Source organism: Antechinus flavipes, chromosome 4 (genome assembly GCF_016432865.1).
Source record: "Antechinus flavipes isolate AdamAnt ecotype Samford, QLD, Australia chromosome 4, AdamAnt_v2, whole genome shotgun sequence".
NCBI lineage: Eukaryota > Metazoa > Chordata > Mammalia > Dasyuromorphia > Dasyuridae > Antechinus > Antechinus flavipes.
The window spans coordinates 484,939,718-485,228,075 of record NC_067401.1 but is presented as its reverse complement, the minus strand read 5'-3'; the positions used below and the strand labels follow the sequence as shown (position 1 = coordinate 485,228,075).

At 38.4% G+C, this 288,358-nt stretch overlaps 1 protein-coding gene across 4 annotated transcripts; it reads left to right on the top strand.

Moving 5' to 3' along the window:
- The first annotated feature begins 50,932 nt into the window (after positions 1–50,932).
- LRRC8D (leucine rich repeat containing 8 VRAC subunit D) lies at positions 50,933–193,094 on the top strand. Of its 4 annotated transcripts, none has more exons than XM_052000025.1 (3): positions 50,933–51,039; positions 89,682–89,828; positions 189,551–193,094. In XM_052000025.1, the coding sequence occupies exon 3, from the start codon at positions 189,553–189,555 to the stop codon at positions 192,127–192,129; it is 2,577 nt and encodes an 858-aa protein (XP_051855985.1). In that variant the 5' UTR covers positions 50,933–51,039; positions 89,682–89,828; positions 189,551–189,552; the 3' UTR covers positions 192,130–193,094. The 4 variants fall into 4 exon arrangements, with proteins under 4 accessions (XP_051855985.1, XP_051855987.1, XP_051855986.1 ...); XM_052000027.1 differs by lacking the exon at positions 50,933–51,039 and adding an exon at positions 51,705–51,944; XM_052000026.1 differs by lacking the exon at positions 50,933–51,039 and adding an exon at positions 84,479–85,166.
- Positions 193,095–288,358: the final 95,264 nt, after the last annotated feature.

Below are 288,358 nucleotides of genomic sequence, written 5' to 3'. Positions count from 1 at the left end.
AATGGGGGAACACAACACACAAAACAAAGTTAATAGGAGAGGAAGAAAATTCACTGGCTTAATGGAGTCCAGTCAGAAAGTGTTGCAGCTGATAGGAAAGAGCCAGATGGTTGGCCTTTTTTTATGGAGTTTAGGGCATTTTTTCAGTCCTCCAATTGGCAAGGAAGGGAGTGCTGAAGATACTGATGAGGTGTGAATATCAAGGCTAATTCAGCCTTGGAGGATGGTGAAGTTACCTGGAGCCATGGAGTCCAGGCTGTATATCACAGCTGGTGGAAATTGAAGCATGCCCCCTCCTGACTCTGTACTCTGTGGCAGAGCCTTATTCTCCCCTTGCTAGTTACAGTTCAGATCCTACGTATCTTTAGGAGGACAACAGTAACAAGTAAGTCACTTTCCCTCTCTGAGCTTCAGTTTTCTCTTGTTTGATAAGATATAAATCCCTTTCAGCTCTAATAGTCTAGATAAAGTCAAAAGGCATCTGCCAAACTTCCTTCCCTTTGTATGCATCATGCTTACATCAACTGATGCTGGATGATGTTAGTAGACCCAAGAAAACATTGTACATGGCAACAAGCTTATGTGATGATCAACTGAGATGGATGTGGCCCTTTTCAACAATGAGGTAATTCAAGGCAGTTCCAATGGACTGGTATTGAAGAGAGCCATCTACATCCAGAGAATGATGGAGACCTGTAATGACCGTGTATTTAAAATCAGCCAGAGTCAGGAATTCAGGTTAAGGGGAAAATCTTCAATCTTTATTGAAATGAAGAGGTGAAAAAGGATTGCGATAGCAATATGGGCAAGAAAGATTGCGATAGCAATATGGGCAGCTGCGACAGGAAGCCATCTAACAGAGGGAGATCTGAACTGAAGGGTCATTGCAAGGGCAATGCGAGCAGCTGTAACAAGATGCCAGCCAGTCTCTCTTTCCACTCCCCTTTCCACTCCCCTGCCTCCACCCACCAAAATCGTCATTTCCTATACAACACATCAGGACTTGCACAAAGAGTGGGCGGGGGCCATTCTTTCTCCAAGCTTACATATTACTAGAGTATGGTCCAATTACTATTTAGTGCATCAACTCAAGCCTCAACCCATTACAGAGACCCAATGTGGATCACAATGTAGCATTTTCACCTTTGTTGTTATTTGCTTGTTTTTTTCTTTCTTTCTCATATTTTTCCCTTTTGATCTGATTTTTCTTGCATAGCATGATAAATGTAGAAACAAGCATCTGGGAAAGGAAGGGGATACAGAAATCTTCCTTATGGGGCTTTTGTTTGCTTTTTTTTCTTCTTCAAACACCATTCTCCCTCTCCCAAGATGAAGAAGGAAAGGGAAAGATAAGCAAACCACGCGTTCGGATATGAAACCAGCTACATTTTACAAGGCACATTCCTAGACTGAATGCAACAGTATCCTGAGATCAGCAAGAAAGTATCATTTAGGGAAAGCGCCTTGCACTGTAGCGGTTTGAAAAATTAGAGACCACCACTAGATCTGGATCCTCAAAGAGATTAAAAAAACAAAAAGGAAAAGGAACTATATGTTAGTTGATATATATATATATATATATGTATACATAACAGCTCTTTTCTGGAAGCAAAGAATTGGAAATTGAAGGGATGCCCATCAATTAGAAAATGGATGAACAATGTATGTGATGGAATACAATAATATTCTGGTGCATTGTTGGTGGAGTTGTGAATTGATCCAACTGTTCTGGAGAGTGTTTGGAGCTATGCCTGCAGGACCATAAAAACTGAATGTTCTTTGATCCAGCAGTGTTTTTGCTGGGTCCGCATCCCAAAAAGATCATAAAAAGGGAAGGGGGAGGCAGCTAGGTGGAGCAGGGGCAGCTAGGCAGAGCAGTTGATAGAACACCAGCCCTGAAGTCAGGAGGACCTGAGTTCAAATCTGGCCTCAGATACTTAATACTTCCTAGCTGTGTAACCCTAGGCAAATCACTTAACTTCAATTGCCTCAGCAAAAAAAAAAAAAAGGGCGGGGAGGGAAGGGAACTCACATGTGCAGAAATATTTGTGGCAGCCATTTTTGTGATGTTAGGGAACTGGAGGTTGAGGAATGAATGGAATGGAATATTGTTGTTCTGTATGAAATGATAGGCCAACTGATTTAAGGAAGACCTGGAAAGATTTACATGAACTGATGCTGGATGAAGTTAGTAGACCCAAGAGAATATTGTACATAGCAACAAGATTATGTGAGGATCAGCTGTGATGGATGTGGACTTTTTCAACATGAGGTGATTCAAGCCAATTCCAATAGACTTATGATAGAGAGAGCCATTTGCATCCAGAGAGAGAATGTTGGAGATTGAATATGGATCACAACATAGCATTTTCACCTTTGTTGTTTGCTTGGGTTTTTTTTCTCATTTTTCCCCTGTTGATCTGATTTTTCTTGCACAGCATGATAAATGTAGAAAATGTATATTTAGAATTGCATATGTTTAACCTATATTGGATTATTCACTGTCTAGGGGAGAAAGGGAAGGGGCGGGAAGGAAGAAAAAAATTGGAACTAAAGGCTTTGCAGGGGTAGATGTTGAAAACTATCATTGCATTGCATGTATTTTGAAAAATTTAGAAGCTATTATAAAAAATAAAATAAAAAAGAATACTATCATGCTCTAAGAAATGATGAGCAGAATACTCTCAGAAAAACCTGGAAAGACTTCCAGGAGCAGATACAGAATGAAATGTACTATATACAAAGTAACAGCAAGATTATAAGAAGATCATCTGTGAATGACTTAGCTATTCTCAGCAATTCAATGATCGAAAGCAACTTAGAAAGATTTATGATAAAAAAAAGTTATCTGTACCCAGAGAAAGAACTGATGGTTTTTGACTACAGAATGAAGCATACTTTTTAAACTTTATTTTTCTTAAGAGCTTTTTGTGTGTGTGTGTGTGTGTGTGTGTGTGTGTGTGTGTATGGGAGAGTCTATGATTTCCTTCACAATCTGATTATTATGGAAACATTTTGCATGAATACACATGTAGAATCTATATTGAATTGCTTGCCTTCTCAGTGGGGGAAGGGAAGGGAAAAGAAAGAGCATCTAGAACTCAAAGTTTTAAAAACAAATGTTAAAAATTGTCTTTGCGTGTAACTGTGGAAAATAAAATAAATGACAAAAAAGTGTTATAAATAAAAGAAAAGAAAAATTAGGAAAGTGGGTTCAAATCTTCACTCTGTCACTGATGCCCTCTCTGACTCTGATCAAGTGACTTCATATTTCTGGCCTTTCATTTCCTAATGGGAAATATGAAGGAGTAGAAAAAGATGATTTCTATGCCCCACTCCAACTGTAGATCTGAGTTTCCATGATTCTAAATCCAGGAATGCATTTCATTTCCCATTATTTAATCAAATCACTTTCCTACCACTAAACTATGCACTAAACTAACACTAAAAATGCAGGTGTTGGGTGGAGACAGAGAGGAGAATGGATATGACATGTCAGTCTGGAGAGTGGGACAGACTCAATTGGGGTGACAAAGTTGACCATCTAGAGAAAACTGAGGTCCTAGGATTGTACAGGCTGGGAAACTGCAATGGGGAAAGGCATGGGCAGAACATAAAAAGGAAGATGGAAGATTCAAAGACAAACTTTGCCATTTTTAAATCTCCTAAAACTGGTCCTGCTTTATCTCTGCTATTTCAGGCTTGCCCTAATTCCTTGAGTTTGGCCTATAGGGCAAGAAGAGGGAGGAAGAGAACAGAGGAATCCAGTTGGCTCCTTAATGATATTTTCCCAAGATGGGGCAAGGTTAAATATGTATAACAAACAAATGGTCTGAGACAAAAGGGACCCTGCCATAGTCAAGAGTAAAGGATAGAGTCAGGGAGGAGTGTGGGGAATGTAGCTGATACTAAAGAGGTAGAGAGATGGGGTGGACTCAAGGATAATATTGTTGCCAAAGAAACAAGAATGATTAAATTACATTTCTCCTCAGCAATATAAATACTTGATGGTAAGGAATTTGAGTCTTATATTGTTATGCTGAAGAGCTCAGGGAGAGAGGAAAGAAAAGGAGAACAGAGAGATTAATTTCAACACTCCTTAGTTTAAACCTGACTGGATGTCTAGACTCCACTGGACCATAATGGCTGTCGGGTTCAATTTTTACAGGTTCAGAAACTTGATTTAATCTGTTCACCCACTTACATCTCTTATCCTGGAGCTCTGGTCTCTGAAGAAAAATAATCCTTTTTATCAAGACCAACTCTTTTATTTGTAAGCTCCTTGAGAGCAAGGATTGTCAGTGATGATGTTGATGATGACAGCATTTAGTGTTATGAGGTGTGCAAAAATGTCTTATTTTTAATTTCTCTGTATCCTCAGTGCTTAGCACAGTGCCTAGTACATAGTAGGCATTTAATAAATGCTTTATTACTGAATGACTAATTGTTCCATTGATCTCAGCCTTTCTGCTCCTCCAAGAAACTGTTCACTGGATCAATCTCTGTGTGTATCTCTCTCCATCTCTCTCTCTCTCTCTCTCTTTCTCTCTCTCTCTCTCTCTCTCTCTCTCTCTCTCTCTCTCTCTCTCTCTCTCTCTCTCTCTCTCTCTCTCTCTCTCTCTCTCTCTCTCTCTCTCTCTTCTCTCTCTCTCTCTCTCTCTCTGTTTCTCTCTTTCTCTCTCTCTCTCTCTCTCTCTCTCTCTCTCTCTCTCTCTCTCTCTTCTCTCTCTCTCTCTCTCTCTCTCTTCTCTCTCTCTCTCTCTCTCTCTCTCTTCTCTCTCTCTCTCTGTCTCTCTTTCTCTCTTTCTCTTTCTCCCTCGCAAACTCTCTCTTTTTCTCCCCCTCTCTCTCTCTGGAATTTATTCACACACACAACATCCTTGTAGCAAAAATGTAGAAATGTGGGTTAAATTATATTATAATTAGATCAAGCAAATAGTTCAGTGACTGGACCCATAGAATGATCATTAAGATTTGATATCAGGGACAGCAGATGGTGCAGTGGATAAAGCATCAGCCTTGAAGTTAGAAGGACCTGAATTCAAATCTAGTCTCAGACACTTAACACTTCCTAGCTGTGTGACTTTGGGCAAGTCACTTAATCCCAATTGCCTCAGCCAAAAAAAAAAAAAATCTAAATAAATAAATAAAATGTCAACTTGAAAGGGGATCTCCAAGAAAATGCTTTGGGTATGTGTATGGACTTATATTAAAATTTTTATCAATGACAGATAAAAGCAATAATAATAAATAAATAACATTTATATAATACGTAAATCTTTGCAAAGTGCTTTACATGTTATCTCATTTTATCCTCACAATAACTCTGGTAGGAAGGTGCTGTTATTAACACTACCAGTTCACAGGTGAGGAAAATAAAGCAGATAAGAGATTGGGTGACTTATTCAGTTAGCCAACTAATAAGTGACTGGGGCCAGATTTGGTCTCTATTCTTCCTGACTCCAAATCTAATACATGACATGCTTAACAAATTTGCAGATGGTGCAAAGTTGGGTGAATGTTAACTATCCAGGTGTATTCTGGTAAATGTTTAACAGTCAGCTGGAAGGGTATGTTTACACAACATACTTCAAATTTAATCTCCATTATTAGCATACTATCCATCACTTACTTAAGTCTTGACAATCAACAGAACAATAAATCAAGCCCTGATTTGTAGTGTTTGCCAATTTATGATGAGAGGTGGAAAAGCTCACACTTAAAATTTGACAACCAGCTCTCCTGAGCCAGTTGGAATTGGCTCTAGCACATTCCTCTAGCTCTCTCTCTCCATTTTATGTCATCTGCAGGCTTTATATACACACCATTTATGCCTTTATCTAAATCATCTTAGATAATTACTAATTACAATAAGATAATTTTATGCAATGATATAAATTGCTAAGAATAATAATAAGTAGGACTAAAAATAGTCCATGGGGGATTCCAATAAAAACTTCCTTCCAAAATGATGTCAAGACATTACTGATCACCCTTTGAAGCCGGCCATTTAATAAATTCCAAATTCATTTAACTGCCCTTTTGTGGGTCCCACATTTGTTAACCTTTGTTTTCCTGAGAACAGTATGTAAAAGCATCATCAAATGCCTTGCTAAAATCTGGATAAAGCTCGCAGAGAGTATTCCCTTGATCTACCACTTCAGTGATTCTGTTAAAACAGGAAAAGGAGTTACTCTAGTGTGACCAATTCTTGATGAAGCCATGCTAACTCTTTTTGGTAATTGCTCCCTTTTATAGAAGCCATCTAGCTCATCCTGCTAAAAGAATACACTGAGGTCTCAAAGACCTCAGATTTTGTTCAGTAAGGGTCAAAGACATTTAGCTGGGCAATCTGGATAAAGAATAATAATGTAACATCAGTTCACGAAATTAGTGGTGTTTCATTCACATTAGTGGGGCAAAAAAAATAGAGATGACGCATATGACAGTAGACATGTCCCTATTTTATACTTTAAAAGGTTCTCATTAGAAGGTTAATCCATCTTAATTTTCTGATATTCCCCTCAGTTCTAGCCTAATGAGTACATGTAAGCAGTTAAATGGCTGCTTTTACAAAGCAGAGATTATACATAATCTACAAGATATAACTAGCCCTTGAAAAGTCTCTGAAGAGAAAAGGGGGAAAAAAGGTCTTAGAAGACTGTCCTCGAGTTATGAAGTAATGCAATGACTTATAGTCAATAAGTCAATATTTATTAAATATTTACTATGCTCCAGGCACTGTGCTAAGCACTAGGAATAAAAATCAAATCAAAAAGACGTGAAGGAACTTATGTTCTAATGAGAGAGGATAAACACAAAAAAGAACTAAAAAAACAGGAATTCTGCTTGGAGAATGAAGGGGTAAGCATGACTGACCTGGACCCTTACTTACAGCAGAGTTCTGGGAGGAATTGGGGAATCAGAGGAAGAGGCCACAAGGATAGAGGAATCTTCCAGGGTGAAAAGGCCACAGAGGAAGAATACCTTATAGTTATGTTTCTGATGTATGCCCCTTCCTCTGGATCTGTTTAAGAAACTGATTGGTTGCTGTCTGATGCTGGCATTTGGTGCTCTTCTTCGGGGCAATAGTAATTAGCGCTTTCCTGAATAACAAAAAGTAGTGGCCAATATATCCTTTTGGAAGTTAGAAATATAATTTCCAAATACAAGGCTTTGGTCTTAAGTGTCAGTCTGATAGAACACTTGAGGCTTAGGGGAAATTTGAATTCAGATCATTCCTCTGAAACTTACTAATTAGATAAACCTGGGCAAGTCATTAAACTTCTCTGAGAATAACTTTTTTCATCAATAAAATGGAAGTAATAATAAGACCATCAAAAAGATAATTAATTGGTGAGCATTTATCAAGCACCTTCATTTAGTTCTATCCAACTCTTTGTGACCCCATTTAGGGTTTTCTTGGCAAAGGTACTGAAGCAGTTTGCCATTTTCTTCTTCATCTCATTTTACAGGTGAGGAAACTGAGGCAAGCAGGGTTAAGTCACTTGCCCAAGGTCACATGGTGAGGAAATGTCTGAAGTCATATTTGAATTCAGATCTTCTTAATTCCAGACCACTGAGTTTTATCTACTGTACCACCTAGCTGCCCCATCAAGCACCTATTATGTACCAAACACTTTGCCTTCAGGTTGGGCACAAAGACAAAAGATAAAATGGTACTTATACTTAGCACTTTGTAAACCTTTAAGTACTACATGAATATAATTGATCATTTTCATTATTCCCTAGATAGAAATCACAGATGATTTGTGCCATAGGAATTCTATCAAGCCAAATTCCTAAAGTGATAGTAAAAATCAACAAATGCTCAGAAATATTTTCTCACTGTCATAATTTATTGACTTTTTACAACTTAATGTCATGGGTTCTACTTATTATTGTTCATAATTGTATGAAGAATAATCACATATATGTGACATGTATATATCATTTTTAACTCAAAAGTTACAACAAACGGAATATTTTTATTTGATCCTTCTGTTCCAGTGAGTTAGATATTATTGTGGCTGTCATGTTATAGATAAGGAAATTGAGGCTCAAAGTATCAAAGGGATTGGTCTTTGGTCAAATGGATAATAAGTATCGCAAGTGAGATTTGAACCCAAGTCTAGCACTCTATCACTTCTTTTAAGACACAATAAATTGTTTTTCAAATCATACATCATTAGAAAACTTCTCAATATCAGATAGAATGGATTAAGAACTGTTGAAAATTGCACACGTTTAACATATATTGAATTACTTGCATCTAGGGAAGGGGGTGGGGAATAAGGTAGAGAGAAAAAATTTTTGAAACACAAGGTTTTGCAAGGGTGAATGTTGAAAATTATCCATGCATATGTTTTGAAAATAAAAAGTTTTAATAAAAAAAGAACTTTCAAAAGATGGATATGCATTTCAAATGTAACTAGGTGGCTTTATTTTATAAGACACAGAATCCTGCTGATCTTTTAGAGGACTCATATTTAAAATTTAGATCTAGTTTACCTAAAAAGATATTCTCATACCCTAGATCATAATCCATTTAAAAAAATTAATTAATTAAAAAAACCTACTTCAACAGTGAAAGAAAATGTATGCAAGATTACTTTGTCCTAAACAGCCAATAACTTTAATAATATAGTGTTTGACAAACCCAAAGACACCAGTTTCTGGGATAAGAATGCATTATTTGACAAAAATTGCTGGGAAAATTGGAAATCAGTATGGCAGAAACTAGGCATTGACCCACACTTAACACCGTACACCAAGATAAGGTCAAAATGGGTTCATGATCTAGTCATAAAGAATGAGATGATAAATAAATTGAAAGAGCATAGGATAGTTTACCTGTCAGACCTGTGGAAGAGGGAGGAATTTATGACCAAAGAAGAACTAGAGATCACTATTGACCACAACATAGAAAATTTTGATTATATCAAACTGAAAAGTTTTTGTACAAACAAAACAAATGCAAACAAGATTAGAAGGGAAACAATAAACTGGGAAAACATTTTTACAATCAAAGGTTCTGATAAAGGCCTCATTTCCAAAATATATAGAGAACTGACCCTAATCTATAAGAAATCAAACCATTCTCCAATTGATAAATGGTCAAAGGATATGAACAGACAATTCTCAGACGAAAAAATTGAAACTATTTATAGACATATGAAAATATGCTCCAAATCATTATTAATCAGAGAAATGCAAATTAAGACAACTCTGAGATACCACTACACACCTGTCAGATTGGCTAGAATGACAGGGAAAGATAATGTGGAATGTTGGAGGGGATGTGGGAAAACAGGGACACTGATACATTGTTGGTGGAATTGTGAACACATCCAGCCATTCTGGAGAGCAATTTGGAACTATACTCAAAAAGTTATCAAGCTGTGCATACCCTTTGATCCAGCAGTGTTTCTACTGGGCTTATACCCCAAAGAGATACTAAAGAAAGGAAAGGGACCTGTATGTGCCAAAATGTTTGTGGCGGCCCTGTTTGTAGTGGCTAGAAGCTGGAAAATGAAAGGATGTCCATCAATTGGAGAATGGTTGAGTAAATTGTGGTATATGAATGTTATGGAATATTATTGTTCTGTAAGGAACGACCAGCAGGATGAATACAGAGAGGACTGGCGAGACTTACATGAACTGATGCTAAGTGAAATGAGCAGAACCAGGAGATCATTATATACCTCAACAACGATACTGTTTGAGGATGTATTCTGATGGAAGTGGACCTCTTTGATAAAGAGAGCCTTAATTGATCAAAGATGGACAGAAGCAGCTACACCCAGAGAAAGAACACTGGAAATGAATATAAACTGCTTGCATTTATGTTTTTCCTCCCGGGTTATTTATACCTTCTGAATTCAATTCTCCTTGTGCAACAAGAAAACTGTTTGGTTCTGCACACATATATTGTATCTAGGATATACTGCAACCCATTCAACATGTAAAGGACTCTTGCCATCTGGGGGAAGGGGTGGAGGGAGGGAGGGGAAAAATCGGAACAGAAATGAGTGCAAGGGATAATGCTGTAAAAAATTACCCTGGCATGCGTTCTATCAATAAAAAGTTATTAAAAAAAAAAAAAAAGATTACTTTGTCCTATATATGCATGTCTATCTCTATTTCACAACAAATGAAATGTAGGCAGCAAGGTGGCACAATGGATAGAGTGCTGGTCCTGGAGTCATAAAAACTAATCTTCCTGAGTTTGAATCCAGCCTCAAACACTTGCTAGCTGTTTGACCCTGGGCAAGTCACTTAACCCTATTTGCCTCCATTTCATCATCTGTAAAATGAGTCAGAGAAGAAAATGGCAAAACCTTGGGGTATCTTTGCCAAGAAAATCCCTAATAGGGTCACGAAGAATCAATCACAACTGAAATAGCAATAACAACCTGATAATCTATCTATCTATCTATCTATTTATAGGGGTTGGGAGAGTGAGAAGAAAGAAGGTTTGTTTGTTTTCAGAGAAATAAAATTGAAAATACATTCTAGAAGATGCTTCCATTTGCTTTTATGTTCATCAAGTCATCTCCAAAGTTACATGAAAACTATGTTGTTTAATGTTTAATTATAAACAATGTTATCTCAGCATCACAAGCTTTTTTCAAGTATCCTAAGCTATAAGCATGAAAATGAAATCATTCCGATATTGTCTTTGCATTCCGATTGTGCACAGGCAGCATATCTAATTACTAGAAAAATGAGGAATGGAAAGCTAGCAAAAAATGATTTTTAAATTTAGGTCCAGAACAACAGCAATTGTATTTAATTGTTATACTCTGTGTTCCCGGTTAAGTCATAGAAGAAAGTTATCCTTCCAGGAATGAGAGAGATAGAACTGAAAAGCCATTCCTAAACACAATGTTGTGTTTCTATCTAGAAACCTCCTTAACTAAGTTGTTCCCTGATAGAATATCAATTTACACATTCAAGTAAGATATGGGAGCCTCCTCTTATTCTGATAAGATAGACTTGAAAATTACAAATTCATCAAAACAAAACAACCCAAACCATCAACAATTGAGGAGTGCGGCTGAACAAATTGTGACATATAATGCAATGTAATGTCAATGGGCCAGGAAGAAAAGGAATTACAAAGATGAAAAATGGAGAAAAAATATGGGGAGACCCCACAAAGTGATTCAGAGAAAAGAATACTGAAACTCACCATCTATTATTATATAATTATTTCAAAATACATCGGAGGAAAAAAGAATCAAATAGAGACATGAAGTGAGAGGTTTGGGTCTTTATTTTTATTATTGTCTCATTTAAGTTAATATATACATTTTTATTTATTTTTTTGTGAAGGAGTTTTTGTTTTATTTGTTTTTTAATTTAATTTTTCATTCTGAACTTAAAAACAAAAGAAGGATTCTCCATGAAACTATAATTCTCCATTTCACAATGCTTGCATTTTAAGGAGCATGTGATCCATTCTATATGTCACTTTAAAAATTGGCCTACTTGTTTGTTTCCTTCTGGTCTCTTCTGTGAAACATTTAAAAATATTTCAATGGCCTTTTGGAGGGCATAGTTTTTGTTAGCTTCTTCCTCCCTTCTGACCCCCTTTGAGCAGTATTTTTTTTATTATAGCTTTTTATTTGCAAGATATATGCATAGGTAATTTTTCAGCATTGACAGTTACAAATCCTTTTGTTCCAACTTTTTCCGTCCTTCCCCCAACCCCTTCTCCCAGATGGCAGGTTGACCAATACATGTTAAATATGTTAAAGTACAAATTAAATACAATATGCATATACATGTCCAAACAGTTATTTTGCTGTACAAAAAGAATCGAATTTTGAAATATTGTACAATTAGCCTGTGAAGGACATAAAAAATGCAGGCAGACAAAAATAGAGGGATTGGGAATTCTACGTAGTGGTTCATAGTCATCTCCCAGAGTTCTTTCGCTGGGTGTAGCTGGTTCAGTTCATTACTGCTCTATTGGAACTTATTTGGTTCATCTCGTTGAAGAGGGCCACGTCCATCAGAATTGATCATCATATAGTATTGTTGTTGAAGTATATAATGATCTCCTGATCCTGCTCATTTCATTCAGCATTAGTTCGTGTAAGTCTCTCCAGGTCTTTCTGAAATCATCCTGCTGGTCATTTCTTACAGAACAATAATATTCCATAACATTCATATACCACAATTTAATATATACCTTTTTAAACAAATGTCTGTAAGAGTTTACAATTTCATGTACAATAATAATAACTAGCACTTATAAAGCACTTAAGGCTTGAAAAATGTTTAATATATGTTAATTTATTTGATCCTAACAACACACTGAAGTAAGTACTATTATCACCACCCTATTAAAGATGAGGATATTGAGGCTAAGAGGTGACCTATATTTGCCTACAGCCATATAGCTGGTGAGTATTTTAGTTTTGACTATTTGAATGCTTTCTTGTTGTTGGCAATTTTAAAATAACAAACTCATCGAAAAGTTTTCTAGTTGAATTTCCTTTAAAATTTATTTTACATGCAATAAGACTTTCAAATTCATTGGAACAAATTATATGGCTATTCCAGGGAAAGTAAAAGATTGCCCCATGTCACACCCAAATCCCTTAGCCACTTTAAAAAACAAAATTTATGTTGTTAGTAAATAACAGTGAATTCCCCATCTTAGCATTTTTAAGCTAAGTTTTTTCTTCATAACCATTCCCAAATGATAATGCCATCCTGAAACATTCACAATAATCTTTCTCTGAGCATTAATCTTACAAGGAATGTATACTTAGCCAAAGCCAAAAAAGGGAAATCTTGAAATTCTTTCAACTGCCTAAAGCATTGGTTAATTCATCCAAGTGAGAATTAGACTATTCATGCTTTTCCTTGGCTTCAGGGACTTTGAATTCAGTCACTTTTCATTTTGAGCATTCCCAAGACTCAGAAATCAATTTTATCAAACTTTATAATTTGCTTTTCAGTTTAAGGTTAGTCATGATTTCCTTCCAACTTTACTACTAGCATCCTTACTTATAGCCCATTCAGTTTCAGCTTAAAAAAAAAATCTTTCTATTTACATTGTTGCAGTCATTATATGTTATTTTCCTTATTCTTCTTAACTTTGTTTTATTTCAGTTCATACTAATCTTCCCGTAATACTCTATTTTCTCCTTATTCATCATTTTTTGAAGTACAGTAACATCATATTATATTCATTTGCAATAATTTGTTTAGCCAGTTCTCAACCTACAGGCATTTGCTTTGCTTATTAATCTTTGCTATCATAAAAAGTGCTGCTACGAATATTTCAGTGTATATAACATTTTTTTTTCTGTCTTTGAATTCACTGGCATGTCTTCAGGCAAGGTCTCTGGCCAAAGTAAGTCTGGTTTTAAATTTGTTACAAAAATATATATTGTTTGAATTAGGAAAGTAAACTAAGCAAATGTTTATTTGAATGAATGGGTAAATTAAACGAATGAATAAGTGAATACATGTGATAACCATGGGTTTTTTTAAGTGCTATTTGTCACAGTCTAAGGAAATCCATCCACAATTGCCCTTAGTCTTAAATGATTTTTCATTTGAGGGCTGTCTTCTATTGTCTCCAAAAAATATATACTCTTTGAACTCAAGAGTAATTGGGCTGAGTGTCAGACCCAATCAATCTGTTCTTTTGGTAAAAGCAACATGGTAGAGGTAGATGATAAACCACCCACAAGGCAACTTGTAAAAATTACAAAAAATATGACCTATTAAGAAAATCTCCCTCCAACACAATTAATTAGACCATCGTTCAAATCTATCAAAATCTTGATTGCTCATGTTTCCAATCTCTCCCTATTTTCTATGATTTTTTCCCTCTGTACATTTATTGAATAAAAGGATTTACTGAAGGGGGAAAGTACCACTTTCCCAAACCTCTTCCCAATAAAAACAATCATCAATTAATCATTCAACAAATATTTATTAAATACCTACTATGTGCTGAGCATTGTGCTAAGTGCTGAGGATATGAAGATAAAAACAAAATCATTCTTGCCCTTGTGGAGCTTATATTCTAGCAGGGAAATGACTATAAAAACACATATATCCACATATGTTACATATATAATATTAAATATCTTATATCTTACATGTATACATAATAGTGGCCATTTCTGCTGGAGTAAAGAAGAGGAAAGAGAAAGAAAAGGAAAAGGAGAGAAACAGAAACAGAAACCGAGAGAAAAGGCAAAGAGACATAGAAACAAAAACAGATACAAAGACAGAGAAAGAGAAAGACAATTATATCAGGACTCAGAAAAAGGAAGAGTCAGAGGACAAAGGCATTCCTTTTAAAATTTACTAAGTTTGTGCTTCTTCCTAATTCAGATGTTAATCTCTTATCTAGTTTTAGGGTAGGTGGGACTAAGGAATGCAAACCCTTAGCACCCTAAACAAAACCAGGGTTTGTTGCTTCATTCCAAAGCTTTAAAGACCCAAGTCCTTTAGACACTTAGCATGAAGTGACCCGAGCCCAAGCTTATCCTTTCACATGCTGCATGACAATACCATAGTGACACATCAGTATATACAAAATAAATAAAAAACAATTTGGAGGGGGAAGGCACTGGGATGATCAGGAAACACTCCATGAAAATGGTACTTGAGTTGTACCTTGAAGGAAAATAGATGAAGGATGGCAGTGAGTATTCCAGATGTGGGGGGCAGCCTTTACAAAAACATAGAGATGGGAGTGTCATAAATGAAAAAGTATAAGAAAGGTAGATTGGCTAGAATGAAGATTGTGTGAAGGGCAGTAATGTGTAGTAAGCTTTAAAAGGCAGACAGAGGGGGCAGCTAGGTGGTGCAATAGACAGAGCACCAGCCCTGAAGTCAGGAGGACCTGAGTTCAAATCTGTCCTCAGACACTTAACACTTCCTAGTTGTGTGACCCTGGGCAAGTCACTTAACCCCAATTGTCTCAGAAGAAAAAAAAGCAGAGTCATTCCTATTGAGTCCTGGAGGTAAGAAGGTTCCCCCTGGAGTTTTTACTAAGGAACATGGTGGTATGGTCATTCCTACACTTTGGAAAATCACACTAGTTGCCTTGTGAAAGATAGATTGGAGTGGGGAGAGGCTTGAGGCAGGGAAATCAAATAAGAGACTATCCTAAAAGACCAGACTAAAAAAGTCATGAAGGCTTGTACAAGGGTGGTGGTTATATAAGTAGAAAGAATGAAACATGAAAGAGACGTTGTGAAGGTAAAAATGAAGGCTTGGCAAATGACCAGCTATATGGGATGAGACAGGATATATTTTTTTCACACATATTACCTTTATATGTCCCCTTCCACGTGTCTCTATATGCAGATCCATATATGTCCCTTACATGCATATAATCCTTCCAGTGATAATGTGTTTGTGGAAGATCATATCCCAGATTTGTAGGGAAATGTTTTATTATTAATTTTCTTGCTATGCTATTCATTAAATACCTTTCCATTGAATTTTTCCTTCTGGCTGACTATTAGATCCATTTAGATTTAAGTGGATATAGATTTGCAGAATTCTTTGAATTTAGCAGCAGCTGGTGGCACATAATTGCATTATATAAATGTTAGTTGTGATGATGGTGATGAGGATGATGATGATGATGATTGTGATGGCTGCATTGGGTAATTTTAGTTGGGGGAAAAGGTGCTGGTATTGGTGTTTACCTTGTAAATGTCTCTTATTTACCGATCTGTGTACAAGTTGTGACAACTTCCCCCTCCTCTAACCCAAGAAATGTGAGCTATTTGAAAGGAAGAATTATTTCTTACATTTCCCATGCTTTGTACAATCCCTTGCAAATTGTAGGCCCTTTGTAGATTCTTGCTCACCTCCCTGGCTTCTTTTAAGATCTAATTAAAATTCCACCTTTTACAGGAAACCTTCCCCAACCCCTCTTAATTGCAGTGCCTTTCCTCCATTACTTGTCCTGCATATAGCTTGCTTTGTTTATTATTTATATTTATTTATTATTTATATATTGTTCCTTCCATTAGACTGTAAGCTCCTTGAGTGTAGAGACTGCAGGAAAGAGGAGAGAAGGAAGGAGAAGAGTGGAGTATTGGAGCCACCCTGAGAAACTTTTTCTATCCATTTTCTTATTTCAGGATTCCTTGTCAGTCCCCGCTACGGCTGTCAGCACATACTTCCTGCTAACAGGCCTATTCTGGTTCCCGAGATTACAGTTTATCTTTCACTAGTTACATTTTTAGATTGATTTCTTCCTTTTAAAGAAGCTCCCTTGCTGAGTTTTAGGAAACATCATAATCAGTGGCATTCACTTATGGCCTGTAGGTGGGAGGACCATTGCGTCTAGAACGAGAAGACCTGGGTTAAAAAACCAAGCCTCTAATACTCGCTCCCTCCATGACTCTGCACAAACCATTTAACTTTCCTTTGGGTTAAAACATTGAAGATCCTTATTAAAATTCAAGCACCACTTGGGAGGAGTTATAGATTAAACCAAAGTTATCAATTAACACTTTAGTTTGAAATAGTTTATTAGCTGAATTTGATTCATGTTAGCAGGGAGCTGAAGGTATAAAGACTAGACATGTCATAGTGGAATAGTTTTACATTTTTATACTGGAATGTTTCATAATTGTAAAAAATTGAGAGAATACAGAATTTATTCCATGAGAAGGACTATCTTTCCCCCAATCCCTCTCTCCGACAGCCCATTAGTATGTCACCTGACATCATAGAAAAGACTACAGGAAAGGAGAAAAAGGTCAACAAGTTTAGTTCTGAAGACTTAAAATTTGGTCCTGACCAATGATTTCATTGAATCCAAAATTCATTGTGTAGAAAGTTTCTCTAGAGTTTCAAATTACCTCAGATTTATAACCCCAAAATTGCCATGGCCATACAGAAATTAAGTGACTTGCCCAACAAGAGAAAGACAATGAGTGATGAATTTGATGTCAGAACAGTAGGAATCTTGCTCCCTACATTTATCAGGTTTGAATCTTTTTACCACACTGGGCCTCAATATCTTCATCCATAAAATGGGGGTGATCACAATAGCATCTACCACTGGGTTGTTGTGAAAATAATGCATGCAAATGAGATAATGTATGCAAAGCATAATATAAATGAGAGCTACTAGTTTTCTGGTATCATAGCTAATATATCAGAGTCAGGACTTGAGTCTTTTTGACTCCAGAACCAGCCCCATTCCAGTCATATAATATTACCTCTCTCCTATTCATGGGTTTGGCATATGGCCAGGTCACTTAAAATGGAGATACATTTCTCACATGGGAGATGTCAGAACCCTAGTTCTGAGAGACAGAAGAACTGACAATAATCATGGGCCTACCATGTTATTGAAAGCAGATGCTTTTTGCATAGGTGAAACTGTCTGCAGCTTGAAATGGATTTGAATGTAGATTGTTCTCTTATCAGTATTTCTGAGATTCTGAACTTTTTTTACTACCATCAAGGACAACCTTGTGGTAAAGGGGACCAGTGTTTCAGGCTTGTCCTCCTTCTCCCTCCTCTCAGGATATGAGGCCCCTGAGAAACGGGCTTGGGGTTTTGATTTGTTTTGTTCATCCTTTGCAATTCTAGAATAAGGGAATAGAATCTCAAATCCTGGAACTTAAGCAACTGGAGACATTGAGCCCTAGGATTTCAGTCCAGATGTTGCAGCCAGTCCACTGGGGCTCAGGGAAACCCTGAGGAAGCAGAAACCTAGAATACTAGCCCTGGGGAGGCTTGGTTTTCAAAACATTGTGGAATTAATACCATAAGGAAAATGAGCTAAGCTGTGAGCCCAGTTTTTCTCCTCCCCCAGAGGCTGAGGTGTTGCATATGATGAAGACATATGTTTATACATTTGTTCTTGCTGTACTCTTTTTTTTAATAGCTTTTTATTTTCAAAATATATGCAAAGATAGCTTTCAACATTCACCCTTGTAAAACCTTGTGTTCCAATTTTCTCCCTCCCTTCCCTCTACTTCCTTCCTTAGACAGAAATTAATCCAATAGATGTTAAACATGTACAAGTCCCCTATACATATTTTCACATTTATCATGCTATACAAGAAAAATCAGATCAAAAAGAAAAAAAATGAGAAAGAAAACAAAATGCAAGCAAAAAACAACAAAAAAGGTGAAAATACTATGTTGTAACTCACATTCAGTCCCCATAGCTCTCTCTCTGGATGTGGATGGCTTCCTTGTAAAACCTTGTATTCCAAATTTTTCTCCCTCCATTCCCTCCACTTCCTCCCTTAGACTAATCCAATATATATTAAACATGTACAATTCTTCTATACATATTTTCACATTTATCTAAAATATTTAGAGAATTGACTCAAATTTATAAGAATACAAGCCATTCTTCAATTATCCAATGGTCAAAGTATGAGAACAGATCATTTCAGATGAAGAAATTAAAACTATAGTCATGAAAAACTGAAGACTTAGCATTTTGGTCAAACAATAAACTGTCCTAATTCTCAAATATAATGTCTCTTGTCTACTATTCCTAAGAAACCCTAGACACAAAAACTATCTTTGCATATATTTTGAAAATAGGAAAAAGAAAATTGTCTGTTCATATCTTTTGACTATTTATCAATTGAAGAATGGCTTGTATTCTTATAAATTGGAGTCGATTCTTGAAATAGTTTAGAAATGGGGCTTTTATCAGAATCCTTAGATGTAAAATTTTTTGCTGCACTCTTGAAATAAATAATCTATAAAAATTGATTTAACTGGTAAGTGATTAAATAGAATTAGACGCGTAGACTCCCTAAAACTGGAAAAACACAATCAGTAAAGTGACTAGAGTCACTTGTGGAGAAATAGGGACCCACAACCAGTAGAGAACATTAGGGAGGTAGAAATGTAGTTTGTCTCAAGGGAATGAGGCTGGGGGACTCACGGTTATACTTTGGGCAATATTGGTGAAAAAATGAAAAAATCTGTTCTGGGATCTTTCCTTGGGAAAAGAGGGGTTCTGAGAATAGTACAGTCATTGCTGTACTGAATGGTTGGCTTCTCACCTACCAGGCTAATTCTGGGTGTCTTTCTGACCCTGACCATATCCACTCCAAGGGTTTTGCACATCAAGATAAAAATACAGCTGGCAATAGATGTAATTTTTTAAAAGGAGAGGAGTGTAGGTGGATCCAGTCGGCCACCATGGCACATCACAGCCCAGTTTCCCTACAGATGCTTCATGTCTGTCTCTCAGCACCTGCTCTACCATGTGTGGCTGCATTTCCTTCAGAAGCCTCACGTGTGCTTTCCTCCTCAACCTTCAGGGAGACTAGGAAAGAAAAGAAGGGAGAACTCAAACCTTCTCTAAATAGGATTATTTTGCCACCTGAGCTTTCCCTTTGAGTGACAGTGTGAGAACAACCTGTTTTTCACTTAAAAACAAAACAATCTATGGGAAATAGAACAGATGTTAAACCAAAACAATCCCTCTGAAGTAAATTGCAGTGTCTCCCTCAGACGTTGTGAGTTGGCTTAACACAGGGTGTTGATGGTAGTTGGCTATTCTCTCCTCCCCCTACCTGTTTATGGGGGGTGGGGGTGAGGGTGGAATCCTTTTGGCTATAATGGAGAAAAGGGAAGTAAATGAGAGACAGAGAAAAGACTGACAAAGGTAGACAAGAGAGATGGAATAAAAGACAAAGAAAGTGAAACAGAAAGAGAGAGAGAGAGAGAGAGAAGAAGAAGAAGAAGAAGAAGAAGAAGAAGAAGAAGAAGAAGAAGAAGAGAAAAAAGGAGGGAAGGAGGGGAGGAGGGGAGAGAAAGAGAGAGAAGGAGAGAGAAGGAGGAGGGAAAGAAGAAGGAATAGAAATAGAGAGACAGAGACAGAAAAAAGAAAGAGAGAAGAGAGAGTGAGAAGAGAGACAGACACAGACACAGAGAGGGAGACAGACACAGATGCAGATGACAAATAGACACAGACAGAAAAATAGGGAAAGAGCCCAAGTGAGGGAGGAAAGGAAAAAGGAGAAGAGAGGAGAGGGAAGGAAAAGAGAGGAAAAGGGAGAAAAGGAGAAAGGAGGGGAGGAGAGACTTTTCAAAAACCCTGCCCTAAAGGAGCTGACAATCTAATGGGAGAGACTACAAGTAAAAATATTGCATACAAAATTCATATAGAATAAATGTAAAGTAAATTGTAGAGAGAAAACTCAAGCAATAAAGAACAAAAAGCCTCTATAGAAGGGGGGCTTGAATCTTAAGGGAAGTCAGGAAAATAAGGCGTGAAGACGAAGGGAGACGTTTCTAAGCATTCTGCCTGTGCAGTGCTTGGAGTTGAGAAATAAGTGCCCTTTGCAACGAATTGTAAAAAGGCTAGTGTGGCTGAATCATAGACTGAATCCCGAAGGGGAAGGGGGTGTAAGAAAACTGCAAAGGTAAGAACGGATCAGGCTTTGAAAGGCTTTAAATGCCAAGTGATTTGGGTTTTGATCCATAAGGTAATAGGGAACCACTGAAGAGTATTGATGGATGACGTGGTCAGACTAGCATTTAAGAAAATCTGTTTGGGCAGAAAGATAGAGTAGATTAAAGGGAGATTTGAGGCACAGAGATTAACCAGAAGGCAGTTGTCATAGTTCAGGTGACTACTACTACCATCCTACTAGGATGGTTGCTGTTGTGAGTGGAGAAAAGGGAACATAAAGGAGATGACGGGAAGAAAGAAATTAAAAGATATGATAATGGCTTGGATATATGGAATAAACGTGAATTGGGTTTCAATGACAACTGTAATGGTGAGCCTAAATGACTGGGAGGATAAGGGTGTCCCTGTCAAGGACATTCCTATCCAGGAATAGAAAAGTTGAGAAGAGGAGAGGGTTTAGGAAGAAAGATGAATTCTGTTTTGGCAGAGATCTGGAGTGGTTTCCCATTTCCTTCTCCAGCTCATTTGACAGATGAGGAAACTGAGGCAAACGGGATTAAATGTCCTCTCCAGGGTCACATAGCTAGAGTCTGACCTCAAGTTTTCTTGATTCCAGATCTGGCTCTGTATTCACTGAAACATCTAATTGCCCCAGGAGAGGACTATAGATAAAGGTCTGAGAATTCTCTATGTAGAGATAATTGAACCCATGGGAACTGATGAGATCGCCAAGTGAAATAGTGTAGAGAGAGAAAAGAAGAGACTGGGGGCAGAACCTGGGAGGATATCCATTGTTAGTGACTTTAATATCAGGGATCCAGAGAAAGGGAATGGGATGGAGTACTCAGTGGTAAGCTTCCTGAGCCCAAGTTTGAATCTCCACTCTATCAGCTCTTATAATTCCATCTTTGCCTCTTAAATTTTGACATCTTGAAGGAACCTTGAATCCTGACTTAGCTGGTCCTCTAATACTTGAGTCCTAATGTGGCCTCACTATTATTTCCCAAGGAAGAAGACTTTTCCTTGCTCCCGATGACTTGCCTTTAATAACTGACACTCACATGTAAAATGAGAGAGGTTAAGACTAAAATCTATTCACTAGATATTTTTTGGCCACCTTTCCAGTTCTAAATTTAGTTCCCATCTTCAGAGCTTGTTTTCTTATATGTGAACTAGGAATACTTATATGGAGCTCACCAGTTATAGTAAAGTTCAAAAAATTTGGTGTAGGCAAAGAACACAAACTTGAAAGCAGCTTCATGAATGTCATTGGTTAAACCAGGTTTTATGGGGGGAAAATTATATTATGAGTTCCTCTGTTCTGCACTATCTCCTCTAGAATGTCATAGATTTTTTTTAGCTTCCTGGCTGAACTGGCAGGGAAGAAGACTTGATTTTTTGGGAGGTCAACTGTCCCTTCTTCCATAGAATCTACACATGCTATAGGATTGCCCTGTGTATTCCCATCACCATCTTGTCAATGAATTTGTCTCAACCATGTGAACTCTCAATTATAGGTTGACAAAGGGTACTTATTGACCAAGTCTGATTTTTAGAAGACACTTGTAAAATATAGAATCCATATAGATGGATGCAAGGGAAGCATGAACCAGGACTGCAATCAAAGCTGTGCTGGTAAATAACTAGCTTTTTGAGGGAAAAAAAATGTATGCAGTCCACATTTTTTGATTTAATCTTTTTTATTAATATCATCTCTATCATTTTCTGAAGTCTAGACAACCAACAAAACAATAAATCAAACATTTATTTTTAGCAGTCTCTTATTTCTGAGGTTTAAACCCTCACACTGAAAACTTAATAATCAGCTCCAGAAAACCAGTTTAACCTGGTTCCAGCATATTTCTGATTGTAACGTTGATTAATGTCAGAAGTGCTACAGTTTAGAATGAAAAGAGTCTAGGGAGTAAATCACAGGACAAAAAAGGGAAAAAAATAGAAAGAGAAACAGAGAGTCTAAGGAATAAGTTGTGCTTTGAGTAGATTAGAAAATGAAAGAGGACAGGAGAAAGTAAAAATGCTCAGTTCTTTTTTTTTTTTTTTTTTTTTTGCTTCTGTTTTCTCACCAAAGAGAATGTTCTTTGGAATGGAAAGGACAGAAGTAAAATAGCTAGTGAGGAATTAATGTCAAAGAAAATTAAGGAGATAATGAGAGGTTACCTAAGTACCTTTGATGAATACTAGTCACTAGGCCCAGATCCTAAAATATTCTTCCCAGATATGACTACTGAGCCACTGGCAGGCATCTTTGAAAAACCAGAGAGAAATAAAGAGGTCCTATGAAACTGAACACTAATAAATGTCCTTATTTTCAAAGAAGAGAAGAGAAGAGACTTTGAAAGTACAACTCAAGAAGTCTGCTTCTGATTCCTGATAAAATCTTAGAACTTACTTTTAAAGGGATTGTTGGTGAACACAGGGAAAAGGAAGTAGTCATCATAAAAATACAGTAGAGCTTTATCAGGAGCAAGTAACAATGGATTAGCTTCCTTAAAACATAAGAGCCCACCTTTGTTAACAACAAATAAAAAAGGAGGAAAGAAAAAAATAAATGAGTTCCCAAAAACAATTTGCACTGTCCTCCTCCTCCCCCTCTCTGAAGAAAAACTTCTTCTCCTTTTTCTCCTTCTCTTCCTTCATTATAGACTGGCAACATGGTATAGGGATTAAGGGTAGAGCACTAGCTTCAGAATCAGAATGTCCTGGTCCTTATTCTGCTTCTGACACCTATAGTTCTAATCTCAGCAAGTTATTCATTGCCCCTACTAAAAGTATAAATGATGGAGCAGGTTATAATTTGCCGTAGGAGTTTCTTAGACCAATGAAACCCCAAGTCCAGTATAAAAAAAGCAAATAATCAAACAAGTAAATAAATGAATTAGACTGATTGATAGATCAGGGGAATGCTGTAGATATTGTTCCCATAGATTTTATCAGAGCATTTGATAAAATATAGTATATACTTCATAGTATAAGGATATTAAAGGTGAAGGCAGCACTAAGACTTTTAGGACACCTGTTCCTACCTCCTTCCATTCTTGTGGAAAAGGTGGCTAAGTATGGAGTAAACAATAAATAATCCATTCAGATTGGCTTAAAATAGTCATTATTGATTCATGACAACTTTGCCTCTAGTGGAAATTTCCTGGATGGCACTATTACCATCTGACTTCAGCACCCTGTTCTTACTCTGTTCTGGTCACCCGCATTGGCTCCTACTCCCCTTTGCTCTCTCTCTGCAAGAGATCCACAGTCTTCTTCCTTCTCTGAGTGGTTTTCTAGAACCTCTTTGACCATAAAGTCTCTTGTAGTTGCTCTTTGACCTAATAGCTCTCCATCCCAAGGTCAAAGTGCCTTTTTCCTTAGGAACTTCATCACTCTCCTAGAAATACTTCAAACTCAAAGCTTCAGGAAAAAGTGGCCACACTTTTTTTTCTATCTTTTCTCTCCAACTCCAGAATGACAATTTACTGGAAAGGGTGTTGCATTTGGATAAAGACATGGATAATATGCTTAGTAAGTCTTCAAATGACCCAAAGTTAGGAGATAAAACTAAAGTTTTGAGTGATAGAATCAGAAAACAAGAACCATTAATCCAATCTATTAAGAGAATATAATGGGAATCAATACAAAGTTTTATGTTAGGAAGGGTATGATGTCTCATACTTGGATGGCTTAAACTCAGCACCAGGGCTAAATCCAATCACATGTCCATACTAAACATAATAACAATGAGTTGAGTCTCTCAGAGTGAAGGAATAAATAGGTAACAGTTTATCTCAGAAAGAACTTGGAGAGAGAGCCTCACAACTCCCTACCCTATCCCCCCACCAAAAAAAACAAAAAACATAAACAAAAACAAAACAAAAAAAAAACAAGTCACTTAACCCTGATTGCCTCAAAACAAACAAACAAACAAAAAACCTGATTGTTAGGGAATTGAGATCAATTTGGGTCAACAGTGTGATTTGATAACCTGCAAAGCTTATTTTATCCTGTTCTTATGCATTAAATCTATGTAAGACAGTCCAGCTTAATCCTAGTCAGACCACAGTTGTTCTCATTTCTGAATACCACATTTTAGGAAGGATATGAACAAACTGGAAATCAGTCAGATTGTGGGAACCACTACAGAAAAAGGTCTGAGATTATGGGAAGGAAGTGGGGGGAGGAGGGCACAATATGATATTGAAAAATGTAGATTTGCTTAGCCTGGAAAAAGAAAGGAGTAGGGGGAACATGATAACTGTCTTCAAGTATCTGAAGGGTTGTCATGTGAAAGAAAAATCAGACTTACTCTATTTGGCCCCCAGATGGCAGGACTAGCCTCAGTAAGTGTCATTTTCTCTAGTGGTCATTTCCATCCCACTTCTCTATATCACTTCCTTATATGCCTGCTAAGGACTTAGAAGTTGCTCAATAGATACTTGCTGAACCTAATGTATTAAGACTGTACTATATGTCAACAATTTGTTTTAGAATTCATGGGATTTTTTTCTTTTAGATACAGAGTGAAAATTCTTTCATTTTACACATAAGTAAACTGAGACCCAGAGAAAAAGGGGGATTTTCCCAAGATGACAGACATAATACACCATCTAATATTAAGGAGTCATTGCTGGGTCATCAAGTGCTCCCACTCTTTGTTCTGTACCCAGAAGTGCAGTTGGATGGAGTTCAGTTCTAGGAGAACCTGCAGTAATGAAAGGAGCTAGGTGTCCAGTGTTTACTCTTTTTAACTCCGTAGAACTCCTATCCCAGCAGACTAGAGGAGGATTTTACTAATTAACTCATATCTAAGCACCCCCTCAAAGGAAAAATACAAAAAAGGAATTCAGTATCCAATATGTTTCAGATATGGAATAAGTAATTTATTTCTATATATGCAAGAAGTGCTTAAGAAGAAAACTCACAAACATTTCAACAGATCAGAATTTAGTAAATGAACTTATGGCTATTGTTATCTGCCAAGAGAGCTATACTTAAACTCATCAGAACACAAAATAGGTTAGTAGGAAGGCTAATGAAGCATTTTACTTTCCACCTGGGTTCTTCCACCTTCAAAGAACTCATAGTATTTGAATGTTGACAAAAGTAACCAGGTATGAGCCATCTTCTCCAACAATTTTGGAAAAGTTGCCTAGGACTCCTCCCCTATTGTCAGTTTAGACCCAGTGAGATTCAGGACCTCCAGAATTCTTTAACTTAAAGGTTACCTCCAATCTTGAATGCATCCACCTCAGAATGGTTACATCTTTCACCTTAGATGTGGAAAAAATAAGCACAAAAGAGGAAGCTCAAACCCCAGAGATGGGTTTAATGAGGCAGGTGTATGCTTTTGCTGTCATGTGTCCATGGTCACATGAAAACCGAGTAGGGAAATGAGACCAGTAGCTTGAAAAAGTCTAGCACAATTTGAATCTGAAAAAGAAGAGTAGTTGGTACTCCCCCCCCCCCCTTTTTTTAAAAATATACTGATCATTAAGCTCTTGTCTCTATAGAAAGTAAGAGGATTCCTCATCATCGCCAACTGGTGTTCTACACAGTTGAAAGCAGCCCTTCCAAAGCGTCTTCATGGTGTGACTCTGAGGATGTTCACTGGCATGGTACCATGATATTGGCAAGGCCAGGATTTGGACCCAAGTCATCTGACTTCCAAAATAATGCTTTATTTCTCCAAGTGCTTTATTTCCATATAGTTTTCCCTCAACAAAATGGTAAATTTTATGAGGACAAATATGTATTTTCCATGTCCCTCAATCTCTGGTAGAGGATGAGGAAAGTATTATCAAGTATATAACTTTAACAGATTTGCTGACACAGTTAGAACACCTCAACGCTGATATTTTCTGGGCCCAATTTCTGGACAGCTTGCAAATTAACACAGGATACAAGACTTCCCTAGGGGTATTCATAGCACCAGGGAAAAGAAGCACACACACACAGGGGAAAAATCATCTAGAAAAAGAGATCAATGGAGTGGCACTAATTGACTTCAAAAAGGCCTTATCTGGTACTTGTGTTTACTTACTTTTAACCCTGCTCTCTCATTGCACAATAATGGGCCATTTAAATTTTTTTTTTCAATTAGAAAAAAAAATCTGTATTCTCTCTGTTCCTTCTTCTTTACCTCTATTGAAACAAACAAAAAACCCTTGTGACAAATAAAGTCTATGTCCAAACCAGCTGGGTCTAAAAATGTTTCGTTCAGCTTCCTGAGTTCATCACTTCTTTGTCAGGAGATGTGTAAAAAGCCTTTGAACTTGTAGCTGAGAATAGCAATGATCAGAGACTGAGTAGAGATCTGAAGTCTTTCAAAGTTTTCTTTGCAGTGGATATTGTTTTTCATAATTCTTCTACTGATTTTGCTTCCCTTGCTTTTCTGTAACCATTTCCTTCAACTTCTTTAACACCATTTCCTTCATCATTTCTTACCATACAATAGTCTTCCATCCTATTTGTATACCAAATCTTATTTCGCTATCCCCTTCAGTTTCCAATTCATTTCTATGATGAACTATTTTATTTTAATTTTTCATTTTCAAAACATATACATGGATAATTTTTCAACATTAAGCCTCTCAAAACCTTGTGTTTCAATTTTCCCCTTCTTCTCCACTCTTCTAGATGGCAAGTAATCCAACATATGTTATACAAAGTAGAAATATATGTTAAATCCAATGTATGTATATATATTTATACAATTATCTTGCTGCACAAGAAAAATCAAATCAAAAAGTGAAAAAAATGAGAAATTAAAAATCAAGGAAACAACAACAAAAAGAGTGATAATGCTATGTTGTGATTTACATTCAGCTCTCTCAGTCCTCTCTCTGGATGTAGATGGTTCTCTTCATCACAAGACCATTGGAACTGGCCTCAATCATCTCATTGTTGAAAAGAGCCATGGCCATGATGAACTATTTTAAATACCAGACTACAGCCTCTACTTTCCTGGCTTTGATCTGTGGCTTACAAACAACCTCAGAGTAGGTTTGAGACTTCATTAAGTGGATTGGTACTTGCTAATTCCTTCATTCCACCCCCCTCCAAAAAAAGATTGGTTGTCTCATTGATGAGACAATCTATATGGGGGCAGAGGAGAAAAGAACTCTTAGGTAGTTCCTAATCACATATAATGATATTAAGCAAGTTTATTAAATGATCAGTCTGACTGGGAAGAGAAACATGGGGAAAAAAAAAAAAAGAAAAATTTAAAAAGTAACACTCATTAACTAATGTAATATAGGGATCCCAAAAGTCTTGTGCAATTTTAAGCTTAATAAGCTTATGTGTCAGAACTAAATGTTCAAGCAGATTTTTTTTAACTCTTCCTAAATTTATATGCTGCCTACAGTCAGCTTCAGAGTGGGTACTAAACTGATGCCCTCATTAGTACCAGTGCTGCCTTGCTGTTCCTACAGATCATCTGGTGTACTTCCCTGATTGGGGTGAAGAAGTCTTTGATTGTCCTATTTACAAGAGAAAACATGTGTGTCTACTAGAGTTTGTGATGACCATGGTAATTATCACAGAGGTATTTCTGAGGGATGATAAAGCATAGCTGCTACTTTCTCTTTGGGGTGAATTGCCCTCTAGCACATGTTCCAGAGGGCATGATAAGCTTTAGTATCACATCAATTTTCCTATCGGTAAAATGGGGATAATAATAGCAATTACTCTACTAGGTTGTTATGAAGAGAAAATATATGGAAAAATGCTTTGCAAACTTAACAATACTATATAAATATTAGCGGCTATTATTGTTGTAAATAGGTGGTCTTAATAGAATTTAGGTATTAACAGAATTAGATAGTAGTAAAGAATCATTGTTCAATCACATCCAATTCTTCATGACCCAGGTTTTCTTCGCAAAGATACTAGAATATTTGGCTATTTCCTTTTCCAGCTCATTTTACACATGAGGAAACTGAAACAAAGAGGATTGAATGATTTACCCAAGGTCACGCGGGTAGTAGTCTGAGGCTAAATTTGAACTCAAGAATATGAGTTTTTGGACTCTACTCCCATAACTCCATTCACTGTGCCACCTGTTACCTAACTGCTCTGGTATTATAGAATAGATGGAATCTAGGGTAGTCTGAGGCTAAATTTGAACTCAAGAATATGAGTTTTTGGACTCTACTCCCATAACTCCATTCACTGTGCCACCTATTACCTAACTGCTCTGGTATTATAGAATAGATGGAATCTAGGGAAATCTAAATTTGAATCTTACCTTGGACTCGGCTTTACTAACTGTGACACATCTAGAGAGTTACCTAGCCTCTCTGACCCTCTGTTTCTTCATCTATTAAAATAGGAATAATATCTGTAAAGTCTATTTCTTTTCTTCAAGGAGATAATGGATATAATGTACTTTGCAATTATTAAAGCACTATAAGTGGAACACCTAAAACATTCTTCTCAAAACAGAAGAACTACCTTAAGTTTGAGAAAATCTGCATGTTAACAGTCATGAGCCCCCACCAACATATTGACTTTTAACAGCCACCTAAGGAACATTATTTTAAATCATAAAACATTTAGTCAAATAGCTTAACAAATAAAAGGTTTAAAAAAAAAAAAGTGTCATTCCCAATCCCTCTATTTTTGTCCGCTTGCATTTTTAATTTCCTTCATAGGCCAATTATATACTATTTCAAAGTCTGATTCTTCTTGTGCAGCAAAATTACTGTTTGGACATGTATACATATATTGTATTTAACTTATGCTTTAACATGTGTAACATGTATTGGTCAACCTGCCATCTGGGGGAGGAGGTGGGGGGAAGGAGGGGAAAAGTTGGAACAAAAGGTTTTGCAATCGTCAATGCTGAAAAATTACCCATGCATCTACCTTGTAAATAAAAAGCTATAATAAATTTTTTTTAAAAGATCTCGCTGTGTACAAATGAAATATACTATCTCAAAAGTTAATATACCATCTATAAGGAAAGATAACAGATGTAATCAGAAAACATGCATGAATGGAAACACCCTGGGAACTCATCCAGTCAGGGCAAATATTAAAGGCTGTATCCACAGCTACAATGCTGCTAATATTTTCTGGTGATGTCATTATGCTTTATTTTCCTAAGTATCACATCCCTGTTCTCTGCTAGGTGAATCATTTATGTTGGGCTCATTTTTTCTGTGCTGCATCACATATCCACTAGGCTGTATGTTATCTCTGTTTGCCTCCTGTTTGAAGAACTGTTCTCCAAATCCATCTGTTGGATCCCGGCTCCCATCTTCTGAGGTGTAAAGGTCAGGAAACCTCTTCCTGAGAAGCTATAAGCTGAGATTTTTCCAAATATACTTTTAAAAAGCACATAAGCCACAAAGAGATCATAAAAAAGTAAAAAAGACCCATATGGGCAAAAATGTTTGCAGTGGCTCTTTTTATGGTGGCAAGGAATTGGAAGCTGAGTGGATGCCCCTCAGTTTGAGAATGGCTGAATAAGTTATGGTATATGAATATTTTGCAATATTATTGTTCTATAAGAAACAATCAGCATGATTATTTCAGAGAAGCCTGGAGAGACTTACATGAACCAATGCTAAGTGGAGTAAATAGAAGCAAGAGAATATTGTATACAGCAACAAAAAGATTATATGATGATTGATTCTGATGGACGTGGCTCTTTCTCATTCAACAAATGAAGCTGAATGAAAACAAACAAAAGTAGACCGAGTCATCCCTGACCCTTTATTCTATGTACATATTTTCTACCAAGTCTGCTACCTCACTAGATAAAGATATAGGGATAGGAACTGGACCTGGGATTTCACTGAAATTTCCAGATGAAAACCTCATTTACCAGAGCAAATCAGCAGCGGCTCTGTAACTCAGAATTAGAGAACTGTCCAGGTCCTTCAGAAGTTAAATGACATATAATGGCCCTGGGATCACATGTTAGACTCAATTTCAATTCAGATGATCCTGATCAGAACCACATTACTTTCTAGATGAAGAAAGGCAGAGACAGAGACAGATGGCAGTGACAGTGATTGAAATACCTGCCATCCACAATAACAAAGACCCTGTTTCTGTCTTCAGTTCTAGTTATCACAAATAACAACAATGAAAACCTATATTATTTCTTTGTATCAGGGTCTACTACCATTATTATTAACAAATCCATGTGGATATTTAAGATTTAAAGTGCACTGAGACTTTTGGGATAACTTTGGTCCACATCAGTTTGTTTTCCTTGGGTAAATGAGAGATGACTGATTTTTACAGGAACCACCAAATTCCTGTGCCTTGAAATGACTTAAATGTATAGAATAGATACTATTCCTTAGCCTCACAGAATTTTACTCACCAAACCCTTCCCATCAGAACTGCAATGAAATTAGTAAATAGACACAGAGAGATGATTTATCCAAGGTCACCCAGTTCATGAGTGAAAGATCGGGGATTGGAATCCAAATCTTGATGATTCTGGCCTCTAGACAATACTAGTTTAAGGACTACACTAGGGAGGAGTGAGCACAGAGTCTGTGACTAAAACTGAGTCAGCATCAGGAGAGGTACCAGAGATGACGGAGAAGGTTCTGTTTTCAATTCTATAACCACCTTCCATTCTGGGATGATAGCAGATTGTTTAAAAAAAAGTGACCTGTTTTATGCCACTGTTATGATACTGTCCTTTCTATTGTCATCATCTACATTCTGTGCCCCAGTCTTCATTACTTCCACCAAACCACTGGATCCAGATGGAGAATATGAGACCAATGACCTCCCACAGCCCTCCCTCACTTCAGTCCAATTCACTCTCATGTCATGGCATCACCTCCCGGATATCAGGGTCCTCTTCAAGAATGAAGGACAAGCAGCTGCCCCACTGGGGACCCAAATGGAACCAGTCAGTTAGGAAACTCCTTGCTTCTTCCCTTCCTTCACTCCTCTCTCTCCTTCTCTCCCTTCTTCCCTTCTTCCCTTTTCCCCTTTCTCTTTTCCTTCCCCCTCCCTTACTTCCTTTATCCCTCCTTTTTTCTTTTCTTCTTCCATCTCTCCCTTCTTTCCTTCCTTCCTTCCTCCCTCCCTCTCTTCCTTTTTTCATTCTTTTATCTCTTCTTCCCTTTTTTCCTTCCTTCCTTCCTTTCTCCCTCCTTTTTTCTTTCCTTCTTCCATCTCTCCCTTCTTTCCTTCCTTCCTTCCTCCATCCCTCCCTCCCTTCCTTTTTTCTCTTCTTCCTTCTTTCATTCTTTTATCTCTTCTTCCCTTTTCCCTCCCTCCCTTCTCTCCTTCCTTTCTTCCTTTCTTCTTTCCTTCCTTCCTTCCTTTCTCCCTCTGTCTACTCAGGATATCATACTCTTACCTGCAGATGCTCTTAAATGCTATTTTTTTTTTTATCACTGAACCTGGGGGTTCCTGGCTAGATTTCTTTCTTAAGGGAATGGCCTTTAACCCAAGCCACTCTGATTCATTGGTTGGCCAAAAATAGGTTCTAGGCCAAGCTCTGTTTTGTTTTGGTTTTTTTTTTTTTTGTTTGTTTGTTTGTTTGTTTTGTTTTGTTTTGTTTTTTTGAGTCCTGATTGACTGAAAGTGAATGTAAATAGCAATCATTTCTGTTTTGGCCAGGAACCCAGAGGTCTTCTCCTGGATTTATTTTAGCTGTTGTTGATGTTTTAGACTAGGTGAAAGAGGATATTTTTTGCCTCATTGCTATCTAGCCTTAATCACTAAATGGATGTAACAAACTGAGAAAGTCTCCTACTGCATCCAGGGCCATCTCCAGCCATTCTGATCTATATCTGGCTGCTGAACCCAAATGGCTCTGGAGAGGACAATAAGACAGGTGACCTTGCACAGCCCTCCTCCACGTAACATAATTCATTTTCATGTCACAGCATCACCCCCTTAATGTCACAGTCCTCTTCAAGAACAACAGTAACAACTCCCACCAACAGCTTTCTTGATGTTGCCATGTACCAGGCAAGACAATGGGAACCCAGATAATACTGGAGCTAGGATGGTAGAGTGCATAGCTTGCACTGCTACCACTACCACCACCACCCACTACCACCCTTATACTACTACTACTACTTCTCCTACCACCACAACCACCACCACCATAACTAAAATGACAAATACCACTATCCCTGTTGCTGCCGCCGCCACTACTACTATAAGTACAATGACAAATACTGTTGCTGCTATTACTATTATAACTACAATAACAGAAACAACTACTATTGCTACTACTATTACCACTATAACTACAACAAATACTACTATTACTATAACTGCAACAAATGCTATTAGTGCTACTGTTGCTGCTGCTACTACTATTACTATAAATATTACAACTACTGCTACTGCTACTTATTATTATTATATTTCTATATATACAATATTAATAATACTAAATATTAAGAGCATGCATTTATAAAGCACTTTAAATTTTGCAAAGTGTTTTACCAAAACAATCTCATTGATTCTCACAACAACCCTGAGAAGAAGGTGCTATTATTATCCCCATTTGAAAAACTGACAATTGCGGAGCTAGGTTAGGAAAGAGCAAGGGGATGGAGTGTCTCCTAGCTCTCCCCTCTTCCCAGGGGTAGAAATGACTTCCTTCAGCTAGCCCCATTATTATTCCCTTGTTTCACATCAGGAAAGAACTTCCTCCCCAAAAATATTGTTATGGTTCTATCTATACAAATGCTTTGCCTCAAGCAGAAAGAATTTGCAGATGAGATCAATTACACTGATCTGGGAGATGCTGCAGTGATTGATGCTATTTAATGGTTGGGGGAGACAGCCACTGGGAAGAAGGAGTGAACTCAGCCAATTGAAATTGTACAATTTCAGTACAACTCAGCCAATTGTACAAGCCAGAGACTTGAAGAATATATTATAAGCAAATATCTGGTCTGCCCATCAGCCCCCTCCTATTAGCATCACTAAGGTGGTTTGGCTACATATTGTCCTCTGTGACTTCTTTTCCCCTCCAAGGATGTTCGTGCATTATGGTTGAACTGGCTTTAATTTGCATAAATATGAAGTAGCTCAGTGGAGAGAGAACTAAATCTGGAATTAGGAAGACCTGCGTTCAAATCCAGCCTCAGACACTTACTAGCTGTGTGACCCTGGGCAAGTAATTTAATTTTTGTTTGCCCAAATCCACTGGAGTAGGAAATGGCAAACTTTGCAAAAATATCTTTGGTTCACCCCCATGAAAAGTCCTACACAACTCAACAACAACAAGATAATAAGTTGTATTTAAAAATATTGAAGGAGAGAAAAGGAAAGGAATCTGTTTATAGCATGATTTTTTTGAACACTTCATCCTCCTAGAAATGACACTAGACTCTACCTCATAGGATGATCGTGGGCAGAAGAAGAAGAATTAACAATGATTGAAGTTGACCAGTCAATCATAATCAGTTGTGGGTGGAATAATAATTATAATTGTTGTTGTTCAGTCATTTTCAATCATGTCCAGCTCTTCATGACCTCGTTTGGAGTTTTCTTGGCAAAGATACTAGAGTAGTTTGCCATTTCTTTCTCGAACTCATTTTACAAATGAGGAACTGAGGCAAACAGGATGAAGTGACTTGCTCAGAATCACACAGTTAAATGTCTGAGGCCAAATTTGAATTCAAGAAGAAGAGGGTTCCTGACTCCAGGCTTGGCACCCTCTATCCACTATACCATTCTGGGGTCCCCTACTAGTGTCAGGCACTGTTCTAAGCACAGAGGATACAAATACAAAACAAAACAAAATAAAAAACGAAAACCATTCCCTGCCCTTAAGCTCCTTGAGGGAGTCTAATGGAGAAAGGAGAGATACTACACAAAAGAAAGCTGAAAAGTAGGAAGGAAGGAAAAATACCAAGAAAGGGCCATAATAGAGAGGTCAGAGAAGTCTCTGGAGTAGTGCAACCTGATGAAAAAATAATATTCTAAATAGAAGTCCCTTCTTAAATGGACCTTTTGTTTTTCATGGCTCTACCCTTCAAACAGGGACAGAGATTCAAATTCAGGTCTTCCAGTTTTTCTGATATTTGTAAGCTTGGGATGAAGGCTGGAGTCATTTGAATTGCACTAGCTGTCCTCTGAGGTTGCTACCACCCCAGAGATGTGTAATCCTGCGACCGAGGTTCCATCCAGCATCCTCCCTGATTGTGCCTCTCCTGGACCCATCCCAATCTGCAGGTCTTTCTGTGTATGTGGGACCTCGGGCTCCAGGCCTGCTGGCTGAATTCTCTAAACCTCTTCTCTTGTCCTCATCTCCTACTGTTCCAAAACCACATTACTTTCATTACCCATACTACTTATACTTAAGCTATTTTTAGTGTCCTTTCTTTTAAGAAATTAAATCAGGGGAGCTTAATGAGCATAATTTTTTTTTAAAGAAAAATTCACAGTAAGTGCTGCAGAAAGCTGTGGAATTGGCTGCCATGTCCCTCAAAACCAGCCATTTTCTTCTGCAATACAATAGTTTATTTTTGGACAGCAGCCCCCACACAGTATCTCACAAATACTGCTCCAAAGTTCATCATGCATTAAAAAGAAAAGGAAGACTCTTCCCTCTTCCCCCCAGATTAGTGTTCAAATAAAAAAGAGCTTGGTGTCTCAGAGGGAGACTAAGAGAGACTTCCAGAGAGAAGCAATGGCAGGCTTGCCAGGACTAACTGCTTACAGTGCCTTAAATGTGCCAGTTTTTCAGCTTTACCCCTAATCAGCATGAAACAATCAGGAATGAGACATTAATTTTCAGTTTGCTCATCATTCTTTGAAATGATAGATAAATATTTCACTTAATTCCTATTCTATATTATATAACATTTTATATTATATATTTTTATATATTTATAAGATGCATATTTGTATATGATTTAATTTAATATAGAGAACTAGAGACAATGGAAGTTACAACAAACTTTTCAATAGTCACTATTAAGGGGGTAGCAGGAGTCAAGCTAGATTGCAGCTGACATCAAGGAATGACAGTCCACAAACCCAAAATCCTTAAATTTGTCACAAGCTAGACCAGTGCCTTGCTAAGTAAGGGGTAGCACGGGCTAAGGTCTGGTAACCAGCTCTCCATTCTACCTGTCAAAGTATTCCGGAAGCCTTCCTGAGGTCATGGTGGAACACATCCACTAACACCAATCCAGAAATGTTCCAAAGTTTACTGATTAATTTCCCTGGTATGGCACGCATGTTCCTGAGTTTTGACTCTGTGGATTGAGTAATAAATCCTCACAAGGTCAAAGTCTCAAACATGCATGGCTTGATTGCTCATGAGCTTGCAAAATTCCTATCTAGATGCCATCTTGGGCCAGAGAGCACGGGAGGGTGATGCAGGTGCTCCTTAAATTCATAATGATTCAATGACCCTAATCATCCAATCGAAGGCGTGTTGATCCTCTAGAATTTTGCTTTTAGGCCCAAGCTTCTCTTAGGTGTTTCTCTTATGTTGTGCCCCATGTCTAGAACCTCTTTCCTTCTCACTTATATTTCTTGAACGTCTTACCTCCATTCTAGGATTAACTCACAAAACTTCTGAATTTGGGTGCTCTCTCAGAGGGACACAAACTGATATGCACATGACCTCACAAGGTGCTCCTTATAGTCCTTAATTGCCTTCAAGACTCACCTCAGGCAACCTCTTTGTACACAGAAGCTCTCTTTATATGTGTTTCCTGGTCTCCAGTCATTCTCCTTTCCAGTGTCTCTTTCCCATGGCTACTTAAAGCACAAGTTTCTGTGGGTCCCTAGAGCTTCTAGGACCAAATACAAATTTCTATGCAACTGTAAAACTTTTAATCCTCTTGCTCTAAATTATCTTTTTAGACAGAGTTGCTGTCATTTCTCTTCACACACTCAACACTGGCAAACTAGTCTACCTGCTGACTCCCACAATATTTCATCTCCCTCTATCCTTTCACATGAGTTGGTACTCCCATGCCTGACATGCATTTCTCTACCTCATGAAAGCCCTTACTCCATTCATGGGTCAATTCAGATACTACCTTCTTTTTTTTAGGTTAAACATGCATAATTCTTCTAAACATATCTTCATATTCTTCATGTTGTGCAAGAAAAATCAGACCAAAAGAAATAAAAACAACAAAAGACAACTGAAAAGGAGGGAAAAGGTGTTTTTCCCCCTAGTAAATTTATTTTTTTTAAATACATATTGCTTTATGAATCGTGTTGGGTGAGAAAAATCAGGGCAAAAGGGAAAAAACATAGGAGAGATTAAAAAAAAAAAAAAAGCCAGAAAAAGAAGTAAGCCTAACATGTGTTGATTTACATTCAATCTCTTTAGTTCTTTTTCTTGATGCAGATGATATTTTCTGTCCAAAGTCTATTGGGATTGCTTTGGATCACTGAACTACTAAGAAGAACCAACCTTTTCATAGCTGATCATCTGAGATCCTTGCTGTTATTATGTACAATATATTTCTGGTTCTGCTTATTTCTCTCAGCATCAGTGCATGTAAATTTTTCCAGGCCTTTCTAAAATCACCTTGTTCGTCATTTTACATAGAACAATATTATTCCATTATTTTCATATACCATAACTTGTTCAGCCATTCCACAATTGATAGGTATCTACTCATTTTTCAATTCTTTGCTAGCACAAAAAGAGCTGCAACAAACATTTTTTGCACATGTGGTTCCTTTTCCCTCCTTTACGATTTCCTTGGGATACAGACCCAGTAATGGCACTGCTGGGTCAAAGGGTATGCAATTTTATAGCCCTCTGGACACAGTTCCAGATTGCTCTCCAGAGTGATTGGATCATTTCACAACTCCACCAAAAATGCATTAGTGTCCCAGTTTTCCCACATTCCTTCCAACATTTATCCTTATCTTTTCCTGTCATCTTAGCTAATCTAAGAGGTATAAAGTAATACCTCAGAGTTGTTTTAATTTTCATTTCTTTAATCAATAATGATTTAGAACATATTTTCATATAACTGTAGGAGGCTTTAATTTCATTATCTGAAAATTGCCTGTTCATATCCTTTGACCACTTATCAATTGGGGAATGACTTATATTTTTATAAATTTGACACAGTTCTTTATATATTTTAGAAATGAGATCTTTAGGGAGCCAAGATGGTGGAGAGGAAATGAGACCTTTATCAGAAATACTGGCTGTAAAGATTTTTTCCCAGGTTTACACTTCCCTTTTAATCTTGTTTCTGTTAAGTTTTTTAAATGCAAAAACTTTTTAAGTTAATGTAATCAATTTGCCTTTCATAATGTTCTCTAATTCTTCTTTAGTCATAAATTCCTCCATTCTGTATTTAATTTAAACTTTAACATATTTAACATGTATTGATCAACCTGCCATCTGGGGGAGGGGGAGAGAGGAAGGGAGGGGAAATTGGAACAAAAGGTTTGGCAATTGTCAATGCTGTAAAATTACCCATGCATATAACTTGTAAATAAAAAGCTATATAAAAAAATAGATTAAATTCCTCCATTCTCCAAAGGTCTGATAGGTAAATTATCCCTTGTTCTCCTAATTTGTTTATGATATCATCCTTTATGCCCAAATCATGTGCCCATTTTGATCTTATTTTGATATGTGATATGAGATGTAAGTCTATGCTGAGTTTCTGATATATTATTTTCCAGTTTTCCCAGCAATTTTTGTCAAGTAGTGAGTTTTTATTCCAGAAGCTAGAGTTTGAGGGGTTATCAAATATGAGATTGTTATAGGTCTTGGTTATTGTATCATGAGTATCTAATCTATTCCACCGATCCATCGCTCTATTTCTTAGCCAGTACCAAAATGGTTTTGATGACTGCTGCTTTATAATATAGTTTTAAGTTTGGTACTGCTAGGCCAACATCCTTTGTAGAAAATACTATGCTTTGATCCACATTCACTTTCCATCACAAGTCTATTAGAATTGCTTTGAATTATCTCATTGCTGAAAAGAGCCAAGTCCATCACAGTTGATCATCAAGTAATCTTGTTAGTGTATACAATGTTCTTTTCAGATACCACCTTCTTACCATAATTTGATCCTACTCCAATTGTCCTAAATAAAAACAGTGCTATTTGTCTGTTTCCATTCTGAAAATCTCTCATATTCTGAATGTCTGTGGAATCAGAGGAATGAAAATTGAATGACTCCTCAAACTGAACATATTATTTTAGAGCCATTTGACCAGGGTAGAATACAAGGAGATTGTTACCTAGACACAATCTGAGATCCAGCAGGTCAGTCTGTCCTGGCAGGAAGGTCAAACTGGTCCTTGAGATAATAGGTCCCCCATTGATTAAAATGGGCTGGACAAACTGTAGCTTATGGGTATAATGGAATGGTATTGTCCAACAATAAATTAAAAGAAATACAGGAAGAATTATTTGAACTGATGCAGAGAAAAATAAGGAGAACCAGAAGAATTAAAGAAAAAGAATTTTAATTCTGAGTACCTGAAAACTATTTATGGGATGGAGCCAAGACTACTGAGTAGCAAGAAGTACAGAGAGCTCCCCTTCAAAAACTTCAAAAAATGAAGAACAACACACATGTAACAGCTGAAATATCCTCTACATCCTCGATTCATTTCCCCTAACTTTAACCTCCATCACCAAGAAGAATAAGTTAAATAACATAGCCAATCAGAACACATTTATGATTATATTTTAAAATTTCTAGGTCATACACATTTGTTTGAGGGCAATAAATATAAACTTATAGAAAGTTCCAATATGTGCTTCATCTGAGTTGATGAAGCTTTACCCATATTCAGGAAAACTCCAAATGATTATTCCTTTTACCATTCCCCTTCTCCCTGCAGGCCCTATGTCCTCCCCCTTCTCCCACATTCTTTTCCTTTCTTCCAGTTCAGGCACTGTATCGGCTCAACTTGACATGTCACATTTCTCTCTCCACAAATATAAGCAAAATTGTGTGATCCCAACAGGGGGAATTAAATTAACATTCCAGTGATTCTTTTTCTAGGCAAGCAGTAAAATTTCTGGTTTTCTAATGTCCTTTTTTATTAATCTATTGATGCATTTGTACATAAATTCAACTTCCTCAGGCATAGTTTTCAGTAGCTGCCCAGTTCCTATTCCTGGCATTTTTGCTAAGAATGTTTTGTGTCTTTTGAAAGTTTCAATTGGAAAAACTATAATTAAGAGCCCCAACTTGCTCATTTATATCATATCTGTGTGCCTTTACTCTAGCCAAATTAGAATTTGTAACAGCCTCATCACAAAACAAAGCTGTTCTGAACTAAGAGATATTTTAAGGAAAAGTGAATGTTTAATCTGCTGAAACTTTTTTTAAAACTAGGCTGTATTAGTTTGTTTAAATATTTCCCTTAAGGGGTACATCATTTAGAACTTTGGAATCACTGTTTTGCAATTTGGGTTGCTTGTTAACACGATTCACTTTTTTTCCCCCTTAAGGGAGACTCTAAAATAGTATTTTTCACTGAGGATTTTTTTTATGACAGTTAACAATTAGGAACAAATCTCATGAGAGACAACAGACCTGATATACTTCAAAATAGAAAATATCATCAAAAGAGTGCAAATGAGGAGATAGACATAAAGCTTTTTTCTTCCTAATGCTTGAATTGTTTTTGGGTTGGGGTTTGGGGGGGGAAGGGGAATAGGGGAGCAGTTGTTTGTTTTTAATGAACGGATAAATGAAAAAACATTTATTATTTACTATTAATCAAACACTGAGCTAAGCACTAGGGATATAGATTACTAAAATTAAGACAGTCCCTGTTCTCAAGCAGCTAACATGATGCTGTGAGGCAACATATTTAGAGCAGTAGCAACCAAGGAAGCCAGACATTTTTTGGAACACTGCAGGGATGTCGAGTGGGGAAACAGGGGAATAGACTAATATTTCCTTTCTAGTACCATGGCACCATTGATGTGATTATGATTCAGTAGCTAGAGGAATTGTGGAGGAGGGGAGAAGAGCAGTAGATGTGCTGGCAAGGCACATGACAAGTAGATCATAGATAAAGAGTTGAAAAAGACTAAGAAGTTATCTACTTTGCTTCTTTTACAAGTGCTAAAACTGAGATCCAGGGAATTAAATGTGACTCAAGTAATATATGTCAGATTTGAGATTTAAACTGAAGTACCCTAGAAAGCTGGGGCTCCCTGGGTACAGTGGATCACAAGAGGCACTCACCAATCAGGACAGTGGAGATCTTAGAGTGAAAGTTCTGGACCCAAAGGGCTAAATCTTCAAAGGCATAATCTCGGGACCAGGCAGTCAGGCAGCTGACAGGATGCTATCAGGGAGTAGACAGATTTGAAGTCAGGGAAAGCTGAATTCAGATCCTGTATCTGGACACTTACTTGTGAATCTATAGCCAAGTCTTTAAACTGAGCCTCATTTTCCCCAACTGTAAAAGATAAAAATAATTATAGCTGCACTGTCTACCTCAAAAAATTGTTGTAAAATTCATACATGATATATACAAAGTGTTTGGACAATTTTAAAAGCACTATACACATGCCACTTAAAAATTATCATCCATTTACTCACGTTTTTAAATATTTTGAAATGGATTTTTTAAAATGTAAAAAATGTATAAAAGCAAAATAAAAAAAGAAAGACACACACACACACAAAATTGTCATGTACCCAACAGAACATAAGGGAGGATTCAAAATATATAACGATAAATTTCCTTTTCAAAAAGGCATACATAAGGCTAGAAACTGGAAAATGAATGGATGCCCATCAATTGGAGAATGGCTGGGTAAATTGTGGTATATGAATGTTATGGAATATTATTGTTCTGTAAGAAATGACCAGCAGGATGAATACAGAGAGGACTGTCGAGACTTACATGAACTGATGCTGAGTGAAATGAGCAGAACCAGGAGATCATTGTACACTTCGACAACGATATTATATGAGGACATATTTTGATGGAAGTGGATTTCTTTGACAAAGAGACCTAACTGAGTTTCAATTGATAAATGACGGACAAAAGCAGCTACACCCAAAGAAAGAACACTGGGAAACGAATGTGAACTATCTGCATTTTAGTTTTTCTTCCCGGGTTATTTATACCTTCTGAATCCAATTCTCCCTATGCAACAAGAGAACTGTTCGGTTCTGCAAACATATATTGTATCTAGGATATACTGCAACATATCCAACATATAAAGGACTGCTTGCCATCTAGGGGAGGGGGTGGAGGGAGGGAGGGAAAAAAATCGGAAAAGAAACGAGTGCAAGGGATAATGTTGTCAATATAAAGTAATCATTAAATAAAAATTAAAAAAAAAGAAAAAGAAAAAAAAAGAAGGCATACATAATAGAAGACATTGTATTCATAACTGTCCATCTTTTCTTTGCTTCCTTGCAGATTTTCTTTTATTCTCTGCTCTGCACTTTTTAATTTATCATTTTTCTTTCTCTTTCCTCCCCTTCACCTCCTCTAAGGAGGCTACATTAAGTATATATATATATACACACATATGCACACATATATACACATATATACATCTAAAAGAATATTAATATGGCTGACATAATATAGATCAATTGATTGAAGTTTTTTTAAAAAGTTTTACTTTGAGATCAATGATTATTACCCCTACTTTTTTCTAATAAATTCTGTTCCTGATCATTGTTATAGTATTTGTGTATTTCTTTTATTTTCTATCCCTCTGAATTCCTTTGCCTTACTTCTACCCATTTACTTGCCTTCTTCTTAATTAAGCTCCCCACCTTCTCTCCATGGATTCCTTCTTTATCTTTTCTCCCCATTCTTCCCCTCCCTCTTTATCCCATCCTCATTAATCTCCACACCTTTTCTCCTTGATTTATATACCCTTTTATGCCCCACCTTATCCTATTTTCCCTTATTTCTTTATAGATTTTGGAAGATGCTATGCCCTTCTTGGTATACATATGTATTGTTCCCTCTTTAACCTATTCCAATGTGACTAAGATTTCAGAATTACCATCCCTCTTTTCCCATCTAATACTTCTGTGTTCATTCTTGTTCTAGGATTTCATTCATATTTTATAATTACTGTTTATTATCTCTTCCTATGTGATTTTGCTTTTTAGAGTCACATCATACTCAGCTCCACCTCAACTTTTCTTTTGGACTAGTCAGTGATGGTTTTTTTTTTTCTCAATATTATTTTATTTTATTTTCCAAAAACAAATAAAGATAGTTGCAATATTCATTTCTATAAGATTTTTTGTTCCATTTTTTCTTCCCTCCTTTCCCACCCCTTCCCCAAATAGCAAGCAATCTGACATAGATTAAACATGTACAGTCCTTCTAAACATGTTTCCATATTTATCATGTTGTGCAAGAAAAATAAGACCAAAAAGTTAAAAGCCACAGAAAAAGCAAATAAATAAACAAAAGATAAAAATAATATTTTTTACTATTTTACAATACAATACAACACAAAATATTAATATTTTACAATAGTAAGTAGTCTGCATAGCTCTTTTCTGGATTTGGATGGCATTTTCTACCCCCAGTCTATTGGAATTGTCCTGAGTCACCATATTGTTAAGAAGAAGTGTACAAGCTTCTACTGCTTCTGCTTACCTCACTCACTCTGCATTAGCCCATGCATGTCTCTCCAGGAACCTCTGAAATAGCCTTCCCCTAATCTTCCACAACACAAAAATATTTCACCACATTCACAGATCACAATTCACTCAGTCATCCCCCAACAGATGGCATCCACCCAACTACCAGTTCCCTGCCACCACAAAAAAAGCTGCCACAAACATCCCTGCACATATGGGTTCCCTGTACCCCATGATTTCCCTGGGATACATCCCTGGGAAGGATCATCACATATTCTTGCTGTTACTGTGTACAATGTTTTCTTTTGGTTCTGTTCGCTTCACTCAGCATCAGTTAATGTATGTCTTTCCAGACTTTTCTGAAATCAGTCTGCTCATCATTTCTTAGAGAACAATAATATCCCATAGCATTCACATACCATAACTTATTCAGCCATTCCCCAACTGGTTGGCTTCCATTCAATTTCTAAGTCCTTGCCACTAAAAGGACTGCTACAACATTATTGTACATATGGGTCCTTTTCCAACTTTTATAATATCTTTTGGATACAATTGGATCAAAGAGTATGCAATTTTACAGCTTTTGGGGCATAGTAGAACAGGAACTTATAATCAAGGATCCATGAACTTGTTATTTGAAAAGACAAAATTTTGATAATTATTTCAATACAATTGGTTTCCTTTTTTGATCCTGTGCACTTTTGTTTGTTGTTTGTTTGTTGTTATTGTTAGTCCTTTGTTATCCAAGAGGACATTATTTTGAGATGGTCCATAGGCTTTTGGAGAAGGAAATGGCAGACCTCTCCAGTATGTTTGCTCAGCCAATCCCAAATGAGGTCATACTACTGAAAGACAACTGAGCAACAATTACAGCATCAACACTCATTGACTTTTTTTTTGGAGTTCTTTATTGACTTCATTGATGAATTATACATGAGAAACTTGATAAAGGGATAGATAGCATGGGATAATCAATAAAGAATTGACAGCACAGTCAGTAAGTTGGCTATGTGATGCTGGCTACCTCAGTTATTCGCTCAAGACTTTAGTCAACTCTCTACTATGGAAGATATAGAGAAGATACTGACTTGCTTGGTAGAGGGATTTCCTCACCTGGGGATTATTTATACTATGAAATCAAAGATTTAGTTCCTATTCTAGAATATGGGTGATATGTGTGGTGTGTGTATGTGTGTGAATATATTAATCTAATGTTGCAAATTAAGGGATGTTCTTTAACTTTAAGTGGCCACTCTCTTCTTGAAACATCACTTGACATTTTAGAAGACCCATTTTGTCAAGTATTCCTGCATGACTTTCCTATTCTAGAACTCTGATCCCATGATCCTTCTGTGTCTCTAATGTATGATTGCTGACCCTTCTCTCTGCTATTCTTTTTCATAAGATAGATGAGTAAAAGTGTTTCTTGTTTAGTGTTGAAACATTTTTAGTGATGCCTTTTATTTTATATTAATAATTTCCATAAATATCTGCCCTTGCATCTCTGCATCAAACTCTTTGTAAATGATTGATCAAAAATAACTGCTACATTGACTGATTTTCGCCCTAGTATCCCTGAGTCCTCTTGTAATGGGGTGGAGTGGAGGATGTTTCATGTAGAAGGTCAATATATCTTAATGACTAAATGACTAAATTCATCAGAAAACTATTAAATAATTAATTAAATTAAATTAATTATTAAACTACCTGTGACAGTTGAGTATTTGCATGTTTAAGTCACTAGCTTATAGAAGACCTTAGGTGATCTTGTTTTTTAGTCCACCTTGTTCATAAATGAGCAAGAGAAAAGGACAAATGGGCTAAGAAACAAAACTTCCTATTGAATCTCCCTTTTGAACCTTAGCGTCATGTTGCTAACTAAGCTGGTTGATATTTTCCTGTGGAAGCACAGGACTGAAGAGACAAAAGATCTGAGTTATGTTTTGGTTTTAACACTTATAATGTGGAGTACAAATATTTAAATAGCAATTTATCCGGAAAAGATCTTGGGGTATTAGTGAATTGCAAGGTCAATTTGAGGCAGCAGCAGGTTCTCTCAAAGATAATGTGAGCTATTAAGAGAAGTATAACTTCCAAAAATAAGAAGGCAAGGACTGCTCTGTACTCTGCCTTGCTCAGAGCACATAAGGAGTGTAGTATTCTGTTTGGGAAGCCACTGAAGGGAGAACATTGATGAATTGGAAAACATAGATGAACTCCAAAGGAAAACAACCAATAGAGAGAAGGATTTTTCTTGAGCCCATGTCATGTAGTAACTAGGTGGAAAAAGTGAAGAGAAAATTTGGAGGAGACTTTCAAGTATTTGAAGGACTGTCATATGAAAGAGGGATTAAGACTTGCTAATGAATGGAAATGGAAGGGACATGTTTAGACTTAATTTCAATGGAGTTCTTCAAGTAGAGACCAGGGTGTATTTGGCTCAGGGGACATGCATGTTGTTCCATGGAATTGAAGTCAAGTTGAGCAGCTGATGGAAAATGGAGTTACCAGGAAGGTCATAATCCCTTCTTCTCTCTCCCTCTCCTCCTTCTTTTTTCCCCTCCTCCCCCTTCTTCCCTCTTGCCTATCTCTCCTTTTTTTCATCTCTCTCTTTTTCTCCCTTTCTCTATCTCTCTACTTCTCTTTTAATCTCTCTCTTTCTCTCCACTTCTCTTTTCATTTTTCATCTCTCTCTTCTGCATAAACACACACACACACACACACACACACACACACACACACAGAGGCTCTGGGAGGAGTTTAGTGTTCTACCTCCAGCCCTTCACCCAAGAAGAGACGCAACTGAAGGTGGATTGAGCAAAACCTGAGTCATTTCTTCATAGTGATGAGATTTGGGGTGATCAACTTGAGAAGGGGCTTTGGGAAAAGTTGATCTATGAAGTGAACCAAGCCAAGCAACTTATGAAAAATGGAGTGTATGGAAAACAGCACTACAGTATTGACATGCAAGTGTCATTATTCATGATGCTTCTAGGCTTTTATCCCTTAAAAGGAAAAATCAGGAACTTTGGGGATAATCTATGTTGAAAGATTAAAAATTCCTGAACTTTGCTTTATCAGATAAAATTGTGGAGTTTGTCATTCAATGTCAAGATGAGTACATCACAGCCTATTTACTGACATATACCAAGTCTCTAAACTAAAACTTTTTCACTACTCAGATTAATTGAAATGAAGTGAGATCTTTCATATAGTGGAAAGAGCTCTGGATTCAAGGGCATGCTGGAGCCAAGATCTAATTGCTCTTTTACTGTTTAAAAAAAAAAAAAAAAGCCAGGGAGAGACAAAATATAGAAAAAAAAAATTTTTTTTTTACAAAATATAAAAAATTAGGTACGGAGAGAGGAAATCCCATATAAACATCCCTAAATATCATGGCAAATGGTTCTAACACATTTCAAAACTGTTGTAGACACTCACTTGAGGCAGTCAAAAGCTTGAGAAGGTGTGAGGAACATGGTACACTTTTTAATTGTCTTGATCTCAAAGTTAAGTGGGTAATGGGATGGAGAGGATAAATTAGGTTTATAAAATCTTAGTGCTTGAGCCCAATACAGGCTTTATTTAGTTGAATCCTACTCCAAAATGAAATTCTCTCTAAAAAAGGGGGGGAATATTTTGTTTCACCCTGGAAGACAGATCAAGGAATAATGGGCACAAGTTGCTAATTTAGATTGGGGACTTTCCCAAAGTGCAACGGAATAAGTGATTCTGGGAATAGTAGGCTCTCATTGGATGTCTCTAAATTAAAGCTAGATGATGACTTGATATGGATAATACAGGGGGAATTCTTCTTTAGGTATTGATGAGCCTAGATGATCTCTGAGGTTCTTATCACCTCTGAAATCCTGGAACAACAACCACTTAGCTTCTGCTGAAGTACTTTTAGTGGTGGAGTGCTCACTACCTCTCTAGGCAGCTCATTCTATTAGAAAAAGGTTCTAATTGTTAAAATGTTTTAAAGCTGAAATTGGTTTCCTTAACTTCTGCCTATTTTCTAAACTCACAGAAATCAAGTTCCTCTATTAGAGGTCTAGTATGCCACTGGTCTAGTATGTTAACATCCAATCATTTAAAATCAGGATCATGGTAGGGCAAAAATCTGTAAAATGGGGATATTGATTTGCTGATTAGATAACATTTTGATGTTTCTTTTTTTTTTTTTGCAAAATCTGAAGCATTCTATAAATGCTAGCTATTTATATTTTTTAAAATTATGTTTTTTTCCAATTACATGTAAAGACAATATTTATTTTATTTTATTTTATTTTTGTTGAGGCAATTGGGGTTAAGTGACTTGCCCAGGGTCACACTGCTAGGAAGTGTTAAGTGTCTGAACATTTGAATTCAAGTCCTTCTGACTTCAGAGCTGGTGCTCTATCCACTGCATCATCTAGTTGCCCCCATAAAGACAATTTTTAACATTCATTTGAATGCATTTACATCGGTAGATCAATAATGGGTCTTAAAGGCTCTCTTCCAATAAGATATTGTCCTTGGAAATGCCAAGATCTTTTAGGATTCTTACCTAAGTCTAGCCTATGGCTCCTTGGTGAATGGTTTATCATTATATTTTAAAAGAAGCTTTCCTTTATTCTATTCTATATGGCCAAGGATAGTGGCTACACTAACACAGATTATGGCTCCTTTATGACTTATAATGATCTTAATTCATCTCCCTGCAACTATCCTGCTGATGGGCTTCTGTGATTTTAGGATGTTGATTGTCCCTGGTCCAAACAGTTTGTCACTAGAATACCAGAGATTCTCTTGTGCCACAAATGACCAAAACATATTTGGGATGATTTTTCACAGTCTTGGCTCATACAATTAGCTCAGGAAATCGGGGTTGGGAATATATGACCCCAGAGTTTACTGAGACGAACTCTCAATTTGCAAGCATATGTGTCATAATCAGACTTTTTATGAAAAGAAGAATTCCTTTTTGTGTTATTTGAAATAATTTGCTCTGGTGTGTATCCATTAATTTATTCATTATCAAAAATGCACCTTGCCTGAGAGAATGAATTGATAAGTATGCTAAATGCTTATAATTCTTTGTAAAATTGTTGATATTCATCCATTTTCATCTAAGTTATCACATGTTACTTTGTTTTATGCTATTTGTTTTTGTTATAAAAGACTTCAGAGGTGTAGCTGTGAATTTATAATTGAAATTTACTTTCTTGATTTTAAAAACATGAATCAAAAAAACTTCATCTTGAAAGATGTGTTGTCTATACATTTTAAGGCAAAATTAAGATGGGCAAGGTAATTGTTGATACTATTTAACCAGAATGGACAACTTTTAATAAGTGTAGGACTCTTAGAGTGCATCCATCTCCAAAGAGATGACAAGTAGAAATATATATATAGTATTATTTTACTGTGTATATATTTATAGAGAACTATTTATATGTGTTCATGTAAGTACACAACCAGCGAGCTATCTATTTCCAAGCTGGAAAAGAGGGGGAACAAAGAACAAAAGAAAACCTAAAAAGAAGCAAAGAAAAGTTGGGTAGTTTTGAAAACAATGTGTAGTATTTCTTTTGTAAGTTTTCTTGAAATGTGCATTTATTGTTTTACATCAAATCCTCTCTCATAGTCTGCTGTATACATGAGAACGATTTTTTTCTTTTTTTCTCTTTTCATATTGAAGTTTACAAGCAATGAAAATTTTACCCAAAAAAAAAGCCAACTTAGAGTGTAATTTATGGCCAGAATCCAATACCCATAGAACAAATCCATTTCTTTCAGTGGTGTACATAAGGCACCAATCAATTACAGTTTCTAATGATGGCATGATGATGGTCTCTTTCTTAGTATTGGGGGCAGGTGCAGCCAGACACTATTTCTCCTGCAGTTCCAGGCTGCTCCCAGCAAGTGTCCTCAGGCATTGCTTTCAGTATTTTTGGTCAGGCAAGTTCAAAGCTGTGAGAAAGGAAAAATTCTTTTTCCTTACCAGCTCTGCCACAATAAAGGAGGTCTTCCTCCTTTATTTTTCCTTGTCTGTCAGAGGATCCAGATATCCCTGTGTCACAGCCACAGTGACATCCTACAGGGATTCTTCTTATGGGGGCTATTTCTGTTCCTCCAACTGACTTCTCCATTAAGTTTCCAACACATCTCTATTAGAGGCATTTACAAAGCTGAGTCCCCTTCTCCCTCAGATACCTGAAAGGGGGAGGGATGAACTGAAGGAAAACTTTGTTACAAAGGAGATGAAAAAAAACTCTTGTTTGTTTCTTCCTTTCCTCTCATTTAGTGGTTCTTAAAGTGTATGAGAAATGGATTTTTGGTAGTCTGGGGAAATCTATAGACCCTTTTCCAGAATGCTGTTTTAAATTCATAAAACAGAATATATGGGATTACAAAAGAAATTCATTTTATTGAAAGCTATCAAGATATTAAACTCAAGCACCTCTACCCTAGGTCAAAAAAAGTAGGTTAAAATATTAAAAACATCCTCATAAAAAGGTTTATTCAAATCATATTAGGTTATTAGCAACTAGCTAATAACTAGCTATAGCTAAAGTGGAGAAGGGCCTGTATCACCTTGGGCAAATAACCACCGTGGCTAAGTTTTATCTTTTCTAAAATTTGAGGTTTGATTTGATAACTTTGTGGGGGCCTGCAGAGTCTGGATCTGTGATTCTATGATCTTAAGACTTTCTGCTTGCCCCATGGATTCCTTTTAATCAAAATGAGATAAGGAACTAGACCAGGACAAGTTGTTTGGGACAGTAGATGATTGCTCTCACTTTCGGAGACTTCTCAGGGCCTATCCTTTGAATGGAGCCACTAAAAATTACTGTTCTTTGTTTTGCAGGGGGGGAGGGGGGATCTTTTCTCGTTTCCCCTTTAACTTCTCTCCCACAAAGAAGGGGAAAGGGGGTAGACCAGAAAAGCTTCGACATTTAACAAAAATAAAATCATTAGTGATGGAGGAAATCGTTCTAGAAAACCAGCCCCAATTATTTTAGGATTATGGATCTAGATCTGGAAGGCCGGCATCATTTAGTCCAGTTCCTTTTATTTTACAGAAGAGAAAACTGAGACCAGGGAGGCTAAATTACTGGCCAAAGAGCTCTACAGGAAAACAACCCCGTTAGGCAGCATCGACCCAAAATAATCTGGGTTAATTGGGCGGCTCAGTTACAATCTGCCAGAGATGGAAGACTTTGCTGGAGAAAATGGGTGGGAGACTAGCAGACTAGGCCTAGTCGGAAGAAAGGACCAGTGGCCTGGAACCTCATTTAAAACACATCCAGCAAAAAGAGGTAAGAAAGAAAACGTGGGTGGCCAGATATTAATCTAGCGATTGCACTAGCAGATGGGCATTCTCCATTGGGGGATGGGAGTTGCGTAACTGGATTCCCGATGTCTAGGTCCTAGCCCTGCACCCCAAGCACAGCTGTTGTTTGCTGGTTACATTTGGGGTCCCTCGGCCTTAGCTAGTGGCCAGCTGGCGAGAGGGCCCCGGCCCAGGTGGGCACCGAGCAGGACAACATTGACAACGGCGGGGTGCGGGCCCGTTGCACCTGCCGGGGGAAGGGGCGGCTGGCGGACTGCGCCCTTCCCAATCGCTGGGCGTGCGCTTTCTGCGTGCCAGTGCGAGCCGGGCCCGGAGCCCCGCGGTCCCGGCGGAGGGCCCGGGGAGCGGGGAGGGGCCGGCCGGCTAGAGCTCGTTCGCAATCACATGGGGGCCGCGGGCAGCTCCATTGGTTGCGGCCGGGCCAGTCGCGGCGCTCGCCGGCTGCGGTTGGTCCCGAGGCTGCAGCGCCAGCACCGGCCCCGGAGTCCATGTTACGCTTTGTCTAATTCCCCTCGTTACAGAGTCATGTGCTGCTGCTCCCGCCGCCGCCGCCGTCGCCCCCGCCGGTGCCCCGGCTCCTCCGCCGCGCGTCCGGCTGGCAGCCGCGGGAGGGGCCGCGGGAGCAGGGTCCAGGGCGCCGCGCCGCGCTCCCGCCAGACCCGCGCGCCCCGGGCCAGCCGCGCCGCCGCCCCCCGCAGGTGATGCCGCCCCCTCCTGCCCCAGAGCTGCCGTCGCTCCGCCAGGTGGGTCCTGTAGTCCTCCAGCCCGCTGGGGAGGGGCGCAAGTGGGGGTCGGGGTGGGCGCTGGCACCTTGCCCTATCCTCCCTTCCCGTGCGCACCGAGCTGCGGGCTGCCCCTGCACTGGGGCTCCTGGAAGGTGCTCCCGCGCCGGGGCCCGGACTGTGGGTGGGAGCCCGGCCTATGCGCCGAGCCGCGCGCTGCTGGGAGATTGCGGAGCACATGGCCCCCTCTCTTCCTCTTTCCTTCCTTCCGTCTGTCCGTCCGAAGGTCCTTCCTTCCTTCTCACCCTCCCGCCCCTTTGGCGTTTCTCCTCCCTCTCCACGATCACAGGACTACGATCCCTGGTCACGGCACCGCACGGAGCTGGGCTGGGCAAGCTGCTGGGGGCTCACTCTCCGGGTTCCTGCCCTGCGCCGGGAGCGCGCCTCGCCTCCAGACCCGCCCCAGTGCCCAGGCTTATTGAGCAGTGCCAGCCAGCCCCCGCCCGCCAAGCCTCCCGGAGGAGCGGGCGGGCGGGGCTGGGAGTCCGCTTGGCCGGGCTCCAGGGAGGTGAGAGCCAGCGCTCCGCCTCCAGCGCCAGGGGAGGAGGGGGGGCAGCAGGTGCGGGGCCACCTCCGGTTGGGCACCGGTATAATCCGCTTCTAGCTCGCCTCGAGGCGTGGGCATCTGGGATCGTGACTTCTCCGGCTTGAGTCCTGCATGGGGGGGACCTGAGAGGAAGACCATTCGGTTAGTCGCCCGAGAGTTCTCCCACTCCAGCCAAGTATTCAGGGGTTAATTGGGGACTTTCTTCGCTGCCACCCCCTTTTAGGGTCCCCTCTGCCCTAGAAAAAGGAGTTGTTTGGTTTCTTCCCTAAGAGCCATCTCTAGTGGAGAGGAGCTGCGGCAGGTCGTGAGGAAAAGAGAGGTAGGTTCTGATTGCAGGGGAAAAGATTGGGGTGGGGGGGGGCAGTCGCTGGGGACCACTGTATGCTGAGGAGCATTGAGGGAATGATGATAAAGTGAAAAGTGCGCTGGGAGATAAAAAGCAGTAATTGGCAAGGGCGATGGATAGGACGAGGTTTTGGCATGACCCTAATGTACCCATAAATCGGAACCAACTTGAAGTACATTGGGATTAGTGTGATTTTTGACAACTGTTCCCTGTCAGTTGTGTCCATCTCAGACCCAGAGCCGTTCTCTCTTGTGTCTGTAGGATTGTGGTTAGGGTTCCAGTGGGCAGAAAATACTTGATGATTCTGTAGGGATCTGGCCCGGAGAGACATGTCTTGAGGTGCTTTGGTAGCTGCATTTAAGGTAACATAAAATGACACACACCAAGGAGCTTGGGTGTACTAGGCCTTAGGTAACTCCTTCCCACTAGTTCTGGAAACAGCTGAATTCGATTTCCCCCAGAAACACCCAAGTGCTGTTTCAAGTGCCAAGAATAATAGTGATTCAGAGCTTCCCTGCTTGGAGTGGACAAGGAGCTCTCTGGTCTTTCCCTACTTCCCTGAAAAATCTCCCACCCTGAACAGTAAATGACTAACTCCATAAGGTGAATCTTGAAGTTGGATTCTAGGTTCTGCTATTTAAATTTTTTGCCTAGCTGTTCAGGAATGCTCTCTAGTCTGCAGGATTAATTTAAATTTTGTCACTGGTTTTCAAAATCTGTTGTCCGTATGGCAACTTCATGTTATCTCCTCCCACTTAACCTTAGGTGTTCTTGTGTTTACATAGGTGGTACCTGTATCTTGTTGACTGTGATCTAGCAGATAAGAAGGTTGGAGTCTGCTTAGATTGTCCATATGTGAACTGATGCCTTGTGGACTCTTCTGACAAGTGGGCTGTGTGTCCTTTGACTAAATTGTTCATTTAAAAAAATCTTGTGATTTTTTAAAATGTCTTTTCAATTTAAACAAAACTTGGGGACATTTCCCTGCCCCCAGACTTAAGAGAGGTTTTGTCTTCAGAATTTAGTAGCATTTTGATTAAAGGGGTGTGTGTGTGTGTGTGTGTGTGTGTGTGTGTGTGTGAGAGAGAGAGAGAGAGAGAAAGAAATGGGCAAAGCTCAACAGTTTTTAGAGGGTAATTTTAGTAAATTAACATTGACTATGGAAATTATATTTTTAAAAATACAGAAAGACCAGTTGATATTAGAAGTATGGCAGTTGGGGATTTGGGGTATTTATGATAGTTGTGATTATGCAACATTTTCAAAGCCGCTAGTCAATAACATTTGTTCAATTGCCAGCAGCATGAGAAGTGCTAGACTAAGGTGACCTGTGAGAAGTTTGAAATGAAGCAGTTCGGCTCTCCAGGAAGGCATACTGGTGAGCCCCCCCACAGCAAGGACTGTCAGGTGAATTGGGTGTTGGGGCTGGACAGAGGCTTAGGACCATTAGGCAGATTGAGTCTTGCTTACATTTTTTTTTTTCCTGAGGCAATTGGGGTTAAGTGACTTGCCCAGGATCACACAGCTAGGAAGTGTTAAGTGTCTGAGGCTAGATTTGAACTCAGGTCCTCCTGACTTCAGGGCTGGTGCTCTATTCACTGCATCACCTAGCTGCCCCCTTGCTTACATTTTTAAAATAGTAAAAAGACTGGGTAAGCCTAAAAGCAAAGGTGTCCCACAAAGAATGGATAGCATGTGCTAACCCCCAGAAGGGAACCATGTATAATCGTAGTAATAAGAGTCTAAATTTATATAACACTCTAAGTTTACATAGCACCTCATGTTGTCACATTGTTTTCCCAGACACCCCTGTGAAGAAAGCTGGGCAGAGTACATTATTACCCCTTCCTCTCCCTCCCAATCCCTTCCCTCCTGTTTTACTCCTGGGGAACTGAGTTTCAGTTTTAAGTAATTTGTCTAAATTCATATAGCTAGTAAATGGCAGATCTCAGACTTAAACTACTTTTAAAATTTCCTAATGGATCACCTGGGTGGATAAGAGTACTGGAGCTGAAGGCCTGAAGTCAGCTCCAGGCACTATTTAGCTATGTGATCCTGGGCAGGTTATTTTACCCCACCTGCCTCAGTTTTCTCATTTGTAAAATGAGCTGGAGGAGAAAATGGCAAACCACTCCAGTATCTTTGCCAAGAAAATCCCAAATGGGGTCATGAAGAGCAACAAACATTTCCTGATCGACTATGCTGACTCTGAGAACAATAAGTAGATTTGTTTGATATATATGAAGCATGAAAGATGTAGGGTCTTTCACTGGGTGGAGGCAATTCTCCCTGAAGGCAGAAAACAGCTTAATAGATGATGTGATTTCCCAGATTACATAGTTAACAAGCTGGGTGGCCCAGTGGATAGAGTGCTGGACCTGGAGTTGGGAAAGAATTGACTTCAAATCTTCACTTGCTGTGTGAGCCTTTAAACCCTTCCCTAGTTTTTCAGTCTGTGTAATGGGAAGAGCTCTCACCTCCCCGGGCTACAGGAGATGATTCTTATATTAATCAAACCTTTACAAATGCTAACTAACTTCAAAGCTAACACTCCACACTGCCTGCTGCATGTATTTTTTTAAATATATTTTCATTTTCTTAAACACTTCTCAGTTACATTAATTTTTAATATTAATTTCTTAAAAGTCTGAGTTTCAATTTCTGTTTCCCTCTCTCCTCCAAAAAACATGCTTCAGTCTATTCAGAGTCCATCGGTCCTCTCAGTTAGGAGGCGGATAGCATTTTCATCACCGGTCCTTTGGAATAGTCTTGGATCATTGTCTTGAGCAGAGTAGCTAAGTTTTTCACAGTTGATCATCTTTACGATATTGCAATATTGTGACATGACAGCCTATGTCTGTTCATCTCACTTTGCATCAGTTCATCTAAGTCTTTTCATGTTTTTCTGAACCATCCTGCTTGTCGTTTTTTATAGTTCAGTAATATTCAATCACAATCATTTACTACAATTTGTCCAGATATTTCCCAGTTAATGGGCATCCTCTCAATTTTCAATTCTTGAGGCATATAGTTTATAATAGTAATTTGATTCTAAGCATTAGCTACCTAAATCATTATAGATATCTGCATGGAAAATAACATTCAAAAAAATAATGATGCAGTCGATACCACAAAAGACAGAATTTGAATGATTCTGAATGTCTGAGGAGCAAGAAATCAGGGCCAGTGTTACTGAAGGGCCTGAGTTTCCTCATCTATGAAATAAGGGAATTAGATTGAGACTTCCTAAAAGTCTCTTCTGACCTCCCTGGCACAATGGAACTGTTACTTCCTGCATTCTAGACTACAGTGCTGGATTAGAATTGCCACCTGTAGTGTCGGGAAACTCACTCCTTCAGGAGGTAGCCCGTTCTACTTTGGAACAGTTCTCATTCTTAGTTTGCACCCCAAGTCGCCTCCTTGTAACTTTTTCCATGGATACTAGTTCTTTCCTCTGCTGCAACACATAACAGTTCTGTGTGTGTGTGTGTGTGTGTGTGTGTTTTTTTTTTAATGGATCGACTGCCTTCTATTTGTAGAATGCTTTGCTAGATCAGGGAAATAAATCATTTAGATAAAACACTTTTTGCCTGTGCAGGGGTGAATATGATATATATACAATTAGCTTTTAGAAGAAAGTCTATGTGGCAAGTGTATCAAAGAGGTTCAGAAAATAATAGAATGAGCTAATATTGACATACTTTAAAGATGCAGAGCTCTTTATATCTCATATATATCTTAATTTTACAGCTGTATCCTCACCCAGCAATCCTACCAGCTAAACACGGGTAATATTATTATTAGCCCATTTTACATTTGGGATAACTGAGATATAATGTGAACTGTCTACCTCTGGTCATTTACTAAGTGAGCATCAGAGACGGGATTTGAGTCTAAGATTTTCCTGATTCGACATCCAGCATCCCTTATCCTATTTTGTTTTCCCTTTAAGAAAAATGCCATCTTTGTGCCTTTGTATTTGATAATCTACCTCTCCAGCTAAATAAATTGCTCTCCTCTCTTCACCTGAATTCTTTCTGTGACCATCTTAGGTCTGTTCACGCTGATTGTCAATTTCTTCCTCAATATATGGAAGCTGGGATGGAACAAGAGACTTCCTCCTAGCCAGTCTCTTCTGACCTCTCTGGCACAGTGGGACTGTTACTTCCTGTGTTCTAGATGACGGTGCTGGGCTAGTGCGGCTTCAGCCTGACTTAGCTCTTCTAAGCAACTGCAACACTGTTGGCTCCTCTGATGCCTGCAGTCAACCAGAGCAGCTTTACAAAAACAGTTTCTGAGCTCTCCAGTTTTGTCCCCATGTGACTTTTTTTTTTTTAAGAACAAAATAAAACTATTCAACAAGATGTTAACAACAACTTCCTTTGTATCCCCTCCTTATTTCTGTTCAGTTTGTAAAATTAGATGTGATGTTGGATTTTTTCAAATGTAGCCAAAATCATTGCATACGCTCTTCTCACTTGGCAGCTTCTTAGAAGTCCTGCGGCATGGCGTGGAACGATGGTCTTTTTTTTATGCAGCATAGTAATATTCCATTTCATTGCTATAGCACAATTTGCTCATCCACAACCTTATTTCTGAAAATCCTGTCTGTTTCCAATATTTAGGTTATTATAAATGAAGAAGTTGTGAAGATTTTTGTAGAGAGAGGGTTTATTTTTCTTCTAATAATAATCATTAGGATGTCATCCCAACAATGCAACTGAATCAAGAAATATGTGAATTAGGCAGTAAACATTTATTGAGTACCTACTATGTGTCACGCAGTAGGAATGCAAAAAAAAAAAAAGGCAGAAGGGAGCTCATAGTCTAGTGGGGGATATATGTTGCTGGCAACTCTGTACCAAGAAGCTGTCTGCAGGATGAATTTGGAGAAAAGCAATAGAGAGAAGGCACTAGAGGAAAGGGGATAGGGAAGGGCTTCTTGTAAAAGGTGGGACTTGCAGGAAGCTAAGAGGTTGAGGGAGATTGTTCCCAAATTGGTAAGTGGATGGTTTTATGTAGGAGGCCCAGGTCATTGAATTGCAGAGTGTGAATAAGCTATGGACAGACTGGAAAGGTGGTGGTCGGTGGGTAGGGCAGTTTATAAAAGGCTTAAATTCCCAACAGATTTGTTTTCTGTATCTTAATGTTTCTTCCCAAATATCAGAGCACACTACTTTTGAGTTCCATCAGGTATAGTTTGGTGGTTTCTTCTAACATTGAATTTGGTTGTTTTGGGCAGTTGGAGCGGTGTAAAGGGGTACTTTGATATCTTTATGATGGCCGTTTCTCTGAGTTTGTGAAAAAAAATGTTCAAGTGATTTAAGTTAGTAATTTGTGTTTCATTTCTATAATTATTTATTTGTTCATATTCTTTTGTCATTCCATAGTTGGGGAGAGGAATAGGTTAGTAGTGGGGAGTATGAATAGAACTATTGATTTTCATTACAAGTGCTCCCAGTTAGAAAACTCCCTCTTTGGTATAGATTGGCACCTGCTCTGATGCTGAACCAGTCAGTCAGCATTTATCAAGCATCGAATCTGTCAGGTACTGTGCTAAATGGGTACTAACTAGTTTTAAAAAATGGGCTTTCTGCCTTTTAGAAACTCACATTTGAATTGTGGAGATAAGTTGCAAACAAATGTACATATGCAAGATATCAAATCTGGCCTTAAGAAAAGTGATCCCAGGAGTGAAAGTACCCAGAGAGGGGAGGGAGAATAGGAAAAAGAGGAAGATTTGAGTTGAGTCTTGAAGGAAGTTTGGAGGCTGACCAATGTCACACAATGTCAGAGGTGGTACTTGAACAAGATTTTCCCGCCCATGAGACAAACTTTTTACTCACCATAAAGAAGTACCTGTCAGTGGAAGGAGGAGGAGAAAGGAGGGTTGGAATGAATTAGGAAGTAGATATTGTTCTTTTATACATTTTATATCAGTTTTGCATTTATTTTAGATGTCTGATTTTTGCCTGACTTATGGGACCCAAAAGTATTTTCCCTCAGTCTTAAAAAAAATTTTCTTTGGGAGGGGGCATACAAAATCTTTATCTTTCTGTTTATCGAATCAGTCTATTTTGTCTCCAGTAATTTCGTCCATTTTTCCAATAGATAAACCTTTTTCTTTATATTTGTGATAAATGTTTTTACCTTCATTTTTTTTGTGTGCTTAGATTGGAATTTATTGTAGTATCATATGAAGCGTGGAGCTGAATTCAACTTTTTGTGCTGTCATCCAATTTTCCCAGCTGGTTTTTATCGATTTTCCTTTCCTTAATGTTTTGTAAGCTTGGATTTGCTAAGATTTCATTTCTTACACACTTTTATTTCTTGGTTCTCTATTCTATTCCATTATCTATTGTCCTCTAATTTGCTGTGTTTTAGATAAGGGGATTCTTGTTCAAGAATGTAAATTCTTGGCTTCTGAGATTCTGTGATTCCTTTGAGAGGATTTTAGTAATTGCATATTTTCAAATCAGATTGGATGAATCTCCTTTCAAACCTTTAACAAAATTTACCTCAACAGAAGGATTTCAAAATGTTTTTAACTGATACATTTTATCATTTTGGTTTTCCTAGAGCCACAGAATTGAAAGAGATCAGAGACCAACTGATCCAGACACTCTCTGAACAAGGATCTCCTCTTGTTCCGTCCTGTCCAACTCTTCATGACCCCATTTGGATTTCTTGGCAAATATAATAAAATGGTTTGCCATTTCCTTCTCCAGCTCGTTTTACAGATGAAGAAGCTGAGGCATGCAGAATAAAGTAACTTGCCCAGGGTCACCCAGTTAGGAAGTATCTGAAGCCAGAGGCTTGAACTCACAAAGAGGAGTCTTTTTGACATCAGCTCTGGCAGTCTATCCACTGTGCCACCTGGCTACAGTCCCTTCTATAACACACCTAACAGGTAGTTAAGTATCTTGTAGTTTCAGTTCTGGCCTTATTGAGAAGTTGGGTTTTTTTTGTTTGTTTGTTCTGTTTTGTTTTGTTTTTTAATTTTTATATGTATCATATCCTTAAGCTACCTCCACAAAAAGGAGCAGATAATTTAAGAGCTGAAAGAGACCTTAGAGGACATTCTTTGTCTGAATGCCTTCCAGACTAGGAAAGTGGGACCCAGACACTTGAAATGATTTGCCTAAAATTACACAGGATGGCAGGATGTAAACCCAGTTACTCTTGACTCCAGAGGTGGAGTATCTGCTGTAAGTCTGTGTTAATCAGCCTCCATTTACTATTATATTGATTTCTGGAGCTGAAGGTTTTTCTAAAAAAAGCTTTCTTAATAACTTTACAAAAATACAATCATTTCTGAATTTTATGCACATCTGATAAGACTTTCCTAGTAACAAAAATTCAACTGATGCATTCTGCCTCTGGCAGAAGGTACAAAGTTTACACACATAGCCTTTCACTTCTCTGAGAAAAGGAGAGTGTATGTTTCAGAATTTGTCTTCCTGTACTAAGACTGGCCGTTGTCATTCCATCTTGATCAGTTTCCTTTGTACTATATTGGGTGGGGTATGTTGTTTTTCTAGTCCTACTTACTTCTGTTCAAACAGTTCTTCACATGTTTCTCTCTCTGTCTTTCTCTGTCTCGCTCTCAGATTAAAAATATGTATATTTCATTCCATATATATGAATATCCATTTTTCCATTGTTTATCCATTCCCTAGTAGAGGGATTGTCACATCATTTCTAGGATTTTTTTTCTCCTACACAAAAACATATACACCTTGTATATTTTGTTATAGAGCATCTTTCTATTTTGAGGAATATGTCGAGTAGTGGGACCAATGACTGTGATGCTATAAACACATTAGTGATTTTTCTCATGTAATTCCAAACTATTCTCCAGAATGTCTGTGCCAGTTATAGGTCTATCCGCAACACACTGATGATTTCCATCTTTATCATCTGAAGGGTAGGAGGTGAAACCCTAGAGTTGTTTTGATTTGTGTATTATTATTAATGATTAGAGCTCTTTCATGTGGTTGTTAAGAGTTTGTAATTTTTTTGAAAATTGTATCCTGTATTGGAGAATGTATCAGTGATCTTGTTTATGTTCATTCCTCATACAATTTGCTCATATCAGATTTTCACTGGTACATGTGACAAAATTTCCCCCATTCTCCCCAGTTGATAGTGTCCCTTATAATCCTAGCTGCATTGATTTTTGTGCAAAAGCTTTTTACTTCTATGCTGTTGATAGTCTTTTTTCTTTTGTTTTAGTTTGAATTTTTCCTTAGTCATAATTAGAAAAAAGATTTCTACTTTTATTTCTCTCTTCCTTTCTCCTCTCCGCTCCTCTCTTTTCTTCTCTTTTTCTGTCTTCTCTCTCCCCGCTTCCTCTTTCTCTCCCTTCCCCCCTCTTCTCTTCATCATCTCTCTGAAAGCTTTCCTAAATGTTGTCTCCTCTCAATTATAGACACTTTGAGTCTTTGAAAGCAATGAGTGTCTTGTTATTTTTCTTATTTGTACTCACCACACAGCACTGTACTTGGTACATAGTAAGTACTTAGTGAAAGCTGTTTCGTTCATTCGTGTCAGATTAGAATTTAAGGTAATATTTGGTGTATGATACTGAAGTACATTTGTTTTCTGCTGTGATTTTTCTTAAGTCATGTTGCTCTTGCTTAGCAAAATGCCTTCTCCTGAGTTGCTCTTTGAGAGCCCTGGATGGAGTATTGCAGGAAGCCTCCATCCCCTGGGGTCCTCATGATTCAGCTCTGGCTTCTGGAAGAGAAGTATTTGTTTGTTTTTCAAACTGCTCCAAGTTGTCTGATCAGAATTGTCTGAGATTTGTTAAAAGGTTGTTGAGGCAATGAATGCAGGCCATAGTTAGATAAGGACTTAGTTCTCCTGAGGGTGAATTTTCCTTTTCTTTTCCTCGGGGCTTTGATTTTTTAAGGACAATCTTAGAGTTGCAGGAAAAAAAAGTTCTTTGTGGGGAGTCCTTGGCCTTTGCTTAATTCATGGATGGGTACATTTCTCAGCTAACCTATGTTCTCCAGGGGATAAGGAACTGCACTCTGACAGTCCTCATTCAGGGGATATTGATTTAGACACCACAGCTTTTACTCTCAAAACTTGAGCTGATAAGATGCAGGCTTCCAGAAACTCTTTGTAAAATCAGGTGTATAACAAGCATGCCATTCTATTGTGTGCACTCTCTACTGCTATATAGTATTATCCTTGTGTACCTGGCCCCTTCCTGGTACTCCTTCCTTTAGAGAATATCCCTCTCTGTTTATCTCAGGGAGTAAAAAACAGCTTTTTTTTTTTTTTTTTTTTTTTTTTTTTTTAAATCCCAATAGCCCAAGGGAGGAGAGAGAAGTCTGCAGAATGTATCAGGAGGGATACAAACCAAGAAAGTTTCCAAGACCAAAGAAATGATTGGAAAAGTGTCTTACAGAAGGCTTTAGTACCTTAGAGGCTAGATTGCAGATAGAGAACCAGTGAGATCCCATAACTGTACAAAAGATAAATTAGGAAAGGAAAAGGAGATCATGGAGAGACTGATTTTTTTTTTTTTTTTACTTTGGTATTTTGCTTAGAAATACATCAGTGAAGTTCCTCTTGGAAAGCAATCTTTTGGAACACAAGGATCAGATGGACAAAAAAAAAAAATAGCAGTAAATCAATAGAATGTCCTAAATGTAATCAACAGATGAGATGTGGCTAAATCTCTGACATCAGGTGGCATCCATCCAAGCCCTTTGAAGGAAATCAAGGGTGAAATTCTGGAACTTCGGGCCAAAATGTGTAGTAGCCATTTATAAACAGCCACTCTGCCAGAAGGAAGGCCATTTGCCAGTATGATAGCCATCCTCAAGATCGGTTTCAGGGAAGACCTTGAGAACTACAAAATTGTGATTCTCACTTCCTCACTGACTGAACTGGTGAAGTCACTGAGCACTTCAGACAAATGACTTTTGGGGGAGGGAAAGAAAATTTTCTGTCAGAAGAAATAATGTGTGATGTATTTGAATTTAGGAACAGAAATTGGTCATAGTTCATTTTTCCACATCAATAGCTATTAAAATTTTGATGACATGGAGATTACAAACAGAATCTGAGATCTAGAGTGGGTGAGATGATTTTGTCTGGGTGAGTGGATTTAGGAAGACATGGATCATTGGATTATAGAGACTTAAAGCTCGAAGAGATCTTAGAGAATGTCTAGATCAGCTTCATTTTCTTTCTTTTTTCCCTTTCTTCCTTCCTTCCCTCCCTCCCTCCTTTCTTCCCTCCCTCCCTCCTTTCTTCCTCCCTCCCTCCTTTCTTCCCTCCCTCCCTCTTTTCCTTCCTTCCTTCTCTTTCTTTCTTTCTTTTCTTTCTTTCTTTCCTCTCTTTCTCTCTTTCCTCTCTTTCTCTCTTTCTTTCCTCTCTCTCCTTTCTTTGCATTTGGGGTTAAGTGACTTGCCCAGGGTCACGCAGCTAGGAAATGTTAAGGTCTAAGATTATATTTGAACTCAGGTCCTCCTGACTTCAGGGCTGGTGCTCTATTCCCTGGACCACCTAGTTGCCCCTAACCTCCTCATTTTCAAAGTAAGAACAGGGAAGGGAGGTGACTTCTGCCCAAAGTCACTCAAGTACTAAGTAGAGCCTGGATTTAAGGCTGCAGATCTTAACTGACATAGGAGGAAACAGCATCACGGAATGGTAGAGCTAAGAAGAGACAGACAGACGTCATGGAATCCAAAGCCTTCATTTTATAGATAAGGAAATTCTTTCTGTAAAGATGCATCTACCTAGCACTAATCACTATGCTAATTGTGGATATGAAAAAGGTTGAAGACTGACCTTGTCCTCAGGGAACTTTAATTCTAATGAAAGGTGGAGTGATCTGCTCCTCCTCCTGGGAATAGTAACTAGCCAGTAAGATTCAAAACTTGCCTCTGACTCAGACTACTTGTGGGTAGCCTCTGGGAAAATCCTTTAGCTTTACCATCTAAGGTGATTTTCAAGGACTAAATTTTGGTGAGTTGCCTAATATTATTGGCAGAGAAATTTAGCCATGTGAGAAATTCCCAGCTTGCACTAAGTCTAGAGGTCCAGAATTAGACCTTGCTCTCAGGAAGCTTATAGTCTAATAGGGAAGAGCCATAAATATCTATGTAGAGAGAAATTATAGACTACAAAATTGGAGGCAATCACAGAGGGAAGGTGCTAACTTCCAGAAGGATCAGCTAGGGACTCCTGAAGAAGATTCTATCTTACCTGGGATTTGAGGGAAGCCCAGGAGCTGGAGATGAGGAGGGAAAAAATTCCAGGTGTGAGATTGGAGAAAGTCAGTGAAAATGCTCGGAGGCTGGAGATGATTATCTCATGGAAGAAAGATCATGGAGGTCAGTATCATCAGATTGGAGAAGATCTGGAGGAAAATCAGGCATGAGAACATTTGGAAAAGTCAGGAGAGGCCAGGTTATGAAGGGCTTTGAACACCACATAGACAATAGACAATTTGATCGTGGAAGTGGGGAGCCACTGGGGTTGATTGAATTGGGAAATGACATGGTCAGGGCTGTACAGGTCCTCTGAGTATCTTTGCTATCTTTAGTATCTCTGTCATACCAGATTATTGAAATGATCGGATGGAGGGCAATTAAGACAATGGGATCTTCGAGTTTTTAAGTATAACTAGGCCCTTTCATATAAGGAAATATCCAGCCAAAAGTTGTAACTTTTAGGGATGATAGCTCCAGGTTGTGAGTGTGCAGAAAAGTCACAGAAGTTTTCTGTTGGAAGCAATATAAAGGTCATATGTTTAGAGGAAAAAATAATCATTACTGAGGAACAAGACAGGAAGTCACCGTTGGCTATTTCTTGAGGATTCTGTTATTGCCACCCGGCCAAGCCAGTACCAAGGATTGTGTTGGTGACAGAACAAGATGTGTCCTTTTTGGATCAATTTGAGAAGTATTGGTTGAGGTCCATCCTTGGCTTAGCACCATGTCTTGTACAGTATATATTCATATGTATACATACACATATATATACACATAAATGTATATACAGATATATATTTATGTTGTGTATATATATCTATGTGTCTTTCTATATCTATATACATACATATATGTATATCTCCCTTTATACATATATATTTACATATATTTTTAATGTATAATGTTTAATAACATATTTAAATCCATATTTATATTAATGTTGGAGAGCCTGGAATGCTGGGTGTGTTTCTGACTGATGTACTTTATAAAAGATGCGATAGAGATGGAGAAGAGCAGTGATTAATCAGAATTCATCAGAATGATTTGAGACATAAAGTTGCCTCTTGTATTTAGAAAACCAAGGTGTTGGGTTTCATATGTTTGTCCCTGCCCCACCCAGTAGGCTCCATACAATTCCTAATGGGCAGACTTCAAATAAACAGATTATATCCTCTTTGGCACTTAATATAGTGCCATAGTGTGCCATAGTTGTAGATTGGGTGTCCACAGAGTAAGGATCAAATCATACCTCTTGCATTTACTTCAGCCTTAGTTTCTCATCTGTGAAATGGGATAATAGTCTTTGTTTCCTGAAGGGGTTGTAAGGCTCAAATGAGATGAGGTGTGTAAAGTACTTTGTGCAATTTTGGACTTCTATATAAATTTCAGTGACTGTCAACACATAGAAATTGAAGAGGGTAAAATTGTTCATTAAAGATTGAGGCAAGCTAAGAGGAGATATACATATATAATATTAGATGATCACTTAATAATAATAAATAAATAATCCATCTATATACTAGATGGCCAGGTGGTACAGTGGATGGAGCGCTGGACTTGGAATCAGGAAGGCTCATCTTCATCATCAGCCTTAGATACTTAATAGCACTATAACTCTGGACAAGTCATTTAATTCTTTGTCTCGGTTTGCTCATCTATAAAATGAGCTGAAGAAAATGGTAAACTGCTCCAGTTTCTCTGCCAGGAAAAATATGGGATTATGAAGTATCAGACATGACTGAAAGCCACTGAATAAGCACAAAAAAGGATTCATATAGTATTTTAAGGTTTGTGAAGTTCCATGTATATGTTATCTTTTTTGAAATTCTCAACAATACTGGGAGGTAGGTGCTGTAATGAATCCAATCTTACAGGTGAGGAAACTGAGGCATACACACATGTATACATACATATATACATGTATGTATATATGTATGTATACACAGCCACATATCTTGCCCGGGGTTATATAGGGTCTAATCCAGATATTCTTGACTCCAAGCCTAGTGGGCCAGGTTCAGTGAATAACTCTATACAGTGTTGCTTCTTACCATCACAGCCTTTTCTGGCTAAAATCACATCTTTTAAAGAGCTAGATAAATCCATGGATGACCGCCTAGCATTTGACAGTTTGGGTTTGGAGTGGTGACTCCAGCATGGGTACCACCCAGCTTCCTGTGATTTAAGTTTGGGAAAATCACAAAATGTATGAATGCTTTGAAACTTGGACAGAGTTATGACAAGTCAAATCAAAATGCATTTATTAGGGGAAGAGAAGGGAATAATTATTTAAATAGTACTTATAGGGTGTCAATATGTATTAAGTGCTTTTTACAAATTTTAACTTCATTTGAGCTTCACAGCAAGATCAAATGGAAAGTAGCTACTCTTTTATCCCTTACAATTGAGGAAACTGAGGCAAATCGAGTTTTGTTTTGTTTTTAATGACTTTTCTGGGATCACACAGCCAGACACTCAATTTGAACTGAGGTTGTCATGACTCCAAGCCTAGTGGGCCAGGTTCAGTGAATAACTCTATACAGTGTTGCTTCTTACCATCAGAGCCTTTTCTGGCTAAAATCACATCTTTTAAAGAGCTAGATAAATCCATGGATGACCGCCTGGCATTTGACAGTTTGGGTTTGTATCCCTAACCATTGAGAGTTGACGTAGAGAAGAGCAAGTGTGTGGTCCCTCCTTCCCCCCGTTTCCACCATACTTCTTAGAGAGATGGAATATTATGGAGGTGACAGTTCTTCCGTGGCCTACAATTATGTGTAGTGAGCTGCAGATTCAATAAGTCTAATATGTAAGTGAGAAAGTTGAGCTAAGGAGCCTCTGAAGTACTTTCTAGCTATAAATATCTATTGTTTGGCAGCCAAGAAAGTGCAGGTGATCTCTGGGTACCCTGATGAAAAGAACAGTGTGTAGAATGAGGGAGATGGCCATCCCAATATGCTCAGCCCTACTGAGCCCACGCCCAAAGTGTTGGGTGATGCATTTAAAAAATACATGGATCCACTGGCCCAGATCCAGAAGAGGGCAGCCAGGAGTTTGAGGAGACTTGGAAGGCTAGGTCAGGTTTGGGTAAAGGAATCAGACATTTGAAGTTGTCATGTGAAAAAAAGGAAAGTTAAGAATTGTTTAAAGCAATCCTGGCCTCAGGGAGCTTAATAAGTCCATCAGTTATCAAGCATTTATTAAGCACCTACTAGATGTTCGAGATTGTACTAAGCACTGGGGATAGAAAAAAAGACTAGGTGGTCCCTACCCTCAAGGAGCTTACTGTCTAATGGGGGAAACACATGCCAATAACTGTAGAAACAAGATAAAGACAGAACAAACTGGAGTGATCTCAGAGGGAAGGTACTAGAATTAAATGGGATTGAGGGAGGCTTCTTGCAGAAAGTGCTGTTAATTTATCTGAGGCTTCAAAGGAAGCTGGGAGGTATGGTAAGTAATGAGAAGTGAGATAATTCCTAACATGGCGGGTAGTCGGGGAAATTGGGAGGTGGGAGGATCTTGTCAGAGTAATAGCAAGAAAGCTAGCATCCCCCCAATTGCAGAATATAGAGAGAGAGATCAAATCCAAAAATACTGGAAAGGTGGGAGGGACAGGTTTTGAACAAAAGAGGATTTATTTTTAAGGCAATTAGGGTTAAGTGACTTGTCTAGGGTCATACAACTAGTAAATGTCTGAGGCCAGTTTTGAATTCAGATTCTCCTGATTCTAGGGTCAGTGCACTGACTATTTCACCACGTACTTGCCTTTACAACAGAGGATTTTATATTTGGTCATTTTAACAACTGCAGGAGGCAGCTTTTTCTTAATTTAAGGGAAAATCTTCCTAACAAAAGGGAGAGAATTAAATCTCCCATCACAATAAAAGAATTCAAGCAGATGCTTAGGGATGTTGTATAAGGAAATTAAGACATGTTCATTCTATGTCTTACCCACCATTATTGGGGTTGGATTCCATTAAGTGGATTCTTTCTTTCAGTCCCTTTAGAATCACTCTCTCTCTCTCTCTCTCTCTCTCTCTCTCTCTCTCAATCTCTCTCTCTCTCTTTCTCTCACACACATACTGGCTCTATGATTTCTTTATTTTTTATTTTTGGTTCAGGGAACTCCCAGTTGAAGAAATTGCCTTTAGCAGTGCAGGTCTACACCTTCTTTGCAATTTATGGCATCATTGAATATAGAACACCAAGGAAAGAGGGGCTTTCCCAGTCCCAGAACACTTTGTGTGTGTGTGTGTGTGTGTGTGAAAGAGAAAGAGAGAGAGAGAGAAAAAGAGAAAGGTAGGGAGAGGGAAGAAGGGAGGGAAAAAGAAAGAGACATTGTGAACAAGATTTTCCAGATTCTAAGACCTGCTCTCTAACTAGGCCAGGGTACCTGCTTGCTTATGACTTAAGTCCACCACAGCCAGGACTTTTCATGTAGTAAGTAGTCTCCCTACCCCCACCTTACTGGTGAAATTAGGACCTTTACCAAACAGGACCCTTTTTCTCCAAATCCCTTTGCTGATATCCTCTGTGCTCAACCAGCTAACATTGTGAAGCTCAGAGAGCAGTTAAAAAGTGGACATTAAGAAATCCAGATTGGAGGAAAATGATGTTAGACACCGAACTATTTCCAGCTTGTATCACAGCTTCATCATATGACACTGACAACCTGTCACTGGTAAAGAAACTGGCCGCCACGAGCTGACATTTTTCGCTTTTCAGAAATACTGCGTAATCGAATCTGTTGCTTTATTGAAATGAAAAACTGAAGAACCATTTCCAGTCTGTTTGCCATCTGATATCGTTAACTCTTCAACTCCACTGACCAAGGTGATTTTCTGATTTACAGATCTCTGAGCATGTTTATCTCTTTCTGCTTCGGTTGTTTTTCAGGGCCCATATATCCCTACTCCCTCTATCTCCAAATGCAGTAGATGTCTCCATCAGAGAATGGAGAAGAGAGTCAGCTCTTTGACTTAAGTGAATGAATTAGTAACCTGCTGACCCATCTCTATGCTTTTACTCCGGAGTTATTGTCTGTTACTGGAATGTTTTTTCCTGTCCCTTCCCCTCTGTTGACCCCAGCTATTCAATTCTTTAAATCCCAGCTTCACTCTCACCAGAAAGCCTTTCCTGACCTTTGTGCTCAGTAGTGACCTTTCACCTCTTAGCATTCATGGGGACAGTTTGTTTGCCTCACTTGGATTCACTTTCCATATACTATTTTCCATTCTAGTTAGTTCTTTCCATGTCATAGCTCTGACCTGGCACATAATAGGTGCTTAATAAATGCTCTTAACTAACTAAGCTCCCTTGAGAACAGGGGCAGTCTTGGTCATCTAGTACCAGGTAGAACATCCTCCATTCAGTTACTGATCCTTAATATTTTTCAAAAATTAAATTGAAATGAAATCTTCTCAGAGAATTTTCCTCTAATTTTTCCCAGGTCACAGAGTCACTTAATGGAAGAACTAGATTCCTTTATTTGGAAAGAAAGAGCATAATTGTTTGGCTATTTTTCAGTCCTTCATGGGGGTCTTCATGAACCCATTTGAGGTTTTTATGGCAGAAATACTGGAATGGTTTTTCATTTCCTTGTCTAGTTCATTTTACAGATGGGGAAACAGGCAGACAGGATTAAGTGACTTGTATTTTCCAACATTCATCCTTAGAAAACCTTGTGTTCCGAATTTTTCTCTCCTTTCCCCCCTCCCTTAGACAGCAAGTAATCCAATATATGTTAAATTTGTGCAGTTCTTCTATAGGTATTCCCATAATTATACTGCACAAGAAAAATCAGCTCAAAAAGAAAAAAATGAGAAAGAAAACAAAATGCAAGCAAACAACAACAAAAAAAAGTGAAAATGCTATGTTGTAATCTACACTCAGTTTCCACTGTCCTCTCTCTGGATGCAGATGGCTCTCTCCATCACAAGATCATTGGAACTGACCTGAATCATCTTATTGTGAAAAAGAGCCACATCAGAATTGATCATCACATAATCTTGTTGTTGCTATGACACACTTATTAAAGGCCATCCTGAGGGATAGTATCCCATGAGAACCTCTTGCAAGATGGAAGAGGGTGCTGTAGACATGAGTGACTTTCCTCTAAGGCTCCCAATGTGCTTCATTCACTGCTGGATCTGAAGGAGTTCTCATGTTTATTGAAGAAAACAAAATATATGCAAATAGAAACAAATAGTGAGGAACCTTATCCTTGGAGCACAAGACTTCAATGAATAAATATTTATATTGTGCTCAAGTCCTAAGTGCCTTATAATTTCAGTGAACTGAAATCTTGCTATTGCGGCAGTGTCTGCACATAGTTTTTATTTTCATTTGACCCTGGCACTTATAGGTGCTTAATAAATGCTTGTTTGTTTTCTACTATTAAGCCAATATAGTGATATCTTATTTACATAGTTGTTTATAATTGGCAGCTAGTTAGCCCAGGGGATAGAGCACTGCATCTGGAGTCAGAAGTTCAAATCTGGTCTCAGACATTTTCTAGTTGGGCGACCCTGGACAAGTCACTTAACCCTGTGCCTCAGTTTGCTCATCAGAAAAATGAACTAGAGAAGGCAATGGGAAACCACTCCAGTATTTCCACCAAGAAAATTCCAAATGGGGTCATGAAGAGTGAGACACAATCAAACAACAACAATTACATTTATACAGCTCTGTATAGCTACAACATATTTAATCTTCTTTGTTGGTACTGTGATGATAATAGTGATGGAAATAATCATTACTTTAGAATCATTATCTCATTTGATCTTCACAATTTGACCCTGCAAGATACTTGCTTTAAATATCACTAGTTTACAGATGAGGAAATTGAGAAAAACAGAAGTTTAAGTGACTCTACGTACTTTTTTTTCATCATAGCAATCCTTTGAGATAGGTAATAAAAGTATTGATCCCATTTTACATATAAAGGAATCAAGAAAGAAATGAAATTATTTTACTAGGTAATAAGTAGTAGAAGAGTTGGAACTCAAATATCATATATATATATATGGGGGGGAGGGGAACGAGAAGAGGGAAGAATCAATACTAGAAGGGACCTTGAAAAAGGGAGAATCCTAGAAGCTTAGGAAGGAATCTCAAAAGTCATCTAATTCAACTCATTCTTGGGTCAGGACTCCTGTTTACAACATTCTTAATGACTACTTATCAACTTCTACTTGCAGACCTTCAGGGAAGGGAAATTCACTCCTTCCCAATGCATTCCTTTTGGGATGGGCCCTTTTGCTTCTGCTTGCCTATCCTTTGCAATTTTTATATTGATCCTCATTATTCCCTCTCAGGCCAAGCAGAGCAATTATAATCTATTTTCTAGAAGACAGCTTTCATTCTCTACACCTAATAGTATCTTATTTAACAATAACCCTATGAAGTCCGTGATATTATCCCAATTTTACAGTTGAAATAAAAAAGGCAGATAGAATTTAAGAATAGGGTCACACTTCCTGACTTCAGGCCTGGAGTTCTATCCCGCTAGTTTGCAAATATAAACTGAAATTGTTTGAACCCACATTTTCCTAACTCTAGGCCCTCAGGGTAACAGTGACTGTTTTAGCAGCCTAGAATTTGAAAATCATATTTCCTTAGTCTGAATGCCTCCATCCTTTTCAAGCTATGGGACTGGTTTGGCTAATGCTCCTAAGTGGTTCTGTGAAAATTAGGTGTTATGTGTAACAAGAGTACTCAGGGCCATTAGTGCCTGAGCTGTGATCACATAAAGTATCAATGGATTACTGTTAATGGGGGCTCTGTATGTTACATTGTGTCTGCTTACAGTATATTCATCATATTATGTGTTTTTATGGGTTAGGGCCATCTTAGGTAGGTAGGTGTGTAAGTATCAGTGTGTTATGTGAAGTGAAGGGAGGTCATCTGTGTATTTAGTTACTAAAATCACTTCGTGCTGGGCAGTGTGTTGTACAGAGTATCCCTTTGTTGTTTCGAGGGTCACTCTGTATACCATGTGCCGTGTCCTAAATCTGATTTCCTCTCTGCCTTGGAGCTCTTCCCGTCTCCTATACTGTATCCATCTCTATGCTGACAGCAGAATCCCTACTCTCCCTCTCATTCTGTGTGAAGCTACTGAGAACCTGGCTCAAGCAGAAAGTTGTCACTAGATTTGGAATTGTTTTCCTTCCTGAAGTAGCTAAATAAAAGAATGGGGATAAATGGAAGTTCAGTTAACTTCATTAGCAGGTGGAGATCCTGTTAATGCTCTAACCCCCTGTAAGGGAAACAAAGAAAAGGACTCCCTTTGGTAACAGTTGGGCTTCTAATGTTGGGAATTCTCAATTTCATTGAGGGTGGGTTGGGGTTGGAAGAGTTATGGGTGATGGGGAGAGGGAAACAGCCAATAGAAAAAGGTACATTTGGTGGAGAGTCATCTGGGTGGAGCTGCCTTTGGTACCAGGAATAGAGAAACAGGAAAATAATCACCTGGTTAAAAAAAGGGAGAGCTCATCTGTGTCAGGAAATAGCAGGAAAAGCAGTGAATGTTGTTTTATATTTTAAGATTGGAAGGAAGAGAGCAAATAGAATCTTTAAATGGGAGGAAAATATTATTTAATAGTTTAATTTATTTAAAAGTATTACAAAGTAAACATGATAGATGACAGGAAAACTAAAGCCTGGTAGAGAGGGAGGAGCATTTGTTCTGAAAACAGGGGACCTGGTTTCAAATCTAGCCCCCTGATACTAAAGGGAAAGTGGGACTCAGTGGTCTCTTTGTGTTCTAAATATCAGATCTTATTTGGGCCTCAGTTTCCTTTTCTGTAAAATGAATGTGTTGGACTAAGTAGTCTGTAAAGGTTTTCCCAGTTCCCATGATCCTCTGTTCACTCCATCACTTCTTAATGGCATTCACATTTGGAGAATTTGAAAGGGAGGTTATAAAGTGAATGTTGAGGAATATCAAGGCATGAAAACAGGAGTAAAGAAAGAACAATGAAGGAGCTAAGAAAGCTGGGAAATTCCCATTGCATAGGCCATTTACCATTTGAAAAGTTCAGATGTAGAACCTAGCTTTGGATAAGTAAACCAAAGGATGGACCCGCTTTGCAAGAGAGGGGTAGAATTGGAATGAAGAACAGGTCTGGGAGCCACCAACCTGCTTGACTTTTGGTGGGCTTTTATATTTTCAAATGATATTGGTCTTTATTCTCCTAGGCAGAATGGGCAGCAGAGTGTTTTGAGTGTAATTTTTTTTTTAAAAGAGAGAGGGGGTTAATATTTTACATTTTAATTTGGTTTAATACTGAATATTAGATTCTAGATGGGGGCGGGGAGGGGAAGGCAGGAAGTGTTTTATTTTAAAGCCTCCACCAAATCATCCTAAAATATAGCAGGTTTCTCCCAACATTTCCAATTTTTTTCTAGGGAAAGGACCTTGGATTTCTCAGTTATTTTTCTTCTTTTTTCCTAAAGTATTCCTTCTTTTTACTTATAAACACAGCCATGGCTCCTACAAATAATAACACTTTGAAAAATGGTTTAAAAATATGTTGAGAAACATACCCATACAATATTACTGAGCTAAAATATCATTAACATTCAAATTATCTAGTGTTTCCGTGATGGAAATTCTGGCTTTCCTTGATCAGGAAGATCCCTACCAGTTTCCTGGAGCTATTACATAGGTAAATTCCTCCAACTCCAGAAATACTGGTTTTTCAAGGACTCTATCCATAGTTGGAAATCCTGGAGGATCCTTCTAAGAATTAAAATTTAATAAATATTCACTGTGCAGAGTTTGAGGGCAAAGTGACTCAATGACACATTTTCATAATGTGATAATTTGAGATTTATTAATTGAAGGACTTTTCGAGATCACCTAGCATTATTCTGTTTTATAGATGAGGAAACTGAGGCCTAAAGAAATTTTCTAATTTGCTCAAGGTCACACAGGTAAGTAGTCAAGCTAAGATTTGAACCCATACCTCCCAACTCCAAACTCAGTCTTCTTTGTACTCCCCTACCCATATAGATTGAGCCTAAATTAATTCCATGTTTTTGGCTTTTGGCCTGATGTGAATGACTGATTCATTTTAAAAGTTCCTGGGAAAAGGGAATCTTGTAGCAAAACCAAAATCATCTGAAGTAATTCTTATTTCTATAATTTCAGTCCTGAAAAGGAAGATTAGTGTCCATTCAGAAGTATCATGGAACCAGGGCAGAGGGAAAAAACCAAAACTTCCTCTCCCTAAAATGCAGTCTCCAGGAATGAGTTTGTCACAGTGCCATTAAAGCTGTCTGGTGTGTCTGGACTGAACATTAGGCGGGCTGTTATTAAACACTACTTGTGTACAGAGGATTGTATCTTTCGTTAGATTGTAAACTCTTTGAGAGCAGGGACTATCCTTTTGCCTTTCTTTGTATCTCTAGCACTTAGCTCAGTGCTTGGTATATGCAGACACTTCAGTGCTTCCTGACCAGTTGACTGACTGATAAACCACTGTTCTGGGGGCAAATCAGACATTAACAGGGTCCTTGCCCTTTGCTACCATGTTGCTTTTGCTCTTGTGGGGGGCGGAATTGTTATGCGTACACAGATTACCATAAAACAATGATATATCTTAAGTGTATAAAAGCATAGAAGCCAAGCGCTTTTCAGAATTCAATAAATGGAGGGGAAAAGACTATTCCAAGCTTGTAATCTCAATAAAGAGTTCATGGACCCTTGTGCCCATTTCATCTGAACCTCAAAGGATAAATATATTCTAGGCCCAAGAAACAGGACCCTGATGTAGTAGATAGAATGATAGATATGGAGTCGGGAAGACCTGGATGCAAATTCTCCCTTAGACCATTGTAAACAGCTGTGTGTCCCTCAAGTCACAGACTCTCTTTGGGACGTGGTTTCTTGTAAATGACCTGATTTTTTTTTTTATTTCATAGCTTTTTATTGACAAGTTATATGCATGGGTAATTTTACAACATTGACAATTGCCACACTTTTTGTTCCAATTTTTCCCCTCTTCCCCCCACCCCCTCCCCTAGATGGCAGGATGACCAGTAGAGATTAAATATATTAGAGTATAAATTAGATACACAATAAGTATACATGACCAATTATTTTGCTGCACAAAAAGAATCAGACTCTGAAATATTGTACAAAAATTAGCCTGTGAAGGAAGTCCAAAATGCAGGCAGGCAAAAATATAGGGATTGGGAATTCAATGTAATGGTTCTTAGTTATCTCCCAGAGTTCTTTCACTGGGCGTAGCTGGTTCAGTTCATTACTGCTCCATTGGAACTGATTTGATTCATCTCATTGCTGAGGATGGCCAGGTCCATCAGAATTGGTCATCATATAGTATTGTTGTTGGAGTATATAAGGATCTCCTGGCCCTGATCGTTTCACTCAGCATCAGTTCGGGTAAGTCTCTCCAGGCCTTTCTGAAATCATCCTGTTGATGACCTGATTTCTAAGCCTCTTTCTAGCTCTGAATCTATGTGTACAAAGGTGCCGAAAAGCTCATTTTGAGAAGAGCCGTAGTGGGAGTGTGAACGTGAGATTAAGCTAAAAGTTAAATTGTTCACACAAATTGGGGAGAGCTTTGAATGCTAGGATGAATTTAAACTTTAGCTCGTTCAGTAAGCATCTCTTAAGTGCTTGTTCTATCTTAAGTGTCAGGGGTATAAAGTCAAAACTGAAACAGTCCTTCCTTGCAATCAAATGCTCACATTTTGCTGGGGGAAACACCAGATATACAGAGAAGTAAAAATAGATTCAAAGTAAATTGTGACTCCCACTTCCCCTTGGGCTCTTCCAGATTCTTATCTCTTACTTGTTCCTTTGCCTTATTCTGTGTTTTGGTAAAATTGGAATACTCTACACTTCTTTTTTTTCTTTTTCTTTTTTCTTTTATTCTCTTTTACTGTCTCATATCTAAATAGGTCCTCCCCTACCTCTCCTATTACTTTTCTAAAGTTCCTTTCTTCAAAATCTAATGTAATTTAGAAGCCACTTCTTCCAAGAAGTTGTTGTTCAGTCATTTTCAGTCGTGTCGGATTCTTGGTGACCCAACTTAGGGTTTTCTCGGCAAAGATATTGGTGTGGATTGCTATTTCCTTCTCCAGCTCATTTTACAGTAACCCTCAGAGGTCATCTAGTTCAGTCCCTGATATTATAGATGAGAACTTAAATGACTGGCCCCAAGATCACATAATTGTCAAGTTATATGGGAAATTTGAATCCAGGGCTTTTGATTCCGCAAAGCTAGTACCTTTTCCCCTTGTACCCTCATGCCCTTCCCAGACTTTGTTATAGGACTTAATTTATGTACTTCTCTTGTTTCTTGTTAGCAGATAAGCCTCTGAAGTACAAAGCTTGTTTCTTATTGTCTTTGCAACTTCAGCCAAATCATCATGCCTTAATATAATAAGCATTTAGGATGTCTGTTGAACTGAACTGTTTGAGCAAAGGAGTGACATAATTGAACAAAGAAGATTAATCTGGAAGCAGTTATGAAGGCTAGATCAGAGTGAAAAGGGAAGATTGTTTGGGAGCCTCTGCAATGGTGTCAAAGGGAACCTGCTAAGCCATAAGGATCCCTGTGGGCTACATGTTGACTTAGTTTTAAAATGTAATGTTGTTTGTATTTAATTGTATTTTTAAAGTTTTGTTCAATATCTCCTGATTACATTTTAATTTGGATCAGCAGCCCTGGAAATGTGGGTTGCAGCCATGTGTTGAATACCTCTGGTCTAGGTTTGTGCTAATGGAAGCCTTTGAGACCACAGGTTTATCCATGGTGGTGGTAATAGAGATGAAGAAGAGGGGATCGATTTTGTAGATTGTGGTGGGGAAAAAACTGACAGGGCTTGATGATTTCAGGGTGCTAGATGATATGGGTGGGAAGTCAAGAATGATACCTGGATTCTGAACATATGTTAAAGGTGATGCTATTGACAAAGTCAAATGTGACCAAGTTTGAGGGGAAAGATGGACTGTCTGAGGAGGTGGTAAGTTTCCCCTCTTGGTAAAGCTTTAAACAAAGGCTAGAAGACCACTTGTTAGGATTATTTATTTGGAATTCCCTTTTGGACACAGGTTGGGCTTGATGGCCTCTGGGATCCCTACCAGTTGTGAGATCTTCGGGTAGTAATTATGGTTTAGATTTCTTGATTTGGAAATATTGTTGGGCCGTCTATGTAGAAAAGTTGTATAAGTAATCTGTAGTGTGGGTTTCATATTCTAAAGTTTTATATGCAATTAATAATGTGAAATATAGGGGAAAGGGAGAAAAGAAAGAAGTGAAAGAGAGAGAGAGAAGGAGGGAAATAAAGATAGGGAGAGAAGGGAAGAAAAAAGAGACAGGAGAGAGGAAAGGGGAAGGAGAAGAGGGAAAAGGAGGAGAGGAGAGAGAGGCAAAGAGAGAAGAGAAGAAAAAGAAAAGAAAGAAAGGGGGAAAAGAGAGAAGAAAGGAGGGAGGGAAGGAGAAAAGTGGGGGTTGGGAAGGAAAGTCAAGCATTAGAGATATTTCTTATTGGGGGTGAGGGAATCTTTTGTTTTGTTTTCTCCTTTGCTATTGGCAGATTAGCTAATTGAAAACTTAGACAGCCTGGACCAGTTTAGGGGATTGATGGGGAAGGAAGGCTCTTTGTGAGTAGCTGGGGGAGGGGGAGTTAAAAGTATTATTCATGTTCATCCAAACTCCTCTGATTTCCTAGTCTTCCCCTACCTGCAGAATGATATTCGAGGTTGTATGGATGGGAACTCTGTTTGCAGGCCCCAGATTCTTTCTCCTCATTCTCCCCCCCCTCCCATTTCAGGCCTACCTCCAATTTGCCAACAAAGTGCTGTTTGTTATAGGGCAAAGCAGGCAATTATCTGGGCAGTGACTGTGGCTGCAAACAGCCACTTTAGTTCAAAACATGATGGCTCTGGAGGAGGCGGGAGGGACCCTGACACAGGCTGGTTAGTTTAGGTTTATTCACTGACTTTTAAGGCAAGTGAAGAGACACAGATGATAATATTCTAAAGGCGTTGGCTCGAGAAAGCCCCTCACCAGAAGCAAATGCTGAGTGGAGAGAGGAGGCTTTTCCCTTAATGCATCATCATCCTTGCTCTCACTGGTGTGAGGGAAATTGATTTCAGCAAGCATTTATTAAGCATTTATTATGTGAAAGGCACTGTGTTCAGTCACTAAGGCTCTCCTGCTCTGCCTGGTATAGGAGGTAGGGATACAGCTTATCAGCTAATAGGCAACTGTTTGATAATTTAAGGACCATCAGAAGACCAAGAAAGGGCTTCCCTCAGTGGGTGACATTTGAACTGGGCCTTAAAGAAAGAAAGGATTCTTAGAGTTTAGAGATAAGAAGGGCGTGCATTCCAGGAAACACACACTTTTCCCCCAGCTGATGGTATAGGCAGCAAGATTAAATGCCAAAGGAACAGTATTTTGTTTGTAACATAATGTGTGTGAAGGGAAGTAATATGCGGAAAGTCTGGAAAGGTAAATTGGAGCCAAATTAGGAAGAACTTTAAATGTCAAGCTGAGAGATTTTTGTTTTATCATAAAAGAACTAGGGAGCCACTGAACATTATTGGGAAGGGGAGTGTCATACTTGTACAGACTTTGGGGACATTATTTGCATCTGTGTACAGGATGGTTAAGGAAGGGAGAGACTGGAAGCAGGGAATCTAATAAGGGACTGTTTTAGTTTGAGAGATCAGTCACTCAGTCAACCTAGAATTTATTGAGAGCCTAAAGTGCCAGGTACTACTGGTGGGATAAAAAGAATGAAAAAGAAGGGAGGACAGTTCTTCGGATCTACTGATTGTAGACTGATCAGGTATGAAATGACCATATCCCTCATTCTCCCCTTCAGCAAAAGCAGGGAAGGGCATTTTTTCCTTCCTTCTTCCAGGCCAGCTTTGGTCATTATTTGGAATTTTTGCTTTGTTTCCTGTTCAGATTTTGTAACTCACAGGAGTATGGTTCTGCTCCTGCCAACTTCACTTTGCATTCGTTCATGTAAATCTCCCCCATGTAAATCTCTGGGTTCCGTCAAATATTTATTTAGTGTCTGCCAAGTGCCAGGGACCATATTAGGTTCTGGGAATACAAAGAAAAAAAAACAAAACCAAAATGGTCTCTGCCCTCAAGGAGTCTCTACTCTTATGGGAAAGATCACAGATGGCAGACAAGGAGGCAGGAAAGACAGATGAAGCTGACAAAAGGATTCCAGGGAGGGGTTGGGAAGCAGGAATAGGAAGAAAAAGTTTGGTTTTTTCTTCCTTTTTTTTTTGAGGTAAAGTTTTCTTGCAGATGGAGCTACCCATTTTAGAGCCAGGACTTCAAGAAATAAAGGTGGGTATGGGGTGGGGAAGAGAAGGGAGAGAGAAATAGAGAGAGAGAGAATGAATATGTGTATTCTGGATATAGGAGATAACTAATGGAAAGACTTTGAAGATGCAGGGGGTGAGTTTTGTGGGTAAGGACCCGAATGCATAAGAAGGTTGAAAAAGGTAGAAGAGGGCTTCAAATTCCCCTAAGTAGAATTTGCATTTGTTTATCAAGGTAATGGGGAGCCATTGGTGTTTGTTGAGTAGGAAAGTGACCCACTATAAAGAGATCCCTTCAGTTGCTCTCACTACAGTTCTAAACCAGAGAGAATGAAGACCTGAGTTGGAGTTGTGGCTGGCTGAATGAGTAGAGGTGGGGCTTTATAAAAGATGTGATAGAACTAGAAATGACAAATAGGCAACTGTATTCTTACTCATTGTTTCTTTTGGGACATAGGATTACATTTCTTTTTCTATGCCGTAATCTGGTTAGCTGTTCTCTGATCTATGGACATATACTTTGTTTCCAGTTCTTAGCTGTTGGCAAAAAAAAAAAAAAAAAAAAAAAAATTAATAAATAAAACTTTTGGTGCAAGGGGGATCTTTCTGTCATTAGTTTCCTGGGAATATACAATTAGATTGTTGTTAGTGTGAGTTTGAATAATAGTAATTAATAATAGCTATTAGAGCTTTTAACATAATTTTCATGGGAAGGATAGTTGGCAACTTCAGGAAGTAATTTGGTATAGTGGATGCCATTGACCTTGGTGTCTCAGAAACCCTGGATCAAATACTGCCTCTCACACTGAGCTGTGTGATGTTGGACAGGTCACTTAACCTAAATGGGCCTCAGTTTCCTCATCTATAAAATGAATGGAAGTTGAATTCCATGGTTTCTAATGTCTTTTCCAGCTCTAAATCTTCAGATCCTATGGTAGGTAGTTGGAATCTCTCCCTAGAGAGAATCTGGAAAATTTGGAATTCAAAATTTTATAAAAGTTCATGTTGAAAACTATCTTTACATGTAATTAGAAAAAAATGAAATACTCTTAAGTGGAGAGAGAGAGAGAGAGAACTTAGAATCTGATGTCTTTCTTGAAAGTATAAGATTGAAACAAAATTTTTCTTCTAAATTCTCACCAATTCTTTCTCCATCACAGGCATGAAATATAAACATTGAGTAACACTCTCCACCAATATGTAAAGTCTTATGCAAAGAGACTTGAGCCCCTGATTATATATGTAACAGAGTCAGCCTTGACCCCCATTTATGTTATTCCCTGAGATATAGGAGGTGGTCTCCTGCTCCCCAGTTCCATTAATCATTAACAGTCAGGTTTTTTTGACTAGGTTAAAAGGTCATTTTTTTGCCTCATTTCTTTCTTACCTAACCTTAACCACTGAATGGGTGTTGCTTCAGTCCTCTTGATATCTGTTAAAGACCTTAGCTTAAAAAGGGCAAGGTCTCCCATTTCATCCAGGCCATCTCCAGTCATTGTGATCCATATCTGCCTCTTGGCTCCCCTATGGCTCTAAAGGGGGAAGTGAGACAAATGATTTTTGCAGAGCTCTCCTTCACTTCACTCCAATTCACTTGCATGTTATGGCATCACCTCCCTGATCCCCTTCAAAAACGGACAGCTTTAGATCCGCTGAATGCTAATCTTGGAATCAGGAAGACCAGAGTTCAAATGCCATTTCTGACACTTACCTGTGTGATCCTCGGCAAGTCACGTCACTTTATTCATTCATTATAACATTAAGTCCAAGAGGTACAAAAAATGCCTCTCAGCCTCAATTTTTCTATCTGTAATATGGTAATAATACTTCAAAGGCTCATTTTACCTTCAAAATGAGATAATTTATATGGTGCTCTGCTAATTTTTAAACGCTATGTAAATAAATCACTTATTGTTAGTCTGCTTTTCAGGAGTGTTTTTCTTGCACTAAAGTAAAAGGGCAAGATATCTTATATTATACTATGTCATGTCAGTCCAAGTATTGATTTCCTCACTCTTCCTCCTGTATTTTAGAGCTATTCTCACAGACCAGGGAACAGATTTGTAGTGCAGTCAGACCCTACTTTTTTCTCTTCACAAAATCTCCATGTGCCAAGTGTGTGGCTTTACCGGAGACAGACAGTAAAACAGACTTTCTCACTCATTTTGTTCCTTCACTGGCCTCCCTTCTCCAGTCTCTTTTAGTTTGCTTTATGAAGCTTGAAATGATGAGGCCCTAAAATCTAATTAGGCAACTCCTTGATGTTATGGTGATCTCTTTAGTCCCTTCACCTATTGAAGATATGTGAAATTTATTTTTTTTCTTTTGGGTCTGTCACAGAAAGGAAAAACCTAAATTCTACTTTACAATCCATTCAATCCAACTAGCAGTTATTAAGTGCCTACTGTATGCCAGGCCCAGTTACTAGGTGTTGGAGAGACAGAGACAAAGTAGGAAACGGGAAATTAACATTCTTCTGGGCACGGGCACAACTTCCTGTTGGGCACAATTATTAACCATTGGAGATATTGGAATCCCAATCCCAGAAAGAGCCTCTGACTTCAAAGAACATATTTGCTAATGGAGAAAAGCAGTAGTCAATAAATAAGTATTTAGTCAATAAATAAATAAATACATTTTTTAAAAAGATATATACAAAGTAATTTTTTCAGAGGACTGGATACTATTATGATGGTCAGGCTACACTTTTTTTGTGGTAGGGTCATACCTCAGCAGAGCTTGGAAATGTAGAGCATTGTCGGTTCTACTTCCCCAAAGTACTCTTGGTCTAGCTACTTTGGTCCACGTAAAGTCCAGTTCAGTGCCATATGCTGATTGGATTGGCGTGGATGAAGTTAATTTCATCTGCTATAGCTTATTTCAAAAGATTGCACCTAGCACTGAATTTGCTCCTTTACTATCATTTCAGTGGTTTACTCTTCATTGCTACCTTTGGGTTTCCTGACTTTAAACCACTTTCCATCCACATGATAATGCCTGTGGCCACATGCATAAGTTTCAGATCATTTGTGAGTGCTCTTTTATGAGATACTGTATCAGATGCTTCTGCAAGATCAAAGCACCATGGGCTCAGGTGTGTGGGTTATGGAGTTGTTAATCGGTCCTGCTACAGCCAGGGGAGGTTGGAGACAGAATCAGGTCTCTCCTCCTTTCTCCTCTTGTTTCCTCCCCTTTCCTCCAATACTAACCCTAAATCTGCTTCCCTTTTTTCCTCCCCTCCTTCCACTCATTCATTCACAATTCTTTATCACCCTCACCTCCTTATTAATGTATGCAGTATTAGGAACCTCCCCCAATGTGCAGTCCTGAAGATCATCTACTTACTTCCCATCAGCAGCCTTACTTCTGTGCCTAATTAACTATTGCCATCCCTACTTGTTGGTGGTATTCTTGAGTTTTAGGATTTTCCCATACAGTATGATAACTTTCTTTTCCTGAAACAAAAAGCCCTGGAAACATTTACACACACACATGCACACACACACACGATCACACATACACACATATACACATCACTTTTATATAAGATATATAAGATAAATATATATTATCTTTTATATAAGATATATAAGATAAATATATATACTTATGTAAGATATATAAGATAAATATGTACATTTTGTAAGAAACAAAAGATATATATTTATATGATATATAAATGATATATCTTTTACATAAGAAATATAAGAAATATATACATTTATATAAGATATATAAAAGATAAACATTATATATATATATAATCTTTTTTTAACACCTTATCATTTCTCATCCTTCCTAGATTACATTTGGCTGCTTGGTTTTTCCCTCTGCCCAAGTCTTATATTTTTCAGAATTTGTACGTGAATTGTAGTAGAATTGCTGCTCTCCATTCCTAATGATTTTAAGGCTGATCATTTAATTGGTGAATTTCTCAAAATTGGCTTTTGCTGCCAATCGTCTCAACCATTTAATTATCAGAAAAAGAAAAGGTAAGGAAGAGACAGTTATATAACTGTCCAGTTTTTTGAGTTTAAGCTTCCCATGAGTTAGATTTTTTTCCATGTATTTCCTGAACTCTATTATGGATTATTGAAAATCAATTGTGTAGAAAAACTAATTTGCAGGATATAATTGATTCTCTTAACAACTCATGCTTCTTTACACTTCTTGCTCTTTCTTCTTCTAGGTTAATGATTCTCAGAATGTGGTCTAAGGACCACTGGGGATCCTGAGGTCCTTTTAGGGGATTTATGAGATCAAAATATTTTCATAATAATGCAGAACCATTTTTATTTCTAATACAGTAAATATAGATATAATCCATATTTAAAAAAAAAAGAGGCTGCCTTTTTGGAAGGGCATTTTCAGAGATTTTAAAAATATTTTAAAGGTGATCTGAGACTAACTATTGCTTTAAGTGCTACATCCTCATCTTCTTTACAAAAAACAAAAATGTAATGGTTTCCAAGGTAATCAAAGTTTGTCTTGCCTGAAAATATTTTTAGAACTACTCCTTTTAAAGTTTATTTTGTCTTTATTGTCCTTTGATTCAGACAATGCTAAGGTGGAATTTTTCTCTTTTTTAAAAAAGAAAAAAATACTTATTAAAAAATTATATCCAAAAGGTGAACTAGTACCCAGGCCCATTCTCAAAGTAGCCTCAGGTTGTGCCCTTTTAAAAATTTTGTTTTGTTTTGTTTTTTTACTTCACATTTCACATCAGATAAATCAAATGAAACCCCTGCCATTTTGAGCTGTTTCTACTAAAGGCACCTGACAGTCTTAACTTGCTCATGGCTGTTATTTCCATTTTGTAAAATTTTGTAGCATTCTACAGTGCCAGGTAAATCCCTCAGAATTGTATTTATGTAAATTCCAACATGGCCTGATATTCCAACTCAAATATAACAAATAGAAATGTATTAAAATGTAAATATATATGTATCTTACTTTGGTAAGACAGGATTTTGTGGACAACCAAAGCTATGAACTACAGATGATGGAGGAGAAAGAAAGCTAATGGGAGTATAACGTAGATACTTTAAGTGTTCGACAAATTGAAGTATTTAAGAAATATGCATTTATATTTGTGGGTATATATGTATTTATGTAGTATATACATATATCACATCTATATAATCTACACAGACATATACATACATGTTCTTTGTTCTTTATTTTTAAAGAGACCTTTGATTTGTATGTGGATTGGATTTAAGTGAGATAGATATATACACATACATATATACATATATGTAATATACACCTCCACATATATTTACAGGAGATAGAATGCAGGGCCTGAAGTCAAGAAGTTCATCTTCCTGAGTTCAAAACACTAGTTGTATAATCATAAGCAAGTCTCTTCATCTAGTTTATCGCAGTTTCCTCATCTATAAAATGAGATAGAGAAGGAAATGGCAAACCCCTCCAATATCTTTGCCAAGAAAACCTCAAATGTGATCGCAGAGCTGGACAGAACTGAACAACAATTTCTCTATATATGTGTGGATATGTAATCAGATACACATACATACAGAGAAATGTCTATATATATAAAGAAATATGTGAGGCATATATTTCTATGTATATGTGTGTCTATAGTCATATACATATATATGTACACATGCACACCTGTCTCTATTACTTGTATTTAGATAAGATACACATAGGTTTCTGTAAGTTCTCCAATCTCTCTGCCTTCATTCATACTACAGTACTTTGGTAACCTGACTCGTTGTGTGTGTGTGTGTGTGTGTGTGTGTGTTGTGTGTGTGTGTGTGTAAACTTATACACACATTTATGGGTGTCTATTTATGTATGTATACATGTATAGTATAATAGACATAAGTACGTATTTGTATACATGCACTATATATGATAATGTCATGTTATAGAAAGTATAATGTATAATATTCATGTATATGTAACAACTGGCAAGGAGAACATCTGGGATCCAGATGAATTCATAAGCTCTTATGGATTCATCTTATGTAAGAAGACAGAAGTCTGAGTGGTTGTAAAATTTGTATGTGTTGATTTTGAGGTCCTAAAGATAAGAACTTAATCAAAACATTTTCAGAAGGTAGATATCTGGTGTTCCAAAGCACATTGACCTCAATTTGTACCAAACATTTTTAATATTTAAAGTCCTTTGCAAAAGGACGTGTTTATAATCAGTAGCACCCTGCAGAAGCTAGGTAGGGTTGCAGTGCCTTCTGGAAGATGGAAGGAAATGACTTGCAAAGCCCCATTATATTCTTAGTCCCCGAGCTCCCAGTCCTGTTGCTCTGCTCGCTTAGTCATGCTGCTGTGTCATGTCAATAGTGCTTTCCATCCCAGCTTGCACAGACAAAGTCAGGAAGAAGCTCACTCCGGGGAATGGACTTCATGTGAAAACTTGCTGTGAGATAAGATACACATGTGTTTCTATAAGCTCCCCAGCCCCACCTCCTTCACATTTACTGACAGTAGGGGCTTGGCAACCATGGCTGGTGGCCCAGGCCACTGTGGACAGTGGCATTTACACAGGTGAATTGCCCCCCCACCTCAGCTGGAGACCAAAAGGGGATGCTCGATGACGAAGATTTCTTTAACAAAACATGTTCTGTTTCTGGTGCCCTGGAATTGAAGGTGAGACCCTGATTGGTTAGGGAGGGAGTTGCTTTAGGGACCCATTAACAGAGGGGAGTGGGGGTGGGAGAGGGAGAGAGAAAAAGAAAGATGGAGGAAGGGAAGAGGAGAAAAAAGAAAAAAGGGAGGGAAAGAGAGAGAAGAAGGGAGAGCAAAAAGGAGGAAAGAAAAAGAGGGGAGAAAGAGGAAGAGAGAAGAGGAAGGAAGGAGAACAAGGGAAGAAGAGAGGGAAAGAGACCGACACACAGACAGAAGGAGGAAGGAAGGGAGAAAGAGAGGCAGAAAAGAAGATGGGGGAGGGAAGGAGAGAGAAGAAAGGAAAGAGAGAGTCAGAAAAAGGAAGGAGAAAAAAAGAGAGGGAAAGAGAGACAGGAAGGGAGAGAGAGAAAAAGGATAGAAGGGAAGAAAAAAAGAGAGGAGGGAGGGAGGGGATTGAGAGAGAGAGAGAGAGGGAGGGAGAAAGAAAGGAAGAGAGAGAGAAGGGAGGGAGAGGGAGTGTGTGTCTCTTAGGTAACCAAGAGCTAGGTCATTTTTGTTTTTTCTGCTTGCTGAAACCATGGACATAATTGAAAGTCCACACGGAAAAGATCGTGCTAACTCACGTGTAGATGTCCTCCCTCAGGTAGAGGTTTAGAAACGCTTGATTCAACATTCCTTTTTTCTAAAGAAACTTTTTGTAATGGACTCTCTCTCCCTTTAAAATCAAAGGAAGGCAAATGGGGCCACTTTGGACTCCTTTCTGTTATCTCCCCCCGACTCCCACTCCTGCCTCAGAAGAGCCATCTCTCATAACATAATTTCCAGGATAGAAAATGGCATTCTCAGTGTTGCTGCCTTCCTGGTCCAGGCAGAGGTATTTAAGAAGGAAGAAAGACTTTATAAGCAAAACAAACAACAACAAAACCCCAAAGCTTTGAAAATCGATTTTTAGCCTTCAAAGCCGGCTCATTTGTGCATGCTGGGGCACATATTTGCTTTTCCTGTCTCAGAGGTCACGGTTTCAATTTTTGTTTTGTTCATCTGGTGAGTGCATACAGTGGCAAGAAAGCAACCGGGGTGTGTGAAACTCTCCCAGTAGAAGGAGAGGCCCGCCTGTGTCAAGGGAGCGTGTCCCCTGCTCCTCTGGCCTGGTGACGGAGGAAACATTTTGGGAACAGAGATGTCCTCGTGGGGTCAACAGAAAAATCAGTCAAAGTGTTCAAAGCTGGGGCTCCAGTGTTTATAGAAACGGTGGTGGAGAAGTTGAGTAACAGGTGGATGAAGCGAGACTGGGTGATGCAATGGAAGGAAGGACTTTTCTTGGAAGTTACAAGCCGTGGGTTCTAATCTCGGCCGGGTGGCAGTGTGACCTTGGGCCAAAAAAGACTTGAATTTCATTTTCTTCTTCTGCAAAATGAGAGAGTTGGACAAAAGGTTGCAAGTAAGTTTTCTTTTAGCTTAAAGTGATATCATTAAGGTATATGCTATTGAGCTTACATAGCATGGGGATATTGAGGTTCATATGTGTGTAGACAAACATTTGTATTTATACTCCTTAGGACCCCATTTTTGTTTTTCAATCGCGTCCAGCTTTTTGTGGTCTCATTTGGAGTTTTCTTGGCAAAAATATTGGAGTGTTTGGCTATTTCCTTCTTTAGCTCATTTCACAGATGAGGAAACTGAGGCAAACTGGGTGAAGTCACTTGGCCAGGATCACACATCTGGGAAGTGTCTGAGGCTGGATTTAAATTCAGGGCTTTCTGACTCCAGGCCTAGCACTCTGTCCGCTGTACCACCTGGCTACTTAGGATCCCACAAGGTGTTCTTATGTGTATCATATGCTTTCAGCATAGAAAAATACAACATTTGCCTGAATATGAGCCATGCTTTCCCTTGAGTTGAACCGAGTTAAAACCTGAATGCTACCTTTAGCTAGTGGTGTTTCTCAATCCATTCAGGTTTCCAGCCCGTATTCTTTTGTTATTATTGTTGTTTGTTTTGTTTTGTTTTTTAATAATAGCTTTATTTTCAAAATATGCAAAGATACTTTTCAACATTCCTTGCAAAACCTTGTGTTCCATATTTTTCTCCCTTCCCTCCACTCCTTCCCCTAGATGGCAAGTAATCCAATATTCATTAAACATGGCAATTGTTCTAAACCTATTTCTACACTTATCGTATGCAGCCCATAATGTGATATGTAGCAAATTTAGGTTTTCTGGAATATTTTTCCCTAGTACTTAAGGAGTTCTCACTTTTCCTTAAAGATGATCTCTTTCTGTAGGCTCCTTGGTTATAGCAAATGCAGTACTTTTGAAAAAGCAGCTGCCATGTAAACACCGTATGTTTTGTTGACAAATGCAGCATTTCTGTGCACATTTTAAATATGCAGAACTCTGAAAAATGCAGGTATAAATTACATCTAATTATGGGCCAGCACGGCATTTATTATAAAGTAAATTGGTATTGTTACTTGTGAGAGAAGTGTGGAAAATGAAGGAGAAAGGTATTTCCAGGGATTGAAAATGGGCTCGAAGTCCTTGAAGCTGCCCTCCCAGGGAAGTTATCTTCCCAGAGGAAGTAGCTGTCAGAGGAGGAATTGAGTTTGTGCTGAGGACGAAGGTTTGGCAGAGCCGGGATAAGTGAGAAGGTGCCGTGTCATAGGAAGAGGATGGGGAGAGGGCTGGATCCTCAAATGGTGATAGGGAGAAGTTTCAGGAAGGGCAGGAAGATAAAGAGAGGCCTTGTTGCAGCACCTCGGTGCTAGGCAGGCTTTGGATTGGCCAGGATTGGGGACAAAGTCCAGCTGCAGGTGGGCGCCGAGTCCTTGCTGGGCCCTGTCCCAGGAGGCTCTTCCAGTGCCAAGATTCTTCTCAGCCAACCTTTAATAAGGGTGCTGCCTTTTTGTGGGCCCTGGCAGGTGAGGGGGAGCTAAGAAACTGTAGCGAAGAAGCTTTCAAAACAGCATTTATCATCAGATAGAGAGGGAGAGCATTGGCTTCTGATCCACAGCCCAAGTGACCGGGAGAGTGAGCTGACGTTCATTGGATGGGCCGGAACTTTGTACCTTGAAGTATAAATGACTGTCCTGGGACTTTGTGAACTTTTGCCACCTAGTCATTTCAGGGAGGTGTGATGCCGGAGGCCGACCGACAGGTTGTTGATGATGGAAAATAGCCCGCTGTTGTCTGGTAATCGAGACATGGAGTATTCAGTTGTAGGTGAGCGAGCCCAATGATGATACGGGTCAGCTTGCAGGACCCCCAGAGATGACCCTCCTGACCTCTGATCCTCACCAGGCTCGCTTTTCCCCAGAGAACAAGCCGTCTCTTTGTTCTGCTGGAGCTCGACTCTGTACTTGAAGGGACGATCACTCTTGGGGCTCTGTGGGTCCGTCTAAAAGACATGGACCTCTGCCCCAGGCTTTCGGCCGTCTAAGAAGTTGTTTTGTCTTTGGCTGCCTCTGGGTGACCTTGTAAAATCCAGCGTGCTTTCACATGCTGGTTCAGGACCCCGGGCAGACAGGGGTCTGATGGAGCTGGATGGGAGAGGTGGGGATCGATGGAGCAGTGAATACAAATGAGGACTCACCAGGCAATTAATAACTCCATATTTTCCAGCTCCAGTCCTCTGCTGTGGAATTACCGTGATCATTATTGTTAACAATAGCGACAGCACGACCCACAGATTACCTAGATAAAGAGAACATAAACCAAGGAAATGAAGGCAATGCTAAAACTTTTGAATGAGAAGGGGTAGGACCCGGGGCTGGGGGGGGTTCGCACATAGAAACCCTGAAGCGATTTCGGTTTTGATCATGTGTCTGATGTGGATCTAGCATCTCTTAAGCACACATCTGGATGAATTAGGTGGGGCCAGACTTTACGTTGTTGTCGTTTTCCTGCCATCTGCATTCAGCTGTTTTCCCTTAAGTGTAAAAGATGTAAACAACGGCGTCCCCATACCTCTTCTTTTCATTTATTTTTTTGTTTTTTTATCTTTGTTGTGAGGGATTCAAGGGTAGTGGCAGTTAACTTGAAAAACTGGTGTGGCTTAAGTTGTGGGGAGGGGAGCGTTTCTCCCCCCCCCCCCCCAGCCCCTACCAGTTTGGGCTTTTCATCTTATTGTCTTAGGAGGGCGGCGGAGGGGGGCAGGGCGTGGGGATGCCGGGAGGGAGCAACCTCGTGTTGTCTGTGTGTGTGTTTGTGTTTGGGGAGAGCGGAGGACACCCAGCTCGGATCGGAAGCCGAGGGCTCCGAGCGCGTCTTGTAGCCTGCCTGCCAGCAGGGGGAAGAGCGTGGGGATGGAGGCAGGAGGCCATGCCGGCTCCTGGTTGGTGTCTGGGGGGAGCGGGGAGCAGAGGCGCTCCTGGGGAGGCTAGGGCTGCTCCAGCCTGCCCGGGGCTGACAATGGGGAAGCGGGCAATTATGCAACCCCGGAGCCCCCTCTCCCTCCCTCCCTCCCCAGGGCTCCGTCCCTCCCTCTACTCTGCCAACATTCGATTTCTCTCTTTCTCTCCCTTGTGTTTTCAAACAGGAAGTGCACGCTTGTCTGTAACGTGCCGCCGGGTCCCAGAATGAAGGAGTGAGGTCTCCCAGCTGCCCGCGCCGGATCCTCCGCTCCGCAGCCCGCCGCAGTTTACAGAGAGCACCCTGAGGCAAGCAGGGTAGCCGCCTGATCCAGGTAAGAGGGGGCCCGGGTGGGATGCCGAGGGACGAGCAGCGGCCCGCCGCCTCGCGGGCTGGCACTGACGGCTGCCCCCTTCTCTCAGATGTGCCTCCTTGCCCCTTCCACCGTATCACTGGATCCGGCTCCCCGCTCTTCCGAGACTTCTCCCCCCCCCCCCCCCTCTGCCGCCCCCGCCGCCGCTCTGTGAGAAGATGCTCAGCCCTGCCCGGCCGGGGTGGGAGAGGGGCGAGTGCCCATCGCGCGGTGGGCAGCCCCTGCCTGCTCCTGGCGGCCGGCTCCTCGTGCCGCCTGTGCCGCCGATGCTGCCTCTGCCGGCCTCCTCCCGTATGCTGCCACTGCTGTTCTGGCAGCTCTTTGTTCCTGGCACAGGACAATTCTTAAGGGTGATTTTCTGGATTGTGCCGGGAAGCTGCTGAAACCGGGGTTTGATTTTGGTTGAGAGGAGGTGCTGGGGAGAGAAAGCAGGGCTTGGAGGTGAAGGGGTGTGAGGGCAGGAGGAAGGGTCTTGCTCTCTTCCTTTCCCTCTGAAGGAAATGCCCGAGCTCCTGAAATGCCCCTTCTTCAGTCCAGAGAGTGAGGGGTGCTGGGCTCCTTCCTTTCTGTGGCACAGACCCCGGCCATGAGATGCAAGGGAGCTGCGCAGGGGACCTCAGGCAGAGAAAGAGAGGGGCACAGACGCATGGCATGGCAGAGCTGGGAGGGAGTTATTTAGTCTGCTGTCTGGGCTGTTAATTCTGTCTGGTTTCTTGGTCAGGCTTCCTTTGCCTAGACACAAGCTACTTTTTAAAGTGGAAGCCAGACATCTTCAGTTTGTTAAATGTTGCTCATTGCCCAGTTACCATCGATCCCAGCTTTTCTTGGCTCCGGCCAGCTTAGTGGTACCTCATGGTACCTTCTTCCATCCTAGCAAAGATGTCCCCGGGCTCAGAGAAAAGTAGCTTTTGTCTGACTCTGCTCTCCAGCCACCCTCCTGGCTCTTCTCTTCTCCCTCAAATCCCTAAATCAGTTGAACTTTTTCACCAGCCAAATCCCGGCCGTCCTGTCACTCAGTGCTGGCAGCTGACATTTATTGGGCATTTTAAGATTCTCAGAGCACTTTGTTATTCAGTCAGCAAGTACCAAGGGCCTACTGGGTGCCAGGCAGACTGATAAGTGTGGGGGATAGAAAGAGAGGGCATTTCCCCACAGATGCACCATCCTGCTTGAAGCAAACCAATGGCAGAGCAATGGGGATGAGGAAAACCAGTTTGATATGAAGTTATTTTGGACTATAAGTTGAGTTATATTAATAATTGATGCAAAAAAACAAAAAAAAAACTTGATGCATTTTTAGAAACTAATTTCCGTACATAGTAGTGATGGAAGAAATAATTTGCCCGCAGGACTATTCCCTCCCATTCGGCATCATTGTAGGAGGGCTGGGGAAGAGTGGTTGTCTTCTTATGGCTCTTGCAAGAAAGGACAGAATTCTGTTCCGACATGCACCATCTTTCCCCGTATTGGGCAATCAGGGTTCGCCCGGCGCCAGCGTTAGTTGTGATTTTTAAGAGCATGATATGGATTGCTGCCAGGAACACCATAGGTGATGAAAGATTAATTGCGATTTCATTTTGATTCCCTGGAAGAATGAGTGATGGATGGTGGCAAAGAGAACACATGGTCAGCTGGAGAGATGGCTGGACCTGGGTCCAAATACCACCTCTGACAGCTTCTTTGTATGTGACTTTGGGTAATTAATGAAGCTTCCCTTGGACTTCCATTTCCTCACCTGTAAAATGAGTTTCTAAAGTCTTTTTCAGGTCTCAAGATAGGCTTAGGACTAGAAAGGAACCACATAATCCACCCTTTTCATTTTAAGAGGGTGTCCAAGATCGCATAGGTCATAATGGCAAAGGTAGATTTCAGAATCCAAAGGTGTCACCTTTCCCACTACACCAACCTGCCTTTGATCCTACCGTCCTTTTTCCTCTATTGAACAAGGATGGGGACCCAGTCTATGATTTTATAGGTTTAGGGAACTCCCAGATGAGAAAATTCTCTCTCTACTGGTTCAGTTTCCCACCCTTTCTACGATTCACAATCTTAGTTGTCCAAAGCCCCACAAGGTTAAGTGAGTTGCTCAGAGTCACTCACTCAGTAAGTGTCATAGAAGAGAGTTGAACCCAGATCTTCCTACCTGTATTTGAAGCTGGCTGTCTATTTAAGCTACCATATTGCCATGTTAGTCATAAAAATCTTCTTCTTTATTTGTGTCCGTTTGGATCTCAAACCTCAGCCTTCTACTCTACAGCTATTTTAGGATTAAAATAATAATAAATAGATCATAGAATCCTAGGTTTATAAGAGAGAGATACTTTTTAGGTCATTTAGTTCTAACTCTTTCATTTTATAGATGAAGAAGAGACTGAGACCCGAAAGACCCCAAAACTCACAAGAAAATACAAGGTGAAGGCATGATTTGAACCCATATTCTTGACTCCAAATTCATCACTTTGGTTTCAGTAACATATATCCAAATGCACCTTAAAGAGTAAAAAAATTAATTTCATGCTTCTACTTTAGAAGAAATAGAGGAAGTAAAATAAGTCGAGGCTTTCCGTTGTCAAGAGTTTATACCGACTTATAGTGTCCTCCAGCAGCCAGAGGAAAGAAAGGATTTTGCAGAACCAGGTGGCCACCCCTTATTTTTTTATTTTATTTTTTTTTTAGGAAGGAATTTAATGGAGATGTCAGGGTTTGTGATTCTTCAAAAAAGTTGCCCTGGTATGAGAAGGGTAGACAAAGCCTGGAAGATGTAACCTTAGCCTGGTATCCACTAATGTTTTTCAGTCATTTTGTTTTAGGATCGAACCTTCAGTCTGCCCATCGCTTCCTTGGTATCCCAGGTGGAAGGTGGAAAATGGTTGTCTCACTTTTGTGCGTCACCCGAGCGATTCCTCCCAAATGACTAACTTGTGACCCAGGGGACATCCCGAGCATCATTTCAGAATGTCTTAAGCCGCTCAATAAGAGGCCGAATTAACAAATGGCAACTGAGCTCTAGAATTACTCCGAATTAGGTGTTGCTGGGTTGGCTGGGCCAGATTCCACTTTTCCCAATAATTATAACGATAGCATTAAAGAGTGGCAGGAGGATGTAGGGGGCAGAGGGCCAGCCCAGGAGTCTGGAGGACCTGGATTCAAATCTAACTGCTAATACATATTTGTTAAATTACTTGGAGCAAATTCTTCCATCTCTCGGGGTTCCTGACAACTGGGTGTGTAGACACTTCTATAAGTCGATCTAAACTCCTGACCAAGTTAAGGGGAGTTAGTTGAAGATCTGTTATCTGGAGAGGGAGTTTCCACCCAGATGAAATCATGGTTCTGAATGAATAATAACAACAATAATAATTAGCTGACAGTCATAAAGCGCACAGAAGCTTGCAAAGTGCTTTACTTTCATGATCTCCATTGTCCTCCATAGTTCTGTGAGATAAATACTAGAGGCGTTATTATCTCCCATTTTTCAGATGAAGAAACAAGCTGGGACAGAGAAAGGGAGAGAGGGGGAGAGAGAAAAGAGAGAGAAAAGGAGAGAAGAGGAGACCAAGAGACAGACAAAGGGGGAGGAAGGAAGCGATGAGAAAAGAGGAAGAGGGAAATAGTGAAAGGGGAAGGAGGAAAGGGAGAGGGAGAGAGTGGAGACAGAGAGAAGGGGGGAGACATAGGAAAAGGTAGAGGGGGAAAGGGAAAAAGGAAATGGGAAGAGAAGAGGAATGGAAAGGAAAAGAGGGAGGAGACAGATAAAGAGGGAGGGGGAAAGAGAAGAGAGAGAGAAGAGGAAAGGGAGGAATGAGAGGGGAGAAGAAAAGGAAGGAGACAGATAAAGAGGGAGGGAATAGAGATACAGAATAAAAAAGGGAAAGGGAGAAGAAGAGAGTGAAGAGAGAGACAGACAAAGGGGGAGACAGACAAAGGGAGATGCGAAGGGAAATGGGGAGAGAAAGAGAATGGAAGGGGAAAAAGGAAAGAGAAGAGAGAAGGGGAGAGGGAGAAATGAGGAGGGGGAAGGAAATAGAGAGACTGAGAGTAAGAGAGAGAAAGAAGAAGGGGGAAGGAAAGGAGACAGGTAAAGGGGGAGGGGGAAAGAAGAGAGAGAGAGAGAAAGAGAAATGAGAGGGAAGACAGAGGAGGAGAACAAGGGAGACAATAAGAAAGGGGAAGAGAGAGGGAGAGAGCGGAGAGAAACGGGGAGGGGGGAGACATAGACAAAGGAAGATGGGAAGGAAAAGGAGAGAGAAAAGAATGGAAGGGGAAAGAGGAAAGAGAAGAGAGAGAAGGGGAGAAGGAGGACTGAGAGAGAGAGGGGAGAGGAAAAGGAGGGAGGGAATAGACAGACTGAGAGTAAGAGAGAGAAAGGAGAAGGGGGAAAGGAGAGGGACAGAGACGGAGAGGGAGGGATTGAGGGAAATTGAGATTAAATGACTCAGCCAGGTTCACACAGCTGGGGAGGACCTGGGCTCTTAAGCCTGGCCTTCCTAACTCCAGGAACAGCACTCTGTCCTGTCCCATGTGAGGATTTGCCACAGACCAGGCTTTGTCTTGTTAGAATTTAATACTTCCCTGACTGTGATACCTTTTATTCCTGCTTCCCCTCCAGGACCAGATTTATCCTGGTTTCATCAGCATAGTATGTGCTAGCCTTGCCAACGCCTGGAGGCACGTTCACGCCAGTCTTTTCACTTGACCTTAAATCATGTTCTGGGATTAAGGCTTTCCTATCCTGAACGGTACGGTTGGCACATTTTAATATTTTGGAACAATAAAAAACCATGGGGTGCCAGAGGCAGTTGGGCTTCCCCCAAGAGGGCAGTGCCACCTTTTGTGGCATTATCCTTTCGGAGCTGGAAGCGACCTTAGAAAGCCCCTTATTGAGCAGATGAGGAAATGGAGGCTCAGATTGGGGGATTTGCCCTACGTGAGAAAGAGCAATCAGAATTCAAACTCAAGTCCTCTGACTCCAAATTCAGCGCTTTACGTTACTGTTGTGCACCCACAATAATAACTTATTTATTTGGTTGGAGGTTGTGAGGGGATGATGGAGAATGCGTCTGTTCGCTGACTTTGACGTCACTCAGGTGAGCCTGACTCAGTGACTCCTGCCCTAGCATTGCCAGGTCTGCCCACAGCCACCCGGACCCCCTCTCCACATCACTCTGCCTCCCAAGTTTCAGCTCAGTGTTCTGAGGACCCTAGCTCCCCCTGCCAAGAAGAGCGAGCTCAGCTGCCAACTCAGCCAGAACAGATCTGGCATCTGAGGGGCGGGGGGAGAGCCAGTCCAGGCAGAATCTTGACTTTGGATAAGTTCTTGTGCCCATATTGAGTCTCTGTAATAGGGACATCGGAGGTCCTCTGACATTTAGTAATTCTTAGTCACTGTATCTGTTATAGTTTTCTTTTCCAGAATATTTCCCTACGGGTTTTGGTTTTTTAAAAAACTTTCACCACCTCCTATTGATACAGTTGGTACCGTGTTACCAACTGGCATAAGAAGGCAGGAATAAACCCCAGAGGGCTTTGTGGTAGAAACTTGGGTTCTAGGCCCGCCTCAGACACATACTGTCTGGGTGACCTGGGGATGACATTTTGACTTTTCATTTTCCTGGAAGGCTCTCCAAAATTGTAAGTCTCGGAGAAGGTGCCCTTCTATTTATATCAAGGGAGTTTCTTTATCTAGACCTCTCCTGTAGTGAGTAAAATCAGTGCGCCAGTTCCTATCCTAATTATTCCAATCACTCCTCGCATCAGTGTCAGTATCTCGATCAGTTGGTGGCTAATAAATGTTTATAGACTCCCTGATTTAGAAGCGATGATTGCCCTAATTCTTGGATCAGGAAGGCAATTGAGAAGCTACAAGTGGGCAGTCCAAATTCTGAATGTTGAAGAGGTTTCCGGTCTGTGCCAGGATCTGTTGAAGCAACGGAGAATGTTTGGCCTGGAGAAGAGACAGGGCCTGCTTTAGCTGTATTCAGAGGGGGCATTTAAATGGCTTTGAGAGGTTATCTTGTCACAGAGGATTGATTGAGCCTCTTCTTGGGGGCCCTGAGGCAGAATTAAGCTGGAAATTTAGGCTTTTGTAAGGGAAAACCTCACAATAATTACTGCTGTTCCAAAGCAAGAGTCTTTATGGATGAGTCCAGGCAGTGACCAGCTGCCCCCTTTGTCTAGCATGGGCTGCTACCCTAGTCCGGTGTGTTGCCCGAGCGCTCCAATCCCTTGTCTAGCATGGGCGGGACATATGATGACTTCTTAGGGTTTTTGCAACTTTGAGATATGTGGGAGAAATACTGGTAAGTGAATAAGCGAATAATGAAGATTATTCTTTAATAGAGATTGACAATTGAAGACAATTAATGTTCAAGTTGGGTCTTGCCAAATTTATTTTATTTCCCACTTCTCCACCGATCTTTTTCCTCCAGAGTATAAGCATTCATTCTTTAAGAAAATCTTACTACTCGTGCGGTATACAGTATACTTTTGACTTAATTATGCATTGGAATTATGGTACTGAAATATTAGAATGTCTTCTTGTTGTATTGTTGTGAACACGGGTCCCTACAACAGAATGATTGAATATTTCACAAACACAATTTCCCTGTTGGATGGATGTTGAAATCTCATCTTAACATTTTGTGGTGGTTATTCAATTATGTTGGGCTCTTTGTGACATCATTTGAAGTTTGCTTGGCAGAGATTCTGGAATGATTTGCCATTTTCTTTTCTTGCTTTTTTTTTTTTTTCCTGAGGCAATTGGGGTTAAGTAACTTGCCCAGGGTCACACAGCTAGATTAAGTGTCTGAGGTCAAATTTGAACTCAGGTCCTCCTGACTTCAGGACTGGAGCTCTACAAACTGCACCATCTAGCTGCCCCGTGCTCATTTTTTTAAACAGATGAATAAAATGAGGCAAACAAGATTAAGTGATTTGCTTTAGGGTTACACAGCTAGTGTGATATATACAAAATTTGAGTGACATCATTTCTGGATAATCAATCATTTTGTTAATTATGGCCACCAAATAATTAATAAAAAAGAAGACCCCTCATGGAACCTACTCAGTGTTTATCTGTCTGGGAAGAATGAATGTTCCTGAGGGGAGAAATCAACTCTAATTGGTTAACAATTAGCAAGCTAATGAATATTATAATGAAAAGTGAGCCTATCCTAATAAGGAGCTGGATAAGGGGAGGACTTGACCGATTATGTGACTTTTACTGGGAGGAGAAGGAGGAAATCTTAGACATAGGGTGTACCTCTCACCAAACCTGATTCACACAATGGATGCTCCATTCCTCTTGAGTGAAGTCTGAAAAAGATTGATGAGAAAGTCAATCCAATCTCACTAATCTCATTATAGGTAGTGTCCTTCAGATGCTGGCTGTATATAACCTATAAGGGACTGATTTCTGAAGGAGGAAATAAATAGAAAGGGATAAAACTTTGGTTCCAAATCAATAATTGCTTATTAATATGAAAGAGAAATATTAATTTCTCTCGTTAGTGTCTGGGACCAATTTTGAACTCAGGCCTTTCTGGATTTCAGGCCTGCTGTTCTATCTACTGCACGACTTAGCTACCCATTCAAGTATTCTCATCACTGTTAGGTAGTCATCAAGATCAGATTTATTGTTTGGTCCCTGAGGGCAAAATCCAGAGCCAGGAGTGGAAGTTTCAAAAAAGCAGATTTAAAGGAGGGTGGAGGGGAATTTTAACAAGTTGTTTAAAAGTACAAAGTGGCTGTCCTGAGAGATGAAGTGAAGATTACAGCTTACAGGCTTGGTCACTTGTTAAAAAGTTATGTCTGGGCTGGGTTTGAGGGTCATGGAAGTCTCTCCCAACTCTCAGAATCTCTGATTCTGTAATCATATAGAAGTTCCTTCCTAGCTGGAGCTAAAATCTGTCTTCTTGTGCTTTTTGCCTATTGTTCATCACCTTCCTTGTCCTAATTGGTACTCACTTTCAGGAACAGGCAGAATAAATTCAATCCATTTTCTCTCTGAAAACCTTTTAAGTGGTTGAAGGCACTGTTCCCATCCCCCTCAAGTCTTCCCTTCTCGGGACTAGCCACAGTCTTTCTCTCCACTTGCTCTTCATGACAGAATTTCAAATCCCTGTTTATGGCTGCCATTCTCCTCTGTTTCTAGCTCTTTAATTTTCCTTTGGAAAAAGGGGTGCCCAGAATGGACAAGACAGGTCACATGGCATATTGCTGTGGTCTCAAACCAGACAGAATGGGGACAAAATAGACAAAGATCCTTATGAGCTGCAGATTGACTTAGACAACCACATATTAATAGTGTCTAGATTTTATTGTCTTCTGTATTTTGCTAAAGACTACATATTAATCTAACTACATATTAATCTGGTTCTAGTCACACTCCAGAGACTTGGGTATACTACCTTGGGTAGTAGGAAGAATGAGACCCTAGTTCAAATCCTATCCTTTTTCACTTTCTAGTTCTGTCTTCTAGCTCACTTTGTAGTTTCATTTTTTAGTTCTGTGGCCCTGGGCATGCATTTTGTCCTTCATGAACATCAGCTTCTTATCTAAGGAGGAATACCCCAAAAAGTCCATATGAGATATTCTATGAAAAGTATTTTTCAGACTTTAAAAGCTATGTAAATTTTGGTCCTTATTATTATTCAAGATAAAGTAGCAAACCAGAAATCCAGAAGACCTGAATTCAAATTTAGCCTGAGACACTTTGTAGGTGTTATCTCAGTTTCCTCATCGGTAAAATGAGCTGAAGAAGAAAATGATAAATTAGTTGTAAGTGGAGTCACAAAGAGTTGGATACTATTGAAAATGAACAACAAAAAGTATGGACACTGTACTTGTGATTGTACAAACTAAGCCAACTTTTTTTTTGTGGGGGTCAGGGGTGAGATTCTGTCACTTAATAGTACTTAACTTTAACCAACACACAAGTCCTTTCTGTATACGGTGTACCATGTGGAGAATACTCTACACTCTAGTAGAAGGATGCTCCAGATGGGTGGTATGCTGTTTTGTATGTCACTGATATGTAGAGGGGAACAGATTTTCTCAGATCCATGGAGGGAAGGAAGGCTTCTTGTGAACTGTAGGATCTGGGAGGACTTCATGGAGAAGAGAGCACTCTAAAATCCTAGGGTTTTTTGTTTGTTTGTATTTTAACCTCCTAGCAAAGGAGAGCCACCTTAAGTGCAGCCAGTGGAGTGTGGGTTCCTCCAGGACTGATTCATGTTTGTCTTTCATGTAGCCCCAAGGCCTGGCACTAAGTTGGTGCTTAAAAGCTGTTGAATTAGAGGAGAGTAAGGTGACTTTTACCTGAGGAGAATTTTGAAAGGCTTTGTACTCTCTCCTTGGTTGTAATTACCTCCAGGGCAGGGATGACCCCAGAATCTAGCTTACTAGTAATAAGTGCTTAATTAATATTTGTTGAATCATTGTTGCAAAAAGGATAGTGTTTTAGGTTTGGATTTTTTTTTGTGGGGGGAGGGAGGGGTTGGTCATTTGAACACTTCCCATCTAACTCATGTGAACTTTATAGAGGTTCCTATCTCCCTTTCTAGGTAGCCCACAAAATCCATTTAAAAATCAGTCTTAGAATTTGGCCATGGGGTTCTTCAGATAGCTCACAAATTCAGCTCTGGGAGCCATGATTTCTTATTTATTAAAGAGAATTGGAAAAGTGAAGGGCCTTCACAAAGTCATATAAAATTTGTCCAGAATTGGAATTTAAGTACAGTTGTTTAAGATCTTGAGTTGTGCTTACGCAGGCAGGCCAATGAACAGGGCCTGTTGGAATTGTTCCTCCAGAGTTCCTAAGTCCAAAAGAGGGTGATCTTTTTCTTCCTTTGTCCATCTCCTTCCTCCCCACACTATAAATCTGTTCTTTTCTCATCACACATAATGCTATTGAATCACTATCAATAAGGCTTTAGAGACAGAACAGTACATAGAGAGGATGCTAAGCTTCTAGTCCAAAGATCACATTCATTGATCTTGACCCTGGACTAGGTGTTTGAACTGTTATGTCTCAGTCTCCTTTCCTGCAAAATGAAAATCATGATATTTAATACTTCATCATATAAATTATTATAAAGATAAAGTAAGATATTCTAGAAATAATTTTTTTTAACAGCATAGTGTCATAGAAGAGTGTGTAGGACCTGTTGATTTGTATTTTCATTAACGTGTCAAGATATTTTTTCTAATAATAGTAGATATGAATTTGGACTGATGTTTTTAACCATAATGGATAAAGAGCTAGATCTAGAGACTCATCTTTCTGAGTTAAAATCTGGCCTCAGATATTTCCTAGTTGGGTGACTCTTGGACAAATTACTTCATTCTTTTTGCCTCAGTTTCCTTATCTGTAAAATGAGTGGGAGAAGGAAATGGCAAACTGTATCTTTGCCCAAAATACTTCAGATAGGTCACAATTTGGATATGGCTGAAACAGCTGAACAGCAATTCAACTACAAGTTTTTATGAAGAGTCTACACTTGTGCTAGGATCTGCTAGACCAACTTAAATAAGTATGTTCAGCAAACATATTCTGTTGGGGGGAAGCAGGATTGTTTATATATGTTTATATTTATGTTCTACATACATACACATATATACATGTGTGTATATATGCATACACACACATATATATATATATACTATCTGTTCCTATGTTCTTCTACCTATATCTTCTTGTATCCCTATGAAAAACCTCTGAAGAAGGAAAAAGGGGAATAAGAAAGGGACAAGCATTTATTAATTCTATTATGTATCAGGCTCTGAGCAATTTTATTATCTCATTTGATCTTAGGAAAGTCCTAGATCTAATTCTTTTATTCACTGTCTGTGTAACATTGGCTAAATCTCCTGCTGACTCCCATCCTTTACTTCTTCTATAAAATGAACTGGAGTGGGTTGAGCTAGATTAGCTATTATACTGTGGTCTGTAATCTTGTTTTTTTTTTTTAAACACTGATAACTACATTTCAACATAAGTGGTTTCTTTTGTAATCTTACATATTTTATTTTATGCATTGAAAAACATTATTCTGGAAAGACGTCTTCAGTTTGCCCAAAGAGAGCTCCATGACATATTAAACCACTTTTGATATTCTTTGGATTAAAAAAAAAAAAATAGATCCAGGATGCAGCTCCAGATTTCCATCCTATAAAGTTGTAGGTAAGTTTTTGTTGCCTGAGGCAGGGGTCACCCTGCTCCTGAACACCTTGGTAAGGTATCCAGATTACCTTTTGACCGGTAGCACGATGTAGATGAGATGGTTTACTGAGGTTAGGACTATGATCTGTGACCTCGGAACAGAACCGAGTTAACTGACTTGCAGAGAAGTGACTGTAATCCATCCTGCTGTCAGCGCTTGAGAGATAGATAGTGTGCCGGAATCAGGGTAGTCTGGTGGAGGGAAGGAAGCCGAGCCTGTATGGTGAGTGTTTCTGCTTTTTAATTTTGTGAAGGAGGCTGAATAATCTGAGTGAGTCATAAATCAAAACATTGAGGCTACTTCCCAAGAGGCAGCTTATTAAGGTAGAAAGAACACTGAACTTGGCTTCCAGAAGAGAACATTGAACTTGGACTCTGGAAAGAGAACTCTAGCCTTGGATCTCAGAAAAACTTGGATTTTCTAGGCTTGCCTCTAACATGAACCGCTGTGGGCAAGTCATTTATTTTATTTCACTGAGCCTTGCTCTCTGCCCCTGTTGAACAGCAGCAAAGTGGGGATAATCATAGCTGTAGAACTTACCTACCAATCAGGATTGTTTTGAGGGCTGGCTGAGATATATTGCAGGCAGGGCCCTTTATAAACCTTAATGGGTTGAGTAAATGTCAGCCTTCATTATTATAGATATTGTTGTTATTCTCATCATCCTCACAGGTGGCTGGATAAGAGAGCAAGCAATCTTGATAAAAGCCAAATCATACTGGTATACATTATTTTTTTTTCCTTTTTATCCTGAGCTTAACCATAATCAGCAAATATTCCAATATACAAAGAACATGAAAGAGCACTGTAGAATAAACATTGATTGCATCCCATTTTAAAGTATATTTTAAATTTAACAAAGTCATAATAAAATTGCCCTATTTGTCTATCCTGTGATTGTGTTCTTCATATTTTAGTGTGATAAATGCTCCTTTATTTCTTTTTGATAATTTTTATGCACTCTATCATTTTGCACTCTTAACCTACTCCCTAGTAGAAGCCCTCCCTTGTAATATATAAATATATATTCAAGCAACAAATCAACAAACTGCCCATTTCTGGAAATGTCAGTGTATCTGTCTTATTCTACACCTCTATTCCATTGCTCCCATATCAAGAAGGCACAGATGGCTGACTTCATCATCAGCCCACTTCTAAAATCATGATTTGGTCTCTGTGAGGGTCAGAATTCTGAGGTCTTTCAGAATTGCTTTGTTATACAAAATAATCCAATTCTTAATGCAGTTTTAAGCTTTAATTTTTGCCTATTTAAATTGTTCTACTAGTTCTGCTCAAGTCTTTCCAAATTTCTCTTGTTCTTTTTTTTAAGGGCACAGTAATATCCCATTAAACTCACCTGTCACAATTTGTTCAGCCATTGTCCAGCTGATGGGTATCCATTTTGTTTCCAGTTCTTTGCTCCATCTGAAAAGTGCTCCCCTCTCTCTTTCTTTCTCTCTCTTGTCTTTGTCTGTCTCTCCTTTTCTTCCTCCCTCCTCTTTCTCCCCCTTCTGTCTGTCTATGTATGCATGTAGAGGTATATCTGATTCCTTTCCCTCTACCCTTTTCTCTCTTTGGGGTATATCTAATATTGCTGTGTGGGTTCTTTCGATGGCAGATTCACCTGCAGTAGCTTTTGGAAGTCAACAGCAAAATATGTGGACAGCTGTCTGATAATAGGTTTCTTAAGCATCATCTGTTGTATCTGAATGTTGGAAAGGGGGAGGCTGTAAGTCTGAGAAAAGGAAGTGAGCAAGGAACACGTTTTAGTGAAAGGAGGATTTGTGGGCAGGGTGCTTTCTTTCCCGCCTCTTGCCATGTTTTGTGGTTCTCTGAGGGACAATAGATTATTTTGCCACCTCATAAATGTAGTTCCTTAGGACTACTGCTGGTTGGGATGGGATTTTCCCTCTCTTTATTTTTTTTTCTCATACTATTTTTCCCCCCTTCATCTCCCTTCCAATGCAACACTCCTTCCTGCAAAGAGTACTGGGGATTATATCAATAATCATAATAGAAGAAAGTTTGGGCATATTTACAGCAAATTTTCACCATGATCAAGTCCTCCTAGGGGATGTCCATCAAGAGGATGAATTAGAAAGAATTTGAAATACATTATTACATTATTACTCTGCCTTAGATGTCTCTCCATAGAGATGTAAACTCTTCACACCTAGTCTACTTGATGAAAGTAGAAATTTGAAGAGAGACTGAAGTCTGAGCAGAGAAAATTCAGATGTGTTCTGTTTTACCCTTGGATAATGCTTTCAGGTTCACAAAACATTTCCTTATGATAACTTTGTGGGACAGATAGCACAAATATTATGTTTTACATATGAAGAAATGAGTCCTAAAGGGTCCTAAAGGCTCTCCTGTGGTCACACAGCTAGCAAGAATTGGAGCCGATATTCAAAGCTAGATTTCTATCTTCATTCTTCTTTTGGATCACACTGGTCTTAATTCTAATCTTAATTCTTTTTTTCTAACTCAATTTTCTAATTCCATTTTGAATGCTAATGCCATTTCTAATCCTAATTTCTTTCACATCCTAACTCCATCATTTACTAGCCATCTACTCTTGGATATCATTTCCTCATCTCTAAAATACACCTAGCAGGACTTCCAAGAAGCATCATGGGATATTAGGCAAAGGGTTGGTTTTGATGGTCAGGATCCAGTCCTGCCTCTGAAATACAGGAGGTGAATGGAAATCTCTTAAACCCTTCAGACAATTTCCTTAAACTGAACAGGAGCTGCTGACCTGTATCTGTGCAAGAGGAAGGAATTTCTACCCTGGGAATACTCTGAACAGAGGAAATAATGGGTTCCTGAGCAAAATAATGATGATAATACGTTGATGACCACATAAAGTTGTTAGGAGAAATACTTTGTCAGCTGTAGAGCCCTTCATAAAAAGCATTAACCTCACTTTCTGGAAAAGAAGGCATCCTTGGGGAGGAGATGCTTTGGAGATTGAAGCTGCTCTTCTCTGAGGGAGAAGCTTTCAAAGATGAATGAGTGTAGATCAGAAGTCTGTATCCACCATGAGAAGAGCCCCAGGAACTTAAACAAGTGATGCGGTACTATAAAAATAAAAGACCAGTAAGATCTGGAGGAGCAGGAAGGTGGGGAGACGTGCCGAATACTCCAATCCTTTTCTGTGCTGTTTTACACCAGATAGAAAGCTGGACATTTTCATTTTGCCCAATTAAGTTTTACACAACTTGTTAAATGCTTGGAAAATCCTTTATAGGACCGAAACATGGTCCAACAGGTTTTATAATCTACTTAAAAAGAAGTTCACCCTTTCAGAGAAAAGTAACCTGGTCTTTTTTTTTCTTGTATTTCTTTCAGAAAGTCTCAATTGTTCCTACTAATTAACAGTTCTTCAAAGTGAAACATACTTAGTATTTTTTTTAAATAAGTGAGAGCAGAATATGAAAACCACCCTTAAGCATGTTCTTCCTTTTCCTGAGAGACAGCAGGAAGGATTTGATTTCTTAAAAATAGCCCCAATAGCTTTACTGTAAACTCAAAACATTAGAGATCAAAGATCCTAAGATCACAAAGATGGAAAATTATTAAATCACTTTTCTAACCTCAAAGGACCTTACAGTGATATTTTTTTTTTGTGGGGGGGGGGGGAATACGTAGGACAACAAGACATAAATGCGCAACATAGGAAAGTGTACACTGGGGAAATGTACAACTTACATTGCATAAATTCTCTTATCTCAAGTGTTGATTCCCTCGGTGGCCATCAAGGTTCATTTCCTGGCCAGGCCAGATTTACTTGGTCAGAAGCATATATCATGACCAAGTTGGACACATGGTCACATACAATGGCCTGGAAAGGAAAGGGAATGAACCAACATTTTGATTTTCCTCTAACCTGACCCATAGCCACATTTCCTTGAATCTAAGTTTGCCATATCTCTGAATTCTTTTTCCTCATATTTTTTTCTCCAGTAGAGTGACCAAGAATGGTAAAATAGCATATTTTGATTGCCAAAGTATATGATAAGATGAATCTGCCATAATGTTAAATCTACGATAGAATTAATAGAAATTCACAGCTCTATAGATTGCAGTCTTTAGTTCTGAAAGTCTCTGAGATAGACAATACAAACATGTTCTTGTCATTTTATAAATAAGATAGCATTCATATATACACATATGCATTTGTGTATGTGTGTGTGTCTGTCCATATCTATACACACATATATAAAATGATGGCAAATAGCAGATATAAATTGTTGGGTCATTTCAGTCATGTCCAGCTCTTGGTGATCCCATTTGGCCCCATTTAGTGTTTTCTTAGTAAAGATACTGAAGTGATTGTCATGCCTTTCTCCCAGTGAAGAAGCTGAGGCAATTAGGGACTCTAGTAAGTGTCTAAAGTGGGATTTGAACTCACAAAGATAAATTTTCCTGACTCCAGATCTGGTACTCTATTCACTTCATCTCCAAGCTAGCCCAGCAGGCATATAGCAAATGGAAATTCAAAGAGTTTAAATAGGTTGCACTCTTGTGAGTACCAACTGGATTCAAACTCAGTTCTTCTAAGTCTTGAGTCTAAGACTTTTTCCACTCTCCCATTCTCTTTTTGAATCAGTGAAATAACCAGGAAAAATAAGCACATCGTTAACTTCCATCCAGAAAGAAGAGAAAAAACAAAATCTAAATGAGATAGTTGATTACTTTTCAGGCTGCCAGATCTCATTTTAGAAATGTTCAAGATATACTTTGCTCAATCAATCACTGAGTTATTAAATTTCTGTTTATATGTCAGGCACTGAGGATGCAAAGAAAGGCAAAAGATTATTCCTTACCTAGAGGAACTAATAATCTAATGAGAGCATCGACATGCAAAATAACTATGTACAAACAAGCCAGATACAGGTTAAATTAAACGTTATTTAGATATTATCTGTTGGTATCTAGATATAAATATGCATTCCAGAATAAGTCAGGGCTTAAGAATTTTGGTCTGTCTTTATAGGTTTAAACAAGAGAATGTGTGGTATTTTGGATAGAGTTCTGATCCTGGAAGATCTTGGGTTCGGGTCCCACTGTGGACATTTAATAGCTGTGTGATGCTAGTTATAATGATTAATTCCATATACAGTAAAACCTCTATTTCCTGGAACCCAATTAACTTGAATGTTTCTGCACTGGACTTGGAGAATAAAGAAGCAATTCAAAATAAAATACAGCAGGAATTCAGTGTAAAAATGACAAATCACCACCCACAACCCAGATGTCCTGTTTTCAGCTTCATACAGTTGGATACTCATCAGCATCAGGAGTTGACAAATTCTGGCACCCATGCCAAAGGCAGGAGAGAGTTGGGTGCATTTCCAGTGAAACATGACTCCCTCATTTTGGCCACATGCACTTTCCTTGTTGCCTTTAACAATTCTCCGTAGACTTCAGTGGTACCCTATTGCCTTCAGGATGAAATACAAAGTGCTCTGTTTTGGCATCCAAAGCTGTTCATTGCCTAGCTCCTGGCCTTCCCAGTCTTCTTGCACCTTATACCCCAACATGGACCCTTTGATCCAGTGCCCTGGATCAAAGAATCCTTCTGGCTTTTTGACAAGTAAGACATTCCATCTCTTAGCTCCTCGTATTTTCTCCTGCTGGACATTCCCTCCTCTTCTCCATCTATCTTTTGCTTCTTTTTGTACCCCTGATGCTTAGCACAGTGTCTGCCACATAGTAGGTGCTTAATAATGCTTATCAGTAGTTTAATAATTGAAGGAAATCTATACTACAGTTAGAGCAAAAACAAAGGTATAAATCTGTTGAGGGGTTTCAGGCTAAGAACCCTTCCTCTACAGGAAGATATAACAAAAATTCGTCTTTAAGCTGTTGACATGAACAATGAAGATTAAAACATAAAGGGATTATGAACCCCCCCAAGCAGAGGGGCTCCGTTTCCTGAGTGTCATAGTTAAGGACCAGCCTTGTTCAGAATGTTAGCTCTTCTCCATACATGGGAGCCCTGGCACTGCTAGAGAAACAGCCATTATTCTTGCTATAGTGTCAATTATAGTAGTTGTGTGTTGCATCATTTCTAATAATAATAATAATAAATCCGGTAGGGTTTGAAGAAGGCAGACGGTTTAGTGAAGAGAAAAAAGTGAGCTATGAAGTCTAGGCTTCAGAGCAGGCCATTAACTTCTCTACCTGGGTGATTTAAGGCGAGTCACTTAATTTCTAAATGTCTCAGGGGCATAATACTACCTGCTATTTGCCTACCTCGCAGGATCATCAGCATGACACATGTAGCATGCTTTTAGCTTTTTGGAAGGATGGGTTCTGTAGAACAACATAAGAGTGATTTTCAAATAGTTCTTTTTTTTCCTGTTGAAGAATCAGATCTCCATTTGATTTTATATAACATCAAAAAAGAGATCACATTTGGAGGGTGAAGAAAAACAACAACAAAAAAAAATGTATTAAAATGAAGATAAAGATTTTAAAAGTAGCATTTATTGATTATTAAAAACAAACTAGAAGCATACCCTTAAATAGGTTTTCTCTGGTCTAAAGAAGAGTTCTGAATTGAAGTCAGAAGATTCAATTTCAAATCTTGCCTATAATGATTATTACCTTTGTGATACTGAGTGCAAAATAGGGTTGATCTCTGAGAACTATTTAGGTCTCAAGCTAGATCCTAAATCTTTGTGTTTCTTGGGGAGTCTTGGGTTTTGTGATGATTTTTTTTCCTGGTGGGATTTTTTTTTTTTTTTTGGATAATGAGACTTGTTGAGTGGAGTAGCTAAATGACTCCTATTAGAGAGTATTTCCATTTTTAATTTTCCTCTTGGTTTGGGAGGAAATCTTGGTTCATGCTGGCTGGTATCTTAAGGCTGGTAGCTCCTACAGAAGGCTTTAATGGATCATGGGTCTGACATCTGAGAAACAGCCTAACAACTCCAAAAAAAAAAAAAAAATCCATTACCAAATTGGCTTCAGAGAGAAAAATCATTTTGGGGTCATGACCACTTTTGAAAATCTACCAGACTAGTGCCTCTGAGATAGTGGAAGGAGGGGCCCGCATCAGTGAAACTATGGCTCCTGCAAAGGTTAAGCTATGCTTACTTGTGGTGGGGAGGGAGTCTTTATAAAAATGATAGGGTTTGGCTTTGTCATTGATTGATTGGGGGAGCAGGCTGCTTGTCCTTTCTGATTGTTCTCGGTGTTCCTCTCTATGCCTGTGGTTCAGTGGCTCTGATTCACTTCCTCAATCCTTAAGCTATAACCTTTTCTCTTTCATTTCCATGCCTCGTTTAGAGCTGTGAAAATGGCCTAGAAAGGCAATGGTTATGACGTCCAGAAGTACACTTCAGAGTGCATGGAGAAAAGAAAATACTCCTGTCGTTATTGAAAATTTGGGGCAAGATGGGATGTAGCATTCCCACGTGGTATACTTATTGAGCTTTTCAGCCCTGTAGAATAGATCTCCTAATAGGTTGTCTTTTCTTTTATAAAAGTGTTCTTTAATGCCTTAATGTCCCCTTTTAGTGAAAGGTGGGTAGGCATTAAATTAGGCTTTTTCCCCCATGAATCTGCTGTGTTTGTTGCCTTATCACATGCTCCTGGTGAAACAACACAAAGCTTGTGATTAGTCCTATGGTGAATACCCAATGGGAGGCCATGATGTTGGAGAATAGAATCGTTAAGGAAACTAGTTTCCATTCCTGGCTTTCAGGAAGTGATATAAGCTTTGAAGAGATAATTTTTCCCAATTTTTATAATTCCATCTTGACAGTATCCCTTTTAAATGATTGAGAACAAAAATGACTTTTCCCCAGATACTGGCTTGCAGATTTGTTTTTCTGTTCTCATATCCCAAAAAAAAAAAAAAAAGTTAGTCTGTAAGTAGTCTGTTTTGATGGTAAAAACACCAAGGAAAAAAAGCATCTCAAACTAGGGAAAGACAAGTATCAAATAATTATGTGATCTCTTTGAATCACTATTCAAAATAAACACTGCTGTTAATCAGTCCAAGGCTGACATTGAATAGTGCTGACCTGCAGAAACTTGATACTTGGAAGTTCTTAATTTTTCCTGAGGATAAACCCATCATTGGTGAAAGTCTAGATTGGATATTGCCAGTCAGGCTCATCTTTGACTTTGGGTGCTGTCATTCCATATGTTGTTCTGAAAAATGGAACCTCTTGGCCCTCATAAGAGTGTTATTGTTCAGTCGTGTCCAACCTTCTGTGAACTCCATTTGGAGTTTTCTTGGCAAAGATACTGGAGTGGTTTGCCATTTCCTTCAACAGGTCATTTTACAAATGGGGAAACTGAGGCAAACAGGATGAGATTACTTATACCTAGGATCACACAGCTAGTTAGTGTCTAAGAGAATATTTGAAATTGGGAAGAGGAGTCTTCTTGACTCCAGGTCCTACACTCCATCTACTGTGCTACCTAGTTGCTCCTAATAGGGCTATCTATGGACAAGTCATTTAAAATTTCACAGCCTTGTGTTCCTGGACTTTCTGGTCATTAAAATGGGGGAATTGATAGCCATGATGCCTTCCCAAGGTCATTTGGAGGCTCCAAGGAGATAATATGCAAAAAGTAAATTTAAAACACTAATTAAAGGTCAATTTCTAATTGATAATAATAAATAATATTAAAAATTAAATAACCTTCATCTATAAGCTACAAAATGAGATCTTTTTGAAAGAAAATATAATAGTCAATATTTATAAATTATAGTATTGCTAATATAACATCTATTGTTTAATGACTTTTTCAGTTTTGCAAAGTGTTTTGTATCCATTTTCTCACCTGATGCTCACAACAGTCCTCTGAATTAGGTAGAGATTAACCTCATTTTTTGCATATGATTTTACAGAAGTTGCCCAGGATCACAAAAGCAGCATTAAGCCTTTTGGAGCAGAATTTGAACTGAGGTCTTCTGATTCCTGGCCCAGTACTCTTGTCAACTACATCACCTTGAAACCTCCAAGGCATATGCTGAAAAATGATAGCATTTATAAGCTATATTCAAAGCATATATATAGGTTTATATGTATATACACATAAATATATATGCATGTAAATATATGCACATATGTACACATAATATAGCTTTGAAAGATAAACTGTGGGGCCAGCTATGTGGTACAATAGATAGAGCACCAGCCATGAAGTCAGGAGGACCTGAGTTCAAATTTGACTTCAGACACTTAATGTTTCCTGACTGTGTGACCTGGGCAAGTCACTTAACCCCAATTGCCTAGCAAAAATAAATAAATAAATAAAAAAGAAAAAAAGATAAACTGTAGCATATATTCAGATATAGTACTCCAATTCATTTCACAAGTAACTGTTATGAGTTAACTATGTTGTTTAGAAAACATTTGTTGATTAAAGGAAGAAAAGAAATCGTGATCTCCATAAAAAAAGATTTTAAAGCACTTCTTCATTCCCTCTGTGCCTTATCCATTAGGATAGGGGTAAATACCATATTTTGGGAGAGGTGATTCCTCATTAATGAAACTCCCTCTCCCAATGGGATTTACTATCTTGGAGAGTTACCTAGAGCAATAGAAATTATCAGTTGACTTGGTCACACAGTCACTTTTAGGTTTTAAAAAATTGATTCGTTAGATTAAGTGTATTAAGTTTACCTTTTAATCCCAGATTGTTTTCTTTCAGTCTTAGCTGTGTCCTCTCTCTTTTTTCTTTTTCGTTCTTTGCCATGTTCCTTTGCTTTTGATGTGTTCAGGAGGTCACAGGTTTCACATAGTGGCCTGTGACAAAGCTTGTTAATATTCTCTTGTTAGACCCCAGCTTCTTGAATTGGTAGGAGACCCATATGGGATCCATAACTGAATGTGGAGCTTATAAAGTTATGCTTTGTTATCAGTTAATATTTAATTGTATACTTCTTTTATATACCTGTATACCCAAGGTTACATAAAAATTTCTCAGGCAAAAAAGGGTGACAGGTGGAAAAAGTTTAAGGCGACTTGGTATAGAACATTATTCTGAGCAGAGTTTCATTTGAACCATTTCAAATCAAATACAATTGATCCTTTAATAAGAGAAGCTCTATGAAGTTTCCTCTCTTCAATGAAATTATTTTCGGGTGCTAAAGGCAGTCTTTAATCACTGTGGGGAATTAATTGGCTGGAGCTGCTCTCTCCAGAGGACTGATGAGTATAGATCTTCTATGACTTCCAACCGAACTCCCAATTACCAAATTTTGGAACTGAAAGGGGTTGTCAGTGGCTATCCAGGCCAATCCATTCCCAAATAGGGAGTTTCCCTCCACAGAATGACTAATAGCCTTTTCTTGAATACCTTCAGTCAAGGGAAACATTAATTCTTGGGGCAGCTCATTCCACTTGGGGGTTGTTTTTCCTTCAAATTTGTTTCTTTATATCTTCTAGCCATGACATCTGGTTCAGAACCTCTACTTACCTCATTGTGTTCCCTCTGTTGAATAGGAGTTAGCAATAAAAGCTCACCTTTATTTTGTGCTTTAAGTTTACTTTTTGTATCTGATCTCCCTAAGGCCTCCAAATATTGGTTGAGGGCTTACTACTTCACCACGTATGGTGATGGGTTAGGTGCTGTGAAGGATACCTAAATAAAAATGCCTTTCCTTGGGGAACTATAATGCAGTATTGGAAGGATAGGAAGAGTGAAAGACATGGACAAAAAATAACGAGTATAGAACCATTTCACAGAATGGCGGAAGGGAGCAAAGGACCATAGATTTAGGAGGAAGTAGATTCTGAGCCTCCAAATTGTTTTAGCCAAGATCTGTGTTAAGAATGAGGAAGAGTAGTAGTTTCCATGTATATATAAAAATAATATATTTTTGCATTTTAGTCAGTCTAAAAGCATTTCTTTTTACATGTTTATTAAATATTGACAGATAATTCACATTGCCATGATGTTTTAAGTTTTTTAAAATAATCTTTATTTTTAAATTTAAAAATTTTTTAAATATATTTTTAATTTTTTCTGGTTATGCATGTACATTAATTTTTTAATACAATTCTTTGTGAATCATGTTGAGAGAGAAAAAGGAAAATAAACAGAAGAAAAAGAAAAAAAAGTGAACATAGCATGTGTTGATTTATATTCAAACTCCATAGTTCTCTATCTGCAGATGGTGTTTTCTAGCCAAAATTTATTGAGATTGTCTTGAATTACTGACCTGCTGAGAAGAACCAAGTTTTTCTTGTTGTCACAAAATCTTGTACTGTGTACAACCTGTTCTTGGTTCTGCTTGTTTCACTCAGCATCAGTTCATATAGATCGTTCCAGGTCTTTCTAAAATCAGCTTGTTCATCATTTTACAGAACAATATTTCATTGCTTTCATATCCCATGACTTATTCAATCATTCCCCAATTGATGGGCATCTACTTGTTTTCCAATTCTTTGTCACCACAAAAGCAGCTGCTACAAACATTTTTACACATGTGGGTCCTTTTCCCTCATTTATGATTTCCTTGGGATACAGACCCAGTAATGGCACTGCTGAGTCAAAAGATATGCACAGTTTGATAGGCTTTCCAAAGCATTTCTAATAGCTCATTATTAATTAGCCACAATGAACCCCCGAGTCTTAACCCTCCACTCTTGCTATCTTGTATTTAAAGTTAATTTTTCCAATTTTGTATATAATCCTATGAACTTATTCTTACTAAATCTAAGTTCCTATGTATTTTGTGCTGTCTAGTTTTTAATCTCCCTTTAATTTTTTTTACATCTCCAAGGTGATAATATCTTTCCCCTCTCAGGTAGCATCAAGCTGGTTTTCTAAGGGGCTAGTGTGGAGCTTCAAACATAAAAGATGGTCATTAAAAAAAATTCTCTGTTATCCTCCAAGAGATTGATAGAAGTGTTCTGGTAACATTGACCCAAAGACCATTTATTCCCTCTGGGATCACACTTCTAATATTCTTCCTTACTTCTTGACATTGAGCCACTAATAATATTTAAATAAATATGACTCTTGACTAGCCCTGCATTGACAGACTAGTTGGCCAGTGGGCTGTCTTAGTCTTCAGTGTTTGTTGATGTAGCTCCCTTGACAGAGGTGCTCCTTCACATAAGTGCCGGTGAATGTCACTGGAGATATAAGTTAGAGTCACTCTGATTGTCACACTGTCACACCATGACATACCCTTCTCTCTTTTAAAAAATGAACTGTTCCTTTTTTCTTATCTTATGATTCAACTCAGCAGTCCCATGCACACTGGCCATCTCCCATCTCTCTGTTATCTCTTATTGAGGGCAGGGACCTGTTCACTTTTGTATTTGTGTTTCCACAGTTTAGTAGAATTCATGGGGCAGAGCAGATATTTCCTAAATGCTTTTTCATTCATTCTTGCCCTTCCACTCTTCCTCTCCACCTTTGCTTTCATTTTCTTTCACATCTTACATCTATCAGCTGTCTCCCACCACATCTGGGGCCATCCCCAGTCATCCTGATCTATATCTGGCCATTGGACCCAGATGACGCTGAAGGACAAAATGAGGCTGGGACCTTGCACAGCCTTCCCTCATTTAAATCCAATTCATTTGTAAATCATGGCACCACCTTCCTGATGTAATGATCCTCTTGGAAGTCGCAGTTATTGACTCCTGATGGTGTTTGGGGCTAATCTGGCTGTTGAGCTCTAGGGGACCCTTTGGGTCATCTGCAGCTCAGTCAGTGTTTCTCTTAAAGTGGGACTCCTAAGAGAGAGTAGTGTTCACTGGGACTGTCCAGCTGGTTCTACTCTTTTGTACCTCTTCAAACTCTCCCATTGCTTTATAGTTGAAGAAACTGAGACCGCAAGAGATTAATTGACTTCATGTTTTTTGAAATAGAGCTACATCTCATCAGAGCTGAAGGCTGATATTCCACTTCATTAGGACAGTTGCTTCCTAAGGCTATATCTGGGGGCTTGGTCAAGGTGTCCTCTTTCTTACCTTTAATTGTTTTTAGAAATCTAATTATTTTCTGTATAGCAGAACTCAGCCCCTTTGGATTGCTTTGGCTGAGAAGCTGTCCAGGAAGGCAGAAACTTGGAATGAGCCAGCTCTCCTGAATACCCCTCCAGATCCCATTTGTTCTCTTTATGGTGAACAAGAAGTATAGACCATGCAGTTTCAAAATTGTAGCCTTCTTTCCTTCCTCTCCTCTCCCCACAAACAACTCTAATAACCTGGAAGTCTTGATGAAGGTCTCTTTAATCTCATTATCTAGGATTCTAAAAACGAGAAGTCTTTTTCTTTGTACTCCTTGACCCAGGAAAATTGTATGTCATTTTATAAAGTGGATATTAGCTGATTATGGGGCATAATTGAAGCCCAGGATGCATTTCCTTTCTTGTAGTGTTTTTTCTCTAGGCTTTTTGAAGCTAGCCAACGCTTCCTCCTGCCTCCATCATTTGATGTGAGGAAGATGCCTTGTTCTGGGAGCCTTGATCCCTTTTATGTATAATGTATACTCCAACTCCTCATTGCTGTCTCTCTGGCCCTTAGAGATGTTTAAATCACTCCATTCCATTTTAAACTCTTTTTAGGGAGTGTTAAAATGTGCCATTGGGGTCAGGAACAAATTTCCCAGAGCTGTTTGTTCTCAGAAATCTGTACATTTAGGTGGATAGGGTTGTATGCTGTGCACAGGTTGGAAAATCAGCTTTAAATGACCAAGTTGAATGCTGTTTTACAGTCTTTCTCCATAATGGGCTACAGCCTTGGAAGACTTGTGCTCCTGTGAGAAGCCTCCCTTTCCAGAGTTCTATTGAGTTGCTTGCTGCATAGAAGCATCCTTAGCCATGCTTTAGTATGCATCCAGAGGCACCATGCCAGTGATAAGGGACACAGAATTTGAATAAGTTTTTTTTTATCCCCTTTTAAATGAGATATTGAGAAAAGATCAGTGGGTCTGTTTTGAATATTGCTACCACTGAGCCTTAGGCACAATGAAAGTCCCAGGGAAAATAAAGTCTCAGGGATAGTATCTAGGTCAAGAGGTTCTTACCTTTTTGTGTATATTGTGGATCCCTTTGACTAGCTGATGAAACTTCCCTTTTCAGAATAATATTTATAAATATATGAAACAAAATGCATAGGATTTCAAAGGAAATCAGTTGCATTGAAATACTGTTATCAAAAAATTTTTTTTAATATACATGAACACTAGGTTGACAAGGGGGGACTTATAGGGATTTTTCAAATTTCTTACACAAAGCAGACTATAAATATCAAATTTAGAACATTCTGCTTACACTTGGAGCATTTTCCACTAATAATAGCATTTGATTATAGCTCACATTTATATAGCCCTTTGATTTATGAAGCATTTTGCACATATTATCTCATTTGCTCCTTTCAACAACTCTATGAGAAAAATGCTATTATTTTCTGCATTTTACAGATGGGGAAACTGAGGCTCAAATGACTTGGCACAGGGGACATGTCACAGAGAGGGTATTCAAACCCAGGGATCCCTGCTTCCCAATATGCCAGGCTTAGTACACAACAGAAGTAATTCTTCTATTTAATTAACTTTTTAATATCCATAAGGGCCTGTTTCTTTGGTTCCCAGTCATGAACTTTTCAGAAAGACCTAATTCTTTTCATAGAAAAAGAAAAAAGGAAAACTATGTGAACCTGTGGCCTGAGTTATTATAAAATACTATAAAGTACTATTTCCCAATCTTCATTGTAGAGCTAAGCATAGGAGAAGATAGGCTTTGCTCAAGTAAATGTTAAGAAGCTTTTCCATCTAGAATGGGTCTGAGGTCCAGAATTTGGGATAAAGGATATCTGCCTTTTTTTTTTTTTTTCCAGTGGGAATATGCATTTAGTTACTTTTTTTTGAACGGCATCTGAGTTGTGCAGGTTGCATTATCTTCTCCTGAATTTTCTTTTTGCTCACCTGGCATTGGTTTTGATTCAGACATATCAATCAATTAATCCAGTTGCCATTATTAAGCGCCCTTTATATGCCATTCATTGTATTAAGTGCACTTCGTTGTTAGTAGCCATTATTCATAATTAATGATAATATCTTAAATATTTATTACATAGCAATAGAATGTAGTCATTATCTAAACAATTATGATGGTTACACTAATTGGAAATTATGTTTACCTTCCTTACTCTAAAAAGGAACAAGTCTGTAATTATTGTTTGGTCGTGTCTCTTTGCAACTAGTTTGGCATTTTCTTGGCAAAGATACTGGAATGGTTTGCCATTTCCTTCTGCAGATCATTTTATAGATGAGAAAATAGGGAAATGGAGGGAAGAGCCTTTCCCAACATCACACAGTTAGTTAAGTGTCTGAGGCCAGAATTAAACTCAGGAGGATGAAAGTGCTCTATCCACTGTAGTGTCACCTAGCTGCCCCCAAATCTATAATAAAATGCACTAAATAGGTAGGGAAGGTGGTTGATACATATGTATTCATTAATAAGATTTGCTTATTAATTGAATGAACTCTTTGCTATGTCTTTTTCCCAAATGTATCCCTGAAAAAATGGCTGATTTCTGAAAAACTTGGAATGACTGACACAAACTGATGCTGAATGAAGTGAGCAGTACCAGAAGAAAATTGTACATAGTAACAGCAAGATTGTGTGATGATTAACTATGATAGACTTAGCTCTTCTCAGCAATGTAGTGATCCAAGATAATTCCAATATACTTGGGATGGAAAAGACCATCCACCTCCAGAGAGGAAACTATGGAGACTGAATGAGGATCTAAGTGTGCTATTCTACACCCCACCCCCCCTTTTTTGTTTGCTTTTTCTTTCTCATAATTTTTTCCTTTTGTTCTGATTTTTCTTGTGTAGCAAGACTGATTTGGAAATATGTTTTAAATGATTGTACATATATAACCTTTTCCATATTGCTTGCTGTCTTGGAGAAGGGGAAGACAAGGGAGAGGGAGAGAAAAAAATTTAGAACTCAGAATCTTAGAAAAATGAATGTTGAAAGCTATCTTTACATGTATTTGGAAAAATAAAAACTATTGAGTAATTGCTGGTTTTACTTCCAGTCTCTTCTCCCATAAAAGTTCACTTGTTGCAGTGGCTTATGAGGAAATTAACAGATGACTTAAAGCTTTTGAGAGAAAGGTTATTGACTGTAGGATATTTCTAAACCCCTTTTAAAGAAATCCTCCTTGAATGTCATTTTGCTACCTGGTCCCCTTCTCCTCCCCAGTCTTATTTTTGAGATTGGTTAGCTGTTTAACAATAATATACAGTTGAAATGGGAGATGATGAAGTACTCTTAGGAGGAAAACAGCATCCCTGCCGGCCTCAAGGTTGCTGAGTTATGTAAGTTGTTTACTGCACTAGTGATGAAAAGTTCATTTGCTTCTCTTGCTGGAAACTACGGACCCCAAATGTTCATTGAGATGAATATCGTTTGACTTTTCTTACAGATGACAGATGTTTCCAAAGGGAGCTGAGCTATCTTGTATACATCTAGGGTTAAATGTCATAGACTTCAGGATAATCTAATTTAACTGAATAGTTGTCGGTTTTCACTTTGTTAATGAAAATGAGTTGCAGGTTATAGAAGACCATACTAACAAACAGCTTCATTAATGATTAATTACAGGTACAAGTAGTTTTCTCAACAGGGCTAGTACATGGCAGTCTTCTAGAGATAAAGATTCAAGAACCTCTCCATTTGTCACCCTACGCCCTGCCAAAAAAATTGATATTTATTCTTGAAGTGAAAGCTTATTTGACCAAATCTCAAAACATCTTATTCTTACTCTTAGACTGTTTTGTTTGCATTAATTTACGTGGGGCATAATTACTGTCAGATCTCTTGTGACAAAGATGGTGTTGCATACTTTATTCATTAGCATACTTGTTTCATTCTCCACTGGTTGGAATGCTAACAAGACACTTAAATTATTAACTCTTTGGAAATGACAGATGTGTATGTGCATGAGGGTGCTTCATTATCCATATTTGAGGTGGTTTGTAATTTGAGAAGGACAAAAATTTCCTGGATTTGGTGTGGGCTTTCAGAGAGGGAGAATAAATTCATAGAATGTCCTCTAAAAAAAAAAAAAAAAACAACAGCATCACAGCAGAGAGAGAGAGAGAGAGAGAGAGAGAGAGAGAGAGAGAGAGAGAGAGAGAGAGAGAGAGAGAGAGAGAGAGAGAAGAGGATCTTAGTGTAAACCATAAAATGCTGGAAGTTTTAACATTTTTCCTTTAAATGTCAACTGACGTTTCTCTCAGTTTAGTTATTTTTGATTTAAGCAAGGGCTTGGCAAATCTCAGGTGCCTAATCCATCGAATCATCAACTCGTAAAGATGTAAGCCATCTAAATAACCCTTTGCCAGATGGCAGAATCTTTTCCATGAAATCTCTGCTAGTCAGTTAATAAACATTTATTGAGCCACTTCTACATGCTAGATAGTACGTTAAGCACTGGAGATTCAAAAAAAAAAAGGTAAAAGAGAAAGACAACATAGAAACAACTGTATACAAACAAGCCATAGATAGAATAAATTGAAAATAATCAGCAGAAGGAAGGCATTGTTATTAATAAGAAGAATCATGAAATGGAAAGGCTTCCTCTAAAAGGTAGAAGTTTAACTGGAGCTTAAAGGAAGCCAGGAGTAGAGATGAAGAAAGAGAAATTTTATATCTGGGGAACAGACAGTAGAAGTACTCACCCAAGAGGTGGATTGACCTATTTGAGGAAGAGCAAGGAGGCCAGTAACCTTGGATAGATGGCAGAGTTCACAAAAGGCATAAAGTATGAGAAGCCTGGAAATGTACAGGTAGATACTCACAGCTAGTAAATCTCTGGGGGATGGGATTTGAACCCAGGGCTTTCTTGATTCCATGCTTACTGCCACTCAGTCACACTATGGGAAACACAGCCTCACCAAGCAACCCACTCCATATGAGTCTTAGCAAGTTCTTCTTTATATTAAACTGTAAGCTACTTCCTTTCCGCTCATTAGTGCTAACCTGATTTGGTGGAGAAAGCCTTTTAGTTAGGAAGGAATAGCAGGTCAAAGCCAAGGATGAACATAAATGACTATTTTGAAGTAACGTGACCAGCCTGGCATCTGGTGACTCGGTAGCTAGCTGACCTTCTTTATTACAGTTCATCCATCACCTGCAATTGAATCATGAATGGGGATCATTCTTTCCTAAGCCTCTGGAGCACTAGTCCGTGCCCTTACCCCTTTACCCCTACATCTTGTTCTTGGTATGGACTAGCGTAGGTAATCACTTAATAATCCAAGGTTTCAGCAGTGATGAAGATGTTTAGATCATTAGAGAATTCATATTGGAAGAGACCTTCAAGGTCACTGAGTCCAATCCCCTAATTTTACAGAAAAGTAAACAGACTGAGAGAGACTTGATCAGTGTCCTGTGGGTTGCAGAATGTGACCTTAGCAGCCATCTCCTGTAACTCTTTTCCTCTGTGTCTCAAACTAAAGATCATTTAGCCTCAAGTCGAGGACCTCCAGTGATGGGAATCCCATTATTGACCTCTGGAGGCAATTCATTTCACCGGTGGATAAATGTCATTGTTAGGAAGTTTTTCAAGGAGACTTCCACTCACCCTTTCTTGTTTAGTCCTTAGGGACTAAGCAGATCTAGTCTAACCCTGTTTTACATGGCAGCCCTTGAAGATACCTATTCATGACTTCCCTCAGTCTCTAAGCTAAAAACACCCCCAGTTCCTTCAACTAATCCTCAGGAGGCATGAACTTGAGTTATTACCAGAAGCAAGATTTGGACCAAGGCCCTCTGGTTCCACTTCCACTGTACCATATTGCCTTAAAAAGTACACAGTGATCCTGAAGTGAAGAGATGCAGAGAGAGTTTTTATTTTCTTCCTTTCTTCCTCCCAGAAGACTTAGAACTCTTGAAATGTGACTTTGAAACTGTGTGTGTGTGTGTGTGTGTGTGTGTGTGCCCGTGCACATGTGCTAGCACTTCCAGATTTGTACTGGATTGTCAATTGCCAAGATTCAGGGAACATCAAGCTATCGGTTCAACCTGTCGCCTTTTGCAAATATTTGACCAAAGAAATTAGTGTAAAAACAAAGTTGCAAAATGGGAGAGAGGGATCAGCATGACTTTAAAATCAGTTTCAGTGTTACTGTTGCCTATGAAGAGGTTAGTAAGAAAACAAAAGAAATTAAAAAAAAAACTTTCTGTATATGATATTTTTGGGTTCAAGGTACTTTTAATGACCTAAATACTATTTCTGAGAAGTTTGGTTCTTGTAAAGGCTCCTAGCTTATCTTATTATTAAAAAAAAAAAAAAAAAAAAGCTGCAGGTATACCATGGTAGGTTAGTAAGCCTACTGTCCTGATTTTTTGGTACCTATTTCTTTTGTTATATGGCTTTGTTTTCATTTTTAATCTAGGTACATGTAAAAGTTCTATTGAGATCATAGCATCATCACAATATTTGAAATTTTAGTACAATGAAACTGAAACCTAGGATGCAGATACTAACGAGAAAGATCAATCTTCTAAGCAATCACAGCTAACCAAGCCAGGAGAAATTTGACATCTTCACAAAAAGCCAGATCATGGAGGGTTCTGACTTTGGTTATACTATTCAGGGAATGGGGAATGTTCTTAAGGGTGAGAGTCCTTGACTTTGACACCAGAAAAAAAATGCTCTGGTTTAAGAGTCAGAGGATCTGGATTCAAATGTCACCACTGTGACCTTGGACATATTACAACTTCTCTGAAATTCAGTTAACTCCCCTGGAAAGTAATTTGACCAGATGACTCTTCAAGCTTTAAATGATCCTGGAGCTTAGGTCATTGTATTTTGTTATGATTTTGGCTGTAGAATATTTTTCCAAAATAGGGTGTAAAGCCCATCTGACCATTCCTCTTCTATGTCCCCGCTGTATATTTGTGTAATTAGTACCATGATATCAGGTACTAGAAGAGCTGTTGTTTATCAGTATCATGATCTGTTGAAAGAATGAGGGGTAAAGCTGGAGCAGAAGACGGTGATAGCTGTCTGAGTATTTTGAAAACTTGAGTAGGGAAAGAGAAATTAGAGGGAAGGTAGAACCAGGGAGCAATGGATAGAAATCCCTGAGAGGACAGAACTTTACAAGAGGGAAGGAGCGATTTCTGGGGGGGGGGGGGGGGGGGGGGAAGGAGGGGGGCGGGGAGGATCTCCTTCACTGCTGGTCTTCTGGAAGAGAAATGAGATGACCATTTGTTGGCTATATTATAATGGTGATTCCTTTATGTATATTGCTTAGACTAGATGGCCTCTGAAGTCAGCTCCAACTCTAAAATTCTCAGTAAGAAGAACCATTGTGGTTATGTTTGTAATCCAGAATCATTTTTTTTAATGGTTTGAAACAAAGGAGATGCTTTGAAACAGTTGGCATTAAGATAAGACAGGATTCTTTTTTGTAATTAAAACCAATACTTGAAATGTAAAGATTTTTAAGTTGCATTATGGGATAAAGATAATATTAAAGTATGGGCTGGGATTGGAGGAGTGAAGGTTGGAGGTTGGGAATGAGGGGTTAGTAAGTTCTCAACCCTGCTCTGGCATTAACTTGCACTATGAACTTGGACCTTAGTTTTCTCATCTGTAAAATGAATGAGATGGATTAGACTGGGATCTGAACTATTTTTTGTGTCCTTGACCCCATTGGCTATCTTATGAAATCTTTTGAATCCATTCTCAGAATAATGTTAGTAAATACATAAAATAAAATATGTAGGATTACAAAGGAAATCAATTCTACTGAGATATAACTATCAAAAATAGTTTTCAAAATCAAATTTGTGAACCTCTAATTAAGAACCCCTGAGATATGATATCTGAGGTCTCTCTTAGTTCTGAAATTTTATGAGTCTTCTTTTCGGGTGCTTTACCAGTTTTGAGTTTTGAATTCTTTTCTGTTGGGTCTGTATAGTAAGTACCAAATGTTTTTCATTATGCTTTTTAAAACAGATTGAAATGTATACAGTGTCAGCTGTGCCCCAGCAAACTTTAAATGTCTCACCATCTTCAATGACCTCATTGTTTATTCATCTTTTCTAGGGGGTATTCCCCACCCCCGTCAGCTGGGTAAAATATTTGAAAAATTGTTTCATTTGGGAATTGCCATTCATCAGGAAATACTTACTCTGAGGTTTAAGCCAGACCACATGCATTTTGTTTATTACTATAGAAACCAAAAAATTTTAGCAAGAGAAGATGGTCTGAAGCATCCTTCTTCTTAAGGAGTTATCTACTGGTTGTATTCATTCAGACAAAATCTGAGGCAAAACCAAATTAATTCCAGGTTTCAAAAAAAAAATTGCTTTGTATAAAAATTGATTTTCTTTAACAAACATGCCAGAAGGATAAGAGAAGAGGCCGGAAAGAAAGACTTGAGTTTGGTTAGGCAGCCCAGGATGTTTCCTTGAAAACACTTTTGTGAAAAAGAGATTTTTCTATTTTTTTCTGATTGAATGGGAAGTGGCTTTCAGAACTCTCATAAAAAAGAACAGTTATCAAGTCTTTATCAAACTAGCCCTTTGTCTTCCTCCCTGTTCTTGGTACTTCTACTTTGTAAACTGTTTTTTTTTTTAAAGTAACTTCATTAGCATCCCTAGTTCCCATAGGCATTTTTAGTATTTAGCAGTCTTCCATAGTGTGGATTATAACTTATATCTGTGTTCCGGCTGTGTCTCCATTCTGTATGAATTGATTTAGGCTGTCAAACATTATCTAGTGAGTGGAAAATGGTGATGATCTGTATATGGAAAGGTGGAATTTCGGCTTGAACCCAGAAGTTTATTTTGAATTCCATGATTGTGCTTAGTAGATGGATGTGAAGATTGCTGCCCTGTGCATTTGTATTTGGAAGCTTTGAGATTTGCGAAGGCAAAAGTAGAGGCAATTACGTATCTCTTTAATAAGTAGACTGAATCGGAAAATGGGAATTTGTTGGACCACCCATCTAATGGTTTTTTTTTAAAAGACATTTTTATTGCTTTTTTGTGTGTTTATACCACCTACATTTCCCAGGCTTTCTGTTCCTTCTTCCCCTTCTCCCAGAGAGCCATCCCCTTATAACAAAGGATTTTTTTTTTAAAAAGGAAAAAAAAAAAAAAAAAAGACAGTTTAAGCACCAAGAGCTCAAAAATGTTTGATGTAAGTGGACAATTATTCCCTTTTAATTTATGGTTCTGCTGGTCTTCACTATAGCTAATGTTCTTTATAACAAGAACATAATGCTTGTTTAAATGGAATTTGAATCTCTAGGCAACTGGCTCTAGTGGGAAGAACCATGAACTTAGGAATCAATAGGCCTGAGGTCTAGTCTCAGTTTCCACTACTGTAGGTTATGTGTCTTCAGACAACTCAACTTTTTATAACTTCCTTTCTCATCTTGAAAATTGGCAGGAGCTGGGGATGGGACGAGAAGAAGAGGGACAAATGCTTTATCTCTTCCTCTCAGGAAGACTATGAAGATATTTTTGTATCTTTGCTGGTTTAGGTGGTTTCACTAATGTCTGTCCTAGTCAGGGCTTCAACATACCTGCTTAGCTTGTATAATTATTGTTTGTGACCCTCCACAAAGGCACGCTACCTGCGGTCCTTTAGATCTTTTAATACCTCAGTGACATCGGTGTCCCTTTTGCCCTGTCACTCACTATATCTCATTTGAACTCTATGACTGGCCCACCTTTGTTCCAACCATAGAGATTTTTTTAATACCACATTTTATGTACAAGTCATTGCAAGTAATCTGCAACTCACCTGTTTATCCTCTAACATTTCCATTATCCTTTGGGCTAATTGTAATTGATTTTTCTCAAGCTTATGGTGATTTATGACACATCTATATAGCAGGAGAATGCTTTTCTAAATTAAGAAATCTGTAGTTTCAGGTTTCACACAGTGTGATAGGGTGGATGGAGAGAGCTGGACTCAGAATCACAAAGACCTAACTTCCAAGTCCCATTTCTGATACAAACTGGCTGTGTAGTCCTGTGTAACCAGTTATGATCATTGAACATAACTGGGCAGTTTCCCAAATGCATTGTCCGATTTCCCTGTGCTCATTTTGGGCAGTTGGCAAAAAGCTGGGCCTGAAGTCAGGAAGACCTGAGTTCAAAAACTTCCTAACTGTGCAACTCTGGGCAAATCACTTAGCTTCTGTCTGCCTTAGTTTCCTCATCTGTAAAATGGGGACTTTAATAGCACTTACTTTATAACAAGAGTTGTGAAAAATCTTTCATTTATAAAGTATAAACCTTAAAAGTGATATATAGTGCTAGTTATGAATTATTATTAATATAAGGATAGACTAATATATATAGATTAGTCTATAGCACTATGATATATATAGTGCTAATTATGAATTATTATTAATATAAAGATAGACTAATTCATTTGTCTATTTAGGAACATGTCATAGACTGGGCAATATGCATCTTTATGATCATAGATTTCCAGTGGGAAAGAACCTTAGAGGCTGTCTAGATTGTTGGTCCCATTGTACAGATAAGGAAACTGAGGCCTGGAAAGTTTAAGTGTCTTGCTCAAGATCACTCATATAGTAAAATTCTACAGGTAGGTTTTGAACTAATTGTCTCCTAATTCCAAAACCTATACCACACTCCCTCTTCCTCATCCATTTAGGTTTTCCTATGTGGATAATTAAATCAGGTTTTTTTGAACTGTTGTAAATTTCATCAGTTTTCAGTGTTGAGAGCTCAAGTAAAGTAAATGTAAATCAGAATGTTTATCAATGTTATTTTATAAACTGTAAATTATTAAAAAGGAAGATAAAGGAATAAAGAACCTCCAAATTTCCTTCTCCTTCTAAAGCTGTGATCTTATGAAATTGCTATCAAGAATTACTTGATTTAACACAGGGAATACTCTTTCATATTCAGACATAGCCATTGTTTTGTTTTTTGTTTTTTTATGAGAAGAATGGGTTACAGGGAAAGAAATTAAAAATGCACCTCCCAGATAGAAAACCCATTCCCTGCTTTACATTCTTCAGCCCCTCTCCCCCAAATCCTTAAGTCTTTCACTACCAAAAGTAGCTCCAAACACACCTAAAATCACTTAGTAGAGAGCTAGTTGAATGAATCCAGGAAAACCTTAATACACTCCAGGTTGGGCTTCTAGTTGTGGATTCTCGTAGCTCCTGGACTTGGAGTTCTGGGAAGAAGTTTCCTAGTCTTAGGCTCCTCTGAGGCTGAAGCTGATGGGTTTCTAGTTTAAGGAGTTCCTTTTCTTTTTTTCTCTCTGGATTTCTTTCTGTCTGGAAGCTGCCTTCTTCTCTAGGTTGTCTCAGTGGCCACTAGTTTTCAGCTGTGGCTTCCCCTGGTGTTGGATTGGTGAGATTTAATTGATATTCTTTAAGCTTGAAGTGGGAAATTTCTCACTTAGGTTTAGTCCTTTTCCTCACTTAGTCAACTGACTAGTTTAGAAGGCGGATCAATCCTTCTAGCTCTCTCCCACACTTTCTTCTGGAACACGGAGGATAACAGAGCAATGGAGGATGCTTGGGAATGGAGTATGTGTTTGGTTATAGTTCCAAGTTAAAGGTTAGAGTTGGAGTCAGCCAGAAAGGATGCTGTTCAGAACAGATGCAGATCACTGAATTGCTTGGATTGGGGCACAGACAGAGACATTGTGGTGGAGAAAGAGAAAGAGGGAAAAGTAAGAGGGACAAAAGGGAAAGCCTGAGGAAATAGGACCTACATATATTCTCAAACAACAGTGTTCAAGATAATTTAAATTTTTAAAAAATAATTTTCAAAAATTTTTAATTAATGTTTTAATTTTCACTTTTAAATATTGATATGGTAACATTTCTGGTTTCCACTATTTTCCTTGCAAATTGACAGGATTACAGCTACATTATGAGTAAAACAGGGCTAGTCTGATATTATGTTATGATATTTGTGATACGTTGTAATCTAATATATAATTATAAAGTTAGGATATTATTTTTCATGGCCAAATCCAGCCTCATTTTCAAAACTGGAATGAATTAACTTTTAAAAATTAGCCTTTGTAAATTTTGTAATTCAATTTACAAATTAACTTTTCTGTGTTGGAGATTGTTTGTACCCATAATCTTGCTGTTTCTGAGTGACCTCAGATTAAATGCATGGACCAGTCTTGGCCCTGAAGAGGACCGGGGGACAAAACACACTCTCCCTTCTGCACCACCCCCTCCTCAACCTTGATAGTAACGTGAAGGGCTCTTGGTACACAGAATATTACACAGTTCTTCTTTGCTTAAGTCTTTTTCTTGTTAGGAGGAAAGATTCTGGGAGTGGGGAGGGTATTTGTCAGGTAATGTCTGTGGCGTGAAGAATAAAAGATATTGATACAACTTTTTTTTTAAAGAAATTGAGCCTGATTGGATGCCACGGTTTTCATGTTGTTGGATTTTCTCATTTCAAGCCTGGCTTCTTCCAGACTTGCTGGCCCTCCCTGCCTTGCCCTTCTTTACAGTCCTGCTACCCATGTCCTAGCTCAGGAAGGATCTTCTCCCTTCTGGATGGTTCTCACTCACTCTCCTGGATCTTCTGAGGGTTTTGTTTGTACCTCTGACTCCTGTTCTGACCTCTTCCCCTTTACAAGGTTATCATTTCAGGCCGGAATCTTTGAATTCCAGAGTTGTCAAATTGAAATGGCTTTCTCAAATCTGTGCTCCCCTAGATTTTGAGCACCTGGGAGGGAAGGACTGGACTTTGTCCTATTTTTATATCTCTGCCCCCACCACCTCTACCCCATCCCTGCCTTCCAGCACCTAGTATATTTCCTGGCATCGATAAATCTTTGGTAAATGAATGAGACTGTTTCTAAGCAACATGAAGCCAGAGAGTTTATTTCAAGAACCACCAGGGAGACAGTGAGTCCCCTAGCAACATTAGATTTCACAGGTTCTCCTTTGTAGAAAGTAAAAGAAGCAGGTGGGCATAAATTAAGCCCTTTTTTTAAAAAAAACGTAATGAAACCAAGTGAGCAGATTCAGACTGTTAGCTTGTCTTGGAGTGTTGTCTGCTCACAATCCAACAACAGTTTCCTTCATCAAGGAAAAACTAACACTCTCTCTCTCTCTCTCTCTCTCTCTCTCTCTCTCTCTCTCTCTCTCTCTCTCGCTCTCTCTGTATATATATATAAAGAGGCCCATGATTTTAACTTCTTACTGATCCAGTCTAGTTTAGATTCCCTGAGACAACTGCAATGTAACAATTCTGCCCGGTCCTCAGATCCGCCCTCCAAGGCCAGAGCAACAGAATGTTCAGCAGATAGGATGTGCTCAAACAATTGAACTCCAAGGCTTCCTTTTTGATCAGTGAGGACATGTTGCAATCTCCCCTGATAAGCAAATAATATATGAAGAAAACCTCGCTTGGATGGGAGGGGCTTTCTGCTTTATGAAAGTTCTGCTCACATCCTCTGGGTCCCAGGAGGGCAGAGAGATACAGGAGAAACTGGAGGTGATCAACAGTGAGAGGCCCCTGGCATGAAGGGGTGTTAAGTGATTTGGCCAGTGTCGTGGCACTAGAGAATATCAGTCAGGATTCTGGCTCAGCAGCCTGTCCATGAAGGGGGCTACTGAGTGCTCTTTCCCATCTTCTAATTCTTGATTGTATTTTTAGCCAAACAACTAAGGGTGTTTATAGGCTTATATTCTTATAGGACTAGAAAGGAAATCAATCTGTTCAGAGCAGGAAACAGTTAAGTGATTTGCCCCAAAATTTCAAAATAAAGATTTAAGCTCAGGTCCTAATAACAAACTTGTCTTTAGATATTCATTCATTTATTCATTTCACTTCATTCTCTGTGTCTATATCTGTCTGTCTGTCTATCTCTCTCTGTCTCTTGATCTCTGTATCTGTCTCCCTTTGTTTCTGTTTCTCTTTGTCTCTGTCTCTCACTTTCTCCCATTCTTTTTTCCCCTTTCTCTATCTCTTCTCTACCTCCTTATTTTTCTTCCCTCTCCTTTTTTTTCCCCCAAAAAGGGTATAGGAGAAATAAGACTGTTTTTCATTAATACCAGATCTATCTGACTGACTCACAAAAAGCCTAAAACTCTAAAGGAGAAGAGAGAGAGAACTGGATTTGTAATGTTCCTCATTGACAGGGATGAAGGAGCTTTGGATGGTACAAGGATTTTAACCTTGGCTTTCTTCATTCTGTCTTCACACACATCTTGCCACCCTACTCCACCTACTACATCTGTATTGTCATTTTGTTTACTATTCTTTTTGTTTATTGCCCTGCCTAATTTTTCAGCTAGCCATTGGAACCCATTCATATCACTTGCAGCAGTGGGGAGAAATAACAATTTTCTGAAGCTAAAATCAGAATTATTCTCTTTGCTTCCCCACCTTTTTTTCCCCTTTTCATATGGTAACCCTTTCCTGAAGAAAAGGTTGATGATGAGAAGGAGAATGAAGATGATGATAGCTAACATTTATAAGGACTTGAAGATTTATAAGTCTTTTACAAATAGTATCACATTTTATCTTTACAAAAGATATCTTTATCCATCTGGATGGTAAGTGCTATTATTTTCCCCATTTTACTAGTGAGGAAACTGAGGCATTAAGTGACTTACTTGGGACTTTCTGACTCCTGTCTACCATGTCATCCAGCTGCCTAGTGTTTCCTGTCTAGAGAATAATGGCAAACTTGCTGGAGATGGTGGACAGAAAGTTTCATTATGTAAATTTCAGCAGTTGGCTCTTAGCTTATTGTTAAGGTTTAAAGATTGAAGCATTTTCCTCTTTATCAATATCTGGGATCCATTTATTAGATGTTATCATGTGTACTTATTCTACTTGTACATATAGATATGTATATATCCATTTGTCTGGATAATTTCCTTGAACGTTATATTCCAGTTCCATAGACGTTTCTGAAGTCAGTCAATTAGTAAGCATTTATTAAGTACTTGCTGTGTTCTAGATTCTGTTTTAAGCCTTGGGGAGGTAGATGAAGGTAAAACTGACTTTGCTTATATTGTAATGGGGAAGGCAACATATTTATTTTATACCTCCAAAACACACACACAAGGGATGAGAGGTGATCTCAGAGGAAAGTGTTAGCATTGAGCAGGGTAGAGGAAAACTCTTCTAGAGGAGCTGGGATTTGATCTGAACCTTTCGGGAAGCCAGGAGACAGTGATGAGAGGAAGCATTTTAGGCACAAGGGACAGCCATTGAAAAGACAGAGAGTCAAAATGGGAATCTTACAGGGCAGCTAGGTAGTACAGTGGATAGAGCACCAGTCCTGAAGTGAGGAGGACATGAGTTCAAATCTGGTCATGGATACTTAACACTTCCTGGCTCTGTGACCCTGGGCAAGTCACTTAATACCAATTGCCTCAACAAAAAATATATAGATATAGATATGGATGAATCTTACATGAAAAGCAGTCAGTAAGCCACAGTAGCTGAATTCCAGATTATGTAGAAGGGGAGGAAAGTATAAAAATGTTAGAAAAGGAGGAAGGATCTAAGTTGTGAATAACTTTAAAAATAAAACAGCATTTTGTATTTATTCCTGGTAATCAGGAGCTTCTGCAGTATGTTGATTAGGAGCCACCATGTTTAGACCTGTACTGTAGGAGAATCAATTTGGCAGCTGAATGGAAGGTAGATAGCAGGGGGAAGCAGTGGCCTCCTTGTGGCAGGAGGCCAGCTAGTCACAGGAGGCTGTACTAGGGGGACAGCTGGATGAGTGCAGAGAAGAGCATGCACATGAGAAATGTTTGAAGGTAAAAAGAAGACATAATAATAGATAGGATATATGGGTTAAGTGGGAGTTGGAATTGGAGGTTGACTCCTAGTGTGTGATCCCAGATAGCCAGTGGTAGTAGGAAATTTGGAAGAGTGGAAGGTTTTTTGGGGGAAAATAATGAATTTGGTTTGGCCATGTTGAATTTGAGGTGCCTGTGGGATAGCCATTTCTAGGTGTTTAAAAGGGACTTGGTGAAAGGGGACTACAGCTCAACTTAGGGCTTGAATATATAGATCTAGGAATCATCTGGGTGGAAATGGTCCTTGAATACAATGGCAGCTGATGAGATCACCAAACAAGAGAGTAAAAAGGGAAGAACGTCCAGGACAGATCACTTTTGGTGATCTCTCACCCAGGGATCACTTAGGGTCAGATAGCATGGTGTCAATAAAGACCCAACAAAGGAGACTGGGAGAGGTAAAGGTAGGAAAAGAACCAGGAGAAAATTGTGATAAAATCAGAGGGAAGAGAAAAGTAATCAACATCATCGAAGATTGCAGAGAAGTCAGAAGGGACAAGGACTGAGAAAAGATCATTAGACTTGGCAGTTAAGAGATCTTTGGTGACTTGGAGAGAACAGTTGAATGATGAGGTCAAAAGCCAAACTGGAGAAGATTTAGAAAACAGGAGAAGAAAAGAAATGGAAATGGCTTGTATAGTCTACTTTCTGAAGAAGTTTAGCTGAGCAGGGAAAGAGGGTTTGGCGAATGACCTCAAGTACTGTTTTCCCCTGTGAATTATGAGGCAGAGTCCAGTGCAAAGCCTTGCAGATACAAACACAAAACAAGATGTAGTCCTTTATATATTCATGTGTGTACAAACCACACCTCTTCTTTAAATGTGAGCCTACTGTAAATGAGGAGGGATTGAGAAATGTTCTCACAGAAGTAGATGAGCTGAGTCTTGAAGGGAGCCAAGATCATTATTATTAAGAGGTGAAAATGATGAAGGAAGTGCCAGGTATACAGGACAGCCTCTTCAAAGTCACCAATAACTAGTTGGTGAAACATTGAGTGGACCAATGTGACAGAAATATAGAATTCATAAAGAGAAATAATATGAAATAATCTTGATAAGATGAGCTAGAGCCAAGATTGTAAAGGCTTCAAATGCAAAGATTACAAGTTTGTATTTTATCCTGGAGGCAATAGGGAGCCAGTCCCTCTTCCATCCCTCCTTCTTCCCTCTCTCTTCCCTCTCTCTCTCCCTCCCTCATAACTTCCTTCTTTCCCTCTTCTTGATCAGAGGAATTCTTGATCAAAGGAAGTGGGGTGGAGATAGATTATTTTGGAAATAGAAATGATGGCATTGGCTGACTGGCTATATGTAGGGAGGGAGAAGGATGAGGGAAAAGTCAAGGATAACCCAAACTAATTTGGATAAATGGAAAAATGATGGGTACTCTCAGTAGAAACAAAATATTGGCGGAAGGATAAAAGGTTTAGGAAAGGTGATAATGGAAGATAACTTAAACATTGTATAAACTTGAATCATTTAAGACTGGAAATCTTGGGCAGCTAGAGGGCTGACCCCAAAACCCTTATTCTATTGTATAATCTCTGAGCCTTAATTTTTTGCAGAAAAATGAAATTGCTTTGGGAAGTCACAAGTCCCCACCAAGAAAAAAAAGCCTGACAGTAGCTATTTGAAGCAGTTACTAGAAAGGGGTGGTCACTTGGAACAGGACATGTCCATTTCAGGCACAGTGTTCAGTTGTCCTTAAAATGACACCTAGTAATAAAGAGTCTTGATTTATGAGATTTTGACATGTTAGGGTTTAGTCTTGTTTTTTGGACTAAAAGGTCTCATACCAGAGGTGATGGAGGTGACAGATGAAGGCAAGCTACAGAGAGGCAGATCTTGTTTTGATGCAGTGGAGAATTTTATTTTATTTTATTTTTTTATAAAAATGTATTATGATTTATTTACTATAGAAATTAAATTAGATATTTTTAAAATATGTTTTAGAGGGGCTTCTCAATAAGATATTGATTGGACCAGATAGCTTCCATCCAGTGCCACTGTTCTTGAAAAAGACTGATAACAATACACAGCCTAAGTTCCATAGTGTCCCATTGACTGTGTAGCTCTGGGGCTGAATGATGGGAAAAAAACAATTAGAAGGCTTGTTTAAAATCAACAACTTAAGCATCTGAGTGATGATAGCTGTTGCTTGAAAACATACATTTTGCTTGAAAATGAGCCTGCCTTCGGCAGAAACTCATGTCCCATCATTTATTAGGTGGCAGTTGTGTGTGCAGTGTATTGCATCAGAGCGTCTGCAGGGCCTGATACCAGTTACGGCTCTTTATGTTGTCAAGATGATGCTACAGAGCTGCCTCCAGCACTCTCCTGATACTGGCTTTGGGTTCCCTCTACATCCATCTCAACAAGAACATATAAATGTGACTTTGTAAAGGAAAGGAGACTAGTAAGGAATAGAATGAATGTGACCTAAATTGTCGTCTGTCACACAAAGGAACCAAAATGTGCCTCATGGCTTCAAAAAATCCCTGCTTCTAGAAAAGTGCTTATATTTTTAATATAAGAATTCATCATCTATATTAGTTATTCTTAACCTTTTTTTGTTGTTGTTCCATGGACCCCTTTGATTATCTAGTACAGTCTGTGACTCTTTTTAGAATGCTGTTTTTAAAATGCATAGTATTACAAGGAAACCAATTACATTGAAATAGGATAATCTGTCTAGATATCTACCTATCTATTTATCTGTACATGTCTGTATGTCTGTTTCTCTGTCACTTCCTGCTTCCCTCTTTCTCCTTCCCTTCCTTATACCTTCCTTCTTTCCCTCTTTCTTTCTGTCTCTATTTCTTTATATTTATTTTTATATATGAAATACATGTGTACATAATACACACATATATATTATGTTTGTGTATGTGCATATGTATGTATATATGTATACACACACACACACACTTCACAGACCTCAAGTAAAGAACTTGTGGTGTGTATAGAGCTGTTATTTTTAAAATACATTCTCCCTGACATCATAGTCATTTGTGTGTATGTAGGGAAAAGAAGAGGATGGGAATCCCTCTAGAAATTGAATCCTCCTTATGACAAAGAAAAATAAGCAAAAATATATGATATATGTGATTACATTGGGCATCTATACAATATTCTAACCTAACAACTGCCTTCCATTCTCATAGTAACTTAATTATGAAGGCAGGATATACCTTCAGCAATGTGGTTATGGGATTGGGAATTGATGATGCAAAGTACTTGCCTTTACTTTTCCTAACTTGAGCAGAATTCTGGATAAGATTTGACTTAACGGTGTGACTTTTAGCTTTAACCAGATTTACAAGTAGAGGGTCTCTCTTCTTGAGTGAAGACTTTTCACATGTTCATGAAAATCACTTGGGGTGGGAGTTGGGGTAGAAAAATTGGAGTCAAAGAGAGATTATTACCATTGTCTCAGGAAGAAATGATGTGAGCCTTTCTACTAGGGTGGTATTAATGGGAATGAATAAATATAATTACTGACATTTGCATGGCATTTTCAGTTTCACAAAGTGCTTCACACGCCTTCTCGGAATCTTAGGACAATCCTATCTATAGATGTTATCTCTGTTTTCCAATGGGGAAGTTAAAAAAAAAAAATGAATTGCTTGCTCTAGTGTCAGGTGGGATTCAAACCCAAATATTTCTGGATCCAGAGCTTAACATTCTGCTCACTCTGCCATAGTGGGAATGAACCTGGAAGAGCTATACTTTGCTGGAAGAATTATTAAGTGACAGAGTATGTAGGGAAAGGGGAAATGAATATAGGAATGGAAGGAGAAGGAAGAATAAAAGATGGCATAGAAACTGTGTAACTTGTAGTTCCTTTCCTGGAGGAAATTATAATCTTGTTGGAGAGTCCTGTGGCCATGAAACAGTTTTAGAGAGAACATAACCAAGGATAACTTGTGCAGTGAAGACTCTGTGCTGTGGAAGTTCAAAGAGAAGGCCCGTGGCCAATGGCAGAACACTATCCAGTATTTACCAGATAAGCCACTATCTCCTGGCTCGTGGGCTTCTGTTGTCAGAACAGTTTTGTTTGTAGTTTCTGCTTCGTGTTGAAGGCCTTAACCCTGGACAGTTTGGTCTTATTTTATTTTTAGACTTTGCTTTTCATTTCCTAATTGAGGGCTGGAGTGAAGGTGGTCATTGGCCTGATGACACTTGACCCAGAGAAATCGAGATGGACATTGTGTCCATGGATGAAGAGAAGGGGGGTTGGGGTGGGAAGGGTTGCTAAAAATGTTAAAAAATGTGCGTGTTTGTCTTCATTTTCTTCTCAGTTATAGGTTTCTTATAATGGTCTTTCACCATGATAACCTTCAAGTCCTATTTCTCTGGTCCCCTTTTTGAAGAAAGCACATGTAGAATATGTTGTTTGACATTTTTATCAGTGAAGTCATAGATTGCAACAATGAACAAATTGCACATGATCCTAGAGTAGAAGAGACAGCTAGATGTCCAAATCAGGAATCAAAAAGATCTTGATTAGTGAGATGAATTGAATGAGACTAAATCGAATAGGGATGCTGAACAAAGAAAATTCATCTGAAATACCAAGGGGGAGTGAGAAGATAGCAAGAGAAAAGCCAGTGTGATACAATGTGATCTAATAGTCTCCTTATCAAAAAAAAAAAAAAAAAAAAAAAGGGGTTTTTTTTTTTGTTTTTGTCCTCTTTAATCTCTGCAGCTTTTAGAACTCTGACCATTCTCTCCCTGATGCTTTCTTGAATGTAGGTCCCCTTAGTGTGCTGTGTATTCATGATTGTCTACCTGTTTTTCATCCTTCTCCCATCCATTGGACCCAGCCATTTCCTTGGTTCCATTCTTGGTATTTTTTCTTTTTCTATATAGTTACATATGATAATAACCTTCCCTTCTATAGCATCATTTATCAGTACTGTGTATAACTGAACCTCAAATACAAATCTCTTTCCCCAGCCTCGATTTGAAATCAATAAGTCTGGATTCTAGTCTCCCTTCAATCTAGCTTTGTGCTTATTTCCCCTCTTTAAACCTCAATCGGATACAGGTTATACATGTGGAATCATGTAAATATATTTCCACATCAGTTATGTTGTGAAAGAAGAATCAGAATAAAAGGTACAAGGAACCCATCTTTGTATGTTGGTGCTTACTCATAGTGATTGAATGTTTGTTGGGTTACGGAAATTTAACAAGGATTTAGCCATCGCCTCCTGTGTGGTAAATACCGTGAAGAAATACTTTATAGTCCACAGGAATTATGACCTCAGACAGAGGACTGTGGGTGGGGATTATAGCATCTATTGCTAGTCATAGCCATTGTGTAGGGTTTATTTTGTTTTCCATTTTGTTTTTTGTTTAACTCTTTTTTATTATGAAAAAAGCTTGTATAGAGAGTGGGGCTGGAGAGTTGTTAGGCAGTGACAATGATATCCCACCCCTCCCTCCAAAAATTCCCAAGGGTCATTGTTTTGGCGTCTAGGTAATACGGTAGATGGAGCTTGGTCCTGGTTTCTTCCTTAATCATGAAGATCTGAGTTTAAATTCTACTTTAGGCCTTTCCTAATTGTGGAGCTCTGGGAACGGGCTCAAGTCATTTAATTGCTGTCTGCCTCGGTTTTCTCAACTATAAAATGGATATTATAATAGCACCTATCTTCCAGGGCTGGTGTTGAGAATCAAATGAAATATTTGTAAACACTTAGTCCAGTGGTAAGCACACAATAGGTCCTTTCAGGTGTTGTTTTTTTTTTTTTTTTTTCTCCTTCCTTTCTTCCTAGTGAGATTCTGAATTACAATAGTGGCAGTAGAAATGGAAATAAGGATAAATTTTTGAAAGAAATAGAGATAATAATGTGTATGGATATATATACAAATATCCATACACGTATTATATAATATATTGTCATTTTCACTTGTGTCCAACTCTTTATGACCCAATTAGAAGTTTTCATAGTAAAGATATGGAGTGGTTTGCCATTTCCTTCTCCAGCTCATTTGACAAATGAGGAAACTGAGTAAATAGGGTCACCATTTGAAATCAGGAAGATAAGTCTTCCTGACTCCAAGCCCAGCACTTTTGTCTACCATGTCACCTAGCTGTCCCATTATTTATTTATTTTTCTCTGTCTCTCATAGATATAGATATATGTATACACACACATATGAATGTGGAGGAATAAAGGAACAGGAGGAATTGCAAACATTTCCAAGTTTTCCTGAGAGATGAGATGACCAGTGGTAACCATACCAGAAATAATGTGAGGCTAGAAGCTTGGCAGGAAATATCCATTTTGAACAAGTTGAAACCCAGAAGCCCTCTGTGGGACATAGGAGTGGAGCTCACTCAAAACATAGATTTTTGCCTTGAGGGACAGGTGGAATTAGATATGATCTCCAAGGCAGAGTGTAGAGAAAGAAGACGGGGTTATAAGGACAGAATTTAGGGGGATGCCTAGACTTAGAGGAAGGGCAATCATTGAAGGGAGATAGAAGGATGAGCTGTAATGTGGACACAAAAGGAAAGGGATGTTGGGAGCTTTTAATATTTTAGATGCTGCAAAGAGAGATCAGAGGAGATAAGAATCAGGAGGGACAAATGTCACTGGAGAGATAGTGTGGTCTGTGCTCATTGACCTTTGAGGCCCAGGTTAATTGGAATGGTTGGGGCAGGAACCAGATTGCAAGGAGATGAGGAATGTGGGTAGGGAGAGAGTGAAGGTTTTCTGCTCTTTTAATAAATTGGCCAATGAAATGAAGAACTGAAAAGAAGTGGGAATTGAGAAGGAATGTAACTTTTTTTTAAGGATAGGGGGAAACCTGAACATCTCTCTAGGTTCAGCATGGTGGAAAGAGCCATGAAAGGATTTGAACATGAGGATGTTAGAACAAAGAAGTAATGGAAGGAACAAGGCAAAAAACACTTTTTGTATATATTCATTAACCTTGGAAGAGAAGGGATAGATCTTCCTTCGGTACAGAAATTTAAGAGAAGCAGAGCAAAGACAAGAGAAATTTTGAGGTGGAGAAGAGGGAAATCGAGGCAGCTTATTCTAGATAACCATGATCTTTATAAAATATAAGACATCCTTACTTGCAGAGAATGGGGAGGGGGGAGAGGGGGGCAGAGACAGTTAAAGACTTAGAGAGAATTTTTTTTTTTTTTAACAGAGCAGGACCTATAAATATCTGAAGAAAACAAATGATTACTCAAAGTACTGAGACCCTAACCTGACTTAAATAGCATGAATGAATGGTAGTGAACTCAGTCAGCAATTTCATGCCTTTCTCTAAAAATAATCAGTAACATAGAAGCAGACTGGGGGTGATAAGGTTAGTCAGGGGTTCGGTTCTACAGGGACTGCAAGTTGTGAGAGGGAAGGGGCAGGGAGGTAAGCGTCATTGGAGCAGCCGACCATAGGATCTTGGCTATGGAAGCATAATTAGGCAACCCAGAAGAGCATGATTTTACTTTTATGTCATATAAACCAGTGTGGCATTGTGGACAGGGAGCTGAGCTCAGAGACGGGAAGATTTGGGTTCCGATCCTGTTTGTTACCTCTTTGAGACTCATACAATTCTTTCAAGTAGTAGTTGTAGACACGTTGCTGAGACCAGAAGTTCCCAGAGGAATGAAATCTCAGGTCCTTGAAGAATTCACATACCTCATCCAGCTTAGTCAGCACCCATAAATATGTTGATTTTCTTAGGTAAACAAGAAGATGGTAGCATAGTAGTACTAAGGGGGAGGAAGAGGAGGAGGGAAAGGAGAAGGAAAGGCTGTCTGACTATAAATGTCTCAAGCTTTGGATAATTGGCAGTTTCTACAGTGGTCCCAGCCCAAAGATGGCAGATCAAAGTGACCTAGAGTGGAGAGGGGTATTACCCCTTCCTATCCTTTTCTTATTCATCATCAACAGCACTTTGTTTGCATAGTTTGGTTTAAAAAAAAAATACGTCAGCTGTTTTAAGAGCGAACTTCATAGGAACATTTCTTTTCTCATCAACCCATAAAGTGTAGTGTGAACTGTCTGAATGGTATCTGGCCATGTGAGGACATGTTCACGAAGGTCCTGGGCTTTCTATAAAAACAGCAAACGGGTGAATGGAGATTCATCATTCGGTCTGGGGCCTTTACTACAAAGGAGAAGGAGCTCACTGTGAACTGTTAAAAGTTGATATTCAGTGAGAACCGAGAAGCTGGACCATCCACGGAGCAGATGCAGTTGGTTTCATTTGCCTTGAGTTATTGTAAGAAAATTGCAAAAAGCCAGTCTGCTAGCTGGCATTTATTATGCATCTTCTGTGTGCCAGGTACTTTGCTGAATACTGGGGTTACAATGAAAAGCAAAAAAGCAAACAGATTTCCTAAACGATAAAACCAAAAATCAATCCCTCCTCTAAAGGAGGAGCTCACAGTCAGTCCAGTGGGGAAAACCAGACTAGTTTGCATATGGGCAGGAGAAATTGGAGGCGGGGTAGTCTCTAGGAGAAGGTACTGAGACTAAGGAGAAAGAAGTACTTCTTGGAAAAGGCAGGGCTTCAACTGACACTGGAAGGGAGCCAAGGAAGTCTGGAGGTGGAGATGAGCAGGGAGTGGAATAAGGGATAGGCCAGGAAATGGCCCACTTGGGAAATGGGGTCTTGTGGGAGGAACAGCAAAGAGGCAATGTCATAGAACACAGAATACCTTGAGCAGTGCTTGGAATGGGCCTATAGCAAATTAGACAAAGAAATGTTCTTTTCTGGGTTAGGGTTCTTAACCTAGGACCATGAATTTGAGTTTGTTTGGGTTTTTTGTTATTGTATTTCAATAGAACATATTTTGTTTTGTGCATTTAAAAATATTCTTCTGGAAAGGGTCCAGACTAGTCTGTCAGAGAGAAAGTCCATGACACATACAAAAGAAGAATCTCTGAGTTGGACGAGACCTTATTCATCTCCATCAGATACCCAACAAGCTTTCCTTGGAAAATCTCCAGTAAGACTGAACCAGCTGAGGCAGCCCAATTTGCTCTTGGGTAATTCCTTAGGAAATTTTTCTTTATTATCAAGCCTAAATTGGCCTTTGCATTGCCCGCTTTGCTTTGCATTGCATTGCCTTTGCTTCGAAGGCTGCCATCTGAGGGGCACATTTAAGCCTTTGTCCTGTGACAGCCCATAACATTCTTCAATATGGCCATCATGTCCCTCTCCCCAAGGGATCTTCCCAACACTTCTCCCACATCATCTTTTTCTTCCCAGATTAAATATCCTCAATCCTTTCGTTCAATCCTCATATGGAATGAACCTGGGAACGTTCACCATCTCAGTTACCCTTCCTTAAATGCTTACCAGTGTCTTTCTTAAAATGGCACCCCAGAACTCTAGATGTGATCCGGGCAAAGTATACTGCTTTTCTTTTCTCAGGCAGCCTAAGATCACAGTAACTTTTCAGTATTTGATCTCACCACTGAAGTCTACATAGGAGCTGCTCTTATATTTATATTTATGAAATTGACTTTTTGAATCCCAATAGAAAACTTTGCTTTTCCCTAATGAATTTCATAATATTATTGTTATTGTTATTGTGATTATTATTATTGATAGCTAATCATTATGTTTGTTATTCATTCATGTCCAACTCTTCATGATCCTTTGGACCATAACACACCAGGATCTTCTTTCTTCCACTCTCTCACAAAATCCATCCGAGTTCATGTTTGTTTCTTCCATGGCACTATCCATCCATCTCATCCCCCTCACCAACCCCCTCTCCCCCCTCAGCTGTGTTTGCTTTCAGTCTTTTCTAGTGAGTCCTGTCTTCTCATTATGTGATCATAGTATTTAGGCTTCAGTATTTGACTTTCTAGTGAATAGCCTGAATTAATTTGATATTGCTGTCCAAGGGACTGTGTCTTCTCCAGCACCACAATTCAAAAGTCTCAATTCTATAGCCCTCAGCTTTCCTCCTAGCCTAGCTCTCACAGCTAGACTTTGCAATTGAAATATTAACACAAATTTTACAAATCATTTTATTGACATAGATTGATCCTCACTGCAGTCCTATTAGGTAGGTGTTTTTATTATCCCCATTTTACAGATGAGGGAATTGAGACTGAGAGAGTTTAAATGTCTTGCCCAAGATCATGGAGATGTAAGTATAGGAGTCGAGTTCAGGCCTCTGAGCATTCTGATCATCAGATCCCTAAGCTGCCCAAAAGCTGAGCTAGGTGGAACAAGAGAAACACAACTTTCTGGTCCTTTCTTTGAAGATGTTTCTGGGATTTGTTCCTTTCTCTCTTCTTCCACTGTTGCCATCCTTGTACCAATTCTCACTACAGCAACTTGGGGTGGTACGGTCAGTAAGAGTCTTGAATTTGGAGGCAGGAAGACCCAAGTTCAAATTTCCATTTCAGCTGCTTCCTAGCCAAGTGACCCTGGGCAAATCACCTAAACTCATAGATAAAATGAGAATTATAATAGCTCCAAATCCATACCCACCGTGGCCCTTCTAGCTCAGCTTTTGGACTGCTTTTGTCTCACTTACCTGCTTCCCTTCATTGAATATGGATTGGTCCACTGCTTTTATCTTAAAAGTCTCTTTCTAGTTTAGAGAAATCACAACTCCTCTGCTTAGATCTAGGCCTAGAATAATGTCCATAGTGATAGAATTGCTAAGTGTGGGGCCTTCCTCCCAGATTGCTTGTCTGTAACCCTGTTCTAACTTACAATCTTAGAATTGGAAACACTCAGAGATTTGAGCAATCTATGGATTAATGGGCTATATCCAAGAGGCTCTAAGAAGAGTCTCGCACAAACATTTGTACATATTAGAACATCCACAAAGTCTGATTTTAAGTTGCGCATGCTTGTGTGAGCTTGCACACATACACATACACAACTGCACCTGCGTGTGTGTAAGAGAGAGGGGGGAGGAAGAGGAGAGAGACAGACAGAAGGAAAGGAGAAGGAGAAACAGAAAGAGGGGAGGAAGAGGAGAGAGAGAGACAGAGAGAAACTCGGAGTTAGAATAAGACTGAGCCCATTGTCTCCAGCCAGTATGGGAACTACAACATTCTCTTTCCAGAAAGATATCCAGTCTCTGATTGAAGCCTTCAGGCTGATCCCCTAACCCCACCTCCTTCCCCTCCACAAAACACCCGATTCCCATTTTTGGATAATGCTAATTCTAAAAAAGCTCTTTTACACTACTTGGAAATCTCTCTCTCTCTCTCTCCTTTTAATTGACAAGGCTTTTCCCTTGAATACACTAAGAAAATCTACTCTCAACAACAACAAATAATTTCCATGGTTTCCAAGTGATGAACTATACCTAGGAAAGATGGGGGTGAGATAGGGTGCAAAATTCTGGGGAGCGGTCCTAGGATACCTCTTTATAAAAGTGTCACAGCGAAAAAGGGAGACAGAAAAATGTTGGCTTTTTCAGAGTTGCCAAGAGACGGGTTGTCCCAAGTGAACAACTATTCCCTTGATTAGCTGCAGAGATACTGGAGCAGTGAAAACACAGTTGCATTGTCATGGGGCATTTATTATTGTTTTGGATGGGTTAATACCTAGTGTAAAATCCTGCCTTGAGACCTAACTTGGTATGCAAGTTCTCAGACTGAGACTCTTTTGATGATTGCAGGCTTGAAGTAAATCAGATGATCTGGCTTGGTTTTGTTAGTCTTTTCAATAGAGCATGACAATAAACAAGAGTTTTAATAGATGTATCTCAAGAGGAATTCAGTTCTTACTTTGGGGATGCCAAATCAAAAAATCCCAATACAAGTTTCCCATAGCTACATCCTTTTTTATTTATTTGAATCCTGTATTATTCTTTTTTTTTCTTTTTAAAAATTTTTACTTTTTTATTTTTTATTTTAAATTCAGATTAGCTTTGTGTGGCCCCCTATGACAATAGAAAAGTTTGCAATGGGAGACTTTCCACATGTCCTTGCCATGTCAGAATTCCAGGCTGCAGCTCCCAGCATGGGTCAAGTGCACAGCATTCTTGGACTCTGCTGCAAACAGAGTATGAATAGAAGAGGAAATGTTTGGGAGCCAAGTAGAATATACAGCAGAGGAAGAATTTGGCTCATTTTTCTTTGTGTATTAATTTTTGGAACACAGGAAATTCAGAAACTCGAATGTACTTATGGCTCGCCATTTCTACTAAGGGACAGTTAGACTCGACACAGAGGACTCTGCTCCCCTGATTATGGTGTATAGTTTATGTGTAGGTGACAGTGAACTAATCCGGGCTGATGACATAGATTAGCCGGAGGTGAGGCGAGGACAAAGCAGCCAGCTCGAGCATTGACGCCAATGTATGTTAGCGGGCACACTCTCATGTTTCCCGGCGAGCTCCCGCTGACTGTCAGATTTTGTTGCCTTTTGGACTATGGTCCAAATATTATGATTCCTATTGGATCAGATGTTGCTCAGGGGCACAGACAAAATGAGGTGATAATTTTTACTTGGCGGTTAGGTTCTAGAGAAACATCACGTAAATGCTTTTGAGGGAAGAGCAGTCAGGGTTAAGTGACTTGCTCAGGGTCACACAGTAAGATTTGAACTCTCCTGACTGCAGGGTCAGTGTTCTATGCATTTTGCCACCTAGCTGCCCCCCCCCCCATTTTTCCTCTTTTCTTTTTTTTGGGGGGGGGAGGAACTCTTCTTACTCTGTTTTCATAGATGGCAGTATTAATAATTCTTCAAAATAACTGGCTCTTTAGATGCTAGATGCTAGATGGGTTCATGCATCCATAGATCCAAGAAGCTGTTGGCTTAAATATTTTATAAAGGCAAATTCAGGAAGAATCATGTAATTGTAGGACATTAACATTATGTTCCCTAGGAACCTGCTGCTTCCTTTTTCAACTGTTGCCTCAGGTCTCAAATGAGCCACCAAATCAAGTCTTTTCTCCCTCTCCTAAGCAGGAGAACAGGAGACTAGAATTGGGTGACAGTGGACAATGTTGACTTCCTCTTGTCCTCGATTGTTTGAAAGGTGAACCATCTGCCTGGTATCCAACACTTTGCAAATATATCCATCACCAATGTTTTCAAGAAGCCAGCTTGTCATTAAATGTTCCTAAAAAGCATGACTAGAAACTGAAAATGTACACAGGTGTATGGCTTCAGGCTCTTTTGAATACTGCAAAATAGTGCAATGTTCCATGGAACATCTGTTTGGGAGGTAAGATTAAATACAAATCCCCCTTCCATTCCTTCTGTTGCATTATATAACCCTGATCAGCCACTGCTTGGAGTGCTGTGTATTTCCTAATTTTTTTTTTTTTTGTCCTTAAACTTTTACAATTAAGCACAAATTTGTCAGCTTTGATATATGTTCTGTGTACTATGATTATTGCTCTAAAAACTCTAAAGCACCAAGTAAAAGTATGAGGGAATCTTTCCCTAGGAAATGCTATTGGACTTCAAAGACAAATATACCCTCCTACTAAAAGCAAACCAGAAGGTTCCATCCAGACACTTCAGAATGGCATTATTAAGAAGCATTGTGCATGTTGAAATGAAAGCCACTTGTGTGTGTTGCATGCATGTCCTAAGTGGGTTCTGTGCCATAATGATGCACTGATTCCTACCCTCGGGCTTTCTTTCTGTTCACATTGGAACATTTAGGTTTACACACACATATATACGTTCTTGAAAATTTGTAAACAGAATTCTTGTAAATAAAATCCTAAATGCCCTGTAGGATGGATGGTTGGATGAAAATCTGTGAGGAGGCCTTTCGAAGGTTAATGAATACCTCTGATTTTTGTTTGTTAGTTTTGTTTTTTTTTTAAACTTGATGTTTTATATATTATGTTTAAACCTGTAGGTCCCCTTCCCCCTCTCCTCCAAAAGAAAACACTGTGATGTAAAAGGACAAGGAATGCTCATTATATATCTTACCGAATGTATACATTTCACTTTTTTTTATATTCAATTAAAAAAAATTGATAATAGCTTTTTATTTTCAAAATCCATGAAAAGATAGTTTTCAACAAACAAAACCTTGTGTCTCAAATTTTTCTCCCCCCCCCTTCCTCCCCAAGTAATCCAATGTAGGTTAAACATGTTAGAAAACTATCAGAATGTTAGTGATTCAAACCAGTTCATGATAGAATTGACTTCCACTTCCCCAGCTGGTTATAATCCCAGACTTAATTTGTAAGTCCTCATGGAACTTAGAGACTAGGAAGGAAATAAGAAATAGATATATACACATACACATATATACACACATATATAAAGATATTTATATGCATGTGTCTACACATATATACACATGTGTATGTATAATTATAACTTTACATATTATGTGTATATAATTATATTTAGCATATATATTATATATTACCATATATATAACATATATTATAATGTATGTTATAATATATAATTATTTATGATCCATGCCATAGAAAGGGGGCAGGATGGAAGTACTTACCTCTTGACTAAGATAAACATCTCCAGTCTCTCGGCCAGGACTTTATACCTATCATCATTCCGTTCATCTTCAATCTTGCCCCCTCTACTAACTCTTTTATTCCTGCCTATAATAATCTTAAATCTCCCCTGTTCCGAGAAAGTGAGAGAGAGAAACTTTCCCTTGCTCTTGCCACCTCCTTAAAATTGTTCTATATTTCTATTCCTAAGAAGCTAAACTTCCAGAAGAGATTCTATTTTCTTATTATCTGTTCAGGCAGACTTTTACAGTTGATTTCTGTCCTCATCATTCACTTTTCTAAGCCAGCAGCACCTTCTCTAATGGCTTTTTCTTAAGTCTTCTCTCCTCTTACTTTTCTGTACCTTTGGTTGCTGCAACTTTTGACTACTCACCTCTGTCCTGATCATCTATCTTCCCTTGGCTTCCTGACAAGGAGCTCTCTCCCATCTCTTAACTATGTTTCTGACTCCCTTTGCTTAAATGTATCCTTCATTGGGGTGTATTGTGTGTCTGGAGGCCCCTTCATGTGTATGAACTTGAATATGAATGAGTATGAAAAGCTTGAACTTATGACTATAGCTGCAAGAACATATAGATAGGAGACATGAGGGCCTATGGCAGAGTCTTGCAGAACATCCACACTCAGAGGGTTGTCATTAGGTGAAGCAATGAAGGAGACAGATATATTAAGAGTGTGTGTGTGTGTGTGTGTGTGTGTGTGTGTGTGTCTGTAGAATATACGTATACATATACATGAAGAGAGCGCATCTATAGAAAGTATCTTCTCAGGACAAAAGGCCTTAATGCATAAAAAGAAAATAAAGCAATAAAAAAAAATTCTTTGCATTTTCAGTGTCAGTGAGGGAAGTTAGACATGTTTCACATTCAAATTAGAATAATTGAATGAAGCATGTGACATACTTCACTCTAATAATATTGTTCTCTCCAGAGAGAGATGTGGCCTTATAAGCTGACATTTATACAGGTCTTAAAGGTAGTCAGAGTGCCTTATAAGTATTATTGACTTTATCCTCATGACAACCCTTAGAGATAGATCCCATTAATTAATTATTATCCTCATTTTACAGCTAAGGAAACTGAGGCTGAGAAATTAAAACTGACTTACCCAGGGTCATACAATAAGTGAATAAGGGTGGTTTTGTACTCAGGTCTCCCAGATTCCTGGTTTAGCACCTTCTGATGGGCACCTAAGTGGTGCAATGGATGGAGCTCTAACACCAAGTTCAAATCTGGATTCAAAACTTATTAGCAGACAGCTAGGTGGTACAGTGGATAAAGCACCAGCCCTAAAGTTAGGAGGCTTGAGTTCAAATCTGGCCTCAGACTTAACACTTCCTACCTGTGTTACCCTGGACAAGTCACTTAACCCCAATTGTCTCAGGGAAAAAAAAAAAAAAAAACTTATTAGCTCTAAGCTTCTGGAAAAGACACTTGACCTCATCTAACTTGGTTTCCTCCAAAGTGACGATATTAATAGCATCTATCTTGCAGAGCACTTTGCACACTTTAAAGTATTTTGTAAATACCAGTTATTATTACCCATCATGCCCTCTAACTTTCGATTGCCTTCTCGTGCAATATCCAGAGTAAATAGATTTGCGTTTTTTGGGGAGGTGAGAAGAAGGTCAAGAAAATATCGACCAAAACAAATCTGCCTGATTCGTTTATTTCTCCATTTGTCTGCATAATTCTTTGCAGGCATTTGAGGAAGTGGAACATGAGTAAAGGTTGAGTGATTTAGACACGTCATCTAAAACCCATGACTGTAAAAGAGCCCTTTGTACAGGTAAGGGTGTAGTAAATGAATACCTGTAGGTAGGTCCTGTGGCCGGCACTGCTTATAACTCCTTAAATCACTTATTTTCACATAATCGAGCCTTGTGTCAAAGCGAAGGCATGTTACCAACTAACAAGGCTGACTAGCTGTTAAATTGCTCCAGAACCAGCAGTGATCCCAAAATAGGCACTCGCCCCTTCCCATCTCTATTTTCTGAGCTGAGAACTTCTTACAAACCCACAGCAACACAATCCCTTCCAGCCATCCTTAATACTGTGGCCTGAGGTGTTTTTTGGTTTTTAAACTTAAACAATGCTGTGGTTCATCGCCATATAACGCATCAAGCCTCCGCAATAATTTATATTCTAACTTGGCAGCTCTGTGATTCTGCCACGTTCGGGCCAACAGTGCAGTGGTTCTCCCCCAAGGGACGGGCTGAGGCTACTGAGGAACGCCCTCCCTGGGGTGTCCCCGGAGTGGAGAGCAGCTCCAGCCACAGCAGGGAGGGGTTCTCAGCCTGAGGGCCGTCCACAATGGACTGATGTCTTTGTTGGCCATAGGAGATCGACCCATGATGGTTGACAAGATCCTAACCCTATTCATCTGCACTCATTCAGATCCTCCTTATTTTGCTGCCTCCTCTGAGTCTGAAAGTTACTAAGTCTACAAGCACTTATTAAGCGTTACTATGTTCCAAATGCTATGTGCTGGAGGCCCTGAGCAAATAGCCCTGGCCCTCAAGAAGTTCACTTTCTAATTTAGGAGCCAATATATGAATAACTAGGTACACGGGATAATTGTAAACAAACACTTATTAAGCTACTACGTTCCAAGTGCTAAATGTTGGAGACCCTGAACTGTTTAAACAGCCCTCAAGAAGTTCACTTTCTAATTTAGGAGACAATATATGAATAACTAGGTGCATGTGATAGTTGTAAATAAGCATTGATTCAGTTACTGTGTTCCAAGTGCTAAGTGCTGGAGACTGAACATTTATTAAGACTTACTATAATGCTGTGCTAAACTCTGCAAAAACAGTCCCTGTCCTCAAGAAGTTCATAGTATTTTGGAGGCGATAATATGTAAATAACTAGGTACCACTGGATTATATGATAGATACTTTGGAAGGAGAGCGGGTAGGTGGTACAATGGATGGAGTGCCAGACATGAGTTCAAATCCAGCCTCAGACAGACCTTGACAAATCATTTAACCCTGTCTGCTTCAGTTTCCTGATCTGTAAAATGAGCTAGAAAAGGAAATGACGAATTACTTGGGTATCTTTAACAAGAAAATTCTAAAAGGGATTACAAAAAGTTAGACATGATTGAAAAATAACTAAACAAATAAACAAAATACTCTGGGAAGGGCAAGCATTAGCGAACAAGAAGATGCAAAAGTTATAAGGATTTGATAGAAACTTGGAAGGAAGGACTCTAGTCCCATCCATCAGCCAGCATTTATTGGACACCTGCTACATAGCTGCCACTGTGCTAAATATTGGGCATATAGTGAGAAAAATGAAATAGTTCTTGCCCTCAAGGAGCTAGGGTACTTGTGGGTGAAACAACCGGGACACCTCTCTAAGTATTTACAGAGTGAACCAAGGTAATTTCAAGCAGAGGCACTAGCATTTGGCAAGTGCTTGAGCTAATCTTTGAAGGAAGATGGAAACTCTAAAAGGCATAGATGAGAAGAATACCTTCTAAGCACTGTAGTAGAGGCATTGGTATTTACACACACATTTGTGGGTGTGAGTGTGTGTTTGACCAGATCATAGAGTGAGTATGTAATAAACATGGAAGAATATTTTGGAATTAGGTGATGAGCAATTTTAAATACTTTTTTTAAAAGAAATAAATAGAAAATTTGGTTTTTATAGGAGCAATGACATGTGAAAAATATTATTTAGGTAATTGAATGGATTGGAAAGGCAAAAGATTTGTAGCAAGAAAACAAATGAAGCGGCCATCCCAAACTGGATTGTTTAGCATAGCAAGTATGGATGGTAAGGAGAGGACTGTGCTTGAGATTCTTAAAAGTCCATTGTTCATGAGATGAACCAAATCAGTTGTAATAGAGTAGTACACCCAGCTACACCCAGGGAAAGAACTCTGGGAGATGACTAAGAACCACTACATAAAATTCCCAATCCCTCTATTTTTGTCCGCCTGCATTTTTGATTTCCTTCACAGGCTAATTGTACACTATTTCAAAGTCCAACTCTTTTTGTACAGCAAAATAACTGTTTGGACATGTATACTTATATTGTATTTAATTTGTACTTTAACATATTTAAGATGTATTGGTCAACCTGCCATCTGGGGGAAGGATTGGGGGGGAAGGAGAGAAAAAGTTGGAACAAAAGGTTTTGCAATTGTCAATGCTGAAAAATTGCCCATGCATATATCTTGTAAATAAAAAGTTATAATAAGAAAGAAAGAAAGAAAACCCATGGGGAAAAAAAAGTCCATTATCCTCTGCCCAGGTGAGTCCCTATAGGGAGGACCCTAAGTCTTAGATTTGGGCACTACATTTAGGAAAGGCATTTAAAAAACTGCAAGTTATCTACATCCTCTTTGTTGCTATAGGAGAACTGATTGAAGAAACCAAAAACAAGAGGAGAATTAAGCTTACAAGATAACCATATTCAAATATTTGAAGGGGCCCTCCCATCATGTAGAAAGGAGATGAGATTAATTTCGTTTGGCCCCAAAGGCCAGAATCAGACACACTGATTGGGAGGTGAAGAGAAGCAGGTTTCAACCCCATAGCAGAATAAAACTAATCATAATAGGAATAGTCCCAAAGTGGAATGTATTGCTCTGGGAAATTGTGGGTTCCCATTCTCATTGGAAGTCATCAGGTGAAGGCATTTTGACCACTTGTCAGAAGAGTTCTTTCTTAGATGAAACGCAGATTGTACGATGAGATTTTGTAGTTCTGTCGGTCTCCTTGCAGTGTCATTTCAGACATTCCTACATGATGCCCTTCATGTCAGAAGTACCTTCCTTTCTTCTCCCTCAAAATTGAAATCTAGATTTTTCCAACTCTTGGATACTGAGCACAAGATACAAGACGATCTTCCACCTCAGACATGATCTCTTGCTTCCCCCTCCTCCATCTCACACTTGTATGTGTATTTACTTGGACTCTAGTAAAAGAGCACTAGTTTTATTATGCACTTTTATGACGCATCCCAGCAGATGTCCAATCCATTCCCCCGATCCACATACAATTCCCCCTCCAATTTTTCCAGTCATCTACACTGTATGAGGCATTGTGGTCAGCATTGAGGGAATACAGAGACAAATAAGACATGCTGCCTTTCCTTATCAATATTGCATCTAGTGAAGTGTGAATGTCTATAAAACGTCCAAAGTGCTTAAAAGGAGGAGGAAAAAGCAGCCTCACTTCTGAGTAGGAAGAGGAAAGAGGCCAGAGAACAGCCCGGTTTCAAATATCTCTAAATGTTAGTTCTTCTTTCCAGTAAATCCAAATCTCTCTTCTGAAAACTTCCAGTAATGTGGCTATGTTGTACTTTGGGGTTCCGCAAGGTCTGATCTCTCTCCCCAATGACAACCCTTGAAGATGGCTATCACGTTCCCACCATCCTCCTCTCAAATCTTCCCTTGGATGAACACCCTTAATCCTCTCAGCTGCCTTCTGAGGCAGATTTGAATCTCCTCACTCTCCAATCACCCTCTTGAATGGACTCTACTTTATTAGTAGCATACTTTACAAAATGAGACACCCAAATCTTTACACAGTTTTCCAGATGTGCTCTGATCCCTTCAGTAAAATAGGATAGTTACCCTTGTAAATATTATTGGATTACACTGTGAACCAGGTTGTTCAAGGGACTTAACTTACATTCAAGTAAAACCCTGAAAACAATCATTAGGAATGCACTAAGTCACACTCGTAGTTGCATAATTGGTTTTTGAATTGTTATATTTACCTCTTAAATGACATCTGGTTTGACTTGGCTCTACTGCTAAATCTTTATTCTATCATCCTTTAGCCATTTCATCAATTTATATTATCAATTAAAGAACTAAGCGGTAATTATTAAGCACCTACTGTGTGGCAGATCCTATGCTAGGCACTGGGGAATACAGACAAATATGAAATAGCCTCTCTTTTCAAGAAACTTAAAGTCTATCTAGGTCTTCATCAGAGCCACTGATAAAAATTAAATTACCCAGGAGATACAGCACAGAATCCACAGCAACATGAACCAGTTTGTCAGTAATTTTTTGTGTGTTCTTTCAATCAGCTATAACTTTATTCTCATCAGTTTTTGATTTCTCCATTTTATTCACAAGAATGTCTTGAGGTACTTGCTCATGTTTCCTGCCGAAATCCAGATCCAAGGCATGTGCCCATCTTCCTAATGGGCCAATTTAGTAGAAGTCTCCTACAAGGAAATGAGCTTAGTTTGACAGGAATTATTTTTAGTGAGTAATGACTGGATCATGGTAATTGACACTTCCCTTTCTCAGTGCTCCCAAGCCATCTATTCTAGAATTCTGTCAGGGATTGACGTCAAGCTTCACTGATCCACGGTCCCTGGAATTCACCTTTTTTCCCCATGTGGAAAGTAGGATATTTGCCTATTTTCCAGATTCCTGTCAGCTCCCATTCTCTGAGATTGCTCAAAGATTACCAACAACTGTTCAATAATCTTGGTTCTCTTAGTAATTTGGCATGTAATTCATCTGAGTTAGAATATTTAAACTCTTTTAATATCTCTTAGATCTCGTATGACATCTTTACTGTCACGTATTGCCTCAATCTAGTTGTTCAACCATGTCCAGTTTTCCAGCTGAATCTTTTTACTCAATAAAGGAGGTAAGAGCAAAATCACGATTGAATAATGTCCCATTTCCTCTCTATAATTTGCTAACATTTACACCATCTGCCTCCAAGTAGTGAGCTGAAACACACAATCCTTGTTCTTCCTGCTCCAAGTATATAACTCTTCCAAAGCCTTTTTAAGTGTTCCTTGTCACTGCCACAATCACTTCCCCAAGCCCAGGACTCATATTATTCTAGATTTTAACCTTTTTGAAACTCTTCCTACCAATCTATGATACTATTAAATTTGTTTTTGGCCAGATGCATTCTCTTCCATCTTTTGTACACTTCTTTTTTCCTCTCAACTTTTTGATTTCTTTTGATTCAGTTCAAAAAGCATTTTGCTTAAAAAATAGTAGTTGATAGAAGTCAGGAAGACCTGAGTTCAAATATGACCTTAGACACTTAACCCTTCCTAGCTGTGTGACCCTGGGCACATCACTTAACCCCAACTGCCAAAGAACGAAAGAAAGAAAGATTGAATTGAATTCATTTGAGTCCTGAAAATAAGAAGGAAATGATGGAATTTTCCCCACAATGCTCACAATATAATACAAAGGCTAAAATTTTTTACACAAAATAGATGTGATAATGGTACAGTAATGGCATATAGTTGGTAATTAATAAGTGTTTTTTTTCCCCCAAGTCAAGAAAAAAAGATTATTATCAAGAAAGGTTTTGGTAAGGGATTTCAAATGCTATTGAACCAGTAACTGGGGAAAGGTCATTGGATTTGTCAATTAAGTGGTTATTATTGACTATGGAGGGAACAATTTGAGTACATTAAGCCAAACGTTAGGGGATCAAGGAAAGAATGAGATGATTGGGGGATAGAGATATGAATAGAGAGGGAGACAAAGACATAGAGAGATAGTGCTCAGGCTCACATAGCTAGTAAGCATCCAGGGCAGATTTGAACTTGGGGAAAATGGGTTCCTGACTCCAGGGATGGTATTCTATCTACTGTACCACTAGCTCCCCCTATATACAAAGGAAGTGTTTAAAACTCTAAGGTAAATGACTTATCCAGTATTCACATAGCTGAGGTGCCATTTCACTTCATCACAAGTAACAAGCATTTATTAAATGCTTGCTGTATGTATTCTCCTTGTGCTGTGTGCTGTGTATATAAAAGGCAACTAACAAAAGAGTTTACATTTAGTTAGTTGGGTATTGAGGTAAAATTTGCACTTTCATCCACACCATCCACAGTACCAGGCTATCTCTTACAGAGCATGACTGCAAAAGAAATTCGAGTGATTAAGATTGGTAGTGTGTGGAGTAATTCGAATACTATATTGGATTTGGAGTTAGCAGAAATCCAAATTCAGATTCCACCTGCAACCCTTGCTTAACTTTGTTCCTGATCAAGTCACTTAACTAATCTAAGCCCGTTAGCCTTCCTTAAGGTGGGACTCATAATTACTGGCGTACCTAGATGACAAGGTTGTTGGGAAAATCAAATCACAATGAGTGCTAGTAGGCACATCAGTACTCTACAAAGGTTCGTTCTCACTCATGATGACTTGGGAAGGCTACTTGAAAAAGGGATTTGAGGTTGGAGAATGAGAAAATGATAATGAGTTGTGTTGCATTCATCAAATGTATATATCTAAATGAGGGATTTGGGCTAAATGATCTGGGATGGTCTCTCCCAGCTCAAAATTTGGGGTGTTGAACTCTAATGGTTGTCAGCTGCTCATTATGAGTACCTGAACTCTGCCAGCACACATGGAAGCTTTTCAAGGTTCTCCCTTCTTTGGGCTCCCCTCAAACTCTCTTAATTCTCTAATCTTTATGTTTTAGCCCTGTTCCTCTGGGGAAGAAAGTATGGATTGATTTTGCATCACAGTCAGAAATGTTCCTTGTTCTGCTCCCCAGGACAACCAAAGCAGTTAGGCCAGTTCATGAGAATAAGATTTTATGTCAGCTAGTTCAACCCCTTATTTTATAGCATAGGAAACTGAGATCTAGAGAGGTAACAGATCTGGAACTAGCACTCAGACTTTCTGATTTCCAGTTCAAAAGCAAAATCTATTTTTAAAGTGAACATAATATTCTCGTTGTTATGAAGCTTTCAGGTGCTAAAATGGTGCTTCTGATGAGGCAGGTCACAGGAGACTCAATGGACCCTCTCTGTGGGCCTTTTATAATATCTGGAGGATTATTCTGGGATTTCCATGGCTTCTGCATAGAGACTTGTCCTTCAGAAATATTTTTTTTAATCTCTATTGACCCTCAGGGAAAAAAGGGAGAAGAATACAGGGGAAGAGTGATAGACTCTGAGTATTAGACAAAGAGAAAAGGAAGTGGGCAGGAGGGACTAGGGAATGAATCTCACAATTTCCTCTTTTGGGGGGTAGGAGGTGGAGTCAATTTTGAGTTTCTCTTGGACATTTCTCTGAACCATGGTGAGAGTAAATTGGATTATGTTCAATAAGAAATTCCAGAGCACCCCTCCCTCTGGACTTTTAGAGTTTTTGTCTTTTAGTTCATCTTTAGGCTTTATCATATTAACTGGAATCTCCATTTTCCTTAGTTATCTAGACTTCTCTCATTCTCATTCAAGATCATTTACTTAGAGATGAAAAGGATTTTAGAGGTCATTAAATCGAAATCCTTCATTTTAGGATGAAGGAACCAAGTCCTGGAGAGTGACCTGCTTAGGCTCACAGAGATAATTAATGACCTTTAAACCTGGGTCTTTTGACTCCTTTTTTTTCTGTGGATTCATTTTTTGTTCCCAACTTCTGATCAAAACAAAAGTGGAGCATCAGTGGTCTGCTTTTGAGCACTTTATTAGATGGCTATTATGTAGTAGTTTCCAGGTTACAGTTACTGCTAAGACAAGGAAAGAGGATTTTAAAAGACCTTAAAAACAAAATTCTTTTATTTTTTTCCTCCCATCTTCTTCCCCTCTCCTCCCCCCACCCCTGTTGGTTTTGTTTCCTTTCCTCAGGAAGTAACATGCTAGAGTAAGGAACTCCTTGACCTAATGTGCAGTTTGGGGTGTTTGCCACAGTTTATCACTGCAATGGTGACGATGATTCATGCAGAGGAATCTTATCTGTGATAAACATCTCAAATTCTGCAATTTCTCCAAGACAGGCTCATGATTGCAACTTTGTGTTTCATGTAGGAAGCTTTGTGATTTTAGTTTAATCTTTTTAAATACGTTTGGAGCATCTTGAAGAAACCGTGTAGGTCATAATGCAAGCAAGCCATGTTTATTATGGTGGACCAGGAGTATTGAGTGGAAGATTGTTGAGGGAATGAGAATTTTACAAGGTGGTTTACTGCACCTAGGTAGGTCCCTAAATTTTCTTTCTAAACTGTCTTATCTCTCGAGCATTCAGATATGTTTTGCTGACTCAGTGGTTCATACATGTCTTCTTGTATATTGTGCGCATCGTTATTGGTTTATGGCATTTATACATGAAATTGCCTAATTTCAATTTACTACCTGGTAACCTCAACCCATAATCAAAGTAGGAAGGATGTCTGGTCTGACTGTTCACACAGTCAGGCTGGTGTGTCCCATGCAGGACATATAATCTCTGTTCTTCAAGCCTCTGCAAAGGTCATCCTTATACCTGGAATGCTTTCCATTTTTACTTCTACCGCTACCCCTAACTTCCTTCAGGACTTGTTGTTTGTGCCTCTCTCTACCTTAAATTACTTCATATTTATTTTGTATATAATTCATATATGCTTATTTGTGCGTGTTTTTTTTTTCTTTTTTTCTCACCTGCTCCACCTTTTGCCACCAATAGAATATAAGCTCTCCCAAGATGGAGCCTTTTTGTTTGTTAGTTTCTGTTCCTTTCACTTAGCCTGATAAATGCGTATTAGATCCAGTGAAGGATCTCCTCTACTTCATACTCAATGAGCAGTCATCCAGCCTTCATTTGAAGACCTCCAGTTAGGGGAACATAAAACCTTCCAGGGCTGCCCATTCCACTTTTAGTTATCTCTTCACATGAGAAGTGTTTACTAGAAAGGCTGAAATTGGCCTCCCACCCACTGTTCTCTGCTCTGCTCTCCAAAAAGGGGGGCGGGGAGGGGGGAGCAGAACAAGTCTAATCCCTATTTCATGTGACTGCCTTTCACATACTTAAAGAAGACTGTTGTTTCTCTCCTTCCCACCCCAATACCAACCCAAGTCCTCTTACCTGATTTACTATTCTGAGTTTCTTCAAGAAGAGTAAATGTAAAAGCCTATGGCTCTCTCTTAATCGAAACTGATCAAAGAAAATGGGTCATATCTCTCCTACCAAACATAATTATCCTGTCTTGTGTTTTATTTTATTGTGGTCTCTCTTGCCTCATCCTTTCTCTGCATTAGCTTCGGAGTTGGGGAAACCTCCTGGACCTCAGGGCAAGGTCTGTACCCCATAGGAACTAGGAAGAGTCTGCAGGTCTAGTTCTCAAGGGACTAGTTATTCCTCAGTTGGAACTTTGTTTGTAATTAGAGTAAGCTGCCACCAGAGAGACAGAAGGGAGGTCTGAGAGAAAAAGATCTGAAATCTGTGGGGAATTACCTCATCAGTCAGCTTGAAAGACCTCAGAACAGTTGAAAGTCAGGTGCAAGTAGACAGTTACATCTAGGAAAGAAGAAGAAAAAAGTCAGAAGTGACCAGAAGCTAGATTTCCACAAAGTGTTAACTGTTTATATGATAGTGTTAACAGGAATGTGCTAAGTACAGGAATTTGCTAATGAGCATTTATCAGAGAGGACTTCAGTGTAGTATCAGATAGTGGTGAGAAAAGTGAAGAAACCAGAAAGAAAACTCAATACTGTTAATAAAGGTTCACACAGAAGGCATTGGCCACAAGGAACAGGTGCACCAAATAGAAAGTGGGTCCCAAAATTAGTAACATGAATAAGAGAACTGAGACATATCCCTGGGCTATTCCTTTTACCCTGCAAACTTCCTGAAATATATTTGTTTTGTACCTAATGTTAGGCAAATACTATGACTATACAAAATTATGATTGATCTCCCTGCAAGAAGAAAGGTAATAGGGATGGAGAAATATGCCCTCTTCTTACTCATTGCTGAATATTTATTTAGTGTATACTGTGTACAAGACATGGTACTAGTTGTTGGGGAAACAAAGACCTGAATAGACATGGTAGTATGATGGGAATATATTAGAAACTACCTTGCCAGAGGGAGGAAATGATTGATGAGCAAATTGAAGACTTGTCACTCACTCATGATATGATATTATTGGGAAACTTCACCAGACTAGATTTTTATACTCATTCTCCTCCTCCTTCTCCTTCTTCTTCTTCCCTCTCTCTCTTTCCTCCTCTTCCTTCCCTTTCTCCATTTAAAAAAATTTTGCATTAATAAATTCAGTTGATGTCATTAAAAGAGATGATAAAATAGGGAAATTATCTGCATCAACTATCAGTAATAAGAGTGTGGTTTCCTAGTACATAAAGACTTGACAAAAATATTTAAAATCGAGTCATTCCCTTAGTAGTTATGGTTTTTTTAAAAATAGGACTATTTTCAAAATTTCAAACTAGAAACGACCGCATGAAAATATATTCCTTAATTACCAATAGTAAGAAAAATGCAAATTAAGAGAAGTCTGAGATATTTTCCCTCACTCTATTCATATTGAAAGAAATATGACAACTCTTAAATATTTGGAAAAACCAACAAATGTCCAAAGAATATATCATGAGATACACCTTCCCCCTTTCTGGCAAAGAAGTGGAGGACTAGTGACCTAAATATAGACATTGTTATGTCTACATTTTAAGAGAGCTGTTATTCCTTTGGGCTTTTTTTCCCCCATTGTCACAAGGGAGGGTTCATTCAGGAGGTGAGGAAAGGGGGTAATCTTAGTGACAAAGATTTAGAGTTGGAAGGAGCCAAGTCTGTCTAGTTAAGCCCTCTTCATTTTAGAGTTGAGGAAAGTAAGACCAGTTAAGTGATTTACTAAAATCACCTGTTTCATAAGTGTCTGAGGCAAGATTTGAACCAGAGATGGCCAATTTTGTTCTGAGCACTTTCTCCACTATGTCGCGTAGCCAGCCAAGGCATCTGAGCTAGGTCACAAAGTACTTCGTTATGTAGATAGGGAGTGGGATGGATAAAACTGGTCTTTATCAGTTTTACAGAATCATAAATTGAGAGTGAGAAGGGACTTTCAGCATCAATTCTAGCTTCTTTATTTTACAAATGAGGAAACTGAGGCTTTCAAAACTTTGAAGTGACTTGGGTCATATAGCTAGTAAATGTGTGGAACAGGATTTGAACTTTGACTTCAAGTCTAGCATTCTAGCCACTGTACCACGCTGCCTCCTTCACCTCGAAAAGGAAGGTTTTAGAGAGAAAAAATGAGAAAGCTAGAGATCATTGTACTCTTCTACAGGGCAGACCTGGGAAGATCTGTTAAGTCAAAGATGAAAAGAGACATTTAGGCTTGGTGTACGTCACTGGGAGCATAGTCTAGAACAGGAATGGGTAGCCTTGGAAGGCAGTGGTTTCCCTTTCATTGGAGAGCTCAAGCACAAGCTAAATGACCACTTGCCAGATATGTCATAAAGGGGATTCTCATTTAAGTAAGGGCTGGCTTCAATGGCCTCTAGATCTCTGTTAACTGTCTGTCAGGTTCAGGAACTCCTGTTTTCTATTTCCCCTTGTAAAGTGTTCAAGCAACAACTTTCTCCTGCATAGGGTTGGACCACGTATTCTTGCAAAGTTATTTTGCCCCTGGCCCCTCCTCCACATGTCCAATAAAGTCATTCGAGCTCCCCTAGGATGCATGTGGACCCATCCCAGCCATGCTGCCCACAAGTCCCTTTCCACTTGTCTCTGGAAATAATGGTTAGGCAGAACAGGGCAGGAACTCTTATAGAGAAATATTTTATTGAAAACATTTATCCAAGTTTCCCAAAGGGGAGAAAAAGCCAAGTTCAATAGTTTTTCCAAATATTGTGCTTCGGGACTAGAGTAGGGTTCTTAAATACTAAACCAGAAGAAGCTGATGCTGTAGCCATCAGCCGTCCTTCACGGTGCATATGGCAGCCGATAAAGCTGAGGAGAAGGCTGCCCTTAATAGATTGAAGTTAGCAAACACTTACAGTCTGCCATCTGACTCATAACCTTTGGGAGACCAGTTTCCCTGTGGTTCTCCTGACTAATGAGAACCCTATTTAGCCCGTGTGTTGTCAACAAAAAGCTCTTCCCCCCCCTCCTATTTTCCTTTAAGTGCAGATAAACGGCTTCCCTCTGAGTAATGAAATTAGATCAGGCACCCCCTTAAATCTCTTACTCTTTTAGAGTGCCTTCTTAAGAATTTGGTGGAATAGGATGTGGTTAAATTATCTCCACCCACAACCACACAAGTAAAGGCCAGATTTTCTCTCGAGATTCCTCTTCACCATATTTTTGCATGTATATATGGGACACCCAGTGTTGCTTTTTGGAGACATGCTTTGTTTACCCGAATAGATTTTTTTTTTTCTTTTGGCCCTTCTGATTTCCCATCTATAATCCTACTTCTGCATGCTGGATCTTCCTCATCTGTGCCTTTAATCAGGGCTTCTTAAATTTTTTCCACCCAAAACCCCTTTTCACGCAAGAAATTTTTACATAACCCCAAGTATATAAGCATACACAATAGGTATACACATCAAACATTTACTGATAACAATTCAGAATTTTGTGACTCACCCCTTCGGTTACGTGACCCCATATGGGGTCATGGTCCACAGTAAAAGAAGCTTTATCTAACCAATAAAGAGATCCTTTTTGCACAGCTAAAGAGAGAAAAGAGGGGGAGGGAGTTCTTTAAAATACCAGGTAGTTCTGTCTTCCAGGGGAGGGTTATAGCCTTTTATTTTTTTCATTGATAGCTTTTATTTTTTAATACTTTACTTTCCAGATATATTCTTTCCCTTACATACATGGTCTCTACAGAGATTTAAAAATTATAAAATGGGAATAAAGCATATCAGCAAAATTAGTCAACACCGTAGCTCCATTTGACCTGGCATGTGCACTATTCCACATCCATAGTCTCCCACCTCTGCAATAAAGGAGATGGAGGGACTACATTTTTTGAACCTTTCTCAGGGCAAAGCCTGCTCATTAAAATTACAGCATGTGCAATTTGGACTCTACCAACAAATGAAAACTCAACCCTGAATGCTTGCAAGGCAGCGTGCCAGCTCAAACATAAGTCACAATGTCTTTAGCAGTGAAAGAACAGTTTAAAAAAAAAAAAAGGTGGGGCCATTTTCATCTCTGAAGGGAATTTTTCAGTTTTGTTGCTGGAAAATAGAATTGGGGCTATTCCCTGAAAGTATCGTTTGTATGTAGACAACAGAATTCCTTTCCTCTTTTTCTTTTTCTTTATTCTCTGCTCCAGCTCCCTCACTAATAAACAGACCCATACTCAGTGAGTTTCCTAAAGTCCAGTTCCCTACTTCCCTTTTCTCTTGTATTCTTGGCCAAGTTTTTCTTTTCCTTTTTTGGGGCAGGGAGGGGTGAGAATATTGTTGGTTAATTATGCCCTGAGTTTCTCTTTTCTTCAGCAAAGCCTGCTTGTAGCTCATACCACATCCAGGTGCATTTGGGGGGCAAGACTCGAGAGAGGGTGAAGAGGGCTCATAGCATATCCAGGAAGCATTTGGGGGACAGGACTCAGAGAGGGTGAGAAGGGAGACAAAGCAGTTTGTACACATTTGTGTCAGACCCTGAAGAAACACTGAACAAAAGGTAAGGGTATAAGTTTAAAAACATTCCCCCTTGAGGGGCCGGGTTGCTGGAACCCTTAATTGATTTCTAAACTGGTGAGAGCTCACTGTATCTATATTGATGAAAACTCACTATATCTAGCTAGCCCCAATCACACAAAAGTTCTCATCTGTCTTTCTACCAATCCACAACATAGGGAAACTAAGTACTCCTCAACCCACAGTAATTAAAAAAACATCATTGCTTCTAGATAGAGTCTGCCTCCCTAATAGGCTATAGCTTAACTCACCAGACTTTGGTCTTCCCAGGCTCCAGAAGTCTCTTCCCTGGCCATCCTTCTCAGTCTGAGTAACTTCTCCTCCAAATATTAGAATGGAAGTTCCTTGAGAGCAGGAACTGGCTGGCTTTTTTATGTGTATCTGCAGGCACTTGGCACCTGGCACTTAACATATTGTATTTTCATTTATTTTGTTTCTGATAGTTCTAAACCCCCAGTTGTTGATAGTTAGGTTGGTGTAGCAGAGTGAAGAATATGCCAAGGAAACCGATGGAAAAATACTGGTCCTCGAGGACAGAAACTTCCCTCCCTCCTCTCAGACTAGAGGCAGGGGATGTTGGGAGAGGAGTGCTACATACATTGGAAGATCCATTCTTCACCACATCCTTGTCCTCGTTCATTCATTCAACAAGCATGTAGAAGCACTTTCTTTGCATTGGGCACTGGAAAAGCAAAGCAAAACAGTTCCTGCAGTCAAGGAACTTAAAGTGCTTATAGTTTTAAAATAACACATGTACATAGATATGTTAATGTTAAATCTGTACAAAGTAAATAATAACCTGTACATTAAACCTGTACAGAGTAAATTAAAGACAATACTTATAGCTAATATACTAATTGCTAAAATCCAATGGTCTAGACAATTCCAAAAGACTCACAATGGAAAATGCCGTCCACACCCAGAGAAAGAACTATGTAACTCAGAATGTAGATTGACGCAGACTATTTTCACTTTTTTTTTTCCTTGTCATTTTTCCCTTTTCTTTTTCTTTCACAGCATGAATAATATAGAAATATATTTACTATATCATGACATATATACATAATATATACTACTACATCATAAACATATCAGATTGCTAGCTATCTTGGAGAGAGAAGGAGGGAGAAAAAAAATAGAATTCAAAATCTTATAAAAGTGAATGTCAACTAGCAGCTCATTGGTGTAGTGGATAGAAAACCAGCTCTGAAGTCAGAAGGACCTGCGTTCTGGCCTCAAATCTGGCTTCAAAACACTTAACACTTCCTAGCTGTGTAACCAAGTCACTTAACTCCAATTTGTCTCAGCCAAAAAAAAAAAAAAAAAAAAAAAAAAGAAGAAGAAGAAGAAGAAAAGAAAAGAAAGGTGACTGTCGAAAACTGTCTTTGCAGTTGGAAAAAATAAAATACCATTAAATGGGGATGGGGAAAAGAAGAATGTAAATCCCATGACGATAGGGACTGCCTTTTCAAAGTTTATATTTGTATCCCTAGAGTTTAGTTCAGAGCCTGGCACATAGTAGGTAGTCAGTAAATATGTCTTACTTGCCTAAAAAGCATAACAGCTAATATTTATGTAGTGCCTACTGTGTTGAGCACCTTACAATTAATATCTGATCCTCAAAACAAACTTAGAAGGGAAGTGCTGTTATCTCCATTTTTACAGATGGGGAAACCAAGGCAAGCAGCAAGCATTTGAAGCAAGATTTAAAGTTGAGTCTTCCTCCAGCCCTTCAGGCTGTAAAATAAAGTATTAGCAATTGGGAGTGGATCTTAGAATCAAGAAAGGACTGGTTGCTGTCAGTGGTAAAAAGTGTTAGTTGAGATGAGCCTGGATAGAAGGGAACTAAGAGTTCTGGGAGAGCAAAATCTGGAGGCAGGAAGGGAAATGGGAATATTGTGTCTCTGCTTACCTGTTTTTCTATTATATGAGAGGGCTCCATCCAAGGAAGGGAAAGGGTTATCCAGAAATTGCCAGGGTGTGAAAACTAAAGACATCATTTCAGATTCCTTTCAAAAGCAACAAGAAAGCAGTGGGGAAAGTCCATTTAGCTTGTCTTTGACTTTGTATTTATTAATTTATGTACAAAGAGATCGTTTTGGTTAGTCAGGCTGAAAACCCTTCATGTCCCGAAGAGCAAGGATTCGACTCCCCATCATTCCCTGGGGCCTTTCTGCATTGGTGCCTCCCTTCATTTTGTCCCCAGTGCTAGAGATGTGAAGGAACAAGAAAAATAAATAGCAGAAAGCAGACAAGTCCTGCATGAAATTCAGGCAGATTTGGAACCCGAAAGCTAAACATATTCAAGCCAAAAACCATATATCTGTACTCCTTTTATTTCCCCTTCCCTGGCCTGGCATAACCTTGCCACTGACTTACTCCACCCTGTCTTGCAGTCTTGTAGTGTCTCAATTTCTGAGCTTCTTTCTTCCCTCTCCCTGCTCTCAAGTATTCTGCCTTCTTCCTCATCTGAGCTGGCCACTTTCGGCTCATTAGCATTTTTTCTGCTCATGAATTCAGCTTGGTCAACTGAGAAGAATATTTCCTTTTCTTTTTGAACAGAAACAAGGACTGGGGTGGGGGGGAGGGGTTGATGGTATTGGCAGATAGAAGGGGCTTTATGGTCCACAAAATCCCTCAATTTACACATGAGGAAACAGTGTCGGGGGACTGACAACAAACCTAGGGCTTTTGGATAGAAATCCAATATTCTTTCCATTGCATTTTGAAATACGAAGAAAGGTAGAAAAGGCAAGGCCGGTGAGGGCTTAGAATTTAGCATCACCAGGGATATTAGTAGAAGGAACTTTGGAAATGGATTCTGTACTTAGCAGTCCCTTCATTTGAACATGGTGTAATCTGGCTTTCATTGTTATGTCCCCTTTTCTATTAAGTTCTCTCTCTCCACTTAGGTTAAAGTTTCTTTAAGAGAAAGAACAGTGTACTTACTGTAATAGTCTTTTTACTGTCCCACCCTGATCTCCAAGCACAATGGCCTGCTAATGCCTGATGATGATAATGTCTTTAGGAGGGAGTGGCCTGATTTGGAGACTTGAGAAACACCCATTTGAAATCTAGGGCCCTGTGGCATTCAGTTGTGGATGATTGGCTACTCCAGGTACCACCTGCACGACTTTGAACAAACCCCCTTGCTTCTCTGGGATTCAGTTTACCTCTCTGTCAAAACTTTCAACTTTGAATCTACAATCTTGTAAATCAGAAAGCCATAGAACAATAAGAATGAGAATAAACAAAGAAATAATACATATATAGCACTTATTGTATACCACTATGCCAAGGACTTTATAATTATTATCTCATTTTATCCTCATAATAACACTGGGAGATAGTGCTATTATTATCATCCCCATTTTGTGTGGGGAGAACCTGAAGGCAATAATAGCTAACATTTATATAGCACTTGCTTTGTCCCCAGCACTGTGCTAAGTATTTTACAACTGTTGTCTTATTTGACATTCACATATGCCATGGGAGGCAAATACTTTTATTAACATCCTCATTATCTGACAGACAGAGGCTAAAGATCACACAGCCAGTCTGAAGATGGATTTGAACTCATCTTCACAGCTCCCGGCCCTACACTCTTTCCATTGTACCACCCAGCTGATCTTAGTTCAACTAATTGTCAAATAAAGAAGGTCAATCCTAGAGAGCCAAAGGATTTGGGTAGAGAGGTCACACTAGTTCTAGTTTGAATTCAAATACAGCTTTTCCAACTTCTGATAGTGTTTTCTCCACTGCAGTGATGAATCTTGGGAATCAGGGATCTGCTTTGAGTAGTGTAGAATCAGCCTGAAGGACCTTCATTTTCCTTAAAGTCTCTCCTTTATGTGGAGTATCCCAAGAGTCTTAGTGCTTTTTGTAAACACCTGCACCCCTTTCCAGCTTTCTTGGCTAGAATGATGCTCCCTTCAGGAGCACGAACCTTCTATGATTTAGCTTCCTCGCTAATAAGGCTAGTAACCTGACCTTCCAACAGCCCTAATGATAAGCAACAGCATTTCAGCTTTGCCTTACTACAAAAGCAGCTTGCTTCATAACTTGTTAACTGGAGTCACTCATGGCCCACAAATAATTTTAGCATTTTGAACTATTGCATAAAGTTTGCCAGAGTGTGACAAATCCCACCCCCACGGAACAGGGAAGGGGCCAACGTCTGGGTGTCTGGGGTGGGAAAGGGAATGAGAGGTTGTGTTATAGGAGTGTCTTTCCAGGAAAATATGATAACACCACTCTCCGATGGGATTTTTTTACATTTGTATTTTATATGTTTGTATTTTTGGGGGGAGGGTTGGGTTTTTGAAATTTCCTGACCATGAACCCTACTGAAAAGACAATTAGCTTGATCCTTTAAGCTTCCCAGAGCCCTGGAAATTTCCAGTCCTACCAGATTGTCAAAATCTATGAATACCATTTCTGTAAAATTCCTATAGAAATTTGATTTTTATCCTGATGTTGTAGCTGAAAGTTATTTTAATTTAGTGCAGCAGTTTACTACATCAGTAGCATCATTTATCAAGGGTCTACAATTTATAGGATACTACTGTTAGTTCTTGATAAACCTTTTTTTCTCCTCTTATGGATAGTTTTTACACAAATGATTAGCAGGAGACCAGAGAACTAAATAGCCAAGTAATAATGGCTAGTTTTATATAGAGCTTTAAAGTTTGTTAATAGGATAAAATAATATATTTTTTAATGTTTTGCGATCTTAAAAGATAAATGCTGTTATTATTCCCATCTTATAGATGAGGAAATGAGTTAAGTTGTTGAGGGATTTCATCCATCACTATTGTTGTTGAGGGGTTTTTTTTTTTTTTGGTTGGAATTTAAGTTGTATTTTTTCTCTAGCCACAAGTTATAGCAAATTAACTTCAAAGACCTAGAACCCCGGTGTCTTAGATCCAAAACTAGAAGCTGCCACCATTCTCACCATCTCCTCACTTCCAAGGAATACAGGCTCCTAGTTTTGCCAATAACAAAACTCGGGAGATGTCAAGTGCCTTGTCCAAAGTTGTGTTGTTCTTATTGTCATTGTCTTCAAGACCCTATTGGGGTTTTCATGGGAAAGATATTGGAGTGGTTTACCATTTCCTTCTCTAGATGAGGAAACTGAGGCAAGCAGGGTTAAATGACACAAATAGTAAGTGTCTGAGGTCAGATTCGAACTCATGAAGACGAGTGGTCCCGATTTCAAGCCTGCCACACTGTGACGTCACTTAACTGCCCAAAGTTGTGTAGCTATTTCATCAACTGTGAGAGATGGGATTTTAATCCCAGTTCTACATCTCCAGAGTCTGAAATTTCCACAATGCCATGTGGGTTTCTGGCAAGGGAATACCCTTCTGTCCTACGGGGCTGGAAATAAGGACATTGGTTCCAAGCCAGTGGATGGACGGTATCCAACACGGATCACAATGAAAGGAAAACCTGTGGGTTTAGTACATGCTGATGCCGCAAAGTAAGGCTTCCCACTTGAGTCTCAGAAGTTGAATTTTACACAAGTGTGTTCCCTTTCCCATTAAACTTACTGGGCTGAAACCCAACAAAAGATAGCATGTGGTTAATAGCCCGATTGATTATCTAAGATTCTCTCTATGAGCAAGAAGAGAATGGTAGCGATTAAGTTGACGTGCTTGCATTTCCTTAGTTACCAGGCTAAAGTTACCTCTTTAATGTCACATGAAATTGTTGTAAGTTTAAAAACACCAGTACCAACCCTACTCTGACCAGTGGCCTAAAGGCCATCGGAATAGGAAGAGAAGAGATTCTAACCGTAGCTGCTTTTCAAAATTACATTTACAGAATTGCTATAAAGACTATATATTTCCAGAACAAAATCCCTAATTTTGCAGAATAAAAATAGAAGTGATCATGTCCCTAGAAAATATGCCATTGAATATAAGATTTTGAAATCATATGCCCTTTATCTAGCCTGCTGAGGCTCTGCTTAAATCTATTTCTGAAGCAAAACATCTGTGTTTAACCATTTGATTTACTTTTGCTGCTACTGAGCTTTTTCTTTAAATTTACAATCAATTCTTTAGTGCTGCACTCAAACCTATATAGCATTTTAACCATGAGGGGAATAAGGAGCAGTTATAAATGACTTTTCTCAGTGAGCAGCCATGATAGTTTCTGATTTGGAGTCACAGGGTCTGGATTCGAATTTTGATTCTGCTGCTAATTACTTGATTAATCTTGAGCTTCACCCAGATGTCCTAATTTGTAAGATGATGGGGCTAGAATGGACCAGAGCTTTTTTTACCCTTTTTTTCTGTCCCAGTTTGGCTGTCTGGCTAAACAAGTGGATTTATTCACAAAAAAAAAATTAAATATGCAAAATAAATTGCATAAGATTACAGAGGAATCATTTGTATCATAATCAGTTTAATATATCTACACTTAAGTATGCGATTGTACGGATATCTAGCATGTAATATAACAACATTATCAATTATATTGAAATATAATCATAAAAAAAATCTTTTTTTCTTTTTGAAAACCCAAATTCCAGAACCCAGGTTAAGAACCCTATGCTGACTGCAAGACTTGCTTAGAATCAGAGTTTAAAGCCTGAAAGAAACCTTAAAGATAAGTTAAGCAAGCCCTCTTAATTTACAGACGTCCTGGGAAGTGTCACACAGCTTGTTTTTATTTAGCTGTTTTCAGTCATGTCTGATTCTTCATGACCCTGATTGGAGTTTTTTTTGGCAAAGATGCTAGAGTGGTTTGCCATTTCCTTTTTCAAATGATTTTACAGATGAGGAAACTGAGGCAAACCAGGTGAAGTGACTTGCCCATGGTCACACTGCCAGTAATGTCTGAAGTCAGCTGTATTCACTATACCACTAAAGTGGAAATGAGAATCTACATGCCGATCACTAGTCCAGGGTGCTTTCTCTTGTCAACAGGCAAATCAGAAAAATATGGCAATTCAGAAAGACAAGTTCAGGGCCCTCCTTAATATTCCCCAACACACTATATCAGATTGCCTTTGGCATTTGTTTGCTTTAAATTCTAGCTATTATTTCTCAAAGCTCCATGTATATCCAAAACCACGATTCAATCACAGGAAGCTTTACGAAGTAAATCAAATTATAGTTATTATTTCAATTGCTTATTATCCTTTGCTTGGCTACAAGTAGCAGCAAATTCAGTTAAAGCCACAACAGGGAGAAAGAAGAGATGAAGAGGAAATGAGAGAAAGAAGGCAAAAAGAATAGACAGAGAGATAGAGAAAGGGTTGTGTGAAAAGAGAGAGAGAGAGAGGGAAAAGGAGGGGAGGAGGGAAGGAAAAAGACAACATGTGAGTGAGGCTGGAGAAGTTACATGGGGCAAAGCCTTACTAATCTCTCTCTGTTCTTGCCTGTGAATTTTTCATAAAGTCCTCTCAGAGGAAATAAAGGATGATAAATCCAGCTGTTGCTTCCTGTTCCTATGATTCTTAGATTTATTTTTTATGAGTAGAATGTTTTATTTTTAAACCAGTGGAAAATACCCCCAACCTGTCCCTGTTAGTGTTTCCTTAAAAGCTCTGTGTACACTTGAGCTTTGAGTGTGTGTGTGAGTGTGTGTGTGTGTGTGTGTGTGTGTCCCAGAAATTCCCATGGTGCTTTTCTGTGTGTGGGTCTCAGGAGGCAGTGCTAATACAAGGCTTTTCAGCAGAAAAAAAAAATGATTAAAAGAGAATCTTACTGGTCAGGAAACATTATGTGAGATTGATGACAGTCTCAGATTCAGAGGAAGTTTGTAATTTAGATCCGGGGGGGTATCTTTCCTTCTGTGCCTGGCCGATATAGGTCCAGTTTCTGTTCTGCTTCTGATCATCTCTTTGGTAAGTAAATGGCTGGGTTGCTTAAGAAGCCAATTACCTTAACCATCACAAATTTTTTTTTTAAACTTTCTTAAGTTTAAGGAAAATATTCATCCTCTGTCAATGAATAAGACCTGATTTGGTAGGCTTAGCCAAAATAAAAGTAACATGTCCTAATGCTTTATTTAAATTCATGAAGTCCATTTCACAACCTAAAAGAAAACATGTGCTTAGGACTACAGTTGTGTAACTTTCCTAAAGAACGTAAGCAAAGTTTAGAAAACGGGGATGGGGAAGTGATATGCTCAGTTAACTATATATATTCCCTTCCCTTTGAATGAAAGCCATCTGGAATATAGCATTAAAGAATATAATGTTTTTATAAACTACATGGAATTTTAGAGATCACCCTGTCCATCATCCTCACTTCACAGAAGTGAGAAACTGAGGTTAAAATCTAAGTGATTTGTCCAAGGTCCTTAGAACATTATTGTCTTCTACATGTATTGTAAATGTTCCTAGAGCCAGATACTTTTTTGTTTATAGTGGATCGTAGACTTAGAATTGGAAAATACCTCAGAACTCATCTTATTTAATTTCCTCATTTTACACATGAGGAAACTGAGGTCAAGTAGGGTCAAGAGATTTGCTGAAGATCATACAACAAACAAGTTGCAGAGCCAACATTTGAACCTGCTTCCTCTGACTCAGAAACCAATGTTCTATACTCAGTAGCACAGGGCCGACTCCAGGAATGGATGTTCAGCCATATATCACCTTGAGTAACTGGCCAATATTTGAGTTGGTTATGATTTAGGTGGAGCAGATTAGATTTACACCGAATGGAGAGGTCCCACTTGGTTCTTTAGAACAATTGTGAGGTTCAGTGCTACACTGGGGTTTTGATTTATAATTTAATTCAACAAGCACTTGCTTTATACTTCGGGGATATCAAGACCAAAACTGCATAGTCCCTGCCCTCAGTGAGCTTACGTTGTACAGTATATACAGAATGATACAAAGTAATTTTAGGAAGGAGAGTATACTAAGGGGGGGCCAGGAAGGAGAGAGTGTCTTATCAGTCTTGATCTATCATTCATGCACAATTTATACATAATGTGTCAAGTTTTACTCTGTTACCTTTTGAGCTTGACTCAGATGAATTGGGTTGAGAGAAGAATCCATTCAGTACTCTAGAATTGTTAGAGAACTTCCTGGACCTCCCAGAATCTCAAAATGTGTCTTTCTTTGGAGCTTGTTCTAATTTGGGGAAATGGTCTTGTTGAAAAGTAGGAGAGCCAGAAAGAAGTTCTGGGCTTAACTCTGACGGAAGCACTCTCTACCCATGCGAATTTCAGTGAAATGTGTGACTTTTCTGTGCCTTACTTGCCTGGTCTATAAAATGGAGATGATTAAGCTTGCACTACCTTGCACCAAAGGAAGCTTATGGGTTACCAGACATGACAATCTCTTTGAAAACTAGAAAATGCAATAGAAATTCAGTGTGACATTGCTAGTAAATGGGGTCCTGCATTTTGAAAATTCCTTCTTTGTAGTTTTTACTCCTCCCTGGGCATTTTCCGCAAGACCTCCCTTGCCCATGGGAAGGGCGGTGATGTAGAAACACCCACTGAGGGCCGTGAAGGGCCAAAGCACACCCACAGCCCAGGACCTTTGTGGCCCCCTCGCCTTTCACTGCCCTAGAACTAGAGAGAAAGAAAATCGGCTTCTTTTGGTTACTAAAGCTATCCCAAGGAATAATAAGCATTTGTCTTCCCACCTCCCTTGCTTTTAGCCTAGTCAGCCTGATTTTTGTTGTTGTTTTTTTTTTTTTTTAAAGAACCTCACTTAGTGAACTATTAACCTTTATAAAGATTATGTCAAGTAGACAGTATGAGGTAGGGGCTTTCATCCTGGTCTTCTGAGGGAACACTAACAGGGCTACAGGTAAATGGGCAGCACTACCCATCCACATGGCCATAGCATTAAAAAAAAAAAAAATGAAACATACGTGGAGGGCCATTATTTTTGTTTTTGTTTTTTGTATTTTTGGTTATTATTGTTTTGGTTTTTTTTTTTTTTTTAATGAGATAGAGTTTTTCTCTTCAGTTTGTACAAGAGGCTTGTGTGATTGGGCATGCTTTAATGTTAAGCAAAACAAAGAGGAAGGCAAATAACCTATATGACCTTGCCCCATACCTCCCAATTTCCCTGTAGACTTAACAATGATAAGTTTTCTTGGGTCCAAACGTAGGGTTTCATTGGTATTGGGAACTTCTATTGAGAAAACCTCTTCTCCGAGAGCATGACAACAATCATCCTGCCCAGTTTTAGGTCATTGCTCCTGTGATTAGTTACAGCTTTTATGGGAATGGCAGTGCTTTACTCCTTAGCTGCTTTTCTACTCGTTTCAAGTCATGTAAATAAATGTGTCAGCTTGTTCTTATCTGAGGTGATGATATTTTTGCAGTGATCTGTAAGTAGAGTCAGATGCTGGAACTACTTGCAGAGGGCTCTGTGAATCATAAAGGATTTCTCTGTCAAATTACAGTATTTGGACACTGTTACTGTAGTATCACTAGTATATTTTGCAAAGGTGGTTGATATTTTGTTTTCCATGATTCTTCTCTTCAGAGTTCCGAAGCCACCAAAGAATCTTTGCATTTCTTCTAGTGTTTGGTCCTGACCCCCAGGGCCTGGGTAGGCAGTATGAAACCTTTTTAGTTGGGAAAGAGGCCATTCTCTGTTTCTGCTCCACTGTATTCTGCTGCCTTAGTATCTGGTGGAAGTAAATACAGGTCACCTTCTTAGATACATGATTTGATTGTCCTATTTATAAAATCTCTTCTAATCTAGACTTATTAATTTATTTAATAGTATGAAATCTTCATTGATATTCATGGATCTCCAGGTTATAGAAACTTTAGCTGCCTATAAACTCAGCAACATTTTTGAAATCATAAGATTTATCTTAAAATCCTGGCTTTTATACTTGCTTTTTGGGCAAAAATCACCTCTTTTCTCTGGATCTCGGTTTGATTGAACTAGATAACTTATTAATCTAGGTTCAACGCCCAAGTCTGCTTCCTGTATTTTTATGACTTTCTGCATATAATTTTAATCTTCCTAGCCTCAGCTTTTTTATATACGATATGGAGATAATCATACATTACTTGTATCGTCAAGTTTTTGTGGAGATCATGTGTAATACTGTATATAAAACTAAAAGTGAGCATAAATATATTTATTTTTTGGACTGGATTTTTATTTCATTGGTATAGGGAAATCTTCCAATCAGTAAATATCCTATACCAATGCAGAGTTGTATTTGTCCTACAATTTACATCATAGAAAAGAACTTATGTAATATGTGCCAGAAATTGTGCTAAAGAGTTTTATAAATATTATGTTATTTGAGAAAGATGCCTAGACCACCAAGAGTTGGCTTGCCCAGGCTCACAGATTCAAGACGTGTCAGCAGCTGGACTTGAATTTAGACCTTCCTGAGTCTGAAACCAGCTTTCTATCAGTCAGTCAATCAACAAGCATTTATTAAGTGCTTATTTGCCCAACATTGTTCCAACTGTTGGTGTTAATCAGAAGTAAAAATTAGATAGTCTTTGCTTGGAAGGAACTTAAATTCTAATGAGGAGGGAGATAACATGAACATATCAAATATAAAATGAATACAAATTTTGACCCATGGCCATAAGTAGATCCATTAACTTTGCAATGGGGGCTGTAAATGCATATATATATATATTTACAGGGCAACACAAAGCATTCTAGGTCACATGGCTTTCTTATGCTAGTTCACCCTATCTAATGACCAGGTATCCCATTTGACCATGTTATTGTAGAAGGAATCTGAGATCAGTTGTTTATGCCTCGACTACTTTTATGAAAAGCCCCCAGATAGGAATATTTCTATTTTAGAATATTAAAGATTTTGTCTAAAGCTTTAAAAATGGTTAAGAGGTAGATAACTAGATATTTATGAGCCAAGAAAACATCTTGAAAGTTTGTGTCACTTTAGGGTATTTTATGATGTCAATCTGAAATATTAAAACACTCATAAGTAGTTTGAATTGAAGTAGGAAGGTGTGATCAGGGGGTTTTGTTTTGTTTTTACAAATAGTGTCATAAATTTGGAACTAGAAGAGTATGTAGGGGTCCTTTAGCCCATCTCTTTTACAGATGAGGAAACATCTGGAAGTGACATAACCACAGTCAAACAACTACTAAATGATAGAAAGGGATTTAAATCTCATTACTCAGACTCCAGCTAATAAATCTTGGCAAGTCAAGTATTTTTACTTATTTATTGACCTCTGGTATTCACACCTGTACCCTATAAAGTTTCCTTTATCCCTAAGCCCTGTGTTTTTTAATAATAATGAACTGTGATAAGAACTGCTTACCACAGAACCAAGCCCCACGTCTTGACCCTGACCCAGAAAAAACATATTTCTTTGGGTTCTGCTAAAAAGTTGGTCCTGCCTATGCTCAGAAGGAAGGAAACATTAACATTAAAAATGATCATATTTCTCCAAAGAGGATATCCTTTACAGAAAATCACAGATGGCTCATTTTTGTTCCTTTTATAAGATTTTAGTGCTATAAAATTTGAGTCATTTAGGTTCATCTTCACTTAAACATCTAGGTATTTCTGGGTTCTCCATATATTTAAATTATTAAGACATTTTGAAACATCAATACTTGATCTATTTAACACATTAAAACAAATTGTAAGGCGTCACTCCTTGATTGGTTTTTATTTTTTGTTTTTTCCCCTCCATCACAGTCTTAACCCTTTATCAAGAGTGAAATGATTAAAACTTCCTTGGGAGGGGGGGAAAGGGAGGAGAGGAACAAGGGGAATCCATTAAAAAAAAAAAAAAAGTGACTATAGAGAGGGAAGTACAGTGGAAAGATCCCAGTTTGGGAGGCAGAGAGTACCAGATAAGTACCTTTGTGACCTTGACCAATCCCCTTCGTCATTCTGGGCCTCAGTTTCCCCAACTGTAAAATGAGCAAGGTTGAACTAGATAATTTCTAAGGTCCTTTCCAATTCCAAATTTATAGAATTCTGTGATCTTTGTTTAAAACAAAAATTCTCCTGCAGTCTCGCAAATAGCTATTCACCTAAGGCAAATAAATGTGTGCTTTAAGGTAAAAGCCTATTTGTATTATTTGGATATCTCCAAGGGGGACATCTTTATGTATAGCAAGCCACAGTTCATATATACTTGTTCCCTTTGGGGAACTGTTGTAGCAGAAACCCTCCACAGAGGGCCCATGCCTTCCTTTTGCTATCTTGACACTATCTATTAATGGCCTTCTAGTTTTACAGATAAGAAAATTTGTTGAGAGGTTAAGAGACCTGCTTTGTCTCACAGAATTTTAAATGCAGGTCTTTCTCAATCCACATCTAGTGCTCTGTTCATTGTGTCTCCTGCTGCCTCTCCAGATAATAAATGAGTTGATTGTTGGAATGCTCTCGACAGGGAGTGGAGGTGTGTTGAACATAGATCACTCAGGTAGTCCTCCTTTGGAAGAAGAGAGAGAAGCCATTTCTGGAATAAGTTGCTACTGGAAGAACTCTTGCTGGGTTTCATATATTGCAATGAGACATGGACATTTGTCAGAGAAAGTTGTTTTTTCTTTTTTTGTCTCCCAGGGGCTTTCTTGCTGGAATGGCAGTGGTTAGAACAAAGGGCTACCAGGTCTGTTAGGGAGGGAGACAGGTGACTCCGCTGGAACATTGCTGGGGATGATTAAGGAGATGACCCCAGAGAGAAAGCTGAAGAGATAAGTTTCACCAAGCCTGGTGGCCCTTTGGTCCCTTTTAGAAGTTGGGTGACCTTTGATCCAGCAATATCACTATTAGGGCTGTATCCCAAAGAGATCATAAAGGAGGGAAAGGGATCCACATGTGGCAAAAAACAGGAAACTGAATGGATGGGTGCTCATCAGTTGGAGAATGACTGAATAAATTAAGGTATATGAATGGAATGGAATATTATTGTTCTATAAGAAATGACCAGCAGGATGATTTCAGAAAGACCTGGAGAGACTGACATGAACCGATGTTGAATGGAGTGAGCAGAACCAGGAGAACATTGTACGTAATAATGACAGCAATATTGTGTGGTGATCAGCTATGATAGGCTTAGCTCTTTTCAGAAATTCAGTAATCCAAGATAATTCCAGTAGACTTTGGATGGAAAAGGCTATTCATATCCAGAGAAAGAACTGTAGAGTCAGAATGTGGATCAAGACATATTATTGCTACCTCTCTTGCTACGCTGAATGGATGGGACCTCAGTCAAACCGAAACCTGTTGAAGCCTTTAGCTTAGAAAGACCAAGATCTCCCATTGCATCCAGGGCCACCTCCAGTCATCTTGATGTATATCTGGCCCTTGGATCTAAATGATTCTGGAGGGGAAAGTAAAGCAGATGATCTTGCACAAGCCTCCCTCACTTAAATCCAATTCATTACAAATCATGGACTCACTGATGTCATGGACCTCTTTGAGAATAAAGGACAAACAACAACAACGTTCACCCTTTTTTGGTTTTTGTGTGTGTGTGTGTGTTTTTCCTTTTGGATCTATTTTTTCTTTCTCAATATGACTCATAAGGAAATATTTTAAAAATTGATTGTGTACATATAATCTAAAAGAAGTTGGTTATTCTGGGCTGGTGGCCCCACCTGGAATAAGTTCCATTGTTCCTTTTAAACTCTTTGGGACTAACACTAGGTTAATAGCTCTCCATCCAGAGTGTTGGTCACACCACTGGTCCCAAGGGAGGTTTCAACTTGACTTGATTGTTAAATTTGTTAAGTTGTCATCTGGCCATTGTTTTGAGAATCTTTCAAAAGTGCTGAATAATTTTTGTTTATTTAAAATTAAGTTGTAACAGTATATGAGAAGAGAGCAGCCGTGACTCAGGACAATAAATGTGTGCTAGACGTGACCCATATAGACAGCCCTGAAACACTATTTTCTGAGATTATGAATGTTGTGTTGTATTTACTTCATGTGTAGTAGTCCTAAGATCTGAGTACCTATTAGCCACTGCTTATGGGCCATGGGATCATAATTCTCAAAACTAAAAGTCACCCTGAAGATCATTTAATTCAGTCCCCTCATTTACAGATGGAGACAGTCGAGACCCAGGTTACTGAGTAGTTCACCTGAAGGATATGCAAGTCATCAAAATCAGAGCCAGGATTTAAACTGAACTGAAAGGGGATGAGGGGAAGGAAACACCTATTTGTCTAGGCCAAATCTCTCCTTTTCCATATGAGGAAAATCATGTCCTAGAAAAAGAAATCACTTCCTCTCCCAATATCACACATGATGATTCAGGCAAGACATAAACTCGTGTGGTCAGGGGATAACTCTGACATCAGGAAAATGCATTCACTATTAGGGCTTTGTGGAAGAAACTTTCACATCGGAGACCATGTGGAATGAAGCTTGAAAATTTTCTTATAAGAGAGTCTGTGTTGTGCATGGGTATGACAGCCATTTATATCTTGTCAGAAATAGACCTTGACTTTTGGGAACAAGAGGAGGAAGGAACAAGAAAACATCATCAGTATGTTTCACTTTTGAAGAAATTTAGAAAGCTCTGAGGATATTGTTCATCCGACTAACATTTACCTCACCTTAATATCTTGCAGTTTTTTCTTCCATGTGTGATATTAATGTTTTTAAATTGTCCCTGTGGTTAGCGTTATCTTATAAAAGAAGCAAAAGAGATATCTAAAGATGAATGTACTATATAAAGCTCTTTATTTCAAGGTACTTTGTAATTTTTATCATCAAATATATAAGTAAATTTATTTTCGCACTTATGTACTGGGCAGGCACTGTGCTAAGTACTGATGATCCCTGGCTTCGAGGAACTCACTATTTAAATGCAAAGATATTTTAAAGTTTTTGATGAGCCAGAAATAAAAGTGTGATCTATGTTGCTGTTGTTATTCAGTTTTTTCAATCATGTCTGATTCTTCGTGATCCCATTTGGGAGTTTTCTTGGCAAAGATACAGGAGTGGTTTGCCATTTCCTTCTCCAGCTCATTTTATGGGTGAGGAAACTGAGGCAAACAAGCATTTGCTTCCTGTCTTACAGCTAGTCAGTGCCTGAGGTCTGATTTGAACTCATCTTCTTGACTCCAGGCCCTTTAATACAAATGGATGACATCAGGGAAATACAAATCAGTAAAGGTGGATTTTAGAAAAGATGTATTATTCAGTTATGACATTTTTGAGGAGTCCCCACTTGGATATTTTTACATGGGCACAGTTATTGAAGTGTCATTAGTGAAATGCTTCTAAAACAGCCAAAATGTCATCTGTGTCTAAGTCCTGTAGCACCCAACTTCTCAAACTATGGCTCACGATTCTATATGGGGTCTTATAACTGAATGTGGGGGTCATAAAATTGTGATTTATTATCAGTACAGGTTTGATTTATACCTCTATACCTGGGGTCACATAAAAATTTCTTAGGCAAGAAGGGATCACAAGTGGAAAAAAATTGGAAGCACTGGTATAGCTTACAGTACCATGAACAATTAGACTTTCTTCTGAGGCACTAAAAATAGGTGTGATCTGTAATATATGGGGATGTTGAGAGAAGCCTGTCCATTTCACTGTGTTGTTTTTGTAAATTTACTAGCAGTCAACACTCTGTGTACTCTTCCTTTCCCTTCTGAATTTTGAGTTCCAGGTTTTGATTTGGGAAGCAGATGGTGAGAGTACAGTAAGTATATCCATCCTCTTCTTGAATTTACATTTCATCTCCCCTGGCCTTTTTTATTTGGCAATTTCAGGTGAAAGAGAGTGAGTGAGCTTCTGAGTTTCTTTCTCCATCTGCCCGTTGGGTGGACTGTGTCAGCCACTGCTGATGCTCATTAAACTTGCTCATTAAAATCACAGCAAAGGTCTATGCTTTAAAAAAAAAAAAAAAAACTCTAAGGAAAAGAGGAAATATCCCCACCCACCACCAAAAACTTGTTTGTGTATCATCGAAGAGAAGAGGGAGGTTGATATTTTACTTCGTTTCTGCTGTTTGCTGACCTGGAAAATTAAGTGTTTGGGTCGATCAAATGAAGGCAATGTACCTTTTGTATTTTAAACTTCATTCAATGAATTTCAGACATTTGATCCTTCTATTTAACATTCTGAAAAATATTTGATAGCTATTTTGAATGAGGTTGTTATTATTGGGCCCTAATGCAGATAGATGAATCTGGTTTTCAAAATATGGGTAAGAAAGGAGCTTGTTTTTCTAGTTTGAGATGTAGATTTTAAACACAACTCTGGGGATTTACAAGCTGTCGCTGTGGATGTAGATTTTTATAACCCTGAGTCATAATTCTGAGGCTGGGCCGAGCTCCTAGAATTCTTCCCCTGGATTAATTGGGTGTGTTTCAAGGTCTCGGGTAACTGCCATCACAGAACAAGCCAGTCTCCATCCACCTGTGTTCCCAGCTCCTGGGACAGTACCCTGCACCCAGTAGGTACTCGGGAGTTTTGTAAAGCTATTCCTTTATAAAGTCTACTTTATCATTTAAGTTCCAAATTGAAAATTACAGAATTCTTCAAGTTGTTGTCTCTTAAACGTTGCCATAACTAATGAACAGACATTTCTTTTGGAAAGTTCTTTGCCTCTTGAAAAAAAGAAAAGGTCTATTTTTTTAGAAGTCCAACTTCCTGTGGTTATCTATACAAAGATAAAATATTCGTCACTGAAATCCTTCTTTGAAGATAAAAAAATAATTTAATCTTCCCCACAAATAGATATTACATATAAATATCAATGACAAAAGCAATAGGCATCTTTTGAAGCCCTTTCAAATGAGGGGAAGAAAATAAGCATTATTGTGTTCACCATGTGCCAGGCACTGTTTGCTAAGTGCTTTACAATTATTTTCTCATTTGATTCTCAACAGCCCTAGAAAGGTAGGTACTGTTATTCCCATTTTACAGTTGAAGAAACTGAGGTAAATGGTTTTATGTGACTAAAGAAGGTCATATACCTAGTGAGTATCTGAGACAGTATTTGAACTCAGATTCAGGCCCAGCCACTGAACGACTTGTTTATACAAATTTTTTGTTTGCTGTCTCCCCCATTGGACTATGAGCTTGTGTGCAGGGGCTACGTTTTTCCTTTCTTTGTATCCTCAGACATTAGTACAGTGTCTGGCGCTCTTTAAATGCTTATTGACATATTGAGTCACCCCATAAACTAGGTGGGAGGTTGATATAAAAAGAACAAGTATCAAGTTCAAGTTCATGGTAGGTAGATTCCATAGATAGATGTCAAATATTCTAATTTAATCTACTATTTTTGCTAGCTAGGATCACACATCTAAAGTTGAAGTGGACCTGAGGCCAGTTAATCCAACTCCATTTTACAGATGAGGAAACTGAGGTCCCCTCTCCCTGAGGTGAAGTGATTTCAGGGTCTCACAACTACTAAATAATAGAACTGAGATTTGAACCCAGGACCTTTGAACCCAAATCCAATCACACTGCCTCTCTGCTGACTGGCCCAAGTAACTTTTTGTTGAAAACAGTTATTTTGATTGCTTAGATTGTTGTCCTAATAATAAGAAATTTGAATCAATAAATATATATATTAAGTGGAAAGAGCATTGTCTCTAAAGTCCAAAGACCTGGGTTCAAATCTCCCTTCTTGACATTTGCAACGACATTGAGCAAGTTGTCTGACCTTCTGTGGCCTGTTTCCTCATCTGTAAATTTGAGAGGATTATTCTCATTGGTCTCTGGAGTCTCTTCCCTCTCAAGCTTGTTGTGTGCTGGACCTTGGGTTAATTTCAGAGGATAAAAAGACAAGACTAAGTAAGCATCCCCTAGACTCGAGTAGTTTCTTTCCTAAATGATAGGGAGAGTGGTGAAGGGGAGGCTGTGGAAAACACGGACGTGTAGAAGTAATACAAAACTGTACAAAGACAGAGGTTTTCCAGGGGGGAGCAGTGATGATCTTGGGGAAGGTCTTGCGCAGGAGATGGGTTGGAGAGTTGGCTTCCAGGGGAGTGGGATAGGAAGATTTGCTTAAGACGAGTCCCTGGCCAGAAATGCTCCCAGTAGGTGAGACTGGGAACTTTGGCAGCCGGTCCCACTTTGAGGGCAGGCGCCAGGAAGAAGAGATAGCTCCCTCACTGTCCCTGTGGTGTCACAGTTTCACCATCTTTGCATCCAGCTCTTTGGCGTTCTGGATCTATCTTCTGGGTGGCTTCTGGTTGTTTTATAATGGCTAGGGGAGGAGCTGACAACCATATTTGAGTAAAACTGATTTCTTTTGAAGCCTTTTGTGTTTTTTAAAGGCATTATTCTGAGAAGGTTTCATCAGACAGTCAGGAGGGTCTGTGATATAAAACAGGCATTTTTCCTTTTATTGCAGAAAAGGTTTGATGAAGTGTAGAATAAAAGGCAATGTGCCATAATGGGTTGGATATGGACTCAGAAGTCAGGGAGACTTGCATTCAGATCCTACTTCTGACACCGAATACTCACTGGCCACATGGGGACACCTTCACTCCTCAGGGCTTCTGGGAACTTTCCAGGATGGACCTACTAAAGCATAGGGTTAAGGAAAGCACGTGTGAACTCACTGCTTTAAAGAACTCCCAGACAAGGAAACTCCTTCCACCAGCAGAACTTTGTGGCAATTTAAGAGACATCTAGAGCACTGGGAATTTAATTGACCACAGTCACACAGCCTGCTCTGCAATTACACCAGCAGAGCTGCTTCTATTAAATCATAAGCAGCTTGCAATCTGCATTGGTAGAGGGATCCCACCCCGAGAATTCCCAATGCTCATGAAATCTTAGGTCCTTCTCATGTGTGCATGTAAATTAGAATAAAACCAGCTCATAATACGGTTACTTCATCCAACCTCGTATTTATCAAGTACCTCTTATGTGTTAAGCTACACTCTAGCACCAGATATAAGGATTTAAATTACACATCTTTCATTTATAACTGTCTAGGATAATATTTGTTCTTTTATATTTCTTAATTACTTGTTTTTAGAGATGAGGGTTTAGATAGGCTTTTTTTTTTTTTTTTTTTTTTCTGTTCATTCTCCTCTTAGTTTCTCTCCTGTCTGGTTTCCAACCTTGCCATTCATCCAAAAATAATGACTCCAGAATCACCAGTCAATCCAATTGCAAAATTTCTTGGTCTTTCTTCAGTTCTTACCCTTCTTGCCCTCTTACTGATCATCCTCCTCTTACCACTCTCCTCTCTGGATTTCTCTGATCTCACTCACCCCTCCTTCTCCTCCTCTCACTATGGTAGTATATTTTCTCTCCGAATGAGCTCCCTTGGTGGATCTGCACTCAGTTCATGCCCATTAAAGGTGGGGACCCCCAGAGGGTTCCTCTGCCTTGATACTATTTCCCTTATTGATTTCATCAACTTTCATAGATTCAGTGGTTATTTCTATGCTGATCTACTTATCTAGCCCTTCCTTTTCACCTGAACTCCAAGCTGGCATCTCCAACTGTCATCTCAAATTGGATGGCCTATGGATATGTAAACCTCATTGTGTCTAAAACCAAACCCATTAACTTTCCTTCCCGTATGCAGATTTCCCTGTTAACTATTGAGGGCCTGTTATAATTTCATCCAGGTGCCAAATCTAGATCTCTTCCTCAATTCATTCTTTCTAATCTCTCCCCATATTCAATCTGTTGCCAAGACCTGTAACATCAAAGATGCCCTTCTCTTCTCTGGCACTACATCAATGTACTGCAGGCCCTCATCACCTCATCTACACTATTGCAGTAACCTCCTGGCTGGTCTCTCTCCCATTTCATTCTGTCTTGCTCCATACTCCATTTCCCAGGTACCAATTTGTCTTCCTAAAGTGCTTTCTTTCCACCACCAGGATCAAATAAGACAATCCATTTCCTGACTAGTTTTTCCTGGATGTCCATATGCCTAGAATTCTCTCTCCTCATCTCGCTATTTCTGTCTTTCTTCTTTAAAAGAAGCTTTTCCTGATTCTTGGTATTTCCCTTTCCTCTACTGATTTTCTCCAATTTATCATGTGTCTAGATCTAGCGCTAGATCTAGATCCACCTGTCTTAATATGTCTATCCAGTATTTATCCATCTGTCTATCTATCTTAGCATATATATCTAGGATTCATCCATCCATCCGTCTATCTGTGTATCTAGTATTCATCCATCCATCCATCTATTTATCTATGATTCCATATAACCTTCTTGAGAATAGATACTATCTTTTATTTTTCTTTCTAGCTCCAATCCTAGCCCAGCCTGACACATAGTAGGTGCTTAATTAACATTTGTTGATTGATGAATTTTAATAATCCTTACACCAGAGATTATAAAATATATTTGCATAAATTGTTTTGTATAATCTTTCTGTGCCTGCAAAATACCTTGATAATTCTCTCTTTAGGGACACATCCCCTTCACTGTGGAGATAAAGCTTGGGCAAATGCATTTTTAAAGCATCCCAGTCTTTATTTTATATCGTACATCATATGTTCATGGATGATCGTTCTCCCCCCTTTTGCAAGTTGAGCTGTAGCGAGCATTTTGGTAATTAGGCCACAAAGATAACCTACTTTCACAGTCTTTTCTCCCTTGACAAGCCTTGGAAGTCGATGAGTACCCAGGGACTGAGGCCCAAGTTCTTTGACCTTTTGTTTATCTGTAGCTCAGTATTCTCATCCTGTCTTCTTCAGATGCGAAACACCTGGGGACCATGATCAAAATAGGGTGGTCTGTCACGGCTGCAGTCCTTAAAAAGCTCTCATTAGCTACCCTGCTTGTCAAGCTAGAATTGGAGATGGGAAGAAAAGCTCTTTTTTTGTTCAATTCTGACAACTGTGATTTCCATGGACTTCTCTGCTAGGCCCTGGGAGAGACTCAAAAGTGTAAACAAGATGAGTCTTCTCGCCAAACTAACAGTGTTGCCTTATTATCCTGAATGCTGAAGGGGAAAAGTGCTTAAGGAGGAAATAGCTAGCAGATTTTCCAATATTCTATCTTAGGCAAGAATTTAATAACAGTTCAACACATATTTATTAAGCACATATAGAATAATAATTAATAGCTGGCATTTACATGTGCTCTTAGATTTGCAAAGTATTATACATATGTTATCTCATTTGAGCCACCCAGCAGCCCAGGAAGGAAGCTGCCATTATTATTCCCATTTTACAGATGAAAGGATGTTAAACTGGAGGAGAGTTAAATGACTTGCCCAGATTCATACAGTCAGTGATTTTAGTTCAAGGCTTCCTGACTCTGAAACCAGCACGCTCCATCCATTGGTGCACTCTGCCAAGCACGGTGTTCCTCCCGGCATATAAACACAAAAACAAAAATTGTCGCTGCTCTTAAGGATTTATTCTTTTGGAGGAGATGGAACACAGGATCTGTGTATCTATGATGCCATATGACCTCCTTGAGAATAGATACTATCTTTTATTTTTCTTTCTATCTCCAATCCTAGCCCAGCCTGACACATAGTAGGTGCTTAATTAACATTTGTTGATTGATGAATTTTAATAATCCTTACACCAGAGATTATAAAATATATTTGCATAAATTGTTTTGTATAATCTTTCTGTGCCTGCAAAATACCTTGATAATTCTCTCTTTAGGGACACATCCCCTTCACTGTGGAGATGAAGCTTGGGCAAATGCATTTTTAAAGCATCCCAATCCTTATTTTATATCGTACATCATCTGTTCGTGGATGATCATTCTCCCCTCTTTTGCAAATTGAGCTGTAGCGAGCATTTTGGTAATTAGGCCACAAAGATAACCTACTTTCACAGTCTTTTCTCCCTTGACAAGCCTTGGAAGTCGATGAGTACCCAGGGACTGAGGCCCAAGTTCTTTGACCTTTTGTTTATCTGTAGCTCAGTATTCTCATCCTGTCTTCTTCAGATGCGAAACACCTGGGGACCATGATCAAAATAGGGTGGTCTGTCACGGCTGCAGTCCTTAAAAAGCTCTCATTAGCTACCCTGCTTGTCAAGCTAGAATTGGAGATGGGAAGAAAAGCTCTTTTTTTGTTCAGTTCTGACAACTGTGATTTCCATGGACTTCTCTGCTAGGCCCTGGGAGAGACTCAAAAGTGTAAACAAGATGAGTCTTCTCGCCAAACTAACAGTGTTGCCTTATTATCCTGAATGCTGAAGGGGAAAAGTGCTTAAGGAGGAAATAGCTAGCAGATTTTCCAATATTCTATCTTAGGCAAGAATTTAATAACAGTTCAACACATATTTATTAAGCACATATAGAATAATAATTAATAGCTGGCATTTACATGTGCTCTTAGATTTGCAAAGTATTATACATATGTTATCTCATTTGAGCCACCCAGCAGCCCAGGAAGGAAGCTGTGTATCCATCTCCTCACTTCTCACTCTCTTCAAAAGCCCCTTCAGTGTAGATGTCCACCCCCTCCCATCATTCAACTAAAACAGCTGAATTCAGAGTGACCGGTGAATTCTCAACTAGCCACATCTAATGGCCTCTTCTTGGTCCTCATCCTGTTTGATTTTTCAGAAGCAATATCCCCTTTTCTCTCTTGCCTGTCTGGGCTCTTGGGACCATTCTCCCTTGGTTCTCCTTCTGCTGCTGGACTTCAGCTTGTGCTCTTTTGCTGGATCCTCATCATTGGTAGACTACTTAACTTCGGGGGCCACCAAGTCTCTGTCCCAAGGTGCTGTTCTCCTTTCTCTCTATACTGTTCCCTTTGGTGACTTTTTTTTTTTTAGCTTTGACGGATTGCATTATCTCTATGCATGTGACTCATTATTGTTTATCTATATAGATGTAATAATTTATAATCTATATTCTGCATGTAGCTATATGTGTATATGTAGATATAAAGATATGTCTATATATGTGTGTATTCTATTATTTGTATGGATATATACATATAGACATCACATGCATGTAGACATAAGTACACATGCATGTATGCGTATCCCCAATATCATCATCCAAGCAGGGTAACTAATAAGAGCTTCATATGGACAACAGGGATGAGACTACATTATACATACATGCATGTATGTATATGTACACATATACACACAAACATATGGCAGGAGAGAGGGATCCCCAGTCTCTCTCCAGATCTCTAGCCCTTCATCACCAACATGTATCGGGTATCTTAGACTAGATGTTGAATCATTATCTCAAATAACAACCTGTTCAAAGCAGAGTTCATTATCTTTCCCAAGAAAACCTTCCTTTTCTGAGTTCATTATCTTTCCCAAGAAAACCTTCCTTTTCTGAGTTCTTTGACAGTACTCCTGAGTTTGCTACCATCCTTCCAGTCATTGAGGTTAGAACAACAGTATCCCATTGTTCCCTCTTTCTTTCTCCTTTCAAATCACTGCCATGTGTTGCTATTTCTTTCTCCTGACTATATTTCTCCTACATGTTTCCTTTCCACCAGCCCAGTTTGGGTCTTCATCACCTTTTTACTTGGACTATTACAGTTGCTTCTAAATCGGACTTCCTTTCTCACCTTTCTTAGCTCCTCTCTATTTATTTTTATTATTATTATTATTATTATTATTTTTTTTTTTTTTGGCTGAGGCAATTGAGGTTAAGTGACTTGCCCAGGATCACACAGCTAGGAAGTGTTAAGTGTCTGAGGGCAGATTTGAACTTGTGTCCTTCTGACTTCAGGGCTGGTGCTCTATCCACTGCTCCATTTAGCTGCCCCCAACTCCCCTCTGACCATGTCGGCACTACTATTCCCCACCACAAAATAAATTAGTCATTCCTTTACCTCCAGGATTGAATACAAGATGTCCCCCAGCTATTAAAGCTTAAAACTGCACAAATACTTTTAGAATGACTTGTATAAAGCATCCTACTTAGCATCTAAAGCACTTTACCACCCAGCCCTTTCCTATCATTCTGGTTGTTTTATACCTTACTCCCTACTCACACTTTACTCTCTGGTCCAGCAATATTGGCTAGCTTGCCATTCTCTCATCTTCCCTAGTTTAAACACAGTTCCCGCCACATGGTAACCACCTGATAAATATTTATTAACTGACAGACCTAACATGCCAGGGTCTTGTCTTTGAGAATACTTTAATACTACCTTGTATGTATTTATTTACTTGCACTTAGCACAATGACTGGCATCTAGTAGACATTTAATAAGGGTTTGTTAAGGGAGTGATATCACAAAGGAAATTTGATTTATTTGTAATTGTTTTATTTTCTTTTTTACTGTTACTTACCAATGATTTTTTTCCCCTTCGCCAGCAATACTGCATGCACCCCGTTCAACAAAAAATATAATCAAGGAAATCAACTCAACCATATCTGTAAACCATGTTTTTTAAAACCATATCTGGAAATGTTGGCTTTATTCCCTACCTCTGATCTATCAGCTCTTCTGACAAGCTGGAGGACCAATTTACCAGTCCTTTTAAGTTATTATTTGTTGTCACTGCATTGATCAAAATTCTTAACTCTTTACTTTGGATTTTTCATATAATGTTTTCCCCTTGCATTTATTTGAATATAAGTGTATATATACACATATACATATATAGTAATTATGCATACAATTATTTGTATATATGAGAATTGAATTTGTGTTTACATACATATGAGAAGGGTATATGAAAATTATAGGGGCAGCTAGGTAGTGCAGTGGATAGAGCCCCAGTCCTGAAGTCAGGAGGACCTGAGTTCAAATCTCAGACACTTAATACTTCCTAGCTGTGTGACCCTGGGCAAGTCACTTAACCCCAATTGCCTCAGCAAAAGAAAAAAAGAAAATTTTATACACACACACACACACACACGTGTATGTGTATATGAGAATTGATTAAAGAATGTGAGGAGAAAAATGTGTGTGTATGTGTATATACACACATAATATATAATTATGTGGTAATAAAAGCGTGTGTATTTGCATATTATATAGAATGTACATCTATATTTACATATACTTGTTTTCTTCTCCCATATATGCATATATCATTATTATGTATCTGTGTATGTATAAACTCATACAAAACATGGCAATAATCAGACAACAGGTTTTAAACCTGGCTAACAAATGTTGGTAGATTTAAACATGGTAATTTCAAAATGAATAAATCTCGAGCACCTTCTATAAGATCCCCTACTGATAATTCCTGGGACTCAATATGACTTAGTCCTGTCCCCGAATGAATTTACATGCTAGAAGGTGTAGGTATTCTCAGAATCTTGAGCATTTGCCATTTTGCTTTTGATTCAAATAACCCTGCAAGTTTCATTTTAAATGACTCTATACTGGTGCTTTTTGAAACAAAGGACACCAGATACAAATAAAACAGCTAAACTGGAACTCGGAACTTCCTACGAAAGCAGGATGTGGTGACCGTATGATTTGAACAGAGAAGTTAAAACTTACAAATTAAAAGTAAAGAAGCGCTGGGTTTAGGTACATTTCTCTTAGGGAAGTGGGTTTGGATTCCATTTGTGTTACTTGCCATTTTACACATTTGTTTCTTCATGAAAAGGCTGAAGCGTGATGATGTTAGTTGCTTAATTGCTGCCGTAAATAAGTTTGCAGTTTACATCTGCCAGCTGGTAGTTAATGGTGGCCAGTTTGGGTAATCTGGTGACCAGGAGAGGAACACTCCACAGATATCAGCCTGGTAAAAAAAAATTTTAAAGAAGAGATAAACAATAGAACGGGATAATTATGCATAACCACCACATTGGCTCTGTAAGTGATCTGTGGGTGTTGTGAGAAAGGCCGGCAATTATTGAGGTAATTAAATTTGGAGTTATGTTGGTGTAATGTTCAGTGATAATAAACCAGATGTGGATGTTTATAGATTTCAAATTATCTTTTGTGCAGCATCAGGAAGAACCTTAATAGCAATAAGAAATCATAATCCAGAGTTTCTTTGCCTAGCATCTGTATACATTTAAAATCTTTTTTAAAAATATAATATAATTGCATTTAATAGAATTAGCTTCATTTCTAGCCTGCTTTATTTTATTTTATTTTATGCATTTTAAATAATTATTGTGAAAAGGGGTCCATGACACAGAACAGGTTAAAGGTCTCTGCTCTTATATAGCCTTTCCAGTAAGTCTTGGCCCACATACCAGTGGGGTACTAACGATCTGGCTCATGTAAACTACTGTGTGAGCTTTTCAACTTTGAGAACAAGTACCCATGGTTTTGGCTAAATGAGGACTAAGTCACCTCTCTTTGGCTCTGTGTTTCTAGAACTTTGACCCCGTGGTGCAGGGCTCAACCAGCCTGAAACTACAGCCCATTTGAAAATTCTAAACTATTTCTTTGAGAGCAACAATAGATGATCTTGAATCAGGACCCAGGTCTAACCATGATTGAAAAGTGAACCTAAAAAAAATTTAAACTCTTAGTAATTGAAAAAAGCAATCATGATCTTTAAGACCTGATCATGAACCATGATATCTTCTTGGCTAAAAGATGGGAATGTACTGAACCAAGTGTGGTATATGTTATTTCTCTATGGGTCATTCTATAGTAGAGAGTCTTCAGTTGGGGTTCAGGAACTTTTTTTTTCCTGGCAATTGGGGTTAAGTGACTTGCCCAGGTCATACAGCTAGGAAGTATATGTGCCTGAGGCTAGATTTGAACTCAGACCTTCTGGAATTCAGGGATGGTGCTCTATCCACAGCGTCACCTAGCTGCCCCCTTCAGGAACTTTTTTAAAAAAATCTTTCTATTTCTATGTATTTTATCTTATGCATTTTAAAACATGATTACGAGCCATTCCTATTCTTCATCAGAAAGTCATCAAAAGGGTCCAAAACACTAAAAAAATTAAGAATTCCTGTTCCGTAAGAACCATTTTCTTCTTAGCTGTTTTGCTTTGTTAATAGAGAGACTTCTAAAAAAAATTTTTTTGTGGCGGGTTGGGGAAAGGAAGGGATAGTTTGCAGGCAAACAATTAAAAACCTCAGTAAAATTGATTTGTTTCTTTTTAAATTTTTAAAAGACCATTTTCTTCAAGATCCCTAGTCTCTCCTGCCCCATTTTTTGATGCCCTTTCTCTTACTCAATTTGATGCTGGATATAGCCCCAGAACTGCTAGATATGTGCCCCTTGCCTTTCTGTCCTATCAGCTTTCCCTAACAAAACTTATTTTCCAAAAAAGTAGTTGATGGATGAATTCATTCACACAAAGGCATGTGTTCTCACAAAGTTTGATATTAACCTCTTTCAAGAGTATTTACTTTTTAATGGTAGAATTTGATGGTTTAATTAGCCTAAGCCAAGGAAGTATATCTCTAAGTGTAAAATTTTACTTATTACAAAACTAGGGAATGAGCACCTGGTTTGGACTCAGGGAATCTATATTTGGGTCCTGCGTCTGACATTTAATACTTTTATGACCTTGGACACATCAGAAACCTCTGGGTTTCATTTTTCTCTTTTGTAAAGTGAGGGATGGGCAAAATATCTTCTAACATCCCAATGCTCTAAATCTCATGATTCTAAAAAGTTAGTAAGGACGGGGAGAATGAGAGAGAGGGGATCTGGGTGGCCTTGGCTGATACCTGGGAAATCATACTGTATTGGAAATCATCCACTCTTCCTACTGATAATAATGATAACAGCTCCTATCTGCATAGCATTATCTCACTTACTTGTGATAAGGTTAGATTCTATTCCTTCAGAAAGAGATAGATAGGATAGAAGGACAGAAAGAGTAGATAGACAAGATGGATGGATGGACAGACGGACAGATGATAAATAGATAGGACTGATGAATGAACCAACAGATACATAGATGTATGGATAGTAGAGAGACAGGACAGATAGACAAAGACTAGATAAATAAATAGGGTAGATGGATAGAAAATTGGATGAATGGTAGAAGTATTGGAATGAATAGACTGATGGATGCATAGTAGATAGACAGGATAGATAGATAGATAGAAAGACTAGATAGATAAACAGGATAGGCAGAAGGATGGATGGATAGAGCATCAATAGAGAGGTGGATAGATAAGTGGATGGATGGATAGTAGATAGGCAGGATAGATAGACAAAGACTAGATAGATAAACAGGATAGACAGATGGATAAATGGATGGATGGATAGATGGAAGACAGTACTGAAGAGTGGATGGATGGATGGAGAGTAGACAGAATAGATAAACAGAATGGATTGGTAGAAGGTAGATGGTATTGAAGAATGGGTGAATGGATGATGGGTGGATGGATAGTAAATAGAAAGACTAGATAGATAAGTAGGATAGACAGGTGGATGGACAGATGGTACTGTTGTAAAATAGATGGACCAATGGGTAGATGGGTGGATGGGTAGAAAGATGGATGGATGTATAAATAGTAGAACTAGATATACATATACTATCTATTCAACATTTATCTAATCCTGCTTTATGTTAATCGTTGTCTTCTTGTGTGTAGGTATATCTCTCCAAGTAGGATCATAGTATCATAGATTTAGAGCTAGCCAGATATCTCAGAGGTCATCTAGTCCAGTGAAGAATCCCTAAAGGTACCCAATATCCCATTCTAAATAGAAGATATTCAGGAAGTACTCAGAAGAGTAATAAATACCTAAATACACATTTCCTCCTGCTATCCTCCTACAGCCATTTTTCAGTTCCTTCATTTCTCAAAAGATAAGGAGAGGAAGTCAAAGAAAAAACTAAAATAACTTCACTTTGTTTCTTCTCTGCTTCAGGCATGTCCCTTGGACTCCCGGTACATCTTTCCCTCAGTTTCTACTTAGTTTTATATTGGATAAAGGGAGAGATACCAAAAGTGGGAAGCTCTTTTAAAGAGAAAAATGAATGAATTTTCTGTATCCTTATAGTAACGAGTCATTTGTTTTTGTTTTCTCCAGGAATGTTCACCCTTGCAGAAGTTGCCTCTCTCAATGACATTCAGCCGACTTATCGGATCCTGAAACCATGGTGGGATGTATTTATGGATTATCTGGCTGTTGTTATGTTGATGGTTGCCATCTTTGCCGGAACCATGCAGCTTACCAAAGATCAGGTGGTCTGCCTGCCAGTGTTGCCATCCTCGGTAAATTCAAAAGCACACCTTGCATCAGGAGGTGCTGACGTGACCCCTGATGCCCCGAAGTTTGAGGTCGCCACAGACCAAGATCGCTGGCCAGCCAAACCCACATCCTTCGATGAGGCGGTTGCCGTAACCTCCGGCTCACCTCTCAGCAAGACTAGCTCTCCTCACACAGATCCCCCGGTCCCAAATCAAGAGGTGAGAAAGGAGATCAGAGATCCTACAGGTCGGAAAACTAACTTGGATTTCCAGCAGTATGTATTTATTAACCAGATGTGTTACCATCTCGCTCTTCCGTGGTATTCCAAGTATTTTCCCTACCTTGCTCTAATACATACTATTATTCTCATGGTCAGTAGCAACTTTTGGTTCAAATATCCCAAAACGTGTTCAAAAGTGGAACATTTTGTTTCTATATTAGGAAAGTGCTTTGAATCTCCTTGGACTACAAAAGCGCTGTCTGAAACAGCGTGTGAAGATTCAGAGGAGAACAAGCAGAGATTGACCGGAGCTCAGTCTCTCCCAAAACACGTGTCCACTAGCAGTGATGAAGGGAGCCCCAGTGCGAGTACCCCCATGATCAACAAAACTGGCTTTAAGTTTTCAGCTGAGAAGCCTGTGATTGAGGTTCCTAGCATGACGATTCTAGATAAAAAAGACGGGGAACAGGCCAAAGCCCTCTTTGAGAAGGTGAGGAAGTTCCGCGCCCATGTGGAAGACAGTGATCTGATTTATAAACTCTATGTAGTCCAGACTGTTATCAAGACAGCCAAGTTCATTTTCATTCTCTGTTACACGGCGAACTTTGTCAATGCCATCAGCTTTGAGCATACCTGCAAGCCCAAAGTGGAGCACCTGACTGGCTATGAGGAGTTTGAGTGTACCCACAACATGGCTTATATGTTGAAAAAGCTGCTCATCAGTTACATCTCCATCATCTGCGTCTATGGTTTTATCTGTCTCTATACCCTCTTCTGGCTGTTTCGGATACCTTTGAAGGAATACTCCTTTGAAAAGGTGAGGGAAGAGAGCAGTTTTAGTGATATTCCAGATGTCAAGAATGACTTTGCATTTCTTCTACACATGGTCGACCAGTATGACCAACTGTACTCCAAGCGTTTTGGTGTCTTCTTGTCCGAAGTCAGTGAAAATAAACTTAGGGAAATCAGCTTGAACCACGAGTGGACATTCGAAAAGCTTCGGCAGCACGTGTCTCGCAATGCCCAAGACAAGCAAGAACTGCACCTTTTCATGCTCTCGGGGGTCCCCGATGCTGTGTTTGATCTCACGGACTTGGATGTACTCAAGCTGGAGCTCATCCCGGAAGCAAAGATCCCAGCCAAGATTTCCCAGATGACTAACCTTCAAGAGCTCCACCTCTGCCACTGTCCGGCCAAGGTGGAACAGACGGCTTTTAGCTTCCTCCGAGATCACTTGAGATGCCTTCACGTCAAATTCACGGATGTAGCTGAGATCCCGGCCTGGGTGTACTTGCTTAAGAACCTTCGGGAGTTGTACTTGGTGGGCAACCTAAACTCCGAGAACAATAAGATGATAGGACTGGATTCTCTGCGGGAGCTGAGGCACCTTAAAATCCTCCACGTGAAGAGCAATTTGACCAAAGTTCCATCCAACATCACAGATGTAGCCCCGCATCTCACAAAATTAGTCATTCACAACGACGGCACTAAGCTCGTGGTACTCAACAGCCTTAAGAAAATGATGAATGTAGCCGAGTTGGAACTCCAGAACTGTGAGCTGGAGAGGATCCCTCATGCCATTTTCAGCCTTTCTAATTTGCAGGAGCTGGATCTGAAGTCCAATAACATACGCACAATTGAGGAAATCATCAGTTTCCAGCATTTGAAAAGACTGACTTGCTTGAAATTATGGCATAACAAAATTGTGAACATTCCCCCCTCCATTACTCATGTCAAGAATCTGGAGTCACTTTATTTCTCCAACAACAAGCTTGAGTCCTTGCCCGGGGCAGTGTTTAGTTTACAGAAACTCCGATGCTTAGATGTGAGCTACAACAACATTTCAGTGATCCCAGTCGAAATAGGATCGCTCCAGAACCTGCAGCATTTGCATCTCACCGGGAACAAAGTGGACATTCTGCCTAAACAGTTGTTTAAATGCATTAAATTGAGGACTTTGAGTCTGGGGCAAAACTGTATCACCTCGATCCCAGAAAAAATCAGTCAGTTTTCACAGCTCACTCAGTTGGAACTGAAGGGAAACTGCTTAGACCGCCTGCCAGCCCAGTTGGGGCAGTGCCGACTCCTCAAGAAGAGCGGGCTGGTGGTGGAAGATCACCTCTTTGACACTTTGCCAACGGAGGTCAAAGAAGCATTGAACCAAGACACAAACATCCCTTTTGCAAATGGGATCTGAGAGGAGATCACACATCCCCACGCTCATGGGTGGGAAAGACTTCCTAGATTGCAGATGCTTGTATGCAAGTTGTTGCAAGATGATGCAGTAGGAGGAAAGACACCTTTAAAGGAGAGAGAGAGTGAGCGAGAAAGAGAGTGCAAGAGTGAGAATGAGTAGAAGCCTGATAAGAGATGTAACCGAGTGTTCAGTGTTCGTAGTGTTTCAAGACAACATTTCCAAATCTTTTTTTTCTTTTCTTTCTTCCTTTTCTTTTTTTCCTTTTTTCTTTTCTTCTTTTTTTTGTGTGTGGGAAGGGAAGGACAAATTATAATCACTAATCTCGATTTCTTTTTAAATTGTAACTTGGATGCTGCCGCTGTTGAATGTTTACAAATTGCTTGCCTGCTAAAGTAAATGATTAAATCCACATTTTCTTACTATATAACTCTCTCCTTGGGTGTCTTTATTTGGGGCCTAACCATTAGACCAGTACTTGGATTAAATAGAGCCCCTAAAAGCCCATGTGTGATGGGCAGTTCTTGCTTTCCTTTTATGCTTCAATTTAAAAGGATCAAATTCTATTCCATATAAAATGTACATATCTAATACCCATTTGACTCAGGATATTGCCAAAGCTTGTTTTTATAGCTCTGACTTTCCTGATGACTACAATATATAGAAAAGAGGCAAGTCTATGGTATTATACCTGTGATCTCACTGGTACAGAGAATTATCAGATGAAGAACTCCCTCCCTCCCTCTCCCTGTAACTCAAATCAACACTTTTTCTGCAACTTATATAGTTTAAAAGACTTTTGGAGCAGTTAAAAGTGATTTGCCCAGCATCACACTGTCAATATATGTCAGGGCAAGACTTGAATCCAATTCTTTCTGGCTTTGAAACCAGCTCTCTAAGCACTATCACAAGCTTCTCTGACTTAAGGGATATTGGCTTTTAAAAAATAAACAATTTTTTAAAATGTATACCCCAGCTGTTTTTCTTTTTATTATATTTTTCTATTAATTAAAATCTCTCTCTCCTACCTCCCCTCTCCCAATTGAAAAAGAAAAGAAAAAACCTTGCAACAAATCCATATAGTAAAGCAAGGCAAAAGCCTACATTGGTCACATCCAAAGGTTATGTATATCTCATTCTGCTCTCTGAGTAAGAGATGGATAATATGTTTCATCATGAGCCTTCTGCAATCATGGTTAGTCATTTTACAAAGACTACAATCTTCAATAACTTCTCCTCTCAGCAGTATCTGATAGGTTTACTATTAATTAAAAAGTGTGCATCCTTTAGAAATGAAAATTAAAGTAAGTTAAGAATTGCACAGTTGATGCCACATGTGTTTCATTTGACTCAAAGTAAGTTAAAATATTCTTTTTGCTATAAGTAGGATAGTAAGTAACAAATGAAAATTTAAGTGAGACTTCAATCTACTTTTGAAAATGTTAGCCTTTCCCAAATAATTTAGTGACAAGCCATATTTCTTGTATTTGACCATGTCTGTACAAGGTCATTTAGGAAAACACTAGGAACATTGACCTCAAAAGCAATGCTACAGTTACTCTCTTCAAATGTACAGTAATGGTTTGTAAGATTTTTGTCAAAATTTTTAAGTTCCTTCTAAGCCCAGTGGGTCATTACTTAGCCAGGACTTCTAAGGTCCTCTCCAGGAAATAAATTATTCATTTGAAAGGTAATTCAAAACTGGTGGAAGGATATTTTCAATCCCCTGGAATATATTAATTTGCATATTGAATAAAGGTTTACTCAACCAAACACATATTACAGCTCCAGCTTTCTCTCAACACTTAGAATTTGCCCTTCATTACATTCTATGGTATTTTGTTGTTCTAATTTGTCATTTAGCCCCACTGGCCTTTTGACATTTTTTTTATATTGGTAATAAGATATTATATGGCCTTTTGACATTTCCTTTTTAGATTTTTATTTGGGTTTTTTTATCCCTACCCTCAGAATTAAAACCAGTTTGCTTTATTATTCCTGGATGGCCATCTGACTCTTTACATGTACCATTGCCTTTTCTTTTTATTGCTCTTCCCTTTCCCCCATAACCTGCCCATCTTTTGGCAGAGAAGCAGGTAATTCAGTGTCTAAAGGTTGATGACAAAACTGAGGTTCTGGTCAGCCTCCGAGTAATGGCATTGATTTGGATACAGAGAGATTTTTTTACCTTGTCTAAAGCTGTACTGATGTCTCCTTTGGCCTTAAACCAGCAAAAAAGGACAACCGTTATCCTGTAGGATATGAGTGGGCACCACAAAGAATATTTTGCTTTAGATGCCACAGCCTTATTTGGATCAAGATTTGTCTTTAAGCCAGCCAGATTTGAAGAATTAGGGAAGGTTTAGACAATGTCTTCATAATTTCTTGCCGCCATGTGAAAAACTACAGAAAGAAAGAAACAAAACTAAATTCATGCCCTTCCCTGTCCCTGGTAAGAACTGTAGCTATCATAACAATGGAGTTGATCCAGATGGATCTCAAAGGAATGAACCTTTGCCTAATTCATCAGTTTCCACTTTAAATTAGACTTTCCTGGATTTTATCAAAGTAATGGAGAAAAAGATTTCATTTAAAAAAAAAAAAAAGATGTATGTTCCAGTGTCCAAGTCAAGCATTCCCCTAAGGAGTCTGGAAGCCTTTTCAGGTAGGGAGAGATCAAGTTTCAGGATCAGCCCTTCACTCAGAATTCACACCTGAAATATGAATCTACTGATGACAGATCTTTATCACGCCCATCTACTTGATGGCTTGAGAAAATAAGATTCTGAAGGAATACTAAGGGAGCTCAGTTATATCAAACACCCAGCTGAAAAGTTAAGGGACTAACTTTGTATTGTTACATTTGAGTTTCATGATGTTGTTTGTTTTAATCTTTTAATATCCTTTGAGTCCCATGAACTATAAAACTTCCTTAATGTCCAGTTTTAATATCCTTTGAGTCCCATGGACTGTAAAACCTCCTTATTGTCCCGTTTTAATATCCTTTGAGTCTTATGGACTGTAAAATCTCCTTAATGTCCAGTTTAGAGGAGCACTGAGAAAGATTGCCATGTCTATGAATGTTGTCTTTTATTTATCCTATCATTAAACTCCTAGCATCATCTCGGCACTTCATACCTACAATCACCATCCCAATAAACATCTCACAGAAACATCAGTAATGAATTATAACCAAACCAACATGGTGCAGTGACTCAATAACTAAATACCTCCCTTATATTAGATTGGCTTCCTGTCTCCCTTTAGGCAATCACTGAAACTCCTGGGCCTTGGTTTCCTTAAATATAGAATAAGATCTTTGAACTAGATGGCCTTGGAAGTTCCTGATACTTGAGGCCGCCATGATGTTGCAAAACCTTACTTGTCATAATCATGTTCCCATCTCTCATTCGTAACATTGTTTTCATGGAACTAACAACATTCTATAATGTTTCACCTAAGGTATTTTTTGTGAAACAGTGAACAAAGGCAGCATTAAGTTTGTTTATTAAATTTATTCAGTTGTCTGGAGATCAGTAGCTTTTATTTAGTCCAGGGGTTCTTATCCTGGGATCTATGAACTTTGTTGTTACTTTGCTAACTATATTTCAATGGTATTGTTTTCCTTTGTATCTTGTGTATTTTATTTTTATTTTACACATTTATTTAAAATGTTATTCTGAAAAGGTATCCTAGATTTCTCCTGGTGGCTTTAACCCAATAATGAATGCACGTGCTTGTGGCAGAGACTTTCTTAAAAGACTCTCCTACCCTGAAGTCGGATTTGATCTGAGTTCAAATCTGGTCTTAGACACTTAACAACTTCCTAGCTGTGTGACCCTGGGCAAGTCACTTAACCCTAATTGCCTCAGCCAAAAAAAGAGGGGGTGGGAGGGAGACTCTTACCTTTTCCATGGAAATATTGTTTTGATTTCATTTGATATGATGGCAGATGACAGTTTTTGGTAGTAGATATTATCACCCACACCTTATTCTAATCTTTTCTCCCTGCTCCATATATAAGTTATACCTTTGTCTAGCGATAGATATGTAGAGAAATGGACAGAGAGAAAGAGGTGTAGAGCTATATCCTCTCTTTCCCCATCCATATCCTTTGATCCTTTGGACCACATATTATGCTCTCACATGCCTTTGCCTGTCTTCCTACATTATTAGTAATGTTTGGGATATGGGGGATGTTTTCAAAGTGGTTAAAAGGCCACAGCATCCTTTTATCCCTCACCATATCTATAAATGTTGAATCATTCCAACTGAAGCTCACAATAATGGCTGTTTATGATTGGAAATCTCTATAGTAGCAGAACTCCCAAGATAAATGGGAAGAGGCAGGGAGGGTGTGGAGAATAACATCAATACCTGTTCTTAGGTGTTATAATTACCCTTCGGCAATGTCTACTTCTTAATTAACACTTTGGGCTTAAAACAAATGGGCATTAGCTGCTTCCATACAATATAAACTAGCAGCATACCTGGAGTGCAGAATTTCTATTAGCTTAATGGAATAAACTATTAAAATGATTTCTTTAAACTTTGCCATTTTTATAGTTACTTAGTTTGAATGTAGCATTCCCTACTGGTATCACAGATGGCCGATGAGTCTCCGTTGTGATATTAAAGGAACATAATAAATGGAAATAAAGGAGAATTAGATAAATTTTAGTGTGAAATAGAGGCAATTAAGCTTATTTTCATAGTGCTGTATGTAATAAGTCTTTCCAATGATGAGTGCATTATTTCAAGGAAGGGGAAAGAAAGGTAGCAACCCTGATGCTTTCTTCTAGCACTCCAGTGATGTTCCTTGGAATAACAGCATGGGCAGAGACACATTTGGGAGGCTGCCCTGCATTGGCAAACGCCTGAGGTAGCTCAGCTGCTCCTTAGAGAGCTTCACTGATATAGGGGTTGTCCCCTGCTGATGATCCAAGTTCTGGCTGAGCTTGCCTCTCCTGCCTGTCAGGTCCAGTTGTTCTCCTTCACAATTGCCCGTCTCCAAAGTCATCGTCTCATAATTGCTCGTAAAAATACACTGGCAGCTAAACTGCCTGATGAAAAAAATTCCCTGATTTGCTATGGGCGATGTTGCTGCTGCATAGGCGGTCCCTGGTGTATCTGTCCTAATTAATGTATGCGGTCAGGAGGCAGGGCAGGTGACCACCAAAAATTAAAGCTCCCATTTTCTGGGATGGCAACATAATTAGGGACCTTGGACTTCAGTTCTCTGAAGTTTAGTGTCTTGTGATGGCTGGTAAAATGCAGTACTTCTTATTGCTGCCCTTCTTTCTCAAAGAGAACCAAAATGACATCATTATATTAGAGTCAAGTCAGTGTGGTTGACTATGGCTGATCAGACTAACATGAGCTCAGAATGTTCTGCCACAGGTCGGACACAGAGAATCCCTATGAACATTTGAGGTGGATTATCTAACTTGGGGCATCTCATGTTTCTCCTGAGCTAATTCAATGCTGTTCTGCTCACAGAGCATAGCACCTTCTCTAATGAGGGCACTCCATGCTGGGCAGTCCTGTGCCAGTGTCTCCTGTGTCATGCAATCGGTTCTAAATTCTTCAGAGAAACCTTGAGAGTTTCTTTGTATTGTTTTTTCTGACCACTACATAAGTGCTTGCCCTGTGTTGAGTTCTTCATAAAATAGTCTTTTTGGCAAGTATATATTTGGCATTCAGTGTGGCCGGCCCAAAGGAGATGTGTTTTCGCAGTAGAGTCTGAAGGCGTGGCAGTTTAGTTCGATAAAGGACCTCAGTGTCTGGTATCTTCACCTGCCAGGTTGTGAAGACTGAGTTAGCCCCCTGGATACCTTAGAATCAGCCGGAGTCAGGATAAGCAAAAGTCCTTAGTATTTATTCTTGGTCTTTAGGGGTAGAAGTGAAAGGAATGGATACAGGATCTCCACGACCTTCCTTCTCCTAACGCCAAAGTGCCTCTGGCTTGTCCTACTACACCCCCTAATCCCTCCTACAATCCTTCTCTATACACCAATCATTGAGCCAGCACAGAATAGTGGGAAGGGCTATTTTCCAAGCATATTCCAATAGAATATTGTCCAATCAGTAATTAGCCTTAAGTGCTTGGTTTCCAACCCCAGTGCATCAACTCAGAGTTTCAGCCCTTTACATCTCCTGCTTTGTTTTGTTTTAGAACACAGGTGGTCACACCATCCCTGACTTCTCAGGAAGATGAAAACCCCCAAAAGCAGGTGATCATACCCTCCCTGACTTCTCAGGAAGGGAGATGAAAAGCACCAAAGGGAAGTGGGGAGTCAAGCCAGATGTTGCTAGCGGGTTTCTGGGCTGAAGAGTCTTATTAGAAACATGTATACACAAACTCATCAGCATGGGAGGTATTACACAAGCACATGGCAATAACACACGGGCTAGTAATGATGATCTCCCCACAGCTGGTGCAGGCTCAATGTGGCATAACAAACATGAATTGTACATGCAAGTAGTGGTATAACAAACAATATAAATCAACAGGGTGTTGTAAAAGATTGCCAGAAGTCCTAGGAGGCTATGTAAATAACAGTCACACATACGCCTTCTTCAGCAGTCAAGAGATAGTCCAAAACCAATCTATTGTCTATTGCTTCAGGGTCAGGGAATCCAATGATCCCTGCAAGTTTTTGAAGTCTTGCAACAGTCTTATCATGTCTCAGAGAATCCAATGATTCCTGAGGGTTTTCAAGTCCTACAACAATCTTATCATGTCTCAGAGAATCTAATAATTCCTGAGGGTTTTGAAGTCCAACAATTTTTGATGTCCATGATTCAAACGCCATAACTGCCAGGCTCTTTCAGTGGTGGGCACAGTCAGCAACGGAACCACCCGATGTTTCTTGAGTCTTCTCCTTCATTTCAAGGATCTGCTCCGTGTCTCTGTGATGGACAAGGAGAATATGGCTCGTTGGCACCCATCTGATTCCTTCTCGATCTGTAGAGATACAAGCAAACCCTTTCCCCCAAGCAGTTAACCTTTATGGTCCCTTCCATTCACCACTTTCTAGGTCTCTCCACATCACCTGGCGATTATCTAAAGATAATGGAGCCACTCTCACTGGACACTGCCCTTCCAGTGAATTATAAAACCTGTCTACTGGAGCCAGTGCATCTTTGTCAAAAATCATAGTATAAGGAGCTAGATTTAGAAGTTCTCTAGGGTTACCTGTGGTTCCCCCTTTCTTTTGTTTTTGGAGGAGCATCTTAATGTCTATTTCTCCTCTCTACTATTGCCTGTCCGTGAGGATTAAAGGATATACCAGTGGTGTGTAAAATCTTATACTGTGCACAAAAGTGGGCAAAATGTTTAGAAGTATTTGCAGGTCCATTATTTGTTGGAATCTTTACAAACTGCTAACTCATTAGAGTTGATAGATTATTGATCTGATCTTACAAGAAGATGTTTTGGGCCAGAACCTGAAACAAAGTACTAAGTAGAACTAATTGATACAATGCTTGTGTCCACACCTTTACTCGTTGGAGTTCACATGTTTGGGAGATTTTAGGGTTTAGTATGAGATATCCGAATTCACACCTCCCTTGAAGCTCTTAGGGCCAGAGAGCACTATGGGAGAAAACCCATAATCCTGCTCTCTGATATGAAAGCAGAGGCCCAGTGAAGAGAGTTCAGCTGAATTACATGGAGAGGGGAGTGTCAAGTCAGAAGAAGCCAAGAGTCAGAGTTGAGCTAGAGCCAGGAGAGAATTACTTCAGAAGGCAAGAGAGACAGATTCATCTTTGTGCTGGCTGGAGGCTGAAGGGAGCAGAAGCAAAGGACAAAGCTGCAGGAGCTCTCAGAACCAAGAAGAAAGATAGGCCTCTAAGAATCTAGCTATCTGGGCCCAAGGAAAGATACTCTCTTTTTGACCTGAAGAGTCAAGCTTTTCAATCACAGGATATGCATTTATAAAATCAGATATGTCTTCTCCTTCATTTTTTGCTTTAATTAATGCCTCTTCTAATCTTGTCATATTCTGCTTTACAGGAGAAGCTGACTGTGTTTCTACTCTCTTCCAAAGCATCTTCTTGTAAGATCAGATCAATAATCTATCACCTCTAATGAGTTAGCAGTTTGTAAAGATTCCAATTGCTTGTGGCACACCCATAATTGCAAATGCTTGGATGAGAAATTCAGTGACCACTCGGGTTGTTTCTTTTGCTGCTGGTATTGCAAAAGTGAATCCTGAAAAGGTGTCTACCACAACATGGATAAAAGACAGACGATCAAAAGATTTATAATGGGTCACATCTATTTGCCAAATTTCATTGGGTCTCAAACCACGAGGGTTCTTCCCTGGAGGCAGTGTAGGAGCTTGGAAAGGAAGGCAAGCTGTACAGCCTTTTGCTATGCTCCTAGCTTCCACTTTTGTTATTCCAAATTGTAAAGTAAAGCTCATGCAGTCTGATGATATTTAGAATGCGATTCTTGGGCTTCTTGGAACAAAGGAGTATTGACCAACATAGTTAGAAGGCTATATGCCTTTGAATTACCATCAAAAATAGGACTTGGAAGTCCACTATGAGAGTGGATAAATCTTACCTGGATGCTTTCTCACTTGCTCTTGAAGTTTCTTAAAGAGAAGATATATATTAGAGGCTACAAATTTTATTTGGACTGTGGCAATTCTTTGTACCACACCTACTGAATAGGCCTAATCAGATATTATATTTATATTTCCTGGATAATAAGTAAAAGTTAGAATGATTGCATACAATTCATTCTGCTGAGTGGATTGAAAAGGAGTTCTGACTATTCTCTTTATAGTTAAGTCACAAGAGTATACAGTGCAAATATTATGTTTGGATGCACCTGTAAAGATAGTTGGTCCTTTAAGAGGAACTTTAGAAACTTTTTCTTCAAGAATCCATCACCAATTATGTAATAGTCTGGTTATCTTTAATGGAGACCCTGTGTGTAAAATTTGGAGCTGTGGCCAATAAAATTTGCCACTCTGGGATGGTTTCATGGCACACATTAATTTGTGCATTAGTATAAAAGGTGTATATCTTGTCAGTTCTTATCCCAGATAATTGTACCGCTCGCTTAATGGCCTTTAATAAAATTCTAGCCATAAGCACTGGGTAAGAAGTAAGGCTTTGTTCTGGTTGTGCTGGGAGGTTCACCCACTCTATCATACTGTCTCCTTGATGAAGGATTGCTGTGGGTGTCTCTGGTGTAGCAAAAACCAATATTTCCAAGGGTTTTTGAGTGACCCTTTCAATCACATTGGATAAAGCCAGTTCAACTTCTCTCAAAGCCTCTTGAGCTTCTTTTGTAAGCTGACATGATGAGTTTAAAGCACTGTCTCCCCTTAAAATGCCATATAATGGCTACAATTGATAGAAGGCAAGCCTAACACTGGATACATCCATTGGATATCTTCTATCAATCTCTGAAAGTCATTTAAAGTGTTTAGCTTCTCTGTTCTTAAGGACAGTTTTTGTACTGTAAGCACTTTAGGGTATACTTCATATCCTAAATATTGAAAAGGAGCATAGCTTTGAATTTTTTCTGGACCTATGTGCAATTTGTAGTTCTTTAGTGTTTCTATGGTCTTTTGTAGACATGCTTCTAACATTTGTTCCTCAGGTGCACATCCCAATATATCATCCATGTAATGTAATAACATTTGGAAATGCTTTTCTTACTGGAATAAGAGCAACAGCAACATACATTTGACACACAGTAGGGCTGTTTTTCATTCCCTGTGGCAAAACTGTCCATTCATATATAAAAGATAAGGTTCAGCTAAATTAACGCTGGGCACTGTAAAGGCAAATCTTTTCATATCTTCCTTATCTCGAGGGATAGAATAGAAACAATCCTTAATGTCTATAACAGGCCATTCTCTAGGCACCTGAGTAGGAGATGGAAGTCCAGGCTGAAGAGTTCCCATAGTTTCCATCTGTTCATTTACTTTTCTTAAATCAGTGAGCATCCTCCATTTTCCCGATTTCTTTTTTACAACAAACACTGGGGAATTCCAAGAACTTAGAGAAGGTTGTAAATGCCCTTGTTCAAGCTGCTCCTGTACTATATCTAATAAGGCCTGAATGTTATCGCTACCTAAGGGCCACTGTTCTATCCACACTGGTGTATCAGTTTTCCATTGGATAGGAACAGGTGAAATTGTTGGCAAGCCTTCAACAGCAGTCATCCCTAAAAAACTGATGTACTCATTTGTAATCCTAATTGTTGTAAAATGTCTCTTCCCCACAGATTGATGGGATTTTTTCAATTATAAAAGGAGTAAAAACTCCTGTTTCGCCTTCAAAAGTCCATCTCAAAGGAGTGGCACTAACTTTTACTATCAATCTATAGCAAGGACATGCTTAGAACCTGGACAAAATTTGTTATGGCTTTCTGAATATAGTGAGCTCTGTATGACTGTCCACATTACTCTTCATAAAGGTGTCCCTGTGGAGGAGGGATTAATTGTGGTTTGGTTGGTCCCAGAGTTCAGAGCTAGGAGCTAGGGATAGAAGTTGCAGAGGCTGAATATCAGGGGAAAGCAAAAACTTCCTATCAAAGTTGACAGACATTGGAACAGACTTCCCCAACACATCTTAAAAGTATATTATAATGAAGGGACTTTCTGTTTCATGCATGAATTGGACTAGACATTCATTGAGTCATTAGCATTGAGGCTCTGTAATTCTATGAAATGTACAATAGAAAAAAAAAGCATTAAATTTGGAGGCAGGGGGCTAGTGTTCACATTTCACCTCTGCCATCCATTGGGTGATCTTCAACAAATCACTTCCTCTCTTTGGAGTTCAGTTTCTATAAAATGAGGTGGGTTGGACTTAGTGGTAGTAAATACAAATACAGGGACCACTAAACTAAGGAAGGATTCCTCTGGGTACATATTGACTTCAAGAATCTTATATTAAGATTTATCTATATTTTATTGATTTTTTTTGTTTATTTTGTTAACTATTTCCCTATTACATTTTAATCTGGTTTGGACAGCACTTAATAGTGTGGATTAGTCAGCAGATTAGATCAATGGTTCTCAAACTTTTGTTCTCAGTATCTTCATGCTGTTAAAAAACTATTGAGGATCTGTTCAAAGAATTTTTGTTCACATAGGTTATATTTATAGTTATTTACTATATTAGAAATAAAAAATAATTTTGAATGTGTAGGCCCTCTGAAAGGATTTCAGAGACCCCAACAATTCTTTGGACTACACTTTGAGGACCACTGGACTAGATGGACCAAATGATCTCTAAGATTCTTCACCATGAAATGATGACATTAACCATTTTATATCTACTCTGGGCTCAGAATTTTCAAGGAAGTCAAGAAATATGTCCGGAAATAACCTTTCAGAGAGGCTTTATGGGAGGATAACCTTCAGATGCTCTCAGAACATTCTAGTCTTCTAGAAACCCAGTTTGAGTGAATAAAGGGGTTGGCCAGGTTTAGTTCAATAATGTTTTTGTCTTTCTTTAGGGCCCACCCTCACTCATTGGCTAGAGGCAAAGTCTTTAAATGTACAGAACAGCCCAATATTGCTGCAAATTGCTTGCCTTCCCTCTGCCTGTTTTCTAATCTGTAAAATAAGGGGATGGGGGACTTAGAAAAACCCGAGGCTCTTACATATCTGACACATCAAATCTATCTGAGTGGACTTGAAATTCTGTTAACAGCCCTGTTCATTTTCACTTTTTGCCTTTCTCCAGCAAGTTTTAACACATTCACAGGGAGTGCCATACCATGAGATTCAGAAAGATGTGTGGAAATCACCACATAGAGAGGCCAAATAATTTATCCTCAAGGACTAACTATTCTAAGGGTGTACTTACATAACTCCTGGTTCAACAAGTCCTGGAAGGTTTGACTATTCAAAAGAGGAAATTACAATTGCACTAGAAATCTCTTTGTTTAGATCATTCTATAGATCCTACTGACCTAATCTGTGCTTCCACCCATGACCCACCCCCAGGCAGCCAAAACCCAGCAAAAGCCTGCTCAGGCCTATCCACCAGTGTGTCCTTGAGACCAGTGACCCACAGTTGTTACCATTCACTGTTCTGGGTAAAAGCCCAAGCAGCATCCTCTCAGAGATTTCTGGCAGCTTCTATGTCATTAATTCATCCCAATAAAATGGTCCTTTTATCAACTGGCTCCCAAAACAAAGACTGTATTAACAAAAAAGCTTCTTTCATAAGAAAGAAGGAATAACAACAAACTCTAGGAGAATTTTTTTTTTCCCTTTGAATAAAAGAGTTCAACTTTTAGCCACAGACCATGTCTAGTTCAGACCAGTTTGGGCCTGTAGTAATAAGAGATCATCTTGTCCAACTGCTTCATTTTATAACTGAGAAAACTGATCCCTAGAAAGAAGGCAAATACCAAAGCAAATGATTTATCCAAAGTCACACAGACTCAGTGGCAGAACCAGGGTTTGAACTGCCCCCAGTTTTGTTTTATACTTTTCCATCATCATATCTTTGCTCATACTCTTCACCATCCCTAGAATGAACTCTCTTCCGCCAACCTATCAAATATCCTCCCTTTCTACATAGCACAACTCAGATATTCTCCATTTTAAGAAACCTTCCCTGATGTTTCCATTTATTACAGTGATCACTTCAAAGTACTAGATCCTACAATAGTCTGCCCAGATTAGATCTCATCCAGAATACTGCATTCGGTATTCTGATGCCAGTGCACAAACAATGTAAAGCAGAAGGCAGCCAGAATGGTGAAGGGTCTTAAATCATGTCACACATGAAAACAGGTAGAAGGAATTGGGTGTATTTAGCCTAGAGGGGGAAAAAACAAAAACTGGATTTGGAACAGTAAGACTGAGGTTGGAATCCTGACATTGTGATTTATTACATGTGTACCGTTAGACAAGTCATAACTTCACAAACCCTCAGTTTCCTCATCTGTACATGAAGGAGTTGGAGTAATTATGCTCTGATATCCCTTCTAGCACATCTGGGCTTCTATGTCATGACACGTCTTCAGATACTTGAAGGGCTGCCATGTGGAAGAGGGATTAGGCTTGTTCCATTTGGTCCCAAAGGGCAGGTCTAAGAACAGTGAGCCAAATCTGCAAAAAGACATAGATTCGATGGAAGGGAAAATTCAGTGGAGGTCTATAGGCAGACTGCATAGTCCTGTGGTCTTCATGCATGCTGGACAGCTCCAAGTAAAAGTTGTGCTTTTCCTTCCAATTTGTGTACTTCTTTTTGAGGAATAATGATAATTAAACTGCCATTTATGTGTCTCATTAAGATTTTCAAAAGATTCTTTCTTATCTCATGGATTCCTCCCAAATTGCCTATGAGTTAACTACCAAAGATAGCAATATTCACACTGAGGGTCAATGACTTGTGTCACAGGCCAGAGTTAATCCAATTAAGTATTTATTGAGCACCTATGTAGATGGTGTAGAGGATAGAGTTCTGAACGTGGAGTATTTATCAAGCACCTACTATGAACTAGGTGGTGTGATGGATAGGGTACTAGACTTGGAATTAGCAAAACCCAAGTTCAAATTGTGCCTTAAACGATTTTTAGCTGTGTGGCTCTGGGCAAGTAGCCTAGACTTAACTTCAGTTTTCTCTGTGAAAGCGGAACAAAAAAGTAACTACTTAAATAAGCTGTTGGGATAGTTAGATAAGATAAGTAAAGCTTTTGTGAACCTTAAAGCACTGTTTTATTGTTGTTTTGTTTTCTTTTGTTTTTATTTTGTTAGGCTTTAGGGATTCAAGAATGAAGAATAACAGAAATCCTCCTTCCAAGAAGTTTACATTCTACTGAGGAAATAAATCCATATAAAAATATATAAAACAAGAATATGACATTAATAAATATAAATAAATACAAGGTTGTTTGAGAGAACAACCCCAGATCAGGAAAGACTTCATTCAGACATTGGTACTTGAATTGCTACTTCTTAAAAAAGAAAGAGACTCTGAGGTAGGTAAGCATTCCAGGTTTGGAGGATGGGGAGTATAATCAGAGAACAGAGAACAATCACAGAGTATGGCAGTGGCTAGTGGATGGAGGAAGGCAATGCCCAATCAAGCTGGAAAGCTAGAGTGGAGCCAACTTGAGGAAGATTTTAAAAACTAAATAGGGAAATTATATATTTTTTCCTAAACAAAATGGAAAACCACCAGAATTGATGGTATAGGAGACTCAGGTGGTTGGATCCTTGTATTAAGGAAAATTAATAATTATATAGGATGGGCTGAACTAGACAGAGATTTGAAGCAGGAAAACCAATTAAGAGGTTTTTGAGTAATCAACGTGAGAGAGAGTGAGGGCCTGAAGAAAGGTGGTAACTTTGTGAGGGCAGAGGAAGGATCAAATAATAGAGATGTTTATTGTAGAAAGAGCAAAGATGTGGCAACTGATTGGATAGATGAGTTGAGGGAAAGTGAGCAATCCAAGCTAACTCTAAGGTTATTAATGTTGATCACTAGAATAGTGATGACTTTGAGAGAAATTGGGAAATTAAAAAGGGGTAGTGTTTAGGTGGGGAAGATAATGAGTTGGGATAATTAGGTAGCTCAGTGGATTGAGCACTAGCCCAGGATCTAAACTCAGATGCTTATTAGCTTTGTGACCCTGAGCAAATCAACTAATCCCAACATCTTTAAAAAAAAAAAAAAAAAAAAGATGATGGGTTCAGTTTGAGATATTTTGATTTTGAAATGTCTCCAGGGCATCCAATTTGGTGATACAGGATTTAAAGTGAGGTTGGGCTGGACAGGATAGAGATAGAGATAGAACTCCTGATATCTGTGAGTCATATTAAAGAAGATTATAGTTAACCCCTAGGGGCTGATGAGTTCACCAAGAGGAAAAATATAGTAAAGGCCTAGGACAGAACTTTGGGGAATGCCCACATTTAATGGGTATGAAGTGGATGATGTGCCCAAAATCAGACTAAGAGAGGTCAGACAAGTAGAAGGTGAACCAACAGAGAGAGGAGTGCCGCCAAAACACAGAGAATGATATCTGAGAGGAGAAACTAGTTAACCATGTTGAATGAAGCAGACAGATTCAAAGAGAAGAAATCATCAAGTTTGTTTTGTTTTGTTTTGTTTTTAATAATTATAACCTTTTATTGACAAAACCTGTGTCTGGGTAATTTTTTACATTATCCCTTGCACTCAGTTCTGTTCCAACTTTTCCCCTCCCTTCCTCCACCCTCTCCCCCAGATGGCAAGCAGTCCTATACATGTTAAATGTGTCACAGTATATCCTAGATACAATATATGTGTGCAGAACCGTATAGGTCTCTTGTTGCACAGGAAGAATTGGATTCCGAAGGTAAAAATAACCCAGGAAGAAAAACAAAAATGCAAACAATTTACATTCATTTCCCAGTGTTCTTTCTTTGGATGTAGCTGCTTCTTCCATCATTGATCAATTGAAACTGAGTTAGATCTTCTCTTTGTCAAAGAAATCCACTTCCATCAGAATACATCCTCATACAGTATCATTGCTGAAGTATATAATGATCTCCTGGTCCTGCTCATTTCACTTAGCATCAGTTGATGTAAGTCTCTCCAGGCCTTTCTGAAATCATCCTGCTGGTCATTTCTTACAGAATAATAATATTCCATAACATTCATATACCACAATTTATCCAACCATTCTCCAATTGATGGGCATCCAGCAATCATCAAGTTTGAAAACTTTTAAATTGGTGAATTTGAACCCAGATATTCCTGTCTTCCAAGTTCAGTCTCCACCCATATGACCACATAGCCTTGGTTGTTGAAGAGAATATTCTTATCTAGGTAGGACCTGACCTAGATGGCCTAGATAACTCTTCCAAATGGAATTCCCTATTTGTGAAATCTCTCATAACATTCAACTATAAGGGTCATAGAATTTAAAGCTGAAAGAGACTTTGGGAACTATCTAGTCAAGGGTTTTTTAATATACACTATGTAAATTTGTTTTGTTTTGTTTTATATTTTTGTCATTGCATTTCAAGTGGTTTCCTTATAACCTAATGTATTTTTGGTACATAAAAATCATATTCTGAGAAGAGGTCCACAACACAGAAAAAGATTAAGAATTTCCTGGTAATCTACTCTTTTTATTTAACAAATAAAGCCAAGGAAGGAGGAAGGGGAGTGGGGAGGAGGGAGAGAAAGAGAAAGACAGAGAAAAGGAGAGAAAGAGAAAAGGAAGGAGAGAAGGTAGGAAGGAAAAAAAAAAGAATGAAGGTGGGACAGAGAGGGGGAAGAAAAAAAGGAGGAAGAGAGAGAATGAAGGGAGAAAGAAAAGGAAAAAGAGAAAGAAAAGAAGAGAAAGAGAAAGAAAAGGAAAAAGAGAAAGAAAAAAGGAGAGAAAATGAGAGAAGAAAAAGAGGGAAAGGAAGAATGAAGGGAGGAAGAGAGAAGAAAAGGAGGGAGAGAGGAAAAGAAAAAGAAGGGAGAAAGAAAAGGGAGGAAAGAAGAAGATGAGAAGGAAGGAAAGGAGGGAGAGAAAAGAAGAGAAAGAGAAAGAAAAGAAGAAAAGGAGGAACAGAGAAGGAAGGAGGGAAAAAGAGAAAGAAAGAAAGACAGAAGAGGAGAGAGAAGAGAAAGGGGGAAGGAGGAGAGAGTTGCCAGGTCACACCAACTACTAAGTAACAGAGCTCTGATGCAAATCCAAGTTTTAAGTCACACTCCCCTCCCCACCCCTTGCCTTACTCATCACGAACATTCTTCTTTCCTAGATATTTCCATAGCAGTCGTTCCGGCCACTTCCCATTAGATTGTGCTTCTCAAGAGCAGGTCTGGATCATATGTCTCTTTGAATCCCCCAGCTCAGTAACTTACACAACATGGACACTACGAAGAGAAAGCCAACTTTGGAGTCCCAAACCAGCAAACAAACATTTTGGTTAAAGTCCTCCCTCTGATGTGCTGGTTGTGTGATCATTCAGTCTTAATGTCCCTGGCCAAATGTCAAGTTGCCATGTGCTTCTCACATGGACTAAATGAATATTTGTTCCATCGGACTGAATTGTTTCCCTCTCGTCCACAGGGAGCAGATGGGCAATAGCCAGGGCCATGGTTGATCGTTTTTTGGAGGAGAGAAGGCAGGTGGGGGATGCTGCTACAAATAGCTACTGCTTCCTCCAAGCATCTTTCCTTCAAACCTGATCAATATCTAGCAGGTTGGGGAGTCTGGTATCCCCAAGACCACAAGCACTTTTTATTGAGGAACATGAGCACTGGGGAGCCTAACAACTCAATTCACTATTAACCTGTGTCAGGAGGATGCCGAGCTCCTACCCAAGATACCTTCCACTTTATCCCTTTCTAGCTTGCCTACTTACAACCCTGACAGTAAAGTAAACTGGGCTTCAAACCCAGGTGATAGAAAGAAGTCCGGGTTTGGAATCAGAGGACCTCAGTTTGATCATGAAATGAAACCTCATCCAGATTAAAATCCTGGCTTCCTGTCAACGCGTCCACCCGCAGGTTTAACCCAAATTTCCCCACAATTTGTTGGTGGGATGGGAAAGATTTGGTCAGCATCCTTTCCATGAAAACTCTTCATCTTCTCAGACATGAAAGCACTAATCATCTCCTTTTCCTCGGGATGGAATGAGGAGCGTTCCCTGGGAGAGAAACAATCCCTAAATATGGTTTGTTATTGATTGCCATCATATTGTGAGGCTGTTCGAAGGTCTACACCCCCCCCCCCCCCCCCCCTGCTCCTTATCCCTGCTTGCCTCAGACATCCTTGCACTGCAAAAAGGTATTAAAAGGCAAATAAACAGAATTCAGGCCCCGGATTGCTTCTTGCAGTCAGAGAAGAAAGACAGTGCTTTTAAATCTGTATTGACATCAAATAATGCACATATGCCCCAAGCAAGGATTTTTTTAATACTTTAGTATTTAAACAGGTTTTTGATCTGCCTGAGCATCTGTCTTTAGTATTACTCTTTGCTTCCTCCCTGGGACAGTTGGCAGACTTAAAAGGGCAATGTACCCTAGGTAACTTGATTATCTTCCCACCCTAAATATTGTAGACATCCTGGTTTGGAATTTGTCCAGTTCCTACTTACATACGGTAGTTTAATCAGAAACAAGGTGATTTCTTAGTTGTTTGAGACGGTAAACTTATTGGGATATTGGACGTTAAAATCTTACATAAACTCTTCTTTCCCCAGTTATTCCTAAGAGTAAGTATTAGAGCCAAAATGTCATATTCAAAAGGAACATGCCCAGAAAGGTAAGTGCTTGGACACACCCTGCAACATTTGTCAGTGGCCCCAGGGCCTGAGTGACTTTTACTCCTACAGTGACATTTCAGGCCAAGATTGGCTAATCATGACAGCCCAGCCAAAGCTGCACTGTGCCCACCCCCACCCATCCACCCCTTCATCTTGACCTTTCTTGCTGCTGGCTGACTTTCTTCTTCTGTTGACGGTCACTGGACTCTGCCATCTGGTCCAGGGCATGAGTGGAAATTTGTGGTTGGTGGTGGAGAAAGGGCAGGTTTCATTTGGAAGAAACTGGTTTGAGGATGGAAGGAACAAAGACTGGAAAAGTTAGCATCCCCACCCCTGCCAATATGTACACACACACACACACACACAACCTCCAGGTTTGGAATTCAATGCCTCCAGCATGTTCTGATTGATTTCTTAGCATTTCTGACCTCTGAAACTTTTGTGATTATGGAGCTCTGGATTTCCCTGAATTGAAGATCACAGGTAAACTGAATATTATTAAGCAATATATGTAATCTCAAATTCTTTGAAGCATCTGCTGCTATTTTAGGTGTCTAGCCTGTCTCGTTAGCAAACTGTAATTGTGAAGACTTTCCCAGCACTAAGTATTGGAAGAAATAAATTCTTCCAAAACAAAGAAAATGGTGATCTGTAGAGAAGAACATGGAACAAAAATCAAAAGATTATAGATTTAGGCTTGGAAGAGACTTAGAATCCATTTAGTCCTACTCTTATTTTAGAAATGAGGAAATTAAGTCCTAGGAAAGTTGAGTAAGATCAGGTTAAATAACTTGTCTAAGGTCACACAGATAATGAGTATCATGGTTAAAATTAGGGGAAAAGTAGGATTTACATGAAAAACTGGATGAAACAATAGATAGAGCGCTGGGCCTGGAGTTGGGGAAATCTGAATTTAGATATGCTAGCTGTGTGTCTCAGTTTCTTCATCTGTAAAATTATCTGAAGAAGGAAATAGCAAACCACTCCAGTATCTAGAAAATCCCAGATGAAGTCACAAATTATCAGACATAACTGAGTTATATTTATATTTTGCTTTAAGGTCAGCAAATATTATTTAATCTTTTCAACAACTTTCAGAAGGAGGCTATAAAGTTTAAGTGATCATTGCTCTATTCTCAGCCTCTAGATTGGAATTTAGGTCCATTGATAACAAATCCCATCCTTATTTTCTTTTACCATAATCATCTGAGACGGCCAGAAATAAGGGCAGGCACTTTAAATGTGTTGTTAATAATTACCAAATGAAATCAATGTAGAAACGATACAATAATGTCATCCCCCAAACAGAAGAGACTCAGAACAATTAAATAATTTGTCAAAGGCTAGATACCCAATAAGTAAGTAAGCAGCAGGCTCCAAATTCAGGTCTCCCTGGGCTTCAAATGCAGACATATTTCTACTTCTCGTTAGTTTTAAAGTTTCAGATGTTTGTCTCTGCCACCACTGGCACATGAGATTCAAGACCATTAATATTTATAAGAAAAGGCACTGCCTCCGATGATCTGGAATTTGTTCCACTGGGGAGGGAGTTCTATGACTAGAGTCTTAGAAAGACTTTTGTTCAAATCCTGTATTTTTTTACTTAGCTGTATCACCATAGGCAAATTGCTAGCCTCAGTTTCCTCATGTGTAAATTAGGAATAATACCTGTAATACCAACTTTCAGACTAAATTATCTCCTTTATAACTTTGATCATCATTCCTGATTCTGTCTTCACTGACAGAATCCTATGCCTGGAATTCTCTTGCTCCTCATTTCCATCTCTCGGATTTCCTGGCTTCCTTCAAGTCTCAGCTAAAGGTTCATTTATTGTAAGAAGCTTTTTTTAGTCGCTTTTAATCATGCCTTTCTTCTGAAACTACATCTAATTATATGTGTGTGTATATATATATACATGCATATATAAACACTATATGTATAACATATGCTGTATATAATACATAGTATATATAAATATATAATATATGTAAATGTTTTTGTTATAAAATATATATATTATAATATGGATATAATATAGATAGTCTTATTTATACATGTTTGCATATCATCTCCATTATATTATAAGATCCTTGAGATTTCAGGGATTGATTTTTAAAATTTTGTTTGTTTATTTTTTGCCCTTTTATATGTCATGAGCACTTAGCACAGTGCTTGGCACATAGTAGGTTCTTAATAAATGCCAGCTGACTGACTAGAATCAAACAGTTAGTTTGGTCTCTGTTACAAACGACAGCCCTTCAGATATTTGAAAATAGTCCCCCTCATCAACCCATCCGCTACCCCTTCCCATTTATTACATTAATTATTATATTTATAATTTGTTTCTATATTTAATCTTTGTTTCTACATTTAGTCTTGTGTATATGTCCAGTAGTGGGCTTGATAAGCCAAAGTGAACAACAGAGTCACTTTTCTTGCACGTGACTATCCGGAATGGTTGGATATATTCATCTTTCCACAGACAAGTTCATCAGTGTGCCTCCCTATCTACAGTTCCAGCAACATTGATTATTGTTTTGGGGGTAAGATGGGAGAGAAAATCCTCTCTCTCTGAAGCAAAACCTCGGAGTTTTTGATTTGCATTTCTCTATTAGTGATTTGGAAATAGACTCATATATACAATAGCCTTTAAGTGCCCTTCTAGCTATGTTGCCATTTTTCTTTCGAAAACTCTTGATTCATATCCATAGATCACTTGCCTATTTGGAAAATTGCTATCATTTACAAGAGAAAAGTGTTTTAAACTCTCTCTTCTGAATTTATTTCCAATTCAGCTTTTCCTCACTAGAATGGCACATTTTGAGGTTTTTTTCCTTATTTGCTGAAATCTAGGCAGATATTGAACAGTTTTATTCAAAAGTAAGAATGTCTCTGAATTGAATAAGGATAAAATTCTCCAAATTATTTTTGAACATATAAATTATCCAAGAGTCTTTTTATCAACCTTATGGCAGGACAGGATGGAGAAGGAAAATTGATCCCATTTCTTTTGTTCCTTGTCAGTGACTGTGTGAGAGATTTGGTGAGGAAGAAGGCTGAAACTAATCACTCCAATAAAGAATTTTGGATTACATGCAGATTTCAGCAATCCATATAATTCATGTCCTCCAAAGCTACAAATAATTGGAACAACTGAATAGCAATTGATGGCAATGAGAAGAGATGCCAAAATATTTGTGGCAGTCCTTTTTGTGTTAGCATAGAATGGGAAGCAAAGTGGATGCCCACTGACTGGAGACTGGGCAAGCAAGTATGGTACTCAATGTAATGGAATAGTACCATGCATTGAGAAATTACAAACACTATGATTACTTGGATGCAAGGAAAGACATACATGAACCAACGCAAAGTGAACTTAGCAGAATTAGGGAAACAGCATGTACAATGACAACAACAATGGAAAGAAAAGCAAATGGAATAATGCTACAAAAATTATAATGACCAAGGTTAGTCCCAATGAAAGGATATTAAAAAAATATTTTCCCAACTAGGACCATGGATGTGGAATGCTATATAGAACATTAAGTTTTTCAATATTTTAATTAGTTTTATTAAACTTTTTTCTTCTTCTTTCTAATAAGAAATGGCTCTTCAAGAAGTGTTTGAAGACAGAACTATTGAAAAATGTAGGTTTTGAAAAACAGATCCATGGAAATATATATATTTTTAAAAAGAGAGAAGACAGTATAGCACAGTGAGAAAAGTGGTGGTTGTGGTGGTGGGGATTGTTGTCCTTCATTCTTGAAGAGCACCAAAATGATATCAGTCTGTTAAAGTGGAATTACAGTGTCCAGCTGTAAATTGATCAGACCAATACAAGCTCAGAGTGCTCTGGCACAGGTTGGACACAGAAAGTACTTGTGAACATACGGACTGGCTTTTCTAATTTTGCACATCTTGTGTTTCTTTTGGGCTAATTCAGTTTTGCTTTGCTCATAACACAGCACCTTCTCTGATAAGAGCAGGCCATCCTGGAAGGTCCTGTGCCAGTGTCTCCCATGTCATACAATCAGTTCTAAAGTTCTTCAGAGAGACTTTGAGAGTTTCTTTGTATTGCTTTTTCTGACCACCACATGAGTGCTTGCCTTGTGTTAAGTTCTTCTTAAAATAGTCTTTTTGGCAAGCATACATTTGGCATTCAAACAATGTGACCAGACCCTCTGAAGTAGGGTTTGAGTACTTGGCTGTTTAGTTCAAGAAAGGACCTCAGTGTCTGATATCCGAGCCTGCTAGGTCATCTTCAGAATCTTCCTAAGACAATTCAAATGGAAGTGATTCAGTTTCCTGGTAGACTGCATACAACATACAACAATGAGATCAGCACAACAGCTCTGTAGACTTCAGTTTGGTAGTCAGTCTAATATATCTTCTCTCCTAGTTTCCTTTGTAATCTACCAAACACTGAGCTAACTCTGGCAATGTATGCTTAACCTTATTATCATTGTGTACAATCCTGGAAAGTATACTGCCAAGTTAAGTGAACTTATCCACAGCATTCAAATATTTCTCCATTTACTTTAACTGACAGTTTCACATAGGGATGATGTGGTGCTGGCTCATGAGTACCTGTGTTTTCTTGGCGTTACTGTTTTTTTAAAATTATTATTATTAAAGCTTTTTATTTTCAAAACATATACATGGATAATTTTCAACATTTACCCTTGAAAAACTTTTGTTCCAAATTTTTTCTCTCCTTTCCCTCACCCCTTCCTCTAGAAGGCAACTAATCTAATATATGTTAAACATGTGCGATTCTTCTATACAGATTTCTACAATTATCAAGTTGCACAAGAAAAATCAAATCAAAAAGGGAAAAAATGAGAAAGAAAACAAAATGCAAGCAAACAATAGCAAACAGAGTGAAAATACTATGTTGTAATCCACACTCAGTCCCCACAGTTTTCTCTCAGGCTTTCTTCATCACAAGACTATTGGAACTGGCCTGAATCATCTCATTGTTGAAAAGAGCCACGTACATCAAAGTTGATCATCATATAGTCTTCTGTTGCCATATACAGTGACGCTCACTTCATTTAACATCAGTTCATATAAGTCCCTCCAGGCCTCTCTGAAATCATCCTGCTGATCATTTCTTATGGAACAATAATATACCATAACATTCATATGCCATAACTTATTCAGCTATTCTCCAAATGATAGGCATCCACTCAGTTTCCAGGTTTTTTGCTACTACAAAAAAGGCTGCCATAAATATTTTTGCAAATGTGGCTCCTTTTCCCTCTTTTAAGATCTCTTTGGGATACAGGCTCAGTAGAGACTCTGCTGGATCAAATGGTATGCACAGTTTTATAGCCTTTTGGGGCATAATTCCAAATTGTTCTCCAGAATGGTTGGATCAGTTCACAACTCCACTAACAATATATTAGTATCCCAATTTTCCCACATCCCCTCCAACATTTGTCATTATCTTTTCCTGCCATCTTAGCCAATTTGAGAGATGTATAGTGATACCTCAGAGTTGTCTTAATTTGCATTTTTCTAATTAATAGTGATTTAGAGCACCTGTTCAAATAACTAGAAATGGTTTGAATTTCTTCATCTGAGAATTGTCTGTTCATATCCTTTGACCATTTATCAATTGGAGAATGGCTTGAATTCTTATAAATTTGAATCAATTCTCTATATATTTTAGAAATGAGGCCTTTATCAGAACCCTTGAATGTAAAATTTTTTCCCCAGTTTATTGCTTCTCTTCTAATGTTGTCTGCATTGGTTTTGTTTGTACAAAAACTTTTTAACTTAATATAATCAAAATTATCTATTCTGTATTCAATAATGTACTCCAGTTCTTCTTTGGAATTCCTTTCTTTTCCACAGGTCTAAGAGGTAAACTATCCTTTGTTCTTCTAATTTGCTTTTTTTTTTAAAGGTTTTGTATTTGTTTTCTTTATTATTATTATTATTATCATAACTTTTTATTGATAGAGCATATGACTGGATAATTTTTTACATTATCTCTTGCACTCGTTTCTATTCCGACTTTTCCCTTCCATCCCTTCACCTCCTCCCCTAGATAGCAGGCAGTCTTATACATGTTAAATATGTTATAGTATATCTTAGATACAACATATGTGTGCAGAACTGTACAGTTCTCTTGTTGCATAAGAAGAATTGGGTTCAGAAGGTAAAAATAACCTGGGAGGAAAAACAAAAATGCAAGTAGTCCACATTCATTTCCCAGTGTTCTCTGTGGGTAGCTGATTCTGTCCATTATTGATCAATTGGAACTGAATTCCTAATTTGCTTTTACTATCACTCTTTACATGTAAATCCTGAACCCATTTCAATCTTATCTTGATATAGGGTGTTAGGTGTGTGGGTCAATGTCTTGTTTCTGCCATATTAATTTCCAATTTTCCCAGCAGTTTTTGTCAAATAGTGAGTTCCTATCCCAAAAGCTGGGGTCTTTGGATTTGCCAAATACTAGATTATTATAGTCATTGACTATTTTGTCCTGTGAATCTCACCTTCCACTCATTGACTACTTTATTTCTTAGCCAGTACCAAATGGTTTTGATGACTGCTGCTTTATAATATAGTTTTAGGTCTAATACAGCTAGCTCAACTTCATTTGCATTTTTTTTCATGAATCCACTGAAATTTTTGACTTTTTGTTCTTCCAGATGAACTTTGTTATTATTTTTTCTAGCTCTTTAAAATAACTTTTTGGGAGTTTGATTGGTATGGCACTGAATAAGTAGATTAATTTAGGTAGTATTGTCATTTTGGTATTAATTGTTAAGCAAAATTAAAATAAACAGCAACAATCAATCCATAGTTTGTTGTGTCTCAGTTTCAAAGGCTACATTGAGTGCATAATCATCTGCAAACAAAAAATTATATATTAATACTCCCTTCACTTTAGTTTTGGCTTGTAGCTTTTTCAAGTTGAAGAATTTACCATCAGTGCGGTATCTGACCTTGATGCCAAGTTCATCTACATGGTGTTTGACAACATGGCTGAAAGCATTATGCTAAAAGTCATGAAAGCACGCACACAGCCTTGTTTTACTCCATTGGTGACTGGAAAAGTATAAGAGCTTTAGCCATTGTCCATGCCATTGTGAAATTCAAGGATGCCTTCATTGTCCATGTTTAAAAAGATAAAGGAAATAGATTGCCCTGTGAGAATCATGGGACTTAGTCATTGCTGGTAAGATTCTTGCCAGAGTCCTTTTTAATAGGCTGACCCTATACCTAGAAAAAGGTCATCTACCTGAGAGCCAGGTAGGGGCCAAGGAACAGTTGATACAGTGTTTATTGCCCGACAACTCCAAGAAAAATGCCAGGAGCAGAAAAGAGGTCTCTCTATAGCATTTGTGGACCAGACCAAGGTCTTTGATGCTGTCAGTCATGAGGGCTTATGGAAAATTATGTCAAAATATGGTTGCCCAGAGAAGTTCAACATCAATATCAGGATGACATACTTGCCCAGTATGGACACGAGCTTTTCCTGTCACCCGTGGAGTGAAACAAGGCTGTGCACTTGCTCCCAGGCTTTTTAGCATGATGTTTCCAGCCATGTTGTCAAACACTTTCACTGAGGACAAACATGGAATCAAACTCAGCTACCACACTGGTGGTAAGTTCTTCACCTTGAAAAGCCTACAAGCCAAAACCAAAGTGGAGGGAGTGTCGGTGCCTGATTTTTTGTTTGGAGATGATCGTGCACTCCATGCAGCCTCCAAAGCTGAGATACAAAAAATTATGGATCAATTCTCTGCTGCTTGTGCTAATTTTGGTCTAACAATTAACACCAAGAAAACACAGATCCTCCGTCAGCCAGCACCACCTTCCATATGTGGAACCATCAATTACAGCAAATGATGAAGTGTTGAATGCTGCTATAAGTTCTCTGACCCTGGTAATACACTTTCCAGGGATGTTCATGTTCCTAATGAGACCGACACATACATCACCAGGGCTAGCTCAGTGTTTGGGAGGCTCCAAAGGAAAGTGTGGGAGAGGAGAAGTATTAGACTGGCTACCAAACTGAAGGTCTGCAGTGCAATTACGGATATTGAGAATATGTGGAAGTGGGTGATTAGGAGGGTTATGAGGATGAATAGGGACAATATTATTCCTTCCAAGCATAGGAGGGTGGACATTAGATGTGATCGGTAGAGTAAGACTCCAGCAAGGGCTAACAGGAAAGCTATGGTTAGGTTTAGGTTAATAGGGAACATAAGGTATTCATGGGGTAGAACCATGATTTATTGAGTCAAAATCAATTATCTTAATTAGATTAAAAACCTATTCGGTTCACTCAAGACCTTTTGGGAATCATTCGTATGCCAGGCCGCCTGTGAGCAGGATGATGAGGGAATATGCTAGGGCAAGTATAGTGTTGGTAGTTGATAGTTGGAAGGCTCAGGGCAGTGACAGGAGGAGAGCGATTTCTAGGTCAAAAAGGAGGAATGTAATAGCAACTAGGAAGAATTTTATTGAGAATGGAAGATGGGCAGAGCCTAAAGGATCAAACCCACATTCGTAAAGGCTGGATTTTTCTAGGTATAGGTATAGTTGTGGCAATCAAAAAGCAATGAGGACTACGATGGTTGCTAAAGCAGAGTTGATTAGGAGGGTCATGATTAGGTTAATTATTTTTTTCTGGTTTTACCCAGAACTTAATGATTGGAAATTTCTAATTATACTAGAAAAATAGGAACCTCATCAGTAGATAGACACATGAAGGAATAGTCATACTAGTCTACAAAGTGTCAGTATCAGGCAGCTGCTTCGAAGCCAAAGTGGTGGATGGATGTGAAGTGATAGAAGAGCTGTCGAAGAAGACAAACAATTAGAAATAATGATCCGATGATTATGTTGAGCCGTAAATACCATCAGAGATAGTGAATGGTGCTTCATAGTATTCTATGGCTTGAAGGGCTGTGAAGTATAGGCCTAAGTGCTGACCTCATTGTTATATGTCTGTGAAACCTGGAGGATCAACACCATCCCAGGAAACTGAAGCGGTTCCATTTGAATTGTCTTAGGAGCCTCTGGGATCACCTGGCAGGAGAAGATGCCAGACACGGAGGTCTTTTCTTGAACTAAACTGCCAAGCATTCCAACTGTACACTTGTTCCTCCCCAAAAATAGAGAATTCACAAAGGGGAAGCGCTTGCAAGATGGTCACAAAAAGTGATATAAAGACACTCTCCGGGTTATTTCTTAAGAACTTTAGAATCGACTGTATGAAATGGGAGACACTAGCACAGTGTCCTGTCCGGCAGGACATCAACAGTGGGTCATCGAAGGGAACCAGGGCCGAGGAGGAGCAAAAGCTCTGTAAGACAGTGGTCTGTAAAGCCTACGGCTTGGGAACGGAATCGGAGAGACAGAGAGGCAACTCAAGCTTTAAGATGGTGAATGTCTCTGTTTAATGAATGAAGAGAGTTTAATTAAATAGGATTTCTGAGTGGGGGGTTACAATGAGAAGAATGTCGGACCATAGGTGTGGCGGAAATCCTAGAGTATACTGTTATGTAGATTTTGGGCGGAGATGACCGATTTCTTGGGACACACATTATCTAATCTCAGGAATTTAGGGTGTTTGCTGCTCTTCTTAGCTCTTTGTCTCCTGCGTCCAAGGACATGGCCTCTGGCAGTGTTCAAGGACATGGTCTTGAAGAGCATGGTCTCTGGCATATCCCCCTTTCCTTATTATTAAATAGGTGGGAGGCCTGTCTTAGGCTATGTGGCCGGCATCCACATTCAGTACCCAAGTAATCCGACCTTAGAAGGCCAGAGAAGGGCAGGACCCCTGTCTTAGGCTATGTGGGCGGCATCCGTCCCAGCACCCCAGCATCAAACTTCCGGGTGTGCTTCTGGAAAACGGGCCCACAATAATCCCGTCATTGGGTGTTCCTGCAGCCAGAGGGTATGATGATCCTGAAATATGGGGCCACAATAATCCCGTCATTGGCTCACCCACAGCTTATTTACTGAATGCAGGGGGGCAATACCTGAGACCAGACCTTGTATGGATATGAGGAGGAGGTGGGGCAAGAGTGCTTAAGGCAAAGTGAATAGGAGCTAAGAGTTCCCATTCTTTCAGGTATATTGAAAAAATATACCAGTTTCCCCAATGTTCTATCTCTACCTCCCCTTTTCAAATGACCATTCCTCATATAAATCCCAAGAGCAAATCAAAATCCCTATACATAACAGACTAATACAGTAGCATTTCCTTCAAAGCCCTCAAACATAACAGCAATAATTACACAGTTTTAACAAATCCATATCAAATCTTAAACACACAGTAATAGATGATCCAGGCAAGGTTTAACAGTCATCAACCATTCCCAAAGTCCCTCATATCAGTCCAAAGTACAGTCGATGCAGGGTCAAGTCCATGGTCTCATTTTTAAACTGCTGCTTCAGGCTATGAAATGGCAGGAGGCTCTCATTCCTTGCAGAGTGGGTGTGTCATGCTGGCAATCAAGGCTGATCAAAGCTGATCCAGGTTCCAGAACCAAGTCAATATCTGTAATTTGACCAAAATCTAAAACAAAAACACAAATCTAACACATAAAGATTGGATCAGTCTCAGATAGAAAGACTCAGTTCAGACTGTTACAAAACATGAGGAGGCCAAAATGGATTGGCCAGCAGTTTCCTATGTGATGAGACGAGTTTGCTTTACAGGCCAAGCAAACGGCTGCAGTCTTACAGACCCTGTTAATTGTCCACTTATCATGTAGAAACTTTAAAGGAACAAAACACAAATATCCAGTAACAGACAGTTGACTAGGCGAAATAGTTGCCCAAGCATTTAGGATACAATGATTACATATAACCAGACTGAAAATAGCAAAGCATGACATAATTGAATTGCATTAACAATTCTATTGACCATTGCTCTGATCAGAGAGATCAGTTACAGAAGGAAAAATTCAAGAACATAACTATAACATAACATAAGCAATTGAGTTTTAACAGCTTATCAATCAATTGTCCCATTAACTGTCACAGGGTGGAGCTTTAAAACTCCCAAATAGCATTAGCGAATTAACTCTAAGCCCAAAGACTCCAACAACAGATGTCATCAAATTTCGGATAAATCTTAAACAATTATTTATCATATCCTTATAAGTCATAACAGAAAGCAATTTTGTCTCAGTAAGTTCACAACTTAGAACAATTATCATATCTAGGTAGATGTTACATAAGTGAGCATTATACATACAAATCATTTTGCTTTTAAAATACCCAATACATAGAAAAATATCTCCAATTGCATATTGTCCATAACAAACATTTTCAAAAGGACAAAGGAAAAAACTATTATGTTCAGAGGCCCTTTAAATAACCTCAGGATGACCCAATACAATCAATTTAAACTTATACAAAAGACCCAATTCCACATAAAAGAATTCAAGAAGGTTTTTTTTAACATAGCAATCAAACTCTTAGAAATACTCAGACCAAAGTATGGATCACCTTTACGACCATATCTCTTAACCAAGAAAACCTTTATGAAGAAACATAGGCATATCCTTAAAAATCACACTTTGCTGCACTGCCGCAATCAGATAAGAAAAAAAAGCGGCAGGAACATACTCAGGGAGGTGAGGGGCGGAGAAGATTCCATATGGCCATCCTTCCCCCACTCCTGACCCCCTAGAAAAAACTTCCCTCAGGTTCCCCACTCAATTTTCTACATGGGGATCCTTTTCAAGATTTAGCCCATCAGTTTCCCAATATCAGGTTTCTTCCCAAATCCACCCATTTCCAACTTTCTCTTTCCCCCTTTTTCTCACAGGCTGCTGCAGTCAGCCAGAGACAGAGAGAGAGAGAGAAAGATTTTTCAAACTTCTTGATATTTTCTAAGCCTGCAACACAGAGGCTGAATCCTTATCTCTTACAAGCTTATTTTAACTTTTAACACAGACACACACAAACAAACATGGAGCTCCAATTTACTATGTACAGTTGCAACGTTGTTTTCCAAACAACAACATAACAGACAAACCACACAGAACATGGAACATATATGACAGACTACAGTTATACAGATTCCATGACATTCAAGATTTTTTTTTTTTTTTTTTTTTTTTTTTTTTAAACATGAGAACAACAATTTTCTCAATCGTTGACACCCTGTCTGTTTCAGGAGCTGTTCAGTGAATTTGAGTGGTTCGATCTTCTCTTCAGGTTCCAAGGTGTCTTGGTCTCGTAACTGATGATAAAAGATGTGTCTTTTTGTGATCGCAGAATCTACTTGATATTTAACGAAAGTGGTTAGTTTATTAAAGGCCCAAGGGCCAAAAGAAAGGAGGAGGAGTCCCACAAGAGGGCCGAGAATACTAGGGAGAAGAGTGGATAGCAAGGGGGAAGTGGAGAACCAGTTCTTATACCAGGATTCATTTTTTTCTCTTTCCTGTTTTCTTTTTTCCAGACTGTCCCTAACTTTTTGTAGGCTGTTTTCAACAAGGCCAAGTTTATCTGAATAAAAGCAGCATTCCTCCTTGAGGGCTGCACAAAGACCTCCTTGTTGTAAGAAGAGAAGGTCTAAGCCTCGTCTGTTTTGCAGGACGACTTCAGCTAAGGATGCTACTGAGTCTTTAAGGTGTTTAGGTCCTGCTTGCAATTTCTGTAAATCCTTATCTATAGCAGCGCTCAATTGGGAATATTGTTTGTCATTTTGTATGAGGGAGGCTATACCCGTCCCCGTTCCTACCGCTCCTAGGCCAAGGAGGACAGTCAGGGTTAATGCAGTAAGGGGTTCCCTCCTGGTCCTGAAATTGCCAGTACTTTTTCTTTCCCAGATATCAAGGAAATCATCGGCCTGGTGTATATTAATATGAGGGAAGAGAAAGACAGAAACGCAGTAATCGCGTTTTTTGATAAAAGATCGGGCATCCAGAAATGTAGTAAGGCCAGCAGAGCAGGCAAAATAAGAGCCGTCAGGAGCGGCCACATATTGCCACATCAGGTTGACAGGTATGGTGTGGTTGCAAACGCCTTCAAGCTGTTTGGGAGGAAGCATGTTGGGTCCTAGGAGACAAATTCCAATGAATTGATCAAACTGTTCTGTTAGCCCAGTGGGGTCTTCTATCAAGGACCTCATTTCCTTCTTAAAGGCCCTGACTTCTGTGGTGCTCAGGGGAGCGTTCACAAATCCTATACCTCCTTGGGCCGAAGGAACCTCTCTTAAGGGATATAATTTAGGACTTGGGGTTTTAGTTCCCGGCAAAGGATAATTTCGGATATCTCTTTGAATTTGATCTAATTCCTTCCTTAAAGAGGAGAATGACTTTTTTGGAGTCCAGGTGGGGTCAATCGAATTAAATCCTCCCATGCCCTGAGGGGCCCCGGAGGAGCTGATGGGATTAAGTCCTCACCTTCCCTTTCCTAAAACCATGGCTTCTTCTGGGGGTGGGGATAAGTATGGAGGACTGAGAGATAACAATGGGTCCCATTGCTGGGTCTTTAAAGTTTCCTCCTTCGTGTCCTTTACACTTGGACTCTTACTCAACATTATAGAAGCCCCGGAAAGCCATAGTCCTGCATATAGAACCTCCTCTGGATTAACAGGTTCTTTGTTATTAACACACAAATTCAGTATTTGGCACACCCAATCTTCAAGGGAGCCAAATTTAGGCCAAATAGTGCCTCCACCAATGTCTTTGTCACCCCAGACAAAGCAGCAATACCTTATCATCTTTTTCTTGCTTTTTCCTTTATATTTTGGCAGTTTGTTCCAATTACTTAATTTGTTTCCCAAGGGACTATCTACCGGTATTCTCTGATCATTTTTCTCATTTCTCTCCGCGAGGGCTGGCTGGGACTGGGCCACACCCATTGAATTTGGACAGATTCTAAATTCCAAAAACACCCAAACACGCCAATTGTCGCCAATTGACTCCAGTCACCCTAGAAGGCCTAGCCAAGCCTACCTGTCCAGAGACCTAGAGTTTAAGACTCAGGGCCTCACAGCATCCTATGAGCGACAAATCCCCCCAAGACTGCAAGGGTTTCCCAGCGAGGTCAAATTAGCCCGGGCATTTGAGCCGCAAGTCAGGGGCCTAGCCCTGCCTTCCATCAACATACAGTGTAAAAGGCCGGTCATCTTTCTCAAAAGGCAAGGTGGGAGTGGCCCCAAGTACTTGGGCGAAGTAAACCTTTAGATAAAGAAACTCTAGCCCCAGGAAAAAGCTTAGCAACAATCATAGTGTGGCCACAAATTAAAATAGTTATTTAAGGCAGTTCTACTTCTGGTCTATGCAATCACACCTGAACTCAAAACTCCCAGCAAATATTAGCTGCAGTCCCAAAGGATTTTATCTTCTACATCAGTTATCATTAATCTAGGACTTCAGATAAAATCTAGTTCAAGAATCACAGTAAAGGGTTTACAGCTTATACAACTATCTTTCTTATCTAAGTAGACAGTTTTAAATTTAACATTACACAGATCTTAAAGTTCACAAGTAACTGAACCAAATTTCATATAACTTATAATTCTTATAATTGCCCAACAGAGATGACAAAATTTAAGGCATAACTCAGTTACAAATTGCCCAATACCTCTAGAAAACACACCAAGTAGGAAGGTAAACTATCCCATCTTAGTCCCTCAGCATCTCGAAGAATGAGGGGAAACAGGGAACAAGTCTAGAGAACATAGAAAAGCACAAGGGAAAGACAGACTTCTTTCCTAAAGGTATTCACCGAATTCTTAAATGGCTTCAGTTTCTCTCATTTACTCATTTCTTGCTGCAGTCAAGGAATGAGGGGAGAAAGGAAATAAAAAGCCATCTTTTAAAGAATTTAATTTGCCTTGACCTAAAATTTCATTCCCAGCCATCATTCCAAAGGTCTTTCTTGAAGCTGCAACCTGGCCAGGGTTGGAGCCCAGGAAAAAATCCTTTGTTGGTAGGGACATAGAACGCCAATCCAGAAAAGAATAGAACCAGAACCGAGTGTACTAAGAGCAAAAGGTCTTAGGACTAAGAAAAGTAGGAGCAAAAGAGTTCCCACCTGTAGGGTTAGGTAGGAAAGTGTGAGACAAACAGACCTAGCCTGGTTTACCTAGGTTATCTCTCCACAAGCAGCTAAAAAAGTTTTAAGTAGTGCCCTGAGGCTAAGAAAAAAACCCAAGAGCAGTTTAAAATCCCGTCTTTGTAGACAGCCTTGATGACCAAATCAGGGAAACTGAGTCCCGTTTAAATGTATAGGACGAGCACACGTCCCGAGGGCTAGAAGCTGCGGCTTTAAGAGCCAGGTAAAGGTCTGGAAGGGGCACGGCCCACTTGTCCAAATTGCTAGCAAATTTCTATTTTAAAAGTTGGTGACAACCTTTCCGGAGATTTGAGAAGATTTAGATTGAGTCCCCAATCTCCCCACTGTACAGTAACCCCAAGGAGGGGGCAGGATAGAAGCATTTAAACGGCAGGTTGCCAAGCCACATGGGAGAGGTCCGAAACAGGCCTCGAGTTCTACACTCCCCACTCCATGTAAGAAGGGGGAGGAGAGGCCAGAACGAGGGTGGGGGAGGAAGAGATGCCATCTTACCCAGCGCAGTGCGTCTTGAATGGCGAGGGCTCCTCTGGCGATTCCACGCTGGAACTTGAAGGCAGGGCAGCTCATCTAAGTCCCCAAATCTTACTGGGAGAGCAAAACCTGAAGGGAAGACTGCTTACCCCTGTCCAGGGAGTAGCTGCCGTGGGCAGAGACATTCTCTAAACTCACCCCAATTCAGTGACCTTTCTCCTCGTGGCTACAGCCTGACCATTAGAGACTCCATTGCACTTAACAGTGGCGTGGGAGAAGGGCTCAAACACAGCTCCTCTTACGTTTCTCCGGCTATCTCCCCAAAAGAGAGCAAAGAGAGCGCTGGCCTGGGACCCCCGAGAAGGGTAAGGTCCCCAGAACGGCCACATGACCACTCTTTGGTCTGGGGTGGTGTTAAAGAGACACTTCCTGTGTCTCAACAGTTCCTGCTGGAGAGCAGGACTATCTGGTGACAGGAAAAAAAGATTAGAAATGCATTGAGATGCAAAGGAAGGGCCTTTCTCTTTCTAAAGGATTTGGTCAGTGGGAGTTTCTTCAAGCAAAGCATCTGCTCCAGGAAAAGACTTTAGAGAAGCCTTTTCACCTGAAATGGAAGTAGGGTGAGACGGAACACAGATATTCTCCCCACTACCTTTAGAGATAGAGTGAGACCAAAGAAAGAACGCAGATTCTTCCCGGAAGAATACTGCTTGAACAGCTCAAAACCCAGATTGGTTCTGAGTGTGCCCCGAAAAGGTCAGGGTCCAGTTTGATCGCCAAATTATCTAGCTTCCGGTGTTTGTTGAGGTCTAGCTTTGGGGTACCTAAATGAAATTAGGGTTAAGGTCTAGTGGCAGGTTTGGGGTATTTCAAGCGAAAAGGATCTATGGACGGCGCAACATATTTTCTTTGGAAAGGGGCCACTGGTCAAACCAGACTGGAGTGTTTTGATCTTATCCGCCTGCAGGCTGGGTGGACCAGTGGCCCTTATAAAAAATGGTTCTGAAAACCAAGGCCAGCACGGCCAGGGTACGGCTGTACTTGTAAAGGCTGATTGATACCTTGGTTATTTTTCCCTAATCCTAGTTGAGGGAGAAAACCCTGGCTTAGCATTTGTCTTGTGACTACAAAATTGGGGCTGTACATAATAATACCCATTTGTGAGAGAATATCTCTTCCCCATAGGTTAATAGGTAGATTAGGAACTATGTAAGGGCGGACAGTGCCCGTATTTCCCTCAGCGTCTTCCCAAGTTATCTGAGGACCCGGGGGTAATTGCCGAACCTTGCCGTTGTTAGAGGCTCCTTCAATGACTTCATTAATTAATGCCCAGAGGGGGAAAACATTTACAACTGGCCCTTCTCGTTTTAGGTCTCGGCCAACCTTCTGCCATTTCCCGGGGTGTATTTCAGGGCCATTTACAATAAACCAAGGACGGACCTTATCTATGTATATAAAGAATTTTATAAGGTCCTTCTTTTTTACTTTTATGCCTCTTTCCTTAAGATTTCCTTTAAGATCTTTAAGGAATATTTGTTCTTTAGATAAATACGATTCCATAGTACCGACAATCGCGAAAACTTACCTCTACCCTTACGGGGTTCCGTAGAGACCGTGAGTTCTCTCGCGGAATGCTCGGGAGCGATGTCGGGCCGAGGTCCACTTAGAGGCCCACGTTGGGCGCCAATTGTCCTGTCCGGCAGGACATCAACAGTGGGTCATCGAAGGAACCAGGGCCGAGGAGGAGCAAAAGCTCTGTAAGACAGTGGTCTGTAAAGCCTACGGCTTGGGAACGGAATCGGAGAGACAGAGAGGCAACTCAAGCTTTAAGATGGTGAATGTCTCTGTTTAATGAATGAAGAGAGTTTAATTAAATAGGATTTCTGAGTGGGGGGTTACAATGAGAAGAATGTCGGACCATAGGTGTGGCGGAAATCCTAGAGTATACTGTTATGTAGATTTTGGGCGGAGATGACCGATTTCTTGGGACACACATTATCTAATCTCAGGAATTTAGGGTGTTTGCTGCTCTTCTTAGCTCTTTGTCTCCTGCGTCCAAGGACATGGCCTCTGGCAGTGTTCAAGGACATGGTCTTGAAGAGCATGGTCTCTGGCAGCACAGGACCACTCAGCATGGCAAGCCCTCATCAAAGAAAGTGCTCTGCTCTATGAGCAAAGCAGAACTGAATTAGCCCAAAGAGAAAGCAAAATACACAAAATTAGAGAGTCCACCCCAAATGTTCTTATGGACTATTCATGTGCAACCTGTGGCAGACCATTCCAAGTTCATATTGACCCAACCAGCCACAGTCAGACACATTGTAACTTGATTCTAACATAGTGATGTCATTTTGGTCCTTTTTGAAAACAAAGAACAACAAAAACAACAATAAATGTAAAGGGAATAAATTATCCTGTGACAATCACAAAGGAGTGGCTTTCTTAGCACTGGTAAGATTCTTGTCAATGTCCTCCCTAATAGGCTGAACCTAGAAAAAGTTCATCTACCTAAGAGCCAGTGTGGCTTGAAAAGCTGCCAGGGAACAGTCAATATAGTATTTGCTACTCAATTCTAGGAGAAATCCCAGGAGCGGAACAGAGATCTCTACATAACATTTATAGATCTGACTGATGCCTTTGATAACTGTTAGTTGCAAGGACTTATGGAAAACTATATCAAAATTTGATTGCCCAGAAAAGCTCCTCAGGATTGTACATCAATTTCAAGTGGAAAGAATAATTAAGATCCCTCAGTTCAGATCCAGATTCTGCCATTTGTGATCTGTATAAGTTTCAGTAAATCACTGAACTTCTCTGGGCTTTATTTTCATCATCTGTAAAATCAGTTAGACTCAAACGATTTCTAAGGTTTTTGCCAGCTATGAATCTGAACTGGTCTTCATATGGCATGGTTCAAAGCCCTTCACCATGCTGTTTATCTTCCTCTGTATATTTTCTACCTTATCCCTATCAATATCTCTCCTAAACTATGTCACCCAAAACTAATTACAGAACTTTAGATTTAGATTAACCAAGGCAAGGTATATTTCAATTTTCTGCAAACTATGTCTCTCTTAATGAAATAGGATATTATATTAGCCTTTTTTTTAGGTGCCATATCATACTATGTGGTGTTTTTCTTCTTTAAATATAATATAATCGTTCTCTGTGGGAGCAGGTTTCTCAGGGAGGTTTTCTGGAGGCAGCCTTAGTTTCAGTTTAGTTTTGGGTTTAGTCACCCAAATGCAGCCAGGTGCTAAAAGTTCAAATCTTTTATTGTGTCCTTCAATATAACCCAGTTAGTTTTCTTAGAGGCCTCTCTCTCTCTCCTTGGTTCTAAGAGATCTTGCAGCTTTATCCTTTGTTTCTGTTTTCTTCAGCCTCCACCCAGCACAAAGGTGGAAGATGGAATGAATCTCTCTTGCCTCCAAGAGAGGGCTTCTGGCTCTGAACTGACTTGATGCTCTCCTCTCAATCTTTTCAGCTGAACTCCCGACTGAGCCTCTGTCTGCTTCATATATATATATTTCTCCTCTGAGAGAGTGGGATTATGGGATCTGAGAGTGGGATTATGGGTTTCCTCCCAGAGTGCTCTCTGGCCCTAAGAGTTTCTTGCTTATATGAGCTCTCTAAAGATGTGAACACAAGCATTGTTTCTCAGTTCCACTTAGTACCTTGTTTCTTCTGGCCCATAACATCTCCTCGTAAGATCAAATCAATCATACTGAACCATGCTAAAAATTAGATAATTATTGTCTCTATCAACTCTAATGACTTAACAGTTTGTAAGGATTCCAACAATACTATTCACTCATATTGAGTTTGCCACCCACTAAAACACCCTGATTATTTTCAGACAAATTGCTATCCAACTATGCCTTTCCCATCTTGTACTTATGAGAATTTTCTTTAATCCAAGTATGACATATGTATCTCTACTCCATTTCATCTGATTAGATTCAGCCCAATGCTTTAGTCTATCAAGATTATTTTGATTCTTAACTCTCTTTCTTCAAAGAGACTAGTTCTTCTTCCCAGCTATGGAGTCATCAGCAAATCTGATAAGTCTATCATCTAATTTTTTATTTAGGTCATTGACAAAAGGGTTGAGCAGAATAGGGCTACATGGATTGCTAGAGTATTCTGCTATAGATTTCTTACCAACTTGGTATGGACCTATTAACTGCTATTCTTTGAGTTTAATCTTTTAGCCAGATATTAATCCTTTTAACTACAGAGCAATCTAATCCAATATCCATAAAATAGCATGAAAATACTTTGTCAGATGCTTAATTAAAATCCAGTATAGTCACACAAACAATATTTTTCCTATCATTTACTATAATAAGCCTATCAAAAACATAAATTAATAGAGACAAATACAAAGTTCTACCACTGAGTTAAAAAAAAAAATCAAGTCAACAAGCATTTATTAAATTTCTACAGGCAGTGTGGTAAGCACTGGAGATACAATGAAGGGCAAAAACTGTCCTTGTTCTCCCGAAGTGTATAATCTTAAGGCAGATAACATGCAAACAAGATAAATTGGACATAATCTAAAAAGGGAAAGCAACAGCATTCAGGGTATCAGGAAAAGCTCCCTTAAAGGGTAAAATTTTAACTAGGGCTTGAATGAAGCCTAGTGATGATGATAAGGAGGGAGGTAATTCCAGGCATAGAGGACAGGTTGTAAGAATATTTAAAGCCAGAAGATAGTGTGTCTTCTGTATAGAACAGCAGGTAGATCTGTGTTTGTGCAAGGAGATAGAGCTAGCTAACCATTTAAGTGCAGAAGATCTGAAGATTTTACAAGCCTCATTATGAGTTCATAATATGCCACGACAACGAAAGCTACTAACTTTGGCTGCGTTGAGGGTCGGAGCATATAAAATGAGAGCCATGATATTCCTGAAGAGTTACACCCTCCACGGACAGAGCACAAGTGGAAGAATGAGTTACGTTATAGACAACACATTGATGACATTGGATATTGGATGCAGCAAAGTGTGTCTAGAGAAAGACATCTAAGCCAAACTATGTTACATGGAAGAGAGATCAGTTTTGTTCCATCTTTAGGAGTGAATGAATGCTGGAAGTTGTTTCAATATGTTAAACATAAAAGATTCAAGAGACATAATTTCTATGTAATTATTTTATTAATACTAGCAATGATTTTTTTCTCAATAGTATTTTATTTTTCCAAATACATAGAAAGATAGTTTCCAACATTTATTTTTGAAAGCCTTTTTTGTTCCAAATTTGTCTCCTTCTCTCCCTTCCCTCCTCCCTCCCCAAGACAGCAAGAAATCTAATGTAGGTTAAATATATGCAATTCTTTTATATTTATTATGCTGCTAAAGAAAAATCAGAACAAAAGTGGGGTGGGGGGAGACCACAAGAAAGAAAAAGCAAAAAAAAGGTGAAAATTCTTCAATCCTCATTCAGTCTCCATAGTTTTCTCTCTGGGTGTGGATGACATTTTCTATCCCAAGTCTATTAGAATTGTCTTGGATCACCGAATTGCTGAGAAGACAGGTCCATCATAGTTGATCATCTCATAATCTTGCTGTTACTGTGTACAATGTTCTTTTCTCCTGGTTCTGTTCACTTCACTCCCATGCTAGCAATAATTAATAAAAGGAGTCCGCTCAGTGCTTATATGCCCTTGGAAGAGTGGGTGTTCCTCAGGGTGGCAATCTGATTGGTTAACAAGTAATTCAAGGAAATGAGTATTCAAATGACAGGGGCACCCATTCAAATGAGGAGTTGGGAGACCTGACCTTGACTCCTCCAAACCACCCCCAGCTTTGGACAATCTAATCAAAGCATTTCACCCCACCCAAACCTGAATTAGAACACTTTCTCATTATCAGTAATGTCTTTCATTTGCCAGCTTGCGCTAATAGAGCAAAGCTTATACTGTGGTTCAGAACCTTATGTGGGGCATTATTATCAGTAAATCAAGATCATTATTAACAGTAAATGATTGATTTGTATGTTTATATATCCGGGGTCTTGTAAAAAATTCTCTTAAGAAGGGCGATGAAGGGAAAAAGTTTAAGAAACCTTGCAGTAGAGAATAAGATTTCAGAAAGGAATAAATTCCATTTCTCCTCTATTATTAATTAGTTATTTAATACTCATTTCTCTCAAATATATGGAAAAACCTAATTATTTGAGACATACATGAATAGAATGGGCTCTAAATAGAGACTCGAAAATCATTTCTCCAGGATATTATAGGGAAGATTTTTTTCTGTGTTAGGTGGATGACCTTTCCAGCTAAAACATTCTGTAATTCTGTAATTAGAAATTTTACATGATTGTACAGCCTTCTCCTCTACTCCTTTGTCTTATCTTTTCATCCTTTAATTGCACCACATCAGTGTGGAAGACATTGCTTATATTATTTTGTGTTCCAAAATCTTTTATATACAGTTCTTTTTATATCTTCAAATATTTAATAAATGCTTTTTCATTCATTCATTTTTTTTTCATGCATGATTCCTGAAGCTCAAAATATGATTCACAGGTAGTCATTATAAGTATTTGGAGTTTCCTTGCCCTTCTCCCTCTGCTGGAATTTTATAGAGGTCAAATCCCTTCTTTTTCACTTTGTCCCAGCCCCAGGAAGCCCTAGGATGGAATCAGAGAAGAATGGAACTGGAAAGACGATAGAGGAGGAGAAAATCTTCAATTATTTTGTTATTCCCTTATTCCCACCTGCTCTTCCAAATATGATTGTCAATTCTCCTAGCATTAGCCTCCTTAGAAATGTTTTCAGCTTGCCTCCATTATGCTTCCTTCACTCATAAATGACCAGAGCCACTAACCTACCCAGTTTCTGTGACATAATGCTCAGAGCAGCTATTTTTTTTTGTATTCCTCTGAGAAATGAGATAATTATACTTTTATTCTTATAGTACCTGTGTGCGAAACTAGCTTTTCACTACTAGCTGGAATAGAATTTAGTCTTTACTCTCAAATACTTTCAATTCAATTTCACAATTATTTATTAATTGTCTACTACATGCTGTGTTGTACTAAGCTCTGGGGAAACAAAGTCAATGAAACAGTTGCCTTCCATAAAATAATTTAAATTGAGTGTGTAAAAGGAAGATGACAGATAAGCCCAATCCTTAAGGATGGAGTACTCAGTATGTACTATCCCCAGATGTTCTGGAGCTGTTCATAGTTTGCTTACCATGATGAAGATATGAACAATTGATTGGTTACCAAACCAGAAGTAGGGGCATTAAAAGGCACTGGTCAGCTGGGGCCTTCCTCTTGGTCTTTTTCCTGCTTGGCTTTATGTGGCAATGGGGTAAGGCAGGAAGTCTCAGATTCTCCCCATCTGAAGCTGACCTCTGGTTTATGAATAGTCTCTTTGTGTTTATTCCTTTCTTTTCTTCTTACCTATTTAGATGAAATAGATTGGAAATGGCTGTGACTTTGGGAACTTCAAAAAGTCAACAGAGTGAGGTTACTAGAGTCCAAAAGGTGGATTCCATAGTAGGATTTGCTGGAAGCCAGGGGGTAAGGAGTAAAGTCTTCCCCCCGCTTTTTTTTTGGGGGGGGGTGGGGAGGGAGGAAGGGATGGGGAGGAGGAAAGGGAAGAGGCAATCTGTATTAAATGACTTGTCCAGGGTCACACAGCTAGTAAATGTCTGAGAGTAGATTTGAACTTGGATTTTCCTTACTCCAGGAATGGTGTTCCATCCATTGTACTACCTAGCTTCTCCAAGTGAAGTCTTTTAAAAAAATTTTATGGAATAAAACAAAATAATTTAATAACATTATAATATACAAAGCAAACAAAGGTGAAAATGCTTCAATCCACATTCAGTCTCCATAGTTGTCTCTCTGGATGTGGATGGCATTTTCCATCTCAAATCTATATTGTCTTGGATCACTGCATTGCCGAGAAGAGCCAAGTCCATCACAGTTGATCATCTCATAATCTTGCTCTTATTGTGTACAATGTTCTCCCGGTTCTGCTCACTTCACTCCCATACTAGCAATAATTAATAAAAAGAGTCGATGACACTCTCAGATGCCAAACACCCCTCGTGGAATCTGCTAAGTGCTTATATGCCCTTGGAAGAGTGGGTGTTCCTCAGGGTGGCAATCTGGTTGGTTAAAAAGTAAGTGAAGGAAATGAGTATTAAATGACAGGGGTACCAGTTCAAATGAGGAGCTACATCTACATGAAACTGCAAATCTACCATACACAACTTACTATTTCTTTCAAATACACAGTAAAATTATCATGTAAATTTCTTTTTTCTTTTCAACTCCCCCATATGGCTACTATTACACATAAAGAGGTATGTGTGGTGTGTGTGTCTATATATGTAGTTTGAATGCAAAAACTGTCTTTCCTCATATGTCCATAGTTAATGTAGGTATTTATAATAGTGAAAATAACTTATTCACTCAGAGTCATTCTTTTTTTATTAGTTATTTTTTATTAAACCGTCTTAATTTTCAAAACATATTCATGGATAATTTTTCAACATTAACCCTTGCAAAACCTTGTATTCCAGTTCCCCCCCTTCTTTCCTCCCACCCCCTTTACTAGATGGCAAGTAATCCAATATATATTAAACATGGTAGAAATATATGTGAAATCCAATATATGCATAAATATTTATACAATTATCTTTCTGCCCAAGAAAAATCATATCAAAAAGAAAAAATGAGAAAGAAAATAAAATGCAAACAAACAATAACAAAAAGAGCGAAAATGCTATGTTGTGATCTACACTCAGTTCCCCCAGTCCTCCCTCTAGGTGTAAATGGCTTTGTCACAAGATCATTGGAACTGGCCTAAATCATCGCATTGTTGAAGAGAGCCACGCCCTTCAGAACTGATCATCACATAATCTTGTTACTGTGTACAATGATCTCCTGGTTCTGCTCTTTTAACTTAGCATCAGTTCATGTAAGTCTCTCCAGGTCTTTCTGAACAATATTAATTGTTTCTTTTAGAACAATAATATTCCATAACATTTATATACTGTAACTTATTCAGCCATTCTCCAACTGATGGGCATACTCAGTCATTCTTTTTTTTTTTTTTTTTTTGGGGGGGGGGGCTGAGGCAATTGGGGTTAAGTGACTTGCCCAGGGTCACACAGCCAGGAAATGTTAAGTATCTGAGACCAAATTTGAACTCAGTTCCTCCTGACTTTAGGGCTGGTGCTCTATCCCTGTGCCACTTAGTTGCCCCTCAGAGTCATTCTTAAAACAATATTGCTGTTACTCTGTACAGTGTTCTCTTGGTTCTAAATCAAATTTTCTAAAATCATTGAATTCATTTCTTATGACACAGTAGTATTCCATCACAATCATGTACTATAACTTGTTCAGCCATTCCCCAATTGATGGGCATCCCTGCAGTTTCCACTTCTTTGTCAACATAAAGAGAACTACTATAAATAGTTTAGAACATATAGGTTCTTTTCCTTTTTCCCTCATTATCTTTGGAAATAGATCAAGGAGTTGTATTACTGGGTCAAAGGGTATAAGTAGGCTAGTAACCTTTTGGGTATAGTTCCAGATTTATTTCCAAAATGATTGGATCATTTCACAATTCCACCAACAGTGAATTAGTGTTCTGATTTTTCCACATTCCCTTCAACATTTGTTACTCTCTTCTTCTATCATAATATGTATAAAAGTGTAAAATAACCAGATATAAAATGATATCTCAAGGTTGTTTTAATTTGCATTTCTCTAATCAACAATGATTTAGAGAATTTTTTTTAATATGGCTATAAATTGTTTTAATTTCATCAGAAAAATGCCTGTATTTGAATATTTATCAATTGGGGAATGACTCATATTTTTATAGATTTGACAGAGTTCTTTATTATATTTTAGATATGTCATTTTTTTCTGATAAACTATTTATAAATTTCTTCCTCATTTTTCCATTTTCCTTCCGATCTTGCTACATTTCTTTTATTCACACAAAACCTTTTTAATGTAATTGAAATTATCCATTTTATGTCTAACTTTGCTCTCTTTTTCTTATTTATTCATATATTATCTACATATCTACACATAAGTCTGAGAAGTAACATGTTCCTTATTCTTCTCATTTCCTTGCAAAATCTCTCTTTATAACTAAGTCATGTATCCATTTTGACCTTATCTTGATAAATAGTGTAAGATTTTGGTACATGACTAGTTTCTGCCATACCGTTTTCTAGTTTCTCCAACAATTTTTCCCAAATAATGAATTCTTATCCCAAAACCTAATCTTCATACTTGTCAAATACAAATTATACCAACTGATATCTTAAATGACCTGCCCAACCCAGTCTAGCGGTAGCAGAGATGCAGATTCATCATTCAACAACCATTCCACATTTGGAAGTGAACTTGGTTGGAGCAAATACTCTGAAGAAACTGGGTTGTCAAAATCCACTCTTTCCAGGAAGTGAGAGGAAATAGGTTTACATCTTCATTGTGAATATCTCTTTGTAACAGCTAATTGATGCCAATTGGTTTTATGGAAGTGGAGTGCTAATTAATGGCTGCTAACAATGATGGCTACACACACACACACACACACACACACACACAGCCCAGGAATGAGGGATCAATCCAATATCATTCAAGAAAAATACCAGATTTCAGAAGAGTCTGGAAAGACATATATGAACTGATGTAAATGAAGTGAGCAGAACCAAGAGAACATTGTATACAATAACAAGATTATGTGATGATCAACTCTGAGGGACTTGGTTCTCTTCAACAATGAGGAGATTCAAGGAAATTCCAATAGTCTTGGGATGGAAAGTGCCATCTGCATCCAGAGACAGAACTATAAAGAATAAATGTGGATCAAAGCATAGTATGTTCACCTTTCTTTGGTTGTTATTTTTTATTTGTTTGGATTTTTTTTTCTTTTCTCGTGTTTTTTTCCCTTTTGATCTGATTTCTTTTCTTTTTTCTTTTTTCTTTTTTTTTTTTGCACAGCATGACTAATATGGAAATATGCTTAGAAGAATTATACATATTCAACCTTTATCAGATTGTTTGCTATGTTAGGGAGGAGAGGGAATAGAAAGAGAAAAAAAAAATTGGAACGCAAGGTTTTGAAAGGTTAATGTTGAAAACTATCTGTGCATGTATTTAGAAAAATAAAATACTGTTTAAAACAAGAAAGTAACAATAATAAACCTATAATAAATAACATTTTACTAAAAAAAAGTATATATTTTTAAATATATTGAGAAGACTGGCATTATTTTATCTATTTTTGTAAGTCTCTTTAATAACCAGTCTCAATAGAAGACAGTTGAATTCTCTTATTTGCTTCTGAATTCAATCTGTTGTGATCCATTATGATTGAAGTATATGAAAAACAAAATCCTGATTCACACAGACATGTAGTTGGAAAGGGAGAGTAAATAATACCTTAGTATTATTATGAAAGTAGCTTGATCTCATAGAGACCCCAGAGATCTATAGACCATTCTTTGAGAACTGTTGATCTATAAGAATAGTTCGCAAACTTTTGTTCTCAGTGTCTTTATACTATTCAAAATTATTGAAGATCTGGCCAAAGAGTTTTCATTTATGTGGGTTATTTTGCCATGTTTGCAAATAACGTATTTGCAAATGTATAGATATTTGCTGTGTTCAAAATAAAAACTAATTTTGAATTTGAAAACTTTCTCAAAGAGTTTCAGAGACTCCCAGGATTCTCTAGACTACTTTTAAAGAACTGATCTATAAGAATAAGCTTTCTGTCTGCTTTTTCTAACTCAGCCTTGGTTGGGGAAGTAGGAAGGGAGGATGGAATTAGGGAGGCCCTTCAGGAAGGGGATGGGGACAGGAGATCCCTGAAGGAGAAACACATGGCCAACAGCCTGTGCTTCCCCTTGACATCCCAAGAGGGAAATACTTAGACCTCAAATTTCTGGACAATTTCTGTCTTTCTGTTTCCTGTTCTGAGCAGAGGTCAGAGATTAGCAATCCTGAGAATGATTGCTTCTAGTTTTGGGAGTTACTTTGTGGTAAACCTAAATTTGAGAGCTCCCAAAGGCAAGAGTCACACTCCATACCAGGCTCCCACAGGGAGACTTTCTTACCAGCTGTCTTCTCAGGGAAGGACAGAGGACCCTTTACAGCTGAAGGGCAAGGGAGCTCTGGACCTTGGTGACTCTCTATGATATTGCTGTGAATTCTTCAGTAGATGCAGAGTCACAGGAATTGTGAGTGAAGAGCATATGTTAGGCAGTCCTACAGCACCATCATTCTCCAGTTTGGAAATTGGTTTGGCTAACTGAGTGTTTTACATTTCCGGCATTTGTTAGATATACCCGTGAGTCTTAGCATTTTAGATAGTGAGTGAAATAGAAGCTGTCCCATATGACACTCATGGAAAGGAAACTAGTTTTCATTTGGAGGAAACCCTAGCTATAAGATATGCTTGAGCTTTGTTTTAGAATTCCCCTCTAGTTTTAATCTGGTTTAGGGATAGAATGAGCTACAGAGGGAATTCTACCCCTCGTTGGTCAGCCCTTGGATTGAAACTGCTCCAAGTGAACCTATAGTTTTTTCTGGTTAAGGCAGACAGGGTTAAGTGACTTGCCCAGGGCCAAGGAGCTATTAACTGTCAAACCTGGGTTTTCCTCACTCCAGGCCCAGTTACCTACTGAGTCACCTCACTGCCCTTATTATCGATTGCCTTTTTATATTGTATTTATCTCCTCAGGTCTTTGTACCAAATCTGAGAAGAATCAGTTAGTTAACTGGTTGACTTTGAGTCCAAAGGAAAAGAAGGGAATTCTGAATACTCTGATACCTCTCCATCCTTCTAGGGACTAAATCCTGACAGTACAGAGCCATTCAGTAGAATTAAAAGGTTATGGCCTGGAGAGAACACCCAGAGAGATTATTCCTGTTGGATCAAAGCTTGGCTTCTCTACCAGGGCGGGGAACTTCCCCTGGGATCCTCCTCTAATTGGCTTTAAGAAGTGATATATCCCTTTAGCCAAAAAAGCTCAGAGAATACATGCTCAGGAAGCCAGAGCCAATTCATGAAGTCTTTGAAGGTTTGAAGGGCGGAAAAAAATCATTCCAAGAACTAAAAACAAAAATGGATCAACAAATCTGAATTTCAAAGGGCATTGATAATAGATGTGAAGAAACCATTTGCACAGTCACTGTTTCTGAACCATTTCATTACTTATATTTAAAATGTGATGTGGATCTTTCAGTAGGGAAGAGGTTTGTCTACTTTAAGAAAAGTTCTCTGAGAAGCAGTATTGAAAGCAAGAGGGAAGGAGAGGAGAGATTAAGTAGAGTACAGCTAAGGAAATTCTAATTCTAATAAGGAAAAGAAGGGGCTTATTTATGCTTGAAAGAAAAGAGCACTGGGCCATCAAAGGATTATTTGTTTAGAGTTAGAAAAAATTATAATAGAATTTATTTGGAGGAACGAAGAATCCAGGAATTCAATGGAATTTAAATGAAAAATGGAAGAAAGAAAATAGGAAAGAAGGGGACTTACTAATATCTGATTGCAAACTATCGAACAAAACCCCAGTCATCAAAACCAATTGGTACTGGCTAAAAAAAAATGAGAAGTGCATGAAAGGAAGTGATGTAATGGTAGCCTAGTGTTCAATTAATCTGAAGATTCCTCTTATTGGACTAAGTACTCACTTACTATCTGAGAAAAACACACAAGAAAAGTGGTAAGCAGTTTGGCAGAAATTTGATATAAACAATACCTGAAATCATATGCTAAGATGAAGTTGCAAATGGAGATGGATATTAATGGTCACATCACCAAAAAAATTAAGGAGCACTGAAAATATCTTTCAGTTCCATGAAGAGGAGAAAGATTTATGAACAAACAAAAGAAAGAGAATCACAGAAAACAAAATGGACGTTTTTCATTATATACAATTGAAAAGTTTTAACACAAACAAGACCATAGTTAAAATTAGAAGGCAAAGAGATAGGTTGTAGCAAGTTTTTCTCAGAAAGACATCAAATCCAAGATGTAAAAGGAACTGATTAAAATTTATAAAAATCATTTACAAAAGCAAAAGATAAATGGTCAGAGGATATGAACAGATAATTTTTAAAAGAAGAAATCCAAGCTATCCACATTCAATTAAAACCTTCTGGCAGCTGTCTAGCCATAATAGAGCCCTGGCAGTGGACCCACCTGGTTAAGCACACGATGCCTGCTTCTCCTCTTCTCCATAAGCTCCTGCTCCTGGAGTCTTAATCTTGCACCAGCCTAGGTGTGGCACCTCTGCTGGGCAAATTGCTCAGCTGGACTCCTTGGATCACGACTCAACTTTCAACTACCAGAGCTAGCTCTGGAATCCATCTTTAGTTATCTTCTCTGTTGCTAAGGCTTAACCATCCTTGAAATTGCTTTCTACCTTATTGTTTCTCTCTGTGTCTCTCTCTTTGTGTCTATCTCTGTCTCTCTCTCTGTCTCTCTCTGTGTCTATCTCTCTGTATCTCTCTGTTTCTCTTTGTCTCTCTGCCTCTGTCTCTGTCTCTATCTCTCTGTCTCTGTCTGTCTGTCTGTCTGTCTCTCTCTCTCTCTCACATCTCTGTCTGTCTGTGTCTGTTTTTTCTTCTTCTATTTCTCTCCTTTCCTTCCTCCTCTCAATTCTTCAGAGACTTGAGTATGTTTCTAGGCAAATTTGAAAAATCTCTCCTTGTTATCTCTAGCCTCTAAGATACTGAAATCCCAGAATCCTCCTACCTTTCTACTCACTCATCTTATTTGTTTCCACTTCACTGGAGCATCCTCTAAGGCTTTGTCCAGAAGTATCCTCTCTCTCTCTAAACTCCTATCTTTCATCACTTCATTCACCACTCCTTGAGAGGACAGATTGGTTTATTTTAGTCTTTGCATTCTCAGAACCTACATTTATAAAACTTAAACTTCTGCATTTATATGTCCATAGCAAGAGGATCAATAGAGCCTAGAAGCAGCTTAATAGCATTAATGAAAAAATTTATTTCATCAGTAAAAATTTCCTTTTTTCCCCAATTTTTTTTTACATAAACAAAATCAGTGCAGCTAAGACAAGAAAAGAATCTGTCAATTGAGAGAAAATATTGGCAGCCAATATTTCTAAGAATCTAATGTCCTATATATGGTCATACACATAGAGGAGATTATGAGAAAGTAATACTACACATTGTATATACACATGTGTATGTGTGTCTATACATATGTGTCTATATATACATATATATGCATATTGTTCATCCTTTAAAAAAAAAAGAAAACCAAGGACACTATGGTCTTGACTTGTAGATAAATTGAATTTAAATGAGGCAGAGTTGCACAGTCATTAGTCTCACTCTCTTTTCCAGAATCATTGAAGTCTAGTGGCAAGACAAAAATCAGGGTGCTTAGGGATGGCCTGGGATATGGTGGATGACCTTCAATGTTATCCCCAGGACCTATTTCAGATGCAGTCACGAAAACTAATGTAACAATTCGTTCTCATCTGCCCATTTCATGGGAAAAGTTTTCACATGCTTGGAGTATTCACCTCCCTAACTCACCAATGGTTTTGAGGCTTCTCAATTATCTTTATCCTGGTTTAGTCTATCTGCTGAGACAGAGTGTGGCTGCTGTACATGCTACAGCTTCTTAGAACCACAGATGAGAGTTGAGTGCCATGTGGACATCAGGTACCTCAGCAGCCTTGAAGAGGGCTCAGCAAGCCCTCACACCAGAAGAACTCATACACTCTCTGTGTATATGCATGTGTATGTGTATATGTGTATATAGTACACACATACATACAGAGAGAGAGAGAAGGAGAGAAGGAAAAAAAGAAACTGAGAGAGTGAGTAAGAGTGAGAGTGAGAAAGAGAAAATGAGAAGTGAGAGTGAGAAAGAGAAAGTAAGAAGAGAGTAAGAGAGTGAGAGTGAGAAAGAAAAAGGAGAGAGGGGGGCGGAAACATTTCAGACTAGAGCCCATTCCCCAATGGGAAAATAATCCCAGGATATGAACAAACTCTTCTCAAAAGAATGCCTGTTAAGGAGAGCTCCAGACCTTTTAGAAAAATAGGAGAAATGTGAAAGAAAGTAATACACAAATGCTAGTACCCTAAAATAACCTAGTACCCCCAAATTTGGAAAAGACAACAAAAGATGGAAAAAGTTAATGTTGAAGAAATTGTAGAAAGACAAGCAGAATATTATGTTGCTGGTGAAGCTGAAAAGTGGTCCAACCATTCTGAAAAATCACTTGAAATTGTGTTAATAAGTGATTGTGATCATACCCTTTGATCCTGACATTCTATTTTTAGATAGTGAAGTCTTTAACCCAAAGAGGTCAAAGACAAACCCCATATATACCCAAATATTCACATCAGAACTTCTTTTGGTAGAAAATAATCGGAAAGTAGTTATAATAGGTTGGGAAATGGTTAAATAAAATATGGGATATGAATACAATGGAATGTTACTGTACCATAAGAGATAAAAGTATGAAGAATTTAAGAAGCCATAGGAGGATTTATAGTAACTGATGCAGAATAAAGTAAGCAGAATGAGACAAACAATATTCATATTGACTGAAAAAAGAACCAAAAAAAACCAAAACAAAACAAAACCTGGTTGTGTGGTAATAATAACCAAACAAATCCCTAAAGGAGGATTAAGAAAGTGTCTCTCTCCCCTCCCTATTGATGGAGTTGTGAACTGGCCCAATCATTCTAGAGAGCAAGTTGGAACTACACCTAAAGGGCAACCAAATTGCACACACCTTTTGATCCAGCCATATCACTGCTAGGTCAGTATTCCAAAGACATCCAAAGATAAGGTGTGGGGGGTGGGGGAAAGATCTATTTGTACAAAAATATTTAAGGAGCTCTTTTTGTGGTGGTTAAGAATTGGAAATCAAAGGGATACTCATCCACTGGAAATGGCTAAATAAGTCATGATACATGGTGGCAATGGAATACTACTGTGCTATAAGAAATGACAGGCAGGATGATTTCAGGAAAACCTGGAAAGACATGAAATGACTGGAAAGACATGAACTGATGCCAAGTGAAATGAACAGAACCAGGAGGATGGCATATACAGCAACCACAATATTATTTGATGAAGAACTGTGAATGTCTTAATTATTCTCAGCAATACAATGATCCAAGACAGTCTTAAAGAACTCATGATGAAGCATACAATCTGCCTCCAGAGAATTGCTTGAATACAGACTTACGCCTGCTATTTGTCACTTTCTTTCTTTCATTCTTTTTCTTTTGAGTCCTCTTATACAAAATGATTAATATGAAAATGTTTGCACATCTATACTGATTCCATCTCAAGAAGGGGAAAAAGGAGGAAGGGATGGAATTTGGAACTAAATTAATAATAATAATAGCTAACATTCACATATATTATCCATTTTATCCTCACAACAATCCTGGGAGGAAGATACTGTTATTATCACTATTTTTATAAATAAAGAACCTAAGATAAAAATGGTTAAATAAATTGCTCACCATCACACAGCAAGTATCTGAAGCAAATTTAAACCAAGATTTCCTGACTCCAAACCGAGGCTTTTCTATCCACTGGACCTCCCAGATGCCCACTGGAAAAGTCTGACACCTGAGAATCAGGTGAAAGATAACACATCTCCCAACGTTAGAGAAAGAAGTGAAAGACATGGAATATTCCCTAAAAATATGGCAGGTGTATGGGGAATAGCTGGAAAGTAAAATATAGGAACCACCTGAAGTTTCCTATTTTACTAAATTATGTTCATTTACAAGTTGCTAAACTTAATTGTTTCTTTGGTTGAAAAATTCCAAGTACTAAAAATGCCCCCTGAATTTTAGTGCCATGAGGCAAAGCCCCATTGGACTCATCCCAGTTACAGCCCCTGAGCAAGATAAACACTCCAAGTGTAAACTGACTCTAATCTCATTGAAACATCACTAATTTGTCCTCCAGACTTGCCATCTGTCAGTTCTCACTCATTTGAGAAATCATCTTAACTGAATATTCTTAGCAGGCTTTCTCTTTTTTTCAATGACCACTAGTCTCTCTAGCCAAATGGAGGTAAAAAACTGACAACAACAGAAGCCATAATATGAGAGACTCTCACAATTCATGCAACTTGGGCAAATGGAGAATGGGTTTGAGGGAAGTCCCTCACAGAAATCCATTACTTTCCATTTACACAGCTTTTGTCTCTTTAAGTATCTAGTTATTTATAAGTGTCTCCTCTATTAATCTATAAGCTCCTTAAGGAGCAGCCACCATACTTTGGCTTCTCCTTGTATCCTCAGTCCTTAGCACAGGGCCTGGCACGTAGTAAATGATTCACAGATGCTCGTTGACTGATTGAATGAAGGGCCAACACATTGATCTGGGCCCAAGTTCTTGATACCCCAGGGCACTCAGGTTTATGTCCCATCAGCTCCCTATCTTAGATGCTATCAGGACAATCAAGAGTCTCAGGCTAAATCACTTGACCTTGCTCTAAGTTTTTCTGGCTGAGGATAAGGTCAAGAAAACCAGACAAACAAAAACTGGAGCCTAATTTTATTCTCTGACCTCTTTTGCTCTAAAGGTAAAATGTGTATTTGCATATTCATGGAAAGCCTGCAAAAATAAACTTTGCATCAAAATGTTCTTTCAGGGAGTAGAAACTAAGGATCTTATATCAAGCTGAAGTTTGCTTCACCAGCGTTTTTGTTTATCTCTCTTCATACTAATATTATTTTTAGAACCTAAAACGAGTCTGGAAGGCTCAGAAGGAAGAAAGAAAAGGGACAGGGCATTGGAGAGCCCAAAGTGCTGTGATGTGGGATGTTATTCTTGTCTGCTTTGATAAGTGATTCAGTTCCCTGGCAAATAATGAAGTGTTATTACAATTCAAGCTAAATGAAGTCTATTGTCTGAGCCCCAGTGATTTCTAATCAAACTGGACAGTTTCTCGGAACAGCACTGGATGGGAAACTGGGTTCTTTCTGAAGACCCAGCGGTCAAGTCTGAGAGCCTCTCCCTCCAGCAGGATCCCTCCATGATCCGAAGGCTTGACGAGCACCAGGGAAAAGTGCCAGTTCTCTCATCTGCTTCCTTTTTTCCTGCCCCCATCCCAGGCCCCAGAACTGTGCTGGAGACATGCTTCCCTAGTTTGGTGGAGAACTCCTGTTTCCAACTGAAAGGGATGGCTCCGATTGAAGAATGGGCCAAGTCCCTTGTTTTTCTTCTGGGATTGTTTTTCCTCAAAGAGGTTTCTTTGTCACTGTTGGGGTTAAGCGATGTCACCAAAGCAGGGAAGAACAGGCAGACTTGGGAATGCCCTTTCTATTCACTTCTGAACTCTCCTGACCTATCCCATGAGAAACCCTGAGAGGAGGGAAATTTTAGGAAAAATCATTTGGGGAATGTTTCCTTTTGTTGTTGGGTTGGAGCAGTAATACAGATGATACTTTGTGGGTCTGGTTGGTTCTAGGGTCAAAGATTCATGAACTCCTTGGAGAGTCTGGGGAAGCCTATGGATCCCATCTCAGAATAAGATTTTTAAATGCATAAAACAAATATGTAGGCTTGCAAAGAAAACCAGTTAGATCAGAATACACTCATCAAAACATTTAAAAAAATTTATGGATTCCAGCTTAAGAAAACCTCTGCTCTAAAATGTCATTTCTTCAAATGGGGTCTTGGGAATTAGCATGAATTGATGCAAATTGAAATAAGCAGACCCAAAAGAACAATATACACCGAGACAAGGATATATAGGAGGGAAAAAATCAATAAAAGAAAGCCTGAATAATTTAAAAGCTAATAATGCTTTAGAGGATAGATGAGATGTTTCCCTCTTCTAATAAAGAGCTGGGGGACTCTTTGAATACATTCACTGCACCAGGTGTTTTTGCTTAACTGTTTTTGAGTTACAAGGGGATTTCTTTCTCAAAGAGTTGGGAGTGGGGAGGAAGATAATTTATCTTAATAACAGTGATGTGAAAATAAATGTCATCCATGAAAGATTTTTTAAAGCAAAGGATGAAAAGAAATTTTTAAATCTCTTTTTCATACAGGGTTTTTGAGAAATTCTACAGGTCCCTGAGCTTGATTTGTTTCATTTTTTTTTTTTTCTTTACCCAGGGTCATCCAGATAATAAGTGTTGTGTCAGAGGCCATATTTGAACTTAGGTTCTCTTGACTCCAGGGCCAGTGTTCTATCCACTGTGCTTTCTAGCTAACCCAATTCATTTCTTCTTGCTGGTTTTGGAGAGGAGGATGAGAAGCTAGATGGGATATAGATCAGCATGCCTGATCAGCAGTCCTTGCCATCTAGTCTCATTTTAATTTACATATTGAAGATTATATAAATTGAGAACCAAAATTCAGAATCTCTAGGATTTTAATATAGCTCAAAAACTGAAAGATAATCCAGAATACATCTAGTTCAACCTCCTGGTTTTTTTAGATTCCAAGTGCCTGGCACATAGTAGGTACCTAATAGAAGGACTAGAATTTAAGAATTCCTTAAAGGACCAAGATGTATCCATTTGCCCAGTGATTTCCTCCCTCTCCCCAAATAAAGCAAAGAAAATAGAGGTGAAAGAATGAATATTTTTATTTTGGATTCTTTCTTTTTTTCTTTCTTTCTTTCTTTCTTTCTTTTTTTTCCTGAGGCAATTGGTGTTAAGTGATTTGCTCAGGGTCACACAGGTAAGAAGTGTTAAGTGTTTGAGACCAGATTTGAACTCAGGTCCTCCTGACTTCAGGGCTGGTACTCTATCCACTGTGCCACTTGGTTGCCCCTAGATTTTCTTTCAATTTAATTTTTAAATTTTAATTATTTAATTTATATTAAATTTTAAAACCTTTCAGATTTTATTTTAAATTAAATTAAAATTTTAATATCTGCTTTTAATTATTTGTTTTCAAAATATGTTGACAAATACAGGAGAAATTATAATAAATTATGATAAAATTATTTTTTTAATGTGCATCTATTTATGTTCCTGGAATATTTTTGGAAGGGAATGAAAAGTAGCACATAAGAGTGAGAAACATGGATCAGGAAATGCTTTGTGTAGAAAGTGTCATTTGAGTAAAGTTTTTGTTTATTTTATTTATTTGTTTTTTTTTTTATTTTTATACTATATTATTTTTCCAAATACACACAAAGATAGTTTTCAACATTCACCCTTGCAAAACCCTGTGTTCCAAATTTGTTTCTCTTTCTCACACAACCAAAGACAGCAACCAATCCAATATAGATCAAACACATGCAACTTCTGAATAAAGCTTTATTTATTTATTTATTTTTATTATATATTTTTAATTTACAAAATATATGCATGGGTAATTTTTCAGCATTGACAATTGCAAAACCTTTTCTTTCAATTTTTGCCCTTCTTCCCCCCATCTCCTCCCCCAAATGGCAGGTTGACCAATATATGTTAAATATGCTAAAGTATAAGTCAAATACAATATATGTATACATGTACATACAGTTATTTTGCTGTACAAAAAGAATCGGACTTTGAAATAGTGTACAATTAACCTGTGAAGGAAATCAAAAATGCAGGCGGACAAAAATAGAGGGATTGGGAATTCTATGTAGTGGTTCATAGTCATCTCCCAGAGTTCTTTCATTGGGTGTAGCTGGTTCAATTCATTACTACTCTATTGGAACTGATTTGGTTCATCGCATTGTTGAACTGATCATCATATAGTATTGTTGGTAAAGTGTATAATGATTTCACTCAGCATCAGTTCCTGTAAGTCTATCCAGGCCTTTCTGAAATCATCCTGCTGGTCATTTCTTACTGAACAATAATATTCCATAACATTCATATGCCACAATTTATTCAGCCATTCTCCATTTGATGGGCATCTACTCAGTTTCCAGTTTCTAGCCACTACAAAGAGACCTGCCACAAACATTTTGGCACATACAGGTCCCTTTCCTTTCTTTAGTATCTCTTTGGGGTATAAGCCCAGTAGAAACACTGCTGGATCAAAGGGTATGCACAGTTTGATAACTTTTTGAGCATAGTTCCAAATTGTTCTCCAGAATGGCTGATGTGTTCACCTTAGTAAAGTTTTAAAGAAAATATTTATAAGAAATAGAAGTGAGTAGGGGTACATTCTAGGCAAGAGAGACAGCCCATGCAAAGTTTTGGAGAAGGGAAATGGAGGTCCTATGTACAGTAGAAGGGTAATGTGTCTGAACCAAAGACTGTGGAAAGAGGAATCATGTATAATAAAGTTGAGAAGGTAAATTGGGACAAAGTTTTAAAAGGCTTTGAAAGCTAAAATGTGGATCTTATATTTGATCCCAGAAGCAAAAAGGAGCCATTGGACTTTATTGAGCAGATCAATGATATGATTCACTTGATGTTAAGAAATCTGAATCTGGAGCAGTGATTAAGAGATAATAGTGTAGGTGGGAGGTATAAGAGTTTAAAGTAAGGTGGTGTCTCTGTGAGTGGAAAGAAGGAGATGGCTAAAAGAAATATTATGGAGACTAAAATGATATCATTTGGCAATTAATTGAACATATGGGATAAGAGAGAGTGGGAAATCAGGGATTATACCAAGGTTGAAAATGTGGGCAACTGGTAGAAATATGAAAAGGAGGGCCATCAGTAAGAAGAAAATTTCAGATGAGTCAGAGAAGAATTAAAGAATAGAAAGTTATTGCTATGATCATAAAAATAGCAGGCTAATTCTCCAATTGATAAATGATGAAAGGATATGAACAGGCAATTTTCAAATAAAGAAATTAAAAGAACTCCTAGTAATATAAAAAGATGCTTTATATCATTATTGATCAGAGAAATGCAAATTGAGAAAACTGAGGTACCACTATACACCTCTCAGAGTGGCTAAAATGACAGGACAAGATAGACAAATGTTGGAAGGGATGTGGGAAAACTGGGACACTGATATATTGTTGGTGGAATTGGGAACTGATCCAACCATTCTGCCGAGCAACTTGGAACGATCCCCAAAGGGCTATCAAACTGCATACCCTTTGATCCAGCAGTGTCTCTACTGGGCTTATACCCCAAAGAGATCTTAAAGGAAGGAAAAGCAACCTGAATGTGCAGAAATGTTTGTGGCACCCTGTTTGTAATGGCCAGGAACTGGGAACTGAGTAGATGCCCATCAATTGGAGAATGGCTTAATAAGTTATGGTCTAGGCATGTTATTGAATATTATTGTTCTGGTAAGAAACGATCAGGAGGATGGTTTCAGAAAGGCTTGGAGAGACTTATATGAACTGATGCTGAATGAAGTGAGCTTAACCAGGAGATAATTGTACATGGTGCAACAACAAGATTATACGATGATCAATTCTGGTAGACATGGCTCTCTTCAATAATGAGGTGATTCAGATCATTCCAATGGTCTTGTGATGCAGAAAGGCATCTGCATCCAGAGAGCTCTGTGGGAACTGAGGGTAGACCCCAACATAGTATTTTCACTCTTTTTTGTTGTTTGCTTGCATTTTGTTTTCTTTTGTTTATCTGATTTTTCTTGTGTAGCATGATATTTGTGGAAATATGTACAGAGGAATTGCACACATTTAACATGTTGGATTACTTGCCAACTTGGGGGAGGGGATGGGGAGAAGGGAGGGGAAAAATTAGAACACAGGGTTTTTGAGGGGTGAATGTAAAAAATTGTCCATGTATATATTTTTAAAATAAAAAATCAAAATATTAATTAAATATCTTATTATTTAATATTATTAATATTAAACAAATATTAATTAAATAAAATTAAAAAATAAAACAGCAAGCAAAATTTGCATTTATTAAGTATTTTTATGTATCAGATTGTAAAGAAGATAATTTCCTACCTGTATTTTTCCAGACTCCAGCCTTTTCCTTCACTCCCAGGAGTTATTGGCATAACATCTTTTTTCCATTACTACATCAACAAATGGACAAATGCCGATTTACAAAGGCTAAACAACTAAGTACCTTCACCATAAAGTCTGGGGTACTTTATTATTTTTTTTAAATGAGATCAGAAGGGACTGGGAGTAAAGCTATTCCTCATTGGTAGAATCCAGACCTCTGGGTTAGAGCTTATGCTCACTCAGGGCTATATTCCCACACATTTTTGTCATAAAGGTGAGGGCTTTTTTATTTCAAGTCACCTGAGGATTTATTCACCTTTGCCCACAACAGTTAAAATGAAGTCTTCAAAGAAAAGATGAGGCAGATTGTAATAAACTGTACCTGCCAGAGGCATTTTTATCTTCTAAGATTAGGGACCCAGGGGAATTTATTGAGTAGGATAATGACATGGTCTGACTTGTGCTTTAAGAAAAATCATGTTGGCAACAGCCAGGAGAATGGATTGGAGTGCTCAGAAACTTTAGGCAGGGAAACCAATTATTTGGCTTTTACAATTTTGTAAAGCCCAGTTTCTTAAATTGTGGGTTACCAGCTTATATGGGGTCTTGTAACTGAATGTGAGGGTCATGAAATTATTTTGTATTATTGGTAAATGTTTGATATGCATACTATTTTATATACCTATATACCTGGGCTCTTGTAAACATTTCTTTTTCTTTCTTTCTTTTTTTTTTTTTTTTAACAGTGAAGCATTTCTGGCCCTTCCTTTTTTTTTTTTTTTTAAATTCTTTTTTAAAAATATATTTCATTCACCAGCCCTGAAATCAGGAGGACCTGAGTTCAAATCCGGCCTCAGACACTTAATACTTCCCAACTGTGTGACCCTGGGCAAGTCACTTAACCCCAATTGCCTCAGCCAAAAAAAAAAAAAAAAAAAGTAAAAATATATTTCATTTAAAGAAACAGAATAAGAAAAAAAATAAGGGAAAAAACAGAAAAATGAAACAAAACAATTATCATGTGCTCTGCAGAACATCAAAGAAGATTCAAAATATATAACAAATACAAATTCAAGAAAGTATGTGTGTGTGTGTGTGTATATATATATATATGTGTATGTATGTATCAGTAGAAGAAATTATATTCTAAATTTCCATCTTTACTTGCTTGCAAATTGTTCTTTTGTTTTCTGCTGCACACTTTTTTATGTTATTCTTCCCCCCCTCCTCCCCTTCATCTCCCACTCCTATCCCGGAGCAGGCTATGGTTAAGAAAAGATATATTTGTGCATACTTATGTAAATATGTACATCCACATATCTACACACACAAACACACACATACACACACACACACACACACACACACACATATCTTTCCTATCCCTGCTGACCCTTTGCTTTTAATTCTGTTCCTTAATTGCCTTGTTATTACTTAACTTTCCCCATCTCTCCTTTGGCTTCCCATACCCTTTGCTTCTCTGTCTTCCCATCCCTCCCCCCTTATTTCTTTATAGATTTTTGGAGGGTGCTAGGACCTTCAAGGTATATATATAAATTTGCCTCTTTAAGTCATTCCTGATATAAGTTTTTAGCACTCCAAGCCCTTCTCCCCCCTCTAATGTCTCTGTGTCTATTCTTCCTCTGTACCTCATTTATGTGACATAATTAGTATTTTTACCTTAATTCTACCCCAATCTTTCTTTTGAACTGCCCATTTGTCAATAGGGCATATTTCCTCAATTTTAAACATGCTATACATTTCTCATGTAAAAATAAATAAATAAATAAATAAATTGTCCATGTTGAGATTGATCTTTGACATTAGCTCTTATGTGTTAAATTTTGTAAGTTCAAATTTGGTTGATAGAAAGTCCTGAAAATCTGCAAGTTCATTGAAAGTCCATTTTTTTTCTCATTCAAATTTGTAGTTAATTTAGCTGAATATGATATTTTTGTCTGCAGACCTAATTCTTTTAATGGTGAATAGATATAATTCCAGGACCTGCAATCTTTTATTGTGGCTGCTGATAAATCCTGGACAGTTCTAATTGTAGCTCCAGTGTATTTGAATTGAGTTTTTTTGTTGTTGTTCTTGCAAAATTTTCTCTGATCTGGGTGTTTCAAAATTTGGCAATAATGTTCCTCTGTTTTTTCCACAAAGAATCCTGTTGCCATGGTGATCAGTGGACCTTTTTCTGTTTCAACTTTCCCCTTATGTTCTATCCAGGACAATTTTCTTGGATTATTTTCTTGAACTATTGTGTCAAGGTCTTTTTTGTGGTCAGAATTTTCAGGCAATCCAATTATTTTTATATTTTCTCCTCTTGATCTGGTCTCCCATTTTTTCATTCTTTAGAATTTGTTTTGTTATTTCTTGATCTCTTCTTGCTTTACTGGCTTCCTCTTGCCCAATTCTAATTTTCAGAGTTATTTTCATTTTTGAAACTCTCTATCTCCTTTTCTAATTTTTTAACTTTTTCATAATCTTGTTTTTCTTGGATGGTTTGTTGGTTTTTTGTTTGTTTATTTTGTTTTAGTTTTTCCTCAATGTCTCTCATTTGACTTTTAAAATCTTTTTTGAATTTTTCTATCAGTTCTCTGTGGGCAGGGAGACATTTAACTTTACTCTTTGAGGTAGAAGCTGTTTTTACTTCAGTATCCTCCTCTGAAGATGAACCCCAGTCTTCCCTGTTCTCATAGTACATTTCTACAGTTGGCGTCTTTCTTCTTTGCTGGCTCATTTTATTTTTAATAAGAGGCATTAGTGTAAGACCTTTAATCTTGGGATGGGGGGAGTATTGTGCCTCAAGCTTGCCTTTAGCTCTCCACTCTGACCAGGAACCCTAAACCAAGAGTTCCACCTTCAAGGCAAATGCACAAAGTCAGCAGTGTCTCAGCCACCCCCTTCTTCCCTCCCTTCCCAACTCCAGTGCTGGTTCCTTCTCATACAGGGCTGTGTCACAGCAGCACTACTGGGCCTAGCCTTCCCAATCAGCAGAGATTCCTTCGGTCTTTCCAGATTCAAACCCCCCACTCCATAAACCATCCAGGAGTCTCTGTGGTTCCTGCTGAGGTCCTAGTCAAACCCAGTATTGGGAGGACCCTATTCTTCCCTAAGTCTTCTTGATTTTTCACCAGTCTATGTTTGTCCTGAGGTATAAATTCATTCTATTTGTGGGGAAAATCAGGAGAGCTTGAAATTAACCAATCTGCTCCAACATCTTCCCAGAATCTTCTCCTTGAAGCTTATTATCTTTGATTTAATTGATGATGAACAGCAGAAGAATGTCTCAATAATATAGAACTTTTTTGGATACAAGATATAGTTGTAATATTGACATTTTGTACAAGAGCATTTCTAGACCCAGTTGTACATGACATGTTTATGTGTAGGACCGTGACCACTAACTCAAAATAATTCAAAAAGACATTTCTCTCAGAGCCCAAGCAGAAAGCTGTTTATTCAATTCCTGCAGAAAAGGGGTGTCCCCTTCACCAAGGTATACTAATGAAGTGAGACAAAGGACAGGCAACAGAGAATGGTTTTTATACCCTAAAACAACTTTTACCCCATCTTGGGCCCCAGCTGTTCCTGACTTAGTATCAAGGCTTACAGTCTGACAGGGAAATCCACTCCACCCTCAGGGTACAAGAACAGGGAGACTATAGATTACAAAGCAGTGTGTGCAAAATTAAGCAAGATGGGGGGATTCCTGGAATTGTAGCCTCAAACTATGGCAGGGGTCAGTTCTGAGAAAGCCTCATGTCCATCCCACATAATCCCTCCTCTTTTTTCACCACTTGAGGACTTCTCACATCAATCCCGATACAATTTTTCAGTTTCTAGATCTATCTTATCAACTTCAGAACTTCCCCTATCTTCCTGACTTTATAGGTTCCCACTCTTGATTCCCCATTAATTGGATAGTACAGAAGTTACAGGACATGAATCTCTACCTTTCATTACACAGCCAGTCCCTGCGCCTAAGAACTTACATTCTTTTGGGAGAAAATAAACTCCACCCTTGATTATTCCTTGGTGTCCTAATGAATTTCATTTTTCTAATTTAAGTTTCATTTCTCCAATTTAATTTTCATAACTGTGAATGTAATGCCAGAGAAACTGAGGCAGGAGAGAGATTAGAGAGTTTTTAATATTTTATTAATGGGAGAGTAAGATTGACTGGACAGGACTCTCGTCTCAGATTATCCAGTCAGACAAAGATAAAGATATACTGGGACCAAGGAATTCATGTTGGTCCCAGGGCTGAAGGAGTCCAGCATACAACTGCCAGCCGCCATACTCCAGCAATGAATGGAGGAACCCTAACTTCTTAAATATCTTTTTGGAGACAAAGAAGAGAAAGGGAGGGAAAGTTTTTATCAGGGAGGGGAAGCCATAAAACCCTAAAAAATCCGGAGACAAAGAAGTAAAGATAGCGTGGGTTATCTTGGAATATTCTAAAGGAATATTGTAAATCCTTGAGGACACAAAACAGTCAGGAATCTGCTCTCTTATCTTGCTAATTTATAAGAGACTGAGACAGAACAGTTAAGGAAACTGAGACAGGGAAACTGAGTCAGGACAGTTAAAGAGAACTGTGGCATAACATGAAAAAAAATGCCCATCCATTCCTCACAATCAGTTAAGTGATTTTTTTCTTTTGAGCACCTAATTATAGAGTAATTCATAGGATTATCAGTCTGTCATTTTGATTGAATGAAGCAATGGTTATAAATCCCTTATGATCCTTGCTGTGATCTGTTTTTTTCCTGCTGTCAATATATTACCTTTTTTTTTTTTTTAACAACTCATGTCCAAATATATATATCACTGGGATTAAAAAAATTTTTTAATAGCTTTTCAAAATTTTCAAAATACATGCAAAGAGTTTTTTTTTTTTTTCAAATTTTTTATTAATTGTTTTATTTTTTCTGGTTATACACATATAATACTTTTAATTTTTTTATTATAGCTTTTTATTTACAAGATATATGCATGGGTAATTTTTCAGCATTGACAGTTGCAAAACGTTTTGTACCAATTTTTCCCCTCCTTCCCCCCTTTCCCTCCCCCAGATGGCAAATAGACCAATACATGTTAAATATGTTAAAGTATATGTTAAATATAATATGTATATATACATTTCCAATGTATAATACTTTTTAAATACACATTTCTTTATGAATCATGTTAGGAGCAAAGATAGTTTTCAACATTCACTCTTGTAACAATTTCTTTTTTTTTTTTTTTTGGTAACAATTTCTTAGAGAAAAAGGGTATCACAAGGGGGAAAAGTTTAAGAAGCCCTGGTCTAGAGAAGATATTTTTTTTAAATGAAGGTCTGAAATTGTTTTTAGATATAATTGGAAAAAACAAAATATTTTTTAAAAAGGAAGTATAAAATTTGGCAACTCATTCTATGTGTGAAGTAAGATTAACAAGTCAATATGCTGTGGGATACATAGCTCCTCTTTGAGTTCATGTGACACATTCCTGCTGCCTGAATAAATCTACTACAATGCAGAAATTATAAAGACAAAAACCTAAATTTTATTATGCTTATGGGCAGATTCAGGAGGTGAAAAAATAATCCTGCTCAAAGATTAGGATCATAAAAAGGTTTTTATAGACAAAATTACATCAGCGAGTTAGAGAAATAAATTCTTTTATATAGTACAATCTCAAAAAATCTTTTAGGCCATAAGAGTTAAAAAAATTCATAATCCTATAATTCCTTTAAAAGGTCATAAAAGCTGAATAAATTTAGTTAAACAGGATCATGATCTCGTACATGCCCTAAGGAAATAAACTTGGTTAAATAGATTTGATAGGTAAACTAAATCAGGTTATAGATTAAATTACTTATGAAAGGCTCACAATGGGCTGATTGAAAGGGGAGATTTATATACCTATAGAGTCTACATCAGGAGAATCTTTCTAAATATGTTAAATCAATTTACTTCAGAATGACTTGATTCCCTTATTGGTTTCTAATCTGAGGAATGTTTGAGACCTTAAGTAAATTTTTACATCCCATGGAATAAGTTTCAGACAGCTCAATAACCTCCTAACTAGAAAAAATGGACAATAATTAATAAAAAGAAATCAAAGATGAAAAATTACCAGAAGAATAACACCAAGATTGTAAGCCTAGGTGACTCGACAATAACAGAGAAACGTTAAATGTTTTGCCAAAATTCACAGATATTAAACATCAGTACCAAGATTCAAATCCAGAATTTCTGACTACAATATCAAGAGCTCTTTCTACCCTGCCAGGTTACCTTTCTTCCACTGGGATGCCTTGAGAAGCTCTTGTGAAAGAGGTCCCACATACAAGCAAGCCCACAAGCAAACTCTTGAACCAAACATGCATTTTTTTCCCTCCCGAAGTACATTATTGAAACAATTGGCACTTTTTAGCTTATAGGATATAAGCCCAGGTCCTCTGACTCCTCTGAACAATTTATTTTTTGCACTGTATTCAGTTTGCCTAGTTTTCAAAGTGCTTTCTTACATATTATCTCATTTGACTTATTTAGAAGTTGATGAGCTCAATATACTTCATCTTGCTGAGAGAAACAGAAAGAATTAAAAAGGAGAGAAAATGATTTGCAAGTTCCATTCTAAAGTCAATCAAAAAGTAGAAATATCATTTCAAATTTCCAATGTAAAAGATTTGCAACAGGAAAGAGATATCAGAGCCTAGTTCATTTTAAACCTGTGTAATTTGGTAGGTCAAGACCAATTGGCTCCAAGAAGAAAACCTGAGTAATTGAGGTAATAGGATTAGGACCATGCCTGATCACCTAGGATGGAGGTATGGGAAACACTAGTAATCTATTTCTGGGAGATGGGAGGCAAGGTACATTTTGGACATTTTGGATTGTCCAAGGGTTAGGAACAGCCTCTTTTTAGTAGATACATCATCAGAATTGGCTGCATCTTTTTTTTTAATTAAAGCTTTTTATTTTCACAACATATTCATGGATAATTTTCAGCACTCACCCTTGCAAAGCCAAGTGTTCCAAATGTTTTCCCTCTCTTCCTCCCACTCCCTCCCCTAGAAGGCAAGTAATCCAATATATATTAAACATGTGCAATTCTTCTATACATATTTCCACAATTATCAGGTTGCTTAAGAAAAATCAGATCAAAAAGGAAAAAAAATGAGAAAGAAAACAAAATGCAAGTAAACAACAACAAAAAGAGTGAAAATGCTATGTTATGGTCCACACCCAGTTCCCATTGTCCTCTCTCTGGGAGTAGATGGCTCTCTCCATCACAAGACCATTGGAACTGGCCTCAATCATCTCATTGTCGAAAAGAGCCACAAGTGACATTATCTGTTTCACATATACTGTTTTTAATGAGTTTTCAGTTTTTTTTTCTCTGATCTCATCTTCCTGGACAGTTGGCATTGGATCTGATCTTGATAGGATTATCAGAAGTGGAGGGAGAAGCTTGGAGAGGGCAATGATCCTTACCCACCCCCATTTAGTCTAGAAAGGCTATAGAGTTGAAAAACATCTGATTTTCTACTCACTTCTGCTCCTGTAGAACAAGTGTTGTTATGGTTCAAGTAAATTCAGTCAGGTCTGACTCTTCATGATCCATTTGGAGTTTTCTTGGCAAAGTTATCGGAGTGGTTTGCCTTTTCCTTCTCTGGCACATTTTACAGATAAGGTAACTGAGGCAAACAGGGTGAAGTGACTGGCCCAGGCTCACACAACTGTCTAAAGCCAGATTTGAATTGAGGTTTTCCTGCCTCCAGACCCTGTACTTTATCCACTTCACTGCCCTGACAAGTTGTGAAGACAAATGGATAAAAAGGCAGGATGATCTCCAACTGCTTCTCCCTGTGGTGGTCCAGATCTCTTCTATGAGGTAGAATAAGTCTTGATTAAGGACTCCCTGTGGCAGATTATTACTCCTTTCTTCTGTGGCTGACAGAGCCCCTTTCTCCTGTGATACCTAGTGCTGCACAGATCATCAGGATAAGTTTTCCCTTGCAAGAGAATGGTGCATGTGACCGAAGAGACAGACCCCCAAGTGACTTTGAGGGCTACCTTCCCTTTAAGCTGACACAGTTGACTTTCCATAGAGCTAAAGGGAGGAATTATTTTCACCTGGGTTAAAACAGTGAAGGAATGAATGGTATAAGGCGACAGGACAGAGGATGTTCTTTTTGTGGTAGCAGTTAAGGGGAGGATGACACTCTCAAATAGGTTTTAGGTGTTGGGAGGTGGGGAACTGGTCCCTCCCTGGATTAGAATTTCTCAGTATTGGGAATTGGGGATAATAACCTGGACATGGTTGGTTGCATAGCAGTCTTAGTCTGCTGGAAGATTTAGAGACTAGTTACAAATACGTCCTTTGCTATTGGAAGCTGCTCCCTCCTGAGTGTTTTCACAGACCTGTTAGCTCCATGCTAGTTACTCCTGTGATTCTACTCCAGGAACTCTGTGTGTGTGTGTGTGTGTGTGTGTGTGTGTGTGTGTGTGTGTGTGTACTATAGGGATAGCTAGGTAACCAGTAGATAGAAGGCTAAGTGACTTAGCCCAGGTCATCTAGCTAGTAAGTGTCTGAGGCCAGATTTGAACTCATGAAAATGAGTCTTTCTGGTTTCAAGCCCAGTACTCTATCCACTGTGCCACTTAGTTCTCCAGTCCCTGTTTTCCTCATCTGTAAAATGGGAATAATAATAGTAGTATTTGTCTCCCCAGGTTATCAGAATAAAATTAAATAATATTTGTAAAGGGCTTTGCAAAACTTTAAAAATTTTGTTCTAGCTATTATGGGGAAGTAGAGGAGAAGAAAACAAGAATTTATTAAAGGTCTACCATTGCCAGGCTCTAAGCTAAGAACTTTACAAATGTTTTCTTGTTTGATCCTCACAAGAGCTCTGTGAGGTAGGTGCTGCTATTATTCCCAGTTATTTTTATTGTTACTAACATAAGTATTTATTATCATTGTTAGTAGGCTCTAGAGTAGTAAAAAAAAAAGTAAGGCTTCTTCCTTTAGGAAAGGAGATTTCACAGAAAAATTAGGTTTGTTTGGAGCACGATGGACCCTAAAAGAAGAGAAAGACATTCTCAGTTACAGCTATGCCAAAGATAAACCTTTCAAGAGGAGATGCTCAATAGAAAGGCTCAGCCAAGTCAATATATTTGCTAATCAGTTATTTTAATCAAGGAAAAACATCATTTTTCTGGTAATTTGCCAGTTACAGATATGCTAATCTGTGGCAAACTTTTCCCCTTGGGAGGAAGCAGAATTAAATATTTCTGATGTCTGAGCTCTCACAAAGACCCTCCAAATCACGCTGAAAGGTTACTCGATAACCCAATAGACCTTATAATGGTAGAGTCCATAAGAGAGCGGTTTAGTTTAGTGGGCATTAGTTAATTAGTACCGCTACTGAGCAAAAACAAGCAATCCAGTAGATCACTTGGGTCACTTTTATACCAAGGACGCATCACTATTGCAAAGCTGTTAGGAAATTCTAAAACTAAATTAATGAACCCTCTCCAGTCTCTTAAACTAACAACAATAAACAAACAACAAACCAACCTCTTCTGGAAAGGGAATTCAGAGTAGCGCTTCTATATTTTGCTTGTCCAAAAGTTGCAGTTGTTGTTTTTTGTCTTTCATTCTCAAGAGGACCATGACATCAGGGAGGTGATGCTAAGACAAACAAATGGATTGGATTTAAGTGAGGGCGGGCTGGACAAAGTCTCCTGTCTTACTTTCCCCTCCAGAGTCACCTGAGTTCAATGACAAGATATAGATCAGCACCCCTCTGCCCATCCAAATCATATCTGGAGTACTGTGTGTGCCTCATAGTTTAGAAAGGATGTTGAAAAGCTGGAGATTATCCACGAGAAGACAGAAAAATTGTGGAGGGACCTGAATTCATGATATATGAAGAGCAGTTGAAGGAACTGGATGTGCTTAACCTGGAATACAAAAGGATTTGGAAGGTAGTGTCAGTGAGTAAAAACAGACAGCAGAAATGGCTTCAAGAACTTGAAAGGTCAGATGGAGAAGGGATATTACTTGTTCTACTTAGCTTCAAAAGAATCTAGGTGGTTGATATTAGCCTAATTTGTTTTGAATGCCTTATCCACTGAAACTCCAGATACTGTTACTGTAGCTTTAAAAGCCAAATAAAATCTTGGTACTGAAGCAGTGTTGTGCTAGCAATTTCAAAAGTCAGTTGAGAAATGTCTTCCTGTGACATCAATTGGGAAAAAAAAAATATGGCTTAATAGGAAGTTCCCCTATCATGAATCTATGGAGAATACAAAAAGAAAGTGAGGATGGATCTCTTTCTTATAAGTAATGTGTTAAGTAATATTTTATAAGGAAATCTTTTAAAGACAAATTTACAAAAGAGAATTCTTGGGAAAAGCTTTTTAAAATCTATTTTCTGTAATTATACAAGAGAAAAAAACAGAAATATTAAGATGGTTTTAAAAAACCTAATCATTATTTGGAGTGATGTGAGATAGTATGAACATATATAAGTATATATAGTGCCTGCTCCAGGTAATAATGCTATATGTTGTATATGTGGAGAGAAATATGATTCTTAAACAGATAAAAGACTTCTCGGGGTAAAGTAGGGAAAAGGAAAGAAATATGGACAACTAGGTGTTGCTTTATTTGAGAAATATATTTGCTTACTAACTGTGATTATCTTTTGTGTAATAAGCTCAGTGGAGTAAAAAGCTAAGCGGCAGAAATTAAACTAATTGTTATCTTCTAGTTCTGGACAGAACTATTTTACTTTATATTCCCAACCCAGGAGCAGCCAGCAGAACTAGATTTTACCCTGAATTCCAAAAATTCAGAATACGACCTTTAGTTTGTAGAAATTGATATGATATCATATACTTCTTTCCCTCCCTCTCTCTCTCCTTTTCTTTTTCCCTCTTTGTATGTACATATGTATATACACATACACATATATCCACAGAGATGGATATGTAGCATAAGTAATTGTCTATAATTTATGTGCACATGTGCACACGCACACATATATACATACATACATTCACAGTGCCTGTATACAAATGTTCAGGAAAACTAGGTGGCACAATGGAGAGAGTTCCTGGCCTGGAATCCCTAAGACTCTTTGTGACTTCAAATCCAACTTCACACACTTACTGGCTGTGTCACCCTGCACAAGATTTTTATCTCAGTTTCCTTATTTGTAAGATGAGTTGGAGAAGGAAATGACAAATTAATATCTTTGTCAAAAACAAGAAAAGATCTCACTTCTCAAAAGCTTTGCGCCAAACTGCAATTTAGCTTTGACTCCCTTCCAGGTCCTCTACTGTCTTTCCCCAGGTTTCTTCATGCTCCTTTTCCTCCTCGTCTCTATTCACCTAGGAATAATCTCCTGAATTTTTCTGTCTGCTCATCTGGGACTCAATTGATCTAAGATGTGTGTGGGACAGTGACCCTTACCCAAATTAAATTACCTAAATGAAAATCAGAGATTCTCAAGCAAAAAGGGCTTATTATAGTCTCATGAGAAAGGGCAGTTTCCAATGACAGCAATGTCAGTATGGTGGTCAAAGCACAAGCTGCAAAACACAGGATTATATAGACCCTAATGCAGAAGCACTTCTGATCTTTTCTCGCATTGGCTGGAGAGTCCAGGCTTAATTCTAAATGAGAGAAATCTATCCAGGGATTAAAAATCTACTCAGAGACAAAGAATACTAGCCAATGACACATATTAGGAACTTAATGCTGTTTGTCTAAGATAAACGAACATCTGTGGCTTTGGGCTACAGGACAACTTGTTCGTGCAAAGTTTCAAATTATAGTTAGGATATAGGTTGAGGTCATTTTTATGAGAGGTCTTCGCTCAGTTCATCCCATTCAGACGCAAATTAATAATTAAATACTAATTGATAATACACTTCTATGGGGGAATATTCCAAGTTTCCTCACCAAGTTCACCTTCCATTTTGCAAGTTTTCTGCAAAGGTTGTGGAAGATAGAGATAAGACCCTGGATGCAATGGAAAACTTGACCTTTGACTTGACCCAGTTTGACTGAGGCAGCATTCATTCAGTGATTGAGGTTAGGTAGCAGTAATTGAAACAAAAAATCTCTTCTTTCACCTAGTCCAAAAAAAAAATTAAATAACTAAATCTGGGAGGTGGAGACCCTCACTCAGAGTTTCTGGCCAAAGTAGAAATGACTGCTGTTTATATTCAATCTGAGTCAATCAGGACCCAAACAATGACTAAATGGTAGCTAGATGGAACCTTGGATGGAGTACTGGCCCTGAAATCAGTAGGACCTGAGTTCAAATATGACCTCAGACACTTAACACTTCCTGGCTGTGTGACCCTGGACAAGTCAAGTCCCCTGCAGAGCCAAGACAAAGAGAAATTTACCTCCGGGTGGCAAACACTTCTTTCTGCTTTGAGGAACAGTATAGAGATGGAGAGTGAGCATATACTACAACCAAAAAATTGCTGGTCCATACTTTAAAGAGCTCACCTTTCCACACCCAAACAAATCTATTATGTTTCAGACTTGTCAGAAATTCAACTGACAGAATCACAGAACTTGAGGGATAGAAAAGATCTCAAAGGCCATCTCTTCCAACCATGCATGAAACAAATTTAATAAGTATTACGTAAATGTTCACCATGTCCCGATCTTTATGCTAAGTGTTGGGGTTTGAAGGAGACCCCAAAAAGATTGGAGTTCCAGATCAACCTAAAAAGAATTTGCAGGCTTGAACCTATCTCCAAGTCAAGGGGCAAAGTTTATTTTAATTGTAACTCCAACTGAAGTGGGCTCAGTTCCAAAAGAATTTAGCAAAGAACCAGGAGCAAGAAGATAAATTTATAGGAAAAAAGATAGATCAGATGTTAAATGTCACTGATATGCTAATTTTATGGCTGAAAGGTACAATTGAAGAGTAATCTTAGTGGTAGAGTTGAGGATGCACCCCATTATTGAATTCTGTGGAGACTGAACCTCATTATGGAATTCTATAGCTGAGATTGTCTCAGAAACTTTGTTATTACTGACCAACAGATTGTTATCTGACAATCAGCATTTTCTGTGGCACTGCTAGGGTTGGGTAACCTTAGGGTTATTGATATACCCTCTCTAGGAACTATATCACATAACTAAGTTTTAAGGAATACAAAGAAAAAATTAAAAAACTTTCTGCCCTCAAGAAAATCATAGTCTAGTAAGGGAGACACCTGTAAAAAACAGGGCACATGCAAGATAAATATAAAATAAGTAGATGTTAATGTCAGAGGGGAAGGCACTAGCTACTGATGGGCAAAATTGGGGGAAGAAGATAAGATTTGAGTTGAATCATATAGGAATGCCCACAATGATATACCTAACAAGTGGTCACCTAACTCATTTCAACAAAGTGCCTACAACGGGATGAAACTCTGAAATGGGAAGAAACTCTGAAATGGGAAAGCAAAGACAATGAGAAAATTGAGCCTGATTTTAAGGAACTTACAATCTATCATTTTCAATCCATCTCCATACTTTTTGATCTCTTTACTCCCTCTTAGTTCCCTTTGTTTTTTGTTTTCTCCCATAGATGCTAGCTCCTTGAAAGTAAGGATTGATTTATCTGCTTGTTTTTGTAAACCCAACTTTAGCAAGTATCTGACACAGAGTAAATAGTTAATAAATTAACTAATTGAAAATTCATCCCTTTATCTATCCATTGATCTTTCCTTCCTCCTTTTTTCTTCCTTCTTTTCCTTCTTTCTTTCCTTAGTTTTCTTCCTTCCTTTTTTCCCTTCCCTTTGTTCCATCATTCCTTCTCTTTATTCCTTCCCTCCCTTCCTTCCTTTGTTCCTTTGTTCCTTTTCTTTCTTCTTTCTCTTCCTTCCCTTCCTTCCTTCCCTTTGTTCGAGTATAGGAGTATCAACCCCCCAAAATACTGGGGTTCTGTATTGGTTCACAAGGTGTCTCAAAAGAATTTGTAGGCTCAGACCATGTCCAAATCCAAAGGCAAAAATTTAATTGTTATTAGTTCCAAAAGGAAGCCGGTGAAGAAGTAGGGGACAAATGATATTTTTACAAGGCACGGATCTTAAAGGAAGAGTTGGTGTGATTAAGTTAGGCATTTCACTACTGTTACACATAAGCTTCAGGATGCTATGTTATGGTTTAAAGGCTAATTAGAGTCAGGGATTAGACATCTTCATCTTACTATTTTTCTGACCATTAAAATGTAAACTAAGATAAGATAGTTGCCAGCATTCTTTTCAGAGTCAATAGCCCAGAAAATAAAATTATAGGATTCCTAAGACAACTTGGAGTAAAATATATAAACTAAAATAATCTAATTATTCTTAAAATAGAAAACTTGGAGCCTGTTTCTTTTTTTTTTTTTAATAGCTTTTTATTTACAAGATATATGCATGGGTAATTTTTCAGCAGTGACAATTGCAAAACCCTTTGTTCCAATTTTTCCCTTCCTTCCCTCCACCCTCTCCCCCCAATGGTAGATTGACCAATACATGTTAAACATGTTAAAGCATAAGTTAAATACAATATATGTATACATGTCCATACCGTTATTTGCTATACAGGAAGAATCAGTCTCTGGAATAATGTACAATTAATCTGTGAAGGAAATAAAAAAATACAGGTGGACAAAAATAGAAGGATTGGGAATTCTATGTAGTGGTTCATAGTCATCTCCCAGAGTTTTTTCACTGGGTGTAACTGGTTCAATTTATTACTGTTGGAGCCTATTTCTAAGGTCATTATTGCCCAGGCTAGGTAGTCTGGTGGTTAGAATCACATCATCTTCCTTCCTTTTCTTCCTTTCCTCCTTTCCTACTTTTCTCCCTTTCTTCCATCCATCCATCCATCCATCTGTCTATTATCTATCTATCTATGTGTCTGTGTAATTATGTATCTATCTATCTACATGGGTATCCAATATGTTTATAAATAAATAAAGAAGGAAGTTAGGGGACATGGTGCCCTATTGACTATTCACTGATAAACTAGGGTGAAATAGAAGAGTTGCCTAAACACAAATAAAATACAGCAAAAATACCAGGAAGCAAAAACTAAATTTTAGATGGAATCAGCTAGATCTGAATTCAAATAACTTGCCAGATGGCATTTGGCAAGTCATTTAATTTCGTCTGCCTCAGTTTCTTCAGTTGTAAAATGGGGATAATAATAGCATCTGTCTCATAAGGTTGTTGTGAAGATTTTTAAATGAGATATTTGTAAACTGCTTAGTACAGGACCTGGAACATAGTAAGTCCTTAATATGTGTTTATTAATTAACTTGACTCCTCTCTCTTGGTTCTCCTTCCACCTGTCTAATGTATTTTCCAGGATGGATCTTAATTCAAGACACACCTGCAAACCATAAGTGTTTCCCAAGGTTATGTCCCAGACCCTGCTTTCCTTTTCTCTAAAAGTTATTACCCTTGGAGATCTTAACAACTCCCAAGGATTCATTTATCATCTCTAAGCAGATGATTCTCAGATTTATCTATTCAACATTAACCTCTACATTGACCTCCAATCTTGCATTTCCAATTGCTTTTGAACATCTCAAACAGGTGTTTGAGATCACTTAGACATCTTAAATTCAACATGTAAGACTGAATTAATTATCTTTCATACCAAATCCTGTCCTCTTCCTAAATATTCTGTTATTGTAACTTGTTGAATTTATGGTTTGGCAATTTTCAATTTAAGTACTGTTTATGTCTTGTAGTTGCAACTTAGGTTGTTTTGTTGTTGTTGTTATTCTTCTTGTTTGTTTGTTTTGTTTTCCTGTGAATTTTTTTTGATTGGCACCTTACTTACCATGTTTGGAAATTCTAAATTTTTTTGTGCATTATTTCTTGGATTGTGGTATTCAGGTTTTTGACTCATCGTGTTTTTTGGGGAAACTCTCTAATGCATAGGTTATTTCTATACATCCTGTCTTCAAGATCAATAGGTTCTGCTTATGTAAAGAACATGCTTTATTTTAATGCTATTTTTGTTTATTTGTTTTTCTTCTTCCAGGAAATCCTCCTTATCCCTGTATTTGTATTCCCAATCAGTTATTCCCTCTTTTGTTCTTTCTATCATTAATGGAAGTTTTTCTATTCTGTCAATTATTTCTGCTCTACAAATTACATATTCTGCTTTCAAAATTCATATGTCTCTTTTAAACCATAAAGATCTCTATTTACATTCTTTCTTCAGAATCCACAGAGTCGTCTGCCTCATCATGCATTTTTTATTATCTTTCAATATTTATTTACAGATGCCTGAACTCTGATCCGGATGCTATTTTCTCTTCAGTTATTAATATCTTCTCTGTTCATTTATATGCTTAAAGCTCCAGTTCTTTAACTGAGTTCTCTTTCTCCTGATGCCTTTGATGATTTCAATCTTTTTTTTTTTATTTTCCCCTACTCAGTTTCTAATTCCTTCCCCTTTGAAGGCAGTTTCCCCGACATGAGACCTCGAAGCTACTTAAGCATCTTCCCACACTGGGCATTTCACCATTTAAAACCCTAGGACTTTGCCCTAAGTCATTTCTAGAGTGACATAACTGACCTCCACTGGATGCTGGACTTTTCCCCTTAGGCTTAATAATAACAGTTACACTTAGAGGGGTCCATGGCAGTAGGGAAACCTACAAAGGCAGCAGAATGATCCATCTTGAGGATAATTGGATATAGAACAATAGTTATGTAAGGAAAGGCCACGTGGTACTTCTGGGTAGAGGGAAGGAGATTGTCTCATATGATCGTCATTATGATAATCATTAACTTTGAGAGGTAGATGCAGTTATCCCTACTTTACATCTGAGGACACAGAGGCAAGCAGAGGTTAAATAATTTGTCTAGTGTCAGATGGCGAGTAAGAATCTGAGGTCAGATATGAACTCATTGAGTCCTCCTGGCGCCAGATTCAGTGCTCTAAGCACTATGACATTGCCTAGCATAGACAGAAGTGTCATCATCTATGGATTCTAGAAATGTGACCTTTGGAACCCATCAGAGACTTCCACTTAAAGGAACTTCATGAGGACTCCACACCAGCATAGGTTTAGATCCAGGAATGGGGGATAACTGTTTGCCACATGTGTCTTCCACATGCTTAACTCACTTTTATTGTACTTTAAACTTTGAGACCTTTTTCTCCCACATGGGTGTTATATGTAGTAGTGGGAATGTGCCCCAGGTTTTGATAGGAATGTTCTATACCAACTGTATTTAGTAAACCTTTTAAGTAAATACCTTTAAAAAAAAAAAAGTTGAATTAAATTTAGCTGGATGATTGTTAAGGGATGTACCATGGTAGTCGTTCATAAACAACTGTAAAAGAAACTCAGACCATTATATTTATTCCTAGAACCTGAAAAAGTAGTAGTAGTCACCCCTCTGGTGACTCAGTTTGCAAGTGCTTATATGCATTGGGGAAATAGCCTCAGAGAATAAAATGATATTTTATGTAATATAATAAAATATGTAATAACATAAAATAAATATTTATCGTATTTATTATATAAATATTTATTTTATTTTATTACATATTTTATTTATTTTATATTGTATTTATTCTAGAAATACAAAGTACCAAATGCAATATAATCAGACAAAGAAAACTCTAATCATTGAGAGGTATCAAAAAAGGCTTTTAAAGTAATATGTGAGTTGTATCTTGAAAAGACTCCTATGAAACACAGGTGAGGAGGGTATATATATTCCAAGCAAAGGGAAAGCATGGAGGCTTAAGATAGAATGTCATATGATCTTATGATAATGAAATCCATCTACACCCAAAGAGAGGTCTGTGGGAACTCAGTGTGGATCACAACATAGCATTTTCACTTCTTTTGTTGTTGTTTGCTTGAATTTTATTTTCTTTCTTTTTTTTTTTTTTTTTTTTTTGGCTGAGGCAATTAGGGTTAAGTGACTTGCCCAGGGTCACACAGCTAGGAAGTGTCAAAGTGTCTGAGACCAGATTTGAACTCAGGTCCTCCTGAATTCAGGGCTGGTGTTCTATCCACTGCGCCATCTAGCTGCCCCTGAATTTTATTTTCTTTCTCATTTTTGTTCTTATTTTTCTTGTGCAGCAAGATAATTGTATAAAGATGTATGCCTATATTCAATTTACATATATTTTACCATGTTTAACATATATTGGATTACTTGCTATCTAGGATAAGGGGTGGAAGGAATTGGGGAGGGGGGGATTGGAACACAAGATTTTGCAATAGTCAGTGGTGAAAAATTATCCTTGCATATGTTTTGAAAATAAAAAGCTTCAATAGGAAAAAAAAAGAAAAAAAAAGATGGAATATTATGTGTGATAAATAGAATACTTATAGAGTGGGAGAGTGAATTAAGAAGGGAAGGGAAAGGAAAGAAAGAAGGAAGGGAAGAGAAGAAGGGAAAGGAAGAGAAGAAGGAAAGGGAAGGGAAGGCAAGGGAAGGGAAGAGACGAAGGGAAGGGAAGGAAAGAGAAAGGAAGAAGGGAAGGGAAAGGAAGGGAAAAGAAGGGAAGAGTTTTGGGTAGCATCCACAGTTTGAACATGAAGGAGACTAATAAAGAACAGTCACATAGGAAATCAGAGAAAAAGAGCAATATGACAAAAACCCAGTACAGAGAAAGTATCCAGAAAGAGTGGTTGATCAATAGTGTCCAAAGTCCCAGCAAGATCAAGAAGGATGAGGACTTCGAAATGAACATCATATGTTGTAATCAAGATTTTTTGTAATTAGGAGAAAGTCATTTCAGTTAAATGATGAAGCTGAAAGTAAGATTGCAAAAAGGGAAGGAGTGAGGCAAGGAAATGGAGGTAATGAGTATATGTGACTTTTTCTAGAAGTTTGGTTCAGAAAGGGAAGAAAAACAAAAGGCTCAAATAGATTAAAAGGTCTAGTCAAAGTAAAAATGAGAGATTCGAACATGTTTGAAAACAATAGGAAAGAACTACTTGATTGTGACAGATTAAAGTTTAGAATAAGAAAATTTCTACCCTTACCTGAAAAAAATTCACCATTAAAACATGCCCAACAAGTGGCTATCTGGTCTTGTTGCCTTGAATAACACCACTGATGAGGGAAAATTCACCACTTGAAGACATGCCATCAACTTTTGGATAACCCTAATGGTTAGGAAGGTTTTTCAGGACACAGTTTTAACTTTGCCTCTTTGTAAACTATCACCCATTGTTCCTTGATCATTCTACTGAAGTCAGGTAAGTCTAACTTTTTCCACATAACAGTCCTGCAGATATTTGAAGGTATTTTTTTGGTCTTCCCTGTGTCTTCTCTTTTGCAGGTTACATACTACTATTTATTTCAGCTAGCCCCAACTCACACCCCTTTTCTCTCCTAATTGTCCTCCCATGGACACTCTCCAGCTTAACAATCAATGTACTTCTTAAAACTATCTTCCAAATGAGAGAGAACACAAACGATCAGTCAAATTACTTCACTGCTTCCACAAGACATTTAAAGAACCAGGACAAGTCTTTCATTGAGATTGTGTAACCATTTGGGAGGATTTGTGGAAATACACAAAGCGAACTTGCGTGCAAGGTTCTGTAAAAGGTTGAAAGAGTTAAGAACAATTATTGGAATGAATATCTCTATTGAGAAAATCACAGATGGAGGAAAATAAAGTGTTCCCATACTAAGTTTTAACTTAACCAGTCTAGAGCTGCTAGCTAATTGAGTACATTACTGACATTCAATTAAATTTTTGACTTCTCCTTTAAGGATCAACGCCTAACAGAAAGACTAAATAACCACATTGTCTGAAATAGTTCAGATTTCATAAATTTTGCTCAATTTTGTATTTGTCCTCAATTTTATTTCTTTTTCAACAAAGGTGATTTGCCAAGTTTATAATTAAAGGTGATTTCATGTTGACACTTTTCTTTTACATAAATAAATTCACATGCTGTCCCAATTCAGTATCTAGAAAATAGTCATTATACATAGAAGAAACAGGGGTGTTCCTGCTTCTTAGAATAAATTTAGGTGATGAAAGACTTTTCAGAGGCCATATTCTATCCTACTACTTTGTATATAATAAGAACTCAGTAAATATTTATTTAGTAAATCAATGACTTAAAACAGTCAGAAATTCAAGACAGTTGGGTCTGTGGGACTGAAAGGCTGTCAATTGTCCTGATAATAGCATAAGTTATTTTCCCAACTAAGCATGCCTTTAATGAAGGAAGGGAGAGCTTAAACTTCCAGACTGGTAGTAGTGAAGAGGGAAAGGGGAAGTAATGCTGGTGCAATGGAAAGAATGTTGGATTTAAAGCCTAGGGATATTTACAAATATTGGACAAATCAATTCTTCACTTGATTTGTAAGATGAAAACACTAGACTTAATGATATCTAGCTTTTCCTCTAACACTGATATTCTGTGATCCTATTTCTAATACTTATCAAAACACCATAAGCTCTCAACCTCAGTTCCTTGCCTATAGAATGGGGATATGAATACTGGAACCTTACTGGGTTATTAGAGGAAGGGAGTATTAGTATAGAAAATTCCCTTGTGAAAAAAATTTCTACATATAGAAGTTAGCTTTTTCTCTGTTCCCAAAGTGCTAAAAGATTCAGAAATTTTCTCAGGGTCAAAAAGCCAGTGTGTGTCAGAGGTAGGCTTAAATCCAGATTCTTGTGGCTTTGAGTTCAGTTTTTATCTATTCTGCCAAATTTTCTCAGGGTTATTATGAGGAGTAAATGAAGTGATGTCTGTAGAGAACTTTGTAAACCTTAAGGAACTATATAATGTCAGCCATTGGAATTGTTATGAGCTTTTATAAGGCAGTAACAGAGAAGTGTGTTTTAAGATTGAGAGAGAGCAGGAGGCAGCTAGTTGGAGTAGTGGATAGAGCACTAGCCCTGAAGTGAGGAGGACCTGAGTTTAAATGTGGCCTCAGATCCTCTCCTCTCCTCTCCTCCCCTCCCTTCCCCTCTCCCCTTTTTTCCTCTCCTCTCTTCTCCTTATTCCCTCCTCTCTTTTCCTCTCCTCTCCTCCCCTCCCTTCCCCTCTTCCCTTTCTTTCTCTCCTCTCCTCTCTTCTCTTCATCTTCTCCTCTCCTTTCTTCTTCTCCCCTCCTCTTCTCTCTCCTCTTCTCCCCTCTCCTCAGATGCTAACATTTCCTAACTATTAAAGGGTGAGTTGTTCTGAAGTACTACCTCTCAGATTGGCTAAAATGACAGGAAAAGATAATAATAAATGTTGGGGGGGGGGGAGAGGGCATGTGGGAAACTGTGCCACTAATACATTGTTGGTGGAACTGTGAACTGATCCAACCATTCTGGAGAGCAATTTGGAACAATGCCCAAAAGTCTCTAAAAACTCAGCAAACCATTTGATCCAGCAGCGCCATTATTGGGTCTTTATTCCAAGGAAATTATAAAGGAGGGAAAAGGAACCATATGTATGTAAATACAAAAATATTTGTAGTAGCCCTTATTGTGATAGCAAAGAATTGGAAAATGAGTAGAAGCCCATCAGTTGGGGAATGGCTGAACAAACTGTGGTATATGAAAATAGTGAAATATTATTGTTCTATAAAAAAAATTGATGAACAAGCTGATTTAGAAAAAGATTTACATGAACTGATGCTGAGCGAAATGAGCAGAACCAGGAATACATTGTATACAATAACAGCAAGAATGTGCAATGATCAGCTATGAAAGACTTGGTTCTTCTCAGTGGTAGAGTGATCCAAAACAATCTCAATAGACTTTGGACAGAAAATACCATCTGCATTCAGAAAAAGAACTAAGGAGATTGAATGTAAATCAACACATGCTATGTTCACTTCTTTTTTCTATTTTTTTAGATTCTCCCAGGGTTTTTCCCTTTTGCTCTGATTTTTCTCTCCCACCATGATTCATAAAGCAATGTGTATTAAAATAAATAAATTTACTAAAAAAAAAAAAGAAAAAGAAAAAATAAAAGGGTGAGTTGTTATTGCTAAGTTTTGAGAGCTGCTACTAGTCCCACATGTCCCTCTTATGAGAGGGAAGGGAGGGGAAAAGGTCATTGGTCTAATTCCCTTTAGAATAAGAGAATTATTTCCATTCTAGCAAAAGCCTTGATGTGACCGCATGTTATATTTATTGTTTCATCAAGATTGGGGTAATACTGTGGCAAATCAGATTAATTAGATTCTGGTTCTCAACAGCTTTCATACTATGTTCCTTGTAACAAAGATTTAATCTAGTAATCTGCATTTTCCTGGCTTAGCCAAAGCATTGTTACTACTCAGTGCACAAAGGGAGAATTGGGCCATAGACCTGCAAATGAATTTCCAACCAAGCAGAGTATGCCTGACCAATTTATAGTTTACAGCTGGATTAAGGAGACAAAGAATAAATCAGAGGTGATTTAGAGTGAATTGATGAATGAAGAAAGGAATATAATACCAGAAGAGAGACATAGAAAGTTAGGAGCCTTATGTGATTTCATAAGCCTTATGAAATCACACAAGTAGTCAAGTTGTGATTGGAATAGTCTAGGAACTAGTCTAGGAACAACTACTACAAATTGATCAGTTGATTATGTTCTTTTTATTGTCCTGCTAAGGGACAACATTGTTTCCTATGTGAACACATTTCCCATAGATTCTCTTCTGTTAGGGAGTAAGTTTGTATACGTGTTACCTTTGAAGTATTTATTTTTTTTTTGTAAGAGTTAATCTCTTGCAGGGGTCCTCAAACTACAGCCAGCGGGCCAGATGCAGCAGCTGAGGAAGTTTATCTCTCTCACTCAGGGCTATGAAGTTTCTTTATTTAAAGGCCCACAAAACAAAGTTTTTGTTTTTACTAAAGTCCGACCCTCCAACAGTCTGAGGGATAGTGAACTGGCCCCCTATTTAAAAAATTTGAGGACCCCTATAGAGGTTAAGTAGAATTAGGGTTCAGGGGACCCATCCCGGACACTTGAAGGAAGATCATATCTGGGGACTGAAGCCATTAGCAGAGAAAGTAGATATCCCTAAACCTTTTTTAAGAGGAACAGAGAACCATATAAAGGACTGAGATATAACATACATGGTTTCTAGGCAGTGGAGGCTAGAGTAATTAGGATTTTACTGTAATTTGTTCAATTATTTCCCAATTGGTGGACATCTCCTTAATTTCCAGAATTTTGCGACCACAAAAGGGATGCTTTAAGAATCTTTGTAAACATTAGTTATTTTCCTCCACCTTTAATCTCTTTGGGGCATATATCTAGTAGAGGTATTGCTGGGTCACCCAAAAGATTTGTTGCTATTACTGTTATCAGGGAATAACTAGATTAGCCAAAGGAAAGCTGGAGAGCAGAGAAACTATTGCCACAATACCTTAGTGAATCAGTAGTTCATACTCCTTTTCCTATAATCTGTTAGAGGTTCTAAACCTGTTTGATAGGGTAATTATCTGCTTAGGGTGTATGTTTTCCCCCAACTCAAGTTCTCTCAAAGTTCTCTCAGAGACTAGGGAAATATGTATTAATAAATCTCAAAATGTTACTAATACTTCTAAATTGCAAATCACAAGTCCCAAGACAAAATAGCCCATCTAAATTTTCCTATAGTTTTATTTTGCTTTCCCAAACAGAAATTTTTAATTTTTATTGATGTATTTTGTTTCTACATCACCTTCATTGTAGCAAAGAATAAAAAAGAAGGAAAGAGAGAGGGATAGGGAGAGGAATCCTATAAAATCAAGCTTTTTGAACCCAAACTAAACCAAAAGCTTACAATAGTCTTTTTTTAAAAATAATTTAATTAGTTAAAAAAATTTTAAAGTATGAATTTCTTTATCTCACCCAGGATAGAAATCTAGTAGCTATTCATAAGCTAATCTCACTCTAATCAACATGGAAGTTTTGATCTGGCCCATTTTCCCACTTGGACCAATTTATGCTTCCTTAGGCAATCTGGTGGCCTGTACTCTCCCCTATAGGTTCACACTATTTATAGTGAACTCAGTGTAGATACCGGATTGATGCAATTTATTGTATCTCAAAACTCCCAAACTTGAGATCTGCCATTCTCACCCTCCCTGTGAGAGTGAGGTGAATGAGCCATCACTCCAGGGCAGTAGGCCATCTTCCATAATCACAATGTCCCACCTCTGCAAAGAAGGGAGGACAATACATTTTCTCCTTTCTTATTTTGGGGGCCAAGCTTATTCATCATAATTATACAGAAGTTTCACTTTTTAAAAAGAGCTCTTGTTGCTCTTTCCATTTATGTTATTGTAGTCATTACATGTATTATTTTCTGTATTCTGCTTACTTTACTTTCATAAACACATACAAGCTCTCTTATGGTGAAATAATAATACTGCTATACCAGAGTTTATTTATTTATTAACCCCTCCTTTATTTTTATATTTGTTATTGCCCTAGATAGAATAAAATAGAATATTTATATAAAAAGTATTTCTCTTTTTTTTCTTTCCTTTCCTTTAGGACATAATCCTAGCAATGCTATCAATGGGCCAGAAGATATGATTAGTTTAAGAAAAATCATCTCTTCTCTTCACCCCTCCTTGCTTTTTCTTTCATAATAATATTGTTAATGAAATAACAATAATAGCTAACATTTATGTAGGACCTACTATGTGTTGGACACTGTGCTAATTGCTTTATAAATATCTCATTTCTTCCTCATTACAATCTTGGGAAGTAGGTGTTATTATTATTCCCGTTTTACAGATGAGGAAATTAGAGCAAATGCAGGTTAAATTAACTAGCTCAGTCACACAGCTACTAAGTATCTGAGGACAGAAAGTAAACTCAAGAATCCTTAATTCTAGTCCTATTCATTGTGCCACCTAATTACATCATTACATTTCTTCTTTTTCTCCTTCTTCTCCTCTTTTCTTTCAATCTCTTCTTCCTTCTCTTTTTTTCCTCTTCCTTCTAATTTTCCTTTTTCTTCTTTTCCTTCTCCTCCTTCTTTTAATCCCTTCTTCCTCCTCTTTTTCTTCTTCTCATCTTCCTCCTGCTTGCCCTGATTCTCCTCATTCTGTTTCTCCTAGTTTTCATCCTCATCGTCCTCATCCTTGTTTTCTTCCTCATCCTCTTCTTCCTCTTTGTTCTTATCCCCTCCTCCTCATGCTCTTCCTCTTCCTCTTTTTCTTTCCTCTAGGAAATTATCTTAGCAATACTATTCCTGGGTGAGAGGATATGATCAGTTATGTAATGTTATGACATCTCTAATAACAATGTAATAGGATGCTTATTTCCCTATGGTCCTGCCACATTTCGTTTTATTAGCTTCTATCTTTGATATTGTAGAGGATATAGAATTGTAATTGATCCTCAGTACTTAGCACAGTGTAAGTATAAGTAAATAGGTGGTAAACTATTGTGATCCTTCTCTTCCAAAGGCTATTTTTTAATGACTAAGAAACCAACTTCTGGGTTCAGAGGACAGAATACATTGTGTTCACTCCCTTCTCCACTACGTGGTATGAAGTCCTTATTAGTTTCACTCATGGCAGAGTCTGACATCCAATAAGAAAAGAGTCGGGTTCCCCCCTTTTTATTTAAATAATCTTTGGTTTGTTTGTCTCCCCCTCACCAAGACTTCCCTGTGGAAAATTATTTAAAGTTTATATTTTGGTTCATGTAAAAGTCTCTCCAGAAAAGGCAGCAGAAATAGTTATTTACTTCCGACACATTTGGGGGAAAGCATTCATAAACCTCAAAGATCCAGCATTCATTGACACTCTTACAAAAATTTTTATTTTGTTTTATTCTTTAGGATTCAGGGCCATTCCTCCTACAAATTTTGGTTAATTAAAAATCTGTCTCCATATTAAGTTCATCTGATCAAAACCAGACTCATGAAATAATGATCTTAAGGAGGGATTAGGGCCATTTCTCCTAGTCAAAAGATGTTGAGTTGAACAAAACCTGCTCTTTGGGACGTAAAAATTTATCAAAGTCTTAAACATTTCTTAGATTAGAAGTCAGAAAAAAACTCAACTGTCTCTGACTTCTTGTCTACATGTAAATAAATCTACCTCTCCAGTTAGTCTTTTTGTGAACCCTCTAAATATAGTTTTATCTCTAATTTGACTTAATTTACCCATAAAGTTTGTTTAATGAGGTCTGCTTCCTTAGGGGATGTAAGGTATTATGAGTTTGTTGTTGTTGTTGTTTTTTATTATGAGTTTGTTTAACTTTTATGACATCAAAGGAAGTATGCTTTATTTTCTTTAAGTATTATGATCTAAGAGAAATATACAAGATTGCAATATGTAAAAAGGGTTATTTCTCTATCGCTCTGACATAATTTTGCCCATAAGAGGACTTGTAAGAGTCCTACCAAGGGTTTCTTCTGATGTGAAAATGTCTGTTTAATCATAGTAATCAAACTTAAATTTTACCTCTGTAATTTCTGCATTTATGTAAATATCTTTTGACAGCAATTACCTATTACTTACCTTAGAGAGAAGATAGTGCTCCCAAATAATAAAAGAATGACTTAAAAAAAGATTCTATAGCTTAGCTTTTACCTAAGCTAATCATAACCTTTCCCAGGAGGCTGACAACTAAATCTCATCAGAAAAAAATAATTTGTAGAGCAGTCAAATAGGCATGAATTTTTGCCTCCTTTTGCCAAACAACTCTCATTCATCTTTCAGCCAATGATCCCTGTCTCTCTTTAAAATAAAACAAACACCAACAAGAACAACAAAAACAAAACCCTCCCCTTGCCGTACCTGTCAGCTGAAACAGATAAGATCTCCAGGCCTCTTGAATCCATAGGGTTCTTGGACATTTCTATCTCAAGGTTGATTTTCAGTCACCTAATTGGGAAAAGAAACATAGTGAAAGCAGTAGCTAAGACACCAAGCTTGAAGATGACCTTAGTCATTCTCTCTCTCTCTCTCTCTCTCTCTCTCTCTCTCTCTCTCTCTCTCTCTCTTTCTCTCTCTCTCTCTCTCTCTCTCTCCCCCTCCCTTTTATCTATACAATGATTTTTAACATTTCTAATTTAATCATGTTGGGAAAGAAAAATCAGAACATGAGAACATCAGAACCATGAGAACAAAATGAAACAAAAAGGTGAAAATAGTATGCTTCTATCCACATTCAGTTTCCAAAGTTCTTTCTCTGGATATACATGGAATTTTCCATCCCAAGTCTATTGAAATTATCTTGATCATTATATTGCTGTGAAGAAATGATCTTCAAGAAATCTAGCAGTCCATTGGGACCATCCAACTGGCATTAAAGGAAGTTTCAAGGATGTTTTGGCTTCCTGTCATGGCCTCTAGAAGTCAGTTCAGCCTTGGATACACACATATCTTCTACGTACCTTTATACACAAAAGATCCAGAAGGTTTGTCTTTTTAATCTCCTGTACTTCACTCAATGCCTGCTTCATTTTGTGCACAATTCTTACCCTTAATAATTCTTAATAATAATAATAATTCTAAACCCTTAATAAATGCTTGATGAATTTCAATCTTGGGCCTCAGAGGACAGAACTAAAGACAATGGAAAAAAATTAAAGACATTTATCTCCTTGCTGTAAGAAATCCCTCCCTCACTGGAGGTCTTGAACAAAGCTTGGATGACCACTTATTGAGTGGATTCTAGATACAGGATAGATTGAGCTCTCCTGAATCCCAGATAATGCTGGGCATGTGGGATAAGAAATAAGACAAATTTAGTAAGAACACAGAGGAATAGTGAAAAAAGAAGCTGAAAAGGTAAATAGAAACCATATTGGAGTGGCCCTTGATTAATGGCTGGCAAAGGAGTTTGGCCTTTATTTGGTAGACAGTGGCAAGGTCTTTGAAGGCTCTAAACACGAGTGATACAATAAAAGCAGTGTCTCAGAAAGATGAATCTGGCAGCATTTTCCAAGATTAATCCAACTGGAAGCAGTAAGTCTGAAGACAGGAAACCAGTAAGATGGCAATTGAAATAATGTAACTTAACATTATGTTTAGCATAATGTCAGCATTATGGGTTAAATATGTTTTTATGGTTGGCCTGGGAACCTAACTTCACCAATAACATTGTTTTTATGGGAAAATGTGCTCTGTCTTGTGAGGCAAGAAGGAAACAGGGCATCACCCTGCCCCTTACCCCTTTCAGAGTCTCTGGAACTTCAGATCATCTAGCATACGCTGAGAAGGGAGCATGATGGGTCAGGGATGCTTCTTGCTCCCCAGGGTTCTGTTATGGTTTGGTCCTTCGTGTAGGCAGGATGTTTATAAGTCAAAGAGGGCCTGTTTCTTGGACTTCTCTAATGGATCCAGTTTATGATAACTATTCTGATAGCAATTTATTAAGCTAACTGAAATGCTTGATTATATGAAAAGATATGATTTACCCAATACAAATTTAGATTTTATGGTCTATTTTTTAAATTAGTTTTTATATCTTCTTTTATCCTTCCCCTGTTTAGTTTTCCTTAGTTTTATCTGGGGATGTTTTCTCTGAATATATATTTTCTAAAGTTTTATTTATGATACTTATTCTATCCTAGTCATTTGCTATTATATCCTACCATACACTGAAACATCCATCATAACAAAGAAAAACAGTCAAGCAAAACCAATTGACATGCAGTCACTGGGCAGATAATATTCTGTACCAACAGGCCCTCACTTCTCTTCAAAGAAGAGGTAATTATGTTGCTCTCCTGGACTGAGATTGTTCTTTGTAATGAAATCAAGGTCAGCTGACTTCCAGGGTTGTTTTCTTTCCATTAGTGAAGTAATTATTTATGTTGTTTCAGTTCTGCTTATCAGTTCATATAAAATTTCTCAGCCTTCTCTTGATTCCTAATATTTATTGTTAATATTCCTCTACATTCATATGCCAAAATTTGTCCTATCTACTTTTATGGAAAAGTTTCAGCACAAGGTGGAAATATTTCTGTACTGGGATAGAACCTTTCTGAACCTCAGCGATAAAATGGTGGAAATATTACCTGTGCTAATTACCTTGCAAGATTGTTGTGAGGAAATTGCTTTGGAAACCTTGAAGACAGGAGAGCTGCAAACTTATTCAACATAGATACTTCAGTTCTATAACATCCACCATTATCCTTATTATTTTGGTAGAGCTTAGACCTGTGATTTCATTGGTAAAGGACAGGGTCTGTCAGAACATGTACAAGATTATCCAATGGCATGTGGAAAAAATTATTAAAACTTCTAGGTATATTTAATTTTTTATCTTAAAAATAAGAGATTAAACTTTTTTTTTTTTGGCTGAGGCAATTGGGGTTAAGGGACTTACCGAGGGTCACACTAGAAAGTGTTAAGTGACTGAGGCCAGATTTGAACTCAGGTCCTCCTGACTTCAGGGTTGGTGCTCTATACACTACACCAACTAGCTGCCCTGAAATTAAATTTTATATTTTTTTAATTGTTAACAATGTTTTATTGATGCTTTCTTTTCTTAAACAATAGCCTTTTATTTTCAAAATATATGCAAAGATAGTTTTCAACATTCACCCTTGCTAAACTTTGTTTTCCAAATTTTTCTCCTTCTCTTCCCTCCACTCCCTCCCCTAGAAGGCAAATAATCCAATATATATTAAACATGTGCAATTCTTCTATATATATTTCCACATTTATCAGGCTGCACAAGAAAAATCAGATCAAAAAGGGGAAAAAATGAGCAAGCCAAACAACAACAACAAAAGGTGAAAATGCAAAGTTGTGATCCATATTCAGCCCCACAGAGAGCCCTGGATGCAGATAGCTCTCTCCATCACAAGTCTATTGAAATTGTCCTGAATCACCTCATTGTTAAGCCATGTCCATCAAAGTTGATCTTCACATCGTCTTGTTGCTGTGTACAATGTTCTCTGGGTTCTACTTACTTTACTTACCATTATTTCAGGACTTTTTGAAATCATCCTGCTAATCATTTCTTTTTTTTTATGTATTAAAGCTTTTTTTATTTACAAAGCATATGCATGAGTAATTTTTCCAATATTGATCCTTGCAAAACTTTCTGTTCCAAATTTTCTTCTCCTTTCTCCTACCCCCTCCTCTAGATGTCAGGTAGTCCAATACATGTTAAATATGTTAAAATATATGTTAAATCCTATATATATATATATACACACAGTTATCTTGCTGCACAAGAAAAATTGGCTCAAGAAGAAAGAAAAAGAAAAACTGAGAAAGAAAAAAAATGAAAGCAAATATCAATAAAAAGAGTGAGAATGCTATGTTGTGTTCCACACTTAGTTCCCACAGTCCTCTCTCTGAGTGTAGATGGCTCTTTTCATCACTGCACAACTGGAACTTTTTGAATCATCTCAATGTTGGAGAGAGCCATGTCCATTAGGATTAACCATCGTATAGTCTTGTTGTTGCCATGTACAATGATCTCCTGGTTCTGCTCATTTCACTCAGCATCAATTCATGTCAGTCTCTCCAGGCCTCTCTGTATTCATCCTGCTGGTCATTTCTTACAGAACAATAATATTCCATGATATTCATATATCACAATTTATTCAGCCATTCTCCAATTGATGGGCATCCATTCATTTTCCAGTTTCTAGCCACTACAAACAGGGCTGTCACAAACATTTTGACACATACGGGTCCCTTTCCCTTCTTTAATATCTCTTTGGGATATAAGCTCAGTAATAACACTGCTGGCTCAAAGGGTATGCACAGTTTGATAACTTCTTCCAAATTGCTCTAGAGAATGGCTGGATGTGTTCACAGTTCCACCAACAATGTATCAGTGTCCCAGTTTTCCCACATCCCCTCCAACATTCTGCATTATCTTTTCCTGTCATCTGACAGGTGTGTAGCGATATCGATATCTCAGAGTTGTCTTGATTTGCATTTCTCTGTTCAATCTGCTAATTATTTCTTATAGAACATTTATTTATATTTTTATAAAAATCAACAGTTGCTTCTTCACTTAGTCAACATATAGTCTTAAAGTGTTCAAAGGGAAGAGTTCCCACAAGTGGGAGGATTAACACTAGCACTTTAATTTATTTGTTCAGTTCTAGTATATTGCAATGCATGGCAGTTAACTTGTATCCCGTTAAGCAAATTTGTGAATTATATCATGTATTTTTAATTAAATTAGTTCTCTGAAAACAGAAAAATGGCTTTAAAAGATTTCTGAAAATAAGTCATGGATTGGAAATAACACTAGTAAGAGGAGCATATGGAAACAAGAAAATGGCAAACCTGACATTCCTCCTATTCTTAGTACAAGTTCTTCATCAACCATATTATTAGTTAAAAATCACTATGATCTGGCTAATCAGGTCTGACAAAGTGGTCCTCAAAATAAAAAATTACTGAGAAGATGATTTGTTATGAACAGATTTACATCCATTATTGTTAATGATCAACTTTACCCTGAATGTACATTGTGCCTAGGGACATAGGCTGCTGCCAATATGAGTTAGCAAGACAATTTGAAACTAAGCTTTGATGACCAAAAAGAATGTGTCACTTCTAAATAGTCTCATATTTGCACACTTGAAAACTTGAAGAGAAAACTTTCTAATGCATTTAACTATCTTCCAAATGGACATTTTTGGATGGGTTTTGAATCTTTTTGTTAATAATAATCAGATATTCTGGGTGACTAGTAGAAGCTATTTTTGATTCATTGGCCACAACAAATTGAAATCAGGGATAGTGGACATTTCCAGAAGCTGGATTTCAACAAAAATCCTTACATGCATACCGACAGATTACCTTGGACTCAGCAGGGTTACTCTTCTCTAAAAAACCCGTGTATCAATTGAGGGGAAGAAGGGCTTGGAAGACCATATTCTAGCTAAGGGTTAGATAATAGTAAGAATTCAAATGATCTGAAATTCTCATATAATGTAATAATAATAATAATACTAATAACAACATCCTAATATGCAATGATTATGGTTTCTTTATTGTGGCTATTGTGAATAACAATTCCTTTACAACTGAGTCTAGAAAGTCCAGGTCTTCCTTCCCCTAGGTCCAGCATTCTATCTACTGTACTATACAGCCTTGATTGTAATTGGCACATTTATAATTTGGAAGTGCTCTTCCCACTATACCATATCATCTCTATTTAACATGAAAAGAAAAAGATAGTTAGAAGCATGTCAATAGAAGTATTCTACAATAGCTCTTAACCTGAATTTCTTTTTTTTAAATTATTATTATAGCTTTTTATTTACAAGTTATATGCATGGGTAATTTTTTAGCATTGACAACTGCCAAACTTTTTCTTACAATTTTTCCCTCCTTCCTCCCACTCCCTCCCCCAGATGGCAGGTTGACTAATACATGTTATATATGTTAAAGTATATGTCTTAACCTGTTTCAAATATGTTTCAAAAGTGAGCACTTAAGTGTGATTTCAACTACAAAAAAGGTAAGAGGCTACCTTTTGATAAATTGCTTAAATTAATAGTGTCAACTACTACACAATATTTAGTTAAATAGAGTACAATGAACATCTTTGTAGTAGAATGTTATAACAAATTCCTTATTGTGGATGTGATTCATCTTGAGAAAATGTAATATATACTTGTACCTGCAGGAGAGCTGTAGTCGACAAGCATAGAAATCCTTGAAAAGTTAGAATAATTATATCTATTTGCAAATTTAGCCACTGGTTTCTAATTTTTAGTGTACAGACTCTACTCTATTCACTCTTAGGTACAGACTCTATTCACTCTGAGTCAGGGCTACAATAGGAGGGGAAGAGTAGGGAGATTAAGTCTCTGCTGCCCTCCAGTCAAAGATTTTATTGTATTTTATTTTTTAATCTCAGCCAGAAACAGAAGTGGTGCTTTGGCTAGAGGGGATGGAAGTATCAAAGTACAAAGTTCTTTTCCAGAACTTCTTCATGCCCCACCCTACCAGTTGCCCTTTGGGCATCTCTTCTATAATCTACAGTGAAGTTGGAGGGTGGAGACTGATGCAATACTGGGTGTGGAGAATGGTTAGGACAGGGACTGACATATCCAGGAAGTCTTTGGGAACAGCAATAATGCTGACTTTGTCTTAGCATCTAAAGAATAATTGGGTGAAGAGATGGATGGAGAAATATGTTTCTGGATGACAATTTGATTAGTTTTTTTCCCCTTAAGTTTTGCAATAAAGTTTTCAATATTAGTAAAGCTCATTTCCTTGCTTAAAAAAAAAGGAGAAAAGAATGTGTCTTTTAAAATTCATGTTTATTTTATTCTCAATTTTGAATTTTGTCCATTCCCCATCCATTGAGAGGGCAGAAAAAAAATCTACCAAATATGTATGAACAAAACAAATTTCATCAGTAGCTATATTTTAAAGGGGGAAACAAAACAAGAAAAAGAAGAAAATATACTTCAATCTCTACTCTCAGTCCATCAGTTCTCTTTCTGGAGTTAAATAACATGTTTCATTAGAAATTGTGGTTGGTCATGCTTTTGTTTGAAAAATCATTATGAAGGGAATTTGATTTAACAGCACAATCTAGTGATTTTTTGGCTTCCTAGAAATTGGTCTGGGAGTGGAGAAGTTGCTACTTGATTTAATGAATTACCCCTTGGGTGCAATGCACTTGAAGTCTGAAGGTTCTATATTCAAATCTTGCTTCAGAAATGTACAATCTGTGTGATTCTGGGTGAGTAACTTAAGTGACCCTGGATTCACATCCAGCTTCAGACATTTAGAATCTATGTGAGCCTGGAGGAGTCATTTAAAGTTTTAATTAATTAATTATTAATACTATATGATGTAATGTAAATAATAATTAAAATAATATAATATAATACATAATATAAAAATAATAATTTAATTAAGGCACATTAAAGTGCCTGAGTTTCTGCATCTATAAAATAAAGGCTGAAGGACTTGATGACCTTTAATGCTCCTTCCAGCTTTAGATCTATGATTTTATGAATAAATAATTAATATTTGAGCTCACCTTCTGTTGAGTCAAAGCATTTAATAAAGACCCTGATAGCCACCAAAACATCCCATAGGAAAGGCACACTGAGCAGGAACACTGCAGCAATCAAAGAATACCTCAAAGTCTCTGGTCCAGATTTTCAGGGTCTTTAATCTCTTAAATAGCATCCAGGTGATGCTGCAATGAATAGAGCACTGGGTTTAGAGTCAAGAAGACTCATCTTCTTGAGTTCAGATGAGATCCCAGACACTTACTAGCTATGTGACCCTGGGCAAGTCACTCAGTCCTGTTTACACCAGTTTCCTCATCTGTAAAATGAACTAGAGAAGGAAATGGCCAACCACTCCAAGATCATTGCCAAGAAAATTCCAAGAGAGGTCACACACGACTTAATTACAATCTTCAGTTGATCATCAAGGCCACTTAGTCTAGTCTCTTGATTCGGGACTTCCATTGTCCAAAGTGGCATTTTACTTGAACCTGGAACTTCATTTCTGAAATAAAGAGACTGTGACCTTCCAGGGGTCCTCAAACTTTTAAAATAGGGGGCCAGCTCACTGTCCCTCAGACTGTTGGAGGGCCGGACTATAGTAAAAACAAAAACTTTGTTTTGTGGGCCTTTAAATAAAGAAACTTCATAGCCCTGGGTGAGGAGGATAAACGTCCTCAGCTGCTGCATCTGGCCTGGGCTGTAGTTTGAGAACCTCTGTACGATATTAAGCAATTGATAAACACTAAATTAAATCCATCCTGTTAGGGATTTGAAATCATTTGAAAAGTTAGAGATGTAGAAAGTGTTCCTCACTGAAAAATGAGGGTAGGGCAAGCAGGAACCACTGATTGGGCTGTTTATTTACTGTACTTAGCATATTTATACAACAGGTTAAAAACACTTAACTATCATTAGCTAATTGTCTCTCCTGAGCTACTGGGCCCCCAGAGGAAGGCTATGTGTTGAAAGTGAACCTAGTCTAAGTAAGATCTTCGGTGAAGAGGAGGAATATTTACATATCAAGTCAAAAAGTATTAATGAAGGGGGAGGGAACAAGCATTTGTTAAGCACCTATTATATGCCAGGCACTGTGCTAAGCCCTTTAACAAATATTAACACTGCTTCTCACAACTGGCTATGGGATAGGTTCTATCATTCTCATCCCCATTTTACAACTAAGGAAAATGAGGCAAATAGAGATTAATTAACTTGTTCAGAGTCAGACTAGTAAATGAGTCAAGATTTGAATTAAGGTCTTCCTGATTCCAGACCTAGGGCTCTAACCACTATTTTGTTTAGCTGTGTCCAATTACTGTGTACCTACTATATACCAGGCACAAAGTGCACAATATTTAGCAAGGAGTTTGAATTTATAATTATTGATCAATCACTGGCACTGAGCACAGCACTGAGGATTCAAATAAAAATTAAAAACCTTCCTGCCTTCAAGTAGTTTACATTTTATTGGAGGAGATAACTTGTGAGATCTGTGCAGACATTAGGTAAACTGAAAGAGAAAGAGACAGGAAACTAAGGAGGGGTTGGGAAATGTCTTCAGAAGGCACTGCTTGAACTGAATCTTATTGAGAATAGAGATTCTAAGAGGTAGACATAAGGAAAGACTATTCCAAGTATGGAGGACAGGTGGTGAATAGGAGTTAAGATGGGTTAGGTACCTGAAAGGATGGTCAATAGTACTATTACAATTCTATAGGAGTAGGGGGCTACATTTCTAACATAGGATCACGAGCCCCTACTACTGTTTGATTAACAAATCAGACAGTAGTCTCATTTCTTTGGCTAAAATTCCTTAATATTTACCCAAATTTCATAACAAGGATTGCTGTTTGTCCTTCAAAAAGAACCAATTTATCAGGGATGTAAGGCCATGATATACAAATAAAATGGATTAAAATGAGGGAGCGCTGGGCAAGGTCACCTCCTCACTTTCCCTTCCAGAGCTATCTGGGTCCAGTGGCAAGAAATAGCTCAAGACAACTGGAGATGGTCCTGGATAAAAAGAGAGACTTTGGCCTTTTTAAACTAAGGTCTTCAACAAGTCTGTTTGACTGAGGCTGTACCCATTCAGTGATTAAGACTAAATGGCAATTGAGACAAAGAAGCTACTATTTTACCTGGTCCAAAAAAAGTCTAAAAGAATGAATGAATCTGAGGAGGGAAGATCTTAGGGTTTCTGGCCAAAGCAGAAATGACTGCTATTTACTTTCAATCCGAGTCAACCAGGACCCAAACAAGGACCAAATGGGGATTGATTTAGGAATTACTGGTGACCAATTAGAATCAGATTGGTTTTGGTTTAAGGCCTGTCTTTAAGAAAGAAATCTAGCCAGTAAAATCTCAAGATATCTTGGGAAGGTTCAAACATACAAAAGAGAAAAAAATGCTTTTAGGAGCATCTATAGGTAAGAATATGATAACAAGAAATAGTACTTTCTTTTTTCTTTTTTTAAAATTAAAACTTTTTATTTTTCAAAAGATATACATGGATAATTTTTCAACATTAATCCTTGCAAAACCTTGTGTTCCAATTCCCCCCCCCCTTCCTCCCACCTCCTCCCCAAGATAGCAAGTAATCCAATATATGTTAAACATTGTAAAAAAAAAAAAAGTATGATAAATCCAATTTATGCCTACATATTTATACAATTATCTTGCTGCATAAGAAAAATCAAATAAAAAAGGGAAAAAATGAGAAAAATAAAATGCAAGCAAACAATAACAAAAAGAGTGAAAATGCTATGTTGTGAGTCACACTCAGTTTCCAAAGTCCTCTCTCTGGGTATAGATGGCGCTCTTCATCACAAGATCACTGGAAGTAGTCTGAACCATCTTTGTTGAAAAGAGCCATATCCATCAGAATTGATCATGTATAATCTTGTTGCTGTGTACAATGATTTTATAATCATTTCTTTTCGTTCTGTTCTGTTTGTTCTTGACCCTGGGTTTGGTTCTGTTCGTTTCATTTAGCATCAGTTCCTGTAAATCTCTCCAGGCCTTTCTGAAATCATCCTGCTGATCATTTCTTACAGAACAATAATATTCCATTATATTCATATATCATAACTTATTCAGCCATTCTCCAATTGATGGGCAGCCACTCAGAAGAAACAGTAGTTTCAAAGCATTCTTCCTCAATGCCAGGAGAGTCCTCTTCCACAAATACACAGAATTCTTTGATAGGAAGAGGAGGAATAAATTTTTGCTGCGGTTATTTTTAGAGGCAATAAGGATTAAGGGACTTGCCCAGGATCACATAGTTACAAGATATCTGAGGTCATTTTAATTCAAATTTTCCTAAGTTCAGGGCTGAAGCTCTATCGACTATACCACCCAATTGCTCCTAAGGAGATGATAAATTAAAATAGAGTGATAATGAGGCACATCCAAACCCCAATAAACAATTCAGAAGCCTAGAGTTGAGGGGTCTCAACAGCATGGTATTGGTGATGTGCCAGGCTGTCGCTCAGCTAGATTTGCTCTTTGTGTTGATAAACTGGACCAGGCAGGATGACCTGCTGCTGGGCAGTGTTAGGAATTCCCCATACTGCTGGCCAGGACCAAGCAGACCATTCTACCACCAAGAATCAAGTGCCAGCCGGGGCCAGAAAGACTGCTCACTCAGTCACTGGGCTCTTATCAGAGTATAGTCTCTGCTGAATAGCTCTACTTGCTGACTCCCTTTTCAATGAGTGACTGCAGTCACTACCTTGGCTGGGTGATACTAAGATCTCTTCAGCTAGAATGTTACAGTAGTGTTTTCTGCAGTAGGGCTACAGACCTCTGTAAGAGCCGCATTCTTAATTTAGGATCAGGAGAAACCTCATTCTTTTGATTCCAGTTAGTTATTTATCCCTGGGCTAGAGATAGGAGCTTTTTCTCTTCCTTCTCTGACTCTTTTAAAAGCCCTTTCCCACCTTAAGCCACTTCCCCTTGCTTTTAGACTGATTTGTTTTAATTTATTCAATTCTAGCAGAAACAGGAGATCATTATACACAGCAACAACAGGATTATATGATTATCAATTCTAGTGGACATGGCTCTCATCAACAATGAGGTGATTCAGACCTGTTCCAATGGTCTTGTGATGGAGAGAGCCAGCCATCTGCACCCAGAGAGAGGACAGTGGGAACTGAATGTGGAACACAACATAGTATTTTCACCTTTTTTGTTGTTGTTTGCTTGCATTTTTCCCCCTTCTTGATCTGATTTCTCTTGTGCAGCATATTTGTGGAAATATATATAGAGGAATTGTACATGTTTAACATGTATTGGATCACTTGCTGACTGGGGGAGGAGGTGGAGGGAAGGGAGGGGAAAAATTTGGAACACAGGCTTTGTAAGGGTGAGTGTCGAAAATTATCCATGTTTATATTTTGAAAATAAAAAGCTTTAATTAAAAAATTAGAACCAATGAAATACTAGTTCCCCAAGACATATAAAAATAATAAAATAGTATGAAAAATAGAAGACAATGTGAAGTATTTCGTAGGAAATAGAACTGACTGAGAAATCAGATCAAAGAGATACAATTAAAGAATTATTAAACTAAAAAATGTATTTAGTGTTGTCATCCATACACCTTTGAGGATCTTATGTAGATTTGATTTTATACATAAATATAAGCGTAGTAGGCAAGTTCAT

Bases quoted from the DNA above. Each gene is read 5' to 3' on its own strand.
- LRRC8D (XM_052000025.1), top strand. From the start codon at position 189,553: ATGTTCACCCTTGCAGAAGTTGCCTCTCTCAATGACATTCAGCCGACT.